The 288,358-nt window shown below is 35.1% G+C and overlaps 3 protein-coding genes and 3 long non-coding RNA genes across 39 annotated transcripts; 4 read left to right on the forward strand and 2 right to left on the reverse strand.

Annotated features, from left to right (window-relative positions):
- The first annotated feature begins 50,569 nt into the window (after positions 1-50,569).
- Positions 50,570-54,539, forward strand: LOC141399347 (uncharacterized). 4 transcript variants are annotated; one of them, XM_073977871.1, is made up of 5 exons: positions 50,570-50,767; positions 51,298-51,389; positions 51,529-51,701; positions 51,757-51,910; positions 53,870-54,539. In XM_073977871.1, the coding sequence occupies exons 3-5, from the start codon at positions 51,663-51,665 to the stop codon at positions 54,076-54,078; spliced, it is 402 nt and encodes a 133-aa protein (XP_073833972.1). In that variant the 5' UTR covers positions 50,570-50,767; positions 51,298-51,389; positions 51,529-51,662; the 3' UTR covers positions 54,079-54,539. The 4 variants fall into 4 exon arrangements, with proteins under 4 accessions (XP_073833972.1, XP_073833971.1, XP_073833970.1 ...); XM_073977870.1 differs by having other exon boundaries at positions 50,570-50,764; positions 51,298-51,474; XM_073977869.1 differs by having other exon boundaries at positions 50,570-50,764.
- An 11,045-nt stretch (positions 54,540-65,584) lies between these two features.
- LOC141396609 (uncharacterized) lies at positions 65,585-71,944 on the forward strand. Its single transcript, XR_012411202.1, has 2 exons — positions 65,585-71,403; positions 71,651-71,944. It is a non-coding gene; the product is annotated as an uncharacterized lncRNA (long non-coding RNA).
- A 1,823-nt stretch (positions 71,945-73,767) lies between these two features.
- On the reverse strand, positions 73,768-202,751 carry LOC141396602 (uncharacterized). 27 transcript variants are annotated; one of them, XM_073972191.1, is made up of 9 exons: positions 99,600-100,370; positions 98,764-98,992; positions 83,982-84,487; positions 82,608-83,896; positions 79,398-79,573; positions 79,116-79,238; positions 78,265-79,033; positions 76,922-78,204; positions 73,768-76,850 (listed from the first exon to the last, which is right to left on the reverse strand). In XM_073972191.1, exons 5-9 carry the CDS (start codon positions 79,569-79,571, stop codon positions 73,932-73,934), a joined length of 5,268 nt encoding a protein of 1,755 aa, XP_073828292.1. In that variant the 5' UTR covers positions 79,572-79,573; positions 82,608-83,896; positions 83,982-84,487; positions 98,764-98,992; positions 99,600-100,370; the 3' UTR covers positions 73,768-73,931. The 27 variants fall into 27 exon arrangements, with proteins under 27 accessions (XP_073828292.1, XP_073828282.1, XP_073828293.1 ...); XM_073972181.1 differs by adding an exon at positions 92,454-92,682 and having other exon boundaries at positions 82,608-84,487; positions 99,432-100,370; XM_073972192.1 differs by lacking the exons at positions 98,764-98,992; positions 99,600-100,370 and adding an exon at positions 202,594-202,731.
- Positions 122,770-123,291, reverse strand: LOC141399739 (uncharacterized). Its single transcript, XR_012411922.1, has 3 exons — positions 123,188-123,291; positions 123,040-123,118; positions 122,770-122,972 (listed from the first exon to the last, which is right to left on the reverse strand). It is a non-coding gene; the product is annotated as an uncharacterized lncRNA (long non-coding RNA).
- On the forward strand, positions 131,448-132,240 carry LOC141396608 (uncharacterized). Its single transcript, XR_012411201.1, has 2 exons — positions 131,448-131,601; positions 131,661-132,240. It is a non-coding gene; the product is annotated as an uncharacterized lncRNA (long non-coding RNA).
- A 45,024-nt stretch (positions 202,752-247,775) lies between the features above and the next one.
- Positions 247,776-271,263, forward strand: LOC141396604 (protein 60A-like). 5 transcript variants are annotated; one of them, XR_012411199.1, is made up of 7 exons: positions 248,065-249,198; positions 249,277-249,948; positions 260,815-260,996; positions 261,698-262,134; positions 262,206-262,373; positions 267,306-267,724; positions 271,203-271,263. XR_012411199.1 is itself a non-coding variant. In XM_073972214.1 (6 exons), exons 2-6 carry the CDS (start codon positions 249,587-249,589, stop codon positions 267,564-267,566), a joined length of 1,410 nt encoding a protein of 469 aa, XP_073828315.1. In that variant the 5' UTR covers positions 248,141-249,198; positions 249,277-249,586; the 3' UTR covers positions 267,567-267,806. The 5 variants fall into 5 exon arrangements, 2 of the variants coding, with proteins under 2 accessions (XP_073828314.1, XP_073828315.1); XR_012411198.1 differs by having other exon boundaries at positions 247,776-249,948; XM_073972214.1 differs by lacking the exon at positions 271,203-271,263 and having other exon boundaries at positions 248,141-249,198; positions 267,306-267,806.
- The last annotated feature ends 17,095 nt before the right edge of the window (positions 271,264-288,358 follow it).

A 288,358-nucleotide genomic window follows, 5' to 3' on the forward strand; every position in this document is an offset into this window, starting at 1 on the left:
TCATCTCTTTCGAAGCAAAATGTGTAAAAATGCCGCTTCCTTTTCATCTTTGGTCTATATCGGTTGGATATAGCCCCCATATATATCTTTCACCGATTTTGCTATAACTCGGTAAATTTTAATTGAATATACATACCTCAAATTTGATATGCGATATTTTCTTAGGCCCCGATCAGTTTTATCGATTGTGAAACAAGTAAAAAAGTATCAGCCGGCTTTGCCGACCTCAGCCTGTGTGAACTGAAACAGCTTTTTCCCAAAAAACGTATGTATTTTGGGGTCTTCAGAATTTTGAGCGTATGAACTTCCCCTACCATCTGTAAAATTTTCCAAAGGATTCTCGCAGAGGCACTTAACAGCACTTAACCAAAAATTTTAATCATTTGTGTGGGCGGTACCCTAAGGAATTTACCGATAGGGCCCACTTTTGAGCATATACTAAGTTTGGACAAGATATTTCGAGATCCAAAGTTTGAAGCAAATTGGTTGCTCTGCTTATGAGATATTGCGCTTTTGTGGGGGTGGTATGGGAAGGAGTGGACCTATAAGCACCATCTTCGAATTTCATCTAATATTCGAAGAAATATTACGATATGCAAAGTGTGGACCAACGCAGTACTCGGTTCGGGAGTTGTCGTGCGCACCAGCCACTACACATGCTGGCCGTAGGGGTTTTGTACAGTTTTCGGTTCATTTTCTCATTCTCAAAAACTTGTACCATCGTAATAGGGGCCTTGAATTCAATGTGTTGCAAGAAAAACAAAAAGGATTCGAGAGGAGATCCTAATCTGCACTTTTCCGAAATTCGGTGTGGGATGTATGCGAAGTAGTTGACATATGTAGTCCATATTCTAACTTGATCTATGTCTCCTAGAAATATTTCGATGTCCAAAGTATGGACCAAATCGGTTGCTGTCTTCGAGAGTTATCGTGCGCACCATTTTAGCGAACAATTTTAAACTTTTGTGGTGGAGCTACCCACCACCCATATGATTTAACTTTGGGCAAAATATTACGACAGGATCGAATTAGTTTATCTGTTTAATAGTTACCGCGAGCTCCATCCACAACACATGGTGCCATAGCGGGTTTTTACAGCTTTCAGGTCATTTTCTTAGGAAGTATGGACTTGCCCCTGAAAAAAACTTGCACCGTCGTAATGGGGGCAGCAAGTTGTTACAACAACAAACAAAAGGATTCAAGAGGAGGTCTTAAACTGCACTTTTCCGAAATTTTGTGTGGGAGTTACCCGTAGGAGTGAACCGATATTGTCCATATTCGAACAGTGTCTATGTTTGGTAGAAATATTGCGATGTGTAAAGTATGGACCAAATCGGTTAGTCCCTTCGAGAATGTGAACTTTTGTGGAGGAGATAGCCGAGGGAGTGGGCCGATACGGCCCATCTTCGAACTTAAACTAAGTTTGGATAAAATATGACGAAAGGCAAATTTTGGACCAAATCGGTTAATCCGTTCGAGAGTTCGAGACAGATAGACGGACTGACGGTCATGGCTACATCTACTCCAAATTGTCTGAAACGGGTTTCGTCCTAAAACCATTATTTCGATGAGGCACATTTTGCCCGTATGAAAGTGGACAACAACGGTCATACACGCAGAGAAAAAAATATGATTGATCCAACAATATTCGAAGAGCAAAATATGTATTGTAAAGATATTGTTAAATTCCAAATGTTGTATTGTGATTCCAACAATTGGGTTTTGTTAAATCCAAAAATTGTTTTTGTCAACTGGACAATAGTTCTCTCTTTTCGTCGACAATTTTTTCTGTTGTTGAAAAAAACAATTATGGTGAGTTTTGTTTGTATGACATGATGCCTTTATCTTTGTTTTTGTGTGTATGTATATACCAACAAGGAGACTCTTGTTTTTATTTGTTTCTGTTTTGTTTCATTCTTCTATCTTCATTGTGCTTTGAGGTTTGGTGTTATACCGGAGAGTTTGCTATGGTGTTTAATTATTCCTTATGTTGTGGTGGGTGCTTGTGGCTTTTTGTTTGTCTTTGTTGTCAGCCAATGCAGCAAACCATGTGTTGTGTTCATCAATGATTGCAATATTATACGCGACATTTATATCCAAGTTATGCGAAAAGTGTATATGAGAAGTATATACACTCAAATCAAAAATTTCTGGGGTGGTTTTCTGGGTTGACAATACTTTTTGTAAACAAAATTAGATTATGATAGTTCCTACAATCGGTATTGTTAACGATTTTTACAATATTGCGGAAATTCGAAAGTTGTTTTTGTTTTCTATGTTTGGAACAAAAGATGGTATTTTTGGATTTGGATTACAATGTTTGAACAAAACAAATACATTTTTGGAACCAAAACAGATATTTTTGTTCCAACAAAAGCGACAAATATTTTTTCTCTGCGTGTATGTTTCTTCTATGCGCTCGTAACAAACATACTAGGGTCCATTATTATATGTGTTCTTTTACTATCAGATGGATTTGAAAACGCAAAATAAACCGATTTGGGGGCATTAAAAATATACTTCTTTACATTGAAAGTTAATGCGAAGAAGCTCCTCCTTGAAATTCAATCATCAATTTTAATTTTAAGTTAACCGGAACGCTATAAATCTGTTCGGTAAATCCATACTATTACAAAAGAAGACTTATAATAATGGGTGTATGAGTAATAGAATATTATGTATCTTCAGGCAGAGAAAAAATATTTTTCGATTTTGTTGGAACACCAATATCTATTTTTGTTCCAACAATTCATTTGTTTTGTTCAAGCATTGCAATTGCAAATCCAAAAATACCATCGTTTGCTTCAAACATGCAAAACAAAAACGACTTGCGAAATTCCTCAATATTGTAAAAATCATTGAAAATACCTATGTAGGAACTATCATAATCTACAATTTTTACAAAAACTATTGTCAGCCCAGAAAACCTGTTACTGAAATTTTTGATTTGATCGTATATAATTCTCGTATACACTTTCCACACAGCTTTAGTATAAATGTCTCGTATAATATTGGCAAACACTACACATGACCAGGTTTTGAAAGGTCTAACTGAAAAGACAACAAATTGAATGAAGAAACATAACTACTCCATTGCGATCATCCTCCAAACAGCTACCCCAACATAAAGAATACCATAAAACCACAACAAATATGAAAAGAAAACAGATTGTGGTGTAACTCAACTACCAAAACACAAAGAAGAATGAGAAAGAAGAAACAAATAAAAACAAGAATCTCATGGTGTACATATACCAGGGTCGCCCAAGAGTTTCCATCAATGTTTTAGTATGTGTTTATGTATGGGTGAAGAAAACAACAACCACATGATATTTATTGTTTGTTTTTATTCACGTACACTGTAAGTGAGAGAAGCAAATGCAAAAACAACTCAGTGGGCGCCCTCACTATACTTCTTTGCAAAGAAGCTCGACTCTGACATATGCAAAAAAAGAACAAAGATAAAATAAAAAAAAAGTTCAGGGGAACTCAATAAAATTGTTTTTTTCTCCACGTCATCAAATACCGAGAGAAGAGAATAAAATTGTCGAAGAAAAGAGAATAATATTGTCCAGCAGACAAAAACTATTGTTGGATATGACAACTACCACCGACGTAGCCAGGGGGGGGGAGGGCCGGGCCCCCGAAATTATTTTCGATCCCATAGTATATTAGCTTATGTTACACATTTTTTTTATTTTTGAATAAATTTTTAAAATGTTTTAAATTTTTCAAGAAATATGTAAAGTATTTGGAGGAATTATTATAGAGAACTATTTAACTACATTGGTATACTTATTGTCCAACATATTTGAAAGTATAAAGATTAATGAACACGTTAGGCTTTTTGAGCAATTGTCCGCATAGCTGTTGTTAAGTTTTAAGGTGTTGTTTAAGCGTTTATTCGTAATTTTAGGCTGACTGCAAGTGTTACTTAGTTCAGAACAAGATGTTTATTTGTATTTATTGAACGTTTGTTGCATGTTACGTCCAATACTTTGGCTTATAAACAACGTCTAGAAAAAACATTCTTGCGATCTTTTGTTTTTGAAATTTTTGATAAGAGCTATTCAACACTAAAAATAAAAATTAATGTTTGTGGTTTTAAATTTTTGTATATAGTTTCTAACACGTTTTTGTAATGAACTATTTTGAACATCATAACAATTACAAATTCTTTATTACGTTTGAAATTTGCAAAAAAAAAAACAATATCAACCATTTTTTATGATATAATTCTGCTCCACCGCAGTGTCGTCCGTTGAGATTTTTTGAAACTGGTCTCTTGCTACAAATTAGTAAATACCTATTGTACAAAAAAAAAAGATTTTTCTGTCGTATTTTTATGTTTTGTTCGACCTTTCGAATGATAGTAAAAGCAAGATTATTGAGGTTAAAGTTTATATTTTATTTATTGCATATTATTTCCAATATTTCGAAATTACATTTAATTTCATCTCCAGCGATTTTTCTGTCGATTACACATTGAATTGTATTTTGGGAAGTACTTTCAATGGATACACATTTCTACAAATGTTCCATTTTCCTTCTTCGACAAAGGACTTTGTGACGACAATCGAAATTAAAACAAGTAAAAAAGCATTAAGTTCGGCCGGGCCGAACTTTTCATACCCTCCACCATAAAATATTCATTCCTGTCCCCAACTTTAAGTGAGTACATTAAAATGTCAGATAATGTACATAAAATGCTTCATTCGGGAGGTCCTTTTTATGGTGCCTATATCTAACTGTTGACAATTTTTGGTGGGCTAGAAATTGGGAGGTACTGTTATATAGGGGTTATAATAAAACATGGGCCTATGTTGACAGTTTTTGATGAGAGCTTTTAATGTCAAATAACACCTAATTCGGTTAAAAAATTTAGCTAGAATCCTCAAAATATCGAAAATCGGTACATAACGTGGGAACTTCAAATGTCATTAACAGCTAGTTCGAAAGTATCTGGGCTATACGAAAATATGAACTTAAACGAACAATTTTTGTTGCAGAATTTTTGTTGACTTTTAAATTTCAAATTACAGAAAGTTTGTCCAAAAAAATCCTTAGAAAATCGGGATGTTTGTTTTGGGGCTATACAAAAACATGGACTTACGTTCGGTTGAACATTTTAAGTAAAATCCTCAAAGTACCGAAAATCGGGAAGTATCGTTATATTGGGGCTATGTTGAAAATTGTTGATGCAGATGTGTGGTGACCACTACAACCTTCAAATGCCAAATTACAGTTAGTTCTGTTAAAAATTGTAGCTAAAATTGCCAAATTACTGAAAATTGGGAGGTACCGTTACATGGGAGCTATATCCGAACATGGACCTATGTTGACAATTTTTGATGGAGAGGTGTTGTGACCACTAAGAACTTCAAATATCAAATTACTGCTAGTTCGGTTTAATATTGTGGCTAAAATCATCAAATTACTGAAAATCGGCAGGTACCGTTATATGGGGCTTTCTGACAATTTTTGGTGGAGAGGTGTGGTGACCACTAAGAATTTCAAATGTCACATGTTCAAATTACAGATAATTCGGTTAAAACTTGTTGGTAAAATTCTCAAAATACCCGAAATCGGGCGGTAACGTTATATGGGGGCTATTCCAAAACATGGACCTATGTCCACTAGTTATATAAGTTTATTGACATTTAAGAACCCTAAATGTCAATTGATAGCTAAATAAGTCTGAAAATGTAGATGAAAACGTCAAAATGCCGTAAATCGGGGGTACCGTTATATGGGGGCTATACCAAAACGTGGACCTAGGTCCACAACTTTTGTTATATAAGTTTAGTTACACTTAAGAACCCTAAATGTCAAATTATAGCTATATCGGTCTGAAAATGTAGATAAAAACGTAAAAATACCGTAAATCGGGGGGTACCGTTATATGGGGGCTATACCAAAACGTGGACCTATGTCCACAACTTTTGTTATATAAGTTTATTGACATTTAGGAACCCTAAATGTCAAATTATAGCTACATCGGTCTGAAAATATAGCTAAAAACGTCAAAATACCGTAAATCGGGGGCTACCGTTATATGGGGCCTATACCAAAACGTGGACATATGTCCACAAGTTTTGTCACATAAGTTTATTGATATTTAAGAACTTCAAATGTCAAATTATAGCTTCATCGGTCTGAAAATGTAGCTAAAAACGTCAAAATACCGTAAATCGGGGGGTACCGTTATATGGGGGCTATACCAAAACGTGGACCTATGTCCACAACTTTTGTTATATAAGTTTATTGATACTTAAGAACCCTAAATGTCAAATTATAGCTAAATCGGTCTAAAAATGTAGCTAAAAACGTCAAAATACCGCAAATCGGGGTTGCCGTTATATGGGGGCTTTACCAAAACGTGGACCTATGTCCACAAGTTTTGTTATATATGTTTATTGACACTTAAGAACCCTAAATGTCAAATTATAGCCAAATCTGTCTGAAAATATAGCTAAAACCGTCAAAATACCGTTAATCGGGGGGTACCGTTATATGGGGGCTATACCAAAACGTGGACCTATGTCCACAACTTTTGTTATATAAGTTTTTCAACATTCAAGAACCCTAAATGTCAAATTATAGCTACATCGGTCTGAAAATGTAGCTAAAAACGTCAAAATACCGCAAATCGGGGGGTACCGTTATATGGGGGCTATACCAAAACGTGGACCTATGTCCACAACTTTTGTTATATAAGTTTATTGATACTTAAGAACCCTAAATTTCAAATTATAGCTAAATCGGTCTAAAAATGTAGCTAAAAACTTCAAAATACCGCAAATCGGGGGGTACCGTTATATGGGGGCTATACCAAAACGTGGACCTAAGTCCACAAGTTTTGTTATATATGTTTATTGACACTTAAGAACCCTAAATGTCAAATTATAGCCAAATCGGTCTGAAAATGTAGCTAAAAACGTCAAAATACCGTTAATCGGGGGGTACCGTTATATGGGGGCTATACCAAAACGTGGACCGATATAGCCCATCATCGAACTTGACCTGCCTGCAAACAAAAGACGCATTTTCCCAAAATTTCAGCGTCCTATCTCCATTTTTGTGGATGCTAGAGTGATTACCACAGACGGACGGACGGACGGACGGACGGACGTGCTCAGATCGACTTAGAATTTTACCCTGATCAAGAATATATATACTTTATAGGGTCGCAAATGAGTATTTCAATGCGTTACAAACGGAAAAACAAACTTAATATACCCTCCATACTATGGTGGAGGGTATAAAAAACTGGTTGGAAACAGATTCTTCTTCGTAAAAAATCTCAACAAGTATCAGCTTTGCAGACAGGTATATACCCTGAGCCTGTGTAAACTGAAACTTTTATCTATGGACAGACCGAACAACGGCTACACAACCAAAATCTCTTAACCCAAAGCTATATATTAGGAGATTTTCAGAATTGTGTAGCCATTTGCTGACGTATGAACTTGCCAACAAAATATGGATTTTATCATTGATCACAAGTGTTGGGGAGAAGGTACTTGAAGAAATGGACCTGACCAACATAGTTTATTATGGAAGTAGATATTATTTTGGATGTCATTCCTTTTAAAAGATATTGCGCCCACCACTCATTTCAGTTCTTCACCAATGTGGTTCATTTTCGAGTTTAAACTAAGTTTGGACAAAATATTACTAAATCCAAATTTTGGTCCAACTTTGTTGCTCCATTCAAGAAAAATCGCACTTACCGTTTTAGATTGAAATTGAACTTTATATAAGGCTCGCAGAAATATGGCGATAAACAAAGTTTGGACCAACGCAGAATCCGGTTCGAAAGTTGTCGTGCGCACCAACCACTACACCTGATTGCCGTAGGTGTTCTTTACAGCTTTCGGGCCATTTTCTCTGGAAGTATGGACTTGCCCCTTAAAAAAACTTGTACTATAGTAATAGGGGACCCGAGACGTCTTGTTGCAAAAAAGCAAAGCGTTTCCTGAGAGGTCTTTTTGTATATTAATTTATTAATTTCATATTTTTGCTTATATTAAAATTATTAGCATAAAGGAAGTGAAGCCATATTTACTCATTATCCAGAGAGGTCTTAAACTGCACTTCTCTGAAAATTTTAGAAATACTCTGTGGAAGGATATCGATAGAGTGGATCGATATTGTCCATATTCGAAGTTGATCAAAATTTGGAAAAAGTATCACGCAGGCCAAATTTTGGATCGAATCGGTTGATCTGTTTTGAGAATTTTCGTGTTCTCCAGGCAGCCACCCAGATGGACGAACATAGCTAAGTGGACTCCAAATTTTCTGAAACACATTTCTTCCAAACACTCTTTCCCCTTAAAACCATTATTTCGATGAGGCAAAAATGTAGATTGGGAAAAATTGTGTTTATGGATTTTTGTTAAATGAATGTATACATGTATAGACCTTGGATTGGCGCTAGAATTTCATTTTGAAAGAATTCAAGACTGGTTGCCAGAGTTTTCCTAGTTCCTCATCAACTTATAAGAAGATCCAAGATAGGAAACCAGAATTTATATAAGAGAAGTCCGACGATTGTTCCGCGATTGGGTGCTAGAATTTCATTATGGATAGACTCATTATTGCTCAGCATTAGTTCTCTATCAAGAAAACCACTATCAGCCTTCAGAAATTCTTTGCGATAAGATCTACGATTGGACACCAAAATATACTTAGGGAAATAACTACAATTGGTTCCGAAATTGACCATATTCTGACACGGCATCGTGATAAAAGACAAAAAAGAAGACACGTGTCTCGACGTTTTTTCCTTTATTTATATAACTCCCAAATATACCTGTAAATATAAAAAAACTCTACTGGATAAAGCCATGATATCCGAACGTTCCCTCTGCATAAATCAACACGGTGCGCCTTAACTAATTTTAAATGGAAGGTGCTTACACCTGGGAAGTTTTTGCAGATTCTGAAACTACAATGCTCATAGATGAGAAATATCAAGAAACAAAAAAAATCGCCGGAGGGATTTTCAAATAAATCGCGATTTAAGTTCACATTTTTAGGGGTTCTTTAGGTTTTCACGATTTTGCTTGGAAATAGTGAGTCTTATGTAAGTGGCCCTAAAAAATGTTGTAGCTGTGAAAATTCTCCACAAGATTGGCCCTTATGATATTTTCGTAGATTTTACCGTTTTTGAGATATAGAAGTTCAAATTGAGACAATGCACTGACTGTATCGCCTCCTTATAAAACAATATCATGCTCAGTGCGCCTTAACTAACTTTTGATAAAAACCGCTTAAACATGGAAAGATTTCGCGGATTCTGAAACAGCAATGTTCACAGATAAGAAAAATAAAAATAACGGAAAAAATTGCCGTAGGGATTTTTAAATAAATCGCGATCAAAATTCACAATTATAAGGTTTTTTAGGTTTTCACGATTTTGGTTGGAAACCGCAAGTTGTATCAAAATGAGTCTAAAGAAAATGTTGTAGCTGCAAAAATTCTCCACAAGACTGGCCTTAAGGTTTTTTGTAGGTTTTACCATTTTTGAGATATAGAGGTTCAGTTCAAATTTTTAGGTTTTTATCTTAAGTCTTCAAGATTTTACTTGGAAACCTCAAGTCATATCAAAATGGGACTAAAGAAAATGTTGAAGCTGTGAAAATTCTCTACAAGACTGGATGACTTATTTTTTCCTAGGTTGTACCATTTTCAATATATATATGTTTAATTTGGGAAATTGCAGTAATGACATTGTTTTATAAGGAGGCGATACAGTCAGTGCATTGTCTCTATTTAAACTTCTATATCTAAAAAACGGTAAAACCTACGAAAATATCGTAAAGGTCAGTCTTGTGGAGAATTTTCACAGCTACAACAATTTTTAGGGCCATTTACATAGGACTCACTATTTCCAAGCAAAATCGTGAAAACCTAAAGAACCCCTAAAAATGTGAACTTAAATCGCGATTTATTTGAAAATCCCTCCGGCGATTTTTTTTTATTTCTTGATATTTCTCATCTATGAGCATAGTAGTTTCAGAATCTGCAAAAACTTCCCAGGTGTAAGCACCTTCCATTTAAATTTGCTTAAGGCACACCGTGTCAATTCTCCACTAATCCCATTTTCCTTCCATAAATTGATCAATATAATTGGAGTGGAAAATTGAAGCCGTGATTTTGAACTTTTGTGAAGTATGAAACAAAGGAAAGGTCATCAAAATTCCATGTAAACAAAAAAATTAAATGTTAAGATATTCCTAAGGTTTTCCGATTGTATACACTTTCTTTTGGGCTTACCGAAGTGATATCACTGAATTACATAACATTCACTGTAGTTGTGAGTTATTTGATAAATGATACTCCCTAAAATATATGCGATTAATAATATAACCATTGTTTTGAACATATATTGTCGAAAAAAAAACAAGGGACATTGGCCAAGAAGTCTTACGTCATTTTAATTAAAATATATAAATTAACATTATCAGTAATATAAGTCTAAAATAAGGTTTACGTCTTTGCTAAATAAGAAATTTTCGCTAACATGAACTTTCAAAATTTTGGTCAGGTTGGTGCTGCTCAACAGCAAAACATTTCACTATATTTTCAGTTTTTTTAAGGTTCAAGAGATATGGCGCCTTGAAAAAGACGTTCTGTAAAAATTATGTCCAAAGAAATATTCATAACTTCTTTAATATTGGTCCAATTTGAAAAAAATCTTTTTTTTATGTTTTGTTGTTTTATCAGCTATTTAATAAAAAATAGAAAAAAATTGCACAGTGGGCTTGGATGCAATTTTCGCGATTTAATATTTAAAATCAAATTTTATCAATGATTCTACTCTTCGATTTTCTTAATTTTTTTGTATTAAACTACGATTAATTACAAAAATGTTAAGTCCTATTTCGTAGTGGGATTCGAATAATTACTATTTTTCTAAATTTTTTTAAATTCGTCAATACAAATTTTCCTTTATACCAGTGTTGTTATTTTACCAAAAAATAATCAATTTTTTAACATTTGTTTTCTAGTTTTATTTGGGAATTTATCTTACACATCTTAAAAACTACGTCATTTTTCGATTTGGAGAATGGCTTAGCTGTTCTTGTATCAGCCGGACAATAAACTAACTAAATTATTGGACAAAAAACTACAGCTTGGGAATTATATGAATGGGCATCCGAGCCAAATAATCTACCAAATATACGAAGGTTTTGAATTTGAGATATGCAATGGCTAAATCTATCGAGGGTACAAAACTACTTCATTAGTAATACCCAATAATGCTGGTACTATAATTGCTAAACATTTTCAAAATAGGAATTAACATTTATATAATTAATCGTAGTTTAATACAAAAATATTTCAAGAAAATCAAAGAGTACAATCATTGATAAAAACTGATTTTAAATTTTAAATCGCGAAAATTGCATCCAAGACAACATTTTTTTTCTATTTTGTATTAGATAAATAAATACATAAAAAGGCCTTTAGGATTGTTCCATGAATTGTTCTATTCTTAAAAATGCATATTATCGCCACTACACTAAGGTGGGAGAATTGTTCAAATGCCTTTTTGATTTCGTCCGCTGCTACATCTACATTTCAAGGCTTGTACTAACATTGTTCTACACATAAAAGTCATTGTGTCTTTGCTAAAGCGAATTCAGGACAAACACCTACATGTTGAGAAATCTGGCAACAGTAGACGAAAACTTAGATAAATAAAAAGAATAACAGCGTGTTTTTGTAAAAAGTTTTTGCCCATTCGTTCGTCGACTTCATGAACGAAGACACAATTTGGTTTTCATAGCGGTTGACGTTTGTATTCGTGTGACAAACAAATGAAAGCTTTTTATTTTCGTAATTTTTTGGATTTCGCAACAAAATCAGACGAACGATACGTCAAAAATAAACGAATGGAAAAGACCCATCGTTTTGAAGGAAAATTAAATAATTTGAGTAATTAATGGCACAAAGCACACGAAAACTGGAAGGGAATGCAATTTTATTTATTTCCATAGAAGCACACGCGTATATGTACATCTGTTTCTTCATATTATCACAATTATTTTTGGACAAATTTGATTACATTTTTTCTTATTTTTTGTTTGACATCTGTGTATCGGGGTTGCCATCAAGTAACACATTTTACGTGCAGATGCCTATGCAAAATTCACAAAATAAGTATCATGGAAACCCTGAAATATAAAAGCTTTTATAAAATAGACGAAAGCTTTCAGATAAAAACGAATGGTTCGTAAAATTTTACAAGAACCAAATTTTGAACGTATACGTTTTAGTACGAACGGTTCGTGTGACAGGCAAGCATTTTTTTGTGTAGTAATCTTTTTAAGTTGGGAAGTCAAGTTCCAATCGCGAACTTAAAACGCGTTTTTCTCGAAACTTGATTTTTTGAAATGTGTCACTCTTTGAGTAAATGAGCGATATATATATATAAAATGCTCCTGTCGCGGTGTTTGACATTAAACTCCTCCGACACGGCTGGACCGAATTTGATGAAACTTAGATAAATAAAAAGAATAACAGCGTGTTTTTGTAAAAAGTTTTTGCCCATTCGTTCGTCGACTTCATGAACGAAGACACAATTTGGTTTTCATAGCGGTTGACGTTTGTATTCGTGTGACAAACAAATGAAAGCTTTTTATTTTCGTAATTTTTTGGATTTCGCAACAAAATCAGACGAACGATACGTCAAAAATAAACGAATGGAAAAGACCCATCGTTTTGAAGGAAAATTAAATAATTTGAGTAATTAATGGCACAAAGCACACGAAAACTGGAAGGGAATGCAATTTTATTTATTTCCATAGAAGCACACGCGTATATGTACATCTGTTTCTTCATATTATCACAATTATTTTTGGACAAATTTGATTACATTTTTTCTTATTTTTTGTTTGACATCTGTGTATCGGGGTTGCCATCAAGTAACACATTTTACGTGCAGATGCCTATGCAAAATTCACAAAATAAGTATCATGGAAACCCTGAAATATAAAAGCTTTCAGATAAAAACGAATGGTTCGTAAAATTTTACAAGAACCAAATTTTGAACGTATACGTTTTAGTACGAACGGTTCGTGTGACAGGCAAGCATTTTTTTGTGTAGTAATCTTTTTAAGTTGGGAAGTCAAGTTCCAATCGCGAACTTAAAACGCGTTTTTCTCGAAACTTGATTTTTTGAAATGTGTCACTCTTTGAGTAAATGAGCGATATATCTATATATATATAAAATTCTTCGAGTCTGCCATGATGTTCGAAATTAAACTCCTCCAAAACGGCTGGACCTAATTCGATGAAATTTTGTATGTGGAGTTTTTAGGTCTGAGAATAGGTTTTTAGCTATTTTTTATACTGGTCAGTGGAGTGACCAGGGTACCTCCCCCACAAAATTTTTTAAGAAAACGTGAAATAAAAGTTAATTTTGAACGAATTGTTTAAAAATTTATTGCAATACTATGGTAATAACTGTCTTGATCCTGAATGGTCATCTCGGAAGTGGAATATCGCGGTCAGCCCAATGTTTTAAAAATTTATAATTATAGGTAATATGCTTAATTACTAATATTAACTACAAAAATATTGACTACAAAAACGCTATAAACACTGGCTTCAATAATTGGGAAAGCGCGATCAACCCCACATTTTGGAATACAGTACAACCCAAATAATGTTAAATGTCCCTTGACCGAAATTCCAAAAAATCGATTGAGATCAGGCAAAACATAATTTCAAAGATGTTTAAATAACTAGAACGTCTAAAAATATGCATTGGTCAATAAGCGTTGGGCCAGCAATTCGGTGTATCTATAACCTATCTAAATGTATGTATATAGGATTTTTAAGACTGGCATGATTTCCTAAATTAAACTTCCGAATCGGCTGGACCGAATTGGATGAAATTGTGTGTAGGTTCATTAGGTGGGAGAATACCGACAATAGAGGATGTGGGGGACCTCCCAATAACGGGTTTTAACAAATCGCTAAATATCAACTCAATTGCAATTGTGGCCTCTGCTTTATTCTTACTGATTAGATTTACAAATTTAGTAAGTGGGACAGCAAACATGGCATGAACATTGACTTCAGTGCTTGGAGTAACTCGATCAAGACCACGTTTTTTTAATACAGCAAATTCCAGATAAACCCAATAGCATTTTGAAGTCATTTTTTATGAATCACAGATGTTTTCATGTTTGGGAGTGCAAAATAATATCGTGTTCAATGAAACATTTCTCTGTTAACAAGAAGTAAAAACGACGTTAAGTTCGACCGGCCCCAACTTTTATGCACACCACAATAAATTATATTGAAATCAGGTTACAGCCATTCCGGTAGAATAATGTGGCTAAAACATTCAAAATCCCCAAAAATCGGCAGGTATCGCTTTATGAATGAAAACATGGATTTATACCGACAATTGTCTGCTAAAATATTTGATACCTCCAAATATGGCTATATTTCTGTTGAATAATGCAGCTAAAACCTTGAAAATATTGAAAATCGGAAGGTATCGTTCAATGAAGGCTATATAAAAAACTTCTACCGAATATTATATGCGGGAATGTTTTATACTCGCAATGAAGACAACACACCAAATTGCCATAGCCATTTCGGTGGGATAATGAGTCTTAAACCTCCAAATTATCAAAACTCGATAATTCTTTGCAGAAATGGTTTATACTCCCAAGGAAGGCTAAGTACCAATCATAGTCATTTCGTATGAATAATGTGGCTATAAACTTGAAAATACCGAAGATCGAGAGGTACCGTTCAATGAAGACTATTTAGAAACCTGGACCTGTACCGAATATTCTATGTTTTATACCCACAAATAGCCTTAAGAAAGCACGATCAGCATTCGGTCGCCTCAATAAAACATGGAGAGCAACGAGCATATCAACAAAAACAAAAATGAGACTATTCAATGCATGCGTAAAAAGCACACTCCTCTATGGAAGTGAAACGTGGTTGAAGACTAAGATCATAGCCCAAAGACTGCAAACGTTTATTAACAAGTGTCTACGAATAATACACAGAATATGAGGAACCTATAGGAAAGCAAATTAAAAGACGGAAATGGAAGTGGATAGGACACACACTTCGTAAATCACAAGAAAGTATTGCAAGAGCAGCATTAGAATGGAACCCACAAGGCACAAGAAGACCGGGAAGACCAAAGAACACATGGCGACGAACAGTGCTTGCCGAATTGAATAAGATCAACAAATCATATAATGAAATAAAAGTAATATGTAATGATAGAATAAGTTGGAAAAACATTGTAGAAGTCCTATGTTCCCATGAGGAATAAATAAAGGGAAAAAAATACCCACACTGAATGCTAAATACCAAATTGCAGCCATTTCGGTGGGATAATGAGATTAAAACCTAGGGTAGTTCTATCAAAACGTGGACCTATGCTGATAATCCTTTGCAAAAATGCGTTATGCCTCTAAGGGAGACTAAATACTAAAGTATTGTCATTCCGGTAGGATCATGCAGCTAAAACCTTGAAAATTCCGAAAATCGGGCGGTCAGTCGGTGCTATATCAAAATGTGAACTGATATAACCAATTTTCAATACCAAACATGCTACGAGAAAAAATAGAACCTTCTGCACCAAATTGAAAAGCCCTATGTAAAATATCGCGAGCTGTATATTGATTTCAACAGATAGACGGACAGAATCATAAAGTTAATTATACGCTTCATATTATGGTGGAGGCTATAATTAAAGTATTTTCTATTTTACATCTGGAGATACCATTGCATGAGGGTTATACCAAAACGTCGATGTATCGTCAATTTGGTTCGAATATCGTGAGGTATCAATATTAGATAGACAAGTTGTTGATAGACTACTAAGCCTTACACGGAAATCCAAAACGACGGGCCAGCAACGCGGAACCGGGTCAGCTAGTATATATATAAAATGCTCCTGTCGCGGTGTTTGACATTAAACTCCTCCGACACGGCTGGACCGAATTTGATGAAATTTTGCATGTGGAGTTTTTAGGTCTGAGAATAGGTCGTAAGCTATTTTTTATACGGCTAAGTGTAGTGACCGGTGGACCTCCCCATATTTTTTTTTTAAGAAAACGTGAAATCCAAGATATTTTTGACCGTATTGTTTAAAAATGTTTTACAATACTATGGTAATTACAGTATAGTCTCGATAATCCGGACACTCGTTAATCCGGACAACGCTGTAATCCGGACACTAGAATTTTTACATTGTAGACTCGGCAATCCGGACATCTCATATTTTTCGTACTTCAATAATTCGACATCAATATTTTTCCTATCTTGAGCATTAGATTTTTATTTATTTCCTTGACGTTTTGGTTGTTAGCAATTGCAATTGGTGTATAAATAAGAAAAATTGAGTTTCTTCAAATTTTTCGGTCCACATCTCGTCTAGCCACTTTTGACTCAGTTATACCGTCAATATGGAATTAACTATTTGAATCAGTCGAATGATTTTCTACCCTTCATGATGACTATGATAAGCAACAGTATTTTAAACCTAGCGTTAACTACCCTAGTTCCCTTAAAAATCGATGTTGGGGTTTCCTTTCCTCTAAAGGAATAAACCAATTCCCTCCGATTAGTGAGAAAGTCCCTTGGAACTGTGTAAGGTATTCCAATGATATTTTACCTAGGAATTTTTAAAACATTTAAAGCGTTGGGGTTAATAGCTTAGTTTTAAGATTTAGATCCTTTAGATTCTTAAATTAATTTTTTGAGTTACCGACAAAAATCGCTAAAAATAAAAAGCTGAATGATGAATGAAAAGTTTATATAAAATTTGACAGCACTCTTGCATAGGCAGAACTTAAGTTAGAACTTTGGCCGTTAACTTACTGAAAAATAGCATTAATTACAGAAATTATAAGCAATTCGGTAATACAAAAAATTAGAGAATCGCATTTCTTGTATAGAAATTTTAATAAATTATTATTTAAACAACGTATAAACTACTTTTATTTTCAATCTTTGATATACAAAACCACCGGCAACTACGAATTGTTGTATTGTATTTTTGTAATTATACCACCAATAGATTTAAATTCCATTGTCTAATACCCCGGATTAACCCAGTGGGTTTGGGTTTCAAATGTCAATTCGAAGGGCAAACGTCAAATAAATCCTAATAAAGTGGGTAAACCCCGCAAACAACTCTAATGTAACTGTAATATTATTCGAAGGCTGCAACATACATATATATTAAACAATACCCTTTTTTGGTTTCGACCATGGTCTCTCTCGTGCACGAGATAAAGTCAGTTGCTGATGTTCATAGAAATGGCTAAAATATATTCATTATATTGAGATGAGTGCATTTGAATTTTGAAATTATATCTCAAGTCGTAAGAGGATATTGTCCCTTGGACACTTAAAATCAATATTTGTACATGGGCTACAAAGTTCATATCCTTGAAAAAAAAACACTATGAAAAAATTAACACCAATTATAAATTACGCAGGAGGAGTAAAATTAAGAAGTAAATTTGGTAGCCAGAAAAGCTGCCTTAAATGATATTTGCTTAATATGAATTTGTTTACTTAAAATGTCAGGTTATTATCTAGTAAACGTTCGATATTAATGATTTTAACTTACAAAATTATGTGTTTTTGTGACAACTCGGTAATCCGGACAATTCGATAATCCGGAATCGCCGAAACATGTGGTGTCCGGATTATCGAGAATATACTGTACTATCTTGACCCTGAATGGTCATCGCGGAAGTAAAATATCCGCAAAATCCGCAAAAATAAACACTGGCTGCAATAAGTTAGATATCGCGATCAACTTCACAATATGGAATACAGTAAAATCCCGATAATTTGAAATTCCAAGACAATAGATTTTGATATCAGCCAAAGTTCTTCAAAACGTCCAAATAGGAGATTTCAATGCAAAATATCATAGAATAACGGGAAGTTGTGGTCCCGAGTGACCTCGAGCACAAATTATTCGACGTATTGGTATACAAAACATTGATTATTGTGGTATATATCATTAGTTGGTGTTTTGGTAGTAGAAATCCGCGATCGCGTCCGAAAAAAAACTTTATAATTATAAAACTTTATAATTTCAAAAAAGATTCATACATTTACTACGTGGAACAAAAAAACCCCATGAACACTGACTTCAGTGTTCGGAATACCTGGATCAAAACCACGTCTTTAAGTACAGTAAAGTCTCGATAATTCCAACTTGCATTTAAAGGTCATTTTTCATGAACTACTGAAGGTTTTATGTTTAGGAGAATAAAATAAAAACGTGTTCAATGAAACAGCACTTGGTAAACAAAATGTAAAAACGGCGTTAAGTTAGGAAATATTCCATGAGGGAAGGTTTTGTACGCACAATGAAGACTAAATACCAAAATGTAGCCATTTCGGCAATGAAACTAAAACCTCCAAAATATATATAATCGGGAGGTACTGTTCTACTGTAGCTATATCAGAACGTAGAACTTAACCAATAATTTTGTGTAGAAATATTTTATGCCTCCAAGGGAGACTTAATACCGAATTATTAAAGCCATTTCGGTTGATTTACTTAGCTAAAACCATTCAAATTGCCGAAAACTGGGAGGTACCCTTCTGTAGAAAACCGGAAGGTACCCTGGGCCTGTACCGATCATTCTATGCGAATATATCCTCAACGAACACTAAACACCAAATTTAAGCATCTTCGGTAGGATAATGCGGCTAAAACCTTAAAAATACCGAAAATCGGGTTTTGTGCCAAATTACAAACTTCTATGTTAAATATTGCGAGCTGTATCTAGATTTCAGATGAAGGACATCGCTATATTGGCTTATTTTTATGCTTATCAAGAATATTTCGAAGTGTTACAAATGGAATGAAGTAAAGTGGAACAATTAGTTTTCTTTCGTTCATGAAGAAGACTAAATACCAATTTTCAGGAAGTTCGGTAAAACAATGTGGCTAACCTTCAAAATACCGAAATTCGGGAGGTACCGTTCCATATCGATCTATACCTACCAATTTCTGGCGGAAAGTTCTTAGACTCAACGAAGACTAAATACCAAATTTTCGATATTTCGGTAAAACCTTCAAAATGCCAAAAATCAAGAGGTACGCTTCTATGGGGGATATAGGAACCCGCGGACCTAAAGTGATTATTCTCTTCTGGAATATTTTATAACCCCATGGAAAACTAAATAACAATTTTTAGTCTTTCGGTGGGATATTGACATCACAACCTTCAGAATTACGAAAACTATATCGAAACGTGGGCCTATGCCGACGAAATTCAGTCAGAAAGGCTTTTACGTCCAACAAAGACTAAATACCAAATTTCAGCCATTTCGGTGGGTTGCTGTGGTCACAACCTTCAATATACCGAAAATCGGGAGGTACGGTTCTATGGGGCATATACTAAGGCTAGGTCTACGCCAAATTTAATATGGAACGTTTAATACCCCATATTAAAACCAAATACCAAATTTCAACCATTTCAATATTGAGGCCACAGCCTTCAAAATAACGGAAATAGGGAGGTACGTTCTATGGGGGCAGCACTAAGGGAACGTTTTATACCCCCAACGATGACTAAATCCAAATTTCGGTCATTTTGGTTTGATAATAAATCTACAACCTTCAAAATACAGCAAATTGGGAGGTACCGTTCTATGGGGGCCATATGGAGGCTTGGGCCTATACTGACAAAATTCTGAGAGAAAGTTGTATTCCCCCAACGAAGACTAAGTACCAAACTTCGGTCATTTCGGTGTGATAATGAAGGTAAAACCTTCAAAATACAGAAAATCGGGTGGTACCGTTCTATGGGGGCTACATCAAAACGTGAAACCATATAGCCCTTTTGCAATACCAAACATCCTAGGAGTAATAGAAACTTCAGTACCAAATTACAAAGGTCTATCTTAAAAATTGCGAGCTGTATCTTGATTTCAACAGACGGACGGACAGATGGATATGGTTATATCGACTTAGAATTTTACCCTGATCAAGAATATATATACTTTATAGGGTCTCCGATGAATATTTCGATGTGTTACAAACGAAATGACAGATTCAATTATACCCTCCATATTATGGTGGAGGGCATAATACATAATAACAATACCTAAAATAAATATAAACTAGTTAAAGATATATATTTTTTAAGTTTTATATCATAAATGCAAATTAAATATTGTAGAAAAATTTTCATCGACCGAACTTAAAACACACACGTAGGTTGTTTCGCTTAGCCTGAGCAAAAAATAGTCACGGTCCACACTAGCGTGAATTCATTGAAAAATGTCATGGTATAACAAATATAACAAATACATCTCAACAACCACATAGAAATTTGTTTTTGTTTGTAATGTTAGTGTCAAAGATATATGTAAACAAAATAAGAAAGTGTCTATAAATTATTTGAATTTAAAAAACTAATAATTTTTCACATTTGATTTTATATTTTGGAAAACATAAATGAAAATTCGTTACATTTTCAATTTGAATGTTTCCACATCATTCCACTAAATGCATCTTTTCTTGCAGAAAGTAGAATTCTTACAAAAATATTTGGGGTCGCTGGAATTTCATTGAAAAAGTAAAACCTGGTTCAATCTCTTGTTTTTGAAATCAAATAAGCACATGTTTATTAGGACTTTATTTTTTCAAATTTAACAAAATACCTCACATATTAACGAACGTTGTACCGCCTCTATAAGCGGTGTGTTATTGTGCGACACGTCGTTCGGACTTGGAGGAGGTTACAATAATTGATATGAAGAAGTCTTTCTGGGAAATAGTTTTTTTTTCGGAATGATATATTTTTTCCTCAAAAAATATATATTCCTAATGTACATCGAAATAGAAATAAATAAATAAAATGTCGTATGGAATTTGACACTAACGTTACAACCCAGTTCAGTCAGCTGTGTACTGTTGTTACCTTTTATTGTTCTACCATAGAAATTATGAAATTATTGTTCATCATGAAATTATGCGTTCTTAGATAGAGTTTCCAACTACAACATATGAGATATTATTCAACTATGGGGCTCCCCAAAAATCCCCAGAAATATTTGTTTTTCCCTAATAATTCCCCAAGTGAAATATAGTGAAAATTTTATTTTTTATCATCCATCATAGGGTATATCAATCTTTTTCGTTTTTAACTCATGGAAATAATTAGGATAAAAGAGATATAATAAATAATAAAAGAGAAGAGATAATAAAAGAGATAAAAGAGGATAAAATGTTGTTACGATGAAGTACTGTAAGTCCGTCCGACCGTTGTAATCACCTTAATGCTTAGTTTACATTTACGAAATCCGCCCGATTTCAACTGTGTGCAACCCCTATATAACTAAAACTCTACAACTTTGGCTTTTAATGTTTTCAGCAATATTTTCCAAACAAAAGAGGTAAGATGTCCACACTAAAAATATTCCAAATAAGTCCACGTTTTGATACAATCTCCATACAACATACATACATGTGATCCCACAAAATCGCCGAAAGATCCAGGGAGACTTCTCTCATATCAATAAGTGCACGCCGATTCATTTTGGCTCAATGATATGAGACCTACGTTTCATGGTCGAAATTTATTATTAGAAGTTTTCAGTGTCCTGGTACTGCTATTTAAGGTGTTTCGAATGTTTTATTTAAATATTTCGGTAAATTGGTCTTCGGTTTCCTGTAAAAACATTTCAAGGTAGAACCAGAAATCTTTGTGTCCGTATATAATGGCGCTGTCAAACCTAACGTCTTCTTTAATTGCCATTATTAATATTTCGTTATTGCCACAGTGATGATGGAAAATGCAATTTCGGAACAACTTCTTCTAGAGCCTTTTTGTTGCTACTATGGGGAATAGTAGTTCAGTATTTGTTAATAAATATTCGATATCAAAAAGCAGTGATATCTTCGCGGAAACTGTACATAGAACTATTATACTTGAAAACCCATGGCATTTTATTAATTTCATGTGCGATCTGTACTTTTATTACAAAAACTTAATTTCAATTGTGTTTTTGTTAACCACTGTAGTGGTTACCCACTCCGTCGGGTACCTCCCACACACTTTGGATATCGTAATATTTCTTCGAATATTAGATGAAATTCGAAGGTAGTGCTTATAGGTCCACTCCTTCCGGTACCTTCCCCACAAAAGTTCGAAAATATTCGCTAAAATGGTACGCGCGATACCTCATGGGCCTAACCAGGATCCTACAAAACAGATCATTCGTATATAAAAACAAGTGAGCCAAGGCTATAGTCGCGTCGGGGCCGACTATGTGATACCCTACACCACTACCCCTGTTCATTAGCTTTTGACTAATAAAATTCAAAATATTAAAATTGGGATAGTTTAGCGCCTTTGCTCTGAATGTCTTCATTAACACAGGTCAATTTTTTTGAAACGCATTTAAGTGCATCGACAGTACAACCCAAATAAAAAATGGAAAAGTGGGATGTATGCCAACCATCAATAGGCTTCTTTCTCTGTTAGACCCCCATCAACCCCCAAAATTTCGTGAGGATCCGATCAAAATTTCGTAGTGTGATTGCACAAAAATGGAAAAAGGGATGCATTACCGACTATTGCAATATCTCTGTTGTTTGACCACCTATGACAACCTATTTCACATCGTTGTAAAGGTGATATTTTCTACTTTCCTTGCCAGGTTTTGCATTCGATATACCTCCTACAGAAGGGAGATATTAACTTTGAAATAAAACGTTGGTCTTTTTTCCAAATATTTTTTATTGTTGTTGGCTTTGTATTGTTGGACTGCAAAATAATACTTGTTGTGTATTTATTTCAGCTAAAGTCCATACTTTGTTGCTTCAAAATTTGAAGAAACAAAATGTTTAACAGTGGGTATTGAAATTGATTACTACGAGCGGAGGCAGAGAATACTATAGTTTCGGAAGCAGCCAAACTTCCTCATCAGTTCTCTTAACCGCTGACTCTGTATCAATAAACAGGTCAATAAGAGTGACCAGAAAATTAAACAGAACGAGAAATTTTCTGTATCCTCCTAAATCTGTTGACCGCACAATTGAGTCAGAATAATCAAAATCATATACCCACTACTGTTTTTATGCTGTCTTTGCATCGCAAAGAAGACAAGCATGACTACGCATAAAGCAAAAACAACATTTTGTTGTGATCTCTGCTTACTGCAAACAACACTACTTATGCTAGTCTTCTTTGCGATGCAAAGACAGCATAAAAACAGTAGTGGGTATATGATTTTGATTATTCTGACTCAATTGTGCGGTCAACAGATTTAGGAGGATACAGAAAATTTCTCGTTCTGTTTAATTTTCTGGTCACTCTTATTGACCTGTTTATTGATACAGAGTCAGCGGTTAAGAGAACTGATGAGGAAGTTTGGCTGCTTCCGAAACTATAGTATTCTCTGCCTCCGCTCGTAGTAATCAATTTCAATACCCACTGTTAAACATTTTGTTTCTTCAAATTTTGAAGCAACAAAGTATGGACTTTAGCTGAAATAAATACACAACAAGAAATATTTTTTAGTCACATTCCGACCCCTGAATAATATCCGCCCATTATCAAAAATCAAATGTTTTTTTTCCTCTGTGGGACCCCCAATGACACCCAAAATTTCGTGACGATCCAATTAAAATTGCGACCTGTAGCGTGATTTCCAAAAAAGTGGAAAAATGGGATGTATTACCGACTATTGCGATATCTCCGTTATTTGGATACCTACGCCAACCTGCTTTACATCATTGTAATGATGGGATTTTTTACTTTCATTGTCAGACTTTTCTTTTGGAAGGTCCCGAACCAAAGCTGTGATATTCGTCATTATTATTAAAATCGCAAAAATGAAAAGTTGTGTTTTATTAGCGGCTTTAGCGATATCTTCGTTGTTTGACCACCAACGACAACCTACGTAACATCGTTGCAAAGGTGATTTTTTCTACTTTCATCAGCAGGTTTTGCTTTTGATATACCCCTTTTAGAAGCGGAGATATTCGCTTTGAAATAAAACGTTGACTTTTTCTATAATTTTTTTTGCCCATTCCGACCCCTGAATATTATCCGACCATCACCAAAATCAATAGGCCTCTTTCTCTGTAGGATCCCCATTAGCCCCCAAAATTTCGTGACGATCCGATCAAAATTGCGACCTGTAGCGTGATTACAAAAAATGAAAAAAATGGGATGTATTGCCGACTATTGTGATATCTCCGTTATGTGGCCACCTACGCCAACCTACTTTGCATCACTGTAAAGATGGGATTTTCTACTTTCACAGTCAGACTTTGTTTTTGGAAGATCCCCAACCGAAGCTGTGATACTCGTCATTATTATTAAAATCGCAAAAATAAAAAGTTGGGTTCTATTAGCGGCTATTGCGATATATTCGTTGTTTGATCACCTACGAGAACCTACTTTACATCATTAGAAAAGTGATATTTTCTACTTTTACTGTCAGGTTTTGATTTCGATATACCTCCTACAGAAGGGAGATATTAACTTTGAAATAAAACGTTGGTCTTTTTTCCAAATATTTTGTTTGTCACATTCCGACCCCTGAATAATATCCGACCATTATCAAGAATCAAGAGGTTTTTTCCTCTGTGGGACCCCCAATAACACCCAAAATTTCGTGACGATCCAATTAAAATTGCGACCTGTAGCATGATTTCCAAAATGTGGAAAAATGGGATGTATTACCGACTAACCTGCTTTACATCATTGTAATGATGGGGTTTTTTACTTTCATTGTCAGACTTTGCTTTTGGAAGGTTCCGAACCAAAGCTGTGATATTCGTCATTATTATTAAAATCGCAAAAAAGAAAAGTTGTGTTCTATTAGCGGGTTTTGCGATATCTTCGTTATTTGACCACCTACGACAACGTTGACTTTTTCTCCAAATAAGTTTTTTGCCCATTCCGACCCCTAAATATTATACGACCATCACTAAAATCAATAGGCTTCTTTCTCTGTAGGATCCCCATTAGCCCCCAAAATTTCGTGACGATCCGATCAAAATTGCGACCTGTAGCGTGATTACAAAAATATGACAAAATGGGATGTATTGCCGACTATTGTGATATCTCCGTTATGTGGCCACCTACGCCAACCTACTTTGCATCACTGTAAAGATGGGATTTTCTACTTTCACAGTCAGACTTTGTTTTTGGAAGATCCCCAACCGAAGCTGTGATACTCGTCATTATTATTAAAATCGCAAAAATAAAAAGTTGGGTTCTATTAGCGGCTATTGCGATATATTCGTTGTTTGATCACCTACGAGAACCTACTTTACATCATTAGAAAGGCGATATTTTCTACTTTCATGGCCAGGTTCCGCTTTTGGTATACCCCACATTGAAGCTGAGATATTCGCTTAGGAAAAAAACGTTGTCTTTTTCTCCAAATAAGTTTTTTGCCCATTACGGCCCCTAAATATTATCCGACCATCACCAAAATCAATAGGCTTCTTTATATGTCTGACCCCCATTAACCCTCAAAATTTCGTGACGATCCGATCAAAATTGAGACCTGTAGCGTGATTTCCAAAAAAGTGGAAAAATGGGATGTATTACCGACTATTGCGATATCTCCGTTATTTGGTCACCTACGCCGACCTACTTTACATCATAGTAAATCAGGGATCTTCTACTTTCATAGCCAGGCTTTGCTTTTGGAAAGTCCCCAACCAAAGCTGTGATAATCGTCATTATAATTAAAATCGCAAACATGAAAATTTGGGTTTTATTTGCGACTATTGTGATATCTTCGTTCTTTGATCACCTACGAGAACCTACTTTACATCATTAGAAAAGTGATATTTTCTACTTTTACTGTCAGGTTTTGATTTTGGTATACCCCGCATAGAAGCTGAGATATTCGCTTTGGGAAAAAACGTTGTCTTTTTATCCACATAAGTTTTTTGCCCATTCCGACCCCTAAATATTATCCGACCATCACCAAAATCAATAGGCTTTTTCGCCTCCGGGACCCCCATCAACATCCAAAATTTCGTGACGATCCTATCAAAATTGCGACCTGTAGCGTGATTACAAGGTTTAGATGGACAGACGGACGGACGGACGGACACACATAGCCAGATCGACTCAGCTCGTCGAGACATTCATTTTGGTATATATAAGTATGGGTCTACGACCATTATTTCGATGCGTTACAAACTTTTTGGCCAAAACCAACTTATAATACCCTCCCCACATAGTGGTGTAGGGTATAATTATAAATATTACGAAAAAACAAACATTTTCAACAAACCACACAAACTCAGGTTGTGGCCTCAATAATCCACCGAAATGGAGATTAGCTAGATAGATCTTAAATAAAATTAGGGCAGTACTTCTCCATTCGGTACTCCCACTTTTGATCTTACGGAACATGGATTTTTGGCCTCGGAATTTGATAAAAAATTTTGCTTTCTAGCCACAGCAATGAACTGGTAAAATTTGACAATAATTACTGCCTTTAAAGCAATTTCGTGAAAATTCACCGTTGGTCACTGAGGGCCCAGTGGCACTTTTTAACATATTCCAATTATGCTCAAACTTTGGCAATCTTAAAATCTAAAAATCCAACATCGATTTTTTCCCTTTGAGTTCAAACCAACCTAAGCCTCCATAGAAAAATACCTCCAGATTTTCGGTATTTATCACACCGAAATGGATGAAAATGGTATTTAGTCTTCTTTGGGGATACAAAACTTTCCCCCAGAAATTCGTCAGTATAGCTTCACGCCTTAAAATTACAAGTACTTTTTTATCAGTGACGTAGGGGATGGAAGATACCAAGGAACGGTCCTGACCGGTTTTAACATGGCAAAGCCCAGGATTTATCTTGGTCCCTCTTTCATCCCAAGTGGACACTGACCTCCCCGTGGTGTCACCTGGGGAACTGCCTTTAACACCCGTTAAAGGTAGTGAGCTAACATGTGCCGCGCGTTCACCCATAAGAACGTTAAAAACTTGGGTTTGGGCGTCGGGTTAGTAACCCTCCCCTAGAAAAAACAGCCTACTATGAAAAAACGAAAGAAAAGAAAAACAAACCCCTCTAAAGTTGACGAACCCCGCAAACGTTTTAAGGACCATGATCTGCGAATCTGCACCTGGAATGTTCGCACTCTTTATAGAGAAGGTGCAGTCTTCGCATTGGCAGACGTACTTGAAAAGTACAAGACCGATATTACTGCCATACAGGAAATACGATGGATTGGGAAAGGCGTCACAACAACACCTAAAGGTGACGCACTGTATTATAGCTGCCATGACGTAAAGCATGAGTTTGGTTGTGGATTCGTAGTTAGTCGGAGACTAAAACATCTTGTATCCAGCTTCACTCCAGTGAATGAAAGACTTGCTGCAATTCGAATAAAAGCTAAATTCTTCCTAAATTCTCCCACTGAAGAAAAGGATGAACAGACCAAAGATATATTTTACGAGCGCTTAGAAGAAACATATGACCGTTGCCCTGCCCATGACATTAAAATCATTCTACGCGATTTTAATGCCAAAATTGGAAAGGAGAATATCTTTGGCCCAACAGTCGGGAAATTCAGTCTCCATAGTGAAACATCTGACAATGGTATGAGACTGATAGACTTTGCAGCTGCAAAAAACATGGTAGTTAGCAGTACCAGATTTAATCATCTCGATATTCATAAGGGCACCTGGCTGTCTCCAGATCAGAAAACAAGAAACCAAATTGATCATGTTGTGATAGATGGAAGACATTCATCGAGCGTGTTGGATGTACGATCGTTCCGAGGCGCAAACATTGATTCGGACCACTACCTTGTTGCAGCAAAGGTACGCACCCGCTTAAACGTAGCAAACAAAGTACGAACAGACACAACACGAAAGTTAGACATCGGTAAGCTGCAATCACAACAGGTAGCCACAGCATATTCCACTCAACTAGCCCAATTGCTTAATCAAAGCCCTCCTCATCCCGATAACATATCAGCGCAATGGCAAAGCATTGCCCACTCCATGCAAACAGCCGCAAAATCCATACTTGGATACCAAAGACCTCCACCAAGGAATCCATGGTATGATGAGGAGTGTCGTGCTGCCACCGAAGAGAAAAATGCGGCATATAAGGCTACTTTACAATCCGTAGCAACGCGTAGCGCACGAGAGAGATACAGGGAGAAAAGGAGAGAGGAGAAACGTCTTTTCCGCAGGAAAAAGAGAGAGATGGAAAAGCGGGAGTGTGAAAAAATCGAGATGTACAGGAGCCAGAATGAAGTCCGAAAATTCTACCAAAGAGTCAAGCATCAAACTGATGGCTTTGGTACAGGCACATCCTCCTGTAGAGACCAGCAAGGTAATTTGGTAACTGATACAGATAGTGTACTCAGGATATGGAAAGAACATTTTTCAAATCTGTTGGTATCCAATAGCAGCGAAGACGACGAAGATACCACAGTCCCAATCCCAGAAGATGGTATTGAATGTATACCGCCCAGCCAAGATGAGGTAAAGACAGCAATAAATCGACTGAAGAATAATAAGGCAGCAGGGGCCGATGGCTTACCAGCCGAGCTGTTCAAAACCGGAGGCGACACGCTGATAAGGTGTATTCATCAGCTAGTTAGCACCATCTGGCAGGAAGAACGAGTACCCGACGATTGGAACCTGAGTATCCTGTGCCCCGTCCACAAGAAGGGAGATAAGACTGTATGCTCTAACTATAGGGGCATAAGTCTACTCCCTATTGCCTACAAGATCGTGTCAGGGATATTGTGCGAACGACTAAAGCCAATGGTCAACGAGATTATTGGACCATACCAATGCGGCTTTAGACCTGGCAAGTCCACCATTGACCAGATATTTACCCTGCGGCAAATCCTGGAGAAGACCCAAGAGATGCAGATCGACACCTACCACCATTTTGTCGATTATAAAGCAGCCTTCGACAGTCCGCTGCGCTCAAAGGTATTCCAAGCCATGTCTGAATTTGGTATTCCCGCAAAGCTCATCCGGCTTTGTAAAATGACTTTAACTGACACGAGGTCCTCAGTTAAAATAGGAAAGAACCTCTCCGAAGAGTTTGGTACCAAAAGAGGTTTCAGACAAGGAGACAGCCTTTCGTGTGACCTCTTCAACATCCTGCTAGAAAAGGTTATACGAGAGGCAAACGTCAAAAGAAGTGGCACAATCTACACCAATAGTCACATGTTACTTGCTTATGCTGATGATATAGACATCATGGGTCGATCAGTAAAAGAAGTAACTGATACCTTTATAAAGGTCGAAGGAGAATCTGCTAAAGTGGGTCTGGCGGTAAACGGTGAGAAGACCAAGTTGATGGTGTCGACGCGCAATGCGTCCATTGAGCTCAGATCGACTGTGGAAGTTGGTTCCTATAATATTGAGGTAGTAAAAGACTTCGTCTACCTCGGCACCTCCGTCAACACAACAAACGACATCAGTTGTGAAATAAAAAGAAGAATTGTATTGGCCAACAGATGCTACTTTGGATTAAGTAAGCAGTTTAAAAACAAAGCCACATCTCGTCAAACAAAAATAACGCTCTACAAAACACTGATACTACCCGTGCTGATGTATGGCTCCGAAGCCTGGGTACTTGCGCAAGCAGACATGGCAGTGCTTGGTGTGTTTGAGAGAAAAATTCTTCGAAAGATCTACGGACCAATCTGCGTTGACGGTGAATATCGACGTCGCATGAACCACGAGCTGTATCTGCTATACAACGACATTAATATTGTTAAACGTATCGAGATGCAGCGATTGCGTTGGGTAGGCCATATCATAAGAATGAGCGATGATGAACCCGCTAAAAAGGCGTATGAATACATGCCACATGGCGGTGCACGCAGAATTGGCAGGCCAAGGAATAGATGGCGCAAACAAGTGGATGATGAGATGACAAGGCGCGGTATTCCAAAGTGCAAAGCAACAAATAGAGAGGAATGGAGATCTCTTCTTAGTTCGGCCTATAGAACAAATGTTCTGTAATGGGCCAGCTAAGTAAGTAAGTAAGTACTTTTTTATCAGTCGGCTTTGCTGACAGAGATATATCCTCAGCCTATGTGAGTTTAAACATTCATCTACGGGCAGATCGAATACCGTCTACAAAACCAAATTCCTTTTGCTCAAAAATTATGTGTTAAGGAGGGTTTCAGAATTTTGAGGTATAACTTCGGGGTTTTTTACCACTATGTAAGGAAGCATGGACTTGCCCACAAAAAGCATAATATCGCTGTAAACAGGACTACAACGAGCAGCATCGGTATAAATTTCCAAAGGATCTGTGAACACTTCGAGCACTTAAACAAAAATGTTGAACTTTTGTGGGGGTACCCTACCGATATGGGCCATTTTTGAATTTGGATCTCCTAATACCAAAGTTTGACAAAATCGGATGTTCCCTTCAACAGACACAGTGAGTCACAGTCACATAGGTTTCTTTCATTAAAAATGTGATTGCTGAGAGTTAATTAATGAACATGATATTATTCTTTTTTATATTTCTACATTGGTGTCTTAACTTATTTTTAATTAATTTCTCGTTAGAATCGAGCTTAACCCTACGGTCAATAACCATTTAAAAATAACGCTATATCTCGTTGAAAAAACGAGATATTTATGAAGGTTTTTTTTACAAATTGGTCTGTAAGGATGCCAGCTATAATTTTAAATCCTAAATTGATGCATATGTGGAGAAAATTGCTAGAAAAAAACACTTGAAATGGTATTTCTTCAAAAAATCGCCTACTATTTGGTTTATATCTTTGAAGTGGGCATTATTTTTATATGAAACTTAACTTATTTTTATATGAAACAAATTAAGGTGTTTTCAAATCTTCCTAAATTTTTTTGTGGCCATACGCACCATAGGCCCTTCGCGGTGGACCAAAAATGTCAGCACTGTTTCCAAATGTTTGTTAAATGAGGTATCCGACGTAGAGGTCCCAAATATATGTTTGAAGGGGATAGTTTTGCTTTTTAAGAACTAAAGGCAGACGATGATAATAGTGAAATTGACTGTCAAAGTGATATTGATGAAGATAGTGGCACAGCGTGCTTTACAGCTAAAGAGCCGTCTTTAGCCGTCTTTTATGGAAAAAACGTCCCTTAACATTCAGTCAAACATGTATTCGATTTAGAGGACGCTAATGTCCGATAAAAAACTGAAATTATGTCAAAAGCAAGTACATTCAAATGTTTCCTAAGCTAAGAAAGGGTCCTTATTATTGTACGCAACGCAAATAAAAAAGTCAATGATACAAACGTATACAACAAACAAGAGCAAAAGTGAAGAAAATGAGGAACGTATGTGGAAGAATGTAACCGCAGAGGAAATGTATTCTTTTGTCGGAATACTTATAATGATTAAGGCAAATCATTCCAATGAAGACAACGTAAAAGATGTATGGTCTTCAAAATCTTACCCTCTATATCGGCCAACTATGGGTATAAACGGATTCTGGTCAATATTGGGGTTCATAAGGTTTGACGACGCTATACCCAAAACCAAAGAATTATTGCAGATATGGCAGCAGATATAAGAGACTTATGGGACAGGCTGAATAACAATTTGTTTTTGCATTACAAATCTAGTGAAAATCTCACAATTATTGTTTAGAGACAACCAGAAAAGAAGATACTAAAACCAGGGAAATATGTGATTTGTGTGGAAAAGCCGTTTGCAGTCGAAATCGTTTGAAACGTCGTCGTTTATAGCGTCATATCGCTTATAACGACGAAATCAAAAAGTCCCGAATTTCTGCCCTTTATAGCCCACACAAATAAATATCGCATGTAACGACATCGTTTATAACGACATATAGGTTGTAACGTCGTCTTTTTGGCAAATATTGGAATTTTTCTATCGGTTATAACGACGAAATATACAAAGAAGAAACATTTGCTCTACTTTTTGTTGAATTTTTCAAATCCAACCAAGCGGTCCGGAATATGAACTCGTAAAATAACTTATATATGTACAACATGTTCGAAGATGGGGTTGAACAACTGAATTAAGAGCAACAACCTATGACTGATTTATAACAAACAGGTTCGACTGAAGTCGTTCTTTGAATACCGATGTGTGAGAAACTGAAGATATAATTCAGTTCTATACAAAATCTTGTGAAAAGATGGTAACGGTACATTGTGTGCTTTATTATCTGATTTTTTAGCGAAGTTCTTGCTAATTATGGCAAATACACACGATGATACTACTTCCATCTTTGTCAGATGCCTGTCTAGCTGTAGAAACTCTTTAAAAATGTATTTACTCAGAAAATGTTGCAAACAAACTGTTTTAGAAAACCTTTAAAAACTCAAATTTGAGTTAGACTTGCAACTTATGAATGCCTCTAATAATATAATAATATATCTAATATTTATTATAGATATATGGTAACCTCTATCATATTTTAATAATACAATTTTTGAAATATTTTAAAATTATGTGGTAGCCGCCGAAACATGTTGTGATTGGCTGTAATAAGTAGTATTTTTATTGGAATTATACTGTACCTTTGTGATTAATTGCCCATTAAAAGATTTTTCTAGATATTTTAAATAAAAGTTTTATTTATTTAAGAACACTTTGGATATAATAGAATAAATAAGTATAATATAGAATACACTTATAATTTATAACATTAAACAAGTGATCCAAGGCTATAGTCGGGTCGGGGCCGACTATGTGATACCCTACACCACTACCCCTGTTCATTAGCTTTTGACTAATAAAATTCAAAATATTAAAATTGGGATAGTTTAGCGCCTTTGCTCTGAATGTCTTCATTAACACAGGTCAATTTTTTTGAAACGCATTTAAGTGCATCGACAGTACAACCCAAATAAAAAATGGAAAAGTGGGATGTATGCCAACCATCAATAGGCTTCTTTCTGTGTTAGACCCCCATCAACCCCCAAAATTTCGTGAGGATTCGATCAAAATTTCGTAGTGTGATTGCACAAAAATGGAAAAAGGGATGCATTACCGACTAATGCGATATCTCTGTTGTTTGACCACCTATGACAACCTACTTCACATCGTTGTAAAGGTGATATTTTCTACTTTCCTTGCCAGGTTTTGCTTTCGATATACCTCCTACAGAAGGGACATATTAACTTTGAAATAAAACGTTGGCCTTTTTTCCAAATATTTTTTTTTGTCACATTCCGTGAAAAATGGGATGTATTACCGCTATTCCGATATCTCCGTTATTTGGATACCTACGCCAACCTGCTTTACATCATTGTAATGATGGGATTTTTTACTTTCATTGTCAGACTTTGCTTTTGGAAGGTCCGGAACCAAAGCTGTGATATTCGTCATTATTATTAAAATCGCAAAAATGAAAAGTTGTGTTCTATTAGCGGCTTTTGCGATATCTTCGTTGTTTGACCACCTACGACAACCTACGTAACATCGTTGCAAAGGTGATATTTTCTACTTTCATCAGCAGGTTTTGCTTTTGATATACCCCTTTTAGAAGCAGAGATATTCACTTTGATATAAAACGTTGACTTTTTCTCCTAATAAGTTTTTTGCCCATTCCGACCTCTGAATATTATCCGACCATCACCAAAATCAATAGGCTTCTTTCTCTGTAGGATCCCCATTAGCCCCCAACGATTCGTGAAGATCCGATTAAAATTGCGACCTGTAGCGTGATTACAAAAAAATGAACAAATGGGATGTATTGTCGACTATTGTGATATCTCCGTTATGTGGCCACCTACGCCAACCTACTTTGCATCACCGTAAAGATGGGATTTTCTACTTTCATAGTCAGACTTTGTTTTTGGAAGATCCCCAACCGAAGCTGTGATATTCGTTATATTATTAAAATCGCAAAAATAAAAAGTTGGGTTCTATTAGCGGATATTGCGATATATTCGTTGTTTGACCACCAACGACAACCTACGTAACATCGTTGCAAAGGTGATATTTTCTACTTTCATCAGCAGGCTTTGCTTTTGGTATACCCCGTATAGAGGCTGAGATATTCGCTTTGGAAAAAAACGTTGTCTTTTTATCCACATAAGTTTTTTGCCCATTCCGACCCCTAAATATTATCCGACCATCACCAAAATCAATAGGCTTCTTCCCCTCCGGGACCCCCATCAACATCCAAAATTTCGTGACTATCCTATCAAAATTGCGACCTGACGGACGGACTGACGGACAGACACACATAGTCAGATCGACTCTGCTCGTCGAGACATTCATTTTGGTATATATAAGTATGGCTCTACGACCATTATTTCGATGCGTTACAAACTTTTTGGCCAAAACCAACTTATAATACCCTCCCCACATAGTGGTGTAGGGTATAACAAGTAAAAAATTATCAGTCGGCTTTGCCGACAGAGATATACCCTCAGCCTGTGTGTAATACTGGTTGTACCGGCTGTACATTTCCAAAGGATCTTCAAACAGAAGGTGCGCACCGATAGTGCCCATCTTCTAAATTAAACAAAGCTTGGAAAAATATTACGGAAGCCAAAAAATACGGAAGCCAATCGTGCATAGGGGTTTTTATAACTTTCGGGCTATTTTTTCAGGACGAATGGATTTACGCCCTAAAAAACTTGTACCGTCGTAATGGCAGCAGCGAATGCAATTTGTTACAATAGAGATCAAAGTAATTCGAGAGAAGGCGGTAAACTGCATTTTTTTTTTAAATTTTGTGCGGGAGGTACCCGATGGAGTTGACATATGGAGTACATATTCGAACCTGATCTATGTCTTGCAGAAATATTACGATGTTGAAAATATGGACCAAATCGGATACTCTCCTCCTGAGGTATCGTGGGCACAAGTTTTCCGAACATTTTTGAACTTTTGTGGGGGAGGTACCGGAAGGAGTGGACCGATATAACTTATCTTCGAACCTAAACTAAGTTTGGACAATATATTACGAAGGCCAAATTTTGGACCGAATCGACAGATCCGTTCGAGAGTTATCTTGCGCTCTACCCATTACACACGGTGTCAAGGGATTTTTTGCAACTTTCAGGTTATTTTCGCAGGAAGTGTGGACTTGCCCCTGATGAAACTTGTACCGTCGTATAGGGGGCAGTGAATAGAAATTGCTACAACAAAAATCAAAGCGATTCGAGAGCAGTCGCTAAACTGAACTTATCCGAAATTTTGTGTGGGAGGTACCCGAAGGAGTGGAACCATTGAGTCCATATTGGAACCTTATCTAAGTCAGGTAGACGTTTCACGATGTGCAAAGTATGGACCAAATCGGTTACTCCCTTCAAGAGTTGTCTCAAGCACAAATTTTCCGAACATTTTCGAACTTTTGTGGGGGAGGTACCGGAAGGAGTGGACCGATGTTGCTCATCTTCGAACTTAAACTAAGTTTGGGCAAAATATTACGAAAGCCAAAATTTGAACCGAATCGGTTCATCCGTTCGAGAGTTATCGTGCGCTCCAGCCAGCAGGACAGACAGACGGACAGACAGGCTGAGGGTATAAAAACACTATGCAGTTCTCTCTGTTGTCTCTACGTTTGTTCCATACCTATACCGAAGACATGTTTATGTTGGAGAACATTACGAAACAACAACAGATGTTTATGTTATACATACATTCTTTTTCTTGTTATTTTGATCACTTGCATACGATTTTTATTAATTATTAATTACAAAATTAAATAATGCACAAACTTTGCAAGAAACATTCGGAGATTCTTTTTATTTAAGAAGTGAAAGAAAATGAAATACAACTCCGGCACTGATATGTTTTTGTAACTTTTTGATTTTTCTTTCTACACATTTTCATATCTTCATTCACAAATAAATTGTTGTCATTAATACCGTCAACAAATACTCGAACTATTTCATTTTTTGTTAGGAATCTGTTTTCACTAATTTTATACCATTCTTTTAAATGAAAATTTAACAAAATTTACAACCTTTTTACTCAGCGACAGAACAACTAATGAGAGAATATGTATTTGCTTTTGGCAGTGAACAGCTGTTCCTAGTTTTATGACACTTCATATCGACGCCTCCAAACAATAGTATGCTAAGTCGACTTAGCATGTTTCAAGTTCTTTACATTTTTACACTTTACGTCCTTTAACTTAAATTCTGTCAAATTTTTGTAATGATCGGTCAATCCGAACAGAAGTTATAAACAAATGTTTACTCAGAATAGTAGTGAAGGTCAAAGAAAACTGTAAACTTTGAGAGCTTCTCCTGCAAAACTCACTTTTCAGACTTAGCATACTATTATTTGGAGGTGTCGATATGTCAAAATGAGAAAGTTAAGCAGATTGTGGTTGGATTGCCCATCAGATAATTACACTGATGGGCAGAAATGCTCTGCCTCACACACAAAAGTGTTAAAAATAAATGAGTCTCTCGCAATTTGCCCATCAGTGTAATTATGAAAATTTTACCATATATCAAGATTTTGTGATTTGTTGTTGTTTTATATGGTGAACAGAATCAAAATTGGCAATATATATTATCGCCTTCAAAATAATATGTGCTCCACAAAAATTATTTGGTGCCAGCCAAAATAAAATTTTGCCCACCACCAGTTAAAAAAATATTTTTTCTCTGCGTATATTCTACACCTTTTTTCCTACAAACAAAAACAATCAAATATATTACCACGCATAAAACTTTAATCCGCTGTTTTTACTACTATTCAATCAAAATAAAATAAAAATAAAAAATTAACTGCTTTTACTTCTTCCAATCAAACACAACATTTGTAGGTACTATTGGAGAGAAGAGGGTTATAACTGTTGTTTTGAGAAGTTTACTATAATTCAAAACAGTAGCGAATGCTGACATATTTGGCCCACCACGAAGGTATTGTGGTGCGTAGGGCCACAAAAAATGGTAGAAAGATGGGAAAACATCTTAATTTATTTTCACTTTAAGTTTCATATAAAAATTAATGCCCATTCCAAAGATATAAACAAAATAATAGGCAGGTTTTTTGAAGAAATACAATTCCAAGTGCTGTTTTCAGCATTTTTTCACATAGGCATCAATTTAAATTTGCATGAATATCTCATTTTTTCAACGAGTTATAGCGTTATTTTTAAATGGGTACAAATGTACCCGGTTATTGTTCTATGTACTAAAAAATGTAGAGGGCTATAACATATCTATAAATATATATAGTTTCTATATATATATAGTTTCTATACGTGATACTGAGTAGAAACACCTTCTCTTCATTTGCTCCAAGTTTCATGTAAATATCTCTATTATTAAAGATTTGACAGCAATTTTATTTTCAAAAAGGTACATTTGTACCCGGTTATTGACCGTAGGGTTAATGACCAATGATGCAAGTGAAAAAAGGAAAGCCGAAGATTCGAACCCACACAACCACCACTATGTGACATGTTTCGCCTTTGGTAGAGCTCTTCAGACATATCGGCTGTGGAGCGGTTTCGCTATCATCTAAAATAAAACTTGTTAAACAACATCAATTGTTAATTAAAATTAATATTAAAAATTATCTTCGCCCTAATAGGCAAAATTTTTGAACCCACGTCCATGAAAAACACAGGAAAAAATGTGTTGTCACGGCGTGTTAGCGTTCGGAGCCAAACTCAAAAGCAGCGCTAAGCGTTTGTCATGAAAGCCATACCAGTGTTTGAATTTGCTACTAGTTTTTCACAGCACAGCACAAGGTCTATGCTGGTGCTGTGAAAGTGACGCAGCATAGCACATAGCCACAGCATCAAAAATAAAAACGAGTGCTATTGCTATGCTGTTTTCAAAAACAAAATCGAATACTGTTGCTGTGCTATGCTGCGAACATAAACGTAGCACAGCACAAGGTCTATGCTGTGCTTCTGAAATCTTCACAGCACATAGCATAGCATAGTCATCAAAATCAAAAAGGAATGCTATTGCTATGCTGTGCTGTTTTCAAAAACAAAAACGAAAACTGTTGCTGTGCTATGCTACGAACATAAAAGTAGCATAGCACATAGCATAGTCATGAAATCAAAAAACGATTGCTGTGCTCTGCTATGCTGTAAACATTTCTACATAGCATAGCATAATTAATGTTAACCCAGCAAACTCATTATTATAAAGCCATTATTATAAAGCCTTCTTTGGTTATAGTTTGGATTTTTCGATCAGATTTTTTAGCGAGAACTTTCTTGGCATTAACTTATAATGAGAAAATTATATTTTTAATGTCTTCAAATTCATTTATTTTGCGTTTTCAAATACATCCAATAGTAAAAGAGAACTTATAGTAATGAACCTATGAGTTGTTCAGTGTTGTTTATTGCTTACAAGGTACATATGTACATGGTACTTTTTTCATCGGTTGGATAATAACGTAACGTAAATCATGATAATGGAGCATCAAAACGAAATTCCAACTATTTTCAACCTCTTCAAACTCTTGTTGATGAAGAAGAACCAGATGATGATATGGCCGTTTCTACACCACCAACAGCTGTTAAAAAGCTAATTCCTCCTCCAATCACAATAATGAAGACAACAACAGAAGATATTAAAAATGTTTGTAAAGAAACAAAAGTACATAATTATGGAATCAGAAAAATATCAATTGGTCACAAACTGTTTTGTGATATCCAGTATGACTATGATTGTGTTCTAAAATATCTTAAAGAGAATAAATTTGAATTTTTTTCGTATGCGTCGAAAAACAACAGACCATATAAAGTTGTCTTATCTGGCCTTGATAAGATGGAATCTTCGAAAATAAAAACAATGTTAATAAATGCAGGTTTGAATGTTTTAGATGTCAAGCCTGTATTTAAGAAAGGAGCCTATAACAGGGAAATAATTTTGTACATTATTTATCTGCAAAAGGGCTCAATTACTCTAAAGGAACTTAGAGAAAAACACAGATATATTGAATCCATCTCAGCCAAATGGAATTATCAGTCCAAAAGACAGAATAAAGTAACCCAGTGTTACAATTGTCAAATGTACGGACATGGTGCCGATCATTGTAATGTTAAAACATTTTGTGCGAAATGTTCTGGACCGCATTCAACACCTGATTGTAAAGCTACCGATATTAAGTGCGCAAACTGTAAAGGTAATCACGCTTCCACAGACGTTCAATGCCCGAGTCGGTTGGCGTACCTTCAAATAAAAAGCAGATACTCGAAGCCCAAGGCTATAACTTCAAAGCATAATTTAGCCCAGAATGTACCATATTCTCAACAAACTCAAATTAACCAAAATAATTGGTCGAATTCCCTTTTTAATAATAATAATAACAATACAAATTGTAATGTTAATACTAATAACAATGATTTATTCTCCCCTGAAGAATTAATGTCTTTCTCAATGGAACTTATGCGTAATTTAAAATCATGTCAATCCAAAACGGATCAGTTTAATGTTATCACGTCCTTAGCGTTAAAATTTTTATCATGATTAGTAATAACCTAAAATGTTTGTTATGGAATTCAAGAGGAATTCGTAGTAAATTAATAGAATTTTTTGATTTCCTTATAAGGTCAGATATTGATATAGCTCTTGTGAATGAAACGTGGCTTAAAAGTGGTTTAACTATGCATCACCCCAATTACTATTGCTATCGACATGATAGAATAGTGAATAGAGGTGGTGGCGTAGCAGTTGTGATTAAAAGAACAATCTCACACACATTACTGCCCAAAGTAGACTGTGCGTTAATAGAAAATATTGGCGTAAAAGTTGATTTGGACGATGGTAACTCTATTAGTTTTGTAAGCTGTTACTTCCCTGGGGGTTCAGCTGGACCATCAAATATTCGGAAACTAGCTTTCAAGAATGATTTAAAAAAGCTTTCAAGAATTCCGGGAGAATACGTTTTAGGAGGCGACTTCAATAGTAGAAACCGAGAATGGGGATGTCTTAGAGCGAACTGTTGGGGCAATATTCTCCATGATTTGATTACAACCAATACATTTAACATAATATATCCACCTGAACCCACATTAGTACCAACAACTAACCGTACCAATCCGTCTACCATTGACTTTTTTATCACCAATGTTCCGAATAAACTATCTGCAGCATTGACACAAAACAGTTTAGGTTCCGATCACCTCCCAGTACTATCTACATTCAACTCCAACTATAGGCCAAACAGCAATTTCAAATATGATTTTAAAAAAGCAAATTGGAGTACATTCAGAAATTACATAAATCGTAATATAGAATGTTTACTTCAACACCCATTAAACACAGTCGGTGATATAGATTTACTAGTGGATAAAACTACTACCTTAATTCTAAATGTAGTTGATGTTAGTGTACCAAAAATAACACAAAATCAGAATTACGTGAAACGACTTCCACGAAATATTCTAAATTTTATAAATATGCGTAACATATCAAGAAGAAACTGGTTGAGATATCGCCTTCCACATTATAAGATGGAAATAAAATTTTTAAATAATGTTATTAATGAGGCTATATCAAAATTCAGAAATAATAATTGGAATAACACCCTGCAAGGATTAAACAAAAGTTCTTCCACATTTTGGAACATTTCAAAAATATTGAAAAATAAGACGAAAACTATACCGTGCCTTAAAGAAAATAATAATTTGTTTACCACAAACTGTGAAAAGGCAGATTTACTCAGCCAGAAATTTATATCCAATCACTTATTATCTGCACACCTAAGTGACCAAAATACTTCAGACCTTGTTTTAAGAATTAACAACAATTTAAATAATAATCAGAACAACGCAGGTCAGATCACCACCCTTGATCATGTTAAACATATTATAAAATCTCTGAAAAACAAAAAGAGTCCTGGTATTGATAAGATTTCAAACCAAACTCTAAAAGCACTACCACGCAGTGGATATCAATTATTAACAAATCTATTAAATGCATGCATAACAATGAGTTATTTTCCTTCATCGTGGAAGCAATCAAAGGTCATAGCCATTCCAAAAGCTGGCAAAGATTCAACAGACCCAAACTCATACCGTCCTATTAGTTTACTATGTACTATGAGTAAAATTCTTGAAAAAGTTATAAAAGAAAAGATTGTAACCTACATAACCGATAAAAATATTCTGCCGACTCAACAGTTTGGTTTTAGGTCGGAACATAACACAATCCAACCATTAATTCGAATCAAGAATATTGTTAAAAACGGATTTTCAGAAGGTAAATCTACCGGTATGGTATTGCTCGACGTTAAGTCAGCATTTGATTCAGTCTGGCATCAGGGTTTGATATATAAACTTGTTAATATTGGTTTAGATATTCCAACTGTTAAAATTATAAGAAGTTTTTTGTCTAATAGAACGTTTCGAGTACATATTGGAAGCTCTTACTCAAACGTGATTTCTGTGCCAGCTGGGTGTCCACAAGGTTCATGCCTTTCTCCAATACTGTATAATATCTATACATACGATTTCCCCAATTTAAATGGTTGTAAATCCTCAATATTTGCCGATGACACTGCTTTATTAAGCACAGCTATCTATTCAACTGAAATTCTGTCGAATCTACAAAAATCTTTAGAGGATGTTATCAACTATTTCAACAAATGGAAAATTTTAGTTAATTCGAATAAAACGCAAGCCATTTACTTTACAAGAAAAAGAAAACAATGTTTTCTACCATCGTCCAATCTTATAACTAATGGAGCAAATATTCCCTGGGAATCTAAAGTAAAATACCTCGGTGCGGTACTGGATAAGAAGATGTTATTTAATGAACATATAAGTTATACATTACATAAATTAAATATAACCACAAAAGTTTTATATCCCTTTATAAATAGGAAATCAGCCTTAAGTCTTGATAACAAATTAATAATATTTAAAGTCGTTTTTCAAGCCATACTATTTTACGCCTCTCCTTTGTGGCACGATGCGGCAAATTGCCACTTAAAAAGACTACAAATATGTCAAAATAAAATATTAAAAATGATGGGAAATCTATCATACCGCTTTTCTACATCACGACTTCATTCACAATATAAGCTTCCACTAGTTAAAGATAAAATGGATTTCATTATGGAAAAATTTATTGATAAGTGTTCCAACTCGTCATATGAACACATCAAATCCTTATGTACATAATAGTACAATTTTTAAAACCCGACCTTAGATTTAAGTTTTCAGGGGTTTTTTAAACTTTTCCCCAAAATACTGTTATTTGTATACATACTGATTAAATGACCGTTTATATGTTTAAGTAGAAAAGTTATATATTGTAACTAACCTCTTATATACATATATCAAATTATTGTGAATACATGGAATCAATTTATCAATAAAAATACATACATACATACATACATACATGAGTTGTTTATTGCTTTCAAGGTACATACATGGTACTTTTTTCATCGATTGGATAATAAATGTAGTCTATAGAGTGATTTTGTGAAAATTCGCCTTTGGCCCTATAAAATGGGGACCAATTTTAATTTGTATTGGCGAATTTTCACAAAATCACTTTACAGATCACATTTATTGTCCAATCGATGAAAACAGTTTACAAGTTGGTAAACAAGTAATCCCACAAACATTTTTGAAAATCGGGTCAGATTTTAATTTTTATATAATTTTGGCCCATGGAAACTTTGAGGCCCCAGTGGCACGGCACGTGTTAACATACTCCGATTGAGCTCAAACTCTGACAATCTTAATTTCTAACAAAACTAAAAGTTTTAGGAGGGTACCGCATAAAAAATCCGACATCGATTTTTAAAACCACTCTAGTACATATATTAAACCAGTAAGTAAAGGAACAACGTCGGGCGGGGCCGACTATATAATACCCTACACCACTGTGAATATGTAAAATATATATGGGAGCTAAATCCAAATCAGAACAGATTTTGATATAATCTTTCACATTTATTTGTAGATCAAATTCCGTCACATAGTCCAAATTTCATCAAAATTGGACATATATAGCGTGCATCAAATACCTATATCGATCGAAGATATATATGGGAGCTATATTCAAATCTGAACCGATTTCGATATGATTTGCCACAGTTATTTCTAGACTAAATACCGTCGCACATTCCAAATTTAATTGAAATCGGCCATATATAGCGTGTTTCGTGCACCAAATGCCTTAAATCGAGCGAAGATATGTACGGGGGCTGTATCCAAATCTAAACCGATTTTTACCAAAATAAATAACGTTCGTCCTTTGGCCAAAAAAAAAAACTATCTTCCCCAACTTTCATGCGAATCGGACAATAAATGCGACCTGTACTTTGTTTACAAAAATACATTGACAGACGGAGAGACGGGACATGCGTAAATCGACACAGAAAGTGATTCTATGTATATCCCTAAAAGGAACTATGGGTCTATCTCGTTTCCTTTTCCATGTTACAAACTAATGCAAAAAGACATAATACCCCTTACCACATGGTGGTGTAGGGTATAAAAAGGTACAAGTGGCAATAACATGCATTTAGAAACTCGAAATTCGCTTTATAATGGAAAAGTGTCAACATTTCAAAAATAGTAGACTGTTGCAGGTTCTGGAACAGAGCAATAGTTGCGGTTAAAATAATAGTAGTGTGTTAAAAATATCGAAATGTGTAATTAGTCATGGTTTCACAGCTCAATAGCAAATTCTGTTATATTTCAAATACATACTTCTTTGCCATCAAACATTTTTCTGGGTTATGTTTGATGCTATGCTGTTGATTTTGTTCATAGCACAGTACAGCAATAGTTTTCGTTTTTGTTTTCTTGACTGCGGCTGTTTACTATGCTGTTAAAATGTCTGCAGCACAGCATAGCAATAGCATTCGTTTCTGATTTTGATGACTATGCTATGCTATGTGCTTCGCAGATTTCAGAAGCACAGCATAGACAATGTGCTGTGCTACTTTTATGTTCGCAGCATAGCACAGCAACAGTTTTCGTTTTTATTTTGGATGACTATGCTATGCTATGTGCTGTGAAGATTTCAGAAGCACAGCATAGACCATGTGCTGTGCTACTTTTATGTTTGCAGCATAGCACAGCAACAGTTTCCGATTTTGTTTTTGAAAACAGCACAGCATAGCAATGGCATATTTTTAGTGATTTCAGTGCTGTGCTGGTAGCAAATTCAAACACTGAGCCATACAATTGCATGGTCAAATTCCCATTATTATTGTAAAAACAAAAATTGCATTTGAAAGAAGAAAAGTTCGATGACAGAGAAGGCACTCCACAGCCGATATGTCTGATGAGCCGCTCTATCAATGGCGAAAAATGCATGTCACATAGTGGTGGTTGTGTGGGTTCGAATCTTCGGCTTTCCTTTTTCACTTGCAAAAATAAACGGTCATTAAGGTCGATTCCAACGAGAAATTAATTAAAATTAATAGTAACACGTTAAAAAGCGTTAAGTCGTTAAGGTCGATTCCAACGAGAAATTAATTAAAATAAATAGTAACAAGTTAAAAAGCGTTAGGTTCGACCGGGTCGTACTTTTTATAACCTCCACCATGAAATTCTCTGAGCTAATATGAAATTTTATTTCTGTTGCGAAAGTACCTATGCCACAATTTTAGGTGGAGAAGTTACTTGACCACTAAAAACCCTAAATGCCAAATTATAACTGATTCGGCCAGAAAATGTAGATAAAACCGTCAAAATACGGAAAATCGAGCGGTACCGTTATATAGGGGCTATAAGAAAACGTGGACCTATGTCCATTATTTTTTGTGCAGAAGTTTCTTGTTCACTGAGAACCACAAATGTCAAATTATAGCTAATTCGGCTTGAAAATGTGGCTAAAAACGTCAAAATATCTGAAATCGGGCGGAACCGTTATATAGGGGCTATACCAAAATGTGTACCTATATAGCCCATCTTCGAATTTGATCTAAGTTCAAACCAAAAACACTTGTGTACAAAATATCAGTCGTATAGCTCGAAGATAGCGTGACAACAACAGACTTAGAATTTTACGCTGATCAAGAATATATATACTTTATAGGGTCGCAAATGATTATTTCCATATTATGGTGGAAGGTATAAAAGTGATCTTCGCCCTACTACGCAAAATGTTCAAATAAACATCGATTTCTACTTCACTGTGGAAAGCATCCACACTAGAAGTTTTATTAAACAAAAAGGATTTCTCAGGTGTTTATTATTTGGTATGATATCCCTTGTTATTCTTTACATCTTTGAGTACCTTTTTGGCATAAATTTAACTAACTAATTTGATGCAAGAAATCTGCATTTTTCCCCATTCTTCTTGCAAAGCATTTTTCAGGGTTCCTATACTTGAGATGTTACGACTAAATTTTTTCTAGGATTCAAATCTGAGGATTAAATCATTGTTGGATAGTTATATAGCACCCATTCTCGAACAATGTGAGATTTGTGCTTGGTGTAATTTCATCAATTCTTGATAGAGTTGGAATGTTGTCCCCAATCCCATTTTTTCAGCGCTATATTTCAAATTCCCTCAGAAAGTTTAAATAACACATCTAACCCATAATTCCTCAGATTAAGACAAGATTTCTTACACCGAAAGCATTCATACAACCCCACACCATAATAGACCCTCCTCCGAGTTTTACGGTTGGAATTGTGTGTTTATGGTCCAAGGCCGTATTTGCTCTACGCCATGCCTCAGGTTAGGTTAAAGGACGCGCAGCTGTCATAGTGGACAGCTGCTCCACTCGGAGTCCTAGTTCACCCATTGTGCGCAGTCTTCTGGAAATTAGCATAGGACAGCGACATAATAGGTACTTAATGGTCTCTACGCCACACCTTACTTGGTCCATCCGACCCATACAGGTTAAATTTGTTTTCATCTGCAAAAATTGCAGTCATCCAAGACTCAAAATCCTTTTTTTCGTGTTCCTGAACGAACTCCAATCGAATTTGTCCGTCGAGTCGCGTTGCCAGTTGCCTCTGTGACCAAATTTATGGATCGATTCCATTACGTATGGCAAAAGTCGACCGGCAACGTCAAATTCTGTCGCCATAAAGTTCATTTTCGCGCGACAACAAATTAGCTGCCGCCGTGCATATTTACAAACGAAAAATTGAAACGTAAGTAACATTTTCATTTATTTTAAGTGAATTTATTTAATATTATATACGTTTTTTGGTATTTCAGTACTTATATTGGTAAAAATTACTACAAAAAATTCAATTTGAAATGCTGCTGGAGTCAGACTTTTTGGCGAAACTAAAGCCACTTTTGATGAGGTGTGGAAGGATAATGCGGAGCAATTAAATAGTTGTGTGCGTACACCAGATGAATGGCACAGAGTATGGACTCATTTTAAATCCAAACTAAAGAGCAAGCTGTAGCAAATTAATATGGTTTCAAATCCTGCAGGTGCGATCTACGGAATTGAAGAGACGTTGGGTGATAATAACAGTGAAATTGGACAATCTGCTGAAATTGACAACGTACTTGCCAACAAAACGTTTAAACTAAATATCCTTTTCTATTCGGATATAAATGGCGAACATCTTACTTTGATCCCATTATATGTACCTGTGTGTTCTGTCAATGCATCCGACAACGCCCGGGAAATTTGTTTTTGAATATAAATAGTTTTTATTTTGACGTTTTTCCCATTAAAATTTGTATAGCGATCGATAATGATCGCCGATAACGAGTCACAAGTAATGGAGCGTTTTTTTTTTTTTTGTTTTGAATAAATGAGATAAAAATATCAGAAGAAGATGTACACAAAAATTATATTTTTTTCTAAAATGATAAGCTCGGGGAACTATTTTCTGATTATAGAGAAGAATATATGAGGCCCTCAGCGCCAAAACGGCCTAACCCACATTTTCAAAAAAATCAAACTGACTATGCTGATCGAACCGGAACATGTTGAAATATATATGTACTAAAAAATTCCCTATTGCATAGGTTAACCCTATGTTATTCTACATGCCGAAACCTATTTTTCCTTTACTGAAAGTTTGATAAAATGTAGACGCCAAAATGGCCTAAGCCACATAGCTACCATAAGCCACATAGGCAAAATCGAATACTGGAAATAAAAAAATACTTGTGGGTTAGGCCAAAAACGCATGTTACGTTTTAGTCAGGAGTATATTTGAAAAATAATATAAAAATAAATTTTCGAGAAGAATTTGTAAGTAAAAACCAAAAGTTAAGTAATAAGGTTGACTTACGACGCCCTGGCGCCAATGTAAAATGTAAGATGTTAATAATGTATAGCGATCAAAGTGGTGGCCAAAACCGTAACATAATAAAGAACACTATTTGCACATACATGGTCAATAATTCGCCCTTCTCAGTGGAACAGATATACTACAAATTTTTGGTGTCTGGTCATTCATTCCTACCATGCGATCCAGATTTTGAAAAGGAAAAAAAAATATTATAAGGATATTTTTACGCCTGATGATTGAGATCGTGTAATCCTCACGGCAAAAAAAATTCACTTAGTACAGATGACGACAGATGATATAAAAATCACATCCTCAATTGAGAAACTAGTATCAAACAGAAAAATCTCCGAAGACAAGACTTCGAAAGTTGAATGGCTTAAGATTTAGTGTCTTCGATTCCAAAATGCGAAGCCATTTATAATTCCATACAAATGACACAAATATTTTATTTCAAGAAGTTGATATTTCAAAATGGGACTCCAGCAAGTACGTACATTTTGAATTGGAATCGCTTTATTCGGGAGGAAGATTCATTGAAGCACCAAAGTTTACGGATTTACAGAAACTCAAAAAGTTCATACCTGCTATAATCAGGCATTTTATAATAATTTAAAAACAAATTCGAGAGCCGAAGATGAAGATATCCAGGAAGAATACCAATAATTATTATTAATATTTTGGTTTGCGGCGTGGTGACCATGTTTCGCAGTTTGTTGTTAAATTTCTGGGCTTGTCCTTTGACAAGTATGTTGAATATCGCCTTCTTTTATGCCACTATTGGATAATGAAGGACATCAACTCTTCCCTCTTTAATAAGTTTGTGTTTAGTCGATACATTAGGAATCCTCAATTGTAATCTCCTATATTTTCGTCGTGGATAGGAGAGCATTCATTTATTGTTAGGGTTGCAAGATTTTGGAATCAGTTACCTCTTGACCTACGTAATTTTGTTTTGAGCATCTCTCTAATAGATTAATGTAGATTAATGTTTGTTTACTAGTCACTACTTACAGGGTATACATATATATTTGTGATTTTTATGGCTGGGGAGCCATATTTATATCGTTTGTTTTTATACCCTCCACCATAATATGGAGGGTATAATTGAATCTGTCATTCCGTTTGTAACACATCGAAATATTCGTCGGAGACCCTATAAAGTATATATATTATTGATCAGCATAAAATTCTATGTTGATTTGACCATGTCCGTCTGTCCGTCCGTCTGTCTGTTGAAATCAAGATACAGCTCGCAATTTTAAAGATAGAGAGTCAAAATTTGGTACAGAAGTTTTTATTACTTGCAGGATGGTTGGTATTGAAAATGGGATATATCGGTCCACGTTTTGATATAGCCCCCATAGAACGGTACCTCCCGATTTTCGGTATTTTTAAGGTTTTAGCTATCCTATCAAAATGGCTGAAATTTGGTACGTAGTCTTCTTTAGGGGTATAAAAACTTTCCCCCAGAATTTTGTCGGTATCGGTCCACACCTTCATATATCCCCCATAGAACGGTACCTCCCGATTTTCGGTATTTTTAAGGTTTTAGCTTCATTATCCTACCAAAATGGCTGAAATTTGGTACGTAGTCTTCTTTAGGGGTATCAAACTTTCCCTTAGAATGTTGTTGGTATCGGTCCAGACCTTCATATAGCCCCCATAGAACGGTACCTCCCGATTTTCGGTATTTTTAAGGTTTTAGCTTCATTATCCTACAAAAATGGCTGAAATTTGGTACGTAGTTTTCGTTAGGGGTATACAACTTTCCCCCAAAATTTTGTTGGTATCGGTCCACACCTTCATATATCCCCCATAGAACGGTACCTCCCGATTTTCGGTATTTTGAAGGTTTTAGCTTCATTATCCTACCAAAATGGCTGGAATTTGGTACGTAGTCTTCTTTAGGGGTATAAAACTTTCCCTTAGTTTTCCTAAAAATATCTGAAATTTGGTACGTAGTCTTCCTTAGGGGTATAAAACTTTCTCCCAGAATTTTGTTGGTATCGGTCTACACCTTCATACAGTCCCCATAGAACGGTACCTCCCGATTTTCGGTATTTTGAAGGTTTTAGCTTCATTATCACACCGAAATGGCTGAAATTTGGTATTTAGACTTCGTTGGCGGTACTCAAACTCACCTTTAAATTTGTCGGTATAGATCCACGCCTTCATATAGCCCCCATGGAAAGGTACCTCCCGATTTTTCATATTTTGAAGGTTGTGTCTTCAATATTCGACCAAAATGGCTGAAATTCGGTATTTAGTCTTCAATGTGATATAAAACTGTTCGTCAGAAATATGTCTGTACAGGTCCACGCATTCATATTGCCCCATTTCTGACTAACATTCGTCGGTATAGGTCCACGTTTCGATATAGCCCCCATAGAACGGTACCTCCCGATTTTCGTAATACTGAAGATTGTGACGTCAATATCCAACCAAAATGGCTGAAATTCGTTATTTCGTCTTCCAAGAGTTATAAAATATTCCAAAAGAGTATTAGAAGCGTACTTCTTGATTTTCGGTTTTTTTAAGTTTTAGTCACATTCTCTTACCGAAATATAGGAAATATGGTATTAAGTCTTCTTTGAGCCTAAAAACTTTCCGTCAGAAATTTGTCGGTATAGATCGACGTTTTGAAATAGCCCATAGAATGGTGCCTCACATTGTTTTACCGAAATTGCTGAAATTTAGTATTAACCCAGCAAAAAAAAAAAAGGGAAGTGGTGCAAGTTGGAGTGAGGATTTCATTACATGCATGGATGCGCTTCCAGTGGACTAATGAAAAAGGCAATCCTTTTCCTCACATTTGGATTACATCCAACAAGCACTTTTATGTATAAACGATAAAAAATTCAATTTTCATTCAACAAATGAAATTAAAGTAAGAATAAAGTATTTCATACAAATTTTGTGTACGGGAACGCAAAACTCGTAAAAGTGGTAAAAATTGTAAAAACTTTTTAGTTCTGGAACAATTCCTTTTATATTTTCGGTATTTGACATTATTTTCTTTGTTTTGAAAACAAAACTTGTCGGAACAGAATTGCCTGTATAAACGCAAGAGGCAAGTTTAAAAGAGAACGGATGAATGTTTGGACTGGTTTCGGATCGACCTGAAATGTTTACCACAGATAGGGCATGCACTGCTGATCACGCCAATATATATATCATGGGCAGGAAGTCCATACTTCCCGAGATATAGGCTCCGAAAGTTCAAAAATCCCTTTGTTTTGACGATATGTTTATTTTAAATCGAAATTTTTTCATATATAGCCGGCCTTCGGCCGGGGATTTAAGACTTTCTCCTATGGACAGGAACAAATCTCGGCTAACGCGAACAAAATTTTCCTTCAAACCGATTTTTTTTTATCATTGATCCGAATCCAGTCCGTATATTCAACTTATGCCTAACAACTCTATTGAACTTGCCAAATCCATCTCTGCATTAATAAATAAAGAACAATTTGTCAAATCCATCCCTGCATAATTATTTACAAAGTAAATCCTTGTCGTTTGAGAAAATCTAAGTTTATTAATTACGTGAAATACTACAGCCTCAAACAACGAAAACCAGTGACAAAACAATATAAATTCGGATGGAAGGTGGTATATTGTGAAAGATTGGAAACTACAAACCTATCTCTGTGCTATAGTTGAATTATGGAAGAAGATAGTCTCATTGACACAATGCTGTGGACTCCACGTATTGGGAACAAATTGATTCTACGAAAACCTGGAAGAAAAATCTGAAATTTTTCTCGTCCTTATTACAAAAATTTTATTTTCTTCGGGGGAAAGTCCAAATTTCCCGAGATATGGAAAATATGGGAACAATTGTAAAACTTGCAGAATACGGTATCATATGCAGTACAATGTATCTCTAAATAGGCTGGCTCTTGGAACTTGAATTTATGACTTTCTCCTATGGGCAGTGCAAATCTCGAGCACGGGAACACAAATTTCTTTTAAATTGTATTTTTTTTTTCAAGTAAACAAGGGCATTTTCTCGATTTCAGAGCCCCATATCTCGGGAAGTAAGGACTTGCCCTTTTTTATTTTGAAATCAGAACGAGATCTTCTCGTGTTAAAAAATTAGATTTTTCTGTCAGTGTTTAAAATTAATTTATGCATTCCAGATGTTGCTGTAATGAAGGTTCCCAAAACCAATATATGATCCTAATGGCCCTCGATTAAAATCAGGACAGAGCTCGCAAAGCTTTAAAACTTGGTACACATCTTTATATTTCTCCTGAATCTTATGTAACTCCTGAATCCATGCTTTGAAAAAGCTCCAATAAAACAATAATAATTACGTCAGTATACATATCTAATCATTTGGCACAATATTATTAATTTTTATTTTTCAGATGTGAAGGATCAAACATCTGTTGTCCTGGACGTCCTAGCGGAAAACACCACCGCAATAAAACATAATTTGAAAAACAGTTGTCCAACATTTTCGAAAAAATTTCCGATAAAAAATGTCGACCAATTTAATTCAATGGAGAAGTCCATCGATGAATCAAATGAAAAAGAATATGTGAGTTTATATTGAATTCAGTGAACTATATCCAATAATTTAAAACGTTTTTCAGATCGCTTCAGTACGGTCGATTTGTGGCAATAAGGGCATAAGAAAGACCATTTCAGAATTTATAGAGCCCGAACTACTGTGTCAATTTAATTTGGACGGTTCGCACAATAAGTTGCGCTTGTTGAATTTCCCGAAGATAATGGGTATTCTATTTGGTAAAGAAAACAAACAAAAGATCTGTTACAGAACTGCAAGAATCAACAAATTTTTACTATTTTTTCCGAAACGTAAAGGAACAAATGATATCGTAGTAAAAATTGGTAGATTTTTGCAGGTTTTGGAACAGAGCAAAATATTTTATTCATATGTCCATTAGATCCATTTTATTTATTTTATTTAATTATACCCTCCACCATAGTATGGAGGGTATATTAAGTTTGTTTTTCCGTTTGTAACGCATTGAAATACTCATTTGCGACCCTATAAAGTATATATATTCTTGATCAGGGTAAAATTCTAAGTCGATCTGAGCATGTCCGTCCGTCCGTCCGTCTGTGGTAATCACTCTAGCATCCACAAAAATAGAGATAGGACGCTGAAATTTTGGAAAAATGCGTCTTTTGTTTGCAGGCAGGTCAAGTTCGATGATGGGCTATATCGGTCCACGTTTTGGTATAGCCCCCATATAACGGTACCCCCCGATTTACGGTATTTTGACGTTTTTAGCTACATTTTCAAACCGATTTGGCTATAATTTGACATTTAGGGTTCTTAAGTGTCAATAAACATATATAACAAAACTTGTGGACATAGGTCCACGTTTTGGTATAGCCCCCATATAACGGTACCCCCCGATATACGGTATTTTGACGTTTTTAGCTACATTTTCAGACCGATATAGCTATAATTTGACATTTAGGGTTCTTAAGTGTAACTAAACTTATATAACAAAAGTAGTGGACCTAGGTCCAAGTTTTGGTATAGCCCCCATATAACGGTACCCCCGATTTACGGCATTTTTACGTTTTTATCTACATTTTCAGACCGATTTAGCTATCAATTGACATTTAGTGTTCTTAAATGTCAATAAACTTATATAACTAGTGGACATAGGTCCATGTTTTGGAATAGCCTCAATATAACGTTACCGCCCGATTTCAGGTATTTTGAGAATTTTACCAACAAGTTTTAACCGAATTATCTGTAATTTGAACATTTGACATTTGAAATTCTTAGTGGTCACCACACCTCTCCACCAAAAATTGTCAAGAAAGCCCCCATATAACGGTACCTCCCGATTTTCAGTAATTTGATGATTTTAGCTACAATATTAAACCGAACAAGCATTAATTTGACATTTGAAATTCTTAGTGGTCACAACACCTCTCCATCAAAAATTGTTAACATAGGTCCATGTTCGGATATAGCTCCCATGTAACGGTACCTCCCAATTTTCAATAATTTGGCAATTTTAGCTACAATTTTTAACAGAACTAACTGTAATTTGACATTTGAAGGTTGTAGTGGTCACCACACATCTGCATCAACAATTTTCAACATAGCCCCAATATAACGATACTTCCCTATTTTCGGTACTTTGAGGATTTTACTTAAAATGTTTAACCGAACGTATTTCCATGTTTTTGTATAGCCCCAAAACAAACCTCCCGATTTTCCGTACCTAAGCTTTATTTTTTTGACGAAATTTCTGTAATTTTAAATTTAAAAGTCAACAAAAATTCTGCAACAAAAATTGTTCATTTAAGTTCGTATTTTCGTATAGCCCAGATACCTCCGAACTAGCTGTTAATGACATTTGAAGTTCCCACGTTATGTACCGATTTTCGATATTTTGAGGATTCTAGCTAAATTTTTTAACCGAATTAGGAGTTATTTGACATTAAAGGCTCCCATCAAAAACTGTCAACATAGGCCCATGTTTTATTATAACCCCTATATAACAGTACCTCCCAATTTCTAGCCCACCAAAAATTGTCAACAGTTAGATATAGGCACCATAAAAAAGGGCCTCCCGAATGAAGCATTTTATGTACATTATCTGATATTTTAACGTACTCACTTAAAGTTGGGGACAGGAATGAATATTTTATGGTGGAGGGTATGAAAAGTTCGGCCCGGCCGAACTTAATGCTTTTTTACTTGTTTTATTTCAGCTGGTACATATGTGGAGGGATGTACAGATAAGACCTTTAAAGAGGAAATAAGAGTGGGTATGAGATTGGCAAAAAACAGATATTGCAAGGAGAAGATGAAATCGAAGAAATTATCATGCGATAAGAAAAGCACAGATGAATCAACTGCTGTATTGGATGTTGCTGACGACGTTTTCCAAAGCCAATGTCGTATTTTTATTAACTCGTGATATTTTTATAAAATGTGTTCAATATAATGTCATTATCGTACAATTTTTATAGACTGGTCTCATGTTATGATAAATTTCCTATGTATATAATTTCATGTATGCGCAAAGTACAAATTCTAATATTATTCACAACGTTTAATGTATACCAAATTTCATGCAATGATGATCTCGTTTCTTTTTTTATTGTTTTCGCGATTTCTAATTAATTAGAAATAAGGTATTCTTATACATATATTCTTTAAATCATAAATGCTTTGAGCCATGTCAAGCATTTTCATTAGTTGATTTTTTCTTTTTTAAATAATAAACTTTGCATTTTGTCGGTATTTAAAAACATCTAAAAACAAAAAAATCATTTAAAAATGAATTCGTTTTACAGTGTTTTTTAGAGTATTACATACACATTATTATTTTATATTTTTACCATTAAATATATTGCACACGACTGAATTAAATTAAAATTCTGAACTGATTTTATTAAATGGCAATAAATTGTGAGTATGTCACTCCTTCGAATTCAGAATGGAGTGCTTCCTATCTGTGTGCTAGGAAGCAAAATGGAGTGCTTCATAGCTGTATGCTGTGGAAGTAAAATGGAGTGCTTCCTAGCTGCGTGCTGCGGAAGCAAAATGGAGTGCTTCCTAGCTGCGTGCTGCGGAAGCAAAATGGAGTGCTTCCTAGCTGCGTGTTGAGGAAGCAAAATGGAGTGCTTCCTAGCTGCGTGCTGCGGAAGCAAAATGGAGTGCTTCCTAACTGCGTGCTGCGGAAGCAAAATGGAGTGCTTCCTTTCTGCGCGCTCCCTTGTAAAATTCACTGAGGAATTCATAGAAAAAGAAGCACTTCCGTGACACTTGCACCAGTGATTTAACTGCTTCCGTGGATGCAAACTTTTTGCTGGGAAGTCTTCTTCATACAAGAAAGGAAACTAATTATTCCATTTTACTTCAATACAGGGTATAACAAGTTCGGCCTGGCCGAATGTATATATATATATATATATATATATATATATGGAAGGTTGGCGTTTTTTTTTTTTTTTTGGGTTGACGACTTCTATTTTGTTTTTCAAAATAGTCAGACTTAATCCCATAGTCGTTGTTTTAATATTTTATTAAAACAACTTTAAGTTATTAGTGGGGAAAAATTGGCGATGTTTACCAAGGGGTAAGGCAGGGAATACTATAGTTTCAGATCTCGCCACAGATCTTCATCAGTTCCCTTATTTCTTGTTTTTCAACAAGAAACTTTTTATACCCAAGTATCAATTGCTACCTCAAATAGATACGTGCGCAAAGAAACACTCTGATCGAGAATTTCTTTGGCACTACCTAAACTCTAGCAACTTCACTTGCAAACAAAACCAAATCTTTTTTTTTCTTTTTATTTTAATTCTTAACTTCTAATTCTTGAATGTTTGGATATTGTACATAGTAAGATAATATAAGTTATTGGCCATGTTGGCTTTTTTATATTACAATTGATAAATAAATGAAATGAAAAAATGAAATGTATCAATTAAAACGCTCACAGTTATTTTTATTATTCATCTGAAGAACTTTTGTTGTTTTAATAAATGGAGACAAAATGGCCTAACCCTCAGTTCCTATCAATACATTTGTTTTAAATGGAAGCCAAAACGGCCTAAGCCACTTTAATTTTTGCTTTGATGTGTATATTTGTATACCGGGCTGTTTCGGTCAGATGTACATGAGATAAATAAAACTAATTTATTTCATTTTTACTCTACGTTTCGTTGGTTTGATTCCAACTTCATCAGGAGTCTTTATTGAAAATCAATTAGTTTCTCTTACATAGTCGTGGTATTATTCTTAATTATAAAAAACTGGACTTCACAACACAAATTTTTGTATAAATAAAAATAATAATCACAAACTTAAATAAAAAAATAAAAATATTGCAGCAAAACCTTAAACTAAATCACAGAACGTCCTCTTCAAAATATTGCAAAAAAAAAAAAAAAAAAAAACTTTAATTTTTTAACTGTTTAAAACAGTCTTTCAGGCATGTCACAGAAACCAATTCCGATCGAAAGTGGAATTGATTCCGTATTTAGCTTCTTCAGAAACCGAAAAACGAAAATTTTTTTCGGAATGAAACCACTTTTGGTTTGTCAAGTGGAATTGTATTTTTTTGGAAACATGTCACTTTAAAACACTCCAAAAACACTTAAAAATAATAAAAATATTGTTTTATTAACAAAATCACATTTAATTTTATATTTGTTTATCATTTTATTTAAAAAATTCGCACATTTCCATTATATCTTAATCAACGAAACCAATATTAACAACGTATTGCCACATAATTTTTTCGTTGTAAATTTGTAAGAACTAAACAATAGCTGTGTCTGGTTACCCTAAAATTTGTAACAATTTGTACCAATTGTTGCTGGAACTCGTCTGTTAACACAAAAAACCAGCAAAAGAGAGCGATTCGAGAGAGACATTTTGACAGTTCTTTAACTGAGAGCTTGCAAATTCTTGCTGGACAAATTTCTTCTAGCAAGCACTTGCTGGCTCTTCTTCTTCCTGAAAACAATCAATCAGCTGTTTTTAGTTTTTTGTTGATTTATGGTTGTGAACATTAAAAACAATTTTATTGTGGAAATAACATAGTCTAATTGTATTGTTTTATGGAGAACAATTTGTAAAGTGGAAAAATACTTTTTAGCTCTGTTCCAGAACTAAAAAGTTTTTACAATTTTTACCACTTTTACACATTTTGCGTTCCCGTACACAAAATTTATATGAAAATCGTTTACGACTTTTACAACTTTTACGACTATTACCACTTTATAAAGTACGGGAACAGTCCATTTGTTTCATTTTCTTTTTTATTTTTAATAAAATACAACGTGTTTGCTCTCTTTGTTGGCGGACAAATTGTTCTGTTTTGGCAAGTCAGCTGATTGCTTGCTGGTTTTTGCTGGGAAGGTGTCTGTATCCTTTTTACAATTTTCTAGCAAAAGAGAATAAAAACCCCTTATGTCAAGTTTACACTTATGCTTGGTTTACATTCGGCCTCGTTTCGTGATTTCGAAGGCGTTTCGTGATTTCGTGCGGAATCAAGCAAAATTTATCATGATTTCGCATACAAAAATGAAATCATCTCATTTCGTGATTTCAGCGAAAACAACATCGAAATCACAGTACACATGATATACAACCTTGCTTTTGCCTAAAAAAGTACCAAAAGTTGCAACACTTTTCACGTATGACAATAAACAAGGTAGATGTGCGAACTGCTGCAACAAAAAATGTTAGTATCAAAATTTGTAAACAATGTGAAAAAATATTAAATTACTTTGTTACAATGCTATTTTTCATTGTGTTCCCGTACTTTTTAATGGTAATTTTAGAAAATAGAGCGAATTGTCAAAAATTTGTTCCCCATACAAATTTCCTAAAAAAATAAGGGAACGGAAAAATGACGGAAATTGCAAAAACTCCAGCGGAAATGTCAAAATCAACGTATCAAAATCAACGTATCAGTTATAATATTAGATACCAATGAACATATGAACATGTTTGCTGCTGGTTTCTACTAGGCCAAAATTTTATGGCAGAAAACAGGAGAATAGGGTGTTATTCGTCGCTATTTTTGTTTAAAGAGAATTGCAAGTCTTGCTAGATTTCGGTGTACAGGAACGCATTTTTAGCACTAAACGGTAAAACTATTGCAAGTACTAATATTTTGCAGGTGCTGAGCAAAATTTTTATTTATCAAAATTTATTAGTATGATTTCTTAACGATAATCAATTATTATTTATTTATTTTTTGGTACTATACACAACTAATACGATATATAGATAATTTTACGATAATTTTCGAAATAAAGTTTTAAAGTTCTATATTGTCGTATATTTTTAAAGTTTAATTCAATTTACAACAACTTGTTTGGAAAATTCATGTTCGATCAGCTGCGCATATGCATCTACCTTGATCATTGTGATATGTTTGAAATCAAGAAAAAATAAGTGTAAACACCGGGGTGTATTTCAGGATTTCGTGAAATCCAGTGGATTTTGGAGCGCAAGTGTAAACTTGGCATTACGCTCCAAAATCCACTGGATTTCACGAAATCCTGAAATACACCCCGGTGTTTATACTTATTTTTTTTGTTGATTTCAAACATATCACAATTATCAAGGTAGATGCATATGTATGTGCAGCTGATCGAACATTTTCATTTTCAAAACAAGCTGTTGTAAATTGAATTAGTCATCAAAAAAAAAAAAAATACGACAATATACAACTTTAAAGCTTTATGTCGAAAATTATAGTAAAATTATCAATGTATCGTATTAATTGTGTATTATACTAACAAATGAAAAAATAAAAAATGATGTTATCGTTGAGACATCATAATAATAATTGTTTGTATATAAAAGTTGTGTTTAGAACCTGCAAAATATTACTACTTGCTGTAGTTTTCCCGTTTAGTGCTACAAATGCGTTACCGTACTCCGAAATTTAGCAAGACTTGCACTTTAGAGTTGTACAATCTAGTTCATTTGAAAGATCTAGTTCAATAGCTCAGCTCTTTAAACTGAACTAGGTCAGTAATCTAGTTCATAGTTCACTGTCCAGTTCAATTATTCGGATCAAAATCGTTCACCGGCTCTTAATCGGTCGTTTGATGAAAACGCATACATACACCAAATACAAACAAACAAAAGACTAATATAATTTAACTACTCCATGACAAAAATATTACATTTGCATAATTTTATTGCATTCTTAAAGAAAGATTAATTAATTTTAGAAAAAATATCCTTCATTTAGGTGGCTGGCAAAAAAATCGTATGTTGTGTGGGTGTGTGTGTGGAAACTGTCATTGCAAAAAAGCTTTGTGTGTGTGTGTGTTTCTTTTTATTTTTCCCTTTTTTTCTATCCAAAAAGGCAGATTGAATCTGGATTCGACATATTGTAATATGTTATGTCTCGTATGTTTTTGTAGAAACAGCTATTCCATGTACCTTGATCCAAAACATAAACAAACTGATCACATTACAAAGGCATCCCTTAACATAGACGACGCCGTCACTTTATATATTTGTGAACGACATGTTGAACTAGATTGTGAATCGTTCGTTGATCGTACGGTCACCGACTGATTATAGTTCAGTGAACTATTGAACTATAATGAACTATATCGACTGATCTAGTTCATACGCTCTTTTCAACGAATCGTTCAATTGAACTAGTTCGTTCATGAACTATACAACTCTATTGCACTTCTCTTTAAACGAAAATGGCGCTGAATAACAAACACCATCTGCTCCTGTTTTCTGCTACACAAATTTGGCATAGTAGAAAGTAGCAGCATGTTTATTAGCACCTGAATATGTTAGCTGATACGTTGATTTTGACATTTCTGGAGTTATTGCAATTTCCGTCAGTTTTCCTTTCCCGTATTTTTTAAGAAATTTGTATGGGAAAGCAATTTTTGACAATTCGCTCTTTTTTCTAACATTACCGTTAAAAAAGTACTGGAACACAATGGAAAATATCATTGTAACAAAGTAACTTAATATTTTTTCACATTGTTTACACATTTTTATAATAACATTTTTTTGTTACAGCAATTGACCATCTACCTTGTTTATTGTGATACGTGAAAAGTGTTGCAACTTTTGGTACTTTTTTAAGCAAAGACAGGGTTGTATATCATGAGTACTGTGATTTCGATGTTGATTTCGCTGAATGCCAAGTTTACACTTGCGCTCTAAAATCCACTGGATTTCACGAAATCCTGAAATACATCCCGGTGTTTACACTTATTTTTTTGTTGATTTCATACATATCACAATGATCAAGGTAGATGCATACGCGCAGCTGATCGAACATGAATTTTCAAAACAAGTTGTTGCAAATTGAATTAGTCATCAAAAATATACGGCAATATAGAACTTTACAACTTTATTTCGAAAATGATCGTAAAACTATCTATATATCGTATTAATTGTGTATAGAACCCGTTCCCGTACTCCGAAGTCTAGCAAGACTTACACTTCTCTTTAAACAAAAATAGCGCCGAATAACACCCTATTCTTCTGTTTTCTGCCATACAATTTTGGCATAGTAGAAACTAGCAACATGTTCATTATCATCTAAATTAGATAGCTGATACGTTGATTTGCTGCAGTTTTTGCAATTTCCGTCATTTTTTCGTTCCCGTATTTTTTAAGAAATTTGTATGGGGAAGCAATTTTAGACATTTCGCTCTTTTTTCTAACATTACCATTAAAAAAGTACGAGAACGCAATGAAAATAGCATTGTAACAAAGTAATTTAATATTTTTTTCACATTGTTTACGAATTTTGATACTAAAATTTTTTGTTGCAGCAATTAACCATCTACCTTGTTTATTGTGATACGTGAAAAGTGTTGCAACTTTTGGTACTTTTTCAGGCAAAAGCAGGGTTGTATATCATGTGTACTGTGATTTCGATGTTGATTTCGCTGAAATCACGAAATGAGATGATTTCATTTTTGTATGCGAAATCATGATAAATTTTGCTTGATTTCGCTCGAAATCACGAAACGCCTTCGAAATCACGAAACGACGCCGAATGTAAACCAAACATTACTCTCTGAGAAAGTTCTTGCTGGACAATTCTTGCTGGGAAAATAACCAGACAGACTTAATTGGTCTGTTCCTTTACTTCTGAAAATGGTAAAACCGGCAAAATTAGTAAAAGTTGAAAACTGCTCCGATATGAATTGTATTGTGTCTGAAGTAAAGGAACGCTTTTCGCTTTCAAGTTGTAAAACTTGAAGATTCTTGAACGTAAAGGAACAGGGCTAATATGGCATGCAAAAGAGAGAAGAAACAAAAGAAGAAAGAACTCAAACAAGGTATTATTCAATGTTATGGTTATTACTTTGTGTCTCGATTACAGTAACAATAGAAAAATTGAAATTCCAATAAAAATTAACTTTATTTTCGCACAATCAAACTTTTTTCAACAGAATATTTTCACAATTCCCACTTCTACACTGTTTTCTAATCATATGTTTTTGTTTTGTTTCTTTTAATTCCTCTAATGTTGCCATATTTATACTAAATAATACGATTTTCGAAATTCATCAAATCGATCGGAATCTGAAGAAGCTAAAACAAAAACGATCGAAATGAAATTACGGAATTGAAACCATTCCGATCGGAATCTGTAACATGCCTGTTTATCTATTTACGCTAATACCTAATGATTAACCTAAAACAAATATTACAACTAATATGTATTTATGATTAATAAAAAAATATAAAAATATTTTAAAAACTTGTTTTCTTTTAACTTCGTTTTTTTCTCAGAATCATTTCTTTGTGGGTTAGGCCGTTTTGGCGCTGAGCGCATCATATAGGGGGCTATTATGTACGTAAATTTCCGAGTTTTTTTCACTCTCGGGTTGGTGGACCATCAGCTGTTTTTAGTTTTTTGTTGATTTATGTTTGTGAACATTAGGTGTGTCTTTTTACGTGATAATTTGTAATAACTATTACGAAATGTTACTAAATGCTGTCTTTTTACACAAAAGTTCAGTAAAAGAGAGCGAAGTGGGAGAACAATTTTGACAGTTTTTTGCTGAGAAATTGCTAAAAGTTGCTGAAAGAATTTTTCCCAGCAACCTTTAGCAAGTTCGATCAGCTGTTTTTTTTTATCATCTGCAAATGGTCAGCTGCTCAATGTGAAAATCACTTTTATTGAATGGAATAAAAATTGTCATTTCAAAGTATTTAAAAAAAATATTTCAAAGAGGTTTGTGTGTGACCTTTCTTAATACTTAAATATAATATACGTTATTTTAGTCACTAATAGGCAAAAGTTCATTCGTTCCCGCTTTAGGAAATAATTTTTTAAGAAAGAGGTCAAAAAGTCAAAATGGATTGATTGCAAAATGGTATTTCGAATTCTGAATGGGTAGAAAGAAAAACATCGTTGATTGGTGTTAAACCTTGATTATAAGAAATTGATATTCTTCAGTTAGCATATTTCACTTCTCATAGAAATGAGGAAGAGCTTAGTACTTTCCATTCTACTCTAATACAACCCATGGTGAAGGGTTATAAAAAGTTCGGCAAGGCCAAACGTAACGCCGTTCTTACTTGTTTATTATTACCTCGGTAATATCATCTGGACCAAGGACTTTGGATGGTTTAGACTTGACTGGATGTGAAGAGGATGGCCGTTGATACGAGATAGATCCTTTTACTTTCTTTCAGACATACAGGTATGTGATGGAAATCGATTTCGAGCTCAAAACGAGTCAAAAACGACTGTAGGTGTGATGCATGTACATTTTCCGACATCGAATTGTTTTCGATATCGGTTTCATATTCCATTTTGTTCTATGGAAAAATTGATCAAAAAGACGTGTGATGCAATTCGATAATCGTTTATTTTTCTCGTTTTGAAAACGGTCATATTTTTGTGGTTGATTTATAAACGATGTAATTAATTTTGAAATTTTTTATGAAAAAAAGCTTGAAATTTAAACACAGATATAGAATAGATACATACATTTACATTTATTTGCCTATATTTTGTATATTTTGTTAAGAAGATACATATTTGATATTTCGATAAAAAAACACAGATCAAAAAATCTACTTTGAACATGTTACTTTCCTCTAGATTAGTGAAGACATCCGCTTAATATTTTTTTGCACGATTATGGATAGCAACTCAACTGTAGTTGCGTTGCCAGAAGAGAAAATCATGCAATTAAAATGAGTAAAAAGACGGAAATTTTTGTCAAATTCAATCAATATCAGTGTTTTGAACCTTCAGCTATTAATTTAATTGTAAAAAAGTATAATTTTTAAAGCGGAAATAGAGAATTCTATTAGTACATTTGCTGTGGGAAACGCAACTGGAGTTGGGTTGCTATCCATAATCGACACCTTATTTTATTTATTACATTTTTTCGGCTTTTGCCATCGCCAAGACTAAAAAGGTGATTTTTATTTATATTTTTCTTCTTTCAACTGGGATCACCAGTCCGTTTTTTGTTTGTGGGAATTTAATGAAATTGAAACAACGTGGAATTGAAATTCGATGCGGATGCCATCACATCTAAAAACAATTCACTCGTTTTGGGCAAATCGTTTTCATTGCAAATCGATTCGAAATTCATCACATACCTGATAGATCCCATTAACGTTTTTAAATTTGCCAAAAACTCCTTACTTTCTTTCTATTCCATCGAGCAAATTACGGCAATGTGACGCAAATTTCTTGATCTTCTTCTTCAATTCAACAAGCAATAGCCATGAAATATTTTCATTATTTACCAATCAATTTTGGATGAAAACAATGGACAAAGCGTTTCATAATGATGTAGTCACGATATCAAAAATGTCTGAGCATCTTTAAACCTAGTGTATAAGTTAGATACTTTGTCCCACAACTTCCCCTGCTCGATCAATCACGGATGCTGATTGGCGCACTGGCATCTCCTCTACAATTCCCTCTGCGGATACCGTAGTGTGCGGATCGCCGCTGGGCATCGGTTGTTGTCGGTTTGCTCGCCTTGTTACACTTTGCTCTCACTGGAATAATTGTAGTAGTATATGACATGGGATCCTCTGCGATCACTCAGAACCTCTGCGTTCACTTGTCATCTAGCACTTGTCGAGAAATAACGTCTACGCGTTATTACTTAAAGGCCTCTGACGCCACCACCCGATTACAAAGGTAATCTATTTTGTTGTATGACACCTAGCCTAACCTAATTGGAATTATTTACCAACTATACCATGGCTAACCATCGAGAAATGGGTTTAATTTTCAGTTCGAATCCTTCGTGCAATGCTAATCTAAACCAAACCCGTTCGTTGGTATTGATATGGTTACGAAGTTTTTCGGCAAATCACACACACGCGACCCGAACGCAAAGTAAGAGAGCAAATGTTTTGATTTTTTTACTTCAGTTTTGTACTGAATGTCATGCAAGCAGGTTGATGCCGCTTTATTTGTTTTTTTTTGGGTACACTGAAAAGATTTTGCAGTTGTACAGCAAATATGTGGAGGGAAGAATTTGAAAATGATTTTTTGTTTTGTATTAATATTTTTAATGACGCAGAATGCCTCGTCTGCAATGCAACAATAACAAATGTATATCAATCTTACCTTAGGCGTCATTATAATACGCATACAAAATATTATTTAATGACGGGAAATGTGCGAAAAAAATAATATGAGTGGATCATTTTCACTGTGAGGTAGAAATCGATGTTGTTTAACAATTTTTATTTTTTTATCTAAATTTACCCGAATTTCGTTAGTTTTCTTTTATTATATTTAAGTTAAGACCCTAATGTAAAAATATAAAAAAACGAAATCGCTATCATTAATTAACTCTTAGCAATCGCAGTTTTAATAAAAGAAACTGAAGTTGATACTTTTGACTGTGATTCACTGTATATAATTTTTAATTTTAGTCATACAAAGCGAACGCGCCAACAATATATTTTTTCTATTTGAAAATTTTGCCTTTTTAGGCGAAGATCATTTTTAGTATTATTATTTTTTTTAATTTATTAATCGAGCTTTTTTATGATCTATAATGCAAATGAAAAAGGAAAGCCGACGATTCGAACCCACACACCCTCCACTATGTTTGGCTCTGAACGCTAACACGCCGTGACAACTTTTTTCCTGTGTTTTTCATTTCATACTCAATATGAAAATCATCACCCTGTTCTGTCAGTGTAATTTTACCCATACATAAACAATTTAAGCGCTCGCTCTTCTTGGTCGGCTATGATCTAAACACACATATGTAAGGGGTCGAGTATGGATAGCAACCCAACTCCAGTTGCGTTTCCCACAGCAAATGTGCTAATAGAATTCTCTATTTCCGCATAAAAATTTATACTTTTTTACAATTAAATTAATAGCTGAGGGTTCAATACACTGATATTTATTGAATTTGACAAAAATTTTCGACTTTTTGCTCATTTTAATCGCATGATTTTCTCTTCTGGCAACGCTACTGGAGTTGGGTTGCTAACCATAATCGACCCCTAACCCTGCGTTTACAAATGACAGGACAGTTGACTTCATGTATTGGTTGTCAAAATCCCAAAACTTGCCTTTGTGACGTAGGCGTCCAGACAACTGCAAAAACAGTTGTAAAATTATGAATGAAAATCATCGAATTCCTTTTGTTTTCCGTTCACATATTTTATTTTTGTTCATGTTCTTTTGTTTTCAACACATTTCAATTATTATCTCACACATTTTTACAAAAAATGTCCAAATTTTGTTAACCCGGCTGTCTGTGAAAGAATGATGGACAGCTGGTAGCCAAACGACAAATGTATGTATGTGTTAGTAAATCAGAGTTGTATTTGAAGACAAACTGTCTAGTGTAAACGCCTAGTAAGTCTTTCTATGACTGGGCTATTATACATTTTTTTTTATTTTTCCTTTAAACTAATTCCTGGTTAATACAATAGTACAGAAAGTGAATTCATTCTGGCTGCATAAAAGTAAACATTTCGTCAGTGTATGAAAGCTTAAACTGAAGAAAAGTCCATCCCAAAATAGAAAATAAAACACAAGATATTTTTGTTGTTCGTTTTTTCTCAGCATTCTTAAAACGCCGAATACAATTTTTATTTAAATTTTGATCAGCGTAATTAAGAATGTGATACATAAACTTTATTTCCAATTCTTTATCATTTTTAATTTTTCTTTTGTTGTTATTGTTTAGTGACTGATTGTTGGTGGTTTTTTGTTTTGTTTTTCTTTTTATTATTTGTGTCAAATGTATTATATTATTCATTTAGGAGGGATTTGGGGATAAGAAGATGTTAGGAGGGAGCTTAAGGTTGGAGATTGTGGGGCTAAGGATTTAAATATTGAATGCGGACAGATTTGAAGTTTTCATTTTTTTAACTATACAATGTTGTTCTTTACTAGTTTTGGTTTATTACTTTTAATATTATCAGCATCAAAATATTTTTTTTTAATTGACGCCGACAATTTACAATGTTTTTTTCTATTTGTAAAATTAAAAAAAAAACGCTAGACTGTATTATGACAAAACAAAATTAATACTAATAATCATGTTTTAAAAACTGAGATAAATTAACTAAATTTAGGTTTATTTATTTTTGCTTAGTTTTGTGGGAGGAATTGGGTGTATTTATGTAGCTGAGAAAAATTATAAGAAACATAAAAATAAAGTCTAGAACAAATTGTTTTTCTTGATGGAGTTTTTCAAAACAAATATGTTTTTTTTAACACTTTAGATTGTGGTGTTTTTTTTTAGTTAAATTTTTCCAATAAAGAGAATGTAGTTTTTTTTAGTAAGTATTTGCTTACACAGTGACTTTGAAAAATTATAATTTTCTCTTATTTAATTTTTTTTCTTCTCTTCAAAAAAGGCACAAAATACCTTCTCCTTAATGCAAAAGTTCAATTTTTTGGCTTTATCTTTGTCAAACATATGAATAATTCGAAAATTTGTTTGTTTTCTTTTATAATTTTCTTCTAAGACTTTTTGCAAATTTTGGAAAAATTTAAGTTTTTTAATTGTTTTTTTTTTTTTTATTATTTATATAATTTCCTTTTGTATAGCATTTCGACCAGTTTTTTCGTGTTTTTATTTTCTTTTCATTTTTTACTTATAAACTATTTTTTATTTTTTTTCTTTATTATTTTTTGAGGTTACAACAACTGAAATGAACAGTTGGCAAATTTTTTAACAAACAAAGCTACCTTTCTCTTCGTTTCTAGGTTTCTCTAAATAAGAGTATCTTGTTTCAACCATAGACAAAAACAAGCCACATTGTGACGCAATAGGCTGAGGTGGATAGTGCTCGCTCTGACTATCTTTGTATCTGTATTCGCAAGCCATCGATACAGAGTGGAACTTTGTTAGCTTTGTATCATGGACCTTTTTTGAGGTTATCATTTGCCAACATTTCATTCCAAATGGTTTTTTAAGATTTCCTTTATTTTGTTTTATAAGATTTAAAGAGGGTGCATAATTATTTTTTTTTTGTTTTTTCTTCATCAAGGATATTCTTTAAACAAATTCTCATATCCTTGATTTTTTATATATAAAAAACGAACTGAAACTTGATATTTTTGTTATCTTTGTTGTAATTATAAATACAAAATATCAAAATCATATTTTTTTTAATTTAACCAAATAATTAACAAAAAATGTTGTATTATTTGAAATTATGCATTTTTTTATGGTTATGTTCGTTTTTTTTTTTTGCTTTGTTTCTCAGATGTTATGATATTTTTAATTAAAAATAATAGAACTATTAAAAACTACACTTTTTCTCATTATTTATAGATGATGTTATTAAATATATTTATTTTTGTTTATTTTAAGCAATTTGTTTTTAATATATTTGTGAGGATTATGTCGAATGGAAGGGAATAGTAACAAAAGCTTGCAACATAGAAAAATTTTAATGGGGTTGTGTTTAAATTTTAACTGAAATTATATATTTAACATTTTTTAATTCTCTATTTTATTTACTTTTTTATTTTTTTTAATTGATTTAATTATATTAAAAACAAATTGCATATTTTATTTCATTTTGTTTACATGGTTTTGCTATTACTTGCATTTTGTTTTATTTAAAAAAAACTTTGCTATTTTTATTTATTATATGTTGTATTGAATATTTTCCTTTAACTATGAGCTGAGTTTTTTGTTTTATTTCTTGTATTTTCTGTTTGCCAGCATTAGGATATTAGACATAAAGAGTAAATAATGATGTAGTTGTGTAGAGAAGAAACAAAAAATAGTATATATCTTTGTATAATTATTATAATATATAAGTATTTACAAAATTATAGAAAAGGAAAATAATTTAAATTAAGTTTTTTTTCATTCATTTTTTTCATTAGGATAGCATCGACAGAGATATTTTTTTGTTTAGTTATATGTATGTAATTTCTTCACATTAATAAATATAAATATATTTATTTAGGTTTTTTTAATGTCTTTTAAAAAACATAAACAATTATTTTTAAATTTATATTGTTGACAAAGAGGATTTATATTTTTTTATTTCAATGAAGACATGCAGTTATAGAAAGAATTTATTGTTAAATGGTTTTTCTATATATTTGAATGGGGTGAATAGAGATTTTTTTAATGACCTTATTTTTTATTTGTAGTTGTACAAATTGACAACTTTCAGATGTTATTTGATGATGGTGCAAATTGTAATCTCTAAATGATATTTTCCATCACTGTTATGACTTCAAATCTCGTTTACTTGAGCAATTTAAATTGATGTTATAAAACCTCTTCAATTACGGGCAATGAACACCAAACACACTGCAATATGTACTATTTCCATGAGAAGACCGGGATGCTGTTAGTTAAGCAACACAATAACAATTAAAGTTGCCAACTGCATGTTCCCATCTAAGCCATAAAGTCTTCAACACATTTCTTCTTGGAAATTTGAATTGTGTTTAGCAATTTCCCAGGCAAACACGCTCTCTTTTGACATATCTAAGATCCGCCAAAAGATCTTAAGACTTGGAAGGAATTCTTTACGAAAACTCGGAACCAATACATACATACATACACGTGTTCCATTCCCGAAGGGACAAGGGTGACATCTCTGATAATAATGTGTGAACGGCGATTAATATCGCGAAAGGCCTGTCTTACGACACCACTTGTAGAGAAGTTTTATGGCTGAAATACTCAGGAGGTTCTGGTCAGGGATTGAATGGGTTGCTAGAACAACTGTAGGCGTTGTGAAGATGTTTTTATTATGCTAAATTTAACCAGAAATCATAAAGAAATAATTTCAAGTTGTAAAACTTGTTTCCCTTCCCTCCTTAAACGAATAACAGCTCGAAGATGTTGTTGCAATGTCTATTTCTGCCCAAGTGAAAAGACAAACGGATCGAAAAATGTTCCCTGTCGCGCTGTTCCTAGTAACATTTACATTCTTTCTACCGGCTAGCCATATTTACTACAGTGCACGCAACTAACCAATATATGCTTCCCATTTGTTTTTTCCTTTGAATAATAGATTTTCTTATTTACTTTTTAAAATAGAAAAAATATTAAAAAAAAGTTGCGCTGCTCTCATGTCAATTGTATGCTTTTTGAACCAAGGAAACGTTGTTCAAGTAAAAATACAGAAAGGAACTGAGCTCATATCTATTTTGTTCAAATAACATCTGAAAATCGTACAATATTTAAATTTTTATTAGGCCATTTTAAGTTTTTGTTATGATTTTCTTGAAATATTTGTTTGTTTTAACTAAACTTTTGTTTTATTTTAATACAATAGAGCATAAATATATTCTGTTCTTGTTGTTGTTGCTTAGGAAATTTCTTTATTAAATTATTTTTCCCATAATTTACATTTTCTTTCTAAACAAAATGTGCATTCCTTTATTAAAAATTTTAGTTTTTTTGCCAGTTTCGTTCTTTAAGGTTATGTTAAATACAACACAAGTGGTATTTTCAAAGCCAAACAACTGTTTTTGTTTTAATTATAACTGAAGTGGGAGAAAAGGATAATTAATTTTTGAAATTTACAACATAAAATAGGGATAATGTAAATGAGAAGTTTAGATGAAAGAGTTGATATTGAATTGTAGGTACGTTGAAAATAAACTAATAGTAATGTTGTTCGTTTTATAATAATGAATTATCTATGTTTGGTTTATGATTTTCACAAAATATTTCATAAATCTTTTTTTTTTTTTTTGTTTGCTTTGTAGAATGGCTTATTAACATTTTTTGTTGTGTTTTTTGTTCTTTTGTTTAATTTTAACTACCAAATAAACTTGTTTAGAGTTTGTTTTTTCATTCCTTGTAAATTTGTTTAAATGGTAAAATTATAGTAGTTACTTACATAAATATTTTTACTACTATAATTTAGTTGTTGTTTTGTTTTGTATATATTTCTGTAGATATAATATATATGATGGTTTTTATCTCTTATTGGAAAAAAGAAATACATGAAAATGTAAATTTTCATCGTTTTTCCTTTTTTCTTTTGCTTTTTGCTTAATGATGTGGTTTGTTTGTAGTTTATTTCTATTATTATTATTAATTACTAAGCTTGTTGTTTTTGCTCTATAGAAGTTTAGCTTTTTATGGTTATAATTACTATTATTTACTGTTTCTTGTTGCTAATTCTTTTTATATTACATTTTATTTTATGTGTGATAGTAATTTGTTTTAATTTTTCTGTACAAACAAAAAGAAACAATTGATAATTAAGACAAAAATAAAGAAATTACAAATTTAATTTTAGAAATTATTAAACAAAAAAAATGAAAACATTATAATATGTACATTTAATATACACATAACAAAAAAGAAATTAAACAAAAAATATATATTAAAGAAAAGATGTTATAACAAAAAAATAAGAAATTTATTATTAATATAAGAACAAAGAAGGAAAACAAAAAAGACTTTAAATTAATTTTAGAAAAAATACATCAAAATTAAGTTATTTCTAAATAGTTTTTGTTGTTTTGTTTTAAGTTTACATTTAATTCTGTTTTATAATAATAGTAATTTTTATTTTAACATAAGTTTTTCTTTTAAGAAGAAGAAAAGAACAAAGAACGACGAACAAGACCAAATATAAACGAAAAAATTAAAACAAAAAAAAAAAAAAAAGAAAATTAATAATAATAATTTTTACAATAAACATAAATTCTCCTTGTAGCAAAATCTAAAAAATAAAATTATGCTTAAGAAGAATTCTAATTTTTTCATTCATCGTTCCTTTAATAACAACAACAAACAAGAAGAGCGAAAGAGCAATATATTCCTCTCGCATAAAGAGACATTTTCGATACAATGAACTCAATATAAATGCTTTCAAGGCTATAATTACATGAAATATGGTAAATATATCTATTGGTGCAGTTATTAGAACGAAATAATCAAAACTTAATGAATATGCAGAACTTTTTTTAATTTCTTTTTTCCATTTTCGCAACAATTCATTTTGGAGAGCTTCGGAATCTATTTTACAGTAAAGAAATATTTTAGAAGTAAAAAATTCCTAAAAATTCAACACGATCAATACACATCGGAAATGTTTGCCAGGCCAGAAGATCTTTATAAGTTTCTTTCCCCAAATTAAAGGTTTAAATATGATGACATCATCATTGACTGCTTCAGGTTGTAACTTCCCAACATTCCGATCGTATTAACTCGTTAACTACTGCGTCCATTCTTCAAGTAAACTAGAACTGCTATAACAACTTTATGCGATGCTAGGACGATGAATTCATAGAGGCCTTTTAACTATCCTCTCAGACATATAGGTATGTGATGGAAAACGATTCGACTCATTTTGCCATAAATCGAAATCGTATATCTCTAATTTTGGTGAATATTTTAATGAAATTGAAAATGGATTTTAAAAATATTATTCAAATAAGGGGCTTTTGCGAAGCAAAACTATATAAGTCATCAACGGCACTCCGATTATATACCATTTCGATTCTGCAAATCGAGTCGATTCGGTTTTCATCACATGCCCGCATGACCCCACATGGTCCATGGCTAAAGAAATTATTTCAAGTTGTAAAACTTTCTATCTTCTGCCCTTGAAGGCCTATGAGTAACACATGGAAGGTGTTTTATGGCGAATGCAAGGAAGAGATAAGGTTAAAGGACGCATAGCTGTCGTAATTTAAAGCTACTTCACTCGGAGACTAAATTTATCGAATATATTCTCTGTCACTGTCGCAGCCTAAAAAGATCTCCAAATACAAACTTGTTAGTAAATGTATCGAAACCTTATAATACGCCTTGAAAGTTCGAACCAAGTATACTGTAGAAATTGCATTTTTTGGTTGAAACAGGTCTTCATCTTTCAAGTTGGATTCTGCTAAAAAACTTTCGGAGCTAAATTTACTAATATCTTCATAGATTGTATTTAATTATGTGCTTTAATGCCGAGTAGAAAATTCCATGAAATAGTAAATTAAATTATATTCGAAATACGTCTCTGGAGAAGAAAATTCAGGCCATCGTTAAGGATAGGCCAGTTCACCAAAAAGATTGACAACAAATGGCGCAAAATCTGTCTAAGAAGTGGCACAGGTTACCAAAACACTCTGTATGTGTTTTTGAAATGTTTAGCCAAGCGATATGCTATTTTCTTATGATTTTCGTTGGACCATAGTTTTGCTTTTCTGAAAACTTCGGCTGTTTTGCTAGCTGTGGGGTAGTATATTCGGTTAATATAGCTTGTGCTGGGTTGAAATTTCAAAGACTTCACAAAATTTCGTCAAAATTAATTTATTCAAATAGTTCGTACTACTTCCCTTGAATAGAACCTAAAGTTCATTTGGATATTACAAAGTCAAAATATTCCAAGTATGGATATTCCAAAGTGTAGCTTTTTTTCAAAATATAAAACAGAATTTTTTACTTTTAAATATTCAAAATTTCGACCACAAATAGAGAAGAGTAGCAAGAACGTTTAGAAACATATTCAATTTCGCTCTTAGATTGTTTATTGTTGTTGTTTTAAAGCCAAATAAGATAACTCGAAGGTTAAAACTCAAATTAAGTAATAAATAACTCTTTCACAATTCAATATTTTACCTCAACGATTTTGAAATATTTGGCCAAAAATGTAATAAACAAAGAAGTAAATATTTGTAAAGAAAAAAATAACTAAACATTTTAGATATTTTGTTTTGGTTTTCTTATTAGAATCCTTTATTATTGTTTAGGATAATGATGTTATAAATGTTTTTCTGTTTGTGTTTCGCTTTTTTCTCAAATTTTACATTTATTCTTCACAAGTTGTAGTTGTTGTTGGTATGAAAATTTGAACAAAATAGTTTGTTGTTTTGCGAAATTTTATCATTGAAATTGAAACAAAAATAAATGGTAGGTATTTTTTTAACTTAAGTGTTTTTTTTTTTTCTTTTTTTTACATTTTCAATAGAGTTTGGCGATTACGTGAGAAATAGAGAGAAGGCGAAATGGACACAAGAATTAAGAAAAAACTAAAAAATAAATTTAACAAATTTTGAAAATTTGTTAAAAATACGTTTGTGTAAAAATAAACAAGTTTTAATTATAGAGTGAGAGAAAATTAAAGAAAAATTAGCAAATTAACCGCATTCATAATTACGTATTTATACATGAAAAATAATATTTATAAAAGTTGATGATATTTCTCTTTTAATTTTTTTGTGGGATGTTGTATTGGTTTGTGTGGTTGTTTTAAAAACTACAAAAATTGTTAACATTTAAACAAAAACAAAAAACAGAATAGTTTTGAATATACATGAGGAGTGTGGGTGGGGTGAGGGTGTATTAGGGCTAAAGATAAAATATGAAAATAATAGTTTTTTGTAGGACGACTGATGTGAAAGTTAGTGGAGGAGAGTGTTGTACATTTTTGTTGTTGTTATTTTTTTATATTTTTATGTTTGCTTTTATATTGTTTATCTAAACACACAGTATTTTTGTTTTGAAATCTTTTTTGGAAAACTCTTCTTACAGGATCTTGTTTATAAAGGGAGGTTGTTATTGTCACAAGTGAGAGGGATGTTAAGGGGGAGTAGTAGTTATGGAATTTCATCAAAATATACACACTTTTTTGTTCGTTTTGAATTTTTGTAACTGTTTTAAGGGGAAATTGAAAAGTTTAATCTCGTTTAATATTTATTTCTTTTTTGAAATTTACATTTACATTTATTTTTACATTCGTTTTTTCATCTATAAGTTTTCCCTCTCAAACTTGTGCCTTCATAACTTTTTCTCTAATTTTTGTATGATTTCAAGTTGCATTTCTTTCATTTTATGGGAGTGGGGGCGGGGCGTATATTTAACGTGTAAGGGGCCGTGTCATCATGGTCACATGCTTCAATATTGAAGCATTTTTATCAATAAGACAAGAAAAGGTATTACCAAATGTGTTATCTTCCAACATGATGCCTTCATCGTTTGTATCCTCATCGTAATGAGAGTTGGTGGTGGTGTTGGCGGTAGCAGCAGTCATTATATCAACACCATCGCTGCCATCTATAATAGTTGTTTTATTTGCAGCGGCAGCCAATAACATCATGGCTGCCGCAGCCGAATCCATAGAAGCCTGAGTGCCATTTGTGCTGGTGGTCCAATATTTGCAAGTGATAATAGTTTGTTTGGGAGCTGCATCATTGTTGTTGGTGTTTCTGGTGGCCATAGGTAACTCAGTTGGTGCCATTGTCATTTTCTCTTCGAATTTGTAACGATTTAAATCGGTAATATTATCATTGTTGTTATTGTTATTACTATTATTGTTGTTGCTATGAAGACTATGATTTTTGTAGAAATTTTGAGAAGCAGAATGGCGCCGCTTGCGATTTGCCGCTAATTTCAATTTGGCAGCAGAACTATTTAAAAATTGTTGGACCCTTTTATAGGCAGCTGTATTATTAGTAGCCAACATGGAGGATGCAGAGGATGCAGTTGAAGGTGGCGTAGTATTGTTGCTGTTTTGTAAATTCTTCAAATTTTTCTGTTCGACAATTTCTAGGACTTGCGGCTTTTCCTCATTTTTTATTTCAATATTATTTCCTTCCTCGGCAAAATTGGTTTTACATTCTTGATTTGTGGTTGCCACCATAACTGCCTCTTCATCTCTTTGCCATATTTTAGCCAAATGTTCATGTTCCCAATTCAATTTATCTGCATATAAATCTTCTTCGTTAAGAGAACCACCAACTTGGCGCAATAATTTCATGGGTTTAATGGCAACAAATTTGGCCTTTTCTTTTTCCAAATTTTCACTGGCATCATGTTGCCAAATATTATGCATTGGCTGGCTGCATTGTTGCTGGTCTCTGCTAAAGTGCCAGGAATTTGAGTTATCAACAGCAGCATCATCATCCACAGTCATGGACCAATCATTGGCCATTGGCATATTCTCAGCCAAGGTCTCCTCTTCTTCTTTTTCAGGATTTGCTCTAATTAATTTACCCGTTTGTTCGGGTCTTAATAAATCTTCTATTAATTTATTTACTTTTAGCAACATGATGGTCTGTACAGCACTCTCGTTGTGATCTTGCAAATGTCCAACATTATATTCGTTGTTTCCTTTGTTACCCATTATTGGTTGTTTCCCTGCCTCATGGTCACCAGCATCGCCATCGCTAGTATCGTTAACATTTTCGGCCACTGAATCACTTTCTCCAATATACAAGTCTTGCATGTAACGCAAATCGCTCATTATTTCATCGGCTTCCAATTTCAATTCATCGCGTAGCAGACGATTCGCTGGCAAAGATTTGCCATAATCACAACTATTACAAACGGCACACATGCCCCACAAAGTATGCGACGAGTTATCCAAGGAACTATCCTCATTACGATCTAAATCGACCCTAGCAAAAGTGGATCTTGGTGGCAAACGACGTTGCTGACATTGTTTTTCGACTTCTTGCATAGACCAAAATTGGCTAAGTTGTTCAGCTGAAACAGCAGTGGTACGACAAAAGTCGACTTCATCACATAGCGAAGCATCTTGTACCCATGATTGGGTGCTACAATCCGAGCGAGTGACGGCTGGTACCCAGGCAGCAAGGCTAGTGTTTTGTGGTTGAGCTGCTTTATGGAGACCCTGTTGTTCTGCAGCGGCTTTTGCAGCTGCGGCCACAGCCTGGGTAACTGCGGCCATAATGGCCTCATTGTTGGCCTGTCTGCTAAGGCTTAACGAATTATCCAAGGAGAACATGGACATTTCCATAGCATCAATACCGCTCATTTGCGGTTGATTAGACATTTTGGCTGCTGCCAATTGGAAATCAATTTCTTCTGTTTGACAGGCCATTTCACCCGAACGCCTTAACTTGAATTTCAATACAAACACCTCCTTGTTTTCCGGTTTCTCCTTGGCTGCATGAACTCGCCCATCGGCCACTTGTGAAGATGCCGAGGCTGAAAAGTTCATTAAATTAGTATTGGACACTTCCTCATCAGCCAAGTAGATATCGTTTCTTGTATATTCCAAATACTCATTGGAATCATAGCACAAATAACCGCTGGCACTACGTTCGAACTCAACACAATCCAAAGCACTGCTTATATCAAATGTGTAGCCATCAACATAGGTCTCGATGGGATGAAAATGAGTACGTTCGGAAGTCAACAGATTCTCTTCCTCGCCACCACGAAAATAGTCACTGGCCATGTGGGCAACCTGTTGTGATTGCAATGGCTTAGTTTGGGGCTGAACCACACTGACGCCGCTTGCCTTTATGCGAGCATAGGCAATAAAACCACTTGTAGCGGCACAATGATTTGGCAATGTTACTTCTGGTCCAGGCGGGGCATCAATGACCGATTCGGCGACATCTTCAGTAATACTGTCGCACACGTCATTGCCATACATTTCTGTCAAAGACATGGGATTGGAGGCACACCAGGATTTAAGATCCGGTTGAGTATTTTGACCATATATGGGAGCTTCCCAATTGGCACCAGTTGATGTAATCGCTGCTGCAGAACCATAAGCAGCCACATATTTACTAGCATCACCACAGTTTTCAATGTCTCCAGAGATAGCGGAGACCACGGCGTTGGAGCGTAGGCTATTATATGCTGGACCAGCATTTATTCCCTCCGACCATTTTAAATTGTTGTAGGGAGGAAATTCAAGTTTAGCACCATTTCCTCCCTCCATGTGGCTTTCAGAAGCCTTGCTGCTGTAAATCACAGAGCCACAATCCATATCGCCTACTCCACTCATTACGTTGGCAACAACCTGAAGACAAGGAAAGAAAGTTACAAGTTGTTGAATGGGTTTACAACGGAAATTCTCAGCGGATAACTTACCTTTTCATTTTTATTCTTGGCAGCCATGTCAATCTGACTCAACTTCTTATTTGAATGCCACACCTTGTATAGAAAACTCTCATCACTTTCATTAGCAGCACCCACGGCATCAACACAATCTCCCGATGAAGACCAAATGGAATTTTGCAAGAATAGATTCATTGATGGTGTATGTGCACCACCACCACCGCCGCAGCCCAGAGAAGCACCAGCTTCATTAATGCGACGCATTGCACCCACTGATTTATCGAAATCATCCAAATTACTGGGCATAGAGTAGTAATCACTTGAATTAGCAATATCGGCGCCAGCGCCAGAACTAGCGCTACTGTCATCTAAACGTTGTGTTGTTGTTATCATGGATGACGATATCGAGTTGACGTTGTTGGTGGATAATTTCGCCATTTGATCGTAGGACACCGCTTGCGGTGGTTGGTTGTTGTAGTTGGACCAGAAATTCCACAAGTCCTGTTTAAAGGGTGCCAAAGCATTGAGCGAAGTTGTAGCATAGAAGGCCGATGAAATTCCAATTGGATTAGTGATTGGGCCTGTATTTACAGCACCTTCAAATGTACCCTGTTGTTGCGGAGCGGTTGTTGTGGTTTGAGGCTCCACATCTTTCCACAGAGCTTCAACGCTGCTATTGAACTTTGCCTTAAAGTTTGCAAAATCCAAATGATCCGCTGATTCAGAGCAATCATCTAAATAACTATCATCGACGCCAGTTTTACACACAACTAAAGGTTTTTGCAAAGTACCCTCACGCTGGTATAAACGACGGGCATTAATGATATTGCCACCATTGCTGCCACTGGAAAACTCCTCAATTGACGCCAGGGTATTATCATCATCATAGTCCTCATCGACATAATCAACACCATCATCTGTTACTACTTCATAATTTTGGCGATCATCCGACGCATCATCATAGCAGAACGAAATGTCAACATAGCGTTTCATTAATGGCCGCTCAATACCGCTGAGCAGTTCATCACTTTTTGGTATTTCGCTAAGCATTTTATATTCATTGCGTGCCTCAACATCCATGCTGTCGGAGTTGCTGCGACTACGTTTGGTGGCAGCTGTATTAGTACCCTTTTGACGAGCCAAAAATTCTTTAATTAAATCAGGACCCATTTCCCAGCAACCTTTGAAATCAGTATCCCAAGCTGGAGAAGTGTTACGATGATGTGATGATTTACCAGAGTTCGAAGTGGAGTTGTTGCCACTCGCTGTTGCGGGGGGTTTGCGTAGATTTTGAATTTGCTTTCCTTTGCACAAAGCTGAAAAAAATGTAATGAAATAAAAATTAAAATGTTCGCAAGGGCTTTTAAAGAACCTACCTTGATTCCGGCGACGTTTAGATTTCTTTTTTGCACTTGCCGCTGCTCCTAATGTTGCTCCTTGTTGTACGTCACCACACAAACTAGATGATGCTGAAACACCCTGAATGGCAATATCTCCAGTGAATTCTGCTTTTAATTTATTATGGATTTCTAAATGTTGGTCTCCACCAGCAGCAGTAACTTTCGATTTCTTTTCAACAACTTTATTATCGGCTAACAAAGATACACTTGATGAGCTAGAAGCACTATTAGAACTAGTATTTTCAGTAGTAGTAATCGATGAACGTCCCACAATTGGCCAAGTTAAAGATTTTGCATTACGACGCCATATGCGGAAAGAGTCTTCCATTTCCTTAGACAAGGCAGGAAAAGCCCGAAAATAACGCTTCTTGGGATCGCTTTCGTTATCGTTTAAAGCATTTTCATTAGCATTTGATGGTCCGGTGGTAGTACGACGTGTAAATGAATCGTTTTGGGAAGCCGAGGAAATAAGTTGTTGTGCAGATGCAGAAGAAGATAATGTTGATGAGGATGAAGACGATGATATCGATTGATTATGACACAAATTGTGATGATGTTGCTGTGATTGATGATGATGACGACGTTGATTATTAACGCCAGTGGTAGCTGGACCCGACGACAATAAGTCAATTTTTAATTGAGTATCGATTAGAAAACGTTCTTCATCATTTAATTCTTGGCTACGTTTTTCAATGTCCTTTAATTTTTCACACAATTCATCAACAAGTCTTTCTATGGCAGCAGTCTAATCGTCAAATGTGGGAAGACAATAATGGTAAAATGTTATAGAAAAAAGGACTTTGTTGTTGTTGCTGATATCTACTTACCTCCTGTTCATTTGAAACAATCTCCCTTAAACATTGTACGGCATTTAGTTTCTTCAATTTCTCGGTATCGGAGGGCAAATGAAAACGTTTGTTGTGGCCTCCTTTGCGATTAGCAAAAAATGCCTAAAAACAGTGAAAATTCTCATTAGAAAATTCCTTTTAATGTAATTTAAGGATTAAGAATTTTGAAAAATTAAATTAAAATTAAAAATTAAATTAATAAAAATTAAAATATAAAAATTATTTATACTAAAATATCGGAACATTAGAATTTTGAATTACTTCCAAGTTGCTGAATTCAATTGGATCGTTCACTTGAACTGACGATTGTAAGAGAGATAGTAGTAGTCTTGTATAGATCTGTGGTGACTCAACGCCTAATTGCTCCAAACGTGATACTAACCAATCAGAGATGGCGTTCACGGCACGAGGCGATACTAGTTGAGGATACTTCATACCTGCTGTTTGATAATTTTGTTTTGAATTATTTTTTTAGTAAATTTTTGTAAACGAAAAGAGTAGAAAGACACAAAAGTAAATCAATTATACAATTTCACATGTATTTGTTGTAGTCAATCAAAATATGGGGGAGAGAAGAGGTTTAATATACGTTGAGGTAGTTTTGGTGGGTGGTTGGTATGGCGGCATCGTGTGGGTGGTGGGGGGTATTGTGTGATAAAATTTTGAAAAAGAACAAAAACAAAATAATATTTTTTGAAATATTTATTAAATCAACGTCACGCAGAATTTATGATTATCATATTTAATTGTCCTTTTAAAGTATTTTTTTAATTTTGCTGATAGAAGCTGGAGAAGTTTTTTGACCACTTTGAAATTTAAACGGCAAAACGTGGACGAGTACTGGCACATTTCCGGGGAAAAGTTTTGCAGGCCCAAAGAAGACTCATTACCCCTCTTCAACCAAATTTTCAACTTTTTTAGGAAAGGTAGAAAATGAAATTGACCCCCTTTGAACATGATATAAGTTAAGATATGCAAAGCCCAATCGGTTACAGCTTTCGAAAATTATCGTGCGCACCAGACAGAGAATTCGTCCTTTAATCCACATGACTGAGGGTACAAAAACAGACTAATTTGAGGTATAATCTTTGCAAGGGTCAACATTTGGGTGGGGCGATTTGAACATATTAAGCGGGGCTTCGAGTTTCTGATTATTGGATTGTACTGAGCAAAAAAATCAACTAGACCATACGTCTACGGTGAAAATCGAGCTTCCACAGTTTTTTTTCTTTTTTTAAAAATTTGCAAATTAAACTATTTGAAATTATGACTTATTTTTAAAAGAAAATTATAGCTATTATCTCGGGCTGCAATTTGTCTGAACATATTACTTAGAAAAAAAACTCATTTTCATGGCCAAACTCAAAAATGTAAAAAAATCATAATTTTTGTCAGTTTTTTCTTTCAATTTTTGGCCTGTAAGACCAAAACTTAAAACTCGACGCCTGACGTGTGCGTACAGAAATACAAAAACAAAATACATGTATTTCGTCACCATAAATGCCCGAAGACGTAACCGACTTGAAAATCGAAATTCGTTTTTTGACGTAATCTGATACATAAAGCTAAAATACATGCTTTGGCAAAATGTCAAGTTTCTACGTTCAAAAACAACGATCCTATTCAAGAAATGGCATTTCGGAAAATAGGATAATATTGCACATTTTATTGTAATGGAGGATCTCAAAACTAAGCACTTAAGCGGTTTTGGTTTCACTACTTATTACCATTCGTATATGATCGATAATATCCCATATACTCGCCTTCATGAGATTAATAATCCATAAAACAGTTTTTAATTTTATAACGTTTTTTGCTTCTCCTGTAAAGTTTTCGTTTTGTTGGTTACGTCTTCCGGCATTTATGGTGACGATTTGTTTTTGTTTTCAATTTGAAATACATGTATTTTGTTTTTGTATTTTTGTACGCACACGTCAGGCGTCGAGTTTTAAGTTTTGGTCTAACAGCCAAGCCATTGAGATTTTCGATGCAATACTGAAACAAAACTTGTAGCCATGACAATAGTTAATAACTCTCCAGTATATCGCAAAAGCATTGAAACGCTTCTGCAGGCAGTTTTGGCCTTGTGAAAGTGCAAATTTTTCCTGAAACTATGAGCTGTTTTCTGCTCAGTACAATCCTAAGAACAGAAGCGTGAAGCGCCCATTAAGATTTTTCCTTCCATACTAATCGCCCACCCTAGTCTACAAAATACTATTGAGTTCATATTACGGATTGAAATAATTTTGTTGAGTTAGGAAAGGAGAGTAATGAACTCTGTTATTTTGCAATCGAAAGTTCAAAAATATTTTATGAAATATAACTGTACCTGACATACATACCTCAATTTTTATAAGTTTTTTTTTATAAAACATTTGGACAATTTCCTTTATCCAATTTTTGCCAAAACATATTTGAGGTTAGGCATGTGTAACGTTGATTTAATACGAAATTTGAAAAGACTACTTATTGGCCAAAAATAAAACAAATTGATGTGAAAAAAGAATATAAACATTTAGGTCCTTTGCAATTCATTCATATTGAAGTCCAGAAATAAACCAATTAAAATTTAAAAACAAACATCCTATCAACTCTTAACAATAGCCAAAGATCAAATGAAACCATCATAAATTAATAAATCTAAGTATAAAAACTGTTACAATTTTGAAAAAAATTTGCTTTAATAATATTGAAGTTTTAAAAATTAGAAAAGCAAAATTCTAATTGTATTTTTTTAGATATAATATGACCCGATGTTACAAAGCATAAAATGACAGAGAGACAAGATAAGTTTACTGTTTATATAGTATTGTTAAATGTCTATACAAAAATTGAGATTATGAATACAAGTTTTTTTAATGTAATTTATTTAGCATTATAGAAACAAAGTCCATTCGCCCATATTGATACACAAAACAACATTAATTGCACTACTCTGAGATCAAATAAACTTAATGTAAAAAATCATAAAAAATTTACTTTTAATTAAAAAGGGCACCATTTTCAATCACTTTATCTATACTACTCACAGTAATTTATTAAAATAAATTATTTATTTTAAGACACCATCTCCAGTGCGCATTTTGATGGTTAAGAATGTCCTCTTTCCAATTTAATAATCACTTTTAACTTTAAGATAGCCAGAAGGCCATTAATCATCACCTCAAAAGACCTAAAAATAACAAGAATTTTTATTTTGAATTTTTACCCATTTCTACTTCTACATTTGTCATTTCGTAAGAATAAATATTTGATTATCTCTGTAACATCGTGTCTAATAACAATTTACTAAATTTGGAAAACAACAAATGGCAAAGGGGACCTTAAGTGTTTTTTGTGATTAGTTTTAATAGATAAATGTTAATTGTGGTCAATATGCAAACAGATAGGATTAGCTACAGATGGATAAACACAAATAGGGGATATTATTAAACGAAAAGAAAGCACTGAAATGGGCCAGCGACAACTTACCGTTATAGTTTAACTAGAATTTCTATATCTGGTAGGTTATACGGGCGCGTGCGTCGTGAATGATGATGTTTATAATGATGACGTTTCTTTTGTTTCTTATCTCTAACTAATGCCGCAAATAACAATTAGCTGTGTGTTGTTTGCAACAAAATCATATGATCCTGCTGAGGTTTCTTTCTTCTATTTCTTCTTTTGTTGCAGAATTGTAATTCTTTGGCCAGTGATAAGTTAAGAGTAAAGGTGTGTAGAGGGGAGTGATGTGTGGTGTTTTGTTGAATTTCTTCTTCCTCAAAAGTTGGGGGATGTTATAATTTATTTTAAATTGCACTAGTTTATATGTTTTTTCTTTCTTGAGAGGAAATCTATGGCTAACTTTATCTTCTTCATCTATTTTTCTTTCTCTTCCTTTTGTATTTGTTCGATGATGATCCACCAATCCAAATGTAGTTGTAGATTTTGAAATTTAAACTATATATTTTACAAGTAGTTTGGCTTTCAAATAAAACAAAAAACGGCAAAAACTTTTACAGTTATATACAGTGTTTTACAGGATTGCTCAAATATTCTGCTTCAAGAATGTTGTTGTTATTTATATTTTAACTTCTTCTTGCTTCCTTTTATCTTTCTTGCTTGTTATTAAAGATACTATTAATGCTTTTTGATGTTCTTCTTCTTTTCTTCTTGTTGTTATAATGTTTTTTATTTTTGTTGTGGAGTGTTGTTTTTTCTTCTAATTTTTGTTGTTGTCGTTGAATGATGTTGGTTCTTTATATTGCTGTTGTGGGCTTCTTATTGTTGATCTTGGTGAATGTTGTTGTTGTCAGCAATATCTGCAACACCTTGTGGAGCAAGGGCAACACTTGTTTGTAGCAAGTGAGCGTTTGCCAAATGTAAAGCAGCAACACCAGCAATCGGATTAGCCGATACAACAGTAGCAGTAGCAGCAGCAAAGCTGAATAATGACGCCAAATTAGTCGTTTCCATGTCGTTTAGCAAATCATTTTTCAAATTAGGCGACAGCATTGTTCCAAGACATATAAAAGCAACAAAATGGCTTTAGTTTATGGTTTCTTTTTCTTTAACTCTTTCTCAGATCCTCTAACTGGTTGCGCCTGGCTTTGATGTTGCCAAAACAAAGATCCTGTTGTTGTTTTCTTTCAATTGAATTGCATTTGGAGAAATAATATTGAGGGTATGGTTCCACTATTCCCTTGGTTTCTTCGTAGTACAACAAAAGTTAAGGCTCCGAACAAAAAACGAAACGGAAAACAAAACAAGTCTAAATGAAACTAAGAGAAAAAAATAAAATTTTAAGGAAACAACAACATCTAACGTTATGTTTTTTTTGCTGGTTGTTGTGTTTTGATTATGTACATTGCTTGCTGGCTGGTGTGGTCGAAATCAAACAACTTCTCCTGGTAGTTTTTTTCTATTGCTTCCTTTCTCTCCTCGAATGAGAAATAGATGTGGAACTAAAATCCCAAACAAATTTTATTTACTGCATGTGAAGAAATTAACCTTGAAGTTTGCTAAATTGTTGGGTTATGTTTGCTGGTGTTGTTGTGGGTGATGTAAACTAACTAAAATTGTTGCAAAGTTGTTGTAATATGTGTTAGGTTGCAAATTTCTTTATGTTTTTTGTTGTTATTAAAAATCGTGTTGATGTTAGTTTTCCATATTTTTCTCTTTGCTGTTGTTCTTTTTAATTATCCATTTTGCTCGTGTTTGTTTTCAACTTTTGAAGTTGTTTATTTTTTTTCTGGCTTGTTTGTGTTGTTGTTGTTGTGTATCGCTTGTTGTATTCAGTATTTGATAAACTGAATTTTCCGAGGTTTTATTCCAACTTCTTCGTGTTGTTTGATGATAATTCTTTTAGATTTCTGTAATGAGAAAAATAGAAAATTATTAAAAATTAGTAAAATTCAGTTTGAGAAAGAAAAAAAATATAAAAACGCTACATACAAAACTATAATAAAAGACAATCATTTTAATTTCAGTTTCTATACATGAAGTATTGGTCGTAAAGCAAATCAATTTTGTTAGCTGCCTGAAGCATATGCTACATACAAAACTATAATAAAACGCTACATACAAAACTATAATAAAAGACAATCATTTTAATTTCAGTTTCTATACATGAAGTATTGGTCGTAAAGCAAATCAATTTTGTTAGCTGCCTGAAGCATATGTTACGTATTGTTGGTGTACAAATTGGCATGGGATATACTTCTTATAAGGAACTGAATAAGATTTTTTATTTAGAACCTAAAACATTTTACTGTTAAGAAAATGTTTTTGAACTTTTTTATCTCTTTTTAAGGCAAAAATGATATCGGCGCCTAAAAGTATGCTGCAGATATTGACGTAATTTAAAGAAACAATTGGTCAAGTTGGAACTTTTAAATTAAACAAATTGCATGATAATGAAGATAATCAATCAATTGCGAATTGTTTTCAAAGTCCTTAACCTCTTTTGAAAATCTCACAAGTTTTGCTTTCCTTATATTTCCAGAAATATCAACAAAAACAGTTACATATGCAATTTTGCATATCATTTTTGTGTGATTATAACCGATTTTTCTTATCAAAATTGAGGAACCAATGCCATTTTACGCATAATATCGAAACATTTCGAACATGAAAACACAATAAAAAAAAACAATGCAATACAACAATATGTACCCCGCACAATAGAATCTAATCTGTAAAGTAAACTATGTGAAAAATGGGCGTCATTCATCGTTATTATTTGAAATTGAAAAGAAAAAAAGTAGAAATCGAAAATCGATGTTAATTACCAGCAGCTTTTTGGCTGTGTTTTAATATAACAAACAAATCAGAAAAATGTAAAACAAAAACAACAACAAAAGTCATTATAATTATCATAACAACCAAATACACGCACAAAGAGAATGTTTTAGTGTTTACAAATATGCCGATGATGATGATGGCCAAATGTAAAGCGCCGTAAAAACAGAATGATTTATATGTAAAACCGTATAGGTAATGTTACAAGTTCAACTTTTCCGCTTGATCTTTTTTTAAATAAATAAACGGAAGTGGTGCCGCAGTCAAAAATTGAGTCTATCGATTACTAAAAATCTTTACAAAATTGATGAACAATTAAACAAATTACATGGCAGGTATTTTATGTGAAGCGGCATGGAATGTTTATTGTTTTTGTTGTAAAGCAAGATGCGGTGTTATATGTGATGGATGGGTGGTTTCTAAAAGTAGATGGTAAATATTTCAATTTTATGTATATATACATATAATGGATGGAATATTAAGTTTGTCATTCCGTTTGTATCCGAAATCACCATTTTGATCCCACACATATGTATATATTTCCCACATATGTATATATTTCTGATCATCGTAAAATTCTACGTCGATAGCACCTCTGACAGCCGTACTTTTCTAAACCACGGGAAAGCTGATGGGCAAGGATTCGGAGAATTTACCAATCATTGCTCTGCCCGCTCCCTCAAATCCAAGTGTAGCGGCTGCAGCCGCTCGGTTCATACTACCAGATAGTCGAATATTCGAAAAATAAGACCAAATTTTTCAGCAGAGACGATAGGTCTAGCAAATGAGCATGCTGAGATTCATCGTACAAACCCTGAAGATCCAAGAGTTAAACAACTTACTCTGGAAGTCAACAGACTAGTAGGCAAGCTTAAGCGGAAAAATTAGCTAAACCACCTGAAGCAATGTAACCTTGGTACAGAATTAAGTAAACTGGAGGAGTGTGCTACGCTACGTCCTCCCAGCCGAAGAGGTACCGTCAACGCTTACGATGAGCGATGTTGCAGACGTCATCCGAAACGCAAAATAATCCAAAATGTTGGGCCCACACGGAATATCAGTGGTAACGATTAAGCAACTGGATGAACCCGGAGTTGAGTATTTGACAAGTTTCCTCAATCTGTCGTTAGCCACCCATATTGTACCAGAAACCTGGAAAGTTGGCAGGGTGGTTCCGCTATGACACATGTGATAGGTTAAATCTCTACATGGCTGATTTAGTGCAGTTCTTCCACCTAAAGAATATGAAAACATCCGCCGCTAAATCCACTGCTACACTGTTCACTACCTGAACGGCTGAAAGGAGGCTCCTCCTCAACATATTGTTCGAAGGTGTCCTATTCCAACCAAAAACTACCCCAATATATTGGGTGTAACGTTCGATAGCATGTTTAAGTCCTCCGCGCAAGCCACAGCTATTTGCGACACGATCAAAAGTAGGAACAAGGTCCTAAAATCCTTGGCATTCTTGGATTGCCGACAAAAAACCTTGTTGACCTCTTATAAAGCAATAAGCCGGTCGATGGTAAGATATGCGAAGAGAGAACCTCTGAAGAACTCCAGCTGCCATGGCGAATACGAGTGGTTTTAGCCGCTTCAATTGATATTGGGCCTGAATTGATGGCACAAAACCAAACACATGACCTGTATGTGGATTGGGACATGTTTAACTCCTGATACTTTGTGGACGCCGTCAGTTCAGGTTGCAGCATTTTTGAATCTGGACACAGAGGAACCAGAGCCAGATATCTGAATAAAATATACATATTTTCGATATAGCCATGTCGGTCTGTGGAAATCATTCTAAAATTTTGGTTAAATCCTTAGGTACTTAGCACTTTTGGTATTGGAAATGTGCTAATAAGACCACGATTTGGTATAACCTCCATATAACGCGACGTGACGACACTTTCAGTAAGTTTGAGGGTATTATTTCCATTTGCCCTCCGAATTGGTTGTAAATTGGGATTTTGTATTACCAGAGGTTGGAAACATTTTCCCACAAAATTTCTATAGCCCAGATATGCCCAATGTCATATATAGGACACAAAAAATTCCTGTTTTCATGACATGTAAGCTTTATCAATGTAACGTTTTTATTTCTAACCCCAAGGATATAGCTAGAACTACATCTGGATACCATTTCGGAGGGGCCCAGTACAAAAAAAATTTAATTTTTGTGAGAAAAACATAGAAAAAACATGTAAAAAATGATAATGGTCGCTATCAAGCCTTGGGCATATCTGGGATAGTGGTCTACTTTTTGATATAGAGCCATATAACGGTACCGCTCGATTTCAGGTATTTTTAAGTTTTTAGCCAAATTTTCTGATCAAATTAGCAATGATTTTGCATTTAAAAAAATTATCTATCAAAAATTGATTTCAATTTAAGTTCTGATTACTTCTTTGTGCAATAAAATATAAAATTTCGACCCAGCCGAACTATATGCTTTAAATTTTAAAAGGAACTCATTTAACTACCGAATGCTTATGATATGGGGCCAAATATTGTCAGCTACTAAATGCTAACGAACGTGTGGTACATGTCCGCAAAACACATTGCACCTTTTTAACACAAACTTTTTAATAAAAACTACTTTAATAATTGTGTAAACGTCATTCAAGATGAATCAGAACCTGATTAAGCTGAAAACGAACACACGTTTATAGCTGTAACAGACTGCAACAACAAAACGAAACAGAATATATGAGGCATCTCCCTGAAAATTGCTTTTTACGTAAAATAAATTATTTTTTTGATTTAATTTCTTAGAAATAAAAGGTTTATGAATCAGCTCTCATCAAAGATACATAGACAAATAACCGCAAATTAATAACGATTTCAAAAATACATTCATATTTCTGCTATAGTACACAGATTAACATCATTGGTAGAAGATGTAAAATTTCGTACCTCCAACATAATCTTTTGTTATAAATAAAATATGTAGTCATGATGCTAATTAATAAATCACGCCAATACATAACCTGAAATTTTGTGTAATTCTAAGTAGGTAACCAACCACCAGTAATTTCAGCTCCAAAGCGGCTACACTTTACAATTGCAACGCATTTTCAAAACAAACAAATCTAAGCAGGAAGCCATATACCTATACAATTAAAAGAGACCCTAATTCATATTTCAGCTATAGACACCGACACTCATCATTGGTAAATGGGGGGTTTGGGCTGATGTTTGTTTGATGTAGGTTGGGTACCCGAAGTACTCATGACCACTACTGAATGGGGGGTTTGTTAGCAGTTTTACTTGAGACATACATGTCATAGTCCGGTCAAAATAGACATTGAAATAGCAAAAATTCCCACAAAGCTGAATTTTGGTGGAGAGCTAGGGTTTGCCATTAGAAGCAACGTCCTAAAAGTCCCCATCGATCCCATGTGTGCAAAAAAAATTATTCGGGGTCAAAGGTCAAAATTTAAGGGTTTTTAGGTTTTCGGATTTATTTTTTGAAAACGGTTGATCTAATCAAAAAATGACTAAAGTAAATATTGTAGACAGAAAAATTATCTACAAGTTTGACCCTTATAATTTTTTTCTTAGAAGGAACCATTCTTGAGATATAGCAGTTCTAAAAAACACATGATTTTAATGCACTTTTAAGGGAAATATGCACATATTCAGAAGAACCGGCTAAAATAAGCGAAGTAATCGGGTCTGTCCCCCCAAAATATATATATTTTCTTGAAGAGCGAAATTATAGCTATCTTCTAAAAAAATTCCAACAAAATCGGAGCGTGTATAGTAGAGTTATTCAATGTTAGAGTCATTTTATGCAAAAATAACCCATTTAACGCACATGTATAATCGAAAGCCCAACGGGAACGACCCCAACGAAAACTCTCCGATTTTTTTCAAGTTTTGTCCGAAGGTAGGGTTTGTTGCACTGATTACGGAAATGTATAATTTTCAACGGTCGCGGATCCGGTTCGCCGGTTATTCGACCAGAAAGGCCAAATTTAAAAACTGGGTTAGACCCGGTTCTACTGAACCGATTACTGCAAAGTGGATATCGTTTGAAAGCTTACGGAAGTATCTAACACATATTGTCGTTACTTTAACCGGTTCGCCTCATAATGTACTTACGCGGCTAATTTTTTATTTGACCTTTAGATCGCGATATTTCGAAAATGGTAAGTCTTTTTTAAGAATCATAAAGACCACTCTTGTAGACAATTTTTGAATCTACAACTTTTACTTTAGCCGGCTTTTGCTAAGTCTTACCGTTTTTGAGAAAAATTAAAAAAACTGAATAATGCCTCCAAAAATGACCTTTGACCCCGAATAACTTGTTTTGCACACATGGGATCGATGGGGACTTTTAGGACGTTGCTTCTAATGGCTAACCCTAGCTATCCACCAAAATTCAGCTTTGTGGGAATTTTTGCTATTTCCCCCTTATACGCATGTCTATTTTGACCGGACTATCATGATTGACCATCCAGTTGTCAAATCCCATCAATCTCATCACACTGTTTGCGAGAGAGGAGAGCGAAAAAACTGTTATACTGTCAACATTATTGTTATACCCATGAATTATCATCATTGTATTGCTCTGTTGCATTTACCTTCCACCAACTAAGAAAAATTAATAATAAAACGAATGCATTTATGAGATACTACGAAATAATACGATGATACTAATACTACTCTGCCAACAGCGGCAACAACAACAAAATAAAATAATAGTAGGTCGGCCGTAACAAATAATTTGGGTCAACTTGTGCAAAATAAAATTAAGAGAGTAGTAAAATTAACGATGAATTCAGCAGGCGTCGTCGTAATATTACATAGCATTTAACATATTCACACACTCACTTGCAGAAAAACAGATATGTTGACTGACTGATTTAACTCATTAATAGAAGTTATGAACGAAGAATAGAAGTAGTGACTGAAAGACTGCGGTTTTTTACAATAATTTTTTGGTATCTCAGGAAAAGAGGAAGGGGGAGAAGTAGGAAGAGAGAAGAGTATGTATAAAACGGAAAACAATACTAATGAATTGCATTTGCAATTGTTGTTGTTATCAGCGTCACAGACGCAACACATACATACATTCATTTATACAAAAAATTAGCAATAATGCAACAAAGGCAAATTGAAATCAGCTGGCTTTTGGTTTGTTTGACATCCACTTTGTGCTGGAAGAAGAAGAAACATGGAAATGAATGGCATGGAACAAAACAGAAACAACTTATCCAAAATGTGCATTAAAAGAATCAGCAGCATTGCATTAAAATTGCAATATCTTTTCTTTTTGAGATAAGAAAACAGCTGATTTTTGTTAAATCAAGAGAAATAAATTAAACTGGAAGAGAGACAGAGAGTGAGGTAAACGACAAAAGAAGTAGAGCACACCTAAAATTTCATTGCAAAAATGAGAAAAAAGGGCAATAGAAAAGAAAAACAGCAAAAGTTTTCCGCCAACAAAATGGGTTGCTAACTAACTGCACCACAACTGATGAATTTGGTGGCGGGTAAGAAAAGGCGGCACATGTGCAATTTTCCTGCTACATACACACACTCGTCCACAAACACAACACATGACACAAATGTATATCTTAAATAATAATAAAAATAAATCAAATTATACTACAATAGATAGTATAAGTACAGTGGCAACAGCATAGGCATACTGCAGCAACAACAACAATTAGAAACATTAATGGGAACAATAGCAACTGACTAGGGAAAATGTGTAACTAGGAGGAGGAGCATGAAGGTGGGTATCAGTGATGGGAAATTTGGTAGTATTTAAAAATGTATTTTATTTATCTTAAAAAAAGCGGATATGGAGGCATAGTATAATGTACACTTCCGGGGAAAACGGAAATGCAAATTTGCTTTTTAGAGGCAAATTATACTTAAAGTAATTCAGATAGTTATATATAAAAGTCCAACTATATGGGATATTTCACAACCTTACAAGCCATAGATATAAAATTTAAACATTTATCCAAGAAAAATTTTGCAAAAAAGTATGACAAAATTGAAAAATTGCTTGCTCATGTGCTCCAGGATAAATCTCTAACGGATTAAACGATTTGGTCCAAAATAAGGTCTTCGTATTTCGTATTTTCGCTTAAATTGTGCGCACGATACTCTGGAGCGGATAAACCGATTTGGACTAAATATTCGATTTTGTGCATGTACATCGCAAAATTTCTTTCAAAATGACATCAAGTTCTAAGAGGGTCTATGGGCCATTATTATATGTTTTCTTTTACTATTGGATGGATTTGAAAACGCAAAATAATCCAATTGAGAGGCATTAAAAAATATTTTCACATCAAACTATAACAAAGGAAACTTATAATAATGGGGGTAACAACAGACAACACATTTGGGTACCTCCCTCACAAAAGTTCAAAATGTTTGCTTATGTGCAGTTTAAGGGCATTTCGAGGACCATCAAACTTGAATCAAATTGAAAAGTTTAAAAATGTCGCTTAAGTGCATTTTAAGGGTTGAAGCTAAAAATGTAGACAAAAGATAAGCACGTTAAAAAATCTGTATAGTAAGAGTATTGTTAAGATGGGACTGAATCTGGAATTTACTCTGATACGAGATCCAAGCAGAGGCCTTTCTTTGATATCACCGCTGATATGGAGAATCCCAAAGATCAACCACAGCATTAGTGAGAAATAAACCTACCGACAATGTACCTATATGTGGTGATTAGATTGCTCAATTAGATTCAGTCTTGTTACAACCTTTCTATTCTTCTACCGTGATTACACTCTTCCGAAAAGTGGGCATCATTCTCCTTAGCATGAGAATACCCGATGCTTAACGAGTTCCGTTTTTCACTATAAAAATCATCATTTCAAAAACTGAAAAGCCAATTGATAACTCCCTTCGCCGGGATGAAATAATGATATTGGTAGCGATCAGTAAATTTTGCAAGGCTGTCAGTGCGTTTTGTAAACATTACTCTCTGTAATAGAGATTTATGATAAATGGGGGAACACCCCAGACTTAAAGCAATCATAGAAAAAATAAATAAATAAATACCTATTTGTAAAATGCTTTTTTTATAAATTCAGCCTTTCCATCTCTGTGATGTATAACTCATTGACAGATACTAGTGTTAGATAGTTTTTATTCCTCTCTCTTCCTCTCCGTATTTTCTCATGGGTACACATAATTTGCAATTTCCCAATGGCATTGTTGTTGTGGTTACAACAAATGCATGTTGCACGAGTATGACAAAAAAAAACACGAAACAACAAATAGTTTTTTGCTGTGTAAAATACAAAAGAAAGGAAAACAGTGAAGAATAATTTGCAATAATTTAAAAATGGCATAAGAAAATTGGACAAAACAACTGATGAATAGGAAGAGTAAGGTGGTAGGTAATAAATAAGTGAAAATTAATTTTCTTTTGTTAAAAGAAAGAAAAATAAAAAACACGAATTAATATGGGGAAATCCAGAAAATGAAAAAAAAAATAGGCAAAGTGTCTTACATTTTAACTACAATGTATGCCTGGCAATACATACCGCCAAATGAAGTAAAAAATAAACACAAAAGAGATAATATAATAAAAAATACAACACTTTAATAATTAGTAAAATAAAATTAACAACAACAACCCATATCCCAGACTCAAAAACTAAAGATTACCCAATTAAGAAATCAAGCCTCATGGAAAACAAGTCTGATGATAATTTTTAAACTTAATTTAAATCTAATCTTCTTAATTAGTAAAGAAAAAATATTAAGTAGTATGTCCACCCTATTACACAAGTTATATAAGGTAGCTTTCAGCAATAAAACTATTTTAATAACCAAAGGCAAATTTGTTTTAGCAATTTATCTATGCTTTCAAAACTTAACGATAAGATAAACTACACCTAACATTTTATTGATCCAGTTTCATTATTACGAATAACCTTGAAATATATGGTACGCTGTGGTAAAAGTAAACAACTTTTACAATAATTTTGTACCTAACCTATTTTTTGTGTTTTATCAAAAAAAGCGACATCAAAGAGAACTTCTAAACAGCTGATAGGAAGAATAAGAAATACTATGGTGGTGTTTAATTTATTAAAAATGAATCATAATTGTCAAGTAAAACCACAAAGACAAAACTAAAAATAATTAAATTCAGAAAAAAATCCAAACGATAAGGCAGCACACATTCTCAGAGAGAGTATGCCGGTAAAGAGAAATAATAAAATCAACTGCATGTATCAGAAAATTATAATTTATAAAAGAAAAAGAGGGAGAGAAGAACATGAACACAAAATGAGAGACCTCAAATCTTAAGTAAGACATAACAACGTCTTTTTCAATGAATCTACAACATACTTAAATAAACAAACAAATATATTTTTTTTAACAAAACACTAATAAAAATTATACACAAAATAAAATTAACAACAAACACTTCTATATATAGATTAAAAAATACAAGCAAGAACTATCAAATACAAAAACGAAAAAAAAAAACAATAAAAGACAAGATAAAAAATGAAAATGTTTAAATTATTCTGTTTTTAATTTTCTTAAAACATTAACGCCTCCTAAGAATAACAAAAACTAACAAGTTTTTTAAGGGCGCCAAAAAATTTTTTTGCTAATATAAGAAAATCGAAAGAGAGTTGGCTGTTCCAAACAGGGGTGCCAAGTTGGGGGTTTTCCCGCTACTTGTGGTGATTTTTGACGTACAAAATCCACTGTTTAAGCTGGAATGTCAACTGTTTTAAAGCTGGGTACACATTGTCAGTTTTAAATGTCGATATTTCGCAATTATCGATAACTGTCAAACCGTCCAGCAACCACAAAATATTTTGTGGTTGCATGATGAATGACAAAAATGAACGGCCACACTAGCAAGCAACAACAAAGCTGTCATTCAAAACTGACAATGTGTACCCAGCTTAAGGTAAAAATCGCTACAGACCTATGGTGCGTATGTGACTGTAGCGATTTTTACCTCGGAACAGTTGGCATGCCTGATTCCAAATATCTATTATTTGACTGTCCATCGTTCACACGAGGGGAGAAAAATCGTTGGATTGCTCGTAGCCCTCTCAGCAACAATGTCAAGAAAACAGAGTTGCTGCATTTTAAATATAAATTATTTTCTGGAGAACATTTTATTTTAATCTCTTGACATTGATTTATATTCATGTACATTTAGTGGACAATTTTCAATGAAAATGAAAAACGGCTCAAAACTAAATTTAAGAAAATGTTTAAACCTTTTTTAACCTGCAACTTATACATTGATTCCGCCCTGCTCTCGGAAGATCGTAAGTTGGAGATTGGCGGTCATGTAACTCTTTTAATATGTGTTTATAACCCTCAGCGTAGTTGATGTACGACATGTACAATGTTTGACACCCTCTTCGATCAATGTTCCCTTATCATTGTCATTTTCTTCATCAGAATCTATTGAAAGGGAAATATAAGGTACGCTTACAAAAAAACGATACCGACCTAAACAAAATGTCCTTCGAATGGAATCCTCAGGGTATAAGGCACAAAGAATGTCACAAGCTGACATGGATAAGAACCAAGCAACTTGAAAGCAAAAATTTTGCCATATGACAAAAAATACGAGGACTATCAAAAAATTTAGTGGGAAAGTCGTTTGAAGGAGAGGATGAAAAATTGGCTTCGCCATGAAAAAATTGCAATGTTATAGTCATGATTGCAATGACTATCCGCAAGTCAAATTTTAACACGATCCGAAAAGTAATCTTAAACCGGAAAAGCGCGAAAATATTGAACTTTTGAGGAGAAGGTATCTAAAGGAATGGACTGACATTGTCCACCTTAGAACTGGATATAATTTTATTGGTAGTCATTCCATTCTATAGTTATCTTGTCAACCAGCAGCAGGACTTTTTAGATCTTTAAGTCATTAAGTCAGGAATCGTGGAATTACCTACGAAAAATGACCAACCTTTGATAATAATTTCAAAACAATCCTCGAACAGGCCTTAACGAAAATGTTCAACTCTTGGGAGGGAAATACGAAAGGAGTTATCCTATATTACGATGTGCAAAGGTTGGACCAATGTATGTCACTCCATTCGATAGTTATCGTGTCATTTAGCCATTTGGCTGCTTTAGAGCTTATGTCAGGAATCATGGAATTGTCCGCGAAAAATCTTTCATAGTTGTAATCAGAATAACAAGGTCTACCTTCAGCAAAATTTTCAAAAACTATCCTAGAACTGCCCTTAAACACAAAATCTAATATTTTTAACACTTGTGAGGGAGCTACAAGACGGTCCGATGTAGTTAATATTGGTACTTGTGGTACTTTACTTTAAAACTGCGATTGCTAGGACTAAATTATAGAAAATGATTTTGTTCTTTTTGTATATTTTTGCATTAGTGTCTTAACGTAAAATTAGTAAAATAAAATTAGCAAAATACTGGTAAATTCAGATAAAAAATAATAATTGTTGAAAACATTAATTTTTACCTTAAACTGAAAAGTATACGTATACTTATAATTTGATAACAGTTATACAATATTGCAACAGTTGTTTTTTAAACATTCCGCATAAATTTGCCGGTTGACGTCATACAATGATTGCCGAAATAAAATTGGTTATTCATCATGCTGAATTGGGAAAATCTCAATGGAAAATAGCAAAAATGCTCAATATTACTCGATCTCCTGTTAAAAAAATCATATTGAGACATAAAACCGAGATAGGATCTGCAACAAGTCGAAAAACAGCGAGAAAATGATTTAACAGAAAGAGACGAAGAGTGGTCGCTAACCCGAAGCTTAGTGCATCTAAACTTGTTGAGATCGCGGAAAAATATCTTAATAAAAAGTGTAACCCAGAAACCATTAGGATGGTCTTCATGGCAAAGTTTCACTGAAATATCCATTCATAAATTCAAAAAGCCGCCAGATTCGATTGGAGTTCGTTCAGGAACACGAAAAGAAAAGGATTTCGAGTTTTGGAAGATTGGTATTTTTACCGATGAAATCAAATTTAACCTGTTTGGGTCGGATGGACCAAATACGACCTTGGACCCTAAACACACAGTTCCATCCGTAAAACTAGGATGAGGGTCTGATAGTAGGGAATCGTGTCTTTATGGAAGGAAATATGGATAAGATTCTAAAGGAAGATTTGAAATATAGCGCTGAATTCCAATTTTATCAAGATAATGACTCAAAATGTCAAGTTTGCCAGAAGTCGGCATGGGGTGAAAAAATTGCGATTTGACAATTATTTTTAGCTCGAAATTTTAAAAATATCTTAAATAAATACTAATTAATAAAAACAACTTCTATAAAAAATGAGTTTTTATTCGATTTTAATCTATATTAGGCCTAGTTTGAAGTGAGTGCGTTTTTGGCATGCCGACAATTAGTTAGGTTAGGTTTTAGGTTTTAGTTACTGACTATAGACAATAACTAATTTATTTAAGCAACATATTTAAATTTTGTTTTTGATTAAAAATTAATTGGAATGTTAACAAAAAATGCAACAAAAACCAATTGACACTTCAAATAATTAAGTTTATGTTATAAATACCTAAAACAATTAATTTTAACTGAATTCCAAATGTTAAAATTATTTATTTAATTTTTAAAAGCAATATGGATTAAAATAAGATTTATTTGTGTATAATTGCGTTTACTATCGTTTAAAACAAAAGAAACGATCAACCTGCAACATTTCTTTGCCAACATACGATATGCCGACTACTGGAACATGTCATGCCGACAATTGGGAAATGGTGCCGACTACTAGCAAAAAAGCACTATTTACTAAATTCGCATTTTTCTCAACTTTTATAAGAAATAATTCAAAATTTGTTTATTTCATCGAAAGGTAGACAACATTTCGAAGCAAATAAGGTTTAGTTCATAGCAATCAGAAAAATTTACTCGGAATGGTGAATGATTGAAGTTAGGCAAATCCTAAAAGTGCCTACTATGTATTGGTGCACTTACCCTAAATCCTATAGAAAATTTATGGTATTTTTGGAGACAAATATAAGAAGTCATAACGTCTCAAGTATAGAAACCCTGAAAAATGTCTTGCAAGGGGAATGGGAATCAATTCAGAATTCTTGCACAGAAAATGTTGTTAGATCTATGCCAAAAAGACTCAAAGCTGTAAAGGATAACAAAGGATATTATACTAAGTACTAAAGACCTAAGAAATACTTTTTGTTTAAAAAAACTTTTAGTGTGGATACTTTTCACTGTAATTATTTTTTTATCTGAATTTACCTGAATATTGCGAAATCGCTTTCATTACTTAACTATTGGCAATCGCATTTTTAATGTAAGAAACTTAAGTGGAAACTTTTGACTGTGACTCACTGTATTTTGTCTGTCTGCTCTAGGAGAGTTGCTTATGCATATTTTTTTCGAACAATTTGTTTATTAGTGGCAGTAGTGCTATAGTTCCGAATCACAGGAATTAAATGATTTTTTCTTGGGAATCGGTATAATTTGTTTGAAGTAAGGGGGGTTATTCTGAGCGTAAATAACCTTCCCCGTGAGTTTTCTCACTTTCTACTTTAAGTTGAAACGGCGGAAAGGCAAAACTCAAGGTTAATTTCTGTTCAGAATAACCCCCAATACTTTTATTGTATTTTTATATACTTGTTGTGTATTTATTTCAGCATTTTTTCAGTATTTTTATATATTTTTATCTGTTGCGTTGCACCTTGATATTCGTCTTGAACTCTGTCGATTTGTCGTTTAGAAGTCTATACGGTTTGTAAAGTAAATTTCCAACCCGTTCCGTTTAAAAATATCTACAAAAACTGTTATATTAAGTTTTAAACTCCTTATTGGGGTATTTTCAGGTGAAAAATATAATAGTGGCAAAAAACTATTTAATTACCTCTTGGCAACACTGTTTTACAAATGAAAGAGTGATGTTGGCACACATAAAATGAGAAGAAAAGATATTGACAAGTGAGTTCATGAGTTCTAACTGGCTGTCATTATTATTTCAGTGTTGTTGTTGTATTTAAAAGAAAATCTATAGTAGTTGTACCTACAACTCACTATATTATCAGAAGAGCAACAGAGTAACAACAACAAAGTAACAACATAATTACATAATGGGGGGAAAATTGAATTAGAAACGTAAGAACAAAAAACAAATGAAAACAAGAAGAAACTGAAATGAACACGATGAAGAAAAAGAAAAACATGGTACAAATTTACACAACACATGGAGGAATTGGAATTAACGAAGGGACTTACATGGTACAGAGGGGATGGGAGAGAGGACAACAACACGTCAATAATTTATAAAAATTAATAATAATAATAATTGAAGAAGAGACAGAAAAAATATTAAAGATAACATACATTTTATTCCATAAAAAAGAAATCTCTGTCGATATTTTGTGATTAATATTTTGGTTTTTTTCGTTAAAATGATTCGTCGTTTCGTTTGAATAAATTTTCTTTCATTCTTTTTCGTTGAAAGTCGTTAAAGAAAAGTTGTTTTTCCTTGTTTTAATTATTTTTGGCACTTTTCTTTCAAGTTTTACAGCAAATTTTAATGATTTAAATATTTTTTGTGATGATGAAAGCTCTAGGAGGAGAACAAAAAGAAAACAAAAAAATAAAATTATTAATGAAAAAGGAATATTTATTCTCTTGTTTTAAAAACACTTCACAACTAGGTTTGACACTTGTGCTGCAAGATTCCAGGCCCAAGAAACGTGGAATGCGTTTTTAATCCAATAGGTTAGGTGTGGAACTTAACAGCTGATTTTTTGCATGACATTTTTTCTTGTTATTTGGGTAAATTTTAAAACAATGAATGCACTAATATTTATTATTATCGATGATTTTATCACCAACGTTCGTTCACATTCGTTTTTTTTTTGTTTGTTTTTTTTTATGAGGCAATTATTGAAATTATATTTTCCCTTAATTATTTAATTATTTTTCTTTTTTTTTTGTCATTATAGATAGGCTTTTTAAAATAAAAAAATATAAAATTATTATTAAAAAACACTTTTTCAAACCTCGTTCAATTTTGTTTAGATTCGTTGTCGTTCAATTTGCTTGAATATTTTGTTTTTTCTACTAAAACAATAGAGCCCGAGCAACAGAAAAAATCAAAATCATTAATTTGTTGTATTTTTTGCGTATGTGTGTGTGAGAGTGTATTGTTGCTGTTGTTGTTTTATTACTCTATCCAAAAAAGCTCCGCGTTTAATTTCACAGTGCGTGCATGTTTGTTTTTTCATCAAATTTCTTTTCAAATTTTCTTGTTTTGTAGTAAAAAATATTCTTGTTTTTTTTTTTTAATTCATTAAATATTATTTCGACTAGGGAGCACACAATATAGTAGAGCAATAATAACAATATTAATTTGGTAGAGTGTTAAGTGAGCGAGCAGCGGGCAAACGAGCGAGCGAACAAACGGAGCACAATGTGAGTGCATGCACCACAGCACAACTAAATTGAAATTGATTTTCAAAACAGAACGCAACTACTCTACACGACTCGAACACGAGACTGAGACTAAGTATTCTATCTCGTTGTCGACGACGTCAATGAATGTCGTTGTTGGTCCGACCACATAATACAAACACATACACCGATACGTTTTCTTGAATTATTCTCTTCAAAAATGACACATCGATACTCACAAAAACTGAGTTTCAGATACTTTTTCATTGTTGGTATTTGATTTTTTTTTGTATTGGTGTGTAAGTGGTGCATTCGCTACCATTGTATCTTCAAATTTGCTTTCTCTTCTCATTCTTTTTCAGCTGTTTTAGTTATGTGTTTCGTAATTTATACGGCGGACGACGAGGCTAATGAACGAACACATGTAGGAAAAGGTAAATAATTAAATGAGATATGAGTCTCTCTCACTGTTTTGCCAATTGGTTGGTATTTTTACTTTTACTCTCAGTTAGTTTGACGTTTATCAAAACAATGACGTAGAGTTGCCGTTCCACCCACAGACACCGTTAATGAATGCAATTGTCATTTAATTTTTTACACCTGAAATAAACTTTGAGCAATATGCTGTAGCTTTTGCTTAATTGAATGGTCCCCCGAACTTATTTTTTCCACTGCGCCAGGAACTATTCTGGTTACAATATAACTACAACATGTATACGGATCCATGATACATACAGTTAGTCAACTATATTATTGCAAACGATGAATTTTTAAAAATTTAGATGTTTAATTAGGTATTACTACGAGAAATTCTTTCAATAATGCTGGGCTTTTTGTAAATATCTGTTGATTTACCTTTTAATGACAACATCAAGCCAATAAATGCAGAAATCGGTTGGAAATAACAAAAACAACGGGCAAAAAGGATAGGTACCCGGTTTTTGTGGTGTCAACTAAATAATTGCAAAATGAATAAATGTGCAATAAAATCATGGGGTTTCCCCCGCGATTTTTTGCAGTTTAGGATTTTTTAAGACTTTTATGGCATGTGAAAATGTAGATCCATAATTTTTTATCATAAATTATTTTTTGTGTGTGTAACATAGACGGTATATTCAGAAAAAGAGAAAATCAGGTAAACGGTTTCGGAAAATATGGTACATTTGGTCTATTCCAATTATAATAATGAAATCCCTAAAAGCACCTCTCGTAAGCTAAGAAGTGTATACAACATCATATACCGCACCGAGAAAGAAGCCAGGCTCAAACTGAGGGCGTTACAATGGCAGGTCCAAAATAGTAACCTCGCGAATTGACTGTAGAATGATTAAAGAAATTAACGAAATAGCCCAAAGCAGGATCAGAAAATTGCTTTTTCTAATTAAAAATGATTTTCGAGTGTGTCACATGGAAAAGTCAGAAAAGTGCTACAAATAACAAGCACTCTTATTGCCCTCCCATCACAATATATAGAAACTATTCTGACTTCTTATAGACAACTTTTCACGCCATGTTTAGTATTGGGATGGCGTTATATTTTCTGATGAGACTAAAATTATGTTGTACTATCACAATGGACCTCAAAAAGTATTGGGAAAACCATTGAAAGCCATGGAAAACAAAAATTTAATACATACCGTAAAGTTCGGAAAACTGTTACTTATGGTATGGGGTAGTATACCAAGCAGTGACGTTGGTAAAATCCTGATTTTGGAAGAAACAATGACATAGGAGGTTTATTTAGATGTTTTAAGAAAAGATTTAACCAAAAGCGTCAAGAAATTTGGGCCTGTTGACCCTGAAAATTCAAACAAATTGCAATATAAGTTCTACCAAGACAACGATCCTAAGCATAAATCTAATTTATGTAAGACTTAGTTGCTATACAACAGTACCCAAGACATTTACACCCCGTTCCAGTGTCTAGATATTAACCCCATCGAAAATTCATAGGTACACCTGAAGGAAAAAGTCGGGAATAGGTCGCCCACTAACCTGGGGGACTAAATAAAATGCAATAAAAAAGAATGGCTGAAAAATACCATTGGAATATGACATTCCGAAAATTATTTATTTAATTCAGATACGATTACAAGCTGTTTTTGATGCCAAATGTGAGCATACGAAATATTAAAACCAAATTTTCGAAAAATATCGTGAAAAACTGAAAAGTTGTGAATTTTGCAAATTTTTAGTTGACAGTGCAAATAATGAGTTGTACTCATTTTTGTTAATTTTAAGAAAATGTTTAGTGAAATTTACCTACTTTTTATTTTATTATATTAATAAACATGTGTAAGAATTGCATTGTTAACAAAAATATTAATAATGATATTTATTTATATCAATAAAATGATGTTTTATTTAAAATTTTGTAATAATTTTGGTTTTGCAATAATTAAGTTGACTAACTGTATATTGAAAATCAATATTTATTCTGTGAAGTGGCAAAATTGTAGGATTGTATGCATTCACCATAATGCCTTCGAAGAGATAATAAATGTTCCTTATATGTACATATGTCACACCAATGGTTTCATGGCCCACAAAATACTCGCAAGGCAAAACTTGCATTTAATATACAGTCAGTCACAGTTAAAAGTATGCACATGAGTTTTTCATTAAAAATCCAATTGCTAGGAGTTATTTAATTTTTTTTATTATTAGCAATATAAGAAATCTGAATTTTTCCCCATTCTCCTTGCAAGTCTTTGTTAGGGTTCCTATATGAGATGTTATGACTTTTTATATTTGTCTCCAAAATACTCCATAATTTTTTATAAGATTCAAATCCGGGGGTTGGGGATTTGTTTAAATCACTTTTGGACAGTTATGTACAGGGAGCGCCAAATTAAGTTTACACCTCTCAACATTTTTTGATTGCATTATTACACCGACATAGAGATATTATACGTTTAACATATAAATGTAACTTTTTTAAGTATTTAGTGGAGAATTAAAATCCAGAAAATATTAGGCCCTTCCAAACTTTCATTAGGAAATAAATAACCCAAAATTTAACGCGTCAAAATAAAGTTTTGCCAAACGCAAGAATTTTTTTATTTCTTTAGCAAAATGAAGGGATATTTGGCATTTGAATTTATTTTTATTACATTCGTGCCTCCATACAAAAAAATCAACTACCCAGTTGGAAGTTGTCTGCTATGTGTCTTCAAAGTTGTCTCCAATCCATTGAAAACGGCTCGACGACAGCACTTTGCGATCATCGTGCAACTCGAAACTCGTGCACGATAAGTTGAGCGACAAGGTAAGCGAAGTTGTCTTCATGGACGATAAAATGTACATTAACTTGTACCAAGGCATATTGCAAGACATTTTCGTTCAGAATGTCACACATCGCACATGGAAGAGTGACAAATTTGGTGACACTGTCTTGTGTAAAGACAATTTTGAAATTTTTCGTTGATGAAATGGTCATCGCAAGATTCAATCCGGTGATATTTCCCCCATTGGACCCGTGGTACCGCTTTCGTGTAATTTTACCTCCATTTAACTTTCTGTCGAATTTTTTCGGCAAGTACACTATGGATTTGTAGTCTAGAGACTTTAATGAATGATCCGATATACATAGGAGTCAAATATAGCAGCATGTTATTCATAAATATGCTTCAGATCTCTGCCTTTAGGTATTAGCCTCATTCCTCTAGACTAGGGTCTTTAATATCGTGTCAATTTGAGTGACAGATATTGTTTTTATATCCCTGAAACCAAAAAGCCATTTATCCTCACACCGCTACTGTCATGTGCCCAATCCAATTTTTCAGCGCTACATTTCACATTATCCCCTTTAGAATGTTTAAATAACACATCTTATACATAATTCCCTCGATAAAGACAAGATACCCTACACCGGAAGCACTCATACAACCCCATACCATAACAGATCACCCTCAGTGCTTTACGGTTTGAATTGTGTGTTTAGGGTCCAAGGCCGTATTTGCCCTACGTCATACCTTACATGGTCCATCCGACACAAAAGGTTAAATTTGCCTTCAGTCTTCCAAAACTCAAAATCCCTGTTTTCTTGTTTCTAAACGAACTCTAATCTATTTGGCTATTTTCAAGAATGACTTTTTCAGTGCAACTCTGCCATGAAAACCATGCTTACGCAAGATTCTCCTAATGGTTTCTGGGTTGCAGATCCTATTCTCGACTTCACGCCTCAATATGATTTTTTTGAACAGCAGATCGGGTAATATTTAGTATTTCTGCTATTTGCTGTTGAGATTTTCCCAATTCAGCATGATGAATAAAAAATTTTCTTTCGGCAATCTTTGTACGGCGTCCCATGGTTTTAATCCAAAAAAGAAATAAATAATAATCACTATCAACTGGCAAACTTATGCGGAATATTTAAAAAACAATGTTGTAATATTGCGCTTGCCATTTCAACACAAGAATAAAGCCCTAAACACACGTTTGAGTAAAGTTTTGTGCCATTTCTGGTAGATGAATAAAGGACGAAGTGCTGCCAAGTTTCAATTTTTCTTTATTCTTCTACCAGAAATGACACAAAACTTTACTCAAACGTTGGATGTATTTAGGGCTTAACTGTTAATCGTTATAAAATTGTAAATATTACCAGGTGGATACTATTCACTGTAAAGTAAAAATGTGTGTTTTTATCTGAATTTACCAGAATATTGCCAAATTTATTTTATTCATTTTAATTTAAGACATTAATATAAAAATATGAAAAAAATAAAATCATTTCCTTTAATTTACATCTAGCAATAGCAGTTTTAATGAAAGTAAATGAAGGGGATTCTTTTGACTGTGACTCACTGTATGCATTTATCTATAAAACTGAAAAAGGAAGGGACAGAAAACGAATCACTGAGATCAACGTTCTAAGCATCCTTTTGCAAGAACATTCCATGAATGTGAGGAAATCTCCGTTGCTGTTACTCTACAAAGTACTTATTTATACTGGACCTATTTTACCTTGCAGTGTAGTGGTTTTTGCAACGATTTCTCTAGTTTACTCTGTATTCAGCGGCAGTTTTGGCTGTTGTGGGTTTTATATTACGTTTTCTTAATATATTGCTAACTGTGCTCATCTTGGTTTTCCATTTCTTCCATTGTTTCTTTGTTACTTTTCTCTTTCTGACAAAAATTTCCGCTCAGCCTGCTGTAAAGGCTTGCTGTTGCTGTAATTCTACGATTAAGATGCTTGTCTGCTTTGTCGTCTCCGATCAGTACCGCGCCAAGGTAGCAAAAATGTTCAATTTGTCTTATAAAATTTGTGCTCACATTTATTTCGGCTCGGCCCGTTTTCTTTATATTGATGGTGGTTACGTCTTGTCATTTCGTTTACGAATATATTTATATATTGTTGTAAGTTTTCTTGATTGTGGGCTATTATAGTCGCATCGTCTGCTTAGGTTAGCATTGACATTTAAGAGGTCTGTCGCCTTGAGGCAAAATGTCTGCATATTTTTTAAAAACTTCTTATTGGTCTGAACAAATAAGGGTTGATACTTTTTCAGCATGTCCCATATTTCCTGCCATTTTACAGAGCCTTTTCTAAATCCACAAAACAGCAGTGTGTTTCCTTATTACATTCCATAGTTTTTTCTGATATTCGTCTCATTGTGAATATCAAATCTTGAGAACCTTGTTTGGATGTTAGACCACATTCATCTTCTTCGATTTGGTCTTCGACTTCACTACTAGGTAACGAACAGATTTGATTCAAGAGACGATTTTTTCTGTGACTAACAGAAAAAATATTCCTCCATGCTTCTGGCGGAGTTTGTTATCGACCTTTATTGAATATGGGGTTGATGATGGTTACCTGTCAGTCGATGGGTATCGTCACCGTCGTCCGAGCTACATTCATCACTTCGAGGAGCATTTCTTCGCGTCTTCACTATTCATATATGATTCATTCAAAACATTTCCAGCTGTAACGTTTCGATACCATATATTGTAAGTTTGTGTTGTGAGACGAATGCAAATATCTTGACAGAAAATTGACAATACAGTTCCACGTTTTAGTATAGTTCCATATAATTGCTCTATAAAACTATTAGTCTATGGCAGAGAAGGGCTTCTTTGCAAAGAAGTATAGTGAGGGCGCCCACTGAGTTTTTTTGCATTTGCATCCCTCTTTCTCTCACTTACAGTGTACGTGAATAAAACAAACGATAAACATCATGTGGTTGTTGTTTTCTTCACCCATACTAAACCATTGATGAAAATTCTTGGACGACGCTGGTTTATCTTCTAACTTTAGTCCAGCCAAGTCACCCATATACGTTAACGTGACTGCAACAACAACATATGTTCTCTTTATTGTCAGTTGTCGTGGTTCAGCAAAGGAAAGAATAGCTCAGAGCGGTTAATGCACGAAATATTTTGAGCACCACCGCTTTAGTGCAGCTATGCTCGCCCATATACGTTAAGGGATGTACAACAACTAATACCTAAAATACTTGAGGGTCACTGCTTTAGTGTTTATGTATCCTTGTAAATTTAGTCAAGATTAATTTTACTCTCAGCTTGATTCAGTTATAAACTCTCTCCCGAAGGGAGACATGAGTTTGACGGTGATTTTACGCCTAAAGTTTGTGGGAATAACAGCAATTGAAGAACAGTTATGGGTACACAAGACCCTATATAATGGCAGCAAAAAGTTCGCACATATTCATAAATTCACATGGGAATCAAAATCATTGATTACTAATGCGACTCTTGATGCAACAAATCGCCGCAAGTGCCTACACAAAATTGTTCTAAGAAACAAAACAAATAAAGCCAAAATGCTAACCAAAGCTAACTACCGTGCCCTTGCACCGTATTGTTAAGATTTTAACCCGTAGAGGCAAACGTATATACAGAATTTTCCAATAAGGACAAGTTTTTTTAAATAAAACGTAAATCATTTGAGATATTTGTTGTCGGCTTTAACTACAATCCAAAGATTTATTAATGGAACTCCACTTCGTTCATATGGCCGGCCATCGCGGGCACCTTTAAATCTGTCAATACGTTAGACCCAATTTTCGATGACACGGCCACATATTTCAGCCGAAGATGTTGTTTTTCCTTTCAATGTTGGCTCTTGGCTCATCCAACGTCGTTGGCATAGACCAATGGCGGCCAACTGAGTGGGCCATTTCTTAAGATAACACACTCATCAAACTTACTCCGAATTTTGGTAGTAAATTTTTATAATTTTGCAGACGTTGTTCGTTTGTGTACTTTACCATGACGAAAATGTTGAATTTACTGAATAAATTGACAGCGATAGTTCGATAATTAGTGTAAGGAAAACCCTTCATAATAACTACATAGTTAGCTGAACAAGCTGCTAATATTGGAGATGTTCGTGGTGTATACGAAACAATTAAGCAAATGATTGGTAAAAATATTATCTTTGCTATAGATAGAAAATGGACGTGAGGAATAATGGAGGCTGGAGTCAGTTCTTCAGCACCGAAGAGCCACCAGATAATGAGACCCAGCCAAATACTTCTACTTCCACATTGCGCGGCAGCAACCCATGATGGGAGAAGCTTCTAGATTTTGTTTTAGAATCAAGCTTGCAGGAAGTTGCCGAATTTGTACGAATTTTTTGAGCTTTAGAGAGTATTTGCTACGACTCCGTGTCCTATGATAATGATATCAGATTTTTTGCATTTGTCTTCTTTGTGTCAGGACACAACAATTACACTGTGATACAAAAGTTGACAAAAAAATTTTTGCAGGTGTTCTGATGCATAAATTCGGTTTTGTGGGAGTCCATAGAAGACGAAAATACCTTTGGTTTCTTTGGGTCACTTCGGTTTTTGGTTTTATAACGGTAAGTGTAGCGAAAAATAGGCATTCTTGGATTTTCAACTTTAAACGAACATTACTTCTTTTCTCCACAACCGATTTGCACACCCTATTTTCACTACAATGAGAGAATAATGTCTTTGGAATAAGCCATAGATTTTTAAAATCGGTTAACAAATGGCTAAGTAATAGTGGTTTATATGTGACAAAACCCCATTAAAAAACAGTGACATGTTTTTCCTTGTGCTCTAGGCTGCGTAAACGATACCTAACAGTACAATTATTTACTGTTAGCAAGTGAGAAATTTAGTTGGCTTTCCAAAATGGGAAAAACCAATGAAATCGGTTGAAAAATGAATGCGCTATGGCATTTTTTGTGTTTCAACTTTTTGGTTTTTTTCATATTTTCCTTTATAAAAGATTGGTACCTTAGCATGTATGATTCTAATTGTGATTATCTTGCTTAACAATTACGCACAAGGTACCAATCTTTTATAAAGGAAAATATGAAAAAAAAACCAAAAAGTTAAAACACAAAAAATGCCATAGTGCATTCATTTTTCAACCGATTTCGTTGGTTTTTCCCATTTTGGAAAGCCAAATAAATTTCCTACTTGCTAACAGTAAATAACTGTACTGTTAGGTACCGTTTACGCAGCCTAGAGCACAAGGAAAAACATGTCACTGTTTTTTAATGGGTTTTTGTCACATATAAACCACTATTACTTAGCCATTTGTTAACCGATATTCTCCCCTTTCCAATAAACGATAGAGTGTGAAAATCGGTTGTGGAAAAAAGAAGTAATGTCCATTTAAAGTTGAAAATACAAGAAAGTCCATTTTTCACTACTTTACCGTTATAAAATCAAAAACCGAAGTGTCCCAAAGAAACCAAAGGTATTTTCGTCTTCTATGGACTCCCACAAAACCGAATTTATGCATTAGAACCCCTGCAAATTTTCACTGTAGCACAGTGTTATCATACTATTGATATATCCTCGGATTTCAAATACACAACACTATGGCAACTCTAATGATGCGTTCTCATTTGCTCTCAATCAATTTCATACTCAACACAGCAGAGCAACAAAATTAATGGTAATAAAAACTTGTCTATTTTGGCATAAACGGAAAACATTAATAAATTGCATTAAAAAAATACTTTTTTAAATGGCTAAAATTCAACCCCACCCTTCACTCTAACACTCTTCTGCCTATGTTTTTTAATCATAAAACACTTAAAAAGTGGCATGTTTATGCACAGAGTAATAAAAAAATATGAATGTGACAACAATAGCAAAAACAAAAGGATATCATTGTAAAAGTTGATGACGACTACCTCCTACCTAACATTCTAATTAAAACAAACAAATATCAAACAAAAAATTACAATTTGCCTAAAATAGTTGTAACGATAACAACAACAACGCTACAAAAAAAAACACATAAAATAGCAACAAGAACAACATCATATATCTCAAGGACGTTTGTACTACCACTACTGACTGGTAAGGTGAGTTAAGCCGTTCGTACTAGTTCGTAACTATCGTAAACACAACGTCGCCGTCGTCATAAATGGTTGGGTTGTTGTTGGTAGGTTTTGTTTTCTGCCGTAATCATCATAACTATCATCTGTTTTGTTGTTTTTGTTGCTAATATTTATAATAATCGTTACTTTGTTTCTTCCTCTATGTTGCATATCAGAATAATTGTAATTATTTTACGAGGGAGAGAGAGAGAGAAGTAGAACTTCACTGTGAGTTTATTCTCCTTTATTGATTATTTAAAGAAAAGAGAGCATTTTGTATAGGAACCAAGAGATACAATTATTAATGCACGAGACGAAACATTGCATTAATTTTTTTATGGAGATTCTTTATGGTGGTTGTGTTGGTGGTTGACGTTTAAATCACCTCCTAGTCAGCCAGCCACTCAGTCGTACTTCGTACATTTCTATTCGTTTGGAATTTTGTTGGGTTCGGTTGGTAATGGGATGCAATGGGATAATAAACAGGATTTGTAGAAACACGTGGTTGTCAATGACATTAACATCAACAACAACACAGAATGTGTGCTTATCACGTACATAGTATACCATGGAATAATAAGAAACAAACATAGAGCAAGGAGCCAGATAAAGAGAGAGGAAAGGAAGATAATAAATTTGCTCTTAAGATTAAAAACGAAGGAATTTTTATGTGTGATAAAAATCCACAATGAGGTTAAATATTTAAAAAGATAGGATAAGATTTATTTAACGACCGAGAGATGGTCTTCTAATGCATAGCCGACCAAGAAGAGCGAGCGCTTAAATTGTTTATGAGTGGGTAAAATTACACTGACAGAACAGGGTGATGATTTTCATATGGAGTATGAAATGAAAAACACAGGAAAAAAGTTGTCACGGCGTGTTAGCGTTCAGAGCCAAACGTAGTGGTGGGTTCGAATCATCGGCTTTCCTTTTTCATTTGCATTATAGATCATAAAAAAGCTCGATTAATAAATTAAAAAAAAAAATTAATACTAAAAATGATCTTCGCCTAAAAAGGCAAAATTTTCAAACAGAAAAAATATATTGCTGGCGCGTTCGCTTTGTATGACTAAAATTAAAAATAATATGCAGTGAATCACAGTCAAAAGTATCCACTTCAGTTGTCTCATGTTTAACAATTCCGTTTTAGTATTTTCTGGGATATTTTCAACAGAACATGCCAATGGGTCATCAAAAACATTGACCATCCATTCCAATGCATGTATGTCGTTAAACCTGACCGTAAAATCGTCTATAAGTTTATTTATTTCCTTAGAAAATATATCATTTTTGGAACATATGTTGTATTTGGAATAAGTTTCCTTGTTCCATTTGTTCCTTTAAAAGACTTAATTTCTTAGTGAATCTGTCTAGAGAATGTAATAATTGGCATACGTCTTTGTCTCGGCCTTGCAGGCTTAAATTCAAACTATTTATATGGCTCGTTATGTCTACTAAGAAAGCAAATTCTACCAGGAAATTTGGAGATTCAAGGGCTGAAATATAATCTTTGTCGTTCTTTTTCTGTTTGTCTTTGCGTTTGCTCTTTGTCAATATTTCAGACTTCAAAAACTGTACGATGTCTTCTCGGAGGACGAAAAGACGTTCTAGGCTTTTTCCTCGACTTAGCCACCTCACTTCTGTGAAGGTTACTACGTCATGGTACTCAGCTTTCACTTGTTCCAAAAATGAAATAAATTTTCTGCGAGTCAGAGAATTGTGGCCTCCTCGTAACCGATTTATAATTTTAACGGCAGTTTTCATTATTTCTGAAAACCCAAGGGTTTTTGCAAATAGGGCCTCTTGGTGGATAATGCAGTGTATCATTGGAACATTAATTCCATATCTAATCAAATGTCCCGCAAAACCTTTATCCTTTCCAGTTAGAACCGTCGCACCGTCCGTGCAAATAGAAGACAATTTTGAAGTGGGTATTATGGATAAAACTTCCGTTTCGAATGCATCAAAAATGGATTTTCCAGTTACATTTCCATAAAATGATTTCAACTTTAAAATTTCTTCAAATGCATCGAACAAATTGTCTACGGTTCTAATATAAATTAGCATTTGACTTGTGTCCCTTATATCAGTGCTTTCATCAAAGCAAACAGATACATATACCGCATTTCGAATCCTCTCCCTTGTTTCATTTTCTATGAATTTCCCTATTGACTCGGTGCGGCGGACTATTGTGGACCGAGATAAAGGCACCTCTTTGAAAATGTCTTCCATTTTTCTACCAGTATCTCCAAAAAAAGGTAATACTGACATAAAATCTTCTTTAAAAAACCCCCCATCTTCAAAAGGTCTACATTTCTTGGCCAATTCCAAAGCAATTTTATATGAGGCCTTGATTGTGGCATTATCATAATTGCCTTTGTCTTTTATAATATTAAGACACCTATTATTTTTATTTGTTAAATTATCTTTAAGATGGCATATTATTTTTTTTCGCACATTTCCCGTCATTAAATGATATTTTGTATGCGTATTATAATGACGCCTAAGGTAAGATGGATATACATTTTTTATTGTTGCATTGCAGACGAGGCATTCTGCGTCATTAAAAATATTAATACAAAACAAAAAATCATTTTCAAATTCTTCTCTCCACATATTTGCTGTACAACTGCAAAATCTTTTCAGTGTACCAAAAAAAAAAAAAAAAAACAAATAAAGCGGCATCAACCTGCTTGCATGAAATTCAGTACAAGACTGAAGTAAAAAAATCAAAACATTTGTTCTCTTACTTTGCGTTCGGGTCGCGTGTGTGTTATTTGCCGAAAATCTTCGTAACCAAATCAATACCCACGAACGGGTTTGTTCTAATGACGTGAAAGGTAAAGGATAGTTGGGTATTTATTTTTTATAAAATTGTGGCAATATGTTTGTTTTGATAAGAAATTCGAGTAAAGAGGGAAAATGTTCCTACAAGGAAGGAGACAATCTGTCTAAGTGAAAGAAATTACCCTACCACCATGTAGAATATTGATCGAAGTTGGATTAACAAAAGAGGATAAAAGTTCGACAATTTTAGCAGGAAAATGCAGCAGCCTTATAAACAATCTATAAGGCATGTCACAGATTTCGAACGGAATGGTTTCAATTCCGTAATTTCATTTCGATCGTTTAGATTTCGATCGATTTGGTGAATTTCGAAAATCGTATTTCTTAGTATAAATATGGCAACATTAGAGGAATCAAAACAAAAACATATGACTAGAAAACACTGTAGAAGTGGAAATTGTAAAAATATTCTGTTCAAAGAAAAGAAAGTTCATTTTTATTGAAATTTCAATTTTTTTATTGTTTCTTTAATCGAGGCGCAAAGTAATCAACACAAAATTGAAAAAATTCCTTGTTAGAGCTCTTTCTTTCTTGTTTTATTTTATCTTTGCTTTAATTTATCATTCTTAATGCCAGATTGTTTTGTTTTTACAAATGTTAATAATTGGTTTCGTTGGTGGAGAAATAATGGAAATTTTTTAAATAAAATGATAAAAAATATGAAATTAAATGTGATTTTGTTAATAATAAAACAATATTTTTATTATTGTTAAGTGTTTTAAAGTGACATGTTTCCAAAACATGCAATTCCACTTGTAAAAACAAAAATGGTTTCATTTTGAAAAATTTTTCGTTTTTCGATTTCCGAAGAAGCTAAATACGGAATCAATTCCACTTTTGATTTGTTTCTGTGGCATGCTTGAATAATAGATAGACTCAATAATAATGGCTACATAACACTATATGTAATTTTCTGGCTCATGGAAAATTAACCATATTCTGACACCGCAGCGCAATAGAAGATCAAAAAATAGGAATGTGACTTGCCGTTTTTCCAAAACAGTAAATCAAAACATTAGAAAATTAGATTTTTTTATCGATTTATCTTCAATTTTGGTTCAGATGTACAAGATCGTTCAAAATTTAAAAAAATCGACCAATTACAAATGTACCTAAGATCTCAATAAACAACTTTTTAGAACATACCCACTTTCTAGGAGGAGATATTAAAGGTTAAACTATCAGACCTGTTCCTTTGAAATATTTCGGTCCGAAACTGTCTAACTCTCGAAACAACGCTTAAGGGGAGTACACACCAACAGTCAAAACTGACAGTCAACGTACTTTTAGGACAATTTTCCGGCAAATAACAACATTTATTTAGCTAAAAACGTTTGAAATACAATATTTACGGTATTATTTAGAGATTACAAAAGAATTTTTTCAGTTAGGCTTTGATATTCACGAAATAGACCTCGATGACTGTCAGTTTTGCTTGTCAATATGTACTATACTTTACATTGAGGGGCATCATACAGCGCGACGTCAAAGAAGTTTATAAAGAAAAGTCCACAGAATAAATCGTACACAACATTGGCATCCAAAATATTTGAATTGGTCATCAAATCAGAAAACAAAATGCAGTAGATTTCAAAGGGAAACATGTTTTGACTAGTGCCGACTTGACTGGCGAACCTATACTCCCCCTGCAGTGTGTCGCACATGCTATAACTATCTCATGGCATGGCTAAATTCTAAAGTCTGTACTAGGGTACATCGAACCACAACCTAAAAATACATTTGGTATTCAATATTGAGGATGATGTCGGTGAGGTCAGGTCACCGACGTAGCCAGGGGGAGGCCCGGGGGGCCCAGGCCCCCCCGAAATGGTAATTTTTGATACGGTTTTGGTACATTTTACTTGCAAAAGTTCAAATTTTGTCCATTGGGCCCCCCCCGAAATGGCGTCGAGAGCCATTTCTGACTACGTCCCTGGGTCAGGTCTGTACAGTAATCCAACAGTTTTTAACCGTCATTGAAAATGTGATGTTGAAGCTGACTGCCAGTGGCTCAAACTCATAACAATTTGTATACCAGGCGTTATGCTAGACATTGAGGGCTAAAGTTGACCTTTTAAGCCAAAAACAAGAAAAAATAATCATTCAATTGGCAAAGCCGATAGCTATATATCATCTCTAAAGCAAATACCATGGTTAGTGAACGGAAATGTGCCTTCGTCAGATCCGGTACAGCCGATTCGAAAGTCTTCTTCCCAAACAGCGGCAACGCGAATTTCCCCATTGCAGAATAATAATTCAATTGTCATAGCCAATTTCTATATATGATCAGCCTATCACTGTAAAGAAAGAACCATGGTTAGTGAACGGATATGTGCTTTGAATTGATCTGACACAGCAGATTTGAATAAAAGCCTTCTTACCAAAAAAGCGACAACGCGACTATACTTTCTACATGATCTGCATTCACTATTTTCTACACAGGTTTGGGTTCATAGTATGTATCAAATTGAACCTGCTGTCGGCACGCAGAGAAAAAATATTTTTCGCTTTTGTTGGAACAAAAATATATGTTTTGGTTCCAAAAATGTATTTGTTTTGTTCAAACATTGTAATCCAAATCCAAAAATACCATCTTTTGTTCCAAACATAGAAAACAAAAACAACTTTCGAATTTCCGCAATATTGTTAAAATCGTTAAAAATACCGATTTTAGGAACTATCATAATCTAATTTTGTTTACAAAAAGTATTGTCAATACAGAAAACCAGCCCAGAAATTTTTGATTTGAGTGCATATACTTCTCATATACACTTTTCGCATAACTTGGATATAAATGTCGAGTATAATATTGCAATCATTGATGAACACAATACATGGTTTGCTGCATTGGCTGACAACAAAGACAAACAAAAAGCCACATGAACCCACCACAACATAAGGAATAATTAAACACCATAACAAACATGAAAAGGAAAGAAGAATGAAACAAAACAGAAACAAATAAAAACAAGAGTCTCACAAGTACATACACACAAAAACAAAGGTAAAGGCAGCATGTCATACAAACACACCACAACTCACCAAAATTGTTTTTTCAACACGGCATCGAATAGCGAGAGAAGAGAAACAAATTTTCGAAGAAAAGAGAGAAATATTGTTCAGTTGACACAAACTATTTTTGGATTTACAATACTACATGAGGAATCCAACAATATGTTAACAATACATATTTTGCTCTTGGAATATTGTTGGATCAAACATATTTTTTTCTCTGCGTGGGAGGGAGATTTTTCCAGTTCTTCAGCCCAGCAATGCCCAATGTGTATAACCGCAGCATTCAACGGGTATTTGTGATACGGTTCCATCGATGTCTCGCTCAGGTATTAATGTTTCACAAAAGGTAACTACATTTCGCTCATTTACTCAAAGAGTGGCATATCTCAAAAAATGCGTTTTCTGAGTTAGCAATTTCTATTTTTTCTACGACTTCTACTTTATATTGTGTCAAATTTTCATGCTGATATCTCAAAACTTGACGAGTTACAGCTCACTTGCTACGAGTTTCGCACTGACATCTGGCTTGCTGTTTGCAAAATATGGTCCAAGTAGTTATTTTAGCTTTTGTGTAATAATCCTTTTAAGTTGGGAGGTCAAATTTCAATCGCCAACTTAAAAATCGTTTTTCTCGAAACTGGATTTTTTGAAATGTATCACTCTTTGAGTAGATGAGCGATTTGTTTCGGGTATCCGATCTGATACAGTATTTTTACGAAAGTAACTAGTAGATTTAAGTTAATTTACACGACTTTCTGTTAATTTAAGAATTTGAATTGTAACGTAAATTTTTATTAAGCATTTAGTTTATTTAAATCAAATTTACAACAGCAATTGCTGCATAGAATTGGAATTACTATTTTTCTATGTTTGTTTTGCTATTCTTTTTGTACGCTTTCAGTTCTCTCTCTTGTGACGTCATTCATTATTACCCTTTCGTATTTATTACCACTGGCCTATTAGTTGTTTACATTAATTTGTCTGTTTGTATACGAGTATGTGTGTATATGCATCTGGATCTCTTTTGAACATTGGAGAACTTCCCAGATGAAGGATGCTAGAACAGTCCATGCATACTCAAGGAGGTATAAATACGCGGGCATAGCGAGTGGGAGTGGAGTTATAAATCATACCGCGACTTAAAACCGTCAGTATAATCTAAAGAGAGTAACCTGAATAGAGTAAAGCTGTGTGCTTACTAGTCACTAGTGTTAGCTGTGTGCTATTAGAGAAATAAAGTCTTACATGAATAACCGCAATAAAGCATTGTAAGAATCGTAATCCAAAACGAACCATCGTTTTATTTGGTATAAATGTTATCGGGGAATAAAACAACGTCTACAGGGGATTAAGTTAAACCCTAATTCCGTAACAATATATTTTTAATTACCCTTTCTGACCCTTAATATGTTTTGGTTGTATATTTCGATCAATTTGCCCATCGCCTTGAGTTTTATAGCTGCAATGGACTTTTCATATCTTACCTTAATTTCTATGGTATGAACAAACAAAATTGTTTCTAAAGCACCAGTTGATGCAGTCCCCATTTCCCCGCCTAATACTTCATCAACATATTCTTTGCACTTTTTATAGTATTTTCACAATGAATTTTTTGTCCATAGTTGTCCACCATACAACAGCTGCGTACGTTAGGATTGATCGAATTATGCTTATGTATAACTAGTGTCTCATCCTACGATAAAATACACATTTTGAGCGTATATCCTTCATACAGGTTACCCAACGTCAGTGAGCTTTAATATCACTCTCCTGGATATGGTATTTCCTAACCAAATTATTTTGCTAAACTTTTCATTTTTGCAATCTTACGGTTAAAAATCAATCATACCCCATTCTAAAACAGCTGCCAAAGTAGGTAATTTTGTGCATCGTGAATATAGTAAGACGCAGATAGGTAAATAGAAAGATTTCATATGACTTCGTTAATTACACACCACATCCATCCATCTATCCATGCACACTGATTACTGACTCATAAAAAATCTGTATTTCGCATCTTTTGTTTGAAATCACACCAATCGTAATGAATATTTCAAGGTTCTGTCGGTTCTGTATTTGTGGCTTTTGTGTGAAATGGCAGCAAAAAAAAAACAAATGGCGACTGCAAAAACAATAAGCATTTGCAACAACAACAACGATGATGACAATGATGGTTGTAAAAAACAATAAAGAAAAAACCATAACCACAATTAAGCTATAGCAGTAGTCATGGTTGATCTGTTTTTTGCCTTTCTTTCCATAAAGTGGATGCGGCACGTTCCCGAAGTTTTGTTCTGGGGATTTCATGACCACATTTTAAGTTGAGCTTTGACAATTTCAATGTAGCTATGTATATAAATTATGTACGTATGTGTGGATATATTTGAACTTTCTTAACCACAACTTATCACACGACAAAGTCTTTTTATTTTTAACAAAAACCGCATAAATTGCAAAACAAAAACATGCATACTCGTATGTATGAATATTTATATACATTTTATGACCAACCATTGACGCCTTCGCATAGCAAAGATAACTTTTTATAGCAACTAATCTGAGGAAAATCACAGATAGTGCTGAAAAAATATATCCGCAAAGCTAAATGATTTTGTATAGCAATATGACATTGCCATAAAAATAACACCGGCAGGACTCAAAGAGAAATCTCAAACAATTATCGTTAGCCACTTCACACCGTTTGAGGACTTCGGCCACACCCTCCGGCCTGGTTTGAAACGATGTATGTATTTATTCCCCGGGCAAGTCACTACTATTTCCGAAAAGTTACGAAATAAAAACAACACTTTAGTTGAAGACAAAAAATTGTCTGTACCTTCGGATAATGCGATAGGTCGCTCAAGGCAAATCTATACGGGACCTTAGTGCTGCACGAATACATTTTCAACTTAATCAGACTCAGAGTACCGCTCTAAGACTACAAAAGGTTGGCGTCTTGGGTAGACCTCTTAGTGAACAATTTATATAGACAATATGAAGACGGTTTTTCTCGCACGCTAGCTTAATAATATGCTTCGTTGCACCATCTACTTGGATGTTGCAGTAAGTGTCAGCGGAGGCGGATTCACCGTCGTTGTCGAAATAAACAACACCTCGCAGTCTCCCCAACAACAAACGCAAAACCAAGAAGCGGTGGAGGGGGACTTGCCTTTTTTATACACAAGTCTGTCCAGTACAGAGCGATCTGGCTTGAAATTGACTATATTGACCCATGTGGGACTGCCGAGGTACAGTTGATAAATGTGTACAGACCCTGTTTTATATGTGCCTGATAATAGTCCGGTTTTTGGAAGGCAATAAACGTCTGGTGTTCATAACGAGCTTTGGTATGCCGTTCTAGGCAATGATCAGAGGGGTGTAGCGCTGTCCAAGCAAATTGATAGCCCCACATTTTGCACGGTGAAGGAAGACGCTCCTACGAGGATAAGAGGAGCGTGCCCGAACACCCGGTCTGATAAATGACCCGTCATTTCGGTTGGCTTAGACCGTCTCCCTGTTATCATCGGCCGTACTTTCTGAACCATGGGAAAGGGTACCGAAAACATACCTATCACCACTTTAGAGAGCTGTCCATTCTCTTTCATACTCTTACATCACAGCTGCAGCCGCTCTGTACTATACCTGCTGGTCAAATACCCGAAATTAGACAAAATTTCCGAGCAGAAGCGACGGGTGTAGCAATTGAGCATGATGAGTTTCATCGTACGTACCCTGAAGACCCAATAGTTAAGGAACTTACACTTGAAGCAAACATTCCAGTAGCCGAGCATAAGCGGAAAAAGTGGCTAGGCCACCTGAAGCAATGCATCATTGGTACAGGAATAAGTAAATTGTGGGTAAAGATTACATCTCTCGCAAATCCAGGAAAAGGGATAATAGAACGGCTGTTACTGCCAATATATATAGCACCCTGAGATTGATAAGGAGAAGAGTGCTAATGTATAAGTACGCTCTCAGCCAATTCCGTTCCACCACAATGTACGATGAGCGAGGTTGAAGATGTCATCTGAAACGCGAAATCATCCAAAAGGTTGGGCCACACGGAATCTCAAAGGCAATGCTTAAGCCCAACTGGTGAACCCGGAGTTGAGTATTTGTACTCAATCCTTCGTTAGCCACTTATATTTTACCAAAAGTCTGGAAAGTTGACAGGGTGGTCCCGTTACAGGATGCCAGCAAAGGAGCATTGTTTTTTGCCAAATTTCCTACCTGTCCTTGCTAGCGAAGACTCTACTCTTCCCCATAATTGGATACTGTTCCCAGTTGCCCAACATCAGCATCACAAGTATCACAACAGCATTACACGCCATAACTTATGAGTCGAGGACTGAACCAGAACAGGCCATGCGACCAAAGAGTCATGGTGGCTCTTGACCAATCGAGAGCCTTCAATACCGTCAACCATGCTAAGATGTTAGAGCATATAGAGAACCACATGTGTGGACGTCAATCGTTTGAGGATTTCAGAAATAAGAAGTCTAAGACCTGTAAAATTAAACAGGGAGTTTTCCCTAGGGCGGGGTGATATCTCCGGAACTGTTTACCGTCTACCTTTCTGCAATTCCACATCCACCAGACGGCATAGAAATCATAATGTATGCAGTTCATCCGGCTGAAATGAGGCCTCCCAAAGGTATTGGTCGATGATGTCCAATTTGCGATCACAAACTATACCAAGATTTTCGGTGTAACGTCGATAGCGTGTTTAAGTCGCCCGCGCAAGCTATTTGTGACAAGATTAATTCGCCTTCCAGCATCACTGGGAGTGCTGACAAGAAAACCTGTTGACCTCTTACAAATCAATAGACCGGTCGGTGTGTGGTATGCAAATGTTAGCCCCACGCAATAGAAGATTTTTTAAGCGGCATTCACCGCCTCCGCCTTGAGGACATTTTTAATGATGAGAAGGTGATTTTATCGGTGCATCAGCACAGTATGTTGTCGATGCAGTACCTGCTTGGATATCATTGTGATCAGACATGTACTATAACCAAAAGTGGCCCTACTGAATGTTCCACAATACTAAATTTGTATTTTTTATTATTTACCTATCAAACTCGAATATATGAATATATGAAAACGTTCCTCAAGATAGCTTATTTTCAGAATAAGTTGTTGTTAAGTTGTTTACAGTGGCTCTGTGATTCTGCCTATGATCCAATATAGTTTTATAGTTTTCCAGTTCAGTTATTCTTACCTGAAAGAGAGAGAGAGAGATACAAATTATTTATAATATGATATAATTAACACGGTGCGCCTTAACTAATTTTAAATGGAATGTGCTTACACCTGGGAAGTTTTTGCAGATTCTGAAACTAGAATGCTCATAGATGAGAAATATCAAGAAACGAAAAAAATCGCCGGAGGGATTTTCAAATAAATCGCGATTTAATTTCACATTTTTAGGGTTTCTTTAAGTTTTCACGATTTTGCTTGGAAACCGCGAGTCCTATGTAAATGGGCGTAAAGAAAATTTTGTAGCTGTGAAAATTGTCCACAAGATTGACCTTTATGATATTTTCGTAGGTTTTACCGTTTTTGAGATATAGAAGTTCAAATTGAGACAATGCACTGACTGTATCGCCTCATTATAAAACAATGTCATTACTGCAATTTCCCAAATTAAACTTATATATCTTGAAAATGGTACAATCTAGGAAAAAATAAATTACCAATCTTGTAGAGAATTTTCAGAGCTTCAACATTTTCTTTAGTCCCATTTTGATATGACTTGCGGTTTCCAGGCAAAATCGTGAAAACCTAAAAAACCTCTAAAATTTTGAATTTTGATTTATTTAAAAATCCCTCCGGCGATTTTTTTTTTTTGATTTTTTTATTTTTCTTAACTATGAACATTGCTGTTTCAGAATCAGCGAAATCTTCCCATGTGTAAGCGGTTTTCATCAAAAGTTAGTTAAGGCGCACGGAGCATTATATTCCCAGCAAAATTTTGAGGAAGGAGTTCTATGAGATGACGTGATTTCATGTCATCTTTTGCATTGGTTCAAAGGATGACATGAAAGATCCGATCTTTTCACCATCATTTGAACTAATTCCATGGATGACATGAAAGATCCGATCTTTTCACCATCATTTGAACTCATTCCATGGATGACATGAAAGATCCGATCTTTTCACCATCATTTGAACTCATTCCATGGATGACATGAAAGATGGGATCTTTTCACCATCATTTGAACTCATTCCATGGATCCAATAGAGATGTATTTTGTGTTTTTGTTTACGTATATAGAAAAATATCACAGAATTTTAGATGAAACACTATTTTTTATTATAACCAACATTAGTAATATATTTGTTAACAGTTTAATTATTATATAGTACACTGAAAATTTTGTTCTGAACCAGCAAAAAGCTACCAAAGCTATTAATTATACCCTCCACCATAGTATGGAGGGTATATTAAGTATGTCATTCCGTTTGTAACTCATCGAAATAATCATTTGCGACCATATAAAGTCTATATATTCCTGATCAGCGTACAATTCTAAGTCGATTTAGCCATGTCCGTCCGTTGTAATCACGCTATCTTCCGAACGACTTGAAATAGGGAGCTGAAAATTTGTACACATATGTCTTGAGTCTGAACTTAGATCAAGTTCGAAGATGTGCTATATCGGTTCACTGTACCGCCCGATTTCACCTATTTTGACGTTTTTAGCTAAATTTTCAGACCGAAAAAAGCTATAAATAGACATTTAGGATTCTCATTGATCAAGGAACCCCTCCACCAAAAAATATGGACATAGGTGCACGTTTTGAAATAGCCATCACTCGATTCCAGGTACTTTGACGTTTGTCTACGTTTCAGAGCAATTATTATTACCTCGCAACAGAAAGGAAACCAATTATTCTATATATAAGTATTTCATGGTGCTAAGTATTACCGGCCGAACTTAACGTTTTTTTACTTGTTTCCTTTGTTATCGAAGAAAATAGTAAAAATTAGTGTATTCTTGCAAAGGTCTGTTCCAGATCCTGTAAGAATCAAAAAAAATTTACTACGATAACAAATTTTAGTTTATGATATCGAAAAAAAATAGTAAAAATTAGTAGCTCGTCTCGGATTGTTAAAAAACTGGCTAGTACGCAAGATAACTCTCAATGATAGTAACCTTTGCAAATCGTATATTTTCTTCTGGGCTTGGTTGCTTCGGGTTACAAATTTAGAAAATAGTCCAGATAAAGGACTCATCATTTTTAGAAATTGGGCCAAGGGCTCGAAACTCTATAGACATCAGAAGTATTGTGTTTGCTTATTTTCTTTAGTTCCGAGGTTGAGGGACATATCTGTCGGCACAGCAGACTATTGGAGTTTTGGAACAGACTTTTTATTTGCTTACTTGCTGAAAAACCTCAACATTAATGCAGAAAAATTCTTTTGTAATTCCTTATTAAAGATCTATTTATTAAATAATCGTCGTTTATAAATTTTGTTGTATAAGTGCATATATTTGTTTTTATTCACATAAAAATTTAAATCTTATGTTATCGGGGACTCGAAAATACAGGCATGGGTTTAAAACCCAGTGGTAATTTTGTCTTACACATCCCACAAGGTGAATGTCCATCTTATGATTGAAATTTATTGATTGACTTTTATTTTAAACATGATTAAGAGAGATACGCAACGCCTCCAAACAGCGCAGTATTAAACGAGACAGTTCCATGTACGATATTTTTAAAAACTGTGGAAGAATGTGTAGAATGTGAATACACTGTAATTGTGACATAATTATCAACTACACAGGAAGTCTTTAAAAAAGTAATAGGAGTAATCTGCGTTCTGCCAATAATCGCCTAAAACACCCGCATCCATGAGACAGGCACAGCCAATGGAGTTTGAAATGTATAGCCTTTATTCAATGCGCCATATTGTCCAACTCGGAACCGTCATCAACAAAAAATGCATCTGCTTGGAGATAATAATGGTCAATAGGACTGAGCAAGCAAAATTCATACAATAAAGTGATACTAACCATTAATCTTGTCACTCTGGCTCAGAAGTCTCCAGTAAAATAAATCATCTCCAAACGTGCGCGCAGGAACAAACTTTAACTTTCATAAGATAATTATAAAATTTAAGCAGGCCAATTTTGGGAAAGTCAAAAGATAGAAAATACTTACAAACCATTATTGTTGTTTATTCCAAAGAAACATCAGATTTTATTTATTTTTATTTTTTCTATATTAAGTTGCCTTTCGCCTGGAAAGGTGTTACTTGATTTTATTTTATTTATTTTTCTGTAATGCAACTTTCATGTGTCACTTGAAGTAAACAAATACCCATGTACCAAGTTCATGATTACCCAATACCATTTAAAGGATATTAATAAGGTAACCTTATTTTGTGAAAATATATAAGGTCACAACACATTGAAAACAAGTAAGTTAATAAAATCTGTTGATATGTTCAAGAACTGCAAGAATCCACTAATGCCTAATATTTTTTCCGATAACATAAGGAAAAATTTTAGTGTAGTAAAAATTGGTAGATTATTGCAAATTCTGGAACATACCATGTAAATTTTTAATTGCTTTTACAAATACCGTTAATAATACGTTGACATTTAAAAGTCAGTGGGTTTATTGAAGCGACCATTGGGTTTCAAATGTCAATTCCGTTTCATATAGGTCAAATACATCCTCATAAAGAAGGTTAATACACTTAATATCAGTTGATTTCAAGCCTGACACAACACACAATGATCATGGTAGATGCATCAGCGCAACTGATCGTACATGAGATTGTATTCGAGAACTAAAAAGTTTCTACAATTTTCAACAAAAAGTTCCAAAATAGTCAGTTTTATTAAAAAAGTGTCACTGAATAGCGTTTAGAAACTTTTTACAATTTTTTTGTTGAAACAATTCACCGATTCATCTACCTGTTTCATTGTGCCACATAAAAAGTGTTGCAACTTTTGGTTGTATCCATTAGCACTGCGATTACGATGTTGATTTTGCTGAAATCACGAAATGAGATTATTTCATTCTTATATATCAACTCATGAAAAATGTTGCTGGATTTCGCATGAAGTCACGAAAAACCCAACGAAATCACGAAAAAGTCGCAAATGTAAACCAGCTATAACACTGTTTTGTTAAATTTGTTTTTGAAAATAATATTTATCATTTTACTTTCAAAAAATATTTTTCATAAGTCTTATGTTTGCTGCTACCTTATTAATGTTTCTTGGAGACATATTTGCCATATTTGGTTACTCTTATTTGGTTACTTATGAGTAACCAAACCAAGTATGCACTACAAACAAACACGAACATTAAAGAAAAAAGCGCGATTAAGCAAACAGGAAACAAATTAAAACTTAAAAATTTCAATTTTACTAAAAAGGTAATTATGAGTTCGAAAAGTACTTATAAGAGAAATGTAAGAAAAGAAAAACTAAGAATGGCTGAAATGCTGCAAAATTTAAGAGGAAGTGATGAACCAATGTCAAATGAGGAGTCAATACCAAGTGAGGAGCCAATGCAAGTGGAGTCCGAAACATTTATGGAATCAAGGACAATTCCGTTGCAAGAAAAACTAAGAGAGTGGTTTTTAAAGTATGCTCCAAGTGTTAAGTGCTGCAATAGCCTTCTGAAAATATTGAAGGAAGAAAATTTGAACGTACCGGTCAGCGTAAATGGTTTGCTTGAGAAGAATAAAAAGTGTGTAACCAGGACAGTGGCTCCAGGACAATATGTGCACTTAGGTGTACAACAGCAACTAGAAAAGGTGAAGAACATTATAGAAGAGAAGTCTGTGGTGAATTTGGATGTGGGAATAGATGGCCTTCCACTTTACAAAAGTTCAGCTGTAGGTTTGTGGCCAATTCTGTGTAAGGTTGTGGATGAACCTTTGATTGGAGTTTTTTTAGTCGGCACTTATGTCGGAAAACAAAAGCCGTTAAATGTGGATACTTATTTGCACGACTTTGTGGAGGAAATTCGGAGAATAAATGATGAAGGTAGATTTACAGTATCCATACGCGCCTTTGTATGCGATACTCCAGCAAAATCTTTCATTTGTGGAACGAAATCACACAACGCATTAAATGGATGTCACCGTTGTCTACAAGAGGGAACGCGTTTGAGAAACCGAACTGTTTTTTCATCATCTGTGGGTCCGAAAAGAACGGATGAGGACTTTAAAAATAGGATTGACATTACGTATCATAAGCCTCTTACTATACAGTGCCAATCAAAATTGGAATCATTGGGTATACAGATGGTTACCCAATTTCCACTCGATTGTATGCACCTCTTAGATTTGGGTGTCACGAAAAAAATTTTAAATCTTTTAATGACTAAGAACACTACTCAAGATATTAATGCCACGAAAAAATCAGCCATGTCCAGTATGTTGCTATCATTCTCTCCTTATATAACTGCCGAGTTTTGCAGAAAACCAAGGGCACTTGACGAATTAAGTAGATGGAAATCAGTTGAATTTCGACAACTAGCTCTATACACAGGAATTGTTCTTTTAAAAGACTTCGTTGATGAAGATTTTTATCAACATTTCTGTCTGCTATCAGTTGGTTATAGGATATTCGTCGGAACAACAACATACAGTTCATCAATATCTCCAACAAATGCATCAAATATGTTTCAACAATTTGTCCAAAACTTCGGTTTATTCTACGGCGAGGAGTATTTGTCGTACAATATACATAATATGCTCCATATTGCGGAATGCCACAGCAAATTTGGCAATTTAATGGAATTTTCGGCGTATGACTTTGAAAATTTTCTGAACGTTTTGAAGAAAAGTATAAAAATTCCTAAACACATCCCGCAGCAAATATACAAGAAATTCTACAACAAGGACATACTTATTTCACCACAAGAAAAAGATGTTATTATTAAAAAAGGTCGAGTTAAATCAGTATATGTTAATGGATTTCTTTATAAAACCACATCTCCCGATAATTTATGCTGCGTAGGCAATACCTCATACCTCGTTATATCGAAATTGTACGAAAATGGCAATTTTGATGGAAAAGAATTCCTAAACCTCAAACCATTTTTCTATAATCCTGTAAATTCACTAGATGTTGGCATTGCTTTTAGTGAAAATCTTTCAACCAGCAGTGCAGAACAGACCCATGATCTAAAAAATACAACAAAAATAATGATGATTCCTTATAGAAATGGAGGAGTACTTTTTCCAATTCTACATTAATTTTTCTATATCATCTAGGAAAATGAGTCAGCAAAATCCAAAAATGACACCAAAATCAACGTTGCAATTTCTCATGGAAATAAACAAGAAGATCGACATATTAACAGGTAAATATTGCCAGATGACAATTAAATGCAATATTTTATCAAATACCAATTAAATATTTTATTTTAGAAACTGTCAATACGTTACAGGGAAAGGTCAATGAACTGTGCACGGAAAACAACAAAGTGCTTCAAAAAGAAATTAAAGGTAAATATACATGTATCTGAAATTTGAAAATAACGAAGTACAAATTGTGGAAAGAGGAACAAAACATTGATTCACATGGAACCATCGAACAAGGCATATTTATAGTAGGTAGAAGTGACAATCAGCTGCCTTTTTACTTTTTTTGTAAATTAAGTTTTCAGAATTTAATAGGGTATATTCCTGAAATTATAAATTTAAAAATTGGCTTCCAAAACATGGCTAGTTTCATCCTAAGCGTGTAATAAAAAGGACCTCCGACATTTCTGAACGATTTAATATTACATTTTGATTCAAATTTGTTCAATTTTATAGGATTTTCATAAGTGTTTATGTTCGGCCTTACATTTTTTTAGAAAGACCCTATTGTTCAATATTTCCATTGACATTTTATTTTCAAAAACAAAAATGTTGTTTTTCTAAAATTGTTAGTTGTTGTAATTCGTGCAACTACCTTCTATAAATTTGCCTTGCTGGGATATAAATATATACATAAGTTCTGTTCGATAACCCAAAAATTTGTTAATGAAAGTACGTTTCAATTGCGAAGTTATCAAACAGACCTATTATTTGGTGTGACTTTTTACTTGATAAATGCATGGTTCCATGGGTGACATGTAAACTAGAGTTGTACAATCTAGTTCATTTGAAGGATATAGTTTAACAGCGCATGCTATTCTCTCATTTCAACTCATTTTTTGAAACAAATGTCGGTAAAATTGAAACGCAAAATTATGCATAAAAACTTCAAATATATGTTGACAACACTCTTTCTATCGGTGGAACTTAGCGATAACTTTATTTTGATTGCAAAATTACCGACAAATTTCGTAAATTAGCGAAATTACAAATGTATCCAACAACATAGACGACGGCGTTATCTTACGCGTTGACATGATTGGGAATCGTTCGTTGACTGATTCTAGTTAGTTGAACTACATTGACTGATACAGTTCAATCGCTCTTTTCAATGAATCGTTCAATTGAAGTAGTTCGTTCATGAACTATACAACTCTAATGTAAGCATTTTTTTGTTTACATTTTAACTCTTTGTAAGAATGAAAAAAGCTGCATCACAAAAACGTTCAAAAGTGGAATTTTCATAAATTTTCAATATATATCGATTATGAAACATGATCTCTGGATGTCATAGACTACTGTGGTTTGGATGTGTATTGGAGTCCACAAGAATCCCAACTGTATACTTCTTGGAGATACATGCAGGTACTTTTCCAAAAATTCATTGTAGAAAAATATTGCCAGTAAAAACAATATTTCAATAAGAAAAAAGCAATTACTTCAAGCAGTTCCCATTACACTGTGCAACATTTTTAGGGTAATTGCGTGCAAACAACTTCTCCTATGGATTTTATGGAAGTACAGACCCAAACGAAAAAACCCTAGTTGGGTTTTGTTTTGTCAGATCCAGTTCGGATTTTATAGCCCCATCTATACAGGGCTAAATATTGACTTTTTTAAACAAATCGGGGCTATATCTCCGAAACCAATAGGAACCACGTTTCGACGTCTGCAGCAAACTTGTAGATAAGGGTGAGAGGAAGATATTTGACGAAAAAACCATCTTTAAAAACTGCATCTATTTATTCAAAATGTATAATATATCTAAAATTTCCATAATTTCTACATATTTGGCACCGTATCTACAAAACTGTAAAATTTTCCGTATTGTTTTCTTTGGAAAAAATATTCGCTGAAATGTTCTACACAACTCTTCAGAACATTCTACTGCTGTAAAATGCCTCTATCACGCTGTTTATTGTATATTTTTATACCCTCAGCCTTTAGGCTAAAGAGGGTATTTACACTTTGATACGACCAAAAATGTGCCTCATAGAAATAATGGTTTTAGACCCCAAGTATGTTTGTACGATATCCGTTTCAGACAATTTTGAGTAGATCTAGCAATGTCCGTCCGTCTGTCTGGCTGGTGCGCACGATAACTCTCGAACGGATCAATCGATTCGGTTCAAATTTTGGGTATCGAAATATTTTGTCCAGATTCGATTTAAGTTCGAAGATGGGCCATATAGGTCCACTCCTTCAGGTACCTACCCCACAAATGTTCAAAAATATTCAGAAAAATTGTGCGCACGATAACTCTTGATGAGAGTGACCGATTTGGTCCATACTACTTACACATTCTCATAATATCTACCAGATAGATCAGGTTCGAATATGGACTATATTTGTCCACTCCATCCCGTACCTCCCACACAAAATTTTGGATAAGTTCACTTTAAGGCCTGCTATTGAATCACTTTGTTTTTTGTTGAAGCAACTTACATTCGCTGCCTCAATTACGATGGTAAAAGTTGTTTCAGGGGCAAGTCCATACTTCTTGAGAAAACAGCCCGAAGGGTGTAAAAATACCCTATGGCACCCCCATGGTCTATGTCGGTCCAATCCTTTAAGTACCTTTTCCGCAAAATTTTTGAACTTTAATCTTAATCAACATTTTTGTCGGTTCATACGACCAAAATATTGAAACCCCCTAAATACATACATAATTTTTTTGTGAAAAAAGTGTTTCAATTTGCACAGGCTGAGGGTATATCTCTGTCGGCAAAGCCGACTGATACTTTTTTACTTGTTCAACGACAATTTCATAAATATATCAACAATGCAGTGAAATTACAAATGTGTGCAATAAACTGTCCGTGTAAACAAGGTACGATATAAATACAGCTGAAACAACATGAATTAAGCATTTTAGAGTATCAGAATGTTCCGAAGAATTGTGGAGCACATTTTGAAGAAGATTTTTTCAGAAGGTTACGTGGTTCAACTCCCAATAGTTTAGCAGTTACTGACCAAAATTCCAGAAAATATGTATTTTTTTGCATTTTATCAATTTTGAAGCTCTAAATGCCTAGTTGTAGTTCAACACATATGTTCTTCTTCTGCAGGGCTACAATATTGCTAAAGGCTACAAAGCAAAATTCCTACTCGTCTCTGAGATATAGCCTTGATCAATGCAAAAAAAGTGCAGTTTTAGCTCTGTTTTGATAAGGTCATAAAATCCAAACTGGATCTGAAAAGACAAAACCCAACTAGGGTTTTTGTCGTCTCAAATAGTACTTTCAGAAAATCCATACTAGAAGTTGTTTGCATTTTCAGTGTTGCACAGTGTTATCTCCGTAGCGCGAGTTGAAAGTACTTTACAGTTTTTCTATCTCCTAAAAACTTTCTATAAATTTGGTAATATATTTTTTTTGGGCTTAAGATGAGTGTAGTGGCCGGACTCAGAAAATTCTGAAATTTTGTACACAGCTAGTTCGCTGTATGCTCATTACGTCAAGATATATATTATATCTGGGAAGTCCATATTTCCCGAGATATAGGCTTCGAAATTTCCGAAAAATTCATGCTTTTTGGAAAGGAAAATTTTTTTAGAAAAAATTTTGTTCGCGTTAGCCCTATTTTCTATCTGTCCATAGGAGAATGTCTCAAATCGCCGGCCGAAGGCGCTATATTTACCCAAAAACTTAATTTTTGTAAACTTTTTTTGTTTCGCAGTGACCTAGTGATTACTTTTCTGTTGGATATTGCTATATGTGTGACTGCGGGTGCCACCGTGGTGTAATGGTATGCACACCCGCCTTGCACGCCAAAGGTCTGGGGTTCGATTCCCGGGTCAAGCAACATCTCAGTTCCATTGGTGGCTCCACTCAGTGTAATGCAGGTTACATTACACATATTGAGTATTTCAACCATAAAAAACTTCTCTACATAGTGGTGTCGTAAGACACGCCGTTCGGACTCGGCAATAAAAAGTAGATCCCATATCATTGAGCCAATATGAATCGGGGTGCACTCTCTGATATGAGAGAAGTCTCCCTTGTCCCTTCGGGGATGTTGTGGGAACATATTTTTTTATTTTATATGTGTGACTGCTTTTAACAAATTGTTGCAGAAAGTAGTCCTTAGCATAAATGCTGATGGTATAAATATATCAACAACGACTTTGCCGACACGGATTAATCACTTGAGCTCAAAAGCATTTTCAATTTGTCAAACGGTTGGAAGGAAAATCATGAAAATGCACCACAAAGCTATTCTTTCGGCCTGAATCAGACTTTTATCTATGACAGATCGAATTTTTGAATTTTCAGAATTTTGTGAACTTCTTCGAGCGTTTGAACTGACAGACAAACAAATAAAGAAACTAATGTTTGTGAATGTTCCGAATATATGTCCTTTTTTACATATTGTTAATAGATTTAATTTGGATTAAAGAGTTCCACTTTTGCGGAGAAGGTACTTGAAGCAATGTACCGGTATATCCACATAGGAAGCAACTCTTATTTTGAGTTCTTTTCCTTTCGATAGTTATAACGACGACAAGGCATTTTAGTTGGTAACCATCCAGTTTTTACCATTATTTCAGGAAGAATCATGGACTTTACTGTGGAAAATAGATAAAAGAAAACCAAGACAACGAGGAGTACATTCGGTGCCCGAATTATAATTGTTATGTAATTAGCTGGTATATCCTTTGCCCTTGTCCACACTAGAGTAATTTCACTGAATTTCTGCATTATTTTTTGGAAAAACACATATTTTTAAGAAACTTGTGTACACGGTTTCACTGAAATTACTTTAGGGTGGATTTTCTATTTTTTCTGAACTTGAAGTTTTCTCACTTTTAATTTTAAACTCAACTAATGCAGCTTTCTTATTTTACTCTTTCAGATGTAAAAGATCAAACCTGTGTTGTTTTAAATGTATTGGCCGAAAACACTACTGCAATTAAAAATAATTTAAAAAATTCTTCGCCAAAATTTTCCAATTCTTTTCCTATAAAGTCAATAGAAGAATTTACTTGCTTGGAAAACAGCATCGACTCAGGAAATGAAAAAGAATATGTATGTTTGTGTTTTAGAGGACTTTACGAAATGTTTCATATAATATGATATTTATGTATTTCAGATTGCGTCTGTAAGATCAATATGCGGATCGAGAGGTATTAGGAAATCCGTTGCTGATTTAGTTGTCCCAGAAGTCCTAAATAAGTTTAATATCGATGGCACGCACAATAAAATGAGATTGTTAAATTTCCCAAAGCTTATGGCAATTTTTTTTGGTAAGTATATTTGTGCCCAGTACGTATTTGTTTAAAAAACTATTTTTTTTTAATTTCAGCGGGTTCATATGTCGACGGGAATACGAATAAATCGTTCAAAGAGCAACTTCGTCATGGCCTTAAACTGGCAAAAAATAAAATTTCCAAGGACAAAATTAAAAGCAAGAAGACCGATAACGAAGCAGAAGCAGAAACAGAAAAGGAAAATGATTGTGGTGTCAAGGATCATGCTGACGACTTTTTTGAACTTCAGTACCAACGATTAATAAATGGACTATCATAATATATTATATAAAATATTATATTTCCCATCAAAATCGTTATTTTGATCTCAATTAAAACATCATTGATTTCATAGAAATAAATGATCACAGATCTCGTTATTATGTTTAAGAATATGTATATGTTATGTACATTGATAATTAACTTGAAGCTATTTCATGAATTCGTTTAAATTAATAAACAGTATTTTTTGTCATGAATTAAACATCATTGATTTCATAGAAATAAATGCTCACAGATCTCGTTATTATGTTTAAGAATATGTATATGTTATGTACATTGATAATTAACTTGAAGCTATTTCATGAATTCGTTTAAATTAATAAACAGTATTTTTTGTCATTAATTTTATTTAAATACAGCATTTTTAATTTTCCAAAGAACACGTGAAAATGTCATGCCAAAGGGTTGATAAAAATGACATGTCAAAGCATTGGTGAAAATGACATGTCAAAGCATTGGTGAAAATGACATGTCAATGCATTGGTTAAAATGACATGTCTAAGCATTGGTTAAAATGACATGTTTAAGCATGGGTTAAAATGACATGTCAAAGCATTGGTTAAAATGACATGCCAAAGCATTGGTTAAAATGACATGTCAAAGCATTGGTTAAAATGACATGTCAATGCATTGGTTAAAATGACATGTCAATGCATTGGTTAAAATGACATGTCAAAGCATTGGTTAAAATGACATGCTAGGATCCTAAAAAAGAACGTCATCTTTTGGGGGTCACGCTCATATAAAATTCATGAGTGAAAATGACAAAAAGATGACATGCCAGATCACTTGCACTCATGATTCAACTCGTGATTTGTCATCGAACATTTTACTGGGTTGTTTTATAAGGAGGCGATGCAGTAAGTGCATTGTCTCAATTTGAACTTCTATATCTCAAAAAAGGTAAAACCTACGAAAATATCATAAAGGTCAATTTTGTGGAGAATTTTCACAGCTACAACATTTTTCTTAGGCCCATTTACACAGGACTCGCGGTTTCCAAGCAAAAATGTGAAAACCTAAAGAACCCCTATAAATGTGAACTTAAATCGCGATTTATTTGAAAATCCCTCCGGCGATTTTTTTTTTGTTTCTTGAGATTTCTTATCTATGAGCATTGTAGTTTCAGAATCTGCAAAAACTTCCCAGGTGTAAGCACCTTCCATTTAAATTTGGTTAAGGCACACCGTGTTAATTTAATATGATATAGTTAAAATAACACACACACAGAAAGTCATGGCTTCGAAGCCAAGAACAAGAAATATGAAAATATCCGCCGCTAAATCCTCTGCCATAATTTTCACCATCTGGGCAGCTGAAATGAGGCTCCCCTGAACATATTAGTCTCAGGTGTCCTAATTCCGACCACTAACTACGCCAAGATATTGGTTAAAACGTTCGATAGCATGTTAAGTCGTCCGTGTAAGTCACTGCTATTTGTGACCAGAACAGAAGTACGATTAATTGCTGCCCAGCATCACATCAATGAAATGATGTTGATCTCTCACAAAGCAATAGGCCGATCTGGCAACGATGCCCAGCTATGAGGCGCCAGTGTGGTTTACAAATGTTAGCACTATGCAGTGGGAAGATATTCAAACCTACCAGAATGCCGCGCTGAGGACTACAACAAGGTGAGTAAACAAAGATTTTACTGGTGCATCAGCACAACAAGATGTTGTCGATGCAGTACCTGCTTGGGTGTTACCGCCGTGACATTCCCTGGCACAATTTTGTGGACATGCTTCTCCCACCCAGGCATGTCAGGAGAAATCTTCATTATCTAGAGAGAGAGGTTCAAAGGTACGGAGGAGAACATCTGAGCCTATAGCAATCACACTGAGGTAGTTGCGCAGGAAGTACCAAAACTGTTTTGGGTTAACCGAAATTTTTTTTCAAAAACCGGTTATCGGTTTTCGAAAATTTTCACAACCGGTTTTGTTAAAAATTAACAAAATTGCTCATAAAAACTAAAACTAAAACTAAAAAAATCGCCGGAGCACTTTTTAAATTAATCGCGATTCAAATTGACATTTTTAAGGGTTTTTTAGGTTTTCACGATTTTGCTTGGAAACCGCAAGTCCTTACGAAATGGGACTAATGTTGTAGCTATGAAAAAATCAATCTTGTAGCGTGATTTTTATGATATCTTCGTAGTTTTTACCGTTATTGAGATATAGAAGCTCAAATTAGGACTGTCTTATAGAGACATTTCATAGCTACAACATCTTCTTTAGTCCTATTTCAATAGGAATTGCAGTTTCCAAGCAAAATCGTGAAAAACCTAAAAAACTTTTAAAAATGTCAACTTGAATCGCGATTTATTTAAAAAGGGCTCCGACGATTTTTTTTTTAGTTTTATGATTCTTTTCATCTATGAACATTGTAGTTTCATGAATCCGCAAAAACTTCCCTGCACCTTCCACTAAAATTTGATTCAAGAGCACCGTGTATAGGTATATAGGGCCCAAAATACCCAAACTCGGGCAAATATGCATATTTAGCTATAACAAAATCTATCCCTTTTATATTTTTGTAGGATTGGGTTTTTAACCACAACAATAAACTGGTAAAGATTTTTTCATCGATTGGACCATAATTGCGACCTTTAGACAATTTTCGCGAAAACCCATACAAATAGCTATGGAAACAAAGATCGCTCGGTTGGCAGGGGTTAAGGTTAAAATTTCGTATATAACGTTTTTGGGTCAAATGGAAAAAATTTAGAAGGTAGGAGATCCAATAAATAAATGTTGGGTCGCCCTAATGTACATATTTTACATACAAAAACAACTTATGTTTGAGCGTATAAAAAATTTAATCTTCCTTTCTACTTGGTATCCCTGGGCTGTAATGGTGACTGGCGACTTTTACAAATTTAAAAGCAGGCAATTTTTTAAGGAAAATTCTTAACTTTTCCACTGTTTATAGATACATACATTAATTAAACTATTGGAGCAAATGTATAAGAATGAAGCGAAGTATGTATATTTGCTTTAAGGCTCTACAATCTCTTCCTCAATTTTAATATGAGTGATTTTCTTGATTCATTCTAAACAAAACAACTAGTACTGGACAAAACTGCTGATATACATCTACAGGTGGTCAGAGGTGGGTCCATTTATCCATTCCACTACAATAGTTCTCAGCTATGCAGTGTGCTTTTCTCTCTTTCTCCCCACAAAACTTTACTCGTAATGTTTACTTAGCTGCTGCTCAGACTATTGCTCTACTTGTAGAGATGACATGTTTGCAGAAAAAGTAAAAACATAACAAAATGATTGTTGATAGAGTGCCACCAGAAAGAGAAGAGGAGGCGAAAAACATAAAACAAATAAAATAATGTTAGAATTTTTTGTTAACAACAAATAGATGATATCTAAAAATAAAGAATTTCGTATCAACTGAAATTTTAATAACCAACCAATGAAGTGTCAACAACGACGGCACGACAGATTAAACAAAACGACAACGCCGATGTTGATGACGACCACGGCGTTGGGGGTATTTAAAGAGGTACGTAGGTACGTACACATGTACGTGATCTCACATCAGCATCGCTTAACACAACAAGCAAAATATCTAACGACCGATACCGCCGAGAACAAAAATGATTAATTTTTCAACACTACTTTTGTTGTTTGCTATGGTTGATTGAATTGTTGTTATTGTTTCTAGAATTGTTTTTTTTATTATTTCATATTTATTATTGTTATTTTTATAGCTGCTGATGTTATATTAATTTTGTTTTTCTATTGTTACAGTATCGAACAAAAGATAATTATTGGTGATGAAAAAAAGGTTGGTTAAGGTATTTATTTATTGACAACATTGTTAGGTTGGTTATTTTAATGAGTAAACAAAGTAACGGCAAAGATGGGAAAGCAATTTTGAAATATGACAGGCACTTGCAGTTCTTAATATGCATTAGGAAGGGTAGGGTATCAGTGGAGTTTAGCGATATGCTAATAATGCAATTAAATACTATTTGGAACCAGATTAATTGGATGGGGATCAATAGGTTAGGTACTGATAAATTTTGGGAATCAATAATATTCTATTTTGTAAATCATTTGGATCAAGATTTTATGTATTCTGAATAGTTAATGTTCGAATGCCAACCACTTCTGTCCAACACTGTAATGTGTCTATACCGATATATTTATGTGTAAATACGTCACAATATCCGCAAATGTTTTGTATATAAATTACTTGAGTTAATATAATAAAACAATACACAATATTTTTGATATCCAGAAAATATATGACCCACAATCAATTGTAAGAAAAGTAGCAATAATGTATCAGTAGCATATAATGTATTGTATCGTTGTCACCAGAATCACAAGGACTACTTAAACTGCATTTAAGCGTAAATTTGGAACATTTGTGAGGTTATTCCTGTATTATTTAAGTTATCAGGTTCTGTTTGCTCCGTATCTATACTCAAAAATACTTTAACCTGGACTGGCTACGTCCATAAAGAAGCAGGAGACAGGTGAGTGGGGTCAGCCGGCAGCTACGCATGCCGGGTATGTGCTGGGTATCGTGACATTAATTCGGGCACAATAAGAATTGAGGCGGCTGCATCATTCAAATCTTAACTGGGCAAAAATCACTCGTGTTTGACTTGGCAGCTGACGGGGATGGGTACTGATGCCAACTGTTCCGAGGTAAAAATCGCTACTGAAAATCTCTACTGATTAAGACCAAAAACACTACGAAAATATTGAAAAATGGCAGAAATTATCAACAGTTACACAGAAAGAGAGAAATTATAAATATCGCACATACATGTTTTTATCCATTTCTTCAATAAAATATCACAATTCCCATGCTTTTCCGTCTATCTGGCCTCTAAATGTATGAATATTTCACTTTTCTGCCAGGTTTGAAAATTCTTCCACTTCGTAGCGCCAAACTTTTGCATACGACATTGGCGCCGCATAGCTTACCGAAGACCGGCGTATTGCTTTGTAAGTGGTCATGAAGGTTTCTTCGCCAGCATCCCAAGTGCTGCCGGCCAGCGACTTGGGGACCTTGTTTCTACTCTAATCTTATAGCAAATAGATGTGGCTTGCCCAGACTGCATAAACATGCTATCGAACTTGGTCGGAATCAGGACATACTATGGGGCCGACTTCCGAAACGTCAGTTGTATTGTATTCGTACATGAAACTAGAGATTCTAAGATCGAGTTGCATGCAGTAGTGAAACCCCTAGTTTCATGCACGAATACAAAACAACTAACGTTTCGGAAGTCAGCCTAGCTGTCCAAGTGGTGAACAGTGGATTTAGTGGCAGTGCACTAGGTCAGCTATGTAGACATTTAACCTTTTATTGACGTCCATAAAAACAATAGAACAATCTTTGTCTCATCGTGCAGATGGTCCACTGACGACATGAGGGGCCCCCTGTGGCAGTTCTCAGGGCAGCGTTCTGACAGGTTTTAATATTGTTCCATTGCGTTGCAAATATATTGGCGGAACTCAGTGGCGCCGCATACTCTTGTGCCAGACACTGAAAATAAAACATGAAAATTTCTTAGTTTTTAGGAGAGAGCGGAGGTGTAGGAGCTCCCTTTCTCCCTTCTTACCCATAAGCTCAAACCATTTTCATGAAAATTTTCATAGTCTGGCACAAGAGATAGCTTACAACAGACCGACCTGTGGCTGCCAACATTTTGCTGGGCATTCACTTATCGTCGGTGTCATGCTTAAGTGTTCCATACGCCACTTGCCTGACTCGAGAAAAACTCAGGTTAATGTTTGAGTCTATACAGTCTAAAAGTGGTGCAAAAAGTCAATACTTTAAAAGCACAATTCTAATTAACTAAACTCAAAGAATATATCAAAAGTTGATTTTAGTCAGATATCTGTTATAGTCTAGAAGTTATGGCCAATTTTTACAATTGCCAAAAGTTGCTGATTGATGATGGGTTCTTTTTTCGTGTTTTTGGCAGTTAACTTCACATGGAACACGTTACGTCACATTTCACCAAACCAACTTTTTGTCAATTGTGTTCCTCCTCCCTTACGTGAAGTGCTTCTGAGAACCGGAAATTCAGGGGGTTAAATAAAACAGTGGTATAAGAAAGAAAAACATTAGATACCATTTTTAAATGTTTCCTTTACATTTATTTAAGGGGTTGCCACTTGTCACTTTGAGTATCGCGATTTTTTTAGTTTATCTTATATGTTTTGTGTTAGCAGGAGGCGTTAAAATTAAGCGAAAATAAATCTAGTTTCATATAACAGTACAATATTAAAAAATATTTAGATTTAAAAACTATTATTCTTCAGTTTTTAACCCAAGTCCTTTAAAACAATTTGTTCCATACGCCACATTATTCGCAACTTGAAAAAATTGCGCAATTGTTTGTTCTAAACGCCATAATTTTTGGTGCGGAACAATTCGTTTTTGTCACTTTTTGTTCCATACGCCAAACGACATGGATATGGAACTAAAAATTTCAAAGTTGTTTTGTTCCATACGCCATGCTTTATGGATATGGAACAAAATGATAAATTTTTCGGTGTCGCAAGGCGGATATGGAACATATTGTCATCTGAATATCTCAGAATCTATAAGAGATAGAGAAAAACCGACTAAAAAATCTGAAAGAGCATGTTTGAAAACCTTGTAAGGTACCTTTATCTCAAAATGTCGAAAATTGCGTATGAAACACTTAAGCATGACACCGACGATATAGCCCATTTACTCAAAGAGTGACACATCTCAAAAAAACCGGTTTCAAGAAAAACGCATTTTAAGTTGGCGATTGAAATTTGACTTCCCAAATTTAAGAAAATTATTACACAAACAATAAAATAACTACTTGGACCATATTTTGCAAAGTGGTATCCAGATATCAGTGCTAAATTTCTGTGCAAGATCAAGCATGATTTGAAGTGTTTTAGTGTTTCATAAACTCAAAAAATTTGTTGTTCAATTATGCCAAACTCGTAGTAAATGAGCTGTAACTCGTTGAAGTCTACACCATTTTCACATGTAATTCGAATAATTTCAGTTGTAATTCGAAACATTTCGCTTGTAATTTGAGAATTCCAATTGAATTTCGAATTATTTCATTTGTAATTTGAAAATTTCATTTGGAATTCGAATTATTTCATTTGTAATTTGAGAATTCCATTTGATATTCGAATTATTTCATTTGTAATTTGAATTTTTTCATTTGTAATTCGAATTATTTCATTTGTAATTCGAATTGCTCCTTTTGTAATTTGAATTTTCTTCATTTGAAATTCCAAATGAAAAAATTCGATTTACAAATAGAAAAATTCAAATTACAAATGCAAAAATTCGAATTACAAATGAAATAATTCGAATTACAAATGAACAAATTCAAATTACAAATGAAATAATTCGAATATCAAATGGAATTCTCAATTACAAATGAAATAATTCGAAATTCAATTGGAATTCTCAAATTACAAGTGAAATGTTTCGAATTTCAAATGAAATAATCAAATTACAACTGAAATTCTTCGAATTACATGTGAAAATGGTGTAGAGATATTCTACTCCAGGAAATCTAGTTGGGCTAGTGGATCGAACTTCGGTTTCGGTCTATCACTTCCTTATATTTCCATAGTATGGGAGCCACTATTAGAATGCAACAAATGGGTCAGTGGGTAAGCAAAAAATATTAGATTTATGTTGAAATGGAACTTGTTGCCGAATCAGTTTTCCTCTCCTTTCAAATGCCTTATAATAACTATGTATAATCTGCCTCAGGCAGTTCCTCAAACTGCATATTTTGTTTGTTTTTTTTTATTCCACAAAAAATATACTACAAGTTCTGCCTCTTCTTCCTCTCTCTCCGTTTATAATTTGCCTTCTTCGTTCACTTAGAGCAGACGTGTGCACGGCCATCCACTGGTGGATGCTCTAAAATACTCTTAATTTAATTAATTCTACAACTCTTGGGTGTTTAAGTACTTTTTGTAATTATTCTTTGATAATTCATTTGTACAACGATTTTAGACAACATTAATGCTTAAAAATGTTGAATTATGTAATGAAAGAACAAGAAAAAGTAAATAATAATTCTCCCTTAAATTTCCTCTTTTCCTAGTTTGCTCACCATTGACTTAGAGATATACCGATATTTAAATACAAAGTCGAAGTCGTTTAACAAATCTTCATTTCATTCATAGCTATAAGCAGAAGAGTGTGCATCACTCATTCGCACCACACCATCACATATGCATACATCCATACTCGTATTCTCGTAAACATTCGTACTATATACAATATTTACAGCAAAAGGTCCTTGACTTTTGTTAAACAAATAAAATAATAATTCAATTCAACTGCCACACAACAATAACAACACAACAGCCAGCAAGCAAAAGCAACAACAAAGAGCCAATAATAAAGCAATATACAGAAAATCTTGTGAATCACTGATTTACATACAACAACAACAATGAATAACATGAATACAATACATATTCACGATGAATTTACAACTGAATACTACAAAGGTTTCAACAGGCGACCGGATCATCCCGGTACGGCCCATGAGCCGTTATTTCATATTGGTCTCACTTACTCCTTCTCCCACCTTCTCTATGTCTCCCACTATTGTAATATCATTGACAGGACTCTTTTTTATTGGTTATCTTCTTTTAATTTTGTTCACACAACAACATGTCAGTGACGACATTTATTGGCCATTCGATTATGAGATGCTCCTATCTACACACACACACACCCAATGACACATGTGTATGAATTACAATGATATTGAAACATTTATACGAGAATAGTTTGTGGTTTATAAAACAAACATAATTTGTAAATTTGTAGAGTTTGAAAGAGAAATGGATTTTTTCTTTTTACATTACCATTATTATGGAAATATTTAGTTGTTGTTGATATTGCTTTTGTTATTTATGGTCAAATACCATCTACAAAAACAAAACAAAAAGACGGCAACAAGTTTTTTCTGCGGAAACATCCGTCCAACGCGGTTAAACAGCAGCAGAGAGTAAGCGATACTGAGCTAAATAAAAATACAACAAAGCAAACAATAGCCCCAATGATGCTTGCTGGATGGATGGGGTATTTCCGAGTTCCAAACAACTAACAAAAGAAATTAGTAATAATTCGTATTCGAAGAAAATATAACAATTTGCTCACATGAATGAATATTATTTAATTTGAATATGAGAGAGAAAGAAAGAAGCAGAACACACATCATGTGAGAGGAAAATGGTCTGACATCTCAGAGATGGGAATTTTATAAGAATTTTGAATTTTCAATAATTTTCACGATGCCCTTGAACCAAATTTTAAAAAAATGGCGGTCAAAATTCACATTTAAAGGTTTTTTTTTTATAGTTTTCGGGATTGTTTAAGTTAGAATTGATTATTTGATTTAAATTGGCCATATGAATTGCATAGGCATATCCGTTGAAATCTCCTCATTCCAATTTATTACATCCCTGCAATAGTATGAGAGATTTCAGCGAATATTCTCTTGACAACCGCCCTCTTGAAGCATCTATGCAGATGTCAACATAAAACACAACAAAATAGAAAGAAACATCGGATTGAATAGCAAGCATCGCAACAACACCCGCGCTTTATCATAAGCCTTTGTTACATATCGTTGTAATAATTCGAAAGGTAATATTGTTTACCATAATAAACACAAGGCAATTGAGCCAAATCTTTTATTAAAACTATAGTGCACCAAAAGCTCTTAATTATATGGTGACCAACTGAAATGACTGATGGGCGCTATATCTACGGAAAGGAATGACTCCCACAAAATAAGATCCACTTCCAAAATGGAAAACGCGGTCCATTCCTTCAGGTACCTCCTCCGTAACACTTTTGAGCTTTAATCCAAATCCATAATGCCATCAGATTACCAGACATGTAACTATTAAAACTGTCCTTACCGAATGCTCCACAGTACTAAGTTTGTATTTTTTATTATTCATCAAACTCGAAAATATTAAATATAAGTTTCTGAATGACTTACTGCATTTAAACTGTTTTTTAATCTCCCAGTTCAGTTCTTCTTACCTGAAAAAGATGAGACATTATAATACATATGAGCATCATCTTCATAACTAAAATAACACACACAGAAAGTCGATGGTCATATTTTTCATATTTTTAAAATTAAATTGTGATCTGTGATAAACAGGTGGTTCCATGTCAATGAACAGCCCTCTTTGAAAGAAGTTTTACTCCCATTCTGGTTTATTCGACTGAATATGATACCGAATTTAACACCTAATCTAATGTTCTTGAGGATATATAAGTTGTCAGACAGTACACAAGAACATCATCCGTCAAGTTCTCAAAGGAAGTCAGGATTGCATCAATTTCAAAGGATAGAAGCATTTCAAATCCCGGACTATGTTGCTACATCCAAAGTACGCTGTGTATTTATCGAGGTACACATTTCTGATACTTGAGTGTTCGATTTTGGTCAAACGAGACACTCTGTTTATACTGTTTCTTAAAGATCAAATTCAGATTTTCCAGCCCTGGACAAATTCCGAGTACTTTAATGTGAATTATGAGAACAAACAAAACATAGGAGCGAAAAAGCCAGTAATTCATAGATGAACAGTGCAAAAAAAAAAATCAACCAAAACAAATTTCTGATCAAAAGTATTTTTAATGCGTGGAAGAGAGAGAGGCAGAAAGACGCTAGCTTGACGCATGGAAGATAGAAAAAAATCAATTTATATTTCGATCACATAACAACACAGCAGTAGTGCATACCGACCGCCTAAACAATAACTACATGTGTAGCTGCAGAAAACTACACCTCAAATAGTAGTCGTCGCCGCTGTTCATACATCATTTTTATATTTCTCCGATTACATTCGGCGGACTCGAAGACGGGGGAGGGAGAAATCAAGCATACGGTGTCAACAAACAATTTATGCAAATTTATTTTATAACCAGAAAGGGGTAGGAAAATACATAGATAGGCAGACGTTAGACAAATTGACAGCAACAGCAGACAGTACAGAACAGGTGAAACACTTTCTAGGTTAGTCCATAAATTACACAGAAAAACAAGCAATCGATCATAATTCCAGTTATTTGATTAAAGAGGTAAAGGTCATTGATTAAATACCAAGAGAGAGAGACAAGAGAGACAATGAATGGGATTGTAAAAAATTAAAAATTTGTCAAATTTGTACAATTTGTATAATGACAACTTTTGGAAAGTAAACTTTTGTTTGTCACCTATACGGAGTGGACTGTAAACTTTCAATAATGCAATGCAATGACGGATTCCTAAGATCAGTAATATTAGCAAATTAAATGAGTCATGATATTTTTTCAATGGAATTATTCTAAGTAGTAGTAGTAGCATTTTCAATAAAGGGAAATCCCACTACATTCAAGTGTTTCCGGAAATGAGGGATAAATATGGAATTTGTTACAGTAAACGACAACTTGAAATCGGAGCACATTTAAAGGCCAGGAAATTACATTTTTATATCCTCAGTCTTTAGATTTACCCGTTCATAGAAATAATGGTTTTAGAAACCAAGCAAGTTTGGACGAAATCGTTTCATACAATTTAGAGTCGATTTAGCAATATCTGGCTGGAGCGCACGATAAATCTCAAACGGATCAACCGATTTGGTCCAAAAATTAGCCTTCGTAATATCTTGTACAAACGTAGTTGAAGTTTGAAGATGGGCCATATCGGTCCACTCCCTCGGTTACCTTCCACACAAAAGTTCAAAACTTTTCCCTGAAATGGTGCACACGATAAGACAGTAACAGATTTAATTCAAGCTTTGCACATACACGGTGCTCTTGAACCAATCTTAAATGAAAAGAGCTTACACCTGGGAAATTTTTCTGGATTCTGAAACTACAATGTTCATAGATGAGAAAAATAAAAAAAAAAAAAATATCGCCGGAGCGCGTTTTAAGGTTTTTCAGGTTGCTTGGAAACCAACCGCAAGTCCAATGAAATCGGATTAGAGAATATATTATAGCTGTAAAAATGCTCTACAAGATTGACTTTTTATGATATTTTTGTAGGTTTTACCATTTTTGAGATATAGAAGACAAAATTGGGGCAATACACTGACTGTATCGTCTCCTTATAAAACAATGTCAGGTACGGAGCGCCTTAACTAACTTTAAATAAAAACCGCTTACACCTGGGAAGTGTTTGCGGATTCTGAATCCGCAATGTTTACAGATGAGAAAAATCCAAATACAAGAAAAAATCGCTGGAGGGATTATTAAATAAATCGCGGTCCAAGTTCACATTTTTAGGTTTATTTTAGGTTTTTGCGATTTTCCTTGGAAACCGCAAGTTCTATTGAAATGGGGATAAAGAAAATGTTGTAGCTGTGAAAATTCTCTCTATAATTTGTTCCTTTTAAGATTCAAATTCAGCTCATACGTTTAGGATTTTTTTAGGTTTTCAATTTTGCTTGAAAACGATAAGTCTTATGGAAATGGGACTAGAGAAATTCTTATAGCTGTGAAAATTCTCTACAAGAGTGACTTTTTTCCTACGTTGTACCATTTTTGAGATATATAAGTTTAAGTTGGGAAATAGCCGTCATGACACTGTTTTATAAGCTGGCGATACAGTCAGTGAATTGTACCAATTTGAACTTCTATATCTCAAAAATGGTAAAACCATAGGAAATATCATAAATGTCAATCTTGTAGAGAATTTTCACAGCTACAAGCAAAATCGTTAATGAGTAAAAAAACCTAAAAATGTGAACTTTGACCGCGATTTATTTAAAAAGCGCTCCGGCCATTTTTTTGTTGTTGTTTTTTTCACATCTGGGAACATTGTAGTTTCAGAATCCGCAAAAACTTCCCATGTGAAAGCTCCTTTATTTAAAGTTGGTTCAAGAACACTGTGCATAGTAATATTTCTACGAGACATAGATCAGGTTCGAATATGGGCTATATCGGTACACTACTTCAGGTACCACACACAAAATTTCGGAAAAGTGCTTTTTAAGACCTACTCTCGAATCGCGTTCATTTTTTGTAACAACTTGTATTCGCTACCCCATTAGGACGGTACAAGTTTTTTTTAGGGCAAGCCCATACTTTCTGAGAAAATGGCACCAAAAGATGTAAAAGCTCCCTACGGCCACCATACGTAGTGGCTGGGGCGCACGACAACTTTCGAACTGGGTTGTTCTGAACTTTACCTATTTCTGCAAATCTTGCAAATCAAAAGTTCGAAGATAAGTACCATCGGACCATTTTTCCAGTTCTTCCTCCATTAAAGTTTTAAAATATACGCAACATGGTATGCGGTTCAACCGATTTGGTTCAAACATTGGTCTGTTAATATTTTGTCCTAACATTTTTAAGTTCGAAAAATGGTCATATCGGTCCACTCCTTAGAGTACCTCTTTCACAAAAGTTCAACATTTTTGTTTAAGTCCAGTTTAAGGTGTGTTCGAGAATCCTTTGGAAATTTTTACTGAAGGTACTCCTTGTGGTGCTGTTTACAGCGATATTATGTTTTTCGTGTTTTTTTAGGGAAAATTGTTTCAATAAATTGTTGAACCTCTCGCTCTAGATCATAAAGGTCTGACGATACCGTTATATGGGGGCTATACCAAAAACCTGGATATTTTTGGTGAGATAGCGTCCAATAAAAAGTTGTCGTTTTCATTCATAATTTTGCGTTTTTTACCGCGTTTTATCGGTAGTACCTCAAAAAATGATTTTGAGAAACGCACTAGGATAGAGCGAACCAACTCCTGCGCATTATAACGCAGATATCTTGAATTAGGAATTGCCGGGATTCAACTGCATAATAAATGCTTCCTACTTTCATCACTTGTCTCAATGATAAATAGCTTTTAAGGTCAAGTAGACGAAGCTAACTAATAAATGTTAACCCTGAGTTATGTTTCAAAATTATAACCTTTTACAAAATAAATCGCATAATACAGACGAATACTCGATAAAAATTAGGGTGGGCGTTTTCATTAACATGAATAAAAATATATTTTTTTCTGTAAAAAGAACAAAAGCCACTTCAAACAATACAACAAAAAAGAAAAAATAAAATCTCATTGTTCTCTCATTATTCGCCACCGAGATGCCTGTACTTTCATTGTCGCCGGGGCCATAATATACTCGATATCAGAAAGAATATCAGAAAATAAAAACAAAAAAAGCACCAAACCTCCATCGAGCGATAATGGTGGAAAAGAAACAAAAAAAACAGAAAGATCAACCACAAACACAGCATTCGACAATAGATATTTATCGCCGCCAGTACACATTTGTCAGCTCTTTTCACTTTTGGCACCACCGACCGACATTATCTACCGGCAACAGCAGCCGAAGCAACAGCGGCAACAGGGTGTCAATTTTATCAACAAATTGAAAATATTGCCGCCTTTGCCGTTACTGCCTGCTACCTCCCTTCCCCTACTTATCTTTCATTTCTTATGCCATTTTACGATCATGGCTACACGTGGCAACATTTGTTATTTGACGTTAAACATTATTCACAGCGTTTACACAAACTATTCATTTATCGTTGGGTTTTCATCCATCCCATCCCAAGCAACCAACTAATCATTCATTATTTACATTAAGCATGAGCAAAGAGTATGAGGCAAATGAATCCACAGAACGGAATTATACAGAGCACCGCACAGAATAACATAAACAAGAAGAAATTACCGCAATAAACGGAAGTAATTGAAAAGAGACACGTCATGTTATTCTCTCAATATTAATCCGTTACATGTCACCGTGTAGAGTAGAGAACAAATGTCAAAATTCATCAAGAGGTACATACCAAACAACCTTCGATGGATGCTCAGGGGAATCAAGTGATGCCTTAGATTATATTACATCAGGATCACATTCAAGACAAAGAAAGGAAATAATATCAGATTCTTAGATTGTGGAAGGTCATTGTACTCCACCACAGAACATTAATCCTCTACCGCTACTCCCACGTAAGATAAATATTTACACACGTGATATACAAAACAACAGATGCTGTTCTTCGTGTGTGTGATCGATGAAAAATTGTTATAAACACAATTTTTGTTTAAAATCCTCAAACGAACGAATATCTGAAAACCACCCAACAAGATACATTTGGGGAGTGTTCCAACACCATTACCTTTATGTAGTCAGTAAAGGAAGTACACGGCAATGGAATGTTCTTAAGATCTAGATGAGCAGTCTTAAAAGGCATTAAGATTCGGTATAATTTTAAGACAAGTCAGGACTTATTTTTAATAAAAAAATATGTAGACATACGAGGGCTGCATGATAACTATCTGGGCTAACAATGAAAACGCATACATTTACCATCAAAAGTTTTATTGTTTTCTTAAGTAGTCTCTAGCATAATTTATACACTTTTTCATGCGCTCAAACCAATTGTTCAAACACTTTTTCCACTCCGATTGAGACACCTCAAACGCTTCAACAGCATCTTCTGGCGACGAAAATCGTTGACCACGGCTTTTTTATTGATATGTTGGAAACAAATGAAGTCATTGGACCAGTCGGGGCTTAACGACGGATGACCCATCAATTCCACGTTTTGTTCGGTCAAACAGGCGCTGGTTTGAATCGATATGTGAGAGCTCACATTACAGGCGACCATTTGCCTTGAAGTGCTTCTTACGTGAACAACTCTCGGTGGATTTGGCTCGCTTTCGAAGACCTCAACGGTCGATTCCTGTTTTGTTTCGGGCTGCTAAGCATAGATCCAAGATTCGTCGTCTGTGACGATCTTATAAACGTCGACGATCTAATAAACAGCGATCGTAGTTATTCACAATTTCTTTGCACCAATCCACAAGAAACTTTTTTGAGCGATTTTCAATTTTGCCGGATCTAACGAGAAAGATCCATTTTTGTGGCCATGTGTTATACGTTCACGCACGGCTTAATTTTTTATACACCTTTTTCACATGTAATTCGAAACATTCCAGTTGTAATTCGTAACATTTCATTTGTAATTCGATTATTCTATTTGTAATTCGTAACATTTTATTTGTAATTCGAGAATTCCATTTGTAATTCGAATTATTCCATTTGTAATTCGAATTATTCCATTTGCAATTCGAATTATTTTATTTGTAATTCGAATTATTCCATTTGTAATTCGAATTATTCCATTTGAAATTCGAATTATTCCATTTGTAATTCGAATTATTCCATTCGAAATTCTAATTATTCTATTTGCAATTCGAATTATTCTATTTGTAATTTGAATTATTTTATTTGTAATTCGAATTGTTTTAGTTGTAATTCGAATTATTCCACTTGTAATTCGAATTATTCCAATTGAAATTACACATGAAATCATTCGAATTACAAATGGAATAATTCGAATTTCAAATGGAATAATTCGAATTACAAATAAAACAATTCGAATTACAAATAAAATAATACGAATTACAAATAGAATAATTCGAATTACAAATAGAATAATTCGAATTACAAATGGAATAATTCGAATTTCAAATGGAATAATTCAAATTACAAATGGAATAATTCGAATAACAAATAGAATAATTCGAATTACAAATGGAATAATTCAAATTACAATTGAAATGTTTCGAATTACAAATGGAATTCTCGAATTACAAATAAAATGTTACGAATTACAAATGGAATTCTAGAATTACAACTAAAATGATTCGAATTACATCTGAAAAAGGTGTAGTATAACGGCCTTCGGTTTTTGGCGATTGTCAGCCACGATTGAATTCATTGAACCAGTTTTTCATAGTGCTTTAGTATGGCCATTTGTCGACATACAAAGTTTTATTTTGGTCGATACACTCTTGCCGTGATTATCCACGTCGAAAGTTGTGAAAAATTATATTATTGCAAAGTTGTATTTTCCAGTCACAGTAAACAACACAACACAACACATGGTCGTATGAAAAACTGTCCTGAGTACGTTTAGGCTAAAAACTGCCAAACTTTCCAAAAAAAAAATGTTTAAAAGGCGGCAGGCAATACGCGGTGTCGCCTAGGCCATAAAATTTTCATGCAGCCCATTGCGAGGGCTGCCTCCTAAGGATAGAAATACTTCAGTTTTAAGTCGGACTTTAAAAGAAATTTCTAATATATTTTATTTAATTTGCTCGGTAATTAATATATCTAACTTGGCATGACTGTTTTGGTCTTGAAGAGAATACGGATACGAACATTTATCAGAGCAATGAAAATGATGCTTCAGCAGTTCTTTAGACCACATAAAGGCGAACTTCAGTGAGATGCAATAGATGCCTGGAGTGGGTGCATATCAGGGTCTGTTCTGGACTCGCATGCTGCAAGGACACCATGAGGAGTCATCGTTATCTGAATACACGACTCCCCCGCAGTCCCCCAACAGTAGCCGCACACACAGCACCTTACACCAGCCGTAGAGTGGAACAGGGAATTCCCCAAGGAGGGAGGTATGCGGATGATGATTGTACGATCTTAGCATCGGGTCCTACCGTCGCGACGGTCGATAATATGTATGTTATGTGATGGGTTAAATGTCTACATAGCTGACCTAGTGCAGTTTTTTCATCTGAGTAATATGAAAATATCCGCCGCTAAATCCTACACTGTTCAAGACGACTAGAATGGGACTCCCACTGAACATATTGGTCGATGGTTGTACTGATTTCGGCCACTAACTACCCCAAAGTATTGGGTGTAACATTCGATATCATGTTTAAGTCATCCGCGCACAGCTATTTGCGATAAGATCAGAAGTGGACCGATAGATCAGAAGTATGCTTCAAGTCCCTGGCCGGCAGCACTTGGGATGCTGGCAAAGAAATCTTGTTGACCTCTTACAAAGCAATAGGCCGGTCTGTGGTAAGCTATGCGGCGCCAGCGTGGTATTCAAAGGTTAACGCTTCGCAGTGGAAGAATATTCAATCCTACCAAAATGGCGCCCTCAGGACTGCCACTGAGGACCATCTTCATGAGGATACGAGGATTTTGCCCGTGCATCAGCACAACTGGATGTTATCGATGCAGTAGATCTTCATGATCTGGAGAGAGAGAGAGAGGTCCAAAGGTATAAACGAGAACCTCTAGACCAACGATCCTATCAGGCAGGCTTCACACTGATGTAGTCACGTTTTAGCCCAGATATGATCCGGACGATGCAGCCGCCTTAATTCGTATCGGGATCGAATTGATGTCACGATACCCAATACATGACCGGCATGTGGATTGGGACCACACGACACGCTGCATTTGTTTAGCTGCCCAGCAAACCCCAGAGGAAGCAGAACCCGATAACTGAAATAATACACGAACATTCGCACCTGTTCAACAAAAGGGTAGTAACTGAAAATTTTGAAATTTTAACTTTTCATCAAAAAACGATTCATAATAATCAACTCCACCTATTGTAAAAAACTCCCATTGTTTTGTCTACTCTTTCGTCAAAAAATACCGATAAGTCAATTGTCATCTCTTCAGAATAAATACTCTGTATCGACAAAAGAGACTTATTTTAAGATGCGCCCACATGTTTCAGGCATTTACATCGCGATTTTTTCAGCAAAAGAGTAGTATTTCGAATTGTTCCCTCTTTATGTTATCAGTCGCAGCCCATTTTTTTCTAAACAAACATTTGTTTCAACAAAATGGTAGTAACTCGAAAAATGGTTAGAAATATGACCAAACACTTACAGAAATAAAAAAAAACAGTGCTGTAGTGTAGTAAAAATATATCTTTACGATTGCATAGTTTTTGTGTGTATTATACCTTTAACATTAACATAAATCGTTTTTTGTCTCCACTGAAAAGTAGAAAATTTTGAGTTACTACCCTTTTGTTGAACAGGTGCGATATAAGCGTTGTACAACAACAGCACCAATCCCTGAAAATCAATCTTTTTGCAAGGGACTCCTAGGTAAGATCGAGGAAATAGTAGATTTCATCAGTCAGAAGAATATCATGGTGGCGACGGTCCAAGAAACCAACCTCAACAACTGCAGTTTTCAGCGTTGTGATGGTACTGAGGAAGGATCGCACTAGAAGTGGAGGTGGGGACTAAATTTCCTATTGCACCAGTCTGTTCAATACAAAGACCTAACTCACTTGAGCCTGGCTCTAATGACCCGTACATGGATTGTATAAATAGCAGTACTCCAGGTTATAGACCCAACATTAGCCCGCTTTTGGAAGGTCATAACCGTTTGGTCATAACCCGTCTGGTCTAGGGGGACCTTAATGATCATCATAAGTTGGGGCATTCGGTCCTCGGAAATGACCAGCAGAAATGGCTGAGAAGATGATAAATCTACGTTTTGAACGGTCAGTGAGAACGCCCCTTCCAGAATTAGCGGAGAGTGTCGCAGTAGCAAAGACCCTTGAGGCTTTAGTCCTCCCCAGCGTTAGAAATATCTATCCAGTTGCCGATCATCAACATGGGTTCCGCAAGCAACACAGCACGACAACAGCGCTGCACGCCATATCCACACATATTAGACGAGGACCCAACCAGAGCAGTGATGGTGGCGCTTAACATAACAAAAGCATTTGATACTGTCAAGCACTCAACGCTTTTTGAGGATGTCGAGCAAACAACCATCCGGCCAAGTTTGAAACGTTGTATAATCAGGAATAAGAAGTTCAAGTCCCGTAGAGTGACACAGGGAGTTCCCCTAGGTGGGGTGATATCTCCGGAACAGTTTAACCTATATCTCTCCTGTTGCTAGGGTGGGAAACAGAGTATTGTACTCCTCAACCAAATTGAGGAAAATATCCCCCTAACTCTCAAGGCGGAGAGCATCTTGGATGATATTTGGTAGAATTTATTGGTGACTGAAGAGGATGAGGTCATGGACACGACAGTGATACATGTTTCAACCACCTCTAGTCATTATACTGAGACCCAATCCATGAACAAAGCTGTTGAAACGGCTTGTCCCTCTGGGTCAGACGTATTAGTGTCGGACAAATCCAACAAACCTTTGTCTCAGGAAAAAAGCTCTGGAGGAGGAAAGCGGCAAGAGTGAAATATGCATCGATAAGACGATTGATTCAATGATACCTCAAACCTCCAAAAATGCCAAAGAAAATAAGGATAAGAAAGCGCCATCAAGCACCATCAGGGTAAAAGAATTTCAGCTGACACGTAAAGGAATTTCAGCTGGAACTTGAGGTTCGCGAGGAATTTCAGTTTACTGACAAAATAAGCTGTATTTTGCTCACCAAAAAATTGTGGACATATATGAGGCACTCAGCGCCAAAACGGCCTAACCCACAGACCCAAAAAATCAAACTGCCTATAAAGATTTAACACGAACGTTGTGAAATAAATACTTAAAAACTCCATATTGCATTCTTTTAGAGGGTTATACAAGCAATATGGAGGATTTTTAGTAGGTATTTCAAAAGGTTTCGGTTCTTTATAGTCAGTTTGGTTTTTTTGGACATGTGGGTTAGGCCGTTTTGACATTGAGCACCTCATATGGACCCACATTATATATGTATGTATATCGGACCGGCCGAACTTAACTTATTCATTTTCGATATTTCGCAATTTCATGAGTTGCATATTGTATTTACTTAAAACTGGAGCACCATCACTGCCATCGTCATTGTAAATATTGCAAATAGCTGCAGAAAATCCAGTAAATTTTTCTTCCAAAGTTTTTTTTCATTTCTTACCTGAAAAGATAAAGAAAAAGGAAAATTTATTAGATTATGATCACAATCTTCACGAAAATAACGAATTACAATTAAAGGTGAATGAAACTGTACTTAAAACAACAGCTCCAAAAAAAAAGACAAGAACTGAATTGAATATGAAATACAACCCCCCAAAATGTGTCATGAGCATCACAATAATAACATCCATAATTTTTCATCACACACACGTGGTAACATTTGTTGCATGACATTCAACAGCTACTCAAAAATAATGTCATAAACAATCGACGACAACAATCAAAGGAAATGCGACGGACTAAAAGGCCAAACAAAATATGAGTGTTATGTACGTTGTATCTGCCTAATAAAGAGAAGTGGCGGAACAAACACGCTGACTGTGATTAGATACATTCAATTATTTCTTTCCTCCTCCGTACACAAACATACGGACATCCCCCCGTGTAAGCCGCCTTAAACAACACCTTAGAAATATTAAACCTAGCAAAGACATCCCCTCCTCTTCTCCCCCTCCGCTTTTAATGACAACCAGAGGTGGCGTGTCATTATTCTTGTATTTTAATTAGTTTGTAGAAGGATCTTCAAGAATACTAGGAGAAGAACCGTTGTGCGTGGGGGAAGGTCATTGCACTCGTAAGAGACAAACAAAAATTACACACGTAATGCGCACGGCTGACAAACAAAGACCCCCAAAACACGCCAACTGCATAGGAAATAAAAACGGATTTACCAATAAACAAAGTAAAGTCTTTGTCATCCTTTTTGGGAAAGACACTCTCATCGCGCATCCATAAAATGGAAAATATGCTTATAACGAATTTGACAAGCGGACATAAAGAGAGATGTACATACACATAAACATAGATGAACCCATACAAAAGACACAAATTCCCTGTATAATTATTCTTCTTTGTTTTATGGGTGACACATCTCAATATCAATTTCAAAAATTTTCGATTTACGTAGAAAAGATATAAAATAAATTAAGATACCTATCAGAAGCACTGGTTAATGTTATAAGCTGCTGGTCGAAATATTCTTTGTCGTAAAGATTGAAAAACTCGTCCTGCTAATTCGACAAGACACAAGGGCAAGAAGTATTAATTGCCGACAGTATAACTCCTGTATTTCATTAAAACATTTTATTCCTAAAGGCATGACCAGTATTTAACCAAGTTTTTGGAGAACAATAATTATCTAAAAAATATTTAATTTGTCTACATAAAAAAACCCCATACTATTTTCAAAGCGGAAGGCGTAGTGCAGTGAATAGTGTGCCAGACTACCAACCGAAGGATCCCAGGTTCGAATCCAGGCGGAGGAGGAAAATTCATTCAAAGTTGTTTTCGAATATCTATAAGAAGAGGTTTACGTCCCCCTCCAGATGAAATCCATCCAAAGCTCCATGACATCCAAAAACCAACCTCGGGATCAACACAAGAGGATAACCCAAATATGAATGGCAAGAAATAGCGCCGCCAGATGAGAATGACAACAGCTTTGTTCCTTTACTTTGTTAATGGTAAAAGTAGCAAAAGAGCGAACTCTCAAAATTGCTCTAAAGTAACAAGTTTTGCACAAAACTAAAGGAACGGAAAAATAGATCTGGCAGCAATGCCAAAAATAAAAATGGCTACCTAAAACAATAACAACAAACAAAATAAATGTAACTGTTTTTTATTTCACTGGTGTAAACTTTTTATTATTTATATTTATTTATAATTTAAATTTATTTTATACCTTTTCATTTTGCTTTGACAGTGCGCGTTGTTGTCTTTTATTCTTTTGCCTTAAGTGTCAAATAAATGCAAAGCTCCGATTTACTCGCGAGTGAAAATTTGAGGGGAGTTGACATTTTTTTTTGTGGTGTGGGTGGGGCATGTTTTCGCGAGTGAAATTCGAGCGAGTTTTCGGAGCTCTGGTCAAATCAGCAGTTTGACAGATTTTTCTCTTTTTACACCACGAAATTTGTAAAATTTGAAATTTTGTACCGATTTCGTTCCGATATCGGAGAGAATGCGGGAAATATATTTCCCTTCCGAATTTCCCAAGGATTTTCTTCAGATTTCGTTAGGAAATCGGATCCGACATTTCGAATCGATCCGACATTTCGTTTCGAAATTATGTCAACCACTTCATACAACTTTCGTTAAGATGTCGTTACGATGTCGGTACTATTGGTTTGCTGGGTAAGTATGGACTTGCCCACGAAAAAATATATCGCTGTAATCAGGGTCATAAGGACTGCATCCGAAAAAAATTCAAAACTATCCTTAAACAGCTCATAATCAACTTTTAACCGAAATTTTTTAAATTTGTGCTGAAGGTGTATTCAATTTTGATGTAAATTCGAATGAAATGTTACGAAGTGCAAAGCTTGGACCAAATGAGCACTGCTACTCTCTGACAAACGCATTCCTTAATTGCATTGTGTTCTAATATTTCAGAACCTAAAGTAAACTTGTGAGGAATAATGACCGTTTATTTTTGCAAGTGAAAAAAAGGAAAGCCGAAGATCCAAACCCACACAATCACCACTATTTGACATGCATGTTTCGCCGTTGGTAGAGCGGTTCATCAAACATATCGGATGTGGAGTAGCTTTTGTTTTACTGAATGTTTCCCTGATCTTATTTGTTCCACTGCATTACGAAAAATTCCGAATTCTCTAAGATGTATTAAATATCCATATTTTCTCTGTGAAGTGACAAAATTCCAGGATTGTATGCATTCACCATTTTATCTTCGTACTTTCTACGCGAAAATATTTTTGGCCTTTTTTAAAGGTGGTTGAAGAGGTGATAAAATCATATGCCATACCAATGTTACCATGGTCCGGAAAATATTAAAAATTACTTAATAGAAATAATTCTTGCGACTCAGAATATGCATTTAGCATAGTTGGAATTTTTTTTATAATTTTATGCAAATTTTCGAAGTTTTCAGGAAGTGATTTCACAACGGAACTCTCTAGGTTTTCCAACACGAGGTGTTATTTTGGGTAGTCGTGAAACACCGAAATACAAAACTTGGTGGAAAAATTCAAGCTCTTGGAACAAGTAAGTGTTGTGAAGAATAAAACCTGTACACATCGGTGCGAAGATGAGATTACGGTGAATGGTGTGTGCTATCGAGAGATGATTAATGATGTTTATGGTCGGAGTTGAATGCTATTGATCTGGACAATTCTTACATTCATCAAGACGGCGCTATGTGCCACACAAACAATGTTATAATTGCTCTTTTGCGGATCGTTTATTTCTCACAAAGATATGGTATACGCCAAAGCCCAACGTTGATTCAAGACCTCAAAGATGGAATTCGCAAGGAAATAGGGTAGCCACTTTGCGATTTGGTTATGCAAAATCACTTTTTGACCTTTTTTCTCAAAAACTGTAGCGGGAATGAATGAACTTTTGCCTATAAATCACTAAAGTAACGTTTAATACATTGAAATATACATAAATTTCACGCACAAATCGATTTAATTTTTTTTTTTTTAATTTATGAAATGAAAAAAATCTCAAAAATTATTTCCTATTGCACGAATGGATAAACTTAAGCCTACTAACAACTAAAATAACGTTTATTCCATCAAAATATTTCTTCCATTCAATATGAAAATTTTTGAATTTTCTGTTAAAAAATTATATCTTTGAAAAAAGCGTTTACGAAATTTTTATGTCAGTTTGGTTATCTCATGTGGTTCTACAGTTTATTTTCAATTATATATCTGCTTACAGTGACTTCACAAAATTGCCCATAATTCTGATAAATTGAAATTTTTAAATCATTTTGTGCGTGAAGTTTTTTCACCGAATCACCTTATAATTAAAAAATACATAACCCTGTGCTCACATGGCCATTGGTCTGATATTGTTTTTCATCACGGCATGCCTCCCTCTTTATTATGATCTAAACTTTAAGAAAGATTGTGGTTGTGGTTGGTAAGAAATATATTCTTCTAAACCATCATCAGATCCATTTTTGGAAATATATTTGTCTATAAAATTAATGACGGAAACGAGGAGGAAACGAATCATTGAGGTCGACTTTCGGAGCATCCTTTATCTAGTACATTCCAAGAATGTACGGAGATCCACATTGCTGGGATTCCATTCTCAAATACTCCAGACTTAAAGCAATTCTCCAATATTTTTCTACAAAATGATTATCAAAGACTCCATTATCCATTTTAAATAAGTTCAAGTGTTCCATAATGTATATGGACCTGTTTGTGGAACTTATATTGCTCAAACTTATATTGTGAGTTCTTAAATTCATCATCTCCAAATGTGCAAATAACTTTCTTTTCAAATTACTTATATACCTCATGCCACATATAATGCTGACATACTCATGTCTGATTTTAAGTGGACTTAAACTTTTAAATTAATTCCCCATAAAAGACAAAAGAATTTACAAAACTGCAAATGATTCTTTGATGTTAACCTTAATCATCATCAGTAGTAAGAAATTACTTACATCAAGACAAAATAACGTAGTAATTCTCCAAAACACACATTCATCACATTCAAAGAATTCGGTAAAACCCCAAGATTTAATATAAATTTTCGTAATAACAAAAACAACAACAACAACAATTATAACGAAAAAAGGTCATTGGCTATGTGCGAATGTGTATTGAAATTTTCAATAAATGGGTGAGGAGACGAAGTTTCGGTGGTTTAAATTTAATATTATTGCCCCCAAAAGTCTGGTCGATTGTCTGGCTGGCTGGGCTGGTTGGCTGGGCTGGTTGACTGGCTGTAAGATTGGATGCCAACAAAAACAGACATAATAAAGAGAGGTTGGTGTTGTCGCGACATGCGTCTGTTGTGTTGATTTGAGTTGATTGGACTCTCAGTTTTTGCCATAGTAAAAGTGTGATGATGAATTCTCCCAGACGAGAGTAAAGAAGAAGATATGAATGAAAGTGTAATTTGTAATATTTACAACAGAAGGCAAACAGCAGCAGGCGGCTGCCTTTCAGGCAACAACCTCTAAAGCCAGTAGCAAACAGCTAAGGGCCAAAAAAAGAATGAATAAAAAGCTCCACACTCACAGGAACAACCCAGTTCTGAATTGTAACAAAACATTTGAACGAATCTCTGGGTAGTAGTGGGTTCACTGACATATTCTAAATTCGTCGGTTCAGTAAACCCATTGCTTTACAGAAAAATGCCATAAAAAGGAAAAGTTTAGATAATATGGCCGGCCAACGAACCAACAAAGTCTTTGTTCTATTTTCTACGAATATTCCTTGGTACTTTTTATGACGGAAATTTTATTGCAATGACTGTTGCTTTTTTCTGGATCCGAGGGCCTGCCATTCTCCTTTTGTTGTCTTTGCATTAATCGTAGGATTTGTTGCTGAGAATGTAAGCAACACATTACCATCACCCACCCATACAACATTAAATCAGGCCAACGCCACACACAAGTCAAGGCATGGCGAAGGCACGACAAATAAGTTTAACGACACCTCTAACAAGGAGTGTTTCATTCATATAATATGATGGTCAGGGTTCAATAAACCACAACACAATTCTTCCCCAAAAAATCAAAGACCTCATTAATATTTTTTCCATGGGATAAAAAACTAAATGTGCAAAACTAAAGCCAATAACCTGCAGGAGAGGGATTTTTGTCAACTCGAGAATATAATTCGTAATATTTTGAAAGTTTATTTACATTTCTGTGATGTTTTGGAATATGGAACAAAATCACATTTTGCGGAGGACACTTCAATTAGCGTATATTGACTTTGAAAAATCAAGTAAAACTGACTAAGTTTGACTGGGACGAACTATTTAAACCCTTCACAATGAGAAAACCTCTAATATTAAGGCTGGAATAAGAAGTCGATATAGCCTTAGACGGACACCCAGACTATAGCCCATTGAAATAGTCACTGAAATAGAAAAAAATTCCACAGAGCTAAACTTGGATAGAGAGATAGGGTTTGCCATCACAGGCAACGCCTAAAAGCTTCCACGTTTATAAAGCTTTTTTTCTAACAGCAATCCTTATTAAAAGATGACTAGATCAAAAGATATACATCTTAAAAATCTCAACAAGAATGATCTTAATGATTTTTTCTAAAATATAAAAATGCATAACTATCCTTTGACGCAAGAATAACTTTTAGGCAGAGCTCCGAATAATGTGCCAAAAGATTCTGTCGTCAATTTATTGACACCCATCAGAGCAGAACAGGACCAAGAGGAACACCAGCACAGTTGACAGCCTTAGATAAACACATAATGTTTATGCTACTGGATGAACAACACGGGGTTAAGTATTTAAGAAGTGTCCTCAACCTATCGTTAGCCACCCATATTATACCAGAAACCTAGAAAGTTGTTTGAGGATATAGAGAAGACCACTCTCCAGCCGTATTTGAAACGTTGGATAATCAACTATATTTGCGGATGCCAGTCGTTTGTCGTTTCAGCAATAAGAAGACTATTCAAACCTGCCAGAATGCAGCTTTGAGGACGACAACAGGGTGCCTCCTCATGACACCAGTGGACCACCGTTGCATCAACATGTTGTCGATGCAGTACCTATTTAGGTGTTATCTTCGTGAGCATCCACGACGATCACGAGTTAATGGATAGGCTTCCCTCACTCAGTCAGGAGAGATTTTCATGATCTACAGAGAGAGGTCTAAAGGTATAAAAGTGAACCTCTAGACCAACGAGCCAATCTGGCAGGCTCGGATAACATTCACACTGGCATATATTAATATTATTTGTTTTATTCCTTAATGAAATATAGTATTTAAACAAATGTGTAGCTTCATCTTCTTATTAAACGAACTATATAGCTGTTTTATCTATGAAAAGTTCCAAATAAGCTAAACAATTTAGTATTGAAAATCTGGTACTATTGACTCACAACCTCCAATGTCTATACTGACTTACTACCTCCAATGTCTATATTGACTTACTACCTCCAATGTCTATACTGACTCACTACCTCCAATGTCAACACATGGTTCCTCAGGAACTACTGACTTACTATTGACATACTAGTTCCATTGTCAGTACTGACTTTCGAATGACACGTTCATACAAAATGTCTATAGGAAATTACATTAGTTGTCTACAGTTTGTCAGTACATAGTACTGTTGACAATGTCAGTAGTAAGTCAGTATAGATTCACTATTGAAATTTCCTACAGGGTATATATGGGTTTGTCATTCTTTTGTTTGCTTCATTATGATTAGGAGTGTATTTATGTGATCAACGCACGATTTATTTACCTTATGAAGTTTAAATTCGATCTTTGCACTTATCCTATTTAAAAGAATTTGTGTCAGAATCTTTGAAGTTAACAGTGATATTCCCTGTACATAGTTCCTTCTACACTGAGAAAGAACTCTTTTTTTTGGAATTTTAATTATTATTCCTTCTGACCAGTCTTCTGGTTGTTTTTCTTCTTCCCAGATTTTTTTGGTAGTTGGAATATTTTAACCATATTGTCAGGGCAGCATTTTAATATTACTGTAGGTATGCGATCATAACCTGATGATTTATTATTTTTTAGTTTTCTAATAGCATTTTCAATTTCAGATACAAATGGGCAAATGGTGTTTAAATCGAGAGGTGGCATGGATGGATTCGAGAATAGGAGAGATATCGGGATAGTTATTCTGAGTTTCTATGAAGTGGTCTCGTCATCTTATTATTTAATCATCGGAGAGTTTCATTTTTAGATTTTATTTGCCGATCTGATGAAATATTATTATTTCCAATAACTTTCTTTGTAAGTTTGTAAACGGTTTTCGTATCATTTTTTATTTGCTGCGTCGTCGCTAGCTCGTCTACAAATCATCTTTTGTCCTTTCTACAAGCCTTCCCCACTTCTTTGTTCTTCAGTTGATATTATTTCTCCAGTTTTACGCACCGAGCCGCGCATGGTTTTTTAATATCTTTAGATTTTTCCTTTCTTCGATTAGAGTCCATGTACATGTGGTTATCCATTCTCGTTTCTCTTTAGGTTATTGCCCTTCTTCACATATGCAGAAAAGATTATCTTTTATCTGTGTCCATTAGTGCGATTCTGTAACTCATTTTTTGAGTTAACGACATAAATCGTTAAAATTAAAACGCAAAATTATGAATGAAGAGTTCAAATAAATGTCGACAACACTGTTGCTATCGGTAGAACTTTACGACTACTTGTTGTTGGTCGCCAACTTACCGAATAATATTGTTAATTATCGAAATTATAAGCATTTTAATTTTACCGTTTTTTGTCGGTAACTCCAAAAATGAGTTAGAGAATTCCACTACAGATCTCTTTGATTCCATCGCTAGATGAGATACATGTTGATTTTTTTCAAAACACATACGTATTTAGTGTATAATATTAAATGCTACGTTCAATTTTCGTTGGCTCGATGAGTTACTGCTTGAAAAAAGTTCACACCCATATATTTATGCGGGAACCAGCAATCTTTCTTCTTGTTTTCTTATAAAATAGATAAATATGTCACCAAAATTTATTTCCCCTTGCTCTGTCGTATGAGAGAATAAAACCCTGCAAAAAGTCCTCCCAAAATTATGGGTTTCGTAAGGGATTTTTGGCAGCCGTAACTACTCTCAAATCCCCTTTCTTCCCCATTATTTTTACAAGGGCATGTCGCACTCAGTTTCTAGTTATGTTATGACCACTAGAATAACTAGTTATTCTGTGGCCAATAGAAGTTGAAAAGTAATGTGAAAAAATTCTATTTTTAGAACAGTTGATGTGGAGAATGTTTTTAATTTCAACACACTTCTTACTTTTATTTTACTTTATTTTATTTCGCTCCCTGCCCGAGTTGAACACACGAACCCTCTGATTTCTAGCCAAACACACTACACACTGTGCCACGACACGAACATTAAGGGTTGCTTAAGAACTTAAATGTGCAGTGCACCACGAACTGTTATTTTTTAATTAACAAAAAGTTTTTGTTTTTGTCAAAAACTCGCGTGCCGACGGCGAGCGTTGAACACACAACCCTAGGATTTATAGTCGGACACACACACTGTGCCGCCGTCCTCATTACTTAGTGAGGAGTAAAGTAAGTAGGTTTACCTTGTAAATTTTTTAAGTAGTAACCCATTATTTTTCAGATTACTTGTAATGCGAAAAGAAGCTTGTTTACATTACTTTGTAAAGGGTTACGTAATGACTATCGGATCCAAAATTTTGCTGGGAATAAATATTCCTCTGACAAGTCGAGTTGAGTTTTTTCAAGTTGGTCTTAAATATAACCCAAACCCTATTTCATCGTATCTTAAACTATTTTTAACAATTTAATCAAATAAAAGGTTGTTTGTTCGAAGAAGAAAAGGCTCCCAGAAGAACCTTCATAAACTCAAAAAAGAAAAAGTGAAATCCAAAAGAAAGACCTCAATGACCAAAGAAAGTCAGGACTTTAAAACATAAACGAACCAAAATGACTGATTACAAACAGTTGCAGTTCAAAAATGTTTGCGCGCCTATCATTCATTCACTTATTATGCATCATCATCATCGTTGTTTAACAACTGAGGTTTTTAACCCCCGACAAGGTCGTATGCAGATATGGAGAGTATAGATAGGCTTCGTTTGCAGCTACGTAGGAAACACAACAACAAAACAATATGGCCAAAAGATAGATGGCAGCCAGGCACTCAACTAAGCAAGTAATGAAAGGCATGGTAATGGTGACTGACTGGTAACGGTTGGTGAAAAGCAGACCAAAATAAAACTGAAAGAGAGACGACGACTACCACCGACAACAGTTGAAACAAACCAACATCTCCCCACCTGCTGGTCAATTTATCTCTCTCTCTGCAAAAAAGCAGAAAATTCGCATTGATTTGGAAAACAAATATCTCTAAAAATAGATCTTCTGTCTTGTTTTTAGAAAAAATACTAAGATGAAAAAGAAACAAAACAAAACGGTGGATCACAGAAGAAAACAAAATATTTAGTAGATAAATGAATGCAGTTATTGTTGGTTGGATCGGTCCGTTGTTGGTCAGCAGAGTTAGTGTCTGGAATTTTAAGCAAACTCAAAATAGAGACCACAATTTTCTTTGAGAGAGGAATTGATTAAAAGGTGGCTATTTTCATAGGCATGGCAGGCAGCAATTCGACGTCTTTCTTTGTGTTTAGATTCCAAAATAAAACTTCAAGAGATATGTTGGTATAAACAAAATGATCTGCAAATATCATTGGGTAGGCCAAACTCAGTTGCGGCTGATGTCAGAAATTCACAAGAGATATAACAGCCTAGAAAAAAAAAATCACAAAACAATATGTATAAAGCTGATAAAGTAAGAGGAGTGGAGGCAAGAAGTGAAGACTATATTCACAACAGACCAGACCAATCAACCAACGAACCCACCAGCAGCGATCGTTGCAGGACAATGACCGCGAAATTGCAAACGAATGCATACAAGATGACTACTATGATGCTGTTTCTGCTGCTGCGACTGCGATTCGAAATGTTTGCGTGGCTAAGAAATGGAAATAAAGAGGAAGCGGCAGGCGTACAAGCAGGGCAGGCAGTAAAGTAAGAGGATGACGGTAATGATGATGATGCTTGCTTTTACTACTCTATTGCAACATAAATGTCGACTTCGACCAACCAAATACACTTTACAGACATTAACATTTAAGGCACTAAACCGGAGAAATAGTTATTGCATATCTTTTTGCTGTGCTTTTTTATATGTCTGTTTGGTCACTGTGATTTTCCCTAATCACCTAATGCTCTGTGTAACGGTTACAGAGGGAAAAGTCAGTTACTCAGCCAGCCAGCCATAGTGATGATGTGGAGGAAATTGGAAATAAGTGTAAAGTGAACTTTAAATTAACGTAGTGACCTAGCAATTTACAGTTGTAGTCGCGATACTAAAACAGGCAAGGAGGGGAGAGATCACAATTGTCTCATTAAACATTGAGGGAAATATTTTTTACAATCATGGGTGTATTCAGGTATTCAGAGTAGACATAGTCAATATTTATGGATGGGAGCCAAAATGCAACTTCCCAGCAAACAATAGAGTTGTTCTAAGGTCGGATGAAAATTGGATGTTTTTGCGGACTTTAAGACCGAATCCGGTCCGAACTCTGATTAAATTTCGTATGGATTTCTGATATATTTAATGACGTTCGTACATATATCGGTCCTAATTCGGAATCTTAATCTTAACAAATTCTGAAGTTTTTGTCGATTTTTCGGACAAAATTCGGAAGTAAATTCTATATGTTTCCGAATAAATAAGTAATGAAAAACAACAACTCCCACAACTTTTTTCAGTGCAATTGTTTCTTTGATATGGCCACAACCTCAATGAACGGAAAGAAACAAAACGATTCCCGTACCAATCACACAAAGCCACAAACTTTCCAGCTTCTCTGAATCGTTTCATTCTCACAACCAAAACAAAAACACAAACTTTTCAACGTAAAAAGATGAAAACCGTACGATTGGTGAAATGTAACTTCGGCTATGCTTTGCCGAGTTGTTTCATTCACCACCGAAACGACAAGTATTTTTGGGAAACGTTTGCCGTGCGTTATGGTCAATGACACACTCAGCCACACACACACATGTGATTGCTTAACAACCCTATAAGTTAGCATCAGCATACCACAGTGAATTTTATCAACCACCAAACGTTTTTGATTTATTCACATGTGTTAAGTACTATTTAGTTTTCTATCTGTTGTTGTGTAGTTGAGTACTTTTCGCTTTACGTTTTGTTCGTACTCACGAATGTAAACAAAACGAAACTAAACAGCGAACTCGGCCAAGGAGGGTTATGTTTTGTTTTGTTCCTATGGAAAATACGAAACGAAACGATTGGAAATTTTATTTAAAGTATTTTTACGTACTCTGCACAACCTGCATGCGATTATCCCTAAGTTCATCGCGCTCAGCTTGTTTCCGAATTTAACGAAAGCCACTTCTTCTTTCAATTTTCGAAGACCAATATGTTTTTCGTCACCTTCCCCATTTTGGCAACCCTTGTTGTTTATTTTTAGAAACTTACTCATTACGGCGGCTAAAACCTTAGGCGGGATGTTCGCTGTTCTTCTACTTCACTATGTGTTGTTATAGTCCATAGTGATTGGGTTGCAAATATGAAGACGTCATCTCAGTATAGTCCGACGTGAAGTTACGTTTTACGGTACCAGGGTTGTCTATGCAAGTAGGGAGACCTTGCTAGGGTTGACGCAGAACTCAAATAAGAAGCTGCATTCAGAGCCCATCCCGCATAAACATGGATCTTTACATCTACCTTGGTGGCAACAGAACTGAGAGCGTTTTCCCAGATTTTAATGGAACGGGCGCAGGTGTTTCTCGCCTTGGCGTCTAAAACCATGCTGCACTATTGCACAGCAGCAATATGATGCGCGGGCCAGCAACGCTTTGGCATTACTTAGAGTGTGGTTGTCCTCCAAAGATCCTCCAGGTCTATCTTACAAGTACAAATTTTAAGATGAGGTTCACTTTCCTCTTTGTAGGGGGGATAAGATGTATCTTCCAGAAAAAGGTCTCCGGTCAGACTTCGTAGTTGATACTAATACCACTTTTAGTTCCCCAGTGCGTGATAAGTTAGACACGTTCAGTGAATAGGCAGAATGTATCACAAGTATTACAATGGTGTAGTTGTCTAACCATTCCCCTCTTCGGCTCTGGAACTGACGAATGGCAACTTATTTATATGTGTTATGTTATGATATGGATTATGGTTGATTATCCAATTCGCTACTGCACCTGTGGCATCAGAAATGGGGCCTCTCGTAACCGAGTTACTTCCAGTTTCAGTCCCATGTTATCGGGAAACTGGTAACCCTTGTTAGGCTGGGGTCCTCCCTCAGTGTCTTGAAACTCAAAATCAAAATGAATTTAATGTGACCCCTGTTTGCCAGGATGTAACAGGAAGATGACCAGAAGACGGAAATGCCCGGAGAGCTCGAACATATGTCAGTAATTCTTGTAGAGAAATCCACGTTCAATGGAGGTGTGGGACATTTTTCCCACCGTGATGTTGCCTGGCCTGGGAAACGATCCCGGTCATACAGAGTGCCTAGATGGTCTTTGCACCACGATGGCGCCCAATTGAAGTTCATAATCTAAAACCTGATACCTAAATCGCCAACTTGCGATGAGATCATCACTGCAGCAGCCGGTCGACCAGCTGGTCTAAACCAGAAAAAAGGCTAGACCACCTGAAACAATGCAACATTGCTACAGTATTATGTAAATTGTGACAACGGTAAAATATCTCTCAAATCCAGGAAAGAAGGATGATTGACCGGCTGTTACTTTCAACGGCGTGACACTAACTGACCCAAAGAAGTGCGCGTGTTACTTTAACCGGCAGTTTATAGAGCAACCTGAGAGTGATAGGGCGAAAAGGAGTGTGCTACGCCGTATAAGAAGAGCCCTCCCAGTCGAGGAGGTACCACTACAATTTACGATGAGTGATGTTGCTGACGTCATCCGCAGCGCGAAATCATGCAAAGCCGTTGGACCCACACGGAATATCAATGGTAATGCTTAAGCAACTGGATGAACCAACCGGAGTTGAGTATTTAACAAGTGTTCTCAATCTATCGTTAGCCATATAGTAAAATTAGCGGGGTGATCTCATTAATGAAGCCACGCAGGATGCCTACAGAGGTGAATCATACATGCCGTTTCGCACTTGCACCACAACAGAATTACACGCGATATCCAGTGAACCAGAACAGGCCGTGCGACCGAAAAGTCATAGTGGCTCTTGACCCATAGAAGGCCTTCGAATACCGCCAACCAGCACCACAACAGAATTACACGCGATATCCACAGAACCAGAACAGGCCGTGCGACCGAAAAGTCATGGTGGCTCTTGACCCATAGAAGGCCTTCGAATACCGTCAACCATGCCAAGCTGTTCGAGGATATAGAGAATAATTCCGTCCAGCAGTATTTAAAACGTTGGATAATCAACTATATATGTGGAGGTCAGTCGCTTTTGGAATTTAGAAACACACATTGTTTGATGGTGTCCTGATTCCGACCACTAACTGCCCCAAAATATTGGAAGTAAAGTTCGATAGCATGTTTAAGTCGTCCGCGCAAGCCACAGCTTTTTACGATAATATCGAAGTTAGAACAAGGTCCTCAAGTCGCTGGTTGGCAGATCTTGGGGTGCTGACAAACAAACCTTGTTAATTCTGAGTGTTACACTACTTTGCCTGAAGTCTCGAGAAATTCGAAAAACGAGCAAGAGAAGACGAATCGTTCCGCATCATGAAAATTCGAGCTCTCACAAATCGATTTTAATCAGCATCTGTTTGACCGGACAAAACGTGGAATTGATGGGTCATGCGCCATACAGTCCTGACTACGGGCTTTACAATGATACCCATATTGAATTTTTTATTTTAGTTAATTTGCTTACATACATAATAATTATACATAAGTTAAATCACTCCAATTGGAGCTTATAGCCACAACAAAACTTCTGAATCTTCTTCTGTCTTGTGCCAGGTGTCGGAGCTGTTGCCATGTGAGACCTTTGCTTTTAAATTCTTCTTCCACAGATCTTCGCCAAGTAATCATTGGTCGTCCCCTGTTTCTGTATCCCTGTGGGTTCCATTGGAAGCAGACTTTGGCAATGTTTGTATCCTCTTGTCTGAGAATGTAAACTATCCATTTCCTTCGTCTAATTTCATGTCTTTTGGGAAGCATATCTGCATAAACTTTTGATTGCTTGATTGATCTTTCTCAGGCATCTATTTACAAAAACCTGCAGTTTATTGTCGATTGTGCCGGTTACTTTCCATGTTACACATCCGTAGAGCAGAACCGATTTGACACTCGTATTGAATAGACGGATCTTAGTTTGTGTTGATATTTGTGATGATTGCCACACTCTTCCGAGAGAGGCAGATAAGTAAAATCTTTGAATTCTGCTATAATGTGATTACTGATAATTACTGGAGTGGAGTTGTTTGTTGATATGCTCATCACTTTAGTCTTGAGGAAGTTAATTTTTACACCGACGCTAAGGCCATTCTCGTACAATCTGTTGATTTTTGTCTTGTGCTCCAGCTAGCGGGTGCGACATTAAGCATATGTTGTCCGCGTAATCCAGGTCGTGCATTCAGCTTCCATTGTATACCGTGGGGTGCTTCGTTGTTCGTCTTTGCCATCACCATATCTAACACCAACAGGAAGAGGGTGGGTGACAGTAGACATCCTTGTTTTAATCCGTTGTTTATGTGGAAGCTTTCACTGTCGAAACCATTAAAGCGAGCTTTACGCGGCGCATTGTGGTAAAGCAATTGAATAATTTTGATAATTTTCTGGGAGATTTAAATATTGTGTGAACATTTCTATATTGAGTCCCTGTGAATGTTATCGAAGGCGCGCTCAAAGTCTACAAATATCAGGAACAGAGGGGAGTTCCATTCCACAGATTGTTCCGGATTATTAACTAGTTTATGTGATCCACGTAAGATCGATTAAGTCTAAATCTAGCTTGTTCTTTCCTTAGGCTTGTATCAATAATTGGCGATATGTGGTGGAGAATAATGAAAGATATAATTTTTTGTATCGAGTTGAGAAGTGTTATTCCCCGCCAGTTTTTGCATTCACTAAGATCATCTTTCTTCGGTATTGTAATGATCACTCCTTCCTTCCAGGATGAAGGAATGTTTTCTGAAATCCAAGCTTCATGGATTATAGGTCATATGAATTGGTCCAAAGTTGGGGTATATTTGAATATTTCTGAGGGAATGTTGTCTAGTCCAGATGCTTTGTTGTTTTTCAACTTCATTATTGCGTCTCTCACTTCATTGAGCGTAGGGGCTGAGGTTGCTATGTCCCTTCTTGGGTTTCTTCTTCCCAAAGGCTCATCATGGGTATTGCTCGGTTCCGTTGATGGAGATTCAAAGAACTGTCTACATCTTTGTAGTTGTTACTCGGTTGAATTTAAAGTAATTTGCGTCTTTGATATTGGTGATTGACCGTAGTTTCTCCCCGCTAAGCAGTCTGATTGCCTTGTAGACTGACCGTGTGCTACATCGTCTTGCAGCGTCTTCCGCCTGGGTTGCGATATTGTTAAACCATTGTCGTCTGCCTCTTCGGACTAGCCTTTTCAACATTTTTTCGGCATTGCTATAATTAGTTTTAGCAGTGTTTAATTCTGCGGATGTCTGGGCTGAGTATAATATATTATTTTTTTTTTTTCAAATGTTTTTTATTAATTCATTTTAAGTGAAGCCTCAGCGCCAAAAAGGCATTATTGAGGCAGTTGACAACATTTTAAATTCTTATAATAACATCAGAAAAAATATTATCATTAGATAAAACTTGTATAAAAAAATTATGAAAAACAAATTATTATAAGCAAATTATTATGTAGTTCTTTATATTAGAAGTGTTTCTTTTCTAGAACACAAGTAATTCTTGCAAGCTGATTTAAAATTTGAAAGTGTTTGCAAGGATTTTATATGTGAAGGCAATTCATTAAATCTTTTACTGCCCATATAATCAATTCTTTGTTTCGTCTTTTCTAGTCGACATCTTGCCATTCTAAGATTGCTTTCATTTCTTGTTTGAATACTACTTTGGTTTTGCGGTATAGATATTGTGTGGTGGCCAATTTCTTTAACATTTTTGAAAACATATATACGAGTTTGAAAAACATGTTGTCCATACACTGGCAATATTTTTGGTGCTATATCTTTAAACAGTGAACTTGTGGGGTATCTTAGAGGCAACTTATAAATCGTTTTTAATGCTTTATTTTGCATGCATTGTAAAGCCTTCAAGGATTTGCAACGTTTGTTATAAGCATATACGATTGCCAAATAATTTAAATGTGATTGAATAAGAGATTCAAATATTAAAAGTTTTGTCCTTACGTTTAATTTGTTTTGCATTTTGTAAAGTATTCCTATAGCAGGAGAAATTTTACTTTTAATATTATCAATATGCATATCCCAGCAAAGATTACTTTGTAATGTTACTCCTAAATATTTTGTTGAAGTACATTCATTGATTACCTCTCCATCTACAAATATGCTGAAAGGATTATTATTATATCTTGGCCCCTGAGGGCGAAAACGAACTATTTTTGTTTTATTTGGATTTATTAGCAGTTTATTTAAACGAGCCAACTCAACAAGTAACGCTGCGTCACGTTCCATACGAACCTTCAACTCAACATCATAATTGTAAGGATAGAGTAGACATATGTCATCAGCAAACATGAACAATTTACCATCGAGTGTTAAATTTTGTATATCATTTATAAAAATTGAGAACAATGAAGGCCCCAATCCACTACCCTGTGGCACTCCAAAATTAATCACACCCATAGTACTCTTTGTTTCATTTATTTGCACATACTGTCTTCTATAAGATAAATAGTCTTTAAATAGTGCAAGCTCCTTGTCCTTAATACCATAATATTTCATTTTATTTATTAAAATCATATGATCTACTAAATCAAAAGCTTTGGTAAGGTCAAAGAATATACCTGCCACAGCATTAAATCCCTTGTCCAGACTGCAATAAATATGCTGAGTCACATTCAAGATTGCATCTGCCGTACCACAACCCTTTCTAAAACCAAACTGCATTTTATAAATTAATTTATTGCTTTCAAAATAAGCTGCTAACTTATCAAACAAAACCTTTTCCATAATTTTATCAACTACTGAAAAAACGGCAACAGGGCGATAATCATCAAACAACTTAGCATCATTTCTTTTGGGTATTGGTATTACCCTGTGAATTTTTAAGGCATCAGGATACACACATGCAGAAACCATCTTATTAAAGATATTAGCTAACGGTAGTGATAATTCATGGCTACACTCCTTTACAAATTTTGTTGATATGCTGTCATAACCTGCCCCCCTATTCTGTAACTTTTTAACAACTTTACTCATAGTTTATTTTACAACAATTTCATTTGTTTGTTTTGTAGTTGTTACAAAAACAAAAGAAATTTTAACAACTTTTCAATCGATAAAAGTTAGAGAATAGGCCTACTGGGCTCTTATTGCTTTCCATTTTTGAAATGATATTTAATATGTCATTTTGATTTACTCTATTTATCTTAAATTCAGTATCTGATCTTGAAAGTGTTCGTAGCGAGTTTATAGAATCCTCAGGACTACTACTGATACGATCTCTGAGTTCTAAAGCTATATTAAGAAAATAGTTGTTTAACGAATTTGCTTTCTCTTGATCGTGGACAATTTCATTTCCATGAATATCATGTACACATATATTACTCTGTCTCGTTCTGGCTAGAGTCTTATTTAATTTCACTCTTTCTTCTATTGCCTCCCACGAGGCGTCATTGATCCACAGTTTAATATGGTGTTGGCTGCAACCTAAGATGTTTTTTTGCACTTTTTCGACAGGTTTCCATGATACTCTCCCAATTATTCGATGATCTTTGATTTAGCTTTCTGCATATGTCATTAGAGAATACATTTGCTGTTGCAGTGTCTTGGAGGCGGTGCATATTGTATTTTCTGTAACTTTCTTATGATACCAGGCTTAAGGTCCAAATTTTGAATCTCCAATCAGAAGCTTGTGGTCCTTGTGGGGGATGGGGATGTTCGTAAAGGTGCACCTCGGCGCGGAAAGCTCTCTGCTTGCTATTCACCTGGGAATAGTAAGAAGTGATTCATTTAGCAGACAATCCAAGCCGCTCACTACGTCCGTCTTTTGAAGTCACGTATCCCCTGGAAATGTCGCTCAAACAGCCGTTTGAAGGCGGCTAATGTGAGAAGGCGGTCATTTTAATAACCTGATGGCTATAAATACAGCGTCTCTGGTAAATAGGGTCGCAGCTAAAACTAAAATGACGTGGGGCATGCATGCCTAGATGCCGTTGGCAATGAAATCACTAGGATCGGATTATGTGGCCTAATCAGCCACATATCTTAAAGAAAGCGATTAACGAATATCGACTTGGTCGACTGTAAAAATATGAGAAATGTAATTGATATTTACAGAATTTTAAAGACCCATATCTCGGGAAGTATGGACTTGTGCAAGACAAAATTTATATCGTTATACTGTCCCAATGGCTATCTGTGGTATATACAAGATCGGGGACCGAGCCCTAAACTCGGCTTATGACTTTTATGCTGAAAACGGGCGGAATCATCCATTCTGAAGAAAGGTCTTTGGATTCAACCAAACGTTTTGTTTTCATTTATAATTCGGCTGAGAAAGGACGTCTCGTTTCTATTACTTTTTTGTAGGCGAGATTTTTCTGCTCATGTGTTCTGATACATTTCACAATAATCGTTTTCCGCAATTATCTCACAATGGGTTAAAATACTGATACGTTGCTGATTCTTATTACGCCAACAAACAACAATGCAAAAATTTACTACCTACCACAAACGAAAAAAATGACCAGCAATGGATGGAGATGAACTAAAGATGAGAGGAGAGCCATGATACCCATGCACAAGTGGCGTGTGGATCATGAATGAATGAATTTCACAATTAATTGGAATTTTACAAAAATAAATAATAACAATAATTTTAATTGAAGGAAGGAAGAAGGGGCAGTCAATGACGTGTTTTTTTTTCTAGAAATATTAGGTTGGTATTTATTCACCTTGCTGTAATCTAAACTGGACAAGTGTTAAGACACATTTCGACACAGTTGAGGTGGTAAATTCCTCAAATGTTGTTGATGTTATTGGTAGTGTTTTTTGTGTAATTGTAAAAAAACTGCAATGTTTTTTTTTTTTGCAACTATGTTTTCCAATCACTTAATTGACACAACACTGTAAAAAATTCAACACATTTATAACACAAAAGATAGGTTTTTTATGTTTTTTTCTGTTGAATATTTTTTATATTTGTTATTTTTTTCGTTTTTGCATCCACACCGTCTTCACAACTGCGTTATAATGAAATTAAAGACAACAAAGAGAAACTCAAAATCCCTCACAAAAAACGCAAAAAATTGTAAAGAAAATAAACAAAACACACAATGAAAAGTAATAATGGACAACAAAAACAACAACAATAAAAAATAAACAAGCGAATGCAAAAAATAGCGAAAATCACAACAACTTTGGAAACTGCAAAAAGTCACGAGTGGAAGAAGAAGACAAGACAACAACAACAAAGACAAGTATTGAATCCAAAGGCCAACACAAAAAAACAACACTGAGGCAAGCAAGCGAACGAGTACAGTGGGTTGGTTGGTCGTTCAGTTTGGGTAACACCACCACCCCACCAATGCATACACGGAGGGGAGCCGGTGGGGAGGGTGACATGGAATGCATTGCTATGTCATGCAACTGCTGCGGCTGCTGTTGGATAGAAGAGGGTACTCTTCTCTCCTCTATCTCTCTCGCGGATCTGAGAGTATAATAAGGCTTTCAATTTTTCACTTGCAATGTAAAATTGAGAAATTAATCTGTTTTGTGAGAACCATGCAAATTTGCAAAAATGCCGAGAGAGAGTCTTGTTAACAATGACATATCTCTCATGATTTGCAAATTTGTTCACAAAACTAATTTTAAGGAAACATTCTCGCGCACATTGATTAGACAAACTGTCGTTCATTTGCACGAATTGACGGACAGTCAGACATACAATTATTGTAAAATCTCGACTGCAAGCTAGCAAGTACACATAAACTTGGGAAGAGGAAGACGTGTTGTGGCCACAAAAAATAGTAACAGCAACAACAACAACGGTACCGAGAGAAACTCACTTGCCTTGTGAATTGTATGACTGCCAAACAAACCAGTCAACGGTAGTAGTCGGTCCGTCAGTTACACATTTTATTTTCTAGTTGCATCAACATGTCGAAAGCGAAAATCACAAGTGAACGACAAATTCATACACCACTACACATACATATTTTAATAAAAGAAGGTACACAACAATATTTTTACAATTGCAGAAAATTATAAACTTGCACATTTTTATGGTGTAACACAGGGTTGCCATATCACGTCGTCTAACAAGCGCTTTGGATTTCAATAGAACTCCAAAGGGGTAGGAAATTATAAAGAATTGGAGGGTATATGAAAAGTGTTCCTTTTCGGGTCCTCATAAAAATCCCAGTAGAACGTATATTGGGCCATGTGTTGGCATCAATTCGGGCCTAATACGAATTGAGCCGCCAGCATCGTCCGCTGGCGTTCTTCTGCTGCGGCATTCACTGTAACTCTGTACCGCCTGCGCGACTCCATCAGTGTAAAATGCTATGCAAGCCTGCCTAATAGACTCGTTGGTCTAGATGTTCTCGTTTATACCTTTTATTATTTTATATATTTTTTATTTTATACCTCAAAAAACTATCTGTCTATATAGAATACCTTAATTGGTCTTCTGTCTGCATATAGAAGATCTTAAAAGGCATTCTGTTTATATAGAACCCTTTAAAAGGCCTTCTGTCTATAAATTTAGGTCTTATTTATATACAGAAGGCCTTTTGTCCATATATACGACCTTAAAAGGCCTTATGTATACAGACATAAACCTTAGAAATCCTTCTGTCTAAAAATTAAGAAGACCTTAATAAGCTATGGGGACTCAGATCACAAGTCATACCGTGGTCTTACCTATCTTAACCTATGGTGGACTTGTCTGGTGGCAATCACCTGTGAAAAAGGCTTTACTATCCAACTTATCAAATAAGCAAAGGGCTACGTCAATTCTGACAACCAGAGCAATGAAACTCACCCCTCATGCTGCTTTGATCCTGTATCTCCAACCTCGGGATATTTTGGTCCAAGGTGCGAGGTCTGCTTGCTTATAGACTCTAAGACGGCTATCAATATTTTTGTATGCGATGAATCAAATAAAGTCTTACAGACAGGTTGAACATAAAGTTAAATTATTTGAAAATTTTGCCTATTAGGGCGAAGATCATTTTTAATATTAATTTTAATTAATTTCTCGTTGGAATCGAGCTTAATGACCGTTTATTTTTGCAAGTGAAAAAGGAAAGCCCGTGATTCGAACCAAAACAACCACCACTATGTGGCATGCATGTTTCGCCGTTGGTAGAGCGGCTCATCAGCCATATAGGTTGTGGAGTGACTTCTCTGTTATCGAACTTTTTTGCTTTCAAATGCAATTTTTTGTTTTTACAACAACAATGGGCATTTATTTGCCCATTCAATTGTATGGCTTTCATGACAGACGCTTAGCGCTGCCTTTGATGGTAAAGAGTTTGGCTCTGAACGCTAACACGCCGTGACAACACATTTTTTCCTGTGTTTTTCAAGTACGTGGGTTCAAACCCCAGCCTGGCTCAGCTGATTTTTATTTATTTGAAAATCATTTAACATGTTATTTCATATATACATATCAGGAAAAATGCCTAAAATTATCTTTTCCATTTCAAAAAAATCAAAAAAATTTATTGATGCTACATCAATGATTTTTGGTACATAGATTAAGAAAAAAAATCAGCATTCCAAATCTGTTTTCGTTACTAACTTTGATCGTTGCGCGCAAAAGATATAACCGTTTTAATTATGATAATAAGAAAAAATTCTAAAAAAATCGCGGCTTAATATAGTTAGCTGTTATATCCTATTATCATTAACTGAATTCGTATCCTTTGCGATGATGCAAAAAATAATCGCAAAGTCTCAATGGATTCGCGAAAAATCAAATTTGTTAAAAAATGTCACGTATTTACAAACATATTTTTGAAAAAATAGCGCTCATAGTTACGAAAAAATATATAAAAAAAATTATAACAGCATCCAGACATTTTGAGGAATAAAATGAAACCTAAGTTGTGAAAGTTGGAGCTATAGTATTCATGTTATTTGCAAAAATACGAAGAAAATATTACGAAAAAATTAAAATCATATTATTCTAATTTTATTTTTTTATGGTTTTATAGCAAAAGTTGGAGAAGAAATGTTTGAGTTCTTCGGCATTTTCGTCAAAATTTCACGCAATAATGATGATATTCCGTTGTAACAAATTTTTCGCTTATAGTTTTCCTATTGGATAATATTATTAGAACCTTATATTTAATCACAAGGAATTTCAATTGTGGCATAACGTTAAAATAATGTTATATTGAATATTACAACATTTGAGACGCATATAAACCGCGTAATTATGAAAATGACATGATGCGCATACGATTTTCCAACACAGCGAATCAATCCCTTTTATTTGATGTACAGTTTGTCAAATTCTATTTGGCGGCCACGATGTAGCATCTGCTGCATTTAAGGGTGCAAAATACAGTAAAATGGTCATAATTTCCGCGAAGTTCATTTACAATTTATGCGCATCCGATTTCAATAATCACCATTAAAAAATACATCCTTCTATACCGTTTCAATGCGATCCATCAAGAACCGTGGATGTAGCATCGCACTTAATTTTTAGAAAAAATCTATTATATCTCTGGATCAGCGATAGTTTTGAAATATCTGTTTTCGCGCAGTTTAAACACGCGTATCGATCTATTTATTTAAGTAGAACTGACACATCCAAAACGCGTTTTAATATGCGATATTTTCAAAATAATTTTTTGCAAATTTTCGAAATTTGAGGGGTATCATATCCGCCGATCTAGTTGTTGGATTTTTACGCGTCGTGGCTTGTTAGATTCAGAACGTAAAAAAACTAAATTTACGCGGGTTTCCACGGAAATCCAATGACGTTTGTAAATTTTAAACCAATAAAATAGGGTTTTGAGAAAAATTTACGCACAAAAATTTCGTGTTTAGGCGCAGATTACTGTGATCCTGTGAGGGCTACACCCTCATGTTATACATTAAAAAATGCAAAATCGCGAGTACTACAATCCAATAATAAGTTTTAGGGAAAACCTGCTGCGCGTCCCGATTAGAGCAATAATTCAAAAAACCCCATTTTTTAGGTTTCAAAATGTCAGCATCCGTTTGAGGTAGATACAGTGGATATATTAAAAAATCATACATTAGAAACTTCAACTCTGAAGTGTGCTCTTTAACTTCTCCTTTGAGCATTAATCTCTACATTGTGTTGTAAATCCACTAATTGGAAAATAACATAATGAAACTCGTTTATTTCAACGATTTTTTCCGATTTTTTTACATTAGTACGACCACAGCTTCCGCTCAAATTATTATTTTAAGAAACCCCTCGGTGAATCGGGCTAAAACAGTTTATTTTGCCTAAATGCGGTCAAAAGTCATGGTATAGTAAAACTGATCGCGAGTTACAATGCCCCATACCTCAGTTTCAACATAAGTTAATTTTCTACAAAAAGCTTGATATGTATTTTGGGGTCGATTAAATGATGATGGAAATTTCCATCAGTAACCAGTCACAGTGTTTTTATATAAATTTGGCAACCCTGCATAAACTACTCTCAAAAATATTCAATATGCAACATACAACAAGGAAGAATCACAAAATACAGAAAAAAATGTTGAAAGGAAAAAAATGCGCGCGCAATAATACATCATCATCGTCGTCAACAACAAACCGAAGCCAACAACAAGTAAATATATAATAAAGAAGACGACGTAGTAGTCGATGAGAAAACGAAGGTAAAAAATATTGAAAAATCAAAATAGCGAAAGCGAAAAAAAACATTAAATAAGAAATAAGGCAAGTAAAAGATTTGAACTAAACAAAAGTCCGCCACAATATTATGTGCGGCAGATACACACGAGGCAAGACAGTACGAACTTGCAAGTGGGGCTATGTAGGTATGTGTCTTTTTTGCGAATAACTTTTGTGCATGTCGGAAGTCTATTCGTCGTAGTAGTAAAGTCGCTTGCTTTATTATTATTGTTGTAACAGTGAAAACATGTAGCATAGCTAACAGCAGCGAGTTGCAATCAACTATTGTACACAAATTGTCCGATGCAACGCCAAGATACATATCCACGACAAACTTATTACGAAGTTTGAAATCCTATTCACGAATATGACAACGACGAATATGCCGCCGCTTCAGTCAATGTGATGCGTGTATGAAGTTATTTCATTTTTGTTTCAGAGCATTCACAAATAGTAAATATGTATGAATGTGTGTGTATTGCTCGTAGTACACTGTGCATTCCTCTACTACGAAGATAAAATGATTCTGTGAAGTATGGATTTGTTTACTGCCATTGCCGCGCTTAGTTGGCGCTTAGCTAAGCTGCATTTCGATTGAGAGTCGGTCGATATACACCTGTGCGCAGTAACGCAATATTAGCTGTGTCTGGTTACCCTAAAATTTGTAACAATTTGTACCAATTGTTGCTGGAAGTCGTCTGTTAACACAAATAACCAGCAAAAGAGAGCGATTCGAGAGAGACATTTTGACAGTTCTTTCACTGAGAGCTTGCAAATTCTTGCTGGACAAATTTCTTCTAGCAAGCACTTGCAAGCTCTTCTTCTTCCTGAAAACAATCAATCAGCCGTTTTTAGTTTTTTGTTGATTTATGTTTGTGAACTTTAAAAACAATTTTATTGTGGAAATAACATAGTCTAATTGTATTGTTTTATGGAGAACAAATTTGTAAAGTGGAAAAATACTTTTTTGTTTCATTTTCTTTTTTATTTTTAAAAAAATACAACGTGTTTTCTTCCTTTGTTGGCGGACAAATTGTTCTGTTTTGGCAAGTCAGCTGATTGCTTGCTGGTTTTTGCTGGGAAGGTGTCTGTTTACTTTTTACAATTTTCTCGCAAAAGAGAATAAAAATCCCTTACTCCTTGAGAAAGTTCTTGCTGGACAATTCTTGCTGGGAAAGTAACCAGACAGACTTATTGTATGAATGATAAAAGGGGAGGGGATAACACGAAACATCTACGACAAATAACATTTATGCTCATACAGTATTTCAAGTATGAATTTGTACATTTGAGAAACACAAATCTGAGGAAACCACGTTTACACTATCTACATTTTTGATCTGTTTATTAAATTAAATAGCAAAAGTAGTCAAAGTGGTGAGGGAGCGACTCCCATATAAATTGTGCTGTGTTTGGTGTAACAGAACGCAACATGTGTAAAAGTGGTACCAATTCTAAAAACTTTTTAGTTCTGCAACACAACTTGTATCTCCACACTCCCATGTAGAATGCACATATTGAAATAGTGGAAGGTAGAATAATAATCGATTCATACGTTAGCAAAAATTCATTGGGTAATTGTAACCATAATATAATAATTGGTATAACCCTCTCTAACATGGGTGACTCTGATATAAAGTTAGTTGGAGGGTATCTGAAAATTATTCTTTCTCAGATCGCAGGATGATACTTTTTACAATTTATATTCTTAGAGTTGAAAAATCCATATTGAACCCAGAAAAACATATTGGAAGATATTCAGAGCGCAGGCGGCTTCAAAAATCCTTACCAAAACTCTCCCGCTTTTCTATGAGGACTCCCATCCAATCACCTACCCGGGGAGGAAAATACCAACAGCTTTGGTGGAACAAACTTATAATAAAGCCAGTAAGACAAAACCTAGTACTGATTGGAAATCAAGAAAGGGGTTCTGTCTACTAGCGAATCCCTTAAAAAGTATTAGGTCTTCTCTAGTAGACCTGCGTTTATAAACGACAGTTTTGGAGAGACAATAGCAAAAATACAAACCAATTTCGCCAATACATTTATAAAATTTTAATATATATTAAGAAATGTATTGGTGAAAAAAGTTGGTATCTTGACTATTGTCTGTGTGTAAACGACAGGTAAAGAGGTCTTCTGTCTATTCTGGAAGACTTTAAAATGTCTTCTGTCCGCTATAGAAATACCTTTAAAGGTTTGTAAAGACATTAGAAGGTCTTCTTCCACTAGAGAGGACCTAGAAAGGTCTTATGTTTACTAGAGAAGGCCTAGAAAATGTCTTCTGTCCATTATAGAAAGGCGAACTATCGAGTCCAAAGCGAAATAGCTACGACACAAAACATCCGTGCCCACTTAAATTGGGTTAGATAGATGTTTAAATGTTAGCATGTTACACCAAGTTTCAACATTAGATATTAGTTTTTGAGTCCACATGCCTTTTGTTGACGTCGTCCACCTCCTTTGCGACTCTAACAGAGTTTGACTTGTGACTGCCTCCAGGTCACTATCATTAGCTTACTAAGGTTTAGAGCTTACTAACGTTTGTTTACATCACATTTCCGATACCGGAAGATCGCGCTGACTGTTGTTTTGAGATGCAATTATTTTACCGCCAATAAATAAGAATAATCAGCGATTTTTGGCGTCAAAGCAGTGTCGGAGAACTCCCGAGGTTGTTTTGACACTTTATTATGCGCCTAATTTATGAAACTTTTTAACAAACTCGATTTATTTACTTAATTGCTACTCCTTTCACGCAATTTGAAACGGCCCTTACCTCCGACTGCCACAGGTTTACCTACTCTTCCCTGCTAAAAATGTGTTTCTTGAAAAAAGATGTAAAGTGTTGTATTAATCTGCAGTTTGAAAATAATTCGACCACAATTATGGAACTAAATTACTAATTGGACATTGACAAAGCAAGAAATCAACGATTTGTAAAAAGTTCTCCTCAAATTTATAAGTGTAAATCACTCAAAATTGCACTGAATCTATCATTATTTCGCACCAAAATTAAGAAATAATTTTTTAAAATTTTACTACTTTTTATTTTGTAGCAGAACCAAAAATGTTATATATTGAAATCATTGGGAGTGCCCAACTCCATAACATAAAAGTATAAATTCCAATAAATGTCATGTGAATTATGAAGAAATTAGAAATTTGCATGTGAACCTATCTCTATTTCGGCCACTGTAGGTGCAGGTATAAAGAACATTTTTTGACTACTCTTTCTTATCCGATATTTAATACCTTTAACGACCTTTAAAGACTTAAAAGGCCTTCTGTCTACTAGAGAAGACCTTAAAAAGTATTGGGTGACTTCCTTTTCGTCAGTTGCTTGGAAAATGACTGCAAATGTGTGAAGTATTATGCTTCATAACAAAGCAACTGACGATACGGAAGTCAGCCATTCTGTCATCTAGCGAATACCTTAAAAAGTATTCTGTCTGCTAGAGAAGACCTAAAAAGGTCTTCTATTTACTCCAGAAAAAATTAAATGCAGCGGAACAGGTGTTGAAAATCGTAATGGGGATTTTGATGGTCTGTCTGCGTTCCTCGCACATGCTTGGTCTATGGAAAGAGGTAAATGTTCCCTATATTATCAAAGAGGAGAAATGATCTAAAGCCTGAGGACTGATTAGTATTTTTCCTTTCTAATGAAGACAAAGGAAAGGTTACTGGACCTTGAAGGACACAATTAGATTCGAGTGAAGTTCAAGTCGTTTGAAAGAATATGCAATATTTATTTATTTTTTTTATTTATTTATTTCAATTCATATTTGCCTAGTCTTTCGACCTTAAGCTGTATACTACATTATAATGTTTATATAACAAAATTAATATAAAATAAAGTAATAAGTAAGGAATATTTAAACTACTCAAACAAAAATAATTACTATCTGTAAAAGTAGGGGTAGTAATTATAAAAAAAAAACCGATATAAACTTATAACATTTCGACTAATAGAGATTTAAAGTATTCCAGGAAATTGATGGGATGTTCAACTACTCGTTTAACAAAAATATACAATGATATATTATAAACATAACTAATTGGTAAAAAAAAAACTATAATTTTTGAAAATTTAAATTTAGCAAGAAAACAAAGATTATGAAGAAAGGGCATTTTGTGCAAGCACACGATGAATTTTTAACTACTAAAATGAAAACTGCATTAACATATGAATTTGAATCTAGCCACCCAAAACGTGATGTACTTAAACAAATCAAGTAAATAACGACCGAGTGGCAACATCCATATGTTATAATGAAAGTAAAATTTTTTGGACATAAGTGAACATAGGCAGAATAAAACATGGAGAAAAATAAAAACACAAGATTGCTAAAAAGATGCAATTATGTATACATATATACAAGCATATACATGCATATGTTTACTCAGGCTATTGAAGGTGCCTCAGGAGATTTTCACGAAATGTACGTTGCGTTACATTAAAAAATCGTATAGAAAGTCTTAAAGAAAGTGGCAAGGAATTATATATCCTGGCCACCCTAACGTGAAAAGAATGCTCTAAAATCGGAGTTAATCTTGGAATAATTAGTTTAGTCTTTACTTTGGAGATCTATCTCGATAATGGGGGTCTTGAATCATTTCCTCCATCCTAGTGGTATGGATTGATGAGATGCTAAAAAGGAGGAATAATCATTCGCATATAGAAGAGACTTCCGTGAGTAAAACTGTCAGCAGAAGTACACAACAGGGGAGTGGTTCTTTCACCCTACTCTGCCTTCTGTTTTGGCACAGCTGTATAGCTGGGCCCATGATAATGGTCTGGGAGTGAACCCGAAGAAGGCGGAATTTGTACTATTAACTAGGAAGCGAAAATTTTTTCGATTTCCAACAGTTTTGAATGGTGTTGCATTAGAACATTCTCTCGAAACTAAAAACATCAGTACATACCTGAATATCGAGGAGCGATCAAAGAAAGATCTTAATGCTATCTACTTCTGCAATAACCCCACACATATTATTCGAGGACTCACGAGCCGTGATTTATCAAAAGCCTTTGATACTCTCAAGCACTCCACGCTGTTTGAGGACATAGAGCAGACAAGTCTCCGGCCAATATTGAAAAGTTGGATAATCAATTATATGAGGAACAGGAAATCCAAGCTACGTTGAGTAAAACAGAGAGTTATCAAAGGTAAGGTTATATCTCCGGGACTGTTTAACCTCTACATATCCTGTACTCCGCCCCCTCCATTGAGATCGCATTGAGATCGTAACGTATGCGAATAATTTCATGATTATCGGGTACCATCCCTGATAATATTTTTGAAAGACTGAACTCCTATTTGATCGATCTTACCACATTTTTTCCACGCTAGGAATATTCAGATATCGGCCACTTAATCTACGGTCACTCTGTTCATCACATGGACGGCGCAGATGAGAAGAGAGTTGAATGTCTTGGTCGATGGTAGCAGAATTCCCAACAGAAACTACCCCCCAAGTTCTAGGGGTCACAGTTATCTGCTACAAGCTCCTCAATTCCTTAGCCGCAGCGCTTGGGGTGCAGATAAAGAAAACTTGTTGACCACATTTTATACGATAGTTCGGTCTGTGTTAAGCTATGCTGCGCCAGTGAGGTCAAAGAATATAAGTACAACGCTATCGAAAAATATTCAAAATTGTCAGAACGTCCTGAGAACCTGTTGCAGTTCTCCTGTTGCATTCTCATATCTTCAGTGGACCATCTACATGAGGAGACAAAGATTCTTCCAGTACAGCAACACAATGTTACCGTGAGAGCCACCCTAACCACCATATGGTGGATATTACACACACCCCATTTCTCGAAGCTGACCCAGCAAAATGTTCGATGCCAAAGATGCTAATCAAGAATGGGTGCAATTGAAATGGAATGTCATTTTTTCAGCATCTTCACTCATTCTTTTTACAAGAGCGTGACCCCCAAAATATGCAATTCATTTTCAGATCCTAAGCATGTCATCTTCACCAACTCGATGGAATGGCATCTATACCAATCCTTTGGCATGGCATCTTAACCAATTCCCATGAATAGCATTTTTACTAATCGTTGGCATGTCATTTTCACCAACCTTTTGGCAAATGGAAAATGGAAAATGCTGTATTGAAATATGATTTTCATGTTTTTTATCAATTCAAAGGAATTTATGAAATAACTATATTTTAATTATTATCATAAAGTTTATATCCATAATTTCAGTTTGCTCTCGTTGTTGTAACAGTAGTTAATATGTTTGTATCCTCATTTTTTTTACTTAATCTGACTCTGGGTCTATCAGTCGTAAGAATGTGGCTATTTCGCTATTTCGATCGTTTGTAAGCACAAATCTGCATACTTAAGTTTCTTAGCTCGGGATGGTGCATCCGTCTGAATTCCTATAAGGCAAACCTCGATGACACCATGCAAAACATCTAACCTAACCTAAACCTACTCAACAGCAGTTGATATGTGGGTTACGTTTCCATCTTCAAACATGAAGTCAGTCAATCCTGGACATGAACCTCTGGAGTAAACAATACTTCATCACATTAACAATCCACTTCCATGTATGTAGGCTAATGGTATAGACGCCATCTACTTGGTTGATTATCCGAGACCAACACTTGGTTGATTATCCAAAAAGTTATGCAGTCTCGCCAATAACAAGAATCACATCACACTTTCCACTACACATCAACATCATCAGCACTCACACATCACCACATAGCAGCATCTAATATCATCTCATCCATAGTCCACATTGAATCTTCCCTTCAACACTATCCATCATCCATCCATAAAATCCACAACCGCACACTTTATCATCATCAACAGCCTTGTATCAACATATGCACCATTCAAAACATACATCATAACTCATGACTCCTGTACACCATCATCACCACACGTAACATCAAATAACAAATCCATAATAATAAACAACATATCACACTTCTACTTCACACCATCACCTACTATGTACACTTCACCATACAGCAGCATCTATAATCACTTCATCAAATACGACATATATATACTTCAATAGTCAGGATGATCACAATGGACCTCAAGGTCTCCGAGTGGAGTGGCTGCCAGCACGGCAGCTGCGCATCCTAAACCTATCCAAAAAGTTCGTCTGATCTCAGGTCATCAAAAGGTGGTCTTGAACGTAAGATCATGATAACAAAAGTTTTCATACCACGGCGGCGGGTTCTTCGATACCGGATTGACCACGAACGACACAACACCCGTGTTCCGGCCAGCTGCTGCCACCTAAGTGTACACATGTACACTTGTGGAAATGTATGGGCCTGATTTCACATACTGGTGCGGATAAGTTATACATTTTATGCGGGGTACACACGGTCTGTTTTGATTGTCGACTTTTTGGGAAATATCGATTACTGTCAAACTGTCCAGCAACATCAAAACATTTTGTGGTTGCCTGATGACAGTAAAAAATGAACGGATACAACGGCAAGCAACCAATTATTTGAGCAAAACTGACAGACAAAAGTGATCGTGTGTATCTCGCTTTAGTATATTTAAGAATCGATAAGTCCGACCAATCGATGAGCCGTTTCAACTTTTTCCATGTTGTATTTGTGCGGTGATTTTCGCCACCGACTGTATTACTTGAAGATGTAAACATGCGTTGTGCTTTGTGTATTTTGAACGGTATTGAATTGAAATTGATCGGTTTACAAATTAGACTTTTTATGTTTTAACGTTTTAAGTGCCAAGCTAATAAAAAACATATTTTGTGTTTGTTATTCGATTTTGAAACTTTGAACTGGATTTTAACTCAAAGCAAATGTATAGGCGAGATAAAATTGCGCGATTTGGAACACTGAATTGTACCTGTTAGTTTGTAAGATTTTTTAAGTATTTACATGTCTAACAAAAATAATTCTTAATTTAATTAATCGAGCTTTTTATGACCTAAGGAGATTACATTGAAAAATTGATATCTAGCGAAGTCCTACACACACACATCAACCCCTATGCGACGATCTTTTCTTTAGCTGGTTAGGCTAACATCATCAGGCGTATTAGATGTTGTTGTTGTTGTTGCTAGACAATTTTCGCCATTTGGAACTCCTATTTATACATCCAAGATTGCAATTTTGCATTTGTGAAGTTCAAATTGAAGCTTTTTATTTCCAAAGACGACTCATTTGTCCCCCTTCTATTCCAGAAATCAATTTTTTTTTTCTCAATGTTGCATTCATATTACGGTCGATGGCTTTTTTCCATCGTAGACTGTATATACAGTTAGTCAACTTAATTATTGCAAAACCAAAATTATTACAAAATTTTTAAATAAAACATCATTTTATTGGTAAATATCATTATTAATATTTTTGTTAACAATACAATTCTTATACATGTTTATTAATATAAAAAAATAAAAAGTAGCTAAATTTCACTAAACATTTTCTTAAAATTAACAAAAATAAGTACAACTCATTATTTGCACTGCCAACTAAAGAATTGAAAAATTCACAACTTTTCAGTCTTTCACGGTATTTTTCGAAAAGTTGGTTCTAATATTTCGTATGCCCACATTTGGCATCAAAAACAGCTTGTAAACGTATCTGAATTTAATAAATAAATTTCGGAATGTCATATTCCACGGGTATTTTTTAGCCATTCGTCTTTATTGCATTTTATTTAGCCCGACTTTTTCCTTCAGGTACACCTATGAATTTTCGATGGGGGTAATATCTAGATACTGGAACGGGATGTAAATGACTTTGGTACAGTTGTATGACAACCAAGTCCTACATAAATTAGATTTATGCTTAGGGTCGTTGTCTTGGTAGTACTTATATTGCAATTTGTTTGAATTTTCAGGCCCAACAGGCCCAAATTTCTTGACGCTTTTTTCTCTTTTTTTAAAACATCTAAATAATCCTCCTATGTCATTGTTTCTTCCAAAATCAGGATTTTACCACCGTCACTGCTTGGTATACAACCCCATACCATAACTGACAGTTTTCCAAACTTTACGGTATGTATTAAATTTTTGTTTTCCATGGCTTTCAAGGGTTTTCCCAATAATTTTTGAGGTCCATTGTGAGAGTACAACATAATTTTAGTCTCATCAGAAAATATAACGCCATCCCAATACTAAAGATGGCGTGAAAAGTTGTCTATAACAAGTCTGAATAGTTTATATATATTGTGATGGAAGGGCAATGACTCGTGATGAGTGATTGTTATTATGTAGCACTTTTCTAACTTTTCCATGTGACACACATACTCGAAAATCATTTTTAATTAGAAAAAGCAATTTTCTGGTGCTGCTTTGGGCTATTTCGTTAATTTCTTTAATCATTCTACAGTCAATTCGTGTGGTTACAATTTTGGACCTGCCATGTAACGCCCTCAGTTTGAGCCTGGCTTCTTTTTCGGTGCGGTATATGATGTTGTATACACTTCTCAGCTTGCGAGAGGTGATTTTATTTCGAATTTCCCATTATTATAATCGGAATAGACCAAAAGTAGCATATTTTCCGAACCCGTTTAACTGACTTTCTCTTTTTCTGAATATACCGTCTATGTTACACACACAAAAATTTATTTATGATCAAAAATTATGGATCTACATGTCCACATACCATAAAGGTCTTAAAAATCCTTAAATGCAAAAACATGTCCACATACCATAAAGGTCTTAAAAATCCTTAAATGCAAAAAATCGCGGGGAAACCCCACGATTTTATTGCACATTAATTCATTTTGCAATTATTTAGTTGACACCACAAAAACCAGGTACCCATCCTATTTGCCCGTTGTTTTTGTTATTTGCAACCGATTTCTGAAAGGCAAAAACTTAAAAATAATTCTTTTTGGGAGCATAAAGGAAGGGTATCATTTCGATACAATAACGAAAAATACAAACACATCGACTAGATATTGTACATTAAGTCTTTGAGTTTCTATTCAAGGGCCACCTTGTAATTCTGTGGGAATACTTTTCGCTATGTAATCATTTGTGTTTTATCTGCTTTAGTATGACTTCTTCATTTGCTGACATTGATACCACTGAGCAAATATTGCACGGCTAGGAATTTTGATTTTTTTTCTTGAACAGCATTACTAAAAACCCAGCTCTATCTAAAGCAGTGAAAAAAAATTAGATAAACCAAATACTTAAAAATTATGAATGTAAATCTTAATACCCTAAAGAAATTCGAAACTAATGAAAATAGGATTTGTATTGACAACTGACATCTGCAGATTGTACAAATTCCTCTGAAATTGCACACAGAAAAATTATGACGTGTGCCAAAAAAGGGAGTAACAGATGTGACTCATAAACGGTCACGTACATTAATATGTACGTATGAGTGTATACAACAAGCGTCACACTACACACCCAAATACACTCACTTACACGTGCATCTCGTCAGCAACAAAATACAAACTGCACACAAGACAAATAAGAATCAAAAAACACGAAAGACCGCATTCTTAAGCATCCCAAATTTCATATCGACCAAACAGATGCACCACACAGCAAAATATGCTGCTATCTGCAGGCCCGCCCGCCTGCCTGCTTGCAAACAGTCACATTAGTATCACTCACAAACAACAACTAACAGCAATAAAATGTAAAAGGCCTTGAAAGGAATTTCAAAAATGTCATCTAATAAAAACTGAAACAAAATAAAGTGGACAAAAAGAGAAGAATACAACAACAATTTGTTGATTTTATGAAAGAACAAGAAAAACATGTATTTGATCAATAAATTTTGTTGTTGGCCCGGCTAAGAGAAACTTTCCTGTTATGAAGACATAGTAGAACACGTTGCTGTATATTTTTAAGTGATGTTGGGTACATTTATATTTTGATTCATCCAAATATAACACTTTTTAATTGGAGTCGTTCTACTTTGAATATTTGAGATGAGAGTGAGTAATAAGTAGACTAAGGCTGACTTCCGTATTGTCAGTTGCTTTATAAATGACTGAAAATGTGCGAAGTATTATGTTTCTTAAAGCCGTTGCAATTTTTAACGCAGGTAAATAGCAAACATGTATCATTTTTTTTTTTTCTGATACATTTACTTGCATTTTCAAGGAACAATATATGAGTGTGCAACTGAAATATTTTGACGAAGTTTAAACAACACAAAGCAAATGACGATATGGAAGTCAGCCTAATTTCAAATAACAAGTTGCAGAATCTAGTACAGTTCATTTGATGAAGCAAGAAGTTTCGTATTATAAATAGAATTATGTGGAAATTGGTTTAGATTTAACTCAGCGTAAATTTGTGTACAGTAACAAATTGAAAACTTAAAATCCGTTAACCATCCGATAATGCTCGCAAGGACTGGTTTGATTTGATTGGCTCCAGTTTGGTTTGTCAGCTAATATTATTATTATTATGACATGTTTATAAATGATTTTCATATTACAAACTTAGTCTATTTACAAAGTTTCGCCATGTGTTTCTATTATTAGCTAAATATTGTAATTGATTTTGGTTAGTTTCTGACATGATTGTTCTTCTCCGTGTAGTTCTTGGTCTGCCTCTTTTGTCAGCTAATATATTGCGCCTAAAAGTATACACTTCTTTCTCAAAAAAATTATGTAGTTACATTAACATTAATTAATTACATTAACATTATTTAATCATCCTATAACTTTTCATAGCGGACTGAAATAACAGATCCGAAGTGTTTGGCTACTTTATTTACATTCTAGTTTCGGTTTGTCTGCTAGTATATTGCTCTAAAAGTATGCACTTTAATTCAACTTTCACAAACAGCAACTCTTGCGTTAAAGAATGTTCTGTACAATTTTGTCAGTCAGGTGTGGAACTGCCGAGGTACAGATGCTGAACATATACATATTTTTAGTAGTGGGAACATAAGTATTTGTATGAATTTTGTTTGCCTTATGGCTTAACCCCCAGTTTTTGTAACTTATTTTTGTTCGTTCGTCTATATTCGTAATAATTTAGGCATTCATAGCTCAGCCCCCAGATGACATACACATCTAATTTTTCGTATACCCGTTCCATATATCATTAAGGATTCCTCATTTAAAAATCAGCGCTCTACATTTGCGCTAAAGCGAGTAAATCGATCTACAAAATTTGACAATTCGTGTGAGAAGAATAAAAATGTTTACAAAAACTGGAAGTAAGTATTTTCGTAACTATAGTATTATTTCATATATACAGTTAGACAACAAATGTATTGTAAAGGTCAATCTTGTAAAAAATTGCATATTAATTGTTCGTTTATGGCAACAAATCATGTAAAAACCAGTAAGGAAAAGATCAAAGTCGGGCGGGGCCGACTATGAAATACCCTTCACCACTGTGAATATGTAAAATATATATGGGAGCTAAATCCAAATCAGAACAGTTTTTGATATAATTTTTCACATTTATGTGTAGACCAAATTCCGTCACAAATTCCAAATTTCATTGAAATCGGACAAATATAGCGTGTTTCGTGCATCAAATACCTCAAGTCTGCCTAAAATATATATTAGAGCTATATCCAAATGTGAACCGATTTCGATATATAATTTGGCACACTTATTTCTAGGTCAAATCCCGGCAAACATTCCAAATTTTATTGAAATCGTACATATATAGCGCGTTTCGTGCATCAAATATCTAAAATCGGCCGAGAATATATAATTTGGCACACTTATTTCTATATAATTTGGCACACTTATTTCGAGACTAAATTCCGTCGCACATTCCAAATTTAATTGAAATCGGTCATATATAGCGTGTTTCGTGCACCAAATACCTTAAATCGGGCGAAAATATATATGGGGGATATTATATCCAAATCTGAACCGATTACACTGTGCAACAAGGTTTCTGTGCGGTGGAAAATTCCTTTTGGAGATGAAAGCCCTTAGTGAGTATATTAAGAACCCAAAAGGAAATTTTCCCCATAGGTCAAGTTTCTGAGATATCGCGCGATGCATTTTTTGAATTTTCGCCTATGATGTTTGGGAAAATAGCTCTATATCTCTGTTTGCCGTTATTGTAGCTTCATTTTGAGATTACATGTCTTCAGTCAAATCGAATGGCGAATCTTTTTGTAGAACATTTCATTCTTCTAACTCAATTCCTTTCATGTCCTTTTCGTCCTTTCTTTCTTTAACCGTAGTAAAAGTACCACAAGATGAGATTTTACAGCATCCAAATATTCCACAAAAATGTTGCTCAGAGAATTTTAGGTATGGTTCTCATTGACAACTAATCGATGTTGTCACGTTTTCATTATCTTTTTTGACATTTACCCGGTTTTTGTTCAGAAAAAAACCTATGTTTTGTTTTTCTGTATATTCGTTATTTGTTATGTATTGGTAGGTAGACATACCCATTGGTTATCGCTTATATTGACATCTGGGATGTATCTGAAATATTTACCATATATAGCTCCCGATATGCTGAACACGTTAATGACAAATTTTCTTCGAAAATAGATCCGGTTATCTAATATTTTGAACCGGATATAGCGATATAAAACCCGGATTTTGTACCGATTTTATGTAACCGATTAAGCTTATATGCATACCATTAGAAAGCTAATAAAATTGCCAATCAGGGAAAATAAATCTTTTGACAGCATCTTACCTGTGTTCGGTGCTAAAACAAAAAACACGTATTCTTGAACCGTTTTTTAAGGAAATATATCACAGCGCGTAAATATGAAGATAAAAGCTTGGTGGGTGAAATATTCTTTTTGCCGATGAAAGTCGATGAAGTTAATATTATGAACCCGGAAGGACAGTTATGTCATAGGTCAAACTTTTGAGTTATAGCGAAATGGAATTTATGTTACGGGTTTATTGTCGTGCTCTTAAAGCTCATAAAGAATGTATGCATCACGCCATAACTCAGAAGTTTGACCTATGACATAATGCTGTAATATTTGGATGCTGTAAAATCTCATCTTGTGGTACTTTTACTACGGTTCAAGAAAGAAAGGACGAAAAGGACATGAAAGGAATTGAGTTAGAAGAATGAAATGTTCTACAAAAAGATTCGCCATTCGATTTGACTGAAGACATGTAATCTCAAAATGAAGCTACAATAACGGCAAACAGAGATATAGAGCTATTTTCCCAAACATCATAGGCGAAAATTCAAAAAATGCATCGCGCGATATCTCAGAAACTTGACCTATGGGGAAAATTTCCTTTTGGGTTCTTAATATACTCACTAAGGGCTTTCATCTCCAAAAGGAATTTTCCACCGCACAGACCTTGAGTTCCAATTTGTGGCACAGTGTTAGTAGCGTTCGTCCTTTGGACAAAAAAACTATGTTCCCCAATTTTCATGCGAACCGGACAATAAATGCGACCTGTACTTTGTTTACAAAAATACATGGACAGACGGACATGCGTAAATCGACTCAGAGTGTGATTCTATGTATATCCCTAAAAGGAACTAGGGGTCTATCTCGTTTCCTTTTGCATGTTACAAACTAATGCACAAAGACATAATACCCCTTACCAAAAGGTGGTGTAGGGTATAACTATACGGTTTTTTGTGCAAATCTCTTGCTATTGGTCCCCAAAACAATATTCCGTCAAAATATGCAAAGTTTATTTGCGATTTATAAAAATACGGTCAAAAATAAGAATTAACTACTGGTTGGAGGTGACAATAAATGTATTGCAAAAATTACCAAATCTACGGTTTTTTGGAGAATTACCAAAGTTATGTTCGTTAATGAGTTGTCTATCCACTTTGGACATTCATTGGAGTATTAATGAGCTTAGTTAAACCAAAATTTTAGGTTCGGCATGATACATTCTAAGGGTACTGGTTCCCCAATTTTTATTAAATCTTGATCTTTCGTTGGAGGATTTTTTCGAGTTTTTTTCTTAAACTGGACCCAAAAAATTTATAAGGGTTGATATCAGGATTTTGGCCCGAGGTATTTATCAGTTTAGTTTTGTTATATTACATCAGCAACTTACACAAATCAGATTAATATGTCATGTTCTGGCCTTTGGAATGGCGTTTTACCGACTTTCAGAATAACGACTATTAAATATTTCCTAATGATGTCAGTGGGGATGTCTTCTCAATCATTATTATGTCCGTGAACCCGATTTTGAATACTTTTTTGCTTGGTAAAAATATAGTACCCGGTTTTTCTAGAAGGAGTATAATTTCCATATTTGATGGGTTTTATTATATTTGGCTTACTTTTTGGGATTTATTATGATAGCAGAGTATAATATCTATCCATTTAGTAAAAATGAAGTGATTCCAATAATGTTGAGAGAGGAAATAGAGCTCTGTTGTAGGTCGTTCAAAATAATACACTGAGGGACTATTTTTCGCTATAGTGTCCAGAGGTATTTCGATGTTTTCAAAGCCAAAATCTGACTGTTTTGCATTGGTCCATTATCCGACAATACATATTGAGCCAAATATTCATTCTTTGCATAATTGTTTGTGGCCGATTCGTCATTGTTTATTGTTAACATAACCTCATGCGTTTTTTTACCTGTCTGAAGACCCTGCACTACGACTTTTATTTTCACTTAACTTTATCACATTCAATACTGTTAGTCCATTATTAGCCGCAAAACTCATTAAACAACAAACATTTTCAAAAATGTTTAGTTTTATAGTACTGCTTTTCCCTATGCAATACATTTATTGTCACCTCAAAGTAGTAGGTAATTCTTATTTTAGTCCGTATTTGTTATAAATTGGAAATAAACTTTGTATATTTCGACGGACTATTGTTTTGAGGACCAACAGTTTTTAGTTTATAGTTTTACAGTTTATAAGTGTTGATTTTATTCGACCTTTTTCATTTATGTTAGAAATAAAACTTTTTGAGCTTTAGGTCAATATGGATTTTTATTTATTTTATTTTTCCAATATTTCGCAATTGTATAAATTGCATCCTCAGGGAATATGTAAAAATTCTAAAGTCAAGTAAACTTAAGTTTTATTTCTAACGTTTTACAGTTTATAGTTTTTACATAATTTGTTGCCATAAGCGAACAATTAATATGAATTTTTTTACAATTTTGGTCTTTGCAATACATTTGTTGTCAAACTGCATACAGTTTCATATAACATACATATATGTAATATATTGTAATTCATTTTAATTGGCCCGATGGCTTAGAATTATTGTAAAGTTGATTAATAAATAAAATAAAAAATAAACATTAGTCCGCTTTTGGAAGGTCAGATTAGTCCAGAGGGTTATTTGGGGGATTTTAATGCTCATCATGAGTTGAGGTATTCGTTCATCGGAAACGACCAGAGGAGTATAGTGTGGGCTGAGCAGATTGATAGCACTACGTTTTGAACGGTCGATGTGGACGTCCCTACCAGAATTAGCGGAGAGTGTCACAGTTCGCCAAACATAACCATCGTGGCTGACAAATGACTACAACTGGCAACGCGTCGTTTCTCTTGGATCAGACCATTTTCCCATAATTGTCTCCATCAGCAGACCGTCCAATGTAATCACCTCTGAACGCACTTCATCAGTCATGGGAAAGCTAATTGGTCGAGTTGCAGAGAGTTCACTTATCACCGTTTTCGAAATCTGCCCAAAACTGCTGCTTTCGGGTAGCAGGAAGGACGTTGCAAGACATCATCACTGCTGCAGCCGCTCGCCATGTACCTGCTGGTCGAATACCCGAAGTGAGACCAAACATCCCAGCAGAGACGAAGGGATTAGCAGCTATTGAATTGCCGATCATCAGCATGGGTTCCGTAAGCAGCACGACAACCGCGCTGCACACTATCTCCACACATATTTGTCGAGGACTCAACCAGAGCAAGCCGTGTGATAGAGCCTTAGATACTGTCAAGCACTCCACACTGTTTGAGAACATAAAGCAGACAAACCTCCGGCCAAGTCTGAAACGTTGGATAATCAATTATTTGTGTAAACGCCATTCGTAAGTGGAATTCAGGAACAAGAAGTCCAAGAACCGTAGAGTGAAACAGGGGTGATATCACGGAACTGTTTAACCTCTGCCTCACTGTATTCCACCCCTCCAGACGGCATCGAGATCGTAACATATGCGAAAGATTGCACGATCCTGGCGTCAGGTACCCTGATGACATCTGTGAAAGACTGAACTCCCTTATAACCGATCTTACCACCTTCTTCCACGCGAGGAATATGCGGCCACTCTGTTCACCACCTGGACGGCGCAGGTGAGAAGAGAGTTGAATGTCGTGGTCGACGGCAGAAGTCCGACCACAAACTGCCCCTAAAATTCCAGAGGTCACATTTGACACTACCTTCACGTCGTCAGCACATGCCACAGCTATCTGCGACAAACTGAAATGTAGGAACAAGTTCCTCAAGTCCCTAGCCGGCAGAACTTTTGGTGCAGATAAAGAAACCTTGTTGACCACGTATAAAGCAAAAGGTCAGTCTGTGGCAAGCTATGGGGAGCCAGTTTGGTCCGCGAATATAAGTGTTAAGCGATGGAAAAATGTTGAAACATGTCAGAATGCCGCCCTGAGAACTGTAACAGGGTGCCTCCACATATCTTTGGTGGATGTCATCTACATAAGGAGACAAAGATTCTTCCAATACACCAACACAATGGCATGCTTTCGTTGCAGTACTTGCTAGGGTGTTACCGTGAGAGCCATCAAAATCACCCTCTGTGTCGCTGTCCAATGCTTACGAGCAAAAGACTACGAATCACGGATGTCTTTCTCAGCCTTCTGTGAAACCGAACCAAAAAGTCTTCTTCTTGCTAATGGCCTGAAATGGCTGCAACGAGAAGAATTTGCAGTACCACACTAAACAATTAATCTCTATTTTTCAATTCTATTCCCCTAAATATTTCTCCTTCCCCCACAATATCGCTTTCTAATTCTCTCCTTTCAGAATTTTCTCCGTAATAAATTTGTTAAAACATGTGATCCAGAATCAAACATCCGCTTTGCCGTTTTACTCTGTCAATTTAGCGGTTGGTCAGACAGGGAAATAACCAGAGATTGATCTAATTTTAAGATAAATCTGCTTTGTATTACGAACTGTGAAATTGCTCTATTGGTTAGTTAACATAACATTAAATCTAATACTATAAATTGTATGAGGATTGACATGACATCTCCTTTCAATTCTGTCACCCTATTCATAATCCTTTCCCCCTAATTCTAATACAAACATAATTTTACCATTTAAATTATTTATCCCAATAGGTTGAAAGTTATCATCATCATATTTACAAAAGTACAAAAACACAATCATAGTACATACTTATATTCCAATTCAGTTTTTTAAATACAGTTAGTCAACTTAATTATTGCAAAACCAAAATTATTACAAAATTTTAAATAAAACATCATTTTATTGGTATAAATAAATATCATTATTAATATTTTTGTTAACAGTTTAATTATTACACATGTTTATTAATAAAATGAAATAAGAAATTGAAATAAAAATTGTCTTAAAATTAACAAAAAGAGCAACAACTACTCATTATTTGCAATGTCAACTAAAGATTTAAAAAATTTCGGAATGTCATAGTCCACTGGTATTTTTTTGCAATTCTTCTTTAATGGATTTTATTTAGTCCCTCCTGTTAGTGGGCGACCTATTCACGAATTTTTTCTTCAGGTGTTACCATGAATTGTCGATGGGGTTAATACCTAGACTTTGGACTGGGGTATCAATGACTTTGGTGCAGTTGTATAACAACTAAGTCCTACATAAATAAGATTTATGCTTAGGGTCGTTGTCTTGGTACTACTTATATTGCAATTTGTTTGAATTTTCAGGGTCGGCAGGCCCAAATTTCTTGACGCTGTAGGTAAAATCCTTTTTTAAAACATATAAATAAACCTCCTCTATCCCTATCCAAAATCTGAATCTGGACGTTACCAACGTCACTGCTTGGTATACAACCCCATACCATAACTGACAGTTTTCCAAACTTTACGGTATGTATTATTGTTTTCCATGGCTGTAAGGGGGTTTCGAAATACTTCTTGAATCCCATCGTTATAGTACAACATAATTTTAGTCTCATCAGAAAATATAACGTCATCCCAATACTAAAGATGGCGTGAAAAGTTGTCTGTAACAAGTCTGAATAGTTTCTATATATTGTGCTGGGAGGAGAAGTCACTCGTGATGAAGGCTTGTTATTATGTAGCACTTTTTTGACTTTTACATGTGACACACATACTCCAAAATCTTTTTTAATTAAACAAACCAAGTTTTCTGCTGCTGCTTTGAGGTCTTTCGTTAATTTCTTTAATCATTCTCCTGTCAATTCATGGGGTTACTATTTTTGGACTGTCATGTAACCTTTTTAGTTTGATCATGCCTCCTCAGTGCGATATATGATGTTGTATACAGTTCTCAGCTTATAAAAGTTGATTTTAGCGATTTCTCTGGCGGATTTACCATTATTATAATTGGAATATTTATCCATTTTGCAATTATTTAGTTGACACCACAAAACCCAGGTACCTATCCTTTTTGCCCGTTGTTTTTGTAATTTCCGACCGATTTCTACATTTATTGGCATGATGTTGTCATAAACAGGTAAATCAACAGATATGTACAAAAAACCCAACATTATTGCAAGAATTTCTTGCAGTAATTCCTAATCAAAAATCGAATTTTTTAAAAATGCATCGGTTGCAATAATTTAGTTGACTAACTGTATGTATGAATGGAGCATATCAAAACAAAATTAAAATGAAAACATAAACATGTTTTTGTGTGAAATCAAAAAACAAAAACATTCGAAAAAAAAACTGTTAACACAAAGAACAGGTGAAGCGTAGAATGAAAATTAGGTTAAATTATGATTATACAAATGATGTTAATCAACGTATTTGGAGATTTTTGTTTGGAATCTCCGAATGTGGGAATTCATTCGGCTCTGTTTAAAGTCTCAACAATGTTTTTTCTTCTTCATCATCTTCAATCATTTTATATTAAGGAATTTAGCTTCAAATACATACGTACATCAACTACTAAAAAGCAGCAACCTATCGAACCAAGTATACAACAGTAAACGAACAAAATCAGTGAATAAAAAAACAAGTTTCTTTAAGCATCACAACAAAAACTACAAATACTCTGCCAAAATGACAGCATATCATTATAAAATTCCATTGTAACTGTGGGAGAAGGAGGAGAGTAGATAAAGGAAGGGACGTCATGTGGAGGGAGTTGTAGATGACTATGATGATGATGGCCTGTCACTAAATCCATTAAAAATGTTCGGTATGATCATATTCACACAGTTGGGTATAAGAAAATAGCAGCATATTGTATTCATACTACTATTTTAAGACATCGGGCAATGGGTCTGACAAAGGTACGTTGTGGGAAACTCGCTTGGTAATTTGTACATAATAATCGATCCGTTGAAGACACAAAACTATTAAAATATAGGCCCCTGGCACTTCTTCAAAGTGACAACTAACAGAGCAATCAAACAACATTACCAGGTAATGCTTAAATACTTCAGCCCGACCAGCAGCAAAATTATATTTAACTAATATCCTGTTACTATCCTTAGACTATGCAGTGATCCCAAAGTTTTGTTAAAGGACAACTTATTGTACAGTGATGGTCGAGGGTTCGAAATCCGGCATGACAAGATCATTGTGGTTAAACAAACCCTCACGTGATCCTGGATATCCAACGTCTGGACTTATTGGTTCTGTTACATGCATCTAGGATTACATTAATATTTCGAGTGTCTAGATCCTGCTTTTTTTATACAATAGACATGCAGATATACAGATGGAGAAAAAGATAAAAATCTACCTACCTGGAAGGCAAGTTCGAGAACATGAAATCAAACACACAGAAGGTTGAACCACAGAAGGTTTCTGTGTTGTTCTTTGGTTTCCTGGACAAAACATCATAACTAGGAGCAATAATAGTAATTCATTGTAGGTTGCGACCGCCTGAAAAACGAGGTGGTGGCTTATGTTAACGATGTTGTAGCTTTCTGTGCAGGGTGCTTTTGTACAGACATCATGCTGGTCCTTTCTGTATATAGACCCTTAATGAAAGAATGGATGCTCCTATAGAATCCTTTCTGAAAGATGGGTGCTTCTGTAGACCCTTTCTGAAAGAAAAGGGGATTCGAAAGGCCCTTTCTGAAAGAAAAGGTGCTTCTATAGACCATTCCTGAAAGAAAATGTGTTTCTATTGACTCTTTCTGAAAGAAAATGTGCTTCTAGTGACTCTTTCTGAAAGAAACGGTGCTTCTTCAGACTCTTTCTGTAAGAAAAGGTGCTTCTATTGACTCTTTCTGAAAGAAAAATGCTTCTATAGACCCTCAATGAAAGAAAGGGTGCTTCTATAGACCCTTCCTGACAGAAAGGGTGCTCCTATAGACTCTTCCTGAAAGAAAGGATGCTTTTATAGACCCATTCTGAAAGACCTTTTTTAAAGAAAAGGTGCTTCTATAGACCCTTTCTGAAAGAAAGGGTCCTTCTATTGACCTTTTCCGAAAGAAAAGCTGCTTCTAAGAAGCCTTTCTGAAAGATAAAATTCTACTATAAACCTTTCTGAAAAAAATGCTTTTATAGACCCCTTCTGAAATAAAAGGTGCTTCTATTGACTCTTTCTAAAAGAAAGAATGCTTCTATAGAAACTTTTTGAAAGAAAGAGGGCTTCTATAGGCCCTTTCTGAAAAAAATGGAGCTTCTATAGATCCTTTCTGAAAGGGTGCTGTTATAGACGATTTCTGAAAGAAAAGGTGATTCTATGGACATTTTCTGAAAGAAAGAGTGTTACTATAGACCCTCTCTGAAATAATGTGAGCTTCTATGGTTCATTTCTGAAAGAGAGTGAGCTTCTAAAGACCATTTCTGAAAGAAAGTGAGCTTCTATAGACCATTTCTGAAAGAAAGTGTGCTTCTATAGACCATTTCTGAAAAAAAGTGAGCTTCCAGAGCCCATTTCTGAAAGTAATGGACGCTTTCTGAAAGAAAGGGTGCTTCTATGGACACTTTTTGGAAGAAAGGGTGCTTCTATAGACACCTTCTGAAAGAGAGAGTGCTTCTATGCACACTTTCTGAAAGAAATGGTTCTTCTATGGACACTTTTTAAAAGAAGGGTTCTTCTATGGACACTTTCTGAAAGAAATGGTGCTTCTATGGACGCTTTCTGAAAGAAAGGGCTCTTCAATGGACACTTTCTGAAAGAAAGGGTAATGTAAAGTAATGGACGCTTTCTGAAAGAAAGGGTGCTTCTACACTTTTTGGAAGAAAGGGTGCTCTATAGACACGTTCTGAAAGAAATAGTGCTTCTATGCACACTTTCTGAAAGAAATGGTTCTTCTATGGACACTTTCTGAAAGAAATGGTTCTTCTATGGACACTTTCTGAAAGAAAGGGTGCTTCTGTTGGCCGTTTCTGAAAGAATAAGTGCTCCTATAGACCTATTCTGATAGAAAGAGTTCTTTTATAGACCCTTCGGACAGAAATGGTGTTTCTATAGACGCTTTTTTGAAAGAAACCGTGCTTCTACAGACCTTTTTTGAAAGAGGAAACACGTATTATACACCAGAAATAGTAAACTTCCCAAATTTCTTTTACCAGACTTGGTTGGAGTTGCAAATGTGCTACAGAGCTTTGCTCCCGCAAGAACATCATTGACAAAAGTTGGGGGCTCGATCGAAGACCTTTATATTGCAAACTTCATAAGGTTTACTTAAATATATTTAAGGATGCTTTAATCCTGATTCGGTTCAATTCCAAGAGAATTGGACTGATTTCAGGCTTTGTTAGTCAGGAGCATTTTGGATGAGCAGGGTGACGTAATCATATGATTTGCTTACAGAAGACGGACCATAGGTTACAGATGCAGAACATCCATGTTAATATGGCCTGCGATCTCTCAACGTAAAACACGCTCCCTATTCTCACTCGATAAGATAGTAGAAATGAAAATCATTGTTGAGATATGTTTTCTTTCCGCAACACAAATTATATATCGTTGTAATCGGGGTCCCAAAGGCTGTAGATATGGCAAGATGATCAAGGCAATCAGACCTTAAAACTGACTTAAGCTTATTTCTGTGTTACACCATAAGTTGTTACGAGAGGGTGCCCATATAACTCCGAAGAATTTGGTCTTGAAATTTGACAAAGAAATTGCATTTAAGACTGGTGGCATATATTACTGCCACCAATTTCGGAATAAGTTTCCTCAAACTGCCCATAAATGCAATTTCAATTTCCTTATTTGCTGCAAATAACCGACTGCTTGTATTTTGTTCTCTTATGCACCAAACAACAAAGGCGGGCTTGTATGTGATTCAGCTGACGACTTTTAGATGGAATTTTATTAAATTCCAAACATTCCAAGCTCTCAGGCACACATACAGCGATACAACAATCACGGCTATTAGTATTCTTCATTCAATCTACAAATAATTAAATGACATCAACAATAAAAGATTCAAACATGATAAAATTGCGATACGTTTTTACCAGAAAAAACACAGAATTGGGTTTGAGTAAATAAAGGCCGGTCGCAGGTCACTGTTCTTGACACAACCCTTGTAAAGTTCCAGAATTTGTGGATGCCAATTTTTTCTTGTCACTTTCAATGAGCAAAATCAAACAAAACGTACCACCATCCAACCACCCAAAAACAGTGCCTGTGTTTTCTCCCGATTCTTCTTCTTATTCTTCTTCATTGTCATTTATTCCCCTTCCTTTTCAAATCAAACAAAACGTTTTTTGCTGTTCTCTTTTTGCATCATATTCCACATTTCAAATCGTTGTGTGGCAGGGATGGAAAATTAAAAATCCGAAAAAGTACTAAAATGGTACTTTTTCATTGAAAAGGTACTTTTTATTTTTTTTTGAGAAAAAATTTAAAAAAAGAAATTACTCAGCAAAAAACAACAACAAAGGCTTATATGTAACATGAAATCTGAAGAATGTTGCAAAATCGTATATATTTTATACCTTACTAGAGGGTATAATTAACTTTGTTTCCGTTTGTAACACATCAAAATATTCGTCGGAGACTCTACCGGTTCCGGACGATTTTCAACATTGGAAGGTTTGACCCATATTACCATACCAAAATTGTTGAATTTTGGTATCTAGTCTTCGATGAGGTTACAAAACTCACTCCCAGAAATTTGACAGAGCAGGTCCACGTTCTGATATAGCCCCTACAAAACGGTACCATCCGATTTTCGACATTTTAAAAGTACAGGCTCATTATCCCATCGAAATTACTGAAATTAGGTATTTTGTACTCGATATGGGTAGATGCCTGTTTTAATATAATAGCCGACTTTAGTTTTGATCGCTGTCGTAAATAATTCGTAACAGATATCTTGGTGGCCGATTGATTTGATTTACGTCAGTAATCAAAGCAATAGTCGGACTATCGATAGTTTGCCACAACTTATGTAGCCCATAGAATAGGTATTTCAACTTCTCAGATTGGAAGGTACTACGATCCCGATCGAATGACCAGCATACTTTAGTGACTGTAACTTGGTATTTCGGTTTCTAAATGGGTGGAAGAGCTCAACGAAGAAAATGATCAATAAAGGTTCATATTTTGGTATATTCCCAATATGAAGGTACATATATAACAATTTTAATTTGAATTTTGTTTTTTTAGTTTCACATAAAATTTTTCAACCTGTTGGACTAGAGTATGTGAAATGGTACTGAATTGGCCGCGGGGGTACTTTGGTACTTTTTATAGTGAAATGGTACTGAAAAAAGTACTATTGTACTGAATTTTCCATCCCTGTTGTGTGGAAACGCCACTCGTTACTTTTGTTTGTGGTACTCGCTACTTTGTTTTTCTTTTTACTTTAGCAATTTCCAATAAAAGCGCGCCGACCAGCCATCCAACAACGAACGACAAAAAGAAAAAACAGTGTGTATGAGAATGGAGTGTGAATAGGAAAACAAGTACATATAGCAGCAGCGCAAAAAAAAACGATGTGGAGAGAAGAAACGGTAGCTGCAGCACACACGTACAATAACCTTGTACTTATAACACACAAAATAGCAAACACTCAAAATAGGGAGAACACCAAAAATGCACAAAATTTCCAATACATGTTTCCGCTAAATGCATTCACAATTTGTTAAAGCATTCTATTTTTCATTTCGCCTTGAAAATTTCTAAAAAATATTGCATCATTTCATTCTAAGCCACCTTTCTGACAACGAATAACATTTTCCTTTTTCAATTAGGGTACGCGAATCACTGGTATCAGGTGAAAATATTCCTCGTCTTGTATATCTTGTACACACACACTATACAATGTTAAACATCAGTACCAGAATGGCATCAACTTTTGAGTAACTTATTTTCGTTTGTTCTTTTCCTAATTTTTGCACATTTAACCTTTTCGATTTTATGATATTCAGTTTTGCCTCTTTGTATTTGTTAATTTTGTCCATTGTTTTATTGAATAATTACCTTTTAAACACAAAAAAATAATAAATTTATACGCGACCGATGTATAAATCGCGATTCCGATTGCATAGTCGAGCAAATTATAACGAATGAAGAGAAAAATCCATTTATTTTGGCCAATAAGAAAAATCACCAACAACGAGTAACGACACCGAGATGCCAGACTACTAAATTTCGGTACTACTGCTGTGGTGTGGCAATATTGGTCAGAGTTGTATTTTTAACGCACAAAAAACAAGCTGACTTTAGGGCCAAACCTCTTTATTTCAAATTGAAATACATGTATTTTGTTTTTGTATTTTTGAAAATGTGTAATAGGGATACGCAGTGAAATGCTATAATCGGTTTTTCGATTATTCGGTTTTCGTGAAAAACTTAAAACTCGATTTTCGGTTAGTCGATTATTTGAGAGTGTCCTAAAAGTCGACTTTCGATTAATCGTTAACCGCCGAAAACCGATTATAATCGAATATAATCGACCATTTTCGTTGATGTGATCAGTGATGGTTATTGGTCTGTTCCAATACTACACATTTCTACACATTTTTACTCCGATAACCGATTTTTCCTTTATGTTATCGAAAAAAATAGTAAAAATGTGTAGAAATGTGCAGTACTGGAACATACCATATATGTATACAAAAAAGTACCGTTGATTACGCGGTTTTAGCACACCCAATAGTCAACTGCGACTAATAGTCGATCACGACTAATAGTCGACTACGAATAATGAAAGACTACGACTGATGGTTGACTACGAATAATAGTTCACTCCGTCTTCTGAAAGTCGATTAAGAATAATCGATTATACAGTTTTCGCACAGTCAATAGTCGACTACGATTTTTAGCAATTTTACGGCTAATAATCGATTAATCGATTAACCGAAATCGATTTTACGTATCCCTAATGTGTAAGTGATGCCAAAATTGTTCTTGAAGTTTTCATGTGGTTGTTGTAACCCAACTCTCAACGGACCGTATGAGCCGGGGCCATTACAAATGCAAACTTTACATATTTGAAATTTTTGGTCTGTTCTAGATCTGCAAGAATCTACTAATTTTTACTATTTTTTCGATAACAAAAAGGAAAAATTGTTAACGTTGTAAAAATTAGTAGCTTCTTGCAGGTTCTGGAACAGAGCACTTTACTATAAAGGCCTCGTCACATAAGAGGATTTCTGGCCGACCTTCTATAGGCCTTGGTAACAGCCAAGGCATATAGAAAGTCGGCCATTCAGAGTTCTGTTAACAACTTTTGACAACAAACATAATAGATTTTATATTATTGGGATTTGAGTTTCTTTGTATTTTAAATCACAATAATGTTTTTGACAACAAACATAACAATCAGGTGGGTTTAGTGTCCAAGTCCAGTCCAGTCCCAGCTGACTGAACTGGGTTGTAGTGTTAGTGTCAAATTCCATACGACATTTTATGTATTTATTTCTATGTTCGATGTCTATTAGGGATATATATTTTTGAATAACAAATTTATTCATAAAAAAAACTATAAAGACGGCTTCTTATCATTGACATGTAACCTCCTCCAGGTACGAACGACATGCCGCACACTAAAACACCGCTTATAGAGGCGGTACAATATTTGTTAATATGTTTAAACTAGAAAAGAATAATGCCTAATAAACATGTGCTTTTTTGTTTTCAAAAGCAAACGATTGAAACAGCTTCTCTTTTTTCAATGAATTACCAGCGACCCGAAACATTTTTGCAAGTATTCTACTTTCTGCGAGAAATTGTGCATTTAGTGGAATGATATGGAAACATTCAAATTGAAAATCGAACGAGTTTTCATTCATGTTTTTCAAAATATTCAATCAAATGTGAAAAATTATTAGTTTTTTAAATTCCAATAATTTATAGACATTTCCTTGTATGGTTGAGTTGTATTTGTTGTAGTATTTACTTTACCTTATATTTGTTCTACGATGATAAAAAGTATTTCGCACGAATATCCCCGATGATAAAACGGGAAGACTTCCCTCAGATAATATGACACCACATATAGGGGCGTTTCTTCAGAACAATTTCGTGAGTGATTTTAGCTAAAGCGAAGTTGGCGCTCAAGATGGACTAAACAATAATATACCCAATATCGATCTTCACACTGCGATCTTGCATATTTATAGCCCATTTAGATATGACATCATTATCCGGATTTAGCACATTATCAGGTTTTATTTGCTAAATCCAGCCAAAATCTACCAGATTTCCCATACAAAAATAAATCCTCGTATTGGGTGGATTTGTTTTAAATCTGGCATAAATCCTCGTATACAACTCTGTTTTCTGCAACATGTTGCTAGAAAATACAAAAAGTTTCAAGCTTCCACAAAAAACAAGGTAGATGCATTGAATTGTTACAACAAAAATAATTTAAACTGTCAAAATTTGTATACAAGGCGGAAAAAATAAATTTGTTTTGATGTACAAAGTTGATTTAAATCAACCAAGACTAATATTTACGATGTATAAACGATAAAATAATTAGTTTATTTATTTTAGATTGGAAAACTGCGATAAAATAATTCTTTATTTGCTCTTTAGTTAGCATTAGTAATATAATGTGCTAACATTTTCAGTAGTAAACAATAAATTTGTAATTTCCCGTACGTTTTTTGAGACGAATTGAATTTACAAAAAATTCTTTTGAAGTTTCAAATTCGATCAGATGGGCTGATGCGTCTACCTTGGTAATTGTGCTATGAACAAAAATCAGCTGACTGCCATTTAAATCCTCCAAAATGTATATCTAAATGCAATGAGATTTGTACTGGATTTATTAAATCCAGTCGAGGATTTATGGCTAGTCTAATACCCCGGTTATACCCCGGTTACACTATTGAAGGTTAACCCACTGGGTTTAATAGATCCAGTGGGTTAATCTTTGCTGGTTACACTTAGCTTTTCGAGGATATAAACTGTCAGCTGATGTTTGTTTACGTATACATACAAAATAAATAATAAAGTCGTGTTTTACACTTTTAAAATTTTTCGTATGAGATATCGTCCACTCTTTGCTCATATTGGTATATTTTACACACAGGGATACATTTTTGTATCATGGTATCAAGCGTACTTTTTGTTAAAAAAGTGTCTAATGTAAAAAAATAAATAATTTTATGATTTTGAAATAACTTTAGATTTATTAACTCCATAAAATCTCATGCGACCAATCGTAAACGTGTAAAACACGACTAACTCTGTTGCAAAAACAGTTGCAACTTTTGGTACTTTTTGAGTAGAGTTGGAATTTTTTGCACAAATACCGAATACAACACTGTATTTTTGGTGGATTTGTGCAAGATTTAAAATAAACCCAGCCATGAGAGGATTTAATTTTTGTATGGCAAATCTGGTCAGATTTGACCAGATTAAGCAATAAATCCTCATGAAGTGGGTTAACCCGGCAAAAAGCTGTAGTGTAACCGTGCTATTACACTATTGAAGGTTAACCCACTGGGTTTAATAGATCCAGTGGGTTAATCTTTGCTGGTTACACTTAGCTTTTCGAGGATATAAACTGTCAGCTAATGTTTGTTTACATATACATACATACAAAATAACTAATAAAGTCGTGTGTTACACTTTTACAATTTCTCGAATGAGATATCGTCCCCTCTTTGCTCATATTGGTATATTTTACACACAGGGATACATTTTTGTATCATGGTATCAATCGTACTTCTTGTTAAAAAAGTGTGTAATGAAAAAAAAATAATTTTATGATTTCCAAATAACGTTGTTGGCGTTTTTGCACAAATACCGAATACAACAAAGATGTATTTCCAAATAACTTTAGATTTATTAACTCCATAAAATCTCATACGACCAATCGTAAACGTGTAAAACACGACAAACTCTGTTGCCAAAACAGTTGAACTTTTGGTACTTTTTGAGAAGAGTTGGATTTTTTTGCACAAATACCGAATACAACACTGTATTTTTGGTGGATTTGTGCCGGATTTAAAATAAACCCAGCCATCAGAGGATTTAATTTTTGTACGGCAAATCTGGTCAGATTTGAGCAGATTAAGCTAAAAAATCCTCATGAATTGGGTTAACCCGTCAAAAAGCTGTAGTGTAACCGTGCTATAAAATCACGAAATAAGATGATTTCATTTTTGTATGCGAAATCATGATAAATTTTGCTTGATTCCGCACGAAATCACGAAACGCCTTCGAAATTACGAAACGACGCCGAATGTAAACCAAGCATAAGCCGTTGAAACTTTGTTGCTTAGGCGGCCATCAGACCATCTGCTTTTTCACATGTATGTTGTCACTTTGGTTATACTAATATACAGAACAGCTGAGGTCATACATGTGAAAAAGCAGATGGTCTGATGGCGGCCTTATTCTCTTTTCTGATATGTGTTGATCATGTGTGCTGCAAAATATGAGTATGCGTGCCCGATGCTATTTTATGAAAGCGACAATATCAAATAGCATCAGCATCGCTAGCAATATTTTTGTAAAATTTGTTGCTACATGTTGCCGTTGTTCATTGCTGCTGAACATATTTCGAGGAAATTTTAGCAGGCAAAGCTGCAAATATTCGATGCTTTTGCTAATATGGCGTTAGCATTTTAAACCTTGGTCTACGACCATTATTTCGATGCGTACAAACTTTTTGGGCAAAACCAACTTTTAATACCCTCCCCACATAGTGGTGTAGGGTATAAAAAGTCTCCCAATGTTATCGGTTATGGTAATTTTGGGATTTACCACAGACCTACTATTAGTATTACCAATATTTAATTTTGAATTTCACGTGTATTATCTGACTTTTGCATCCATTTTGCAACCACAACTTCAGATATCGTTCTCAAAAGGCCGGCTTTATCTTCGATTTGCTCCGTGAGCCCACTCATTTTTGCACTATAAGATATTATTTTGGGCGGTTCTTTTCCGATTTTCAGCTTTTAATTCATTGGTTTTCCTTCTATGATGTGTTTAGCCCTCTAACTCCCTAAATTTAGCAGTTCCTCAATTTATCATTGATGTTTTTTCATACTAATATTGCCAAATTATACAATTTACAATTTTCCATGTTGACCGAAGCTGCGCTAACGCAAAATGGAATAGCGCCGACAAATTAGTTCGCACTAGACGAATATATATTTATTTATTTTATTTATACTGAATTCTTACTTACGTATTTTACCTTAAAAGGGGTGCTCAAACCCATTTTGGTTAAACTTTTACCATGCACACATACCTTTCCAATCACTCTTAGTCCCGGTCCACACTAGCGTGAATTTCATTCAAAAATTTCATGAAAATTAGGCGTTCTTAAATCAAATTCCTCACTGCAGCAATTTTATGATTTTACTCTGCTATGGAAGTCGATCTAGAGACGCATAATTTCATGAAATTTTTTAATGAAATTCACGCTAGTGGGACTTAATCCCGGTCCACACTAGTATGAATTTCATTAAAAAATTTCATGAAATTAGGCGTTCTTAGCTCGAATTCCCCACTACAGCATTTTTATGAGTTTACTCTACTATGGAACTCGATCTAGAGACGCATAATTTCGTGTCAAAATTTCAGTGAAATTACTGTAGTGTGGCCCGGGACTTATGTACTTAGTTTATGCGGTGCATCATTTAAGCTGTGTGAAGGATTTTTGGAGTGGTATGAATCTTTTGATTTTCATTTCCCAAGGGTGTATATTCCGATATATATTTCAAGCCCGTCCTTTTCTTCTTCTTCTTTATTTGCTCATCCGTTATCCGGATATAAGTGATCGTACAATTCATTTTTTTAATATTTATCGCATTTTAATTATTATCTTATTGTATAATGGTTGTCAGCTCTCTGTTTTTTTTTTTGCAGCATTCAGCATATCAGTTTCGTTGGTATAACCTGTCCAGTCCATGATGTTTTTGAGCCAGGATGTTTCTTTCCTTCCTCTAGCTGGCGTTCCTTCAATTTTTCCCTTCAGAATTGCTTGTAAAATTGTGTATTTGTTGTTCCTTAATACATGTCCCAGATACGCTATTTTGCGCCTTTTTATAGTTGTTATTAATTGCCGGCTTATATTCATCCTTCTTAGTACTTCGTCATTAGAAATTTTCGCAGTCCGTGGTATTTTCAGTACTCGCCGGTAAATCCATATTTCAAAGGATTCCAATGTTCTTTCATTAGAGGATTTGAGCGTCCAAACTTCTGTTCCATATAACAGCACCGACCAAACATAACATTTTATGAAACGTATTTTTGTTGTTATGTTTATGTCATGACTTTTCAGGGTTTTACTATATTTACAGAAAGCATCTCGCGCCATCTCTATTCGACTTTTTATTTCTTTCGAGGGATCCCATTTGTCGTTTATTAACATCACAAGATATTTAAAGGTTCTCACTCTTTCTATTTCTGTACCTTGTACTTTTAAGTTCACCTCAGCATGGGGAGTTTTTCTGCTAATGATCATGTACTTCGTCTTCTTCATGTTGATTTTGAGACCACATTTCTCACTTACACGTGCCAGTTTCTCTACTAGTTTTTGTAGACCGGATATGCTCCCTGCCAGTAACGTAGCATCGTCCGCATACCTTATATTGTTGATTAGTTTCCCATGAATTCTGATTCCGATGTTTTCTCCTTCGAGTGTTTCTTGGAATATTTTCTCTGAATACACGTTGAATAACAGGGGAGATAAAAGGCATCCCTGTCTAACACCTCTTGATATTGGAATCAATATGCTTTAGCAATTCTGATGGGATTTCGTCCGGACCTGTAGCCTTTTTATCTTTCAAGAATTTTATAGCGCATTCTACTTCGTTCCGTGTTATAGGTGTTCCCATTCTTGAAATTTGCAAAACCTCTCCATAAGGTGATCGTTCGTTATCAGCAAAAAGATTGGTAATGTATTCCTCCCATATCTGCTTCTTTCTATCCAAGTCAAAGACAGCTTCATTGTTTTCGTTAATTAAAACTGGATTAGATATTTTCTTTCTTTGTATGATATTAATATTTAGCGGTTTTCCACTTATTTTTGTCAACATTGTCCTGTCTAACATTGGAACAAATCCCGTGACACATGCCGCTATATGATTTTTAACAATAATACATAATCCTCTTCTGTGAACATCCATCTGGTTTCCTGAATCATACACCGTCATATTTTCTGATCTGAAATCACCGCATTCCGTCCACCATGTTTCGCTGACACCTAAGATATCAATTTGGAGTTGGTTCATCTCGCTTATTGTGTTATTATGTTTTCCACTTTCGTAAAGACTTCTCACATTCCAAGTTCCAATTACAAGTTTTTGTTTAGTTTTACCTCTGGGGATTCTTAGCACCCTCTTTTGGCCGGAGACTGAGGGCCGTGTATTGTTCATGTTGTACGATTTTCAAGGGATGTTACTTCAGTGGTTTCCCCTTGCCTTCTGATGGTTTTATAGTTTCCTTCTATATTTCAGCCGCCCCACTGGAGTACAGACGCTGCTTGCTGCCGCCGAATCTCGATCAGACGCTGCCTTTTTCCTTTTTTTTGGTTCGCCCCGCATATTTTATTTTTGCGGTACTCGCCATATCTGATGAGCGTTCCCCTATCCACCACCTGGGGAGGCGTCCGATGGGAGAAAAAAACTCCGCACGGAAGCCCGTCCTTTTATGAAAAGTCAATTTACTCTCTCTCAGTTGAAAACACCCCGTTTACACATGCAAGTGATAGTTCGAAAAATACCAATACACTCACACATATTCACTGCAACACCAACTAACAACCTCACTGCCGATAAAATTTCCTTGTCAGTAATCAATGTAAGTGATTTGAGAGTAACTTAAATTTAAACAAGTGCCAATTCGAATAAATTGAATTTTCGACCATAATATGTATACACAACTGTCTGCAAGTTACATGCATGTGTAATCATTGGGTAAATTGTACTTGCATCAAGTAAGCTGGGAGTAACTGTATGTATGTATGTGTTACACCCACTTTACACAACAGTAGTGCGATTCTGTAAGTCTCTACCGATGGAATTAACGACAAATGTCGATAGTTAGCGATATTTGATATTTGTGATATTCTGTATACAAATTTTACCGATAGGAAGCTTATGACATTTTACAAATTGGAGATGGATTCATTTTATGAAATAATGGATGAAATTGGGGTTTATTAGCAAACCTCCAGAATTGCGAGAAAATGAGAAAATAAATGTATTGGTGGTATCGATTAGAATCAACAATAAAAGAAGGAAGAATATCACCATAGTCGTCATATTCCCTGATAATACGTAATTCAGAAATAACTTATCAATATACACAATTTTGATATTCCAGGGTCTAGATTCCTTTTCTATGAAAATTGGAAATTAAAAATATTTTCTTTATAATATTTTTATTTGATAGTTTTCTCCTTTACAATTTTTTTTTTATTTCACACTTTCAACTACAACAGTAGTGCGATTCTGTAAGTCTCTACCGATGGAATTAACGACAAATGTCGATAGTTAGCGATATTTGATATTTGTGATATTCTGTATACAAATTTTACCGATAGGAAGCTTATGACATTTTACAAATTGGAGATGGATTCATTTTATGAAATAATGGATGAAATTGGGGTTTATTAGCAAACCTCCAGAATTGCGAGAAAATGAGAAAATAAATGTATTGGTGGTATCGATTAGAATCAACAATAAAAGAAGGAAGAATATCACCATAGTCGTCATATTCCCTGATAATACGTAATTCAGAAATAACTTATCAATATACACAATTTTGATATTCCAGGGTCTAGATTCCTTTTCTATGAAAATTGGAAATTAAAAATATTTTCTTTATAATATTTTTATTTGATAGTTTTCTCCTTTACAATTTTTTTTTTTATTTCACACTTTCATAGAACAAGAATTTAGCCCTGTTCAATATATGTATACATATGAAATGTTAGGATTCTACATCTTCCGCTTCACTCTATATCAAACCCGTTCGTGGGACTTGATTTGGTTACGAAGTTTTTCGGCAAATCACACACACGCGACCCGAACGGAAAGTAAGAGAGCAAATGTTTTGATTTTTTTACTTCAGTTTTGTACTGAATTTCATGCAAGCAGGTTGATGCCGCTTTATTTGTTTATTTTTGGGTACACAGAAAAGATTTTGCAGTTGTACAGCAAATATGTGGAGGGAAGAATTTGAAAATGATTTTTGTTTTGTATTAATATTTTTAATGACGCAGAATGCCTCGTCTGCAATGCAACAATAAAAAATGTAGGTATGCTTAGAAAGTCTTAAAAATCATTTTTATATACAATTTGTTTTTTCTCTCAAAAAAATTAACATATAAAGAAAAATACTTTTCAAATTATGAAGTTATTTATATTATTTTTAATTTAAGTCATACAAAGCGAACGCGCCAACAATATATTTTTCATTTCACACTCAATATGAAAATCATCACCCTGTTCTGTCAGTGTAATTTTACCCACACATAAACAATTTAAGCGCTCGCTCTTCTTGGTCGGCTATGCTCTATATTCGATCGAATTAAAAATACCCCTCCACATCATAGTCGATGGTCAGACTAGCACGATTTCAACATGGCGACGTCAAGTTTATAGGCGAGGGGTATGAAGTAGTGAAACCCATGTACATGGTTTTCTGTGTTTGTTGTGTTGCCTCTTCTTGTTCTTCGTTGCAAGATTTTTTCTTCAATTTTCTTTCATTTTTATTTTCTCAAGCAAACGTTAACAACAAAACAAACATAAATATATTTAATAAAAACATTTAATTAATGAAATAGTGAAAATTTAACTATTAATATTAATTTATTTATTAATGTTAATTATTTTATGTTGTTTTTTTGGTTTATTTATGTCTTTTTTTGTTTTTATTGGTATGGGAAACACAACAAACGCGAATGGTGAAATAAAGAGGACACGCAAAGATCTTAAATTTCACGTTAACGTGTGTGGACATTAGCGAAATTTGAAAAGAAACTTTAACGAAATTGGTTTCATGAAACCTTGCTAGTCTGACCATCGACATACAAATTCTGAAAAAAAACAATTCAACCAATTTGTAGAATATTACACCATGTTTACATTAGAGCTTGTCGGGTTTGGATTTGACAATGAAAATCCACTGGATTTACTAAATGTACATTAATAATTTTAACTGCGATTTTTTTAATTTTTAGGTTGAAATTTTAACATTTAATTTGAAACATAATTATTTCGTAATTTAAATAATTTCATTAGAAATTTGAATATGTTAACTTTGAATGCGCATTAAGGCCCCCACTCATTTATCAGTCTGTGTCGTCAGTCCGATGAACCCTTTCTGTATGTGTGACTAAAAAGTGTGTAGCACGAACGATCAGTCAATTCTAAAAATCTTGAATTTCTCCTCCAAAAATTAATGAATTCTACGTTTTTTGTGTTCCAACACCAACATTAGTTTCTGTTTTTCAAAATTATTTATTGACAATTTGAAAATAAACACAATTCACCCAAGCTGATGGGGGTTCATTTTGAAATCAAAACTATTTTGATTTTCATCAGTCTTGGAAAACTCACACATACAATCTCAAAATTTCAAAAATTTACACATACTACCATAAATGCTGGCAGTCAGACTGACTAATGAGTGGGGGCCTTTATACCCCGGTTACACCTAACCGGAATAACCCAATGGGTTTGGATTTCAAATGTCAATTCCATAGCGCAAACGTCAACTAAATCATCCCGGACTGGGTTAACCCTGCAAAAAACTCTAGTGTAACCGTACTATTATTTCGTTTAAAGTCTGATTTTTTTTTGAAATTTTGCCTGTTAAGGCGAAGATCATTTTTAATGATTTTTATTAATTTTCTCGTTTAGAGTTAAGCTTGAGATCGGAAATTTTTTGCAAGTGAAAAGGAAAGGTTCGAGTCTTGGCTTTCCTTTTTCACTTGCAAAAAAATTCCGATCATCAAGCTTAACTCTAAACGAGAAAATAAAAAATGATTTTTTCCATTTCTCCTAAAAATAACAAGAAACGTTTAAAAAGTTAGAATAATTTATGTACTTCTTATGGGCTTTTCATTTTGAAATGACGTGCATCTTCTTTAAAATTCCGTCATTCTACCGATATTCGTCGCTAAAATTTTTGTGTCGATAACTTTGAGTTACAGAATAGCACTTTCGGTATTTCAACCGAACATTTTCGTTAATTAACGACATCGGTTCGGTAGAAAAAAAGTTACAGTAGTGGGATTCTGTAACTTTTTTCTACCGAACCGATATTGATAATTAACGAATAGCACTTTGTCTGAAGCGGATTTCGTCCAAACATATTTGGTGTCTAAAACAGAGTGAGGCAGAGAACATTTTTGGGTCTCTCTTGTGCTCTCAATGAGCGTCAACTTGTTGTTGTTCACAACGTGTTAGCATCTACACAGGCTGTGAGCGATAACAAATTTACGCTCACTTAGAGCACATGGGCTCTCTTGTGAGTCACAATGCCTCCTCCTGGTCTAAAACCATTATTTCGATGAGGCACATTTTGCCCGTATGAAAGTGTATATGAGGAAATATCAAATTTTTTTAGTTTTCCATAAAAAAATTTAAAAAAAATGTTAAGCTACATGAAAGATTTTTGGTACATAGATTGGGAAAAAAATCCGATTCTCAAATCTTTCCGAGATACTAATTTTGGTTGTTGCGCGCAAAAGTTATGGCGGTTTTAATTCTGATAATAAGAAATAAATCTTAAAACAACGCTACTCATTATATTGCGAAACATTGTTAATTAAGGGCTTCCTACGTACTATATGATAACTGAGGTCCCATAACATTAGTGACAAAGTTGTAAATTTTCGCGGAAATTAAGAAAGAATTAAATAATTGCTTGCTTGCAACTTGTTTTATTAAAATTTACGCTGTTTATGCATCGGAAAAATATTTTAAAAACATGTACGTAATATAAACATCGCGACGATTCAAATGGAAAAATATATAAATCTGTTTAGCGGTTTGCACATATTAGCAAAAACAAAAAAAAAACAAGTAAGAAAAGTTTATAGTCGGACGGAGCCGACCATGGGATACCCTATACCACTATCCCTGCACAATCGCTCTCCACGGAACTTCTTTTCAATGATTGTGAAAATTGAATTATCAAATATCAGAGATGTAATGTATAATACTTATGACCAAAACCAAAAAGTTATCTAGCATGACAAAGACATTTTTGTAGGAAAGGAAATTTTAGTTCACACAAACTAAAATGTAATGAAACCCACTTATGTAGTACTACTACTTCCGTTGTTTAACCGCTACGTTATTGAAATTTTTACCAATTTCACACAAAAGTTTCAGTCCATTTAACCCGCTAAGTATTATCTGATCTTCACGTTGGTTTGTACGCTTCTTCTTCATCATAAACTCAAACTTTGTTTAAATTTTGCGGGTTATTATTTTGACCTACAGAGCCGCTACAAAATTGGTTAAAATTTTGTTTTTGGTCCATTTTATCCCCTGAACATTTCACGATCATCACCAAAAACTAATAATTTCTATACTGGCTCGAACCCGACCTCCTTAAAAAAATTCGTAACAATCGGTCCATAATTGCGGCCTTAAGCCAATGTCGTGCTTTGATATTGTTAAAGTTCAATGTTATCGATACAAAAATTTTAGCGACGAATATCGGTAGAATGGCGGAATTTAAAAGAAGATGCACGTCATTTCAGAATGAAAAGCGTATACGAAGTATATAAATTATTCAAATTTTTAAACGTTTCTTGTTTTTTTACGAGAAATAGGAAAAAGCACACCTTAATCGAAATAATGCTCATGCAAAGTTAACATAATTCAAATTTCTTTAAATCACTATTGTATATAAAATAAGGCCATGTTTATATATAGCCTTTTGCAGGGTTAACCTTCTTCATGAGGATTTGTTTGACGTATATGTAATGGAATTGACATTTAAAACCCAGTGGGTTTTTTAAATCCGGTTATATATAAACGTACTATAAGTATGTTTCAAATTACATGTAGAAAATTCAACTTTAGGACTTGTTTATATTATAGCCTTTTGCAGGGTTTACCTTCTTTATAAAGATTTATTTGAAATATAAGCCATGGAATTGACATTTGAAACCCAGTGGGTTTATTAAATATTAAAAATCGTAGTTAAAAATACGTTTACATATGTACATGTAACTATATTTACTTTATTTTTTATTTATTCCGGTGGATTTTAATTGTCAAATCCATTGGATATACGTATAAATTCTCATAACCCGGCAAGTTCTAATGTAAACATGGTGTAATATTCAACAAATTGGTTGAATTGTTTGAAACGGAAGATTTAAAATCCTAACATTTAATACATGGTAGAACGAACAAGGTAAAGAAATAAATACTACAAACAAATACAACTCAACAACAACCACATACAAATTTGTTTTTGTTTGTAAACGTTAGTGTCAACGTATATGTAAACAAAATAAGGAAATGTCTATAAATTATTGGAATTTAAAACTAATAATTTTTCACATTTGATTGAATATTTTGGAAAACATGAACGAAAACTCGTTAGATTTTCATTTTGAATGTTTCCACATCATTCCACTAAATGCATTATTTCTCGCAGAAAGTATAATTCTTGCAAATATGTTTGGGGTCGCTGGAAATTCATTGAAAAAGGAGAAGCTGTTTCATTCTCTTGTTTTTTTTTTAACCAAAAAACACATGTTTATTAGGGCTTTACTTTTTTCAAGCTTATCAAAATACCATACCATATTAACAAGTGTTGTACCGCCTCTATAAGCGGTGTTTTAGTGTGCGGCACGTCGTTCGGACTTGGAGGAGGTTACATGTCATTTATATGAAGAAGTCTGTATGGGAAATAGTTTTTTCTGATGAATATATATTTCTTAAAAAAATATACATCCCTAATATACATCGAACATAGAAATAAATATACAAAATGTCGTACGGAATTTGACACTAATAGCACGGTTACACTACTGCTTTTTGCCGGGTTAACCCACTTCATGAGGATTTATTGCTTAATCTGGTCAAATCTGACCAGATTTCCCATACAAAAATTAAATCCTCTCACGACTGGGTTTATTTTAAATCCGGCACAAATCCACCAAAAATACAGTGTTGTATTCGGTATTTGTGCAAAAAAATCCAACTCTACTCAAAAAGTACCAAAAGTTGCAACTGTTTTTGCAACAGAGTTAGTCGTGTTTTACACGTTTACGATTGGTCGCATGAGATTTTATGGAGTTAATAAATCTAAAGTTATTTGAAAATCATAAAATTATTTATTTTTTTACATTAGACACTTTCTTAACAAAAAGTACGCTTGATACCATGATACAAAAATGTATCTCTGTGTGTAAAATATACCAATATGAGCAAAGAGGGGACGATATCTCATACGAGAAATTGTAAAAGTGTAAAACACGACTTTATTAGTTATTTTGTATGTATACGTAAACAAACATCAGCTGACAGTTTATATCCTCGAAAAGCTAAGTGTAACCAGCAAAGATTAACCCACTGGATCTATTAAACCCAGTGGGTTAACCTTCAATAGTGTAACCGGGGTATAACATCACAGCCCAGTTCAGTCAGCTGGGTATTGCTGTTACCTTTTCTTGTTCTACCATGCATTTAATACGTATATTTTGAACATGAATATATAAATTGTGTATATTAATCTGTTATATCAGAATTACGTATTATCAGGGAATATGACGACCATGGTGATATTCTTCTTTCTTTTAATGTTGACGCTAATCGAAACCACCAATACATTTTTATATGGGTAGCAACTGTTACGGAATATATCCTTCAAAATATTTTGTTCGTACTGAAAATAGTTATAGTTATTTTCTCCGAGATTTTTTCCGCAATTTCATACATTATTTTATAAAATGTATCCATTTCTAATTTGTCATAAGCTTCCTATTATTTAGATTGAAAGGATCCTCCATAAGTCGCAGAATTTTCTTTTTTATGCGTAAAGAAATGTATCTCAGCTTATCTTTTTATTTTCCATGGAATATATTCCAAAATTATTTCTTAAAAAATTGATTTTCATTGATTATTTTGTTTAAAATATGAAAATTCGTTTATATCGGTAGACTTAACGACTCTTTTTTTCGTCGGTAACTGACCGATGATTTTCGATAATTACCGACATAAAAATCGGTAAAATTTGTATACAGAATAGCACTTACCGACAAATATCGCTAACTATCGACATTTGTCGTTAATTCCATCGGTAGAGAGTTACAGAATCGCACTACAGAATAGCACTTACCGACAAATATCGTTAACTATCGACATTTGTCGGTAATTCCATCGGTAGAGAGTTACAGAATCGTACTACAGGTGTTTTGGGAGTTTACGTCATTTACATGACAGATATTGTATGGAATTGACAACTTAAATGATGTCAACTGCGTTTTAGTAAATCAGAGTTGTATTTGGATACAAATTGTCTAGCGTTGTGGATAGTCACGGTCCACACTAGCGTGAATTTCATGAAATTATGCGTTTCTAGATTGAGTTCCATAGTAGAGTAAAATCATAAAATTGCTGTAATCGAGGCGTACTTAGGCCTAATTTCATGAAATTTTTTAATGAAATTCACGCTAGTGTGGACCGGGACATAGGATTAAATCCTTAAATAAGTAAATTGCAATTATAAAATTTATGTTTTTGTTCCATTTGTTTTAAAGTATCAAAAGAAACAAAAACAAGTGAGCAAAGGCTATAGTCGGGACGGGGCCGACCATGTGATACCCTACACCACTACCCCTGTGCATAAGCTTTTCACTGGTAAACATTTCTTTTAGGGAATATAAACCGACTACCACCAAAAATAATATGACTCTCTGTCTCTGGGACCCCCATAAGCAACCAAAATTTCGTGACCATCCGATCAAAATTACGACCTGTAGCTTGATTGAAAAAATGGAAGAATTGGATGCATTACCGACTATTGTGGTCCCTTGTTTGACCACCTTCAATAGGCTTCTTCCTATGTGCGACCCGCATCAACTCCCAAAAAATTCGTGACGATCCGATTAAAATTGCGACCTGTAGCGTGATTACAAACAAATCGGAAAATGGGATGCATTACCGACTATTGCGATATCTCTGTTGTTTGAGCAGCTACGACAACCTACTTTACATCGTTGTAAAGGTGATATTTTCTACTTTCCTTGTCAGGTTTTGCTTTTGATATACCTCTTAAAGAAACAGAGATATTGGCTTTAAAATAAAACATAGACCTTTTCTCCAAATAAGTTTTTGCCCATTCGGACCCTTGAATGTTATCCGACCATCATTAAAATCAGTAGGCTTCTTCCTCTGTGGGGCCCCCATTAACCCCCAAAATTTCATGACCATCCGGTCAAAATTGCGACCTGTAGCGTGATTACAAAAAAATCGGAAAATGGGATGCATAATCGGCTATTGCCATATCTTTGCTATTTGACCACCTACGACAACCTGCTTTACACCGTTGTAAAGGTGATATTTTCTACTTTCCTTTCCATGTTTTGCTTTTGATATACCTCCTAAAGAAACAGAGATATTGGCTTTGAAATAAAATGTTGACTTTTCTCCAAATAAGTGTTTGCCCATTCCAACCCCTGAATATTATCCGACCATCATCAAAATCAATAGGCTTCTTTCTTTTTGGGACCCCCATTAACCCCCAAAATTTCATGACCATCCGATCAAAATTGCGACCTGTAGCGTGATTACAAAAAAATCGGAAAATGGGATGCATAATCGGCTATTGCCATATCTTTGCTATTTGACCACCTACGACAACCTGCTTTACACCGTTGTAAAGGTGATATTTTCTACTTTCCTTTCCATGTTTTGCTTTTGATATACCTCTTAAAGAAACAGAGATATTGGCTTTGAAATAAAATGTTGACTTTTCTCCAAATAAGTGTTTGCCCATTCCGATCCCTAAATGTTATCCGACCATCACCAAAATCAATATGCTTCTTCATCTGTGAGACCCCCATTAACCCTGAAATTTTCGTGACGATCCGATCAATATTGCGACCTGTAGCGTGATTTCCAAAAAAATAGAAAAATGGGATGTATTACCGACCATTGCGATATCTCCGTTATTTGGTTACCTACACCGACCTAGTTTGCATCATTGTAAAGACGGGATCTTCTACTTTCATAGTCAGGCTTTGCTTTTGGAAAATTTTCAACCAAAGCTGTGATATTTGTCAATATAATTAAAATCGCAAAAATGAAAATTGGGGTTTTATTTGCTACTATTGCGATATCTTCGTTGTTTGATCACCTACGAGAACCTACTTTACATCATTAGAAAGATGATATTTTCTGCTTTCATTGTCAGGTTTTGCTTTTGGTATACCCCATATAGAAGCTGAGATATTGGCTTTGGAAAAAAACGTTGTCTTTTTATCCACCTAAGTTTTTTGCCCTTTCCGACCCCTAAATATTATCCGACCATCACCAAAATCAATAGGCTTCTTCCCCTCCGGGACCTTCATCAACATCCAAAATTTCGTGACGATCCGATCAAAATTGCGGCCTGTAGCGTGATTACAAGGTTTAGATGGACAGACGGACAGACGGACGGACGGACGGACTGACGGACGGACACACATAGCCAGATCGACTCAGCTCGTCGAGACATTCATTTTGATATATATAAGTATGGGTCTACGACCATTATTTCGATGCGTTACAAACTTTTTGGCCAAAACCAACTTATAATACCCTCTCCACATAGTGGTGTAGGGTATAAAAAATGTTCATACATTTTCGGAAACAGCTGACTTTCTTGTAAATTATTACAAAATGTTGTTCGATAAATTTCTGCAATTTTTTTTTCTTTAAGAGAGTAAATGTCACTGAGAGAAGTTGCTGGAAAGTTATAGTACACACCTAATACTTAAATTGTTTCGATGCGAAAACTTTTTTCGCGATGGAGAGAAGGTGGCACAAAATGTTTGTTATTTTGTAAAATTGAAAAATAAAGCCCTGATAAACAGAAGTATATTGATTTCAAAAAGCAAAAGTTTGAAGCAGCCTTTAATTTTTAATTAAATTTTTAGCGACCCCGAAAATTTTTCTAACTAATATTCTTCCTGCATACAATTAGCCACTTAGAGGAATGGGTTGGAAACATCAGAATTGCACATAAATCGAATTTTCATTCATAATTTTCAAATTTATGTAACCAAATCTAAAAATATTTATTTTTGAAATTAAAGTGACCCTAGTACTACAACAACAAATTTATATGTGGTTGTTTTTACGTTTGTTGTACAACAACAATTGCCTCTACATGGAAAATAATTGTACCATGGCCTCCACCATGGCACAATTACCCAGACAAAACTTTCTTTATGTTGTTGGGGAAATTACAACAAAAATATTTTTTATAAAGGGATTTGACACTTCATATTCGAACAGCTGGTGTGATACCACTACCTTGGAAATTGTGCCATGCCCTCCACCATGAAATATTCTGAACTTATAATACGTTTATATACATATTACCGGATTTATCAAACCTACTGGGTTTCAAATGTCAATTCCTTTGCGTACACGTCGAATAAATCCTCATTAAGAAGGTTAACCCGGCAAAAGGCTATAATGTAAACATGGCCATATATGGAATAATACATTTTCTGTCACGAAAGTACCAGTGCACACAATTTTTGGCGGGGAAGTTTTTACGACTTTGTACCCCAAATACCTAATTTTAGCTATAAAACTTGAAAAAAAAACCGGAAACCGGACGGTACTGTTATATGGGGGTTATAGCGAAACATGGACCTCTGTTGAAAATTTTTGGTGAAGGAGTTTTATGACTACTGAGAACATCAAATGTAAAATTACAAATGATTCGGTAAAAATACCTAAAATCAGGGGGTACCGTTGTATGGCGGCTATACCAAAACATGGACCTATGTTGACAATTTTTGGTGGAGTAGTTTTGTGACCATTAGAAACATTGAACATCAAAATGGGGGCTATACAAATATATGGAACCATATTGGCAAATTTCATAGACCCGTGTTGACAATTTTTGGTGAAGATATTTGTGACGACTGGAACAGGAAATGTTAAATTACAAGTAGTTCTGTAAATAATGTAGCTAAAATTCTCAAAATACCGAAAATCGGGAAGTATTTGTACCAAAACATGGGCCTATGTTGAAAATTTTTAGTGGAGTAGCGTCAAAATATAGAAAGTCTTGGTTTGCTCTCTTTTCTCTTTGAAGCAGACTTTGCATAATGAGCTCCTTTATGAGCGACAGTAGTTGTGCCGGTATACCGATGTTATGTAGTGCAAACCAGATGGCATTCCTGTATATGGTGTCGAATGCTCTGTCAAAATCAGCAAATAGTAGGAAAGGAAAAGTGGAGAGTTCAACTCAGACGACTATTCCATAATTGTCCTTAAGGTGTTTATGTGGTCAATAAATGCACGGTTTGGTGTGAAGATACTTTGTTCGTTGCGGAGAGAAGACTCGATGGCACTTTATTTATGATGTTAAGGAGGTTGATGCCTTTCCAATTACTGCATTTGTCAGGCCGTCTTTTTTTGGTAGGGCTATGATGTCTCGTTCTTCCCGCTCATCAGGAAATCTGCATGAGATCCATGCCTCAACTGTGAGGGGTAGATTATGGTTGGCTACAGAAGGAATATTCATTAAAATTGTTGGAAATATGTAATGGAAACTACTTGTTTATCTTAATTTGAAATTGAACTTTTTGTTTACCAATATTATTTTTCTGTAACATAGTAAGCTTTGATTTGAAATAATGTACACTACATTTCTATTTTGTCAACATTAAATATTTTTCTCATTCTCTTGTTAACTTTTGTGAAATAAACATTAATTGAATTTGTAATATAAATTGTGGTGTTTCTTCTGCGTTTTGCTCTGACAAAGGTTATGGGCCCTTGCACATAAAGAACCAAGGAATGCATCAGAATATGGCGTCAACATTCAATATCGAGAAATTGGAAGAAAGCAATTATGATGGATGGCGGATTCATATGAAAAGTCTCCTGATACATTCAGATCTTTGGGGTTATGTTTGCGGAGAAATTGTGAAACCTGAAGATGGTGTGGGGCAAATTGAATGGAATCGGAAGGATCAAAAAGCGCTTTCTTCAATATTCCTGTGCATGAAAAGTGACCAACTTAGTTTAGTCAAAAATTGTGTGACATCTCGAGAAGCATGGGTAAAACTTGAAGAAAAATTCCAACCTCGAGGACCATCAACAAAGGTTTTGCTGTTTAGAAGGATCTTATCAACAAAAATGAATGTAGGCCAAACAATGAATGAACATCTGAAGATTTTTAATGAAACAACAAATAAACTACATGAAATTGATGTCAACATTCCCGACGAAATTTTAGTTATAATATTGTTGAGCAGTTTACCTGAAGACTATGAAAGTTTCGTGGTTGCCATGGAATCCAGAGACTCCTTACCATCTTTAGCAGTACTCAATAATAAGTTACTTGAAGAATTTGAAAGAAGAACATCAAGAATCAGATTGGAAGATAGGCAAGAAGCGTTTTTGTCAAGAAACGTGCAAAAAAGTTCGAAAATAAACGAAGATGGTAAGATAGTAAAGAGAATCAAATGTTTCAAATGCGGAAAAGCCGGGCATATAGCAAGGGATTGCTTTAGTAAAAGTTCTAAATCAAATGCAATGTTACATGGATCAAACTCATATAATTTGTCGAGTGAAACCTGGGTGCTGGATAGCGGAGCAACGTGTCACATGTGTTGTACACGGAAAAATGAAGTTACATTTCGAAATCACAAGGAGCGCATTGAATTGGCCGGAGGTTATCATATATTTTCAGAGGGAATATGCCATATAAAACTGGAGACAAATAATGGAGAAACAATTGATCTTAAGGATGTGCTATTCGTACCGGATTTAAAATTCAATTTCATAAGCATTGCAAAGTTGGCCGAGAACAAACAATTTGCGACTTTTGATGACACAAATGTTAAAGTTAGAGATATTCAAGAACGTGTCGTTTTGAATGGACATAGAAACGGTAATCTGTATGTTTGAGAAACAAAAGCAAATATGGTACATGGTATGTATTCAGAATCAAATTTCATAAAATGGCACAAACGGTTTGGGCACTTAAATGTTAGAGATATAACTGATTTAACCAGAAAGGGGATGGTTCAAGGAATGAATGCGGTGCAAATGCCAAAGAATTTTGAATGTAAATCATGCTTAAAAGCGAAAATTTGTGTTAAACCATTCCCAAAAGAGGCCACATTTAGAGCTAAAGAACCACTAGAATTAGTTCATACGGACGTTTGTGGTCCAATGAGAGTTACTTCGGCTGGAGGATCCAGATATTTTGTCCTCTTTATTGACGATTATTCCCGCATGATGTTTGCCTATTTTCTAAAGAAAAAAAGTGATGTTTACAGAGCTTTCACCAATTTCATTTCAATGGCTGAAAGGCAGACTTCAAAGAAATTAAAAGCTTTACGTAGCGACAATGGCAAGGAGTATCTAAGTTCCGAATTTTCATTTAATCTTGAGAACCTTGGTATCAAACGGCAATTTACAGTTGAATATACTCCACAGCAGAATGGAGTAGCCGAGAGGGCCAATCGCACCGTAGTGGAGATGGCACGATGTATGCTAATTGATTCAAATTTGAACGAAAACTTATGGGGCGAGGCTGTAGATACAGCTGTATATATAAGAAATAGATGTCCTAACAAATCTCTATGTGACAAAACTCAAGTTGAAATGTGGAGCGGAATTAAGCCTACCGTATCGCATATAAAGATATTCGGATGTCGAGCCATTATGCTTAATAAAAGGCCAGGGAAATCAAAGTTTGCATCCAAAGGTATTGGGTGTATTATGACAGGTTATTCTGCAGAATCAAAAGCATATAGATTGTTGGATATTAAAACAGGAAAGCTGTATAAAAGCAGAGATGTCAAGTTTTTGGAAGATTCGCTCAGACAGCTCCGAATATGATATTTTCCCTAAAGTCTGGTTGAGTGAAGATAGTTTTTCAGAATTATCAACAAAAGAAATACAAAAAGAACCAAACCATCAACACATTGTCTTGCCGATTAGTGAAAGTTCTGAAAATAATATTGATTTAGATCCACGAGAAATAAATGAAGCGGAAGGCGGAAATGAACCAGAAGACGATGTCAACTACAGAGTGCTTAGATCTGGAAAGAGAATACGTTTAAATAATGTACTATCCAAGGAGAATAATGTTATATGTCCAAAAGATTTTGCAGAAGCGGTAGCGGTTCCTGAAAGTGACAAATGGATTAAAGCAATGGAAAATGAATTTCAAGCATTAATGTCCAAAGATACGTGGGAGTTAGTCAGAAAACCAGAAAATGACCGAGTTCTGAAAAATAAGTGGGTATACACAGTTAAGCAAGATAAGGAGGGGAATTTTGATAGATGTAAGGCAAGTCTCGTAGCAAAGGGATGTGGCCAAATATATGGAATAAACTATACTGAAACGTTTTCCCCAGTAACGAGATATGCAACGGTAAGGACTGTTTTGGCTTTGGCAGTGGAATACAAACTATTTGTTCATCAACTGGATGTCACTACCGCATATCTAAATGGCACAATAGATGAAGATATATTTATGGAACAACCAAAAGGATTCGAAGATCCCGATAATCCTGATATGGTTTGCAAACTTAAGAAATCTATATATGGATTAAAGCAATCCGGTCGTATGTGGAACGAAAAACTTGATGCAGTATTGAAAAAGATTGGTTTTATTCGCTGTACTGTTGAGAGATGTGCATACGTGATGAATAAAGAAGGCCAATACAATATAATTGTCGTATATGTAGACGATATAATGTTGGCATGTTCTAATATGAGAACAATGAATTCTATTAAGTAGCTCTTAAAGCAGAGTTTGAAATTATTGACAAAGGTCCAGTTAATTTTTTCTTGGGAATGGAGATTGAAAGAAAAGAATCAACTGGCAGTATAAGCTTATCCCAGAAGAAAATAATAAGAGAGTTATTGGAAGAACAAAAGATGGAAAATACCAGAAAAAGTAGCACACCTTTAGATCCTGGATCAAAATATAAAAATTGTCAAGATTGTTCCAATTGTAGTAAAGTAGACGTGACAAAGTATCAATCGCTTATAGGTTCCTTGCTGTATATAGGAATTTGCTCGCGTCCTGACATTGTTCATGCTGTCAATAAGCTATCCCAGTTTAATAAAAACCCACATGTCGAACATCTTAAAGGCGCAAAACATATACTTCGTTACGTGGCAAACACTATTGACTACGAAATTTGTTATAAATCGACTGGGAAATTATTATATGGATTTGCAGATGCTGATTGGGCAAGTAGCTCCGATGACAGAAGATCGTATACGGGATACACATTTATTCTAGCGGGTGCGGCAATTTCATACGAGTCGAAGAAACAACAGACAGTGGCATTAAGTAGCACGGAAGCAGAATACATGCCTATATCTGCGGCTTCAAAGGAAGCAATATATTTGAGAAACTTACTCACAGAACTTGGATTTGATTACATAATTCGCAATGGAACGGAAATATATGGAGACAATCTGAGTGCTCAACAGTTGGTACGAAATCCAGTGTACCACGCAAGAAGTAAACACATAGATACACGTGTTCATTATGTTCGTGAACTATATGAGAAGGGTCTAGTAAAATTGACTTTCACTCCGTCTACCGAAAATGTGGCTGATATTTTAACCAAATGTTTAAAGCCATTTTCACATAAGAAATTAACAAACATGCTTGGTATTGAGCAGTTTCCATTAAGGGAAGGTGTTGGAAATATGTAATGAAAACTACTTGTTTATCTTAATTTGATATTGAACTTTTTGTTTACCAATATTATTTTTCTGTAACATAGTAAGCTTTGATTTGAAATAATGTACACTACATTTCTATTTTGTCAACATTAAATATTTTTCTCATTCTCTTGTTAACATTTGTGAAATAAACATTAATTGAATTTGTAATATAAATTGTGGTGTTTCTTCTGCGTTTTGCTCTGACAAAAATGATGGGTAGTAGCATATCCGATCCTGGTGCTTTCCATTTTCATCTTTGACATTGCATGTTTTATTTCAGGGGGTGTAGTTGATGACATTTCTTCTGATTGGAACAGGAAGCTGTGTAAACTCTCTGATAGGTATGCATGAAGTCTTGAAGAACTCTTTCCATATTTCCAGTTGTGCGTCTGTATTTATTATCAAAGTAACATTGCTTTCTTTGATGTTTGGCTTAATTGATAGTTTTGTACCATTCAGTTTTTTAGTCGCTGCATATGTTTCACGTGTTTTGCCAAAGATATATATGGTCTGTTACTTTACTTTTGAAAATTGTAAAACCAACAAAAGTAGTAAAAGTTGTAAACTGCTCCCATATGAATTGTATGGTGTCAAAAGTAAAGGAACGCTTTTCGAGTAAAAAGTGGTAAAATTTGAGGATTCTTGCACATAAAGGAACAGAGCTATAATATAACAAAATGGGACATTTACATTGCTTCTATACATCGGCAGATGGCGCTGGGGGTCTAACATAATGTTAATTTACAATATGGTGACATGAATTTATGTTATACTTGTTTTTGTTGCCGTCGTGTTCTGTTAGTTGTCTGTTATAAACAAACACCCTCTATGGTTTAATAGTAAAATTTAACTGCATTATGCACTATGTCCAATCTTTACCATTGTATGTCTTTGGTTTTGCCAAGAAGCTGCTGCGTTCTACATACCTTCTTTACCCATGATTGCCAAACACAAATTTATTGTTCAACATTGAAAATCATGGTAGAACAAGAAAAGGTAGCAGCAATACCCAGCTGACTGAACTGGGTTGTAGTGTTAGTGTCAAATTCCATTCGACATTTTATGTATTTATTTCTATGTTCAATGTATATTAGGGATATATATTTTTGAAGAACAAATTTATTCATCAGAAAAAAAAACTATTTCCCATAAAGACGGCTTCATATCATTGACATGTAACCTCCTCCAGGTCCGAACGACATGCCGCACACTAAAACATCGCTTATAGAGGCGGTACAATATTTGTTAATATGTGTGGTATTTTCTTAAACTTTAAAAGAATGAAGCCCTAATAAACATGTGCTTTTTTGTTTTCAAAAGCAAATGATTGAAACATCTTCTCTTTTTTCAATGAATTACCAGCGACCCGAAACATTTTTGCAAGTATTCTACTTTCTGCGAGAAATTATGCATTTAGTGGAATGATATGGAAACATTCAAATTGAAAATCTAACGAGTTTTCATTCATGTTTTCCAAAATATTCAATCAAATGTGAAAAATTATTAGTTTTTTAAATTCCAATAATTTATAGACATTTCCTTGTTTTGTTTACATTTACGTTGACACTAAGGTTTACAAACAAAAACAAATTCCTTTGTGGTTGTTGTTCGAGTTGTATTTGTTGTAGTATTAACTTTACCTTGTATTTGTTCTACCATGATTGAAAATGTTAGCACATTATGCTATTAATGTTAACTAATGAGCACATAAAGAATTATTTTATCGTTAAGGCATTGTAAATATTAGTCTTGGTTGATTAAAATCAACTTTGAACATCAAAGCAAATTAAATTTGTTTCGCCTTGTTTACAAATTTTGACAGTTTAAATTATTTTTGTTGTAACAATTCACAAATGCATCTACCTTATTTCTCGTGCCAGCTTGCACGAGGATTTATTTTTGTATGGGAAATCTGGTAGACTTTGGCCGGATTTAGCAAACAAAACCTGATAATGCGCTAAATCCGGCTAATGAAGTCATTTCTAAATGGCCTATAAAACCTGATAATGCGCTAAATCCGGCTAATGATATCTTATCTAAATGGCCTATTATTTTTTTATGGTAAATCTGGTAGATTTTGGCCGGATTTAGCAAATAAAACCTGATAATGCGCTAAATCCGGCGAATGGTGTAATATCTAAATGGCCTATTAATATCGCTTTTGGGTATGTTGTTTATTTCGGCATTGAGTTGTTCGTAAAAAGCTTTTTGGTCTTCGTTGTCCGCTACTTCTGTGCGATCGTAACACTGTGCGATTAACACTGTATGTTCCGAAATCGACCTAAAGTCAAGCATAGCCTTTCGCATTTTATCAGTAAGCAAAAGAGCAACTCCATGTACGTCATTGTTCTGATTTCCACTGAAAAGAAAGTGATGACCCGTCGGTGTTCTCATTTTAATGCCTGATTTAGACTATGCTGGATTTAGCAAATCCAGTGGATTTAAGTTGTCATTTTCATACAGCATATGTCAAATAAAGCCAGATAATTGCTAAATCCAGCGTAGTCTAAATGACCTATAACATTATTCTTCCATCTCACTTCACATAAACCTAGGAGATCTCATCTGTATCGGCTCATTTCATGTTTGAGTCAGCCGGGATGGTTCCAGTAGCGTCCTTACATTGCATGATTCGAATCGTGTACGTGTGTAAAATCTAATTTGTTCTATTAAGTTTACTAATGGGGCTTCTACACGGTATGTTTTATACATGTTATGCATAGCAACTGTAACTGCATGTAAGTGTACATCCATGTCACTTTGTCCATATTTACATTAGGCGATTTTCCTTGCGGCTGTTGTCAGTTTGTAGGTGAGAGAGGGTGTTGAGAGGCAAAGGGTTACCAAATACCTCACCCCTCTCTCCATCAAACTGACAATTGTCGCAAGGAAAATTGCCTAAAGTAAATATGGACTTTGATGCATAAAAATTTTTTGTATGGTTCACACCATTTTTACAAAATTGTGATTTGTAAAAAGTGACATAATCCATTACTAATTCTTGGTGTTGTTTCGTTGATAATGTGTTTTTTGTTCTGCGATTTATCAGGCCTGATAGTAACCTTCATTTACTCTGAAGGGATGCGTTGTTTTGCCATTATACACACAGTAATACACAGCCACCCTTTACCTGGGAAAACAGGCACTGACCCGAAAGAAGTCCAGTGTTTTTCGTTAACTCTGGTACCAATGTCTCCATATGGCCTTTCATGAACTATTGACTTACTACCTCCAATGTCAACACATAGTCCCTCAGCAACTAATTATACTAGTTCCAATGTCAATAGTGACTTTTAACGTTCATATTAAATGTCTACAGGAAAATACAGTATAGTCTCGATAATCCGGACACCACATGTTTCGGCGATGTCCGGATTATCGGATTGTCCGGATTACCGAGTAGTCACAAAAACACATAATTTTGTAAGCTAAACTCATTAATATCGGACGTTTACTAGATAATAACCTGACATCTAAGGTAAACGAATTCATATTAAGCAAATAACACGGGTTGCGACCATTTTAAGCAGCTTTCCTGGTTACCAAATTAACTTCTTAATTTTACTCCTCCAGCGTAATTTAGGTGACATTTCTCGTTTTTACAGTGTTTTATTTAACTTGCTTTGGTGTCCGTTTAGTTCAAATCTAGTAACTCATTTTTAACACAGTTGCAACTGAAACTTTGCACACTTTTCAGATTTGGATGACAATACATGAAAACTAGAAAATAATATGTCGCTTAGCCTCAATGAGTATATTCTCCCTCATGATGTAATCCAATGATGAACAAAACAGTACTCTAGCGTCGATTACTCTTAATCGCAGCCATAATTGACACAAGTACAATCAAAAATATACACATTGTTTTATAAATATTTTTAAACAATATGCAACTTTTACTATTTTAGAATACAATTAAAGTTTTAAAACATAAAAAAGTTAAGAAATGCCAACAAAAAATGCAATGTGAAATATTTAAGAGAAATTTTTTCAGATTCTCTTTGTGCATCCCTGATGTAATCTCTCAAATAAAACGCTTTCATTTAAATTAAAAATGGTGGCAAAATTAAACGGCAAGCGTATTATTTGTGAGATTCCATCATGAGGAAGAATATACTTATTGAGGCTAAGCGACAAACTATTTTCTAGTTTTAAGTAAAAAAACTAAAACTAATTTTTATACCCTCCACCATATGGAGGGTATAATTAAATTTGTCATTCCGTTTGTAACACATCGAAATATTCGTCGGAGACCCTATAAAGTATATATATTATTGATCAGCATAAAATTCTATGTCGATTTGACCATGTCCGTCTGTCCGTCCGTCCGTCCGTCTGTCTGTCTGTTGAAATCAAGATACAGCTCGCAATTTTAAAGATAGAGAGTCAAAATTTGGTACAGAAGTTTCTATTACTTGCAGGTTGGTTGGTATTGAAAATGGGATATATCGGTCCACGTTTTGATATAGCCCCCATAGAACGGTACCTCCCGATTTTCGGTATTTTTAAGGTTTTCGCTTCATTATCCTACCAAAAGGGCTGAAATTTGGTACGTAGTCTTCCTTAGGGGTATAAAACTTTCCCCCAGAATTTTGTCGGTATCGGTCTACACCTTCATATAGTCCCCATAGAACGGTACCTCCCGATTTTCGGTATTTTGAAGGTTTTGGCTTCATTATCACACCGAAATGGCTGAAATTTGGTACGTAGTCTTCTTTAGGGGTATACAATTTTCCACCAGAATTTTGTTGGTATCGGTCCACACCTTCAAATAGCCCCCATAGAACGGTACCTCCCGATTTTCGGTATTTTTAAGGTTTTAGCTTCATTATCCTACCAAAATTGCTGAAATTTGGTACGTAGTCTTCTTTAGGGGTATACAACTTTCCCTTAGAATTTTCTTCTTTAGGGGTATACAACTTTCCCTTAGAATTTTGTTGGTATCGGTCCACACCTTCATATAGCCCCCATAGAACGGTACCTCCCGATTTTCGGTATTTTTAAGGTTTTAGCTTCATTATCCTACCAAAATGGCTGAAATTTGGTAAGTAGTCTTCTTTAGGGGTATACAACTTTCCCCCAGAATTTTATCGGTATCGGCCTACACCTTCATATAGTCCCCATAGAACGGTACCTCCCGATTTTCGGTATTTTGAAGGTTTTGGCTTCATTATCACACCGAAATGGCTGAAATTTGGTATTTAGAGTTCGTTGGGGGTACTCAAACTCCCCTTTAAATTTGTCGGTATAGGTCCACGCCTTCATATAGCCCCCATGGAAAGGTACCTCCCGATTTTTCATATTTTGAAGGTTGTGTCTTCAATATACCACCAAAATGGCTGAAATTTGGTATTTAGTCTTCAATGTGATATAAAACTGTTCGTCAGAAATATGTCTGTACAGGTCCACGCATTCATATTGCCCCATTTCTGACTAACATTCGTCGGTATAGGTCCACGTTTCGATATAGCCCCCATAGAACGGTACCTCCCGATTTTCGTAATACTGAAGATTGTGACGTCAATATCCAACCGAAATGGCTGAAATTCGTTATTTCGTCTTCCAAGAGTTATAAAATATTCCAGAAGAGTATTAGAAGCGTACTTCTTGATTTTCGGTATTTTTTAAGTTTTAGTCACATTCTCTTACCGAAATATAGGAAATTTGGTATTAAGTCTTCTTTGAGCCTAAAAACTTTCCGTCAGAAATTTGTCGGTATAGATCGACGTTTTGAAATAGCCCATATAGAATGGTGCCTCACATTGTTTTACCGAAATTGCTGAAATTTAGTATTAAGTCTTCTTCATACACGAAAGGAAACTAAATATTCCATTTTACTTCAATACAACTTGTGGTGGAGGGTATAACAAGTTCGGCCCGGCCGAACTTAACACCGTTTTTACTTGTTTTAAATTATTTTTTATTTTTTTTTTAATTTAAAGCTTCTCTACAATTGGTGTATATTTATTCACAGTTTTTTCTTTCAAAGATATATGCTCTGTTCCAGAACCTGCAAGAAGCTACTATTTTTTACTACGATAACATTTTTTCCCTTTATGTTATCGGAAAAAATAGTAGATTAGTAGATTCTTGCAGTACTGGAACAGACCAATAAACTTCGGAACCCATGTACACATATTGATTTTCAGCGTCCATGGGACATGAGCCTCTTAGAATTCAAATGCACTCATATCATTATGGTGGATATATTTTAGCCATTTCTATAAACATCAGCAAGTGACTCTACCTTGTCGTTGAAATCATAAAAAGCTATTATTTTGTATAAATGTTATAGCTTTCGAATAAGACAATGGAATTGAAATCTATTGGTTGTATAAATACGAGAATACAATACAACAATCCGTAGTTTCCTGTGATTTTGTATATCAAAGAATGAAAATAAAAGGGGTTCTGCTGTTTTTAAATAATTTATTGTAATTTCTATACAAGAAGTGCGATTCTCCAACTCATTTTTTGCGTTAGTCGAAGGTCACACTAGCGCTGTTTCAACATGGCGACTTCGAGTTTATAGGCGAGGGGTATGAGGTAGTGAAACCTTTGTACATGGATTTCTGTGTTCATGATGTTGCCTCCTCCTATTTTCGTAACAAAAACTCGCTAGTGTGACCATCGACTTACCGAAAAAATCGGTAAAATTAAATTGCTTATAATTTCGGTAATTAACGATATTTTTCAGTAAATTAGCGATCAAAAAAGTAGTCGTTAAGATCTGCCTATAGCAAGACTGCTGTCAATTTATATTTAAACTTTTCACTCATACTTTTGCGTTTTAATTTTACCGATTTTTAACTTAACTTAAAATATGAGTTAGAGAATTTAAAAAATTAAAAAACTAAGCTATTAATCCCAACGCTTCAAATGTTTAAAACATTTCTAGATAAAATATCATTGGAATACATTACACAGTTCCAAAGGACTTTCTCACTAATCGGAGGCCTAATGGACTAATTCCTTTAGAGAAAAGGAACACATAACATTGTTTTTAAAGGGAACTAAGTTACCCAACACTAGGTTCAAAATACTTTTGCTTATCATAGTCAGCCAACGATGGTTGAAGGGTAGAAAAATCATTCGACAATTCAAATAGTTAATTCCATATTGTCTGTATAACTCAGTCAACAGTGGCTAGCCAAAAAGACGAGATGTGGACCGAAAACTTTGAAAATCTTAATTTTTCTTATTTATACACCAATTGCTATTGCTAAGAAGGAAAACGTCAATGAAATAAATAAGAATCTAATGCTCAAGATAGGAAAAAATATTGATGACCGGATTATCGAGGTACGAAAAATATGAGATGTCCGGATTACCGAGTCTACAATGTAAAAAATTCTAGTGTCCGGATTAGCGCGTTGTCCGGATTAGCGAGTGTCCGGATTATCGAGACGATACTGTACATAGAGTTGTCTACAGTTGTTCAGTGGTACTGGTGACAATGTCAGTAGTAATGCTTGGTTTACATTTGCGAAATCCACTCGATTTCAACTGTCAAATCCATAGGTTAAACGTCAAATGAAATCCAGATGAGATTTCATTTGACGTTTGAGCTATGGAATTGACAGTTGAAATCGAGTGGATTTCGTAAATGTAAACTTAGCATAAGTCAGTATTGATTCAGTATTGACATTTGCTACAGGAATTTTTTTTGTACAACTGTAAAGCAGTATGTTATATTGTACCTTTGGGAATATTTATCTATGTAATGCTCGGTTAAGATTTACCAAATCCACTCGATTTCAACTGTCAATTACATTGCTTAAACGTCAAATGAAATCCAATGGATTTCAGATGGGATTTCATTTGACGTATACACAAGGGAATTGACAATCGATTTCGTAAATGTAAACTTAGTATAACAATGTTTTTAAAAAAACCATACAGTCAACCAAAAAAGTCTACATACACCCTATAAATCTCGAGTTTTAAGGGTTATACCCCAGTTACACTTAACCGGATTAACCCAGTGGGTTTGGGTTTCACATGTCAATTCCATAACGCAAACGTCAACTAAATCCTCACGAAGTGGGTTAACCCGGCAAAACACTCTAATGTAACCGTACTATAAGGAAGCATTTTTATGAAAATCCAAGTATATAGTTTTATTTCATATCCCTAATAAACAGTATTAAATACAACAAAAATTTATTCCAAAATACGAATAGCGGTAAATTCTATAAAAATTTAAAAATTAATAGGGAAAAAGTGTACATACACCCCAACGAAATATTGAGATTACCGTACACTTTTATGGAATAAGCAATACAAATTTACATTTTATTGCATTGCATTACATCTTTGGTTGGCCATGATATATGTATTTTTGACAAAATAGGAACATATTTGTGGATTAATTGCCATTATTTAAGGTCGGACTTCGCGTATAGCTCGTTAAAGCGGACCCTTGCAGATTACTTTGAGTTTTCAGTCCGGCAGTTTATAAAGCCCCTGAAAATACAGTGGGACTAATAATTTTGAGACCCTAGAGCGCTTTGATACTGTTCTTATGAATAATATATGCTCCTGAGCTTCGCTACATGTACGAATTTCTGAGTTTTTCATAAATTGTATAGTTTTCGCAGCATTCCAAGGGTTAAATTACATACAGGAGCCTTGGAATTACCTTGTAATAAGGTCTGATATAATTAGCTCCTAAAGCTTACAAAGCATCAAAATAAAAACAACATCAATGAATGCATGAAATTTGTATGAAATTTACACTGTTAACTACTATGCTCTCGTATTATGATCGTTAGGGTCACTTAAAGCGCTATAAATGTTGGATACTTTTACATTTCTGATTCAGTGGATGCTCGAGGATTGTACTAGACCTTATTACAAGGTAACCCAAGGCTTCTGCATGTAATTTTCCCCTTGGAGTTCTGCGAAAACCAGGGTTTCGGAGTCGAAGTCTACGAGTCGGAGTCGAGCAATTTTGCTGGAGTCGGAGTCTGAGTCGAAAAAAATAACTCGACTCCGACTCCGGGCAAAATTCTTTCCACGTTATAGAAATATAACATTAAATCAGTGTTCGAAAAGAAACAGTACACTAAAATAACGTACCGTACCAGGTACGGTATCACTAAAAAATATTTTAGTGTACCGTACCGGTACGCAACCACTAAAAAATATTTTAGCGTACCGTACCGGAGCACAATGAAAATTGTAGTGAACCGCAGTCGGTACACTAAAAAATCGTAGCGTACCGCAGTCGGTACACTAAAATATCGTAGTGTACCACTGGTCGGTTCACTAAAAAATAACGTACCGGTAATGTACCACACATGTGTTTTTTTATTATGAGGAAATATGAATTGTTATATGCTTTCTTGGGAAAGAAGGCAAGTATAATAAATAAAATTCAATATTGTATAAATTAATTACATTTTAATCGTTTATAAATATTGAGAAAATTACTAGAAAATATAATGTTGTTTAAAAAAATAGTGAATTATAAAATCATTTACATGAATGAGTAAAGAATAATTTTACTTTTTTTGATGTTATTAGCATTTTTTGGAAAAAGATTATTCAGACAAATTTAATATTTGCTATACAATCCACATTAATATTACCAGTACCAACAAAAATACCCATCTATTTTGTTTGTAGCGAACAGTACTGTTCATCACTAAGGTTTTTTTTCCAAGCTATGTTTATTTACACATTTAAAAGTATTTGTAGCCAAATTACAAATTTTAATATGATTTTTTCAATATGGAATGTATTTATCATAACACCAGTATGAGGTTACTAATTGATGTCATAAGGATGTTTAAAAATCCCCTCGTGCAAAATCATTATTACTGGCGGCACCAATAACAGAAAATCTATTCATAGCAAGGTAATGTGGACGATCAACGAGAATTTTGCCTGTTACTTTGTGGTACTACTGAAAAGGACGAAGCAGTAAAACTTCGTAGTTCGTATTGTTGGAACAATGAAAATAATATACGTATCTGTAATGTAACATACATGTGTTTTTATGAATTATGAGAAAATGTAAAATATTTAATGGTTTAATGGTTGACCCCACAATTGTGTTATATACATATGTATATCCAAAATATTTGTATAAAGTAATAAGGCACGTGTTGGTGTCACATTGATGTCTTAAAAAAATCACATACGCCTATGTAAAAATTATTGGTGCAGTATTGATCTAAGGTGTCCACAGAATCTAACGACAGTTAAAATATTTTGTTTTACATCAGCCAAAGCAAAATAACGTTTAATTTTTTGTTCACAATTTATGGAATGGTTTTTATAATATATTTTAGTAGTAAATTTGCGATCGTCGTATGCAGTCTTCCTACAAAGTAATTTTAAAGTTTTTCGTGAAGACAGGTGAGCAAAAAATATTTTATATAATATGTTATTTATTGTAACTCGGATTTTACACATATGTAAATCACGTGACATCCGCTTTTCTTTCAAATTCTGTACTTTGTTAAAGCTTCTTAGTAGGGAGTGTCGCGGGATGGCGCGTAGATTTTTTATTTTATTTTTAGTACATATAGTTCTTACCAAATTTGTAAAGTTTTAGCTGCAACAAAGTGCAACAAAATATTTTATAATTGTTTTTATTATTATTTTCTATCTAATATTAGCAAAATTCGGGAGGTACATTTCTATGGGGGTCATATCAAAACATGAACCTGTGCAGGCAATTCTCCGTCGGAATATTTTATACTCCCAACGTAGACTAAATGCCAAGTTTCAACTAATTCGGTTGGATAACGTGGCTACAACCTTCAAAATAATCAATATCGGCGGAACCGTTCTATGGGGGCTATGTATAACCCCAACGGACACTAGATACCAAATCTAAGCCATTTCGGTGGGATAAATTATGGACAAACGTAAACGTATTCTACCAGCAGAAAGTTTGAGTTTTTGGAGGCATTATTCTCATATTCTTACCATGGCAGAACTACCAGGTAGTGGTATCACACCAGCTGATCGAATATGAAAAGTAAACCCACTTTATAAAAAAAGTATTTTTGTTGTAATTTCCCCAACAACATAAAGAAAGTTTTGACATAACATATTCAAATTTTTACGATGCCACTACCTGTGTAATTGTGCCTTGATTCTTACCATTTTTTGTTACCTATTACAAACGGATTTTATGTTTTATGCAATTTTATTTTAATTAATTCAAACATATCAACATTAAAACTTCAACAGAATAAACATATTAAAATTTTAAAATATACTACCTGGAGACTCAATCTTTAGTGATCCGACTGTGCCTGTTTTGTTTGTTCATGTGGATTGGACAACAAACATAACCTTTCTATGAATTGACTTTTGCCGCAAATAAACATCCTTATGACATCAACATATTAACGTTATTCTTTTCCATTCATAGAAATGGTTTTACGATACATGCATTACCACCCCTTTTTACTTGTAAAAACTGTCTAATTATTTAACTAGGGAACAAATAATATTTAAAAAGCAGTGTTTTAATATGTACATTGACTACAAAGACCCTAATGAGCCCATAATAAAATTTTCTCAAAGCAAGTAAATAGAAATACATACATTAATAATATGGGTTTTAAACCTAATACTATAATAGAAGGTAAATTTATTAAAATATGTATTGGTTGCAAATTTTAGCTAATTTCATATTTTATACTAATTTTCTCAACATTCGTATACCGACCGAATTTACCACATTCGTGCATTTAATTTATATAATCTTGAATTTTAGTTACTATTCTTGCCCTTATTTTCAAAAACATCAAACATATAATTTTTCATCACAATTTACAAAAAACACACGTGCGGTACATTACCGGTACGTTATGTTTTAGTGAACCGACCAGTGGTACACTACGATAATCGTACTGTACCGCAGTCGGTTCACTAAAAAATCGTAGCGTACCGCAGTCGGTACACTAAAAATCGTTGTGTACCGCAGTCGGTACAGTAAGATTTTCGTTGTGCTCCGGTACAGTATCACTAAAATATTTTTTAGTGTTTGTGTACCGGTACGGTACATTATCGTAGCGTACCTATCCACCTTGGTACGGTACAGAACGGTACGGTACGATTCCATAGTGTTTATTTTCGAACACTGCATTAAATTTGGAACAAGAACATTTTTTAAAAATCGTTATTTATTTTAAAATAAAGTCTTATACCATATATGCAAACGGTATATTATACTATGTTAAATGACAATTCACAGGATATTTACTATCCTCTGAAGTGTAGTCTATTCATCCCTATTTTGTTGATCCAATTGATTGTTTACAATTTGCAAACAAAGGTAAAGTTCTATGACAATCGAATTAAGATTGGACCCTTAACCTCTTTCATCAGAAGTCTTACTGGTCTTCTCACAAAGGTCTATTGGTATTCTCATTATGTTTTTTTATGAGAAGTCATCCTTGTCTTCTATTAAGGACATTGTAGTTTCTATGGGAAATCTTACTAAATATCCTGTGACACAAAATGGAAGTCAAGATCTGGGGGTGGAAAAATTCCTTTTCGGGATGAAAGCCCCAATTGAGAACCCTAGCTTTATATCTCTGTTTAGAGATATTGTTTCATCATTTTTAGATGACATGTTTTCAGTTAAATAGAATGAGGAACCTTTATGTCGAATATGATGTCCTTCTAGCTCAGTTCCTTTCATGTTCTTTTAGTTCTTGAACTCAAAAAGTAAAACAAAATAAAATTTTCTACAAAAATGTTCCACCGAAAATTATATGTAGCTTTCCCATATCCAAGAAATCGATATTGTCACGTTTTCATTGTTCTTTATCACTTTAACCCGTTACTTTCTCAAAAAAACGTATGTTTATGTATTTCGGGAAATTTTGCATAATCTATTAACTACATATATATGAAATTCGGATGGTTACGCTTTTGAGGTAGGGCATCATAAATTTGTTATTGGTCAACGACAGATTCATCACGCCATAACTCAGAAGTCGGACAAACGGCGAATCTTTCTTCTAGAATTCATTATCAATGAGGGCTCAATGTGTGTCCGAGTTTTCTACACAATCAATAGCATATACGAAATTCGATTAAATACATAATCATAGAGTTTTCATGAGAAAGAATTGGGTAAAAGTTATAAAGGACAATGAAAACATGACAATATCGATTTCTTGTCCTAGTGGACCGACCTTACATACAATTTTCCTAGCAACATTTTTGGAGAATATTTTAATGCACGAAATCTCATCGTGTTCTAATTTTTCAGTTCCAGAAAACATCCATCTTCCTACGTGATGAGTGGTGTACACAATATATCTCAAATATTTCAATAAAATTATCCACTCCACACCAACGTTCAAAATGTGAGCGCTGAATTTTAGTTTAAGGGGTGATCCCTACCTATAATTTCAGAAAAAAAGTAGAAAGTATAAATAGCATAGAATATGTGGTCAAATTTAATTTAAGTCGATCGGAACTATATTGCCTTAGTATGAGCGTTGGATGGCAACGATTTATGTTATATTGTATCGGCTCCAAAAATATATGACAATTGGTTTATTTGTTTTCGAGCTAGAGTTGGCGCAAATGCTTTAATAAAACAGGGTTTCGTAGACGGCCTCAAAACTTCGTAATATTTTTGTCTTTCATACGAACAAAAAATCTGCCAAAAAGTTACGTAGTTTTCTCGGAAAAAAGGAAGGATCCAACGTCAGGATTGCAAGAGAAATGCAATAATTTGATAACAAAATTGTTCGAATTAAAAATAATTCCGAAGGTCCTAACAGTGGACTCAAAATACAACATAAGGAACGCTGTGAATTTTAAAACCAAAATTAATAACCAACACATTGACAATGGTGAAATACTAATCTCTTTTGATGTAGTGTCTTTATTTCCTAGTGTTCCAGTAAATCTGGCAATAAACACAATAAAGGAGAAGTGGCATATATTAACGGAACACACCAAAATACCCCAAAACCTTTTTATAGAAATGCTCACCTTATGTATTAAGGATTCAAGATACTTTCTCTAGAAGGAAAGATATTTGAACAACAAAAAGGAATGCCGATGGGTTCACCAATATATCCCATCATTTCGGACATCATTATGGAAAAACTGTTGGATGTAACCATGGCTAAGTTGATGGTAAAACCAAGGAGTCCCTATGATTTGTATATAGGCCAAAATATAGAAAAAATTTAAAAATTTGTGCATATTTTATTCATTTTAAGTGGTATGGGAAATCACTCTCGGAGTCGACCCGGAGTCGGAGTCGGAGCCGGAGTCGTGAAAAAAAACTCGCCTGGAGTCGGAGTCGAGCCAAAAATACCTCGACTCCGAACCCCTGGCGAAAACTATAAAATTTATGGGAAAACTCAGGAATTCGTATATTTAGCGTAGCTTAGGAGCATATATTATCCACAAGAACAACTTCAAAGCGCTCTAGGATCTCAAAATTCTTAGTCCCACTGTATATTCTGGGGTTTCATAAACTATCAGATTAAATACCAAAAGAAATCTGCAAGGGTCCGCTTTAACGAGCTATACGCGAAATATGATCTGAAATAACGGCAATTAATCCACAAATATGTTCCTATTTGGTCAAAAATACATATATCATGGACAACCAAAGATGTAATGCAATGCAATAAAATGTAAATTTGTATTGCTTATTCCATAAAAGTGTACGGTAATCTCAATATTTCGTTAGATATCATGAACAACCAGAGGCATTCGCTAAAGCAAAAATGTAAAATTTGTATTGCTTATTCCATAAATTTTACGGTAATATCCATCCATAATATCCATTCCCTATTATTTTTTAAATTTTTATAGAATTTACCGTTATTCTTTTTATGGAATATATTTTTGTTGTATCTAATATTGTTTATTAGGGATATGAAATAGAACTATGTACTTTGATTTTCATACAAATGCTTCCTTACCCTTAAAACACGAGACTTATAGGGTGTATGTAGACTTTTTTGATTGACTGTACATATGTATGCATAAACACACATACCTATGCCTATCAGCGGGATAAAACCACTGTGCATTGAAAATCACCAACACCCCTGCGAGGTTGTTTGTACTTGAAATATTACCACAAATGTGATCAATATGTACGAGTATGTTGTAGACGTCAAAATACTTCATGTGGTTTTTTCTTAAAATCCCAAAAATTAAAAAGTAATAAAAGGCGCCAGTTTGATGCTGCGAAGTCAAACTCAATGGGCGTACTTTAAAAAAGGTGAAATTTAGTTGTTGTGAATATCCTTTGACGCTTACTAATTGTGTTGTTTAAAAAATAAACAAAAAAGTCACACAACAATGACATCGACAGTAACAAAAGATTACACGGTTCTAAAAATTTGAAACATACATACCCAGCAAATCAATCGTACCGACATCGTAACGAAATTGGAACAAATTTCGGACGATACGTCCGATTTCTGTGGTGCGATTCTGTAACTCATTTTTCAAGTTACCGACAAATATCGGTAAAATTAAAATGTTTATAATTTCGGAAAATAACGAAATTTTTCGGTATGTTAAAAACCAAAATAAAGCTGTTGCTAAATTATACCGATAGCAACAGTGCTGTCAACTTTTATCGATACTTTTCATTCATAATTTTGCGTTTTAACGTTACCGATTTTTGTCGGTAACTCAAAAAATGAGTTACAGAATTCCACTACTGACCCGAAATCGTACCGATATCTTAACGAAATCGGAACGAAATCGGTACAAAATCTGAACTATTTCCTCTCCGAAAAATCGTTTAGAAATCGGAACGAAATCTGAACGACGTTTCTTCTTAAATTGTTCAGACGTGTAGGACATCAGACATATGGTTTGCTGGGTGCATACGTTCATACAAATACGCTTAAACTAAGCAATGGTGTAAGAAAGAAGGTGATACAATAATAGCAACCTATGTCTTCATTTGCTGTCAAAACATATTTTTAATCAAAAATAAATAACAAATATTTCGCTTCTATAAAAAATATCTGTGTACAACATCTTTGTTTAAGCTTCGCGAATAATATTTTAACGTTTTCTTCTAACTTCTGTGGGTATTTCGCGCGCAAAAAAAAAATTGACAGCAAATGAAGACTACAACCTAACGTCAACTATTGGATCACCTTGTTAAATTCGCCTTGCACTAATACCCCGTTTATATATAACCGGATTTAACAAACCGACTGGGTTTTAAATGTCAACTCCATTGCTTATATTTCAAACAAATCCTCTCAAAGAAGGTTAACCCTGCAAAAAGCTCTAATATAAACAGCATATAAGCCAAACAAAAACACAAAAATTTACAAAACCCCAAAAATTCCGAATCAGTAAACTATTTTCTAATATATTTTTTGGGTTGCCGACAAAAATTGGTAAAATTAAAATGCTTATACCGATAGCAGGAGTGATGTTAACTTTTATTTGAACTTTTCATTCATAATTTTGCGTTTTAATTTTACCGAATTTTGTCGGCAACTCAAAAAATTAGAGAATCACACAAAAGAAATCTTAAACTTTGTATGTTTTTGAGGAGCTATGTTATGTATATTAGAGTTATCCAAAAAAACAAAAGTTCTTTTTCTTTGGAACTCCTAACCCCTAAAAGAAATCGTTTTGTAGCGCCCTTTACAGCATGTTCGTGAAAATGCACCTTTGGCCCCGTATAAATAGAGATGGACAGTGAGTAAATACCCAATGGGTAAATACCCGGTAAATTGGGTAAATACCGGGTAAATACCCATTTGTGGGTATTTATTTGGGTATTTAATATATTGAATCGATAATGCAACATCTTACACCCTATTTCTGGGTTTAGGTTGTGAAATCGTTTCAAAAGGGATAGTTTTATAATACTTTAAACAAGTGGGTAAATACTTGGGTAAATACCAGAGTATTTACCCAAATGTTGGGTAAAAACTCTTTAACTGCCGAACCACTAGACGTAGCCTGACGAAATTTTGCTCAAATCTTACTTATATCCAGAGAACATCTGGTATTGAAAATGGCGTCTGTGGGTCCATGTTTTCATATAGCCCCCATATAACCGTACCTCCCGATTTAAGGTATTTTTCACCTACTAGCCACATTTTGCAACCAAATTGGCTGTAATTTGGCACAGTGAGTCCTCAATGAGTATAAAATAACTTTGCAAAATTTTTGCAACGTAGGTCCATATAAGGGTACCCCGATTTCGAGTATTTACCCAAATATTGGGTAAAAACTCTTTATCTGCCGAACCACTTGACGTAGGCTGACAAAATTTGGCTCAAAACGTTCTTATATCAATCGTATTAAAGGTATTGAAAATGGAGTCCCTGGGTCCATGTTTTGGTATAGCCCCCATATAGCCGTACCTACCGATTTAAAGCATTTTTCATATATTAGCCACATTTTACAACCAAATTGGCTGTAATTTGGCACAGTGAGTCCTCAAGGAGTATGAAATATCCTTGCAAACATTTGTCAACGTAGGTTTACGCTTTCTTATAGCCCCCATATAAGGGTACCCCGATTTCGAGTTTTTACCCAAATATTGGGTAAAAACTCTTTATCTGCCGAACCACTTGACGTAGGCTGACGAAATTTGGCTGAAATCTTACTTATATCAAGAGAACTTCTGGTACTGAAAATGGGATCTTTAGGTCCACGTTTTGATATAGCCCCCATATAACCGTACCTCCCGATTTCAGAAACCCATATTGGGGCTACAAGAAAACGTGGATCTACGTGGACAATTTTTTGCAAGGATATTTTACACATATGGGGAACTCACTGTACCAAATTACAGTCAGTATGATTGTAAAATGACGCTAATAGGTAAAAAATACCTTAAATCGGGAGGTACGGCTAATTGGGGGCTATACCTTTAATACTATTGATATAAGAAAGTTTTGAGCTAAATTTTATCAGCCTACGTCAAGTGGTTCGGCAGATAAACAGTTTTACCCAACATTTGGTAAATACTCGGGTATTTACCCAAGTATTTACCCACTTGTTTAAAGTACTTTAAAACTGCCCATTTTGAAAAGATTTCACAAGTATAGACTTTCGTTTTACCTAAGGCCCCATACTGAAGCATTTTTTGCATAAGCGGAACTAAGAATAGATTTTCTATTTTGAATGAAATCTTTCTCGATTATTGCGTCATAATCCGAATATCCGATTCATAGATACCAAATCGTTCAAAATCAAACAGCCAGCTAACAAAAATGTACCGCATGTTACTGATATTTGTCCAGTAGCAGACAGCTATGCCCCAAGGATGTGCGCATAGTAGTTTTCAGGGGAGGTGCCCGATGTAGCCCACCTCAAGATAACACTATGCTTGGAATTTTTAAATATTTTTAAGTGGCCCAAAAGGGACATTAAGCGTGGAATTTTTAAAGATTTGTTGGTGGCCCCAAAGTGGAGGATATGCTTGCATTTTAGGTGGTCTCAAAGTGGACGATAAGCGTAGATTTTTTGTTGGCCTCAAAGTGGACAATAAGCGTGGATATATACCTCGACCGCCGCACAGTGGTTAGAAATCGATTTTTCTGGCCAAAACCCCCATTTTTATTGTGTCCGATGGTAAACATATTGAAACTAAGGAAAGCAAAAAATTAGAACAAAATATCGAAAGGAGTGGTTGTGGCGTGCTCCTAAACAGAATAATGTTTCCCAATTTTGGAAAATACGCAATTTGTGCAAAGTTCTGGAGAAAGAAGCAGCATTTTTTCAGAAACTAGAACAGATATTGTGTTCATTGTTTTTTTGTTAAGTACCTTTAAGAGTCGTATTAATAAATTACCGTAGCGTTTACACGAAGCGAGCTATTTTATTTTTCCTCAGGTACTAAATTTTAGTGAAATTCCAAGTTTAGTAGACTAGAACTCTTAGGAAACAGCTTGGAACGAAGTCTCGTTTTCAAAGATTGATGCCCGAGAGTGTCCTCTTTCAGCCCACATATACTTTTGTACCCGTCCCGTTCCGTCCGTTTAACACTTTTTTTAATTTTTTGAAATTACATGGTTAAAAATGTTTGTTTTTCCCATACCGTTTCCCATTTAAATTATGGCTTGCTTTTCCACACAAATGTAAATTTTTTAACATATAAGTTTTTATAAGATTTATAAGAGTTTTATGAAAACCCAGGGAGTATTTTTTCAATTCAGAAAATGTTTTTAAACAATTTTTATCCAATTTTTTTTTAATTTTTTGCATTTTTAAGGTTTGTTTATTGGCGTTTGACCTTTTTTAAATATTTAGAACATACGAAAAACTCAAACAAAACGCATATTTTGATGCAAGATATGAAAAAGAATAAATTTTTTGACTTTGACCTTGAATTCCTCTGCATCCGCTACACCGAATTGGTGGCTTTTAATGTGTCGGAAAGCTGAAAGTGTTATCTGTCGAACGAAAAATAATGAAAATATTTCTATCCCTTCCAAAGAGTTTTGACCAGGAAAAAGCGATTCTGAACCACTGTGCGCCGGTTTTATGCACCGGATTGACTCGGTGGAACCTTCGACTAGGGGCCGTCACCTAAATAATTATGTGTTTGTGTTCGTATGTTTTTTCATCATTGGGGTGGCATTATATCCCGGAATGCCTGCTCCGGGCTCTTTTGGTCCTTCGTTGAGATAAAGTGGATGTATGAAATGGATGCACTTCCGGGGCTGCTCTGGTCTTAGCCGCCTCTATAATTACTGTTATAGCAGTTATGTTGCTGCCTGCTGTGCCAAAATATCTCCCAGAGTGACCCCAACTTCTTTGTCGCATTCATCGTCGCCGTCGAAATATGAGAAACCCCCGCAGTATATTGTTCAGCGTCCCGGAAATTCATCATTCCTGCTATTCAATTGCAAATATTCCCGCAACAAATCAGTGAAATTGGAAAATTTTGAGTCCACAATAATCCACGATTACCCTCCACACCTAATGTCCTTTTTGGGTTCACTTAAAAATCTTTAAAAATTCGAAGCCAAATGTCCTTAGTGGGTCCGCTTAAAAATCGTAAAAAATCCGCGCCTAATGTCCATTTTGGTTTCACTTATAAATCTTAAAAAAAATCCGGAATCTTCGACTAGGGGCCGTCACCTAAATAATTATGTTTGCTTTCGTATATTTTTTCATCATTGGAGTGTCATTATAGATAAAGTGGATGTATGAAATGGATACACTTCCGAGGCTGCTCTGGTCCTAGCCGCCTCTATGATTACTGTTATAGGGGTTATGTTGCTGCCTGCTGTGCCAAAATATCTCCCAGCGTGTCCCCAACTTCTTTGTCGGATTCATCGTCGCCGTCGAAATATGAGACACCCCTGCAGTATATTGTTCTGCGTCCCGGAAATTCATCATTCCTGCTATTCAATTGCAAATATCTCTTCTTTGAGTCCACATAAAATTTCCATGCCTAAAGTCCCGTTTGGGACCATTAAAAATCTTACAAATTTCAATCATAATGTCCGTTTGGAATCATCGAAAAATCTTTAAAAATTCGATGCCTAATGTCCTATTTGGGTTCACTTAAAAATCTTTAAAAATTCCACGCCTAATGTCATCTTTGGGTTCACTTAAAAATCTTTAAAAATTCCTCGCCTAATGTCATTTTTGGGTTTACTTAAAAATCTTTAAAAAATCCACGCTTAATGTCATTTTTAGGTTCACTTAAAAATCTTTAAAAATTCCACGCCTAATGTCCTTTTGGGTTCATATAAAAATCATTACAAATCCTCACCAAATGTATTTTGTGGGTCCACTTAAAATCTTTAAAAAATGCACGCCTAATGTCCTTCTTCGGTTCACTTAAAAATCTTCACTTAAAAATCTTTAAAAATTCCACACAATTCCAAAATTCCAAAAATTTTTAAAAATTCCACATCTAATGTCCTCTTTGGGTCCATTTAAAAATCTTTAAAAATTCCACGCCTAATGTCTTTTTGGGTCCACTTAAAAATCTTTAAAATTCCACACCTAATGTCTTCTTTGGATCCACTTAAAAACCTTTAACAATTCCACGCCTAATGTCCTCTTTGGGTCCATTAAAAATCTTTAAAAAATCCAAGCCAAAGAACTACAAAATGGGCAAACTGAGTATGGACTTCCACGAGAAGTTGAGTAAGGTTCGCAGGTCAGTTGTATAGTGTATTATTGATCTAATAGAGTATTTCCTAACTTGTTTCTTTTATTAAATTGGTGAAAGTCTCCAATACCCAAAAAGACCTCGACCCACGATCCTAACCGTAAATTGTCCTTCTCATTCTCAAGTATTTCAAATTAAATGAAATCGTCCCACCTTATTATACTACATATTCTTACGCGGAAAATCCAAACGAAAATGCGAAACCATAATGAAAACAAAAGCATGAGGAAGATAGAATGTTTAAACAAGTTGAAAACAAATACAACAAAATAATGATCAAGCCAAACAATGACCACTGTTTTTGTGTTGTTTGTGTGTGTGTAGTTTTTTTCAGAAAGAGTTTTTTTTTTGTATCTGAGAGATACAAACAACATGCACCACATTTCGGTTACGAAGAGAAGACAAGTTCGGTAGTTGTTCATTTTGCTAGAGAACCAGCAGAGTTCGAGATACATACAACTGGATAAACTGATCGATAGATAGATGAATTGCTGGAATGGTTGGCTGGTTGATCGTTTGTAGAGTTGAGTAGCGTTTTGTGGACGGTTATTCTCATCAGTTTATTTGGACCTTTGTGAGTGATGCACGTTTACCATGCATTTAGCGGATAAAACAAGAAACGTTCGGTTCTTTAATCGATAATCGCTCAAACTAAAGGAAATAAAATTCAATTGAAATTAAATTAAGTGCGGTGTTGATAAAAGTTTTTAAAGTAATTTTAAAGAAAAAAGCAAAGAATTCTCAAAGAAAATCAACCAAAAGACGACATTGCTGCGAAGAAAAAAGGTTAAACCTGTTTGTTCTCGAAGTTATTGAAAAAAAGAGCTAAGAAGAAAAAATCGCTTGAAAACGAAACTTAAACGCAAACAAAGCTCTTTTTTGTAGAAAATATTTTGCATGTCTGGAAACTGATCGGCAAAAGAGTATTAAGTATTGAAAAAAGAGAAAAAATATTGAAATAAATGAAGTAGTCAAACAAAAACGTGATTAACTTAACGTTCCCTTTACACAAATCTTAACGCATTTCTTTTAATTGAAAAAATAAATTAAAATCATCAAAGTTAATTAAACACGCACATTTAGTTACATATTGTATGCGGAGTAAAGTCCGTCCCAGCATCCCACATTTGCGCAGAGAGACGAAGAAGCCAGCGGAATATTCGAGGCAAACAAATTGCAGATTGTTTACAACAGCTATCATCAAAGCCAATTTAAATTGAATTAAAATACTTATCGACAAGCCACGCGCAGAACTACCTACCTATATATTATACATAGTTATATTGTGAGACTAACTGGAAACCACAATTTTTGTATAGTAGGAGTTTGCAAACCGCCTTGAAGATTCTTTGAATCATTAATCAGAATTTGAGTTTGGGGCTTGCCGCCGATTGTATCAATTATCAATCCCTAACCGGGCCAGCATTTCTTTCTAATTTACCGTGGAATTTCGCTTAGCGTGAAACGTGTGAAGAATTTCTAAAGACTTCGTAATTGAAAACTCATAAATATTGTGTTGCGTTTTCTAAACAAATACAGAAACCGAAAATAACAAAACACAACAGTCTCCCACAAATAGAGGTACGTGCAAAATTTAGAAAGAAACGCCAGCCACAACAACAATAAAACACATTCAAATGTAAACAATCAATCCCACAGAACCGGATAATCCAGCCACCAAACTGTATACAATTCAAATATCCACCAGAAGCAGCTACTTAAGTATTGGCGCCTTGTTCTTCTCTCCCTTTCTGCCTCTTGTTCTCTGTGGCGCCTCATCTACTACCAAAATACACAACGAAACCAAAAACAGTTCCGTACAGTACGAACCCTCAGACAAGATATATTTTATTACAATTTCTATTGATTGAACGGATCAAGGAGCAAGTGAAGCAACACACTTCCGAGCATTTTCGCTAGTTTGACGAAAATCTCATTAAAATTTGATTAATAAAAAATCTATTCTAAAATGCTGTACCACAATAAACTTGCCATTCTACAACATAACCAACATAACGTCTGCTGGCCTCTACATCGAAAATCTGCCCGAGCATCTTCTTCCTCAAACCCCATCGGCGGCATTTCAACGCTTCTCTTGGCATTTGTAACGGCATTGCTATTCGATTGTATTAGTTTGAATCCTTCGGAGACATCTTCCAGTATTACAGTGAATGCCATACAATCTGGCATTTATATTGACAATGGTCGTGATCAAACCGTAATACATCACATTCTCGATGAAGACGAAAGGAGAGCGGCAGCATATGATATTCTCGATCTAATGGGTTTACACGATCGTCCGAGAAGAAAACATGGTCATTTGTCTTTGAGGTGAGTATAACAAAATATATTTTAAGAAATCTAGGACTGGACCTAGGTTGCCGTTAGCCAATTACCGTTTTGAAAACCACGCTACTAGAGTAGTGATTGTTATTTGGTTATAATATGGTGGCAATTATATTTCTCCACTTTGAGACCACCAAAAATCCACGCTTATCGTCCACTAATGTTCTCAATGGATGCACTAATGCCCTGTCTGGGTCAACTTAAAACTCTTTAAAAAATTCCACGCCCAATGTCCTCATTAGGTCCACTTATAAATCTCTAAAAATTTTTCGCATATTGTCCTCTTTGGGTCCACTTAAAAATCTTTAAATAATCGGTGATGATTTCCTGATACCGCAGGTGGTATATCTCAAATCTCCATACAATCACAGATTTTTATGATCTTGTCAGAGGCACTTTCACCCAAAAATAGGTTGCCGTTCGCCAATTAGTATATTGCTAAATATATCGTTTACCTATACCTCACCACTCGGGTACTTCGGTTACAATATGATGGCAGTTATATCAAGCGGCATTTGAGATCATCCACGCTTATCGTCTTCTAATGTCTTCAATGCGTCCAATTAAAATTCTCAAAAAATCGGCGCCTGATGCCCTCTTTGGGTCCACTTAAAACATCTTGAAAAAATTCCATGCCTAATACCCTCTTTGTGTGCGCTTAAAAATCTTTAAGAAATTCTTAAAAATTCCACGTCTAATTTCCACATTGGGTCCACTTAAAAATCCACGGTCAATGGCTTCTTTGGGTCCACTTAAAAATCTTTTGAAAATCCACGCCTAATGTCCACATTGAGAACACTTACAAATCTTCCACTTAAAAATCTTTAAAAACCAAGGGCTAATGTCCCTCGCTTAACGTCCTCTTTGGGTCCGCTTAAAAAACTAATGCATTCTATAGATCCGCTTAAAAGTCTTTAAAAATGCCAAGCCTTATGTCCTATTGGGTCCGCCTAAAGATCATAAAAAAACCACCTTCTTTGGTTCGACTCAAAAATATTTAAAAATTTGAAGCCTTATGTCCTATTGGGTCCGCCTAAAAATCTTTAAAAAATTCAAGCCTAATATCCTCTCTGGGTCCTCGTTGGGTCCACTTAAAAATCGTTTCAAATGCAATGCCCAATGTCCTCTTTGGGTCCGCTTAAAAATCTTTAAAAATTCCACGCCTTATGTCATCTTTTGGCCCACTTTAAAATCTTTAAAAAAACAACCATAATGTGCTCTTTGTGACTATTTTAAAATCTTAAAAAATCCAAGCCACATGCCATCTTTGAGTCCACTTAAAAATCTTTAAAAAATCGACGGCTAATGCCCTCATTGCACAGTGGTCGCTGCCATTGGCCAAAATTAAAAATTAAAGTCTAATTTTTGGTACCAAATTTGTTCATATCTACTACTAACATGTTAAATTTCTCTAAAATAAATTTGTTATGGAGTACTTCTTACTGTACTCTTTGAGAATGGCACCAAAAAAGAGAAAATTTAACAGGTTGGATTTCTAGGTGAATTCAGTGCTAAAGTTAGGTGAAAGTAAAATATCAATATCAAACTAAATGAACTCTATATTGACCAAACTTAAATCGAATATTGAAAAACAATGTATTAACATAATTTTTATGCAGTTTTGTGTTTGTTAATTTTTGGGATTCATTATTGAATACGTGTGTTGACTAAAGGACTTTTGTAATGTCATTTCTTCAATATAATTCAATTTCATGTAAAGTTTTAATTATGTTCCCCCTCTTTCCCCCTAACGAAATTTTTTTTTAAAAGATCAGTGGTAGTCTAAGGATTATATTTTTCAAACTTTCATCTGCATCTATCCGCATCCTTGGAACTGGTTCCCAAAATACTAAGGGTACATTTCAGGGTGTTTTTGTCATTTTTTCAAATGTGCAGGTGATACATTTCAGATTTTTTAATATATAGAAGAGCCATTGTGAGGTTCAGTCATATGAAGGATACATTAAAATGTGGTCCTCAATGTAAAATTTTAAAAATTCAGCAATTTTAATTGATTATTACGGCTAGAACCCTAAAAATACCGAATATTGGGCGGTACCTATCTATAGGGACAAAATCGAAGGGTGGACCTACATTAATCGAAAATTTTCTGGGGGTGGCCCAAATCCACGAAAGATTAAGTGGTATTTCGGCCATTTCGATATAATAACTTATATGAAACCCTCAAAATTCCGAAAATCGGGCGGTACAATACATGGGGACCCTATCAAAACGTGGACCCAGTTCAAAAAAATTTTGCTAGAAGGTTTTCTAACGCTAGGGAATACCGATAGCCAAATTTTAGCCAATTTCACTGAAAGATGTGGTCAAGACCCCCAAAATGCCTGAAATCAGGGGGTACCGTTCTATGGGGGCTATACCTAACCTTGGACCTATATTGAATTTTTTTTGCTTCTTTTTATTTGTGTTGCTAAACTAGCCTTTACTGAAATTTTCGTACTGTTATCTGCTCAGGAAATATTTTTGGCCGCTCCACCCATACAAGTTCGACCACAGTGCATTGGGTCCACTTAAAATCTTAAAAAAATCCACGACTAATGTCCTCTTTGAGTCCACTTAAGAATATTTAAATTTTCCACTTAAAAATATATAAATTTTTCAAGCCCAAAATCTTTAACAATTCCACACACAATCGTTAAAATTCCGAGTCCGATGTCCTCATTGGGTACGCCTAAAAATCTACGGCTAATGCCCTCTTTGGGTCCATTTAAAAATCTTTAAAAAGTGCAAGCCTAATGTCCCCATTAGGTCCATCCGATCTCTGCCTGTGATAAATTGTTTCTGTAGATATCCCATTTAACTACTCCATTGGTGTTATTACTGACGCCTTTTGTAGTTCGTTAAAGATGAAACCAAAACCCTTATGACCTGCGATCTACTGTAGTCCTCAGGTATCTTTGTTGATGTAGCAATTTAGTTGCTATTTCTCTCGGCAGTTTGTGAAGCACGCAGGCATGGCCATATCCCTTGCAGCATTGCAAGTCGCAATTACTTTCTTTACCCATAGCAACTGACAAAAATTCAGAGAATTTACCAACCAATGCTTTAGAGAACTGCCAAATCCCTCTGATACTCGTATTCTGGTAACAGAAAGAAATTTCCGTGACGTGATCATTGCTGAAACTGTACGCCATATTCCTGAATTAAGACCTTCTTCTCCAGCAGAGGCGACGGGATTAGCGAATGGGCATCGCAGTGCAAACCTAACGATCCCAGAGTCAGAGAGCTGACATTGGAGGTCAATAGGTTAGTTGATGAGCCAAATGGACGTAATGATTGCCGCCGTACGTACCCTAGCGATCCCAGAGTCAGAGAGCTGGCATTGAAAATCAATAGATTAGTCAGAGAATGTCAAGTGATGCATTGGAAGCTGAATAGTAAATTGTGGACAGTGGTCTTAACCGTCTACCACTATAAAAAAGAATGAACGAACTTCTGTCACGTTTAACGGAGTGGTTGTAACAGATCAGAAGATGTTATTTTGTTATTTTATTTTAGTTGACAATTTATTGAGCATCCCAATAGCGACCGCCACATTTTACAATTCGATGTGCAAAAACATCAAAAGCGCTTGAACTTGGATAAATCAGGACCAAAGTCCTCAACTTATCATTAGCCACCCTATTAGTCCCCGAAGTCTAGAAAATAGGCGGGTGGTTTAGCTGTCAAAGCCAGACATAAATGCCAGCAAATGTGAATCACACATGTAGGTCTCACTTTTGTCACCAGTGGCAAAAATTCTTGAGTCGTAGTATACCCTTTGCACGCATAATAGCTGATGTCTCAACCAGAAAACGCAATAATGGTGGCATTGGACTCGACTAAAGCCATTAATACTGTCAAACCTGTTAAGCTGTTCGAGTATGTCGAAAGTTCTACCCCCCGGCCTTGTTTTAAACGTTGGATCACAAACTATATGTGTGTTCAAACCCCGTATATTGAAGAAGGATGTTCCCCAAGGAGGGGTGATATCACCGGAACTGTTTAATCTCTATCTTTCTGCAATTCCACGTACTCCCGTCAGGTCGCACCATTGATACATTTGTGCCAGGCTACATTGAAGCTGCCACTGAATGTACAACTCGATGGATCAATAATTCCGACCATTAATTACCCCTAAGTTCATGGGGTCACATTCGATAACTTATATAAATCGTCGTGCATGCCACAGCTATCTGCCGTCAAGTCTCAATTCTCTAGCCGTCAGGACTTGGGTAGCATATAATGAAACCTTGTTAATCACGTACAACGCGATAGGTAGGTTTGTGGTGCATTATCTGCTATTCGTATGTTTTTAAAACGCTTAACGTCTTATAGAGGGTCCCTATTTCGTTTAAGTAATACCATTTCTTGGCGCATTCCTGGATTCTGTCTTTGAATATTGCCAAACGCTCCTTATCGATACTCATGTAGTATTTTTTACAATGTAGAATTTTGACATTTTAATAATAACCTTCTGCAAACACTCGAAGTGATTTAAAGCGTAACCATTATTCCTATCTTCGAATTTCGCAAAATTTCAACATTCGCAGTGTATTGAATAACAATAAAATTCGATTGTTTTGCAATTTTTAACAACAAATTTTTAAAGAATCATGTTTTGGTTTGTTTGCCTTCAATATTTTTTTGATTCGTAGACAAAACGGAGCCACTTGTTCAGGTGATTAGTTTTCTATAACCAGAAACAAATGTTAATTAGGCAATAACAGTACAAAGAACACACACACCAAAAAAGAAGAAGTTTTGCGATCAAATATTTGCATACTCGTATTAAAGATAATATTAACATTTCTATAAAATATAACTGGCTTTGTATGCGGACTTACTGTGTCACCTGGAAATTCAATCATTTCAAGAAGAAATATATTCGATTTCAATAACACTGGACAACAGTGCACACACCCTTTATGCTACAGCATAAGTAAAATGTATGAACAAAACTGAAAAATTATCAAAATCGATTCCTTTAGCATGGTAATAAGCGGTAGTATAAACGACGTTGATATGTTTGTATGCTCATTTTCCTGCTTAATCCGGCTTTGGGTCTATCTCCAGTTCCAGAAATGTGGCTGTTTTGATAGGATGTAACCAAATATCTCCTGCAGTTAGTTGAGTAGGCTTAACAGGGCAGTTAAAACGATGCAGTGTGTCGTGCGGGACTGCGCCGGATGCTGGGTAGATGTTTTGCACAGAGTCATCGATCCTTGCCCTAGGAGGAAGTCAGACGGCTGCACTTCCCGAGCGTAGTTAAGTCAATACTACTCTGGCTTATCGCTGCAGCTGATGCTCCTCAGCTGCGATAGATGGTAAAGTACTGCAACGAAATCATGCTATTGTGTTCCTGTACTGGAAGAATCGTTGTCTCCTCATGTAGACAGTTCTCAGGGCGGAGTTATAACAGGTTTGAATATTTTTTCCATCGCGTTGCACTTATATTCGCGGACCAAACTGGCGCCGCATAGCTTACTACAGACCGACTTATCGCGTTTTATGTAGCCAACAAGGTTTCTTTATCTGCAACCCAAGCGTTGCCAGACTAGCGACTTGAGGACCTTGTTCCTACATCTCAGCTTGTCGCAGATAACTGTGACGTGCACGGACGACATGAACATGCTGTCGAATAATGTGACCCCTAAAACTTTGGGGTTGTTTGTGTTCGGAATTCTGCTACCATCGACCATGACATTCAACTCAATTCTCACCTCTGTAGTCCACGTGATGAACAGAGTAGCCTTAGATTTAGTGGCGGATATATGCATATTCCTCGCGTGGAAAAATGCGGTAAGAACAGTCACAAATGACATCAGGGAAGGTATCTGACGCCAATCATCCGTATATGTTACGATCTAAATGCCGTCTGGAGGGGATGGATCAGGAGAAGTAGAGGTGAAACAGTTCCGGAGATATCACCCCACATTGGGGAACTCCCTGTTTCACTGTAGGCGCTTGGACTTCTTGTTCCTGAATTCCAAGTACGACTAGCATCCACACGTATAATTGATTATCCAATGTTTCAAACTTGGCCGGAGGGTAGACTGCTTGATGTACTCAAATAGCGTGGAGTGCTTGAAAGTATTAAAGTCTTTTCATAAGCCAAGCGCTACCATCTCTGTTCTATCACAAGGCTTGCTCCGGTTGAGTCCTTGACTGATATCTGTGGAGATTGCATGCTGCGCTGTTGTCGTACTGTGCCTCTTACGGAACCCTATGCTGATAGGCAACTGGATAGGTAATTCTGAAGCTGTGGAAGACTAAAGCCTCAAGGGTCTTTGCTACGAGATACAAAAGCGAAATAGGTCTGTACGATTCACCTCTGCTGGCATCCTGGCTTCAGTAGCGGGACCACCCTGCCCATTTTCCATACTTTGGAAACGATGAGGGTGTCTAGTGACAAGTTGAGAACTTTAATAAGAAACTCCACTCCATTACCATAGAGATTACATTAGGGTCCAATGCTTCGGATGATTTAACTGTGGTTCATCCTCGGCAGAAAGAGATCTCATGTGACGTAGTACTCTTCTCATCGCCCTGTCACTCCCGGGGTGATCGACAAACTGTAGATTTAAATAACTTGCGCACCTCTTCGGATCAGTCAGCGTAATGTCGAGAGCTAGGTCCTATCTTTCTTCTTTCCAGGGATCGTGAGTGACTTAACCGTTGTCCACTATTCACTTATTCCGACTCCAATGTTGCAAGATGATTTAACCACTTGTTCCGCTTATGCTCACCGACGAACCTATTAACTTTGGGGTTGGTACGACGAAGCTCATCACTCGCACATTTGCTAATCACTTCGCCGCTGCTGGGAAGTTTGATCTCACTTCGGGTATTCGTATATATGGTAAAAGGCTGTCTCGATACGGTATATGGTAAAAGGCTGTCTCGATACGTAATTTCTGCTACACGAACATCAAAAGAGTTTGGCAGAAATCTGAAGCGGAGATTAGTGAACTCTCTGAAACGCGGCCAATTAGCTTTGATTGATGAAAATGCGGCGTTCAGAGGTGATGAAACAATGGGGACAATTATGGGGAGATGGTCTGAACCAAGAAAAAACGACGGGTTGTCAGGTGAAGCGATTTGTCAGACCAGGTGACAGGATGGTTATGTCCGGCGAACTGTGACACTCTCGGATAGATCAGTCACCTAGGTTAGGTTTAAAGATGCGAATGCATCAAAACACCGGCTACTTCACCTTTGGTCCATTGTATTTATCCTGGGTCGAATTAAAAAAGAATTGGGCGGCTCGTGCTGACAAAATTTGTGTGTTTTTTTAAACGTTTTCGGGTGTCTCGAGGGGACAATAATAATCGATTTTGAAAGGTTTTGGGTGGCTCATGGGGACAAAAATCGTCGATTGTTTTCTTTAAGTTGAGGGTGAATTTCTGTATTATTGCTCGATGGTTAGTAGTTAGATGTTTTAACAGATAGCTTGTTCTGCATCTCCAAATAATCTAAAGTTGTTGTTGCAGCAGCGCAAATGCATATTTTCGTTCGTGTATTATTTCAGTCATCTGGTTGTGGTTGCTCTATATCCAGACTCCAAAAATTCTGAGACCTGGACTGGCTGCGTCCACACAGAGTGTAGGGTGGTCCCAATCCACAGCAGGGAACGTGTTAGGTAATGTGGCATCAATTCGGGCCCAATATGAATTGAGGCGGCTGCATCGTCCGGATCTTAGTTGGGCTAAAACCACTCGTATTCGCCATGGCAGCTGAAGCTCGTCAGCTTTGCTGTACTGCCTGCGCGACTCATCAGTGTGAATGCTATTCAAGCCTGTCTAATAGGCTCGTTGGTGTAGAGATTCTCGTTTGTACCTTTGGGTCACTCTCTCCCTAGATGAAGAAGATCTCTCCTGCGTGCTTGGGTGGGGAAACCTGTCTACTAACTCGTGACAGGGATGCTCACCGTGATAATACCCAAGCAGGTACTGCATCAACAACATCCTCTTGTACTGATGCACCGATAAAACATTCGTCTCCTCATGCAGATGGTCCACTGGTGTCATCAGGAAGCAACCGTTGCAGTCCTCGGGCGGCATTCTGGCAGGTTTAAATATTTTTTCACTGCGTAACGCTAACATTTGCAAATATATGTGGCCTGTCGAACGACTTAAACACCCTATCAAATGTTACACCCAATATTTTGGGGTAGTTAGTGGTCGGAATCAAGACACCATCGACCAATATGTTCAGTATGAGCCTCATTTCAGCCATCCAAGTGGTAAACAGTGTGGCAGTGGTTTTACTGATATGTGTGGATATGGCGTGTAATCCTGTTGGAGGCAACTGGAAACAGCTTCTCATCATGGGGAGAAGTAGTGCCTCTAGAATCTTTGCTACTGCCTTCAGTAGCGGCATCTGCCAGGCTTCTGGTACAATATGGGTAACATAAGACAAATTGAGGACACATGTTAAATACTCAACTCCGGGGTTATCCAGTTGCTTATGCATTAGCATTGATATTCCGTGTGGGCCTAACGCTCTGGATGATTTAGTGTTTCGGATGACGTCTGCAACATCGCCCATGTTGTTGTTGTTGTAACAGTGTTTATTGTTATGTTTGTATGTTCGTTCTTCTGTTCAATCTGGCTCTCCAGTTCCAGGAAAGTGGGATGTAACCACAGATGCAACATTGCAACATCGCCCACCGTATATTGTGGTTGTACCACCTCAGCTGGAAGGACTCTTCTTGGACGGCGTAACACACTCCTCTTCGCCCTATTACTTTCGGGGACCTCTATAAACTCTCGATTAAAATAACACGCGCACCTCTTCTGATCAGTTACTGCCACGCCGTTGAAAGTACCAGCCGTTCAATCATCCATGTTTCCCGGATTCGAGAGTGATTTAACCGTTTACAATTTACTTAATCATGTATCCTTAATCCTTTTTCCGCTGGGGTTCTTCTATTAGCCTATTGACTAAATAAGTTGCCTAACTTTTGGGTTTTCAGGGTTCGTACGACGAAGCTCATCACGCTAATTTGCTTGTCCCGTGACCTCTGCTGGGAAATTTGGTATTGTGGTATTGTAGCAGCAGGTATGTAGCGAGCGGCTGCTGCAGTGATGATGTCCCGGAAAGTTCTTTCCGCTACCCGAGGATCAGAGGGAATGTGCAGCTATAGTAGTTGGCATCATTGTCATCCCATCTTGAAGTAAAAAATCTCAACATGCAGTGGCCGTAATGAGTCCCATATACATATGTAAATGTATGTATGTACCCACAACATTTTCATAGCTGAAATACTTAGGAAATTTAAGCCAACATTACACTGAGGGGTTTTGCCACCTCCGAGAATTTTGATGTTTGGTCAGGGATTGAATCACAGACCTTCTTAAAGCAAGGCGCAGATGATTTTCACTGCACTACGGTGGCTGCTAATGAGTCCACAGTAGGGTGAAAATCCCTAACTTTTTTAGTAAAATAAGGGGAATTGTTCCACATTAGCAGACGACCGGCCAAATTGCTTGAATATTCTGCACGCAGGCTCCATAAGCCATCTGCGGTGAGCCTTCTCATGGTAGATATTACGAAGTTTGCCGATGTCGTAGCACATCGTTAGCTTAACAGATTCATCAATTGGTATATCGATCGACTTAGCGCCACCCCTAGCTAGTTTATCAGCTAATTCGTTCTCAATTATTTTATTATATCATGCAACCCATCAAATAACTTTATGATCCATGACTTGGTTCGGTAAAAACTTAAATCCAATTATCAATTCCCTAATAATTGCATTTAAACATTTAAACGAGGTGGAGAATGTGAGTCATCAATATCCAAAGGTTGGAGATCCAGGATCACATTCAGTGTTTTTGATTGCTCCGGTGATCAGAATTGACGCAGCCATTTACATAGTTTGGACAGTAGTGCTTCAACTGGGTTCTCAACTTTTGCAAATGGAGTTCTTGTAGAAGTAGGGTGCAATAAGACCTTTCCTTATCCGCTCCTCGATGTCACTTTTTCGGTTAATACGTTCGTCCAGCTTTACACCGAAGTATTTAGCTCTAGTGCAGCAAATCCATTGGAGTGGCTGTAAATCAGCATGTTTGCACAACCTGGTGTATAGTATGTGTTCCGGCTTCGCCAGGTTCACTCCAAGAGCTTTGTCATGGGTCCAATTAATCAGATATCTGGCTGTTTAAATAGGCGAAGTATATTAGCAGTATGCCATTATCGAATGTTGCCACAAAAAGACTGAACATATCTCCTCCGATCGCTCTTATGACTTATAATAACCACCATAATATGGAGGGTATAATTAAATTTGGCATTCCGTTTGTAACGCATTGAAATAATCATTTGTGGCCCAATAAATTATTTTCATATATTCTTGATCAGGATAAAATTCTCATAGATCCAGGTTTTGGTATAGCCTCCATATAACGTAACCTTCCGATTTTCGGTATTTTGAGGATTTTAGCTAAATTTTTTGACAGGACTACCTGTAATTTAACATTTGAGGTTCCCAGTAATCACACAAAATTTCCACCAAAAACTGTCACTATAGGTCCATGTTTTGGTATAGCTCCCATATAACGGTACCTCCCGATTTTAGGTATTTTGAGGATTTGAGGTCCACATTTTGGTATAGCCCCCATATAACAGTATCCGCTGATTCTAGGTGTTTTGTCCATTTTTTATTCAACATTTGAGGTTCTCAATGGTCACAGAACTTCAAATAAAGGTGCCGCCAGTTTGAAAACATGTCTGTGGTCACATATTTGGTGAAGCTTATAAAAAGCCGAACTTAACGCTTTTTACAGTGTTTTTTACTTGTTAATTTTGTTATATATTTATTTACCAATTCGTTTCTTATATTTTCAGGAAATCTGCACCTCAGTTTCTATTGGATGTCTATCATCGACTCAAGGAAGAAGAAGAAAACGATGAACCTCCGGCTTCGGTACGCTCCAAGCGTGATCTACAAGAGCAAGAAAATTTCATAACCGATCTCGATAAGAGGGCCATTGATGAAAGTGACATTATAATGACATTTATCAATAAAAGTGAGTAAATTATAAAATTCCAATTCAACTTTTTTCCATAAAGGCCTATGCTCGCGAATGCCAATAGGATTAATTTGTTTTCCTTGGATTTTATTTAAAATAAATATATTTTGAACAAAACTTCAGCAACAGGATGTTGTCGGCATAAACTCACAGAAGGACACAAATCACATGATAATCATTTCCTCTTTGCTAATGACTTAATTAAGGCCACTAAAAATAATCATTGTCATAATAAAAAATGTTACTAAATGGCCAACAAATACGCCTGGCAAGACAACAGGTAATAATAACTGACTGTCATGATGATGGCGATGACTGTATTTGTGATGTCCGAAAGAACGTTTTAAAGTGCAGTGGCGCCTTATTTTCTTGTCTCACGAATTTCTACCTGAACACAACGGATGGTGTTTCCAAGAAAAAAGGAATACCAAAAAAAGACAAAAATCCCATTTTAGACACTGCTTGAACCAGTTTCTTTTTGCATTGTCTTCGCTTATAACAAAATTGTCTGACAATGAGTCTGATTTTGTTTGTTGTTGAGGCCGATCGGACCGCCTACTCTGTTGATTTGGCAGACAGACAGACAATGCATTCCATTTCCATGGTTTTTATATTTCCTACTAACCGTTCCCTTGTATTTCTTGCACACCAATTCTTGATATTTCTAATTGTTTTTGTTTCTGTTCTTTTTCTCGTAGACCACCACGTTGAAGAGGTACGTCATGAACATGGTCGTCGTTTGTGGTTTGATGTTACCGAAGTACCCGAAGATAATTATCTTATGATGGCCGAATTGCGTCTCTATCAAAATCCTTCACAAGGCAAATGGGCAACAAGTGGCCGAGAATTTACCATAAATGTCTATTCCATAGTCAAGACAAATGACCATGAACGACTGCAGTTATTATCGTCGCTTAACACAACAGCCGATTATCAAGGATGGCTCGAATTGAATGTAACAGAGGGCCTAAGTTCATGGCTTCACCAACCAAAGGAGAATAAAGGCATTTATGTTGGTGCACATCCCACAAACAAACCTGAAAGAGAAATAAAACTGGACGATATTGGTTTGGTACATCCCAATGGGGATGATGAACATCAACCATTTATGGTTGGTTTCTTCCGTGGACCTGAGGTGAGTTTTTTCGTCGTGATTTTCTTGACTTAAAAACCTGCAATGAAAATTTCTTTGTGTTTTTTCTACAGCTAATAAAACAAGTGAAACATCATAGCCGCAGAAAGCGTGAAACTAATCATCCACGCCGCAGAAAGAAGTCAGATATTGGCAATCCCCTTATGGATGGTCCCACTGAGGGCTCACGAAGTTGCCAAATGCAAACTTTGTATATTGCTTTTAAGGATTTGGGATGGCGTGTAAGTTAATTTCAATAGTTTTTTTTTATTTTCTTAGGCTGTAATTTCAGAGGTTAGGTTTAAGATGCTGCGCATCCTGGAATAGCAGGCAATCTACTTGGAGACCTTTGGATCATTGTGTTCATCCTGGATGAGGAGAATATATATTTTATGGTGAAGAGGGGAAGAAAAAACGAGTGGAAGGTGAAGATATAATGGGGTGAGGTGAAGATATAATTAGATATGAAGAGGGGACATAAAACCATTAGAATGCCAACTGTGTATGTTTCGTAGGATCCCCATCGCCCGAGATGTCAAACAATGTCTTGCAAGCGATCTTCAACAAGTAGCCATCGATTGTCGCTAATTATCCTATCAGGATCAGCTTTATCGATTACCGCCAATCGAAGTTTGGCTGGGACCATTGGTCTTTTGACGCTCTTTTGAACGCTGTTACCCGTGAAAAAAGATCTGGAAGAAACCTTGTAACTTTGGTTAGCTCGTCTTTTCCGTCTTTTGATAGCAGGTAGAAGGTTTGGAGTCATGGCACAGGTTGGGTATGGTTGCCCCGGTTAACGAACTCTCTTCACCTTGTTCTTTCGGGAAGCGTTGGATTTAATTGCAACAACAATCCCAGGTATGGGACGGTGCCGAGTCAGCCTTTCCTGATTTTTCCATTCTTGACTCCTTCTGAAGGGTTTCCTGCCTGTGAAGGTGCACGGTGCTCTTGAACCAACTTTAAATGAAAGGAGCTTACACCTTTAAAGTTTTTGCGGAATCTGAAACTTCAATGTTCGTAGATGAAAAGAATCAAAAAAGAAAAAAATCGCCGAAGCGTTTTTCAAATAAATCATGACCAAAGTTCACATTTTTAGTTTTTTTAGGTTTTCACTATTTTGCTTGGCAACCGCAAGTCCTATCGAAATGGGATTAAAGAAAATATTGTAGCAGTGAAAATTATTTACAAGACTGACCCTTATGATATTTTCGTAGGTTTTACCGTTAGGTTAAGTTAGGTTTAAGGATGCGCAGCCCTCTATTAGAATAGGTGACTGCTTCACTCGGAGACCGTGGTCCATTGTGTTCATCCTGTGTACGCTATTTAAAAGTGATGGAGATGATGATTTAAAGATGATGGAAGTGTGTTGTTGAGATGACTTAAGATGAAGGAGATGATAGAGTGTTGATGCAGCTTGATGAGATGAGGATGATAGGATAGAGATGATGAGATGATAGTGAGTGTGGGAGATGTAGAGATTGACGCCAAGGATTGTTAAGGACCTTTGCCAAGACATGCTATATGTCTGGTAAAGTTGAGTAGGACGATGGGATCTATGTTAGACAGGAAGGTTAGAGTGTCTATCACATATCTGCCTAGTGTACGGTATCTCCTTGTTTGCAACATGGGACACCTACAAAGTAGATGTTCGACAGTCTCTATCTCCTCCGCATCTTCACATAGTCTGCAGTAGTCAATGCCACTGTCGTCCCATTTTGAAGATAGGGACCTCACTCTGCAGTGACCTGTTATAAGTCCCACCGCGATTTTCATCCCTAACTTATCAAGTGAGAGGAGGGAAGCCGTTCTTCGACGAGAAACCACAGCCAGATTGCCTTGGATACCCTACAACCAGGTTCCAATAGCCATCTTTGATGTGCTTTCTCATTGAAGATCTCCGGAGATATGCACTCAGCCCATGCGTCTCTGCTTGGGAAGATAACAGTTAAGGAGTCAAACTTGAATGAGGTAGGCATATAATCGCTTACGCATCCATTGTCACCTAACTCAAGTCGACTATCAACTAGTTTTAGGACATTCGAGTGTCCAAAGTGTGAACCACGCCCACACCCTGGCTCCCGGAGTCTAAAAGCAGTTCTCGCCGCCTGAAACTGGATTAGGATGTCCAGAGGTTGGAGATCCAGGATGACGTATAAAGCAGCTTGAGGAGTGCTTTTAATCGATCCGGTAATTAGCAGTGACGCGGTTCTTTGTACACTCGATAATTTGGAAAGTAGCGCTTTGTTCCCAAGAGCTTGCCACCAGACCAGTCCACCATAGGTAAGTATGGACAGGACCACGGTTACATACAGCCAGTGTATGATCTGTGGTCTCAATCCCCAGCTTTTCCCAATGGAGTTCTTACAGGAATAGAGTGCCATGAGTCTTTTCTTCGTTCGCTCCTCTACATTTCTTTTCCATGACAAGCGATGGTCCAGAATAGTGCCGTGGTATTTAGCTTCCATAGAAAGTTCCAGGGCCACCCCGTCCAGGACTGGAGGCTCGAAATTGGGAATTTTGCGTTTCTTAGTGAATAGTACAAGCTCTGTTTTTCCGGGTTTACTCCCAGACCCTTATTCTGGGCCCAGTTTACAAGCTGTACTAAGGCTCTTTGCATGAGCTCAGAAAGGGTTACAGGAATTTGCCACTTATCAGCACAACCACATCATCAGCATAAGCAACCACCTTGATCTTCAGTCGGTCGAAGCATACAAGTATTTCATTTATTACCAGAAGCCAAAGCAGGGTTGAGAGAACTCCTCCCTGCGGAGTGCCTCTGTTAACAGATTTCCTCACGGAACTCTCTTCTATGCATTAGTTAATGATTCTACACTTCAGCAGTTCATCAATCCATTCCACAAGGATGAAGGTAATGCGTGTGTCGCTGAGAGCATGGATTGATAATTACTCGTTGATGATAATTACTCGTTGAGTCGCCCAGGTATCAATGAGGCTCCGTTTAAATACAGTTGCTTCCCTAACTGCAAACCTTGAGAACACCGATAGGCACGTGGTCGCTTAACACCCCGGTGTTAGGGGATCTCAGTAATTTTTTATTTGGTAGGAGATCGCTACCAAATATGTGTCACACATTCCAAAGATACACTATGGGTTTTCAGTGCACTGTATTGGTTTGTGGCAGTGGAGATGGATAGCCTTTGGTCGGTCACAACCCCCAAATCAACAATCTAAGAAGCTGAGTGGAAGATTGTGGCGTCTAGCCCCCGCATCGCGTCAACATCGTAATTCCCGTTAACGTTAAACTCAACATCCTGCCTCGGAAGACTAGTTCCATCGATTTCAGCCGATGGAGGGTCCTTCTATGTTTTCGACGGTTCTGGTTTCAGAAAATAAGCGCTTTCTACTGAGGCCAAGGCCAGTTTATCGGTGGGATGACTGTGGTCTCAAGTTCGTTAACGGATAAACTGTCGTGGTAAACCCACTTCTCTTTAGCCAACCGATTTACATTCTCAGCCAATTCTATGGCCTGCCTTGGAAGGTTAGTTCTATCGGTTTCGGCAGATGGACAGTCGTTCTCGGTTTTCTACTGTTCGGGTTTCAAAGGGTTAGTGCTTTCTACTGCGGCCTGTTTATCGCAGGGACGACTGTGCCTCAAGTTTTTCAACTTATAAACTGTCCTCAGAGCAACCGTCGGCTACAGAAAACTAGCAACTCTCCGGTTTGCTCAGGCAGACTATCCTTCACTACCCTCCAGGAACTACTGTAACGTCGACCCATGAATGAATCTCTCGTCTAAAATATCTATAGGATGATATATTGCCTTTATCATCAGTATTCAAGCTAGCTAAACACACTGGAAAACTGAAAAATTTTGATTTTTTTCAAGACCTGGGTACATAAGTTGCATCGCATGCTTGCCTTGCTTGCTTCTAATAAAAGAATAAAAATGAAAAGGGCAACCTAGTTCGAAAATCGGCTCGACCTTATTTATTCCTTTATCAGAAGCAAGCAGGCGAGGCTTCTTATGTACCTAGGCCGAAAACACATCCAACGAAGAAAAATCGATCTATATTGCCCTTGCGCTTTTATACATATATACTGCCGCTCACTTGACTAGAACCCCCCCGCAAAATTTTTTTCAACCTCAATTTTTTCCGAATTATACAAGATATGCAGTTTTTAAGTTTTATTATATTTTGCTTCATGAGTTTGGAGTAAACTTAGTCATTCATTTGCATTCAAATCCAAGTTGTATAAGAATTATACAAGGAAAACAAAATGAAGTCAAAAATTTAAGTAAAAAATTTGGCTCATTTGAATAGAACCCCCCTTTAAAACTTGGGAATACAGAATGATTGTATTAGAATGTCGATGCATATTCACACTATATTGAAAACGAAATACTTTCAGTAATATTCAGTAAAAGTATATCCCTCCTGATTAAGGATACACCCGTATATCCTGCTTTGGCAAGGATTCTTTAAATAATCAGGTGTACTACCCAACAAAGCCAATTTTTTTACTTAAATTCTTATACAAATTGTATTTGGATGCAAATGAATGACTAAGTTTACTTCAAACACATGAAGCAAAATATAATAAAACTTAAAAACATCATATCTTGTATAATTCGGAAAAACTGGAAGTTAAAAAAATTGCAGGGGGGTTCTATTCAAGTGAGCGGCAGTGTATCATAAATGGCGCCCAACTTTACTGGAGTGTTTTCGGATTTATAATCTTCAGGCTGAATATCGTTGAATACGAGCATATAGTCACCATAAATGCCCGAAGACGTAACCCACAAAATCAAAACTGTACAGGAGAAGCAAAAAACGTTATAAAATGAAAAACTGTTTTATGGAATATAATTCTTATTCTTATAGGGTGAGTATTCGGGATATTATCAATCCTATACGAATGGGAGTAATAAATGAAACCAAAACAGCGGAAACGCTTGGTTTTGGCATCCGTCATTACAACAAAAGCTGCAATATTACCCAATTTTCCGAAATGCCATTTCTTGAATAGGATCGTTGTTTTTGAACGTAGAAGCTTGAAATTTTGCCAGAGCATTTTAACTTTATGTATCAGATCCCATCAAAAAACGAATTTCGATTTGTGTGTGGGTTTCGTCTTCGGGCATTTTTGGTGACGATATATACCGACATAAATACATATATTCATACATACATTCTTTTTATTTTTCTTTACAGGATTGGATTATCGCTCCCGATGGTTATGGTGCTTATTATTGCAGCGGTGAATGTAATTTCCCTCTTAATGCCCATATGAATGCCACAAATCATGCAATCGTCCAAACATTGGTACATCTACTAGAACGTAGCAAAGTGCCGAAACCCTGTTGTGCTCCTACCCGACTTGGTGCTCTTCCCGTGCTCTATCATTTGGACGAACAACATGTCAATTTGAAGAAATACAAAAATATGATTGTCAAAAGTTGCGGTTGCCATTAATGAGAAATGAAATAATTAATTCGCAACGAAAAATATAAATACCATACTGAGATTAAATTTAAGCCATAATTTGTATATGTAAAATGTTTTTAGTGATCTTTTTAATTTTTAATTCTACTTAAATCATGTATTTGTCGACTCGATTTTTTAAAATATATGTATACTAGCAAAGTGCCCGCTACTTCGTATGCGTTAAATATACAAAACAAATAAACAATATATAATATAGAATGGTGGAAACATTTTGTGTACTAATACGTACCACTTTAGTTCGATTTTCGTCACGCCTACACATCAAGAGCAATCCACATTTTTTGAGATATTTTAATTGAGGTTCTCAGCGCAAATACGGCCTAACCCAACAACCGCCATCCTCATTTCCAGCTCTATCTGTTCCCCTAAAATCAATTATAGAACTATTAAGTACTTTACATGTAAATACATAAATACGAACCTCCTCCTATTATTTCAAAATTCCCTTTACACAATAACAAATTGTACCAAATCCTGTGCCATTGACAACTTTTCGTATATTTATGGCACATATTTCTTAAATCGGACGTTATAAGCAAATGATAATAGTAATCTTAATTACAAATCTCACGAATCCAGATCTATCCGTTCATCCAATACAAAATTGTACCATACATGGAACCATTTCGTACCCCTAAGTGTACCTAATTCCACATTTTAGGATTCGAGCGCTATAATTTTACCCAAATCCTAATTGTACAAAATGTAGTACATTTTGTAAGCATAAGTACGCAATTCCAAAACTATGTACGCATTTCCAAAACTAACCCCAACAGTAATATTAACTCCAAAATTCAAGATTCCAGCTCTAACCGTTCGCTCAAATCCAAGTCGTACATATAAGTACGAATTTCAAAAACTTCCTCAATCCTACATCCCAACGGTAATCTTAATTCCAAACTTCAAGATTCCAGCTCTAGCCGTTCGCTCAAATCCAAATTGAACCAAATTTAGTACTTTTCGTACTCATAAGTACGAATTTCCAAAACTTCTTTCATATCTGAATCCTACACTCCAACAGTAATATTAATTCCAAATTTCTTGATTCCAGCTCTACCCGTTCGCTCAAATCCAAGATGTACCAAATTAAGTACCGTTTAGTAGTTTTCGTACATGTAAGTACGAATTTCCAAAACTTCCTCAATCCTACACCCCAACAGTAGTCTTAATTCCAAACTCCAAGATTCCAGCTCTAGCCGTTCGCTCAAATCCAAATTGTACCAAATTTAGTACTTTTCGTACTCATAAGTACGAATTTCAAAAACTACTTCCATATCTCAATCCTACACTCCTACAGTAATCTTAATTCCAAATTTCTTGATTCCAACTCTATCCATTCGCTCAAATCCAAATTGTACCAAATTTAGTACAATTTAGTACTTTTCCTACCCATAACTAAAAATTTCCAAAATTTTATCAATCCTACAATTCAACAGGTATTTTAATTCCAAACTTGAGGATGGCAGCTACAGCAGATCACCGAAATCCAAATTGTACCAAATTTAGTACCATTAAGTACTTTTCGTACCCATAAGTACAAATTTTCAAAACTACCACAGTGCTATGTTCAAACAATAAGCTTAATTCCGAATTTCAGGATTCCAGATCCGATAACTCAAATCCAAAATCCATAGTACGAATTTCTAAACCTACCTCTATCAACACTCCAACATCAATTTTAATTCCGAATTTCACGATTCCAAATGTATCCTATCACTGAAATCCAAATTGTACTAAATTTAGTACTATTTAGTACTTTTCCTACCCATAACTACAAATTTCCAAAACTTTATCAATCCTACACTCCAACAGTACTCCTTATTCCAAATCTCGGGTTTCCAGCTATATCCGTTCACCAAAATGCAAACTGTACCAAATTTGGTACCATTTAGTACTTTCGTACCCATGAGTACGAATTTCTACAACTACCTCAATCCTACACGCCAACAGTAATCTTAATTCCAAATTTCGGGATTACAGCTGCATCAGATTACCGTAATCAAAATTGTACCATATTTAGTACAATTTAGTACTTTTTGTTCCCATAGGTCCGAGTTTCCAAACCTACCTCTATCCAGCACTCCAAAAGTAATCTTAATTTCGAATTTCAGGATTCCAAATGTATCTGATCACCCAAATCCAAATTGTACCAAATTTGGTACCATTTAGTACTTTTCGTTGCCAAAGTACGAATTTGCAAACCTCCCTCTTTCAACACTCCAACAGCAATTTTAATTTCGAATTTCACGATTCCAAATGTATCCCATCATTGAAATCTAAATTGTACCAAATTTAGTACTATTCCTACCCATAACTAAAAATTTCCAAAACTTTATCAATCCTACACTCCAATAGTACTCCTTATTCCAAATCTCGGAATTTCAGCTATATCCGTTCACCCAAATCCAAATTGTACCAAATATGGTACTATTTAGTACTATTCGTACCCAAGAGTGCGAATAACCACAACTACCTCAATCCTACACGCCAACAGTAATCTTAATTCCAAATTTCAGAATTGCAGCTGCATCAGATTACCGTAATCAAAATTGTACCATATTTAGTACAATTTAGTACTTTTTGTTCCCATAAGTCCGAGTTTCCAAACCTACCTCTATCCAGCACTCCAAAAGTAATCTTAATTTCGAATTTCAGGATTCCAAATGTATCTGATCACCCAAATCCAAATTGTACCAAATTTGGTACCATTTAGTACTTTTCGTTGCCATAAGTATCCCAATCCCACACTCCAATAGTAATCTTAATTCCAAATTTCACTATTCCAGCTCTATCCGATCACTTAAATTCATATTGTACCAAATTTGGTACCATTTAGTACTTTTCGTACCCAAAAGTACGAATTTCCAAAATACCTCTATCCTACACCCCGACTGTTATCCTAATTCTAAATTTCAGGATTCCAGCTGCATCCGTTCCCCCAAATCCAAATTGTACCTTATTTGGTACTATTTAGTACCTTTCGTACCCATATGTACGAATTTCGAAAACTACCTCCATATCTCAAACCTATGCTCCAACAGTAATAGTAATTCCAAATTTCAGAATTCCAACTTTATCGGTTCGCCCAAATTCAAATTATACCAAATTTAGTACTATTCGTACACCTGAGTACACGTTTTCAAAACCACCTCCTTATATCAACTCATCTTCTAAACCTTGATTTTCATTCCAAATTTCAAGATTTTAGCTCTATCCGTTCACGTAATACCAAATAGTACTAAATTTCGTAATTTTTAGTACTTTTCGTACACTTATAGTTCGAATTTCCAAAAACCATTTGGTACACCTTTCTAACTCTCCATCAGTGAACCTCATTCCAAATTTCAGAATTCTAGCTCTTCGCGTTTGCCTAATACAAAGGGTACCATATTTAGTACCTTTTAGTACTTTTAGTACAGTTCTAGTTCGAATTTCCAAAAATCCAGCCTTATCTGACACCTTCGGACCAAGAGTGACCCTCACCCAAAATTTCAAGATTCTAGCTTTAGCCGTTTAGTCTGGGCGTTGATTATCAGTCAGTCAGTCAGTCAGTGGGTCAGTGAATCAGTGAGTCATCATTACTGAACTTTTTTATAAGTATAGATGTAATAGTATTGAATATATGGATGAATAATAACATACATAACATACATATAGCTTGAAATTATAACATGTGAACTTAATTGAGAGGCGTATTAGTCCGGTCAAAATAGATATGCGTATAAGGGGGAAATAGCAAAAATTCCCACAAAACTGAATTTTGGTGGAGAGCTAGGGTTGGCCATTACAAGCAACGTCCTAAAAGTCCCCATCAATCCCATGTATGCAAAACAAGTTATTCGGGGTCAAAGGTCATATTTGGAGGCATTATTCAGTTTTTTTTTTTTAATTTTTCTCAAAAACGGTAATACTTAGCAAAAGCCTGCTAAAGTAAAAGTTGTAGATTCAATAATTGTCTACAAGATTGGTCTTTATGATTCTTAAAAAAGTCTTACCATTTTCGAGATATCTCGATCTAAAAGTCAAATAAAAAATTAGCCGCGTAAGTACATTATGAGGTGAACCGGTTAAAGTAACGACACTATGTGTTAGATACTTCCGTAAGCTTTCAAACGATATCCACCGTAATCGGTTCAGTATAACCGAGTCTAACCCGGTTTTTAAATTTGGCCTTTCGGGTCTAATAACCGGCGAACCGGATCCGCAACCGTTGAAAGTTATACATTTCCGTAATCAGCGCAACAAACCCTACCTTCGGACAAAACTTGAAAAAAATCGGAGAGTTTTCGTTGGGGTCGTTCCCGTTGGGCTTTCGATTATACATGTGGGTTAAATGGGCTATTTTTGCATAAAATGACTATAACATTGAATAACTCTACTAAACACACTCCGATTTTGTTGAAATTGTTTTTAGAAGATAGCTATAATTTCGCTCTTCAAGAAAATATATATTTTTTGGGGGACAGACCCGATTACTTCGCTTATTTTAGCCGGTTCGTCTGAATATGTGCACATTTCCCTTATAAGTGCATACAAATCATGTGTTTTTTAGAACAGCTATATCTCAAGAATGGTTCCTTCTAAGAAAAAAATTTTAAGGGTCAAACTTGTAGATAATTTTTCTGTCTACAATATTTACTTTAGTCACTTTTTGATTAGATCAATCGTTTTCAAAACATAAATCCGAAAACCTAAAAACCCTTAAATTTTGACATTTGACCCCGAATAATTTTTTTTTGCACACATGGGATCGATGGGGACTTTTAGGACATTGCTTCTAATGGCAAACCCTAGCTCTCCACCAAAATTCAGCTTTGTGGGAATTTTTGCTATTTCAATGTCTATTTTGTCCGGACTATATAGTATGTAACCAGTTTGATGTAAATGCGATTTAAATGTACCAAATGAAAGAGATTTCTTTGATCGCGGTCCACACTGGAGTGATTTTATTGAAAAAATCGTGAAATTATCTATATATATAAAAGAGTAGTGAGGTGAGTGACTGACTGACTGACTGATTGACTGACTGATTCATCAGCGCCCAGACGAAACCGCTGAAGCTAGAAAGTTGAAATTTTGGGTGTAGGTTGCTGTTGATGTGTAGGGGTGAGATAAGGCTGGATTTTTGGAAATTCGACCTAGAAGTGTGCGAAAAGTTCTAAAAGGTACTAAATATGGTACCCTTTGTATTAGGCAAACGGTAAGAGCTAGAATTCTGAAATTTGGAATGAGGGTAACGGATTGAGAGCTAGAAAGATGTACCAACGGGTTTTTGGAAATTCGAACTACAAGGGTACGAAAAGTACTAAATGGTACTAAATTTAGTACAATTTGGATTTGTGTGAACGGATAGAGCTGGAATCCTGAAATTTGAAATTAGGGTAACTTGTGGAGAGTAACAAAGAAAGGTTTTTGGAAATTCGAACTATAAGTGCACGAATAGTACTAAATGGTACTAAATTTAGTACAATTTGGATTTTGGTGAACGGATAGAGCTGAAATACAGGCATTTGGAATGGGGGTCACTGATGAAGAGTAATAATGAAAGGTTTTTGGAAATTCGAACTGTAAAGGTACGAAAAGTACTAAATGGTACTAAATTTAGTACAATTTGGGTTTGGGTGAACGAATAGAGCTGGAATCCTGAAATTTGGAATGAAGGTCACTGATGGAGAGTAAAAAAGAAAGGTTTTTGGAAATTCGAAACATAAGTGCACGCAAAGTATTAAATGGTACTAAATTTAGTACAATTCGGATTTGGGTGAACGGATAGAGCTGGAATCTTGAAATTTGGAATGTTGATCACTGATGAAGAGTAAAAATGAAAGGTTTTTGGAATTCGAACTATAAGTATACGAAAAGTAATAAATGGTACTAAATTTAGTACAATTTGGGTTTGGGTGAACGAATAGAGCTAGAATCCTGAAATTTGGAATGAAGGTCACTGATGAAGAGTAAAAAAGAAAGGTTTTTGGAAATTCGAATTACAAGGGTACGAAAAGTACTAAATGGTACTAAATTTAGTACAATTTTGATTTGGGTGAACGGATGGAGCTGGAATACAGACATTTGGAATGAGGGTCACTGATGAAGAGTAACAATGAAAGGTTTTTGGAATTTCGAACTATAAGGGTACGAAAAGTACTAAATGGTACTAAATTTAGTACAATTTGGATTTGGGTGAACGGATGGAGCTAGAATCCTGAAATTTTAAGTTAGGGTCACTGGTGGAGAGTAAGAAAGAAAGGTTTTTGGAAACTCGAATTATAAGTGCACGAAAAGTTCTAAATGGTACTAAATTTAGTACAATTTGGATTTGGGTGAACGGATTGAGCTGGAATCCTGAAATTTGTAATGAGGGTCACTGATGGAGAGTAACAACGAAAGGTTTTTAGAAATTAGAACTAAAAGTGCACGAAAAGTACTAAATGGTACTTAATTTAGTACAATTTGGATTTGGGTGAACGGATAGAGCTGGAATCCTGAAATTTGGAATGAGGATCACTGATGAAGAGTAAAAATGAAAGGTTTTTGGAATTCGAACTATAAGTGTACGAAAAGTAATAAATGGTAGTAAATTTAGTACAATTTGGGTTTCGGTGAACGGATAGAGCTGGAATCTTGAAATTTGGAATGAAGGTCACTGATGGGGAGTAAAAAAGAAAGGTTTTTGGAAATTCGAATTGAAATTATACGAAAAATACTAAATGGTACTAAATATAGTACAATTTGGGTATGGGTTAACGAATAGGGCCGGAATCCTGAAATTTGGAATGGGGTCACTGATGAAGAGTAAGAAAGATGTACCAAAGGTCGAAAAGTCCTAAATGGTAGTGAGTTTAGTATGATTTGGATTTGAAGAGCTGGAATCCTTAAATTTGGAACACAGAATTGAGATATGGAGGTAGCTTTGGAAAATCGTACTAATGCGCACGAAGTAGTACTAAATGGTACGAAATTCGCTATAATTTGTATTTGCGTGAACAGATTATTGTTGGAGTGTAGGTTTGAGGTAGTTTTGGAAATTCGTACTTATGGAAAAGTGCTAAATGGAAATAGATAGAGCTGAGATATGAAAGTACATTTTGGAAAATCGTGTACGAAAAGTGCTAAATAGTACAAAATTTGGTACCTTTTGGTATTTGCTGTATGGTATAGAATTTTGTACAATTTGTGATTTTGTAAATGGTAGAACTGGAATTTTTAAATTCGGTATTAGATTAGCAATTGGTGTTTAGAGTGGAGATAGGGAGGAGGTTTTAAAAATTCGTACTTATTTATACAAAATCTACTAAATAGTCCTCAAATGGGTTTCAGGGGAACTGGTAAAACTGGAAAACTGAATTGGGGTTAGGATATATGTTGAATATAAGGAAGTAATTTTTGAAACGATTACCTATGTGTAGGAAAAGTTGGGTAACATGTTGATACCAAAACCATTTTAAATAGTTAAGGTACTAAAATTGGTGTTGGGTGTAGGAACAAAGCTGGGATTATATAATTTAAAAATACGCTATTTGTACAAAAAATACGAAATGGAAAAATATTTGTTATGAAGATCGCTCTAAAGTTTGAGACAAAGTTCTGAGTTTGAAAAATTTTACTGAATATTGTCCCATTGATTTGATGTTAACGCCAACGAGTTTCTAAATAATGTACTGAAATTAAGTAGTCAAACGTGAAGTATCTTTTCAAAAAATGCTTTTTGTTCTGACCGCTTTGGTATGTAAGTTTGAAAACGTGGTCCAATGCGACAATTTTGTTAACTAGAAGGTATTTACCCCTGATATTAAAAAATCCTAAATTGAAATGGCTTCAACAAATTTTCCGTTATATACGGTTGACATACCGGTGCACATTAAGTACAATTTTTTGTAAAGAAGTTTCCTAACCTTTCATGCCACAAATTCCGAATTTCGGTTGGAAAATGTGCAAAAGATCTTCAAAATACTCTAAATCTTCAAAATATCTCTTCTAATAAACGTGGATTGAAGTGGAGATTTTTTAAATTAAACTTCTATATCCTCTGAGTATTCAAGGTCCAAATTTAAAGAAAATTGGAAAATATACATTTGTTCTTCTTTAAAAATACACTAAGACGAGAGGTACCGTTATATGGGGATATACGAAAACGTGGCCGAAAATTTAACGGACCTATTCGGGTTCTGGGCGAAACCGCTAAAGCTAGAACCTTGAATTGTGAATGCCCGTGATTGTTGTTGTGAAGGGGTGAGATAAAGTTTAGTGTTTGGAAATTCGTACTGGAAGAGAATGCTGTGTTAGTGAAGGGGTAAAACCAGGAGTCAAATCTAAAATTTGCAATATGATACGTAGTTTTGGAAATTCGAAATAAAAATATGGTAGCTGTGTAGGGATGCGATACGGCAATTTTTTTTTTTAAATTCTGAATACAATCGAACAAATTTTGTTAATAAAAATAGGTCTTAGTACAACAGAATCTCCAGTATTCACCATTCCCGTATTAAATATTGTTTATATATATTTCGTTTCCTTTCCGCATACGAAGTAGCGGGCATTTGCTAGTATATATATATATATATATATATATATATATATATATATATATATATATATATATATATGTATATATATATACCAAAATGAATGTCTCGACGAGCTAAGTCGTTCTGGCTATGTGTGTCCGTCCTTCTGTCCATCTAAACCCTGTAATCATGCAACAGGTCGCAATTTTAATCCGATCGTCACCAAATTTTGGGTGTTGATGAGGGTCCCGGAGGGGAAGAAACCTATTGATTTTGGTGACGGTCGGATAATATTCAGTGGTCGGAATGGGCAAAAAATGTATATGGAGAAGAAGTCTATGTATTATTTCTCCTTAATGGAGATAAGAAAGAGACTTTGGAAAATAGTGCTTATGTGTACGAAGACTAGTAAAGCTGGGTACACATTGTCAGTTTTTAATGACAGCTTTGTTGTTGCTTGCTAGTGTGGCCGTTCATTTTTGTCATTCATCATGCAACTACAAAATATTTTGTGGTTGCTGGACGGTTGGACAGTTATCGATAATTGCAAATAATCGTCATTCAAAACTGACAATGTGTATTGTACTTAAATGATACACAATTTGTTATTGAGTGAATCTGTATTGTTGGTGTGCAGCGTTGGTATATGGATGCCATTTTTGTACACTAAAAACCCAAAAAAAATTTGCAATGTACTAATCTAAGTCCCGGTCCACACTAGAGTAATTTCATTGAAAACATTAAGTGTGATTGCAAAAAATTAGTCAATAAATTATTTTAATTTCAAAAATAAATACCCAATAAACAATTCTTGCCGAGCGCTCTGATGTTAGAATTTCTTTTGAAGTTTTCTTAGGCTGTTCTAGAAAATTTACCGGATTTTCTAAGTTTGCCTTTGAAAGTGTTTAGCTTTTCTGATAGATTTCTCTAAGTATAATCTGCACATGTTTTAGTTCTTATGGCCGAATATCTGAACAAAATCTAAACATACTCTATCAAGGGAAATTTTTGTTTCGTTTTTATTTTTTTCATAACAAAATTGCCGAACACCAAAAAGAGTTTTTGCTCGAATCTCTACACGAACTCTTCAACTGCTCGAACTCGATTGTATATTTAGATTTCAAACATAATTTCTGGTAAAATTCTTTAAAAAATTTAGAAAAACATACGAAATTGAAAGAATTTCGAATCGATCATTAGAAAATATTTATATTTTCTAGTCATTTTCGAATATTTTTTTAGACTTCTGGCCGAATTTCGGGCAAATATCAGAATTTACCTTCGAATTTCCTTAAATTATTCTAAAGTAAATCGTCAAGAAACTCCAATAAGCATTCTGAATTTCCTCCGACAAAACGTTCCGAATTCTGCGAACCGCTTCACACAAATTGGTACCTGTTTTGCATGCGACTACGGCATCAGAAATGTTTAGTGGGTATTTTTAGATTTGGTTACATAAATTTGAAAATCATGAATGAAAATTCGATTTATGTTAAATACTAATGTTTCCAACCGATTCCTCTAAATGGATAATTGCAAGCAGGAAGGATATTTATACAAAAATGTTTGGAGTCGCTAAAAATGTAATGAAAAATGAAAGGCTGCATAAAACTTTTTTTAAAACAAAAAAAAATATGTTTATTAGGGCTCTAATTTGTTTTTAATTTTACAAAATAATACACATTTTGTGCCACCTTCTCTCCATCGCGAAAAAAGTTTTTGCATCAGAACAATAGCTCTGTTCCAGTACTAAAAAGTTTTTACAATTTTTACCAATTTTTGCACATTTTGCGTTCCCGTACACAAAATTTATATGAAAATCGTTTACGACTTTTACAACTTTTACCACTTTATAAAGTACGGGAACAGGCCAAATTTAAGTATTGTCTGTTCTGAACGGAATCACATATTGCAAACATTATCTTATAGTACATTTACATTTACGAAATCGAGTGGATTTCAACTGTCAATTCCTTTGTGTATACGTCAAATGAAATCACATCTGAAATCCATTCGATTTCATTTGACGTTTAAGTAATGGAATTGACAGTTGAAACCGAGTGAATTTCGTAAATGTAAACCTAACATTTAATTGACACTAGGTTGATTAATGCATCATACGTAAACATAGACGTAAACATCCTGAGCAAAGTCGGTCAATATATGCTACCTATGGATAGATATATTCAAAAACATATTCTCTTAAGTTGAGCATATAAAAAAATGGCACTAATATGTTCATAATATTCAAGATCGTAGTGTGAATATCGATATTGGGTATATTATTGTGTATTGTGTAGTCCGTTTGATATGAGGGAGGTCGTCCAGTTTTATCTTCGGAGATATTCGTGGGAAATGGTTTTTATTCCGAATGATGTTTTGCTCTCAAAAAAATATATGTATGTATCATGGCACAATTACCCAGGTAGTGGCATCGTAAAATTTTGAATATGTTATGTCAAAACTTTCTTTATGTTGTTGGGGAAATTACAACAAAAATATTTTTTTTATAAAGGGATTTGACTTTTCATATTCGATCAGCTGGTGTGATACCACTACCTGGTAGTTCTGCCATGGTATGTATGTATATCCGTAATGTACATAGGAAATAGAAATAAGAATACAAAATGTCTTTTGGAATTTGACACTAGTATTACAGGAGAATCAAAACAGCTGGCACTTAATTCTACCTGTAAATTATTGTACCATGGTAGAAGCGTATCTAGAAGGAGTGTTTACACTATCTATCAATGTTATATGAGATGTCAAATTTGCTACCTGTTAATGTTGTACACATAGTGTGACCACTATGAAAAATTTCATCTATCAGAATAATGTGGTAACTCACATGTAAATTTTTCATTTAGGAAGCGCTCTATGCGGCTATGTATTTTCGTATGCAGTTGAGAAATAAATTGTTGGAAGAAAACAATTTTACCAAAAAATGAAGGAAATACCCAGCAAACCAATCGTACCGACATCGTAACGAAATCGGAACAAAATTCAAACGATACGTCCGATATCTGATCCGAAATCGTAACGATATCTTAACGAAAGTTGTATGAAGTGGTTGACATAATTTCGGAATGAAATGTCTTAGCGACATCGGATCGATTTCGGTCCGATTTCGTAACGAAATCTGAAGAAAATCTTTGGGAAATTCGGATAGGAAATTTCTTTCCGACATTCGTTCCGAAATCGGAACGAAATCGGTACAAAATCTGAACTATTTCCTATCCGAAAAATCGTTTAGAAATCGGAACGAAATCTGAACGACTTTGCTTCCGAAATTGTTCAGACGTGTCGGACATCAGACATTTGGTTTGCTGGGTAGGTAAAGAAAATGAAAATGCGAGTGTGATTGTGTTTGTTGCGTGATTTATATTTTGTAGTCATACGAAATTGTATGCTAGTGTGAACGCTAAAACTAAAAGTTGTATGTATGTATGTATGTCGTATAATCAACCTGACACTTTTATTTTCAATTTTCTTTTGCTTTATTTTATTGCTTTATTGGAATTACTTTACCCGGCGTTTACAAATGCCAGTATTGGCAAGACAATAGCAAAAATGCAAACCTTTTTCACAAATACATTTATACATTTTTAAATATGTGTAGAGAAAAGTATGAAACATGGTAGATATAAGTAAAGAGGTAGATCTAGTTGAAAACAAATTATAGAACCCTGGGTTTTCCTGAATTCCTATGTCCCGGGCCACACTAGAGTAATTTCAATTTTTTGGGAAAAATGCATAATTTCAAGAAACTAGTGTACACTGTTTCTTGTTTTTTGCAATTTTGCTTTGTTGCAATATTCGTATAAAACAAACAGACCGTTTTATTTTACATTTTCTTTTACTTTCATGTCAAAATTTCAGTGAAATTACTCTTAGTGTGGCCCGGGACTAAGGCCCATCCCGTATACGTATTCCCAAAGCGTGTGTGGTGAAAAAAGTAGAACACATGTATTCTTATGAATACTACCGAAATACGTCGAGCGTATACTTTTGAAAAGTTGAACAAATTCTACTATGACAGAACGTTTTTTTATGAATGAATGTGTGTGTTTTGTATTTTGAAAACAAAAGCCCAACAAAACCTGAAATACAAATTCATTGCAAAGAAAAATTATTTGTTTTACGAATGAAAAAATTAAAAAAGTTTCGGTCGCGGCTTTTGTGTTTTCAATCTCATTTTGGTCTCAACGTATTTGGGTAATACGGACGCTAACTAGGCGTTTACACCAGACAGTTTGTCTTCCAATACAACTCTGATTTACTAACACATACATACATTTGTCGGTTGTCTCCCAGCTGTCCATCAGTTTTTCACAGACAGCCGGGTTAACAAATTTTTTACATTTTTGTGAAAAAGAAGTAAGACGATAATTCGAATGTGCTGAAAACAAAAGAATATCTACAAAAACAAAATATGTGAACGGAAAACGAAAAGAAATCGATAATTTTCATTCATAATTTTACAACTGTTTTTGCAGTTGTCTGGACGCCTACATCACACAGACAAGTTGTGGGATTTTGACAATCAATACATGAAGTCAACTGTCCTGTCATTTGTAAACGCAGGGTAAGAGAGCGTTGTTGTGGTAGGTAGGTAAATAAGTTTTGTACGTCACGACTTGAGTTAGGTATGTCTGTAAAACTTCAAAATTACTAAACACAAAAGCAACAAGTGGGTTTGTTTACAACACTTTTTTTGAGCATTTTATAAAAAACGCGAAAAATGGATGAAGTGTCAAGGTTTCTCCACCTAATCGAGTTGTGGATATCATTAAATGTCTGTTCCAATGCAAAACTGAAGAATTTCTTCCACACAAATTTTCTAAAAACAATGTTAAAAATCATTGAATTCGATTGTTTTTAAAATTGTTTGACATATTATTCAAACAGTACACACACATACACAGATTGTGTACATTATTTTAACTTTTTAGGAACACTCGAAAGAAAAAATTTAAAGTGACAGAAAGCTTTAGCTAACCTTTCATATTAAACCATGGTATGAATGTATTGGTGAAAATGGTTTGTAACTTCCCACCTAACATTTTTTTCCGAATTCGTTTCGAATTCGGACAGAATTTCTGAAAAAATATCCGATTCTGATGCCGAATTCGTATCGAATTCGGTACGAAAGTTGAATGGACGTGGTCACCGAATTCGGAAAGAATTTTCTAAGAAATTCTTAAAAAATTTTAGAGTTTCGCGACGAATTCCGTCCGTATTCGGAAGTAAATTCTTGGAAAATTCGGAGAAAAATTTAGATTTTCTGACAGAATTCGGTACGAATTCGGAAGAAAATTCTGGAAAATTCGATGAAAAATTTAGATTTTCTTAAGAAAATCCGTCTGAATTCGGAAAGAAATTCTGGAAAAATTCGGAGAAAAGTTCAGATTTTCTGAAAAACTCGGAAACAATTCTGACGCTGACGCCACGTGTCGTACTGTACAGAACAAACCCCACTCAGAGACAATTTTCTTTCAATGTGCGCTATTAAGTCTGTCTGGTTACTTTCCCAGCAAGAATTGTCCAGCAAGAACTTTCTCAGAGAGTAAGGGGTTTTTATTCTCTTTTGTTAGAAAATTGTAAGAAGTAAACAGACACCTTCCCAGCAAAAACCAGCAAGCAATCAGCTGACTTGCCAAAACAGAACAATTTGTCCGCCAACAAAGGAAGCAAACACGTTGTATTTTATTAAAAATAAAAAAGAAAATGAAACAAAAAAGTATTTTTCCACTTTACAAATTTGTTCTCCATAAAACAATACAATTAGACTATGTTATTTCCACAATAAAATTGTTTTTAATGTTCACAAACATACATCAACAAAAAACTAAAAACGGCTGATTGATTGTTTTCAGGAAGAAGAAGAGCTTGCAAGTGCTTGCTAGAAGAAATTTGTCCAGCAAGAATTTGCAAGCTCTCAGTGAACGAACTGTCAAAATGTCTCTCTCGAATCGCTCTCTTTTGCTGGTTTTTTTGTGTTAACAGACGACATCCAGCAACAATTGGTACAAATTGTTACAAATTTTAGGGTAAACCGACACAGCTATTTATGGAAGATTCTAATTTCAAACTTTCTAATGATTTTGCCTGTTGTTATCATTTTATGATTAACAGTAGATCAATATGCAGAAGTATACTTCTGCATATATGTTGAAGCTATCAACACTAGCTTGAATTATTATATGTAGCATTTATATTTAAAAAATTTTAAAATTGTATATGCGAATTTTATGACCAGTCATCTTGTTCTTCGACATCAAACGAAAAAAAATTCCCTTAGAAAATCCATTAGAAATCAGAACGAATTCGGAATGACGATTTTTAAGATTCTTTAGAAAATGTGCAGAGATTCTTAAAATAAACTTGTAGAAAATCGGTCAAATTTCTAGGAAAATATTAGAGAAATCGGTAACAATTCTAAAAATATTCAGAAAATCTCAGAAAAAATCTGATATCAGAGCCCTCGGAAAAAATTGTTAGCTGGGTTTGCAATTGGCTTGCCAATACTGTCTGTGTGTAAACGCCTAGTTAGTCATTTCCAACAATTATACATCATATATTTGTGGTTACGTACAGACATACAAGAAAACACGATGAGAACCATGTGAATGGATGGACCTGCCGCTTTTCACGTACATATGTACGTATTGTATAAGCAATAAGACGAAAACCTTAAAAATAGCGGAAAATATGAACATTTGTCTCAATTCCCAACAAACAAAACGGTTTCAATGAAGAACAGAGAGTTAACATAGGCAATGTGAGTTAACAGACAACAATTTGTACAATTTGTTACAAACTTTTGAGTAACCAGACAGACCTATTATTATTTATCCAAAATATAGTTCTGTTCCTTTACGTGCAAGAATCTTCGAGTTTTACCACTTTTTACTCGGAAAGCGTTCCTTTACTTCAGACACCATACAATTCATATGGGAGCAGTTTACAACTTTTACTACTTTTGCCGGTTCTACCACTTTTAAGAGTAAAGGAACTATATGGTCTGTTCCTTTACTCTTAAAAGTGTCGATGATACCAAGGCACATTTATAGAAGGTAGAAGTGAGAACCAGCTAATTTTTTACATTTTTTGTAAATTCGCATTTCAAACATGTAATAAAAAGGACCCACGATAGTTCTGAATGCTTTATATGTACATTTTGACTCAAATTTTTCTATTTTACAGGATTTTCAAAATGTATTAATGTTTTCCTGAACAAAAATTTTGGAACGACGCTTTTATTCAATATTTTCTTTGACAATTAATTTTCAATAACAACAATGTTGTTTTTGTAAATTTGTTAGTTGTTGTAATTCATGCATATACCTTATATAAATTTGCTTCGATGATACTATAATTTACAGTTACATCGTTTGCTGGGCATTTTACATGTGCCCCTTACATATCATAAACCACAGACATAACAAAATGTTGAACTTGTAAGAAGGATTAACAGAATTGTAGGCACATTGAATACAACAATAACGGTTCATCAAACGTAACTGTCACATAAGACAAGAGGTTTTAAATTATTTTAAAAATAAATTCTTGGAAAACCTGTCGGTACTGAGACACGTAGTTAGTTTGCACAATAAATCAATGACCAATTTTTCATGGCATAGTTGTGTGAATATCAGAAATACAGAACCAGAGGTAGAGTATATTGAAGGACATATACATATATTTATATATGTATGTATATTTATGTTCAAGGCCACGTTGAAACATTAAATTAATATAAAAAATATTCAATGCCGAGAATCTTATAACTTTCCTCCAAAATTGTTGTCCATCTTCTTGAGAATTTATATAAAGTATAGGTACAGGATGATGAATTTCTTACAACCTCTTATTTCATATTTTTATGAAATTTTATTTAAAATTTGATGAAATCTTACATATAAGACGATTCCATACCTTGTATGTACTGAAATAATGGCCTGTATAATCATTTTAACGGTATCAGCAACAACTTTTACGGGGTCAATCCAACGGCGGCAGGTTCTTCAATAACCTATTTGCATGGTTCTTCTATGTTTAAAGCAGCATATCCCAGAATAGCTGCTCCGGATTCTTTTAATCCATGCCGGCACGTAGGAAAACCCCGGAGCAATTTATTTGTGCTCAGTTTGTCACATTCCACCACATTAACTTCGATGAGATACCATATATGTCGGGAGTGGGTGCATCTCAGGGGTTGTTCTGGACTCTTATATTCGAGAACTACTTAAGGGACTATGTTGTTGCATGCTAGGTGAACGCGACTCCCCCGCAGTCCTCCCAACAGCAGTCACGCACGTAGCAATTAATACCTGCCGTTGATGTTCCAATCCCTCAAAATGCAACCTTTTTGCAATTAATTGCAATGGACTCCGAGGTAAGATCGACAAAGATCATGAGTCGGAAGATCAACAACAACTGCAGCTTATTGCGTTGTGATGGTTACACGTACTAAGGAAGGATCGCACCAAAAGTGTAGGTGGGGGATTAGCTTTCCTATTGCACCAGCCTGTTCAATGCAGATCTCACTGAGCCTGGCTCTTATGACCCGTACATGGAATGTATGGGGGTAGCAGTTAGGTGTGGGACTTCCTAGAGTTGCTAAACATAGATATCCCGCCGATAAATAGCTGTACTCCAGTTAATAGGCCAACATTATCCCGCTTTTGGAAGGTCATAACGGTCTGGTCTTGGGGACTTTAATGTTCATCATAAGTTATGGCATTCGGCCCTCGGAAACGACCACAGTGATATAATGCTGGCAGAGCAGATTGATAGCTCTACGTCGTGCGCTGTCAATGAGAACGCACCTACCAGAATTAGTGGACAGTGTCACAAATGACATCACCTGGCAACCCGTCGTTTCTCTTGGATCAGACATTTTACCCATAATTGTCTCCATTAGCATACCGCCCGATTTCATCACCTCTGAATGCCACACTTTTATCAATCATGGGCAAGCTAATTGACCGAGTTTCAGAGAGTTCACTAATCACCGCTTCAGAGATCTGCCCATATATTCTGATGTTTGGGTAGCAGGAAGGACGTTCTGAGACATCCACCCTGTTGACTGCAGCACTCATCATATACCTGCTGGTCCAATACCCAAAGTGAGATCAAACTTCATAGTAGAGGCGACGGGATTAGCAAATTAGTGTGATGAGCTTCATCGTGCCAACTCCTGTGGCCATAGAGTCAGGGACCTGACACTGGAAGTTAACAGGTTGGTCGCTGAGCATAAGCGGTCGGCTAGGTTGGGAAAGTGAGGCATGGGAACGTTCAAAAAAAAAAAGATACAAGATAAGAGGTTAAATCACCTGAAGAGCTGTAACATTGGAGCTGGAATTGTGGGCAACGGCAAATATCAGCCAAAAAGTCTACGGCCACTCTGTTCACCACATGGACGGCAGAGGTGAGAACAGAGTTGAACTATCCCAAAATTCTAGGGGTCACATTCGACAACATGTTCATGTCGCCAAGCTGAGATGAAGGAACAAGGTCCTCAAGTCCCTAGCCGGAAGCACTTGGGGGTGCAGATAAAGAAACCTTGTTTACCACATATAACGCTATGAGTCGTTCTGTGGTAAGCTATGTGGCGCCAGTTTAGTCCGTGAACATACGTGCAACGCGATGGAAAAATATTCAAACCGATCAGAATGCAGCCCTGAGAACTGCAACAGGGTGCCTCTTTATGTCTTCAGAGGAGCATCTACAATGACATTCTTTAATTGCAGTACTTGCTCGGGTGTTATCGTGACAGTCATCCTAGTCACCATATGGTGGATAGAACCCCCCACACAGGCATGTCAGGAGGAATCTTCACGATCTAGAACGAGAGGTCTAACGTTACAAGAGACAGCCAAGGGAACCAAAAAGCCTATCAATCTGGTTTAAATAGCATTCACACGTACGCTGTCGCAGGTGCCATAAACAACTATCGTGTGAATGTGGTCCTCAGATGAGGAGCGTCAGCCACCTGAATTCCTATAGGGCATTGGGTGCAACCGAGGTGCAATGGTATGCGCATCCGCCTTGCACGCTGAATGCCCGCGTTCGGTTGCCAGGCTAGGCAACATCAAATTTTCTACAATGGCATCAAATGTTCAACGGTAATTTTTGACGACATTTCCCGAGTATCGTAGCCACATAAAAACTTCTCTACAAGTGATAACTAGTAGGTCCCATATAATTGAGCTAATTTGAATACGGGGTGCACTCAGTGATATTAGAGAAGTCTCTCTTGTCCCTTCTGCAATGTTTGTGGAAAATTATATTATCGATGACACCGCGGTATATCCCATCGAAACAGACACATTCCTAGAACTGGAGATAGACCCAGACCCAGATTAAGGAGAAAAACGAACAAACATATAAATTACAACAACAGAAACTTCTTAGGGGTACACGTTTAGAAGTTAAACCTTATTTACACTGACACCTAAAAATGTATTTCAATTGAAGATCTTAACGAATTTGTTCATACAGTAAATGTAACGGATGATCGCCTTGAAAAAATTCGTCGAGCAACGACAGCAGATTCCCATCTGAGTGAGCTTAAAAACTATGTGATCAATGGATGGCCCAAAAGTAATGAACATGTTTTAGATGACTTAAGATACTATTGCAAAATCAAAGATGAAATTTTTCTGAATGACTGAATATTATTTTTTAACGACGGATTAATAATACCTCAAGAAGAACGGAAAATCATACTTGCTCAGTTACATTCATCTCATTTAGGCATTGAAAAAAAAAACGAAACAAAGGGCGAGAACAATTGTATATTGGCCGCAACTGAATAAAGATATTGAAAATATGATAAAACTGTGTAAGCCATGCCAAACAAATCATCTCTCGGAAGTAAAAGAACCAATGATATGATCATAGGCTTATTTAGTGGTTTCGGATTATTATTCAAGATTTTAGACATTATTCCAATAAAATCAGCTGCAGAATGTATCAGGGTTTCGGAGTCGGAGTCGAGCAATTTTGCTAGAGTCGGAGTCTGAGTCGAACAAAATAACTCGTTATAGAAATACATATAACATTAAATTTGGAACAAGAATATTTTTTAAAAATCATTATTTATTTTAAAAGAAAACATATGTATATGCAAACGGTATATTATACTAAGTTAAAGGACAATTCACAGGATATATACTATCCTCTGAAGGGTAGTCTATTCATCCCTATTTTGTTGATCCAATGGATTCTTCACATTTTTGCAAACAAAAGTAAAGTTCTATGACAATCGGATTAAGATTGGACATTTAACCTGTTTCGTCAGAAGTCTTATTGGTCTTCTCACAAAGGTCTATTAGTATTCTCATCTTGTTTTTTATGAGAAGTCATCCTTGTCTTCTATTAAAGACATTGCGGTCCCTATGGGAAATCTTACTGAATACCCTGTGACACAAAATTGAAATCAAGATCTGGGGTTGGAAAAATTTCTTTTCGGAATGAAAGCCCCAATTGAGAACCCCAACGGATCCCAAAGCTGAAATTTCTGAGTTATGACATAATGAATTTTTTGATTGACCCCCGTCAATCATTGAGAAAATTGCTTTATATCTTTGTTTGGAGATATTGTTTCATCATTTTTAGATTACATGTTTTCAGTTAAATAGAACGAGAAACCTTTCAGTGGAATATGCTGTCCTTCTAGCTCAGTTCCTTCCCTTTTTGTTCTTGAACTCAAAAAGTAAAACAAAATGATATTTTCTACAAAAATGCTCCACTGAAAATTATATGTAGGTTTCCCATATCCAAGAAATCGATATTGTCACGTTTTCATTGTCCTGTATCAGTTTTACTCGTTATGTTTGGTTTACATTCGGCATCTTTTCGTGATTTCGAAGACGTTTCGTGATTTCGCGCGGAATCAAGCAAAATTTACCATGATTTCGCATACAAAAATTAAATCATCTCATTTCGTGATTTCAGCGAAATCAACATCGAAATCACAGTTCACATGATATACAACCCTGTTTTTGCATAAAAAAGTACCAAAAGTTGCAACACTTTTCACGTATCACAATAAACAAGGTAGATGGTCAATTGCTGCAACAAAAATATTTTAGTATCAAAATTTGTAAACAATGTGAAAAAATATTATATTACTTTGTTACAATGCTATTTTTCATTGTGTTCCCGTACTTTTTTAATGGTAATGTTAGAAAAAAAAGAGCGAATTGTCAAAAATTGCTTCCCCATAAAAATTTAAAAAAAAAAAAA

Source organism: Musca autumnalis, unplaced genomic scaffold, assembly GCF_047663935.1.
Source record: "Musca autumnalis isolate F117 unplaced genomic scaffold, ASM4766393v1 scaffold_3, whole genome shotgun sequence".
Lineage (NCBI taxonomy): Eukaryota > Metazoa > Arthropoda > Insecta > Diptera > Muscidae > Musca > Musca autumnalis.

What these genes read in the sequence shown, in the direction of transcription:
- LOC141399347 (XM_073977868.1), top strand. An exon ending in AATCAAATGAAAAAGAATAT is followed by an intron (nt 51,702 to 51,756) that starts GTGAGTTTATAT and finishes AACGTTTTTCAG; the next exon opens with ATCGCTTCAGTACGGTCGAT. An exon ending in GATAATGGGTATTCTATTTG is followed by an intron (nt 51,911 to 53,869) that starts GTAAAGAAAACA and finishes GTTTTATTTCAG; the next exon opens with CTGGTACATATGTGGAGGGA.
- LOC141396604 (XM_073972213.1), top strand. Translation starts at nt 249,587, where the DNA reads ATGCTGTACCACAATAAACTTGCCATTCTACAACATAACCAACATAAC. An exon ending in CATGGTCATTTGTCTTTGAG is followed by an intron (nt 249,949 to 260,814) that starts GTGAGTATAACA and finishes TTATATTTTCAG; the next exon opens with GAAATCTGCACCTCAGTTTC. An exon ending in TTAAGGATTTGGGATGGCGT is followed by an intron (nt 262,374 to 267,305) that starts GTAAGTTAATTT and finishes TTTTCTTTACAG; the next exon opens with GATTGGATTATCGCTCCCGA.
- LOC141396602 (XM_073972187.1), bottom strand. Translation starts at nt 79,571, where the DNA reads ATGAAGTATCCTCAACTAGTATCGCCTCGTGCCGTGAACGCCATCTCT. An exon ending in TAAACGTCGCCGGAATCAAG is followed by an intron (nt 78,205 to 78,264) that starts GTAGGTTCTTTA and finishes CATTTTTTTCAG; the next exon opens with CTTTGTGCAAAGGAAAGCAA. An exon ending in CCAAGAATAAAAATGAAAAG is followed by an intron (nt 76,851 to 76,921) that starts GTAAGTTATCCG and finishes CCTTGTCTTCAG; the next exon opens with GTTGTTGCCAACGTAATGAG.